The sequence below is a fragment of the Microtus pennsylvanicus genome, chromosome 1 (assembly GCF_037038515.1).
Source record: "Microtus pennsylvanicus isolate mMicPen1 chromosome 1, mMicPen1.hap1, whole genome shotgun sequence".
Lineage (NCBI taxonomy): Eukaryota > Metazoa > Chordata > Mammalia > Rodentia > Cricetidae > Microtus > Microtus pennsylvanicus.
The window spans coordinates 119,285,008-119,541,703 of NC_134579.1; the positions used below are offsets into that span (position 1 = coordinate 119,285,008).

Genomic DNA, 256,696 nt, shown 5'->3' on the forward strand with positions numbered 1-256,696 from the left:
GGTGGTGGGTAAGGGATTAAGATCTGAGCCCCTATGCGTTCCCTTATCTACTTTTCTCCCTCAAGCAGGCCTCTTAAATACATGCATTTTTGTTTTAGTAGTCATTTGTCCTAACTAAGGTTTCTGTTGCTGTGATGAACACCATGAACAGAAGCACCTTAGGGAGGAAAGGGTTAATCTGGCTTACACTTCCACACTGCAGTCCCTCATTGAAGGAAGTCAGGACGGGAACTCAAGCAGGGCAGGAACCTGGAGGCAGGAGCTGATGCAGAGGTCATGGAGGGTGCTGCTTACTGGCTTGCTCCCCATGGCTTGCTCAGCCTGCTTCTTATAGAACCCAGGACCATGAGCCCAGGGATGGCACCACCCACCATGGGCTAGGCCCTCCCCCATTGATCACTAATTGAGAAAATGCCCTACAGCTGTATCTCCTGGAGGCATTTTCCTCAACTGAGGGTCCTTTCTCTGATGATTCTAGCTTGTGTCAAACTGACACAAAATCAGCTGGTACACCAGTTATTAGGAAAACTGTGTCTTCTTGGAAAGCATCCCAAAGCGACTGTGTTCCTAGTGCCAATGATGTACCCAGAGTGAACGGTCCCTCTGTCTCCTTTATCCCACCCGGAGCCTGCTCAGAGTGCAATTGAAGCCTGGAGTCTCTATCCTTCAGAGAGATCAGAAGCAGCTCTGTCTCTGTCCAGAGACTGCCCACCCAAGCAGGGCACCAGATGGAACAAGGCTGAAGCAGAGAGTCAGGATTGCTATGTCCTTCCATTCTCCCATGACAATGTCTCCACAGAGGACGGGGCAAGCGAAGGCACACTGACATCAGAGAGCATCTGGATGCTGGATGCCCGGCTCCCCATGTGGCTGACTGAGCTCTGGGTTTCACAGAAACTTAGATGATTCACCAGCTTGAATCTGGGAGCACAAGGTCCCTTGCCAACTACCTTAGCAAGTAAGAAAGCCTCTTCCACAAAGGTTTCAGTATTGTCTGATATACACAAAGATGTCAGTAGTCTTCAGCATCTGTATTGCCCTTTGGGTTCTGACAGGCTACGTTTTCAGCTGTAGCCACTAAGAGCACCTCCTGTGCACATTCATTGTGTGCCCTTTAAAAAGGACCCTGCCATCTCCCATCTCTTTCTGTCTCGGTCTGTCTGTTCCCTGCCCCTCTCTGCTTCTATCTCTCCCCCCACCTCTCTCTCTCCCTCGCTCACTTCTCCTGCTCCTCTCACCAGAGCCCAGTCTCCCTCCTCCCCTCCCCTCTATTTTTTTTTTTCTTCTTCAAGACAGGGTTTCTCTGTAGCTTTGGTGCCTGTCCCAGAACTAGCTCTTTGTAGACCAGGCTGGCCTTGAACTCCCAGAGATCCGCCTGCCTCTGCCTCCGAAGTGCTGGGATTAAAGGCATGCGCCACCATGGCCCGGCCCCTTCCCTCTTCTTGCGTTCCCTTTCCCCTAATAAAAGCCCTCCATGTGAACTCTGCTGCATGGTATTTCTCTAGTGCGCGGCCTTTTCTAAATTACAACCAAGGGTACTCGGGTAACAAACAGGGAGGTAAGTGATGGTGGACTGTCCTTTCCTGCCAGCTCTGGAGTTTCTGCTGTCTTTGCCCCATACTGGGTATCTGGCTATAGCTATGGAAGGACGTATGTTAGTCAACTCATCACTATGGTAACAGAACATCTAAGATAAGCAACTTAACAAGAAGCAAGGTTTATTTGGGCTCACAGTTTGGGGGTTTCAGTCTATGGCCAAATGCCTGTGGTGATGGTGGGAAAGGTACTAGCCTAGCATCTCACAATTCCTTTTTTTTCTTTTTTAAAGATGTATTTATTATGTACATAGTGCCTGCACGCCAGGAGATGGCACTAGACCTTATCACGGATGGTTGTGGACCCACCATGCGGTTGCTGGGAATTGAACTCAGGACACTGGAAGAGCAGCGAGTACTCTCAACGGTTGAGCCATCTCTCCAGCACCAGCCCGTATTCCCTTTCAAGGGCTCACCTACAATGCCCCAAGACCCCTTGCTGGGAGCCACCCCTTAACACTCCAAGCACCCCTCGAGAGCACACAGCTGGGGGTAAGCCTTTCACACATGGGCTTTAGGGAATGTTTTAGACCCCAAGTACAGGGACAAAGGTGCCTGAAGGCTCCAGTAATGAAGACAGGAAAGTAGACTGTGAAGAACTAGAAGCTGAAAGTGTCATCCCGTGGCTTGGATGCATCTACAATTGGCGTGGGTGCCTTCTGCAAGCTCTGTTACAACAGGAGAAACTAAGGAAGCACTCCCCTGCATTCCTTAGTGCACAAGGCAGTTCCTCCTGACAGATGCGCCACACTTGGGTGCCATGAGGTCACAGCTAACACCGCTCTTGGGTTCCCACAGTGCGTGAACAGCTTCAGGTTTTCCACCCGATCTGACCGTGTCTCATCTCTGACTGCGTGTTATTGCCCCAGTCATAGGATTCGAGGAGCAGCACCTCCCGTGCTTTCCAGACGAGGAATGAACATGCCAGAACATCTACGCCCCCACTCCTGTCCGCGTGATCAACGGAAGGAAGACCTAAGATAAATTTCTATCACCTTCACTGAGGGTTTCTCTTTGAAGGTTTGTTATTCAGAAGAACCTACTGTTAAAGTTATTCTCAGTTAGCGTTTGTCCATCAGAGCACTGAAGGTGGCAGCAACTAATGGTGCTGCAGAGAGCCCCCCAGATGCTTGCCAACTCAAAACGGTTTGGGCTCTTTGGAAACACTGGGGAGACACCAAGGACAGAGATTCCAAACTGCCAGATGAGAAGCAAAATTCTTTTTTTTAAATATTTATTTATTTATTATGTATACCATATTCTGTCTGTGTATATGCCTACAGGCCAGAAGAGGGCACCAGACCCCATTACAGATGGTGTGAGCCACCATGTGGTTGCTGGGAATTGAACTCAGGACCTTTGGAAGAGCAGGCAATGCTTTTAACCTCTTTTCGAGACAGGGTTTCTCTGTGTAGCCCTGACCATCCTGGAACTCACTCTGTAGACCAGACCGGCCTTGAACTCAGAGATCCACCTGCCTCGGCCTCTTGAGTGCTGGGATTAAGGTGTGTGCTACCACCGCCCAGCTCCAAAAATCTTAAATAAGGAAATTATCTACTAAAATTCAAGAAAAAAAACATAGAAATTAAAGGAGAAACGAGAAACAGAAAATACGATGAAAAGGATCCAACCCTCTCCAGTTCGCTTTCCAAATGAAGTCAACCTAACCTACGATCCCCACCCCCCATTTCACTTAGAGGCCACCCAGTCCTGCACAGGAGCTTCAGAATCAGCAGCTCAACCCAGAGATAAGGATCTAGGCTCTCCCGTAGCCCTAGTTCCAAGTTTAAAGAGAACGACCACAAGGGTAGACAGACAACCATTAATCCTAGTGCTCAGTGGGAAACACACACCCTGGCTTTGACTGTGGCTGCGGAAATCTAGACAGACACCCCGCAGCAGAGGCTGGCACTGTCGACTCTGGCCAGCTAACAGTGGAATGAAACTGTCTGGGGACAGCTGCATATGAAGCCACCTGGGTGGGGTCTAAGGGTCGCCAGGCTGACAGCCAGCCTCCACTCCTCCAGCTCCGTCTGCTTCCCCTTCAAGCTGCTGTTCCTACTGAAGGATCTCTGTTCACCAACAGAGCCCTTCGGGAACAACTGCTGGTCTTTCACCTCAAGGGTGCTCTGGGATGTGGAATACTAATTTTCCGAGGCTTCGTCGTGCCCAGTGACGGTCAAGGTCATGTCCAAGAATGGCCCAGGTGACCTCTGAAGGCAAAGGTGCCTGCATTCTGGTCTTATCATTAATTCACAAAAGTACAGTGTGGCCACTAGGCAAGATGGAGGAAACATAGCTTGCTACTACCCCACCGAAGCCCTCCCCCTCTCCGCACCCACAGGACAGCCCCTCCTGATGAAAACACACTTCCAAATCCAAAGGAGCTCCAAAACCACAGAGAAACCCTGTCTCGAAAAACAACAACAAAACAAACAAACAAACAAAACAACAACAACAAAAACAAATCCAAAGGAGGCCAGGGCTAAGAAAGTGTCCAGGTGGTGGCTCACGCCTTTAATCCCAGCACTTAGGAGCTAGAGATGGGTGGATCCCGTGAGTTCAAGGCCAGCCTGGTCTACCTAGCAAGTTCCAGAACAAGCTCCAAAGCTACAGAGGAGGAAAAAACAAAACAAAAAGCGAAAACACCAAATAAACGATTTCCATCATGGGACTGAGCTTCCCGGTAGGGTATTTCCCCAAAGCCATGAGAACTCAGACGACTGAGTACACCACGGAAGCCTCTGCTTACCCTGGGCCTGGGTCACTGAGGTGAACGTGTAACAAGGTGGGGTTTGTTGAATATGTAACACAAAGTGGGGTTCACTGCAGTGAGCGGGTAATAAAGTGGAGCTCACTGTGGTGAACGTGGCAGCAAAGTTTGGTTCACTCTGAAGAATCTTACAATGTGGGGATCACTGTAGTTCCTGTGGTGACGGTGGGGCAGGCAGAAGGTAGAGAGCAGAGAAGAAAAAGACCACGTGGCAACTTTTAATTAATAAACATCATCATTTATCATGGTTTCTTAAAAATCCCAATGAGAGACAATGGATACAAATGAAAACGTTTGTTTGTACAGTCTTTCCTCCGAGTCAGAGCCACCACCGTGGCCGTCCACATCAAGAGGCAACATGAATGGAGTCCAAGGGGCTAAGAACAAAACAGATTATTTGTAAAAATTTCTAAAAGCCAGGCAGTGGTGGCGCATGCCTTTAATCCCAGAATTCAAGAGGCATAGGCAGGCAGATTTGAGGCCAGCCTGGTCTACAGAGTTGTTCCCAGGACAGTCAAGGCTACACAGAGAAACCCCATCTCCGGGGTTGGGGGAGGGAGGGATTCTGAAATGTGGACAGCCGACTGGAGTCCACAGAGATGGGAACAGTTGCTCAAACCCACTTCTTTACATGGGAACGGTGGCAGTTAGAGCACAAAGAATCCACTGCCCTGCTAGTCATTTCTCCAACAGAAGGGCCAGGGAGGCCAGGGAGGAAAAGAGGCCATGACGGGAGCCTTCATTGGGAGTGCTCAAGAAAAAGCACACAGATTTGGTGGCTGCAGCACGGCAGAGCTCTCCTTGTTACCAACATGGGCAAAATCTCAGGAGAGGTTGGGGTTCTGTGGCAGATCCAGCAAAAACAGACTGGGTACTGCAATACCCACCTTGTCACCCCAACTAGCAGAGAAGACCCAGACCACAGCAGGGCACATGATCTTCTAGCTACTGGGAGAGAGGAATTACAAATGGAAATTTCTGAAATGACCACTTCTTCCACCCTGAGCAAGGACAGGCGTGTCTAAATAAATCATGAGCATTCAAGAACATCCAGACTCCAGCGTGCTAGGAGCATGCAATGGCCCCTCTCCTAGCCCCGCCCACTGGATGCAGTCTCCAGCGTGAAGACGGAAGCTCCAGCCGCTCGGCCAGTGAGAAGCACAAGGCAAATGAGATGCTACACTCATTTATTTCTCGGAGACGGCAGAGCCGAAAGAACTCTCCTATCCCACACTTCCGGGCCTAACAAGGGAAGCAGGCACACAATCCACCAATCAGATCACACAGGAAAACACATTCGCTGCTCTTCATGGGAGAAAGACCTCAAGATACTTATTAAAAAGAGCTCCCCTTCAAACTCAAAAGAGGGTTAAAAAAAAAAAGGATCAAGTATAAACAAAAAAATAAAATAAAAATAAAAGAAAGTGGGTGAAACCCCCATACTCCTGAGAGTAAGTCTCTGGTGACTGATCTGGAAGAAGCCGAGGCAGGAAAGAACGGTACAGAGATGGAAGTGGCCGGCCATGTGAGTGCCTTGAAGATCCCACAGCGCTCTCCATGTTCCAGGCCAAGCAGCTAGTCCCGGTAAGTTAAGAGTTTTCTATTAGAAGAAAACAAAACAAAAATAAAAACCACTCCAGAAAAAGGGTCAGGGGAGAGGAAGTGTGTAGAAAGGTCAAGCCGCTGACCGCCGGCGGATCACGAAGAGCCCACGCTGCAGCTGGCCCAGATAGATCCTCATCTTGGTGCTGTCACTGGTCTTCCTCACCCAGATCTGTGGGGACACGAGAGGGAGTGGGCGAGTGAGAGGGGGACTTCTGAGGGCCTGGTGTGGGCAGGGAACATCTGCTGACGGGCCGTCTAAGCAGCCAGGGCTTCAGGACAACTCCTGGAGCCTGGCCGCTGTGGAGGCACAGCCAACACCCACTCGGCTCTGACAGTTCGCTCCATGTCTGCCTTACTCACCAGGACTCGGACTTGGTGATCGTGGTTTTCAACATCCAAAAGACATGCACTCAGGAGTACAGCTTTTCAAACCAATTTAAAAATATTTCCCCTGGTCCAACAATCACCCCCCTCCCCACACACACACTTTGCTAGAGCTGAGAAAGGACCTCCTACCTCACCAGCTCCTTGGCCACCCTCGTAGGGTGTATTATGGGGTGTTTTACTCACAGCCCTGTGGGGTGTATTATGGGGTGTTTTACTCACAGCCCTGTGGGGTGTATTATGGGATGCTTCACTCACAGCCCTGTGGGGTGTATTATGGGGTGCTTTGCCTCCCAATACCTCTTTCTCCTCACTGGCTCTCCGTGACTTTGATAATTAAATGGCCTGAAGAAGGTCTGACCCAAAGTCCCCCCCCCCTCAGACTCTGCAGAGTTCTCTGCAAACCAGGCTCAGGCTGTAGGTTTCCTCTCAGTCCTGCTTCATGTCTAGTGTGATTACTGAGTGACAGAAAGATGTAAGACCATACAGCTTAAAACTGTATGTTGTAACACACCACAAAGACCCTGCACAAAGCTGAGCCTCCTGCACGACCATTGTAAACAGAAAACCAACCCCAAGCGTGCTGAGCCAGGCATCACCCACCCTCTGGCTTTGCAGCCTAACGTGCCCATGAAGGCCAAGCAGCTCCAGAGTTACAGGACGATGCATCTGAAAACCCAGCGGACTCCCAAGGACTGAGGGCTGCCCCTCTGTCACCAGGCAGAGTTCTGATGCCCTGAGGCTTCAGCCCTTTGAGAGACACCTCATTTGCTCACCAGCCCTCACTGGCACACTCTGAGAGAATGTGATGGTCGTCACTAGGTCCTGGAGAGGCCTGTGTGCTCTGTAGAACAGCCCACCATACAGTCACAGGGCCTTTTGGCTGGGGATCGCCATGTCTTTCCGGTTGACCCCCACTCTGGTTCTCCGCCTAGGGAAGAATGGGGCTGTCCCCAACTTCCAAGCAAACTATCATTTTGCAAACTGGTCACGTGTGTGGGCATTTTCGATTCAGAGGGCTGAGAGAACCAGGGGCTGAAGTTATTTCCTAATCCAGTCTCATTAGATATCCCGGGCACTGGCACAAATCATTACAGAGGGAGACACAGAGAAATCGATTTCTCTGCAGACATTTGCGGGCTGAGAAAAGATCAGGCCAATGCAGTTACAAGTTCCAGACTTTTTAAAACTTCTAATGGCGTAAGTGAGACACTGCTGACACCTTCCTAATGAAGGGCCAGAGGGAGCCCCAGGGCAAGCCCAGCATCCTCGGGCAGCACACTGAGCAGCTTTGGATCCAGACCTAATCCTGCAGGAAATGCTCCGAGAGGCGGGCCTGGCAACTCGCGCTCCAGAGGCACAGCAGAGCATGTCAGACTGAAAACAGTCGGGAGATGCAGCGGGCAATATGAGCACCCACTCACTGAGCGCTTCTTGGGTGCTAGGCCTGTGTCCAGTGCCGTACTAAGCCTCAGAGAAGAAACAAGTCTCGGCATGCAGGAGAGGAAGTTCTAAATAAATAATGAAACACGCTTGAGTCCTCCCCAGAGACCGCGCCTTGGTCAGCACACAGCCACGCCAGGGCACCAGGTGCCAGAGCCCCTGCCTTCTGCTCTCTCCTGGGGCTGTCAGCTCAGAGGCTCCCAAACCATAGCTGCCCAGGAACACATCGTGGCCACCACAGCACGTGGAGCTGCAGGACTGGCTCAGGCAGGCACAAGGGATAGATCGGGGCGACTCTGTGTGTGGGTAGTTTCCCCTGACAGCGCTGACCCAACCCACATGAGACAGGACTCCACAGGGCTTTCGGGTGGGGCTTTCTGTTGGGTCTGTCAAATTTTCCAGACTTCTCAGAGCAGGGGGAAGAAATCTGATCCCTACCTCATTGGCTCCCACTGAACTGATCACACAGCTCAGTTTCTGGTTGTCCTTTGACTCTAGGTAGATGGCTTGGCTCTTGTGGTACCTGTCAAAAACAGGACACAAAAAAGAAAAAAATCAGGAAGGGGTAGAAAAACCAAACAGTACAGTGACAGAAACCCTCGCTCCAGCAGGCAGACAAACTTCCTTTCCACCTTAGACTAGAAGCCTCCACTCTTGTGGAGCCAACACTTACCTTAGCCCCCTGTGAAGGGAAACAAAAGGTTTGGTCAGGGAAGGTTGGAGAGCCTTGTAATCTGCTTTCCCTCAGTGGAAGGCTGAATCCGGGACCTACTGAAACCTAGGCAAGTGCTCCACCATGGAGCTGACTCCCTAGGCAAGAGCTCCACCATGAATCTGAATCCTAAGGCAAATCCTCCACCATGGAGCTGACTCCCTAGGCAAGTGCTCCACCATGGAGCCGACTCCCTAGGCAAATCCTCCACCATGGAGCTGACTCCCTAGGCAAGTGCTCCACCATGGAGCTGACTCCCTAGGCAAGTACTCCACCATGGAGCTGACTCCCTAGGCAAGTACTCCACCATGGAGCTGACTCCCTAGGCAAGTGCTCCACCATGGAGCTGACTCCCTAGGCAAATCCTCCACCATGGAGCTGATTTCCTAGGCAAGTGCTTCACTCAGGCTCCCATAGTAGCTGGATTACAGGCTTAAGTAAAGCCAGCATTCCCAGCTATAATTTCCTTCATTATTAGGAGTATATGCCAATTTTGTTGCACTTTCTGGCCTCACACCCTGACTGGCTGCTCCAAACACACACAAGGGTCTGGTGACTGACTTTTGTCCAATTACGTCATCGGCAAGAAGAAACTTTGCATTCCGTCCTTATTTTAGCCATGCACTAAAAAGGACTCATGAGACACCTGCAGTGTTTACCACTGACCACGCGTGGAGTTGGTGGACAAGTTACAAGGTCGCTGCTCTCTCAGTGCTACCCTATGGTGCAAACACTGAGCAGGCAGCGCTCATGGTCCCCACGCGAGCAGCAGCAAAGGGCTTCCGCCTTGGCCCACTCTGGCTGGGACGGCCAGGAAGGCTGTGAGGGGGAGCAGCAGGTCATGGCTCCTCACTCTTCCCAGCACAGGCTCTCTGCCCTGCAGGGGGCACTAGGATGAAGAGGGAGCCAGGCCAAAGCCCAAGTGGCACAGCAGGAAGAAAGTACAACTGGCTCACTCTGGCTACACACATCTGGCAGAGAAACCCTCAGGCTCCTATGAACTGCTGCAAAGCATGAGCCCCAGGCTGGGCACCACACCTTGCTGGTGTATCTTTGGGGAAAGAAGCAGACCATTTCATGGGAACGATGGCAGAATTACTGCCCAAATACAGGCTCCACCCGGAGCTGGCTCCAGCCACGCTCTAAGCACTCTCTGCCCTACTTGAGAGCTGAGCTCTCAGGCTTCCAAGTCAATGCACTCCCTGAGAAGAACACTGGAAGGGTGCAGATCAGAAGTGACCGCGGCAGGAGACCGGCTGAGAGCCAAGCGTTCATGGTGCTGTCACTGGCCAGAGATGCCTCATTATGCTACACAGGGCTGTTACCAGGTCCACAGCGTGCACCGCACAGCAGGAGGAGGGAGGCCAACTATCCACGGCAACACACACTTGCCTTGGTTTCTCTGCAGCCCCAGAGTCAGCATTCCCAGTCATTGACAGCCTTCAAAAGAGGGAGAGTGGGACTCAAGGAGCTTCTAAGGGGACCGAGTCACTATGGAGCTAGAGACACGAATGAACACCGCTGGCCAGTCATCAACAAAGATCTAAGGGAATTCACAGGTGACACCAGCCTGGAAGAGCACAGTATGGAGCTGAGTGGAAACATGATATCCACGATGGTACAGCATTGGTAATAAAACATGTCCTTACATGTGTATTAGACACACAAAGAAAAGCTGGGTAAACTTCCATTAAATAAAATCTATAAAATATAAATGTTATTATTTTTATTGCACAGCTTTTACTTCTCTACAATAAACAGGTGTGTGTGTGTGTGAGTGAGTGAGTGCACACGTGCATGTCTGGCCAGAGGTCAACACTGGTGTCCTCAATCGTTTTTTATTTGAGACAAGGTGGAACTAACCCTGGAACTCTCTAATTCTGCTAGACTGGCCGTCACATGAACTCCATGGGTCCTTCTGTTGCTGCCTCCCCAGCACCACAATGACAGGGCGGCGCCACCATGCCCAGCCTTTACATGGGTGCTGGGATCCAGACGCAGGTCCTCATGGTCACACTGCACTGACTATGATCTCCCCGCTGCTCTTGCATGTCTTTATGCAGGAAAGTGGATGACATGCCCTATGAGCCATGGCACCTGGGAAACAAGGACAGAGACAACAGACCACGGCGGTCTGTTAAAATGGCTGGCTCTGGAAGACATCTCAACAGTCCTCATGAACTTTGCTCCTCACATCAGGAAAAGCCAGCCACCTGACCAGCACCTGATCTCCTACCACATGGTGGAGGTCACAGTGTCCACCTCAACCCTTGGCTGTTCCACAGCACAGCTGGCCAGCTTGCTTCCCCAAGTGGCAGGTTCTCAAAACAACTGGCCCTCAATCTCACACACCCCATAGCAGCCTTGGGGAATGTGGATATCAAATTGATTAAATTCTTTGAATTCTATTAAATTCTTCAAAAAGTCCTTAGAAATTAGTGTTCAAATAAGTTTTCTTTTTAAAGAAAAAAAGCAACAAATAAAGGCAACCTTAATACAAATTTATCTTTTAATTCTAAGAATTCAAAGTATATTCAGAAAAAAAATGTTAAAGCTACACCAATACAAGAAAATTAGTAAAAATGTGCTTCTCCTCTCATTAACCCATTGGGTAAGCTGCAGTTCAGCTGCCAGACAAAATACTTTAAGCCCTGAAACTGAGGCCTGCATGCCAGCCTGACTTATCACTAATGGGAATTCTGACATGGGACCCTAGGTAAGACCTTAGCTCTGGGTCTTTCAGTGCTGCCCCAGCAAACCTGGATGGTTACTTTTTGGTTGGTCCAAAGGAGGTATGTGGAGTGGGGAGAAGCAACTGAATTCTATGTACTATAGGGACTCCTAATATCAACATAATAAAATTAACTTCATTTGATAAAACCTGACCCACATCACAGCTCCAGAGGCTCAAGGGGCTGGAAGCAGGACCTGTAGGCCCTGGGGTCAGCTGACAGCCAGGGGGTCCAATCTCTCGACAAGGAGTGAGGCCATCTCTGGTCACATTAGCGGCTCCACATGGCGGTGTAGAAGGGAGTAGAGGGCGAGGGGGAAAGGAGAGAGGGAAGGAGAGATGGGAGAGGGAGAGAGAAAAAGTGCACATACCCTGCAGCGCCTTCAGCTAGCTATTTTAAAATCTCGGCTCTTTTCAGAGTGTCTTCTGTGAGGGGTCATTAGTCTAAATCAAAACATAAGGCAAACTGATAGCACAAGCTAAATGACATAAAAGCAGGGGACCAAGGCGAAGTCAGGGATGCAGCCAGACCATGCCAAGATAGCGCCCTGCCCAACTCTATAGTGCTGATGTCACTACAGCCCCCAGGAAACACCCCACCTCTGGAAGGGATGCCCAGCACTGAGAAACTCTCTTAGCCAAGGGCTGAGTCTGCAGGAGAAGGAAGAATAAAGGAACAGAACACCTGGGGCCTGGTGGAGCGACAGGCTGGTTCTGGGCAGGCGAGACCTCAGATGGGACTCCCAAGACTTGTAATAAGGTCAGGGCAGGGCAGAACCAGTCACCAGTGCCTCAAAAGAAGCTCTGACTTCAGAAACTAAAGAGGAACAGCGCTAAACCCAGAAAGGAAATGCCATTTCTGAAATGTGTTTAACAGCACAATAAACAACTTCGAAATTCATCAAAAAGGTGAGTGTGTTCAGAAGACACTGTTTCTGGACTTGTTTCGCTGACATGAGGAAGATGGTGAGGGGGGCTGGAGAGACGGCTCAGTGGTTAAGAGCATTGCCTGCTCTTCCAAAGGTTATGAGTTCAATTCCCAGCAACCACATGGTGGCTCACAACCATCTGTAATGAGGTTTGGTGCCCTCTTATGGCCTGCAGACACACACACACACAGAATATTGTATACATAATAAATAAATAATTAAAAAAAAAAAAGATGGTGAGAAGTTCTGACACCTCAGACCCCTGTGCTAAGAGTACCAGACACCAGCCGCTATGGGCCCCTCTTTTTACTACATTTTCCTCCTCGAGACATGCCTCATAGACACAGAACCAAATTCAGAAAGGTAGAGGAGGCCTCAGTTACCAAATGAGCACACTCTGAAATATCCCACTGCCTGGAAGACTCCAGATCCGGAGAACCGTAAAGCCTGCCACTCCCAGGAGCCGCTCTTCTTGTGGCCCGAGCTTTAACTGCCTGGAAGACTCGAGATTCGGAGAACCGTAAAGCCTGCCATTCCCAGGAGCCACTCTTCTTGTGGCCTGAGCTTTAAAGGTGTTTTTGTTGTTGTTGTTGTTGTTTTTGGTTTTTTGAGACATGGTTTTTTGGTTGTCATTATTACTAACATTTTTTACCTCACTTTGCCCCTAGTGCTGAGCAGCTAGGGCCTGCCACCTAGTGGCAACACAGTGTACTACACTGTCTGGAAGAAGGCCAGAGAAGAGCCACCTGTGAGGGCAACGGTCACTGCTACAGCTGACAGGCACTAAAGCAGGTGGAGACAACCTGCAGGCTGACTTGACTTTTTTGACAGAACAGTCTGCATGGAAGGCTCCACTGTCTGGATTTAGCAAACTGCACAAACAAAGTATTTGGGGAGCAAGCAGAGGGCTATATCCGTATTAACATGAGCCTTGGTAAGTAAGTCCCACGTGTCACAGTGACATTAATGCTGGGATCTGACGATTAAACAACACGGCACATCTATACAACATTTGTACTACAGTTGATACAGCCAAGGTTCTTATGAGGAGGTCAGAGGGCAACTTTAGAAGTTGATTCTCATCTTCCAGTGTGGGTGTCAGGGACGAAACTAGGCCACTCGGCTTGCATGGGCACTCTGACCTGCTTAGCCCCATTGCCAGTCCCAGGATTAGTTTTTGTCTGCACACTACAGCTTTGTGCAGAGAACTGAGCATCACGATTTTGGCATCTGGGGTCCTAGGACCACTGCAGACAGTGAGGTAATGGCCTGAATGTGACCAACGCTAAATCACAAGAGCACACCAGCATTCTCATTTGCCAACTTTTGGCTAAATAAAAACACTGAACGAAATGAGTTACCATTATAAATGGTAATGACAGAAGCCCTCTAGTGGCCCATGCCTCCTCCATACAGCCAATAGAAAGTCAGGGTATAGCCATGTCTACCTATGGTGCCTGTCTACACAGAAACACTGAAGATCTTTGAAAAGATGGCAGAATTAATGGCAAGTTAATACCTAGGAGGTCTAAACAGTGTTTGTTGGATGAATAATGTATGAGCTTCCCCAGTTCATTTCAACTGTTTCCAATGAAAGTCACAGGCAATCTGAATGCTTCAAATAGCCTTCCGTCTAAATGAGCTATGTTTTAGGATGTCATTTCCCAACTACACTTCCCGGAACACCCTGAAAGCTGGAATAATGTCCAAGAAAAGAGCACAGCTACCAAATACAAAGCATCTAACTTGAGAAACCTGGAGCTTTGAGAAGGAAGCCTACTTAAATTAGACAGCAAGACCTTTCCCTGACCTGGTGAGACCACAAAATCTTTTCTCCTGCAACCTGGAGCACAGAGAAGAGGGGCAAAGCAGACACACACTGTCATAGCTAGACGGGGACAGTCAGGACACAGAAGAGCAGAGCAGACACACACTGTCATGGCTAGACAGGGATAGTCAGCACACAGAAGAGCAGACACACACACTGTTATGGCTAGACAGGGACAGTCAGCACACAGAAGAGCAGACACACACTGTCAGGGCTGGGCAGGGACAGTCAGCACACAGAAGAGCAGACACACACTGTCATGGCTAGACAGAGATAGTCAGCACACAGAAGAGCAGACACACACTGTCATAGCTAGACAGGGACACAGCCTGCAAACTCTAGCATGGAGACAATGTGGTTGTTTGTTTGGTTTTGGGGGAGGAGGCCAGAATCCACAGGACACACTTGGGGAAAATACTGCTCTCAGTGACCTCCTGGAGGGATCCACCAGCTGGTCACTCACAGTCCTCAAATGGAATCTCACTGAATACTCGGAATCTGGGCCAGAGTCCCAGCACGTTGGTTTGAGCCCCAACACCACCAAAGAATTAAACAAATACATGAAAACCTAAGTTGAGAAACTACTGGGACAGTATAGCAGCCAGCACGACCGACGCCTCTAAAGAGCTCTTCTGAGACTACTCTGAGTAGTCCACATTCCACGCTCCTCACTACTCACCATCTTTTATCATAGTACAGTTTGCCGTCTTCTATCCGAGCCTCAAATCTCTGGGCTGGAGACTCTGCAGGTGTGGCAGGCAAGTGTTCAGGAGAGGATGGGGAAGCTGCAGGAACCAGAGACACCAAGATGATGAGCCCAACAATGGCAGGCAGTAACTGACACCACCAGAGCGGGGCAAAGCGGGGCAACAATACTGACCAGCAAGCCCTAAAACTGTATTTAGAGGCAGTTGCTGTGCTGGGTTGGGTACAGTGGCCATTGAGAGGTCACTGACCATTCACAGGGACCCCTGGTGTTCACTGCATAAGCACCTGCAATCTGGTAGTTTCTCATTGCCAGAAGGTCACCACACTGATCTAGACTTAGTGTGGACACCAAATCAGCACAGCTCACTCAAAAACTCTTGAACGTCTCAAGGGCCTCTGCCCAGTCTACTAATGAGTGCTAGGAGCAGCCTGGGGGCCTCACCAGGACCAGATCATCGCTGGGCTGGTAATGCTGGAGACTGAGCTCCAAAAAGTGCGAGACACTGAATATTCCTAGGTTTCACGTTCAGAACTGAGCGTGGGCCTTAACTTAATGCCTGATGCTTACAAAGAGAACCTTCAACAGCCAATTAGATGCCTCCTTCATAATAAACACTAAGGAAAAGACGAACTAATACAGTGGGCTTTTAAAAGAAGAACATGGGAGAGGCATGTTTATGATTCCTGTTGCTTTTCATGATTTCTCGCAGGCAAACAATGAGCAATTTTCTCCTGAGAATCCCACATCCACTCTTCCAGCGACAGGACACAAAGACCGGCGATGTCATCAAGCACTCACCTGGTCTCTTGGGTGACTTAAGCTGTAGGAAGAAAAACAACAAAAAGTCTCAGAGGAAATCATTTTAGAAGCAACTTAAAGTGTCAGAGATGTCATGGTGACTTTAACAAGTGACAGGGGAACAAAGTGACACAGGAAATTACGTCAAGTGTGAGCTTCTCAATACATCAAATCAGCCAACTGTACCTTGTTCAATGTCCTCAGATCCTCCATGATCTGCTCGTCCGTTAACAGATAGTTTAGCTGAGGTGCGAAGAGTTAAAGGAACATGATGGAAAGGCATGGCTTCCAAGGAGACAGAGGCACACATGCTCCTGACACTTTGGGACTATGCTGTTTTTAAGGTAAGAACTTGCCTTTAAAGAGTTAACTCTCATGCTAAATGTCATGGTCATTGGGCGTAGAACTCAATGCCTCCACCACATAAACTGCTCTGAAGGGAAGGGAAGTTGTCCATTAGAGAACCAGGGCAGTAAGGTGACAATTTCACCTCAGTTTAGAAAACACTTCTGCCCCAGATTTGAAGGGTTCCAGACATACAGGGAAAGTCTAGCCTCATAGTGACTTAAATCATGCTGTGAGGGTAAAGGGACCCAGAGGGTGCCCTCTGCTGGTGGCGCATGAATTACAGACCCACTCTGGACAAACAGCTACATTTAATTTCAACAGGGACAAAACAGCTGCGCTGGCCACTGGTCATATCTATGGCTATACAGTTTCTTTCCAAGAATATCTTACCTACTTTTGGTACAGCCCACAGCCCACTAGTGTGAAGGCAGGTGACTGGTAGACCACGGCAGCCCACAGCCCACTAGTGTGGAGGCAGGTGACTGGTAGACATGGCAGCCCACAGCCCACTAGTGTGGAGGCAGGTGACTGGTAGACATGGCAGCCCACAGCCCACTAGTGTGGAGGCAGGTGACTGGTAGACCACGGCAGTCTGCAATCCTCTAATGCAGAGGTAGTATCTGGGACCATGGCAGGCAGTCTGTCCTTAATTTACACATCTCATTGTAAGTTGCCCCTACCTGGAAAGGAATGCTAAAACCAGGCTATTTCCAACAGAGTATCTTTCCACATAACATTTTCTGGAAATCTCTCCCACAAAAAGCAATAGTTGAAGACTCTTGTGCAAAATGGCTAACCCAACCTGTGGGTAAATATCTCACATGTGCTTTCCCATCCAGTATCACTATTTGTGGGATGACAGCCCTGCAGACACCAGCAAACAGATAAGCAAAGGATCTGCTATGATTCAAGCTCGGCACAAATGGATATCGGGAGCCGGTTTTCTCCTCTTGTCTGGAATGGGGACAGGATCATTTGGTCGCCTCCGCAGTTTTCTGGTCATGATGGGTTTCACCTCCATAGAATCTGTGGCAAGAAGGGAAATGGGTGAATCTATCCAACTGCCCCAAAGCCAGCTGGAGTCCCTGTAGGGCAAGAGTGTCAGTCCCCACAGCCACCCCATCACAGCCGTGTGACTGGGCCTGCTTTGTCTACACACAACCCAGACAGACAGACGCCAGCTCAGACTGCAGGCTCTGTGCTTACGTGCTTAGGCTAGCTAAGTTAGGTACACCCCAGGCCAAGACCCCAACATTATGGCTAATGCAGCCTTCTTCTGGCTCCCTCAAAACCTAAGAGGCTCTTCCTCTTTTCCCTCAAGCTGAGGACCCAGTCATAGGCTACAGGACTGGCAGGACGCTCAGGATCCCAGAGGCTGGGTGCTGCTCATGGGCACAGAAGGCCCTTTTGAAGGCCACTGACCCCACAAGGTTTCTTCCCAGCTTTCTTCCATCTTAGCCTTTCTAGCCTGCTAAGGTCATGACCCACACAGTGAACCCACTCCACATGAGGCGATCTCTCCTCCCCCAGCGCAGTCACACTGATCTGCTCTCCCACAGGGATGGGCTAGCCTGGCCACCTAAGTCTAAGGCTGCCACAGTTCTGTTTCTCGCGCCAGCAGGAGCTGCTACACATGCGCTTCACAGATCAGCTCCTGCGAGTTTGGCCAACGAGCCCGAGAGCTCAATATGAGCACCAAAAAATCAATCAATCAATCAATCAATCAATCAATCAAACTCCCAGGGCTGGAGAGATGGCTGAGCACTGGCTGTTCTTCCAAAGGACCAAGGTTCGATTCCCAGCACCCATATGGCAAATAACAACTGTCTGTAACTCCAGTTCCAGGGCATCTGACACCCTTACACAGATATGCATGCAAGCAAGACACCAATATATGTAAAATAAAAATAAACAAATCATTAAAAATGTTTTAAAAATCTCAAACTCCCAGAGGTGAGTATCTGGAGTGTGACAACACTGGAGAAGACACCTGAACAGGTCAACATGTTTCAGTCATGTGTGGACCTCCAAATACCCAATCCAACTGCCTTGTGTTGGAAGGCTCCCTAGCTTCCATGGGAGAGAGGCACTACCTAGCACCCCACTGGACAAGCCACAGGCCTCTCCAAACCGTCTCCTACCTGCCTTCAACAGTCTAGTTCCTTCCCCATCCACTTGCCAGGAACCCTGCTGGACACGGGACGCCCAGGCAGTGCTGGGCCTGCCTCAGAGGGAAGGCAGAAGACAGAGCGGGTGCTGGGAGGAGTCTAGAGCCCCTGAGGGACTCCTGACATAAGGACGACCACAACAGGCACTGCCTTTTGTTCAGCGCTCCCTAGGCTGCCTCACCTCCTGTCCCACCGCCATTAGCGTACTTCACCTGTCTTCCTCCTAAGTGGAGTCTAAGGGAGCAAGCTGACCCCAAAGAAGCAGAAGCAGAAAGAGTGGGCTGACAGGGGAGGGGGGAGAGGAAGGAGGAGGGAGACAGGCATGTCACTATGAAGTCCAGCTTGATGAGGGCAGTGAGTTCTGGGTCCTACTGCACGGCATTGACTGGAATTAACTATAGAATACCGAGTGTTTCAAAACAGCCACTGGAACCTAAGATTGTTCTAACGTTTTCACCATAGGAAAATGGTAAATAAGGCCGGTGAGATGGCTCAGTTGGTGAGGGATGTAACCCAGTGGCAGAGCACTCGCCTCGCGTGAGTAAGGCCCTGGGTTTGACCCCAATTCTTGAGGTGAAAATAATTATAATTTGTTTAGCTACTGGAAAAAACTGAGCTGCAGTGATCTGAAACATACACTTCACTCGAGGCTTGCAGCAGCCAGGGAGGCCCCACTGGAGCACAGCCATTGCCATCTCCAGAGGTTGGCAGGCTTGCCCTTGCTGTCACAAGCCATTGCTGCAGAGGTGACCACAATGGAGGGGAGCAGGGAATGCGGATCAACATTAGGTGTTTGGAAGCCAAACCACGGTGGGAATGAAGAGGCCAATGTTGCCCATGATAGATGCAGCCCACCCACCAGGTCAGGTGCCCTCGTCGCCCCCCCCCGCCCCCTGCAGCTATCTTTCTGCACAGCTTTGCCCTGACTTCCGAAGCCCCTTTCATGGCAACATTAGGTGCTGCCTCGCACAACCATTAAACGAGCCTGTTACATCTTTACCTCCCTTAAACCTGGAAGGTGTGGCAACTCAGTCACCTGGGAACTATCCAAATACAAACTCCACCAGGGCAGATCAGCCAGCAGTCTCACTGCCCTGACTTGACGGTATGGAAAGAGCCAGGCTAATGAAATTAGGAGAACATGGCTTGAGTTAACCAGCTCCTCTGGGGAGTTGGGGCTGGTGAGGCACTTCTGAGTCAGTGCTGCCACTTACAAACAACATCTAAAGCAGCAGGTGTCTGCCCTGGGCCAGTGAACCCTCCAGACAGTGCATCCTCCTCACCAGGCAAGACAGCCCCCACAGGAAGAGGCCTGTGACAGAGCAGGGCTCTCCTCAGCATGAGAGCCTGCAGAGAGGCCATCCAGGCCTCACAGAAGGCAACAGATCTCTACCTTGACGTGATGATTACTCACAGCACCAACTACAAAGCCAGTATTCCTCATCAAATCCACAGCTTTTCCTGAGATCATGAGTGGCTGCCAACAAGGGCTTGAGGGTTAGAAGGAACACGAGAAAGTGCCCAAGAACAAAAAGCCAAGCGGCAACAGGGTAGCTGACTAATGAGAAGAAAGGCAGACTAAAAATGGCTAAGCCTGGGCTAGATAGAGGTGGCTCAGTGGCTAAGAGTGCCTGCTCCTGCAGAGGACCCGACTTTTAGCCCCATGTCCAACAATCACAAAGACCCACAGTTCCAGCTCCAAAGCATCTGGTGCCCTCCTCCAGGCTCTGGGGGCAACTGCAAACATGTGGCATGAGCATGTGCACATACAAGTGCACACACACACATGCACAAATAAGTCTTAAAAAAAGGAAAAAGATAAGGCACCTGATGCTCATATACGGCCTGGCCTTAGCTCAAAGGGTCACATCCAGTGCGCTCTGCCTACAAGCTCCCTACCACAGAAGGGCCCAGCAGGGCATGGGCAGGCCCTGGGAGTGGGACCCCCAGCAGCCCTTCAGGTGACTGCACCTACAGCAGGCGGCTGGCCGGGTGCAGCTTCACCTCCACTGCACAGCACCGCAAGTCCACAGCACTGCAAATACAGTCAGAGCCTGGTGTCCCGGGAGGCTGAGGATGCGGAGTACCTTCTGCACTCCCAGATCCCAGTCCCTAGGCGACTATGCTCAGACAGAGCAGTTGGCCTGAGACACCTGCTTCTTATGGTCTTTCTCAGCAACCTCTCATTTACTTTTTAAGAGAAATATCCAGGTTGAAGCAGAAAAGGCGATTTGCAGACACCTCCTCTCTGGACGGAGCTGGAAGCGGTGTATCTCGGCATCAATCCTCAGAGGCGAAGCAAGTCAGTCAGCTAGAAGGAAATCAGGCCTTCATCTAACACCAGGGCAGCACCATCTGGGGAAGGCCCATTATCCTTCCAGCTTCAGTGCCTTTCCTCCGCCCTCCATCATTACCTTGGCAACGCTCTCCACACCAAGGTCCTGAATGGCTTAAGGAAGGACGTCAGTACCTTTATGTCCACAGGCGGCTTTAAATGCTTCTGCTATCTGCTTTATTGCATTACAAATGATTTCCTAGCCTTTATTTGTCTTTTCTGCCTCTGTCTCAGTTCAGAAGCTGGCTATAAAACCACCTGAGCAGAGCCCACTGCCTGTCAGTAACTAGGACACCAAAGCATAGGTAAGGTGAGCACGCCCTTCCCTGCCGGGAGCAGGAGCAGTTATACAGGGACAGGATGTCCCACTAGGCCAATGGAGCCTCGGGAACAGCGGGGCCTCCAGCAGAGAGCCATGAAGCATCAATGCCATTCACAACCACCATGAAGAAAACGGCATGCGGGTCAAAAACAGGTGGGGAGGTTGGTACCTGAGAGGGTGGCACCATGTGCAGCCCAAGAGAAAGAGTACTGAACAGGGTAAGCAGCACAGCCCCAGGCACTCCTCCAGCACCCACTGGGGGACCTGTGGAGGGGTCACTGTGTGTGGACAGGGTGCTAAGCTGGTTCAGAGCACAGAACAGAGGGGCACACCAGCTCTAACTGCCTGCTTTCTGATCCAAAGTCGGCCAAGGATTTCCACAAAACTCGCAAGTCCTACAGAGCCCTGTTAAATCTGGCTCTCCCAGAGCCCCAGAACCTTCTGGACAGGGTGAAGATTAAGTTTCAGGATGTGCAGAAGAGCACACCACCTATGTAGCCAGGTGACAAACTCAGCGCTGACTTGTAACAAAGTCCTTGCCAAGGTCTAAAGTGGCTCCTGTGATTCACCAGTCTGCAGACGGGAACGGGTGTTACCACAGTTCCCCAGAGACCTGTCTGTAACCTGCTAAATTCCCTGGTGAATTCCCATCTGCAGACAGGAACGGGTGTCACCACAGTTCCCCCGAGACATGTATGTAACCTGCTAAATTCCCTGGTGACAACTAAACCCCAGGTGACTAGGAAGGAAACTAGTCTTGAAGTCTGCTCTAGACACTCAGGAGATTCCTGAAGGAATCACACACAGGCTGAGCTCACAGCACAGACACACAAAGCCACCTTCCTGTAGTAACCAGGGCGATCTCCAGGTGGTTCTGGTGAGAAACTGGAAATGTGAGACACAAACGGCGGCTGACAAGGCACAGCCTGCAACTGCTACTCAACAGCCTGCACGTGGCCTGCCTGTCATGCGCAGACACCCAAAGGCACAGTCGTGAGATGAGGTGGCACCTGACCCTCTACAGGGGGAAGCTAAGCGGCCTGACCAAGTCCCCATCTGGTTGAGGGTGGAGGTGAAATGCTGACTGGGTCAGGAACCCTGCTCTCCAACAGTAGACCTGCCGTGGAGGCGGGGCCGTGAGGCAGCCCCAGGCCCAGGGCTCCTTACCTCCTGTCAGCTCCATCGTGAGCTTCTCATTCTCAATCATCTTCTTCTTCTCCTCGAGCTCGGCAATCAGGTTCTCCTTCAGCTCCACCTTCTTATCTTCAAACTCCTTCACAGCCGCCTTCTTCTCTTTGATATAATTCCTTTCCACCTGTTCGGTCTGACCAGAGGAAAATGGGGCTGGGGTGGCTGACCACAGGTGCTGTCCCGCCTCTGACCTCAGCAGCAGACAAAGCCTGAGACCTCAGTCACCCACACTGACCTGTGGAACCAGGAGTCTCGGGGACAATTCCAGGAGGTGCCCCAAACCCAGCCATGTAGCAGTGCTCACTCCAAGGTACTGCACTGCCACCCGGGTCCCCCTTCTCCCCACTTTAGCATCAAAACAGAACTTGAGTCTCTCCAAGCTAGCAAGGGGGTCCCTCTTGGAAGGACACAATTTCAAGTGAAAACAGCCCACTCCAGATGAAGTTTCTGCATTTAGAATTAATTATATGATTTTAAAGCCAGACAGCGTGCTATTATGTTTGATCCCTAAAAACAAAAGCAACTACAGACCATTCATTAGGCGCATGACCCTTCAAATACTCAAGCATGAAAATTAAGCTATTAATAAAATAAAAAACAAAACTGTCTAAAAGCCTACTTGTGAAATCTCACCAGTGTCCTGGGTGACGACTGTAGGCTGGAGTACACGCTATGCCTGGCTGCAACTGTGTGCGCCGAACTGATTTTAGTGAAAATGTCTTCCAAGTAATGTGAATCTGACAAACCGAAAAGCACCCCTTACACCCTCTAGGCCCTTCTAACCCTCTAGGCCCTCGTCTCAGCACCACGGCACGCAGCTGCCTATGACATGAAAGGAAACGTTAACTCCATCTTGCTCCAGGCCCAGTGAAGTCCCAGCGTAGGACGGATCTGTGGGGCCAACTCAGCGACTGGGCTGGGGGCGGGGGTGCTAGCAAATCACCAGGCAACATGGCCCTGAGACACCTCAATGGTCACAGTGTGAGACAGAGGCCTGCAGACAGGCTGTGGGCTGGAGAGACGGTTGGAGAGAGGATGCTTGCTGCTCTTCCAAAGGACTTGAGTTTGGTTCTCAGCACCCATGTTGGGTGGCTCACAACTGCCTGTGACCCCAGCACCCCCTTCTGGCTCCAGAGGCACCCACATACATGGTATTCACTCACTGATGCACACGTATACAAGTTAGATTTTAAATAAGAAAACAACAAACAGTGAGGGGTGACATCCCAACCCCGTGTGGTCAGGAGGGAGCGCACAATACTCATGAGCAGACCAGCATCCCTTCCTCAAGCAGACACTGGTGAGGTGTTCCAAACCCAATACTTGCTGACAGAAGGAGAGGCCGGCAAATCAAGAGTCAAACCGCAGCCTCAGAAGGAGCCTGCAGACCCAAACGCTCCCGGGGTACTTACTTCCAGCTGGAGGAAGAGCTCTGCAAGAGAGGAAAGGGCAGTTAGATTCGCCCAGCCACCATCCTTCTAGATAAGGCTATCAGGATTCACTGAGTCTCAGGCGCTTCTACCGACAAAATGCAAAGCTGTCCTCCTTCAGGCCCAACCAGCAGTGAGATAAAACACAGCCACCTCAGAGACAGAGTCCTTATGGAAGCTTTCAGGGTGGACAGCATGCCTCCAGAGGACAAGGGGCTGGGCTCAGTTGGGACTTAATTTTGAGGCCTTCCCTGACAGACCCAAATTCATCAAGCCCTACTCTCTGCTTCCTTAGTCCTACTGTGCATCAGACAGTTATTAACTGTTTACCTATGGAATGGCTATTCTTGGTTGTCAGCTTGACTATATCCAGAATTAAGTAAAACCTAAGTGACTGGGTATACCTGTGAGAAAATTTTCTTTTAAATCATTTGAAGTGAGAAGATCCACCTTTAATCTGGGCCACACCTTTTGGTGGCAGCCTGTACAAAGGACATGGAAGAAGGAAGCTTGCTCTCTTTGCCTGCCTGCCCTCCAGCTCTCTGGCAGTCCCTGCCCTCACTGCATACACTGAACCGGCTGAGACAACCAGCTCCAACAGTGCCGGATTCTCAGACCTTGCACAGGGAGACAGGCACTGTTAGACTAGCTGCATCACAGCCCTAAGCCACTGTAATAAATCCCCCTCTGTGTAGAGACTCAGTCTATCAGTTCTGTTCCTCTAGAGACCCTCATACGGCCCGGCAGCCTCCACCAGGAGGTGGTATGCTTTGATAAAGCCAGCATCTGAAACAAAAGGTATCTGTGACTCCCATCTTTTCTGGGTCAGTATGGGCTATGAATAGACCGTGGATAGACCAGAAACTTCTGGGTATTGCAAGTTCCGTGTTCTCCTTGGCAGGCCTCAAATCCTGAAGACCCATTTCCCTGTGGAAAGCACATTCACTCATACCCCTGGAGCTTCAGACTTTCAGAACTCAGATGATGAGCCCAGGCATTGTGTCTGACAAAAAGCACTCAAGGCAAAGAAACCACTCATCCCAGAAGTCACTCCAGCCCAGGGAGCCATGGGCACAGGAACTACCGTATGGTTCTTTAACTTCTACTGTTCACTGATTTTCTGTAGATGGGGCTCCTTGGCCAATGACATGGAGTTTCCTAAAGCCAGGGACACTATGCTCCAAGTACCAGTGTGCACAGATGTCAAACACCCGAGCAAACACCATGTGGAGCGGACTGAGGGCATACATTCCATGCCAGCAAGTGCTTGAAACACATGGAGGCCATGACAAGATGGCAGTCCCCTTCTCAGGCACAATGAACTACAACCTCTTCCACACCAGCAACTCAGGTTGCTCAATATGCCACCAAGTGCACCAAGAGCAGCCCCGGCACCTAGATTCCTAGAGGATAGGTAGGTGAACAACTCTGGCACACTCGTCCGCCCCCTCTCCTCTGCCCCAGTGAAGACTTGGGTATGTTCTATCTAGAGAACAGCTCTGCACTCTATGAGGATGAGCCAGCAGAAGGCAGGCAGTACCGTGTACACACTGGAGGCCTACCTGCGTTCCGGATCCTCTCTCTATACTGCTGATCCAGCTTCTTCATCCTCTTCTGATATTCCTGTAATGTACCTGATGGGGCAGTCACAAGGCACAGAGTGACTCAGAAAATCAGCCCGCTATGCCCACACCTAAGTCACTCTCTAGCATCCGGAGCAGGCCTAGAGAGCCGTACCAGAGAAGAGGCGCACAGCAGACAAGACCAGAGACCACATGGAGCCCCATCAGACTAGCCGGGGTGGGGGAGTGAGGCCAGGAGAAGGGCACAGACACCCAGATGGCACTGATCACGGGGTTCTACAGTCTAAGACAATGGGCCTCCCTCTCCTGGAGAAGGGCCATTCCCTTACAGTGAAGTCTAGGTCAAGGCTATCCCGCTGTGGGACCCTGTAAAGACATGTCACTTGTATTGCTTTAATAAAATACTGATTGGCCAGTAGCCAGGTAGGAAGTATAGGCGGAGAAACCAGAACAGGAGAATTCTGGGAAGAGGAAAGGCTCAGTCTGCCGTCATCACCAGACACAGAGGAAGCAAGATGAGAAGGCCTCACTGATAAAAGGTACCAAGCCACATGGCTAACACAGATTATGGTTAATGTAAGTTATGAGGGTTAATAAGAAGCCTGCGCTAATAGGCCAACCAGTTTATAATTAATGTAGACCTCTGTGTGTTTCTTTGGGACTGACCGGCTGCTGAACCAGGTGGGACAGAAATCTCTGTCATCACTATCTGGGAAGCCTTTGTGTAATGGCGAAAAACCCTACCTTTGCAATGTCCAATACAGTGGCCAGTAGCTATGTGGGGGCTACCTCAGCACTCAAACTCAATCAATACAACTGAGGAAGCAGATTGTTAATTTTAATCAGTTCTATGAGACTTAGCTATGTGGCCCATGATAGTCAGACGGTGCAGGTACAAAGCCTGAAACCTCTGCTTGTTCATTTCTCCCCAAGGCAGCTGTCATGAGCTCCCATCTGTAGGAAGCACTTGTTGGCATGGTACCCGGCACAGGACCAGGGCCCAGGAGCACGGCTCCTGGCAGGAAGAGTAGTTGCGCTGACAGGGACCCTACAGTGTGCTGCATAGACGGCAACTAACCTGTTTGGATTCACACTATGGCCAATGCTCTGTTCCGGGCCCTTCTTTCCTCACTTGGTAGATGAAGCAAGAGATGGGACATGCCCCAAAGTCACATTCCTTTGAGAGCAGTGACACTGGGTTGCAAGCTTGTCATAGAACTTGAGGAGCCGCTTCTCAGTCTCAGGCTGCTAAGCCTTTCTTTAACCGTCACCGTACTTCCAAGGCATGGCCACTTATAATTTACCAAGAGAAGAGAACAGCATGGTGAAGCGTGGATTGGCTTAGGAAGGAGGAAAACTTGGCTCCTTTCATAATGAGGTCCTTATTGCTTAAAAATGTTTTTCCGTGAACGTGCATGTCTGCGTGTGTATCTGGAGGTCAGGACAACTTTTGGCATTCTCTCCTCCCACTGTGTGAACTGTGGACATCATCATCATGCCATGAGGCTTGATGGCAGCTCCTTTGCTCACTGAACCATCCTGTTGGTCCACAACCTCCTCTTAAAAATACAAAGTCTATCTTAGACATGGTGCCCTGAGGACCCAAAGGAAACTTCAGCTCAAGAATTTGTTCCATACTGAAAATGGTGAAATATAAAAGTAAAAACTCACGTTTGTGACAAGAGACAGCAGAACACATACCAGAGGGCTAACACAAGCCAGACTCCACCATCACTCATGCTCCCAGACAGACATAAACTCCAAGGACTTGTGCCCAGGGCACCGTGGAGGCGCAGGGCAGCCCCACACCTACCTTCCTGTAGCTGCTGCAGCTGCCTCTTCAAAGACGCCAGTTTGTCCTGATACATCCTGGAAGAGAGGAAGAATTCAGCTCTGGCTCAGTACTGGCAGACCAGGCTGCCCTGGGCGTACCCTAAGTGCTCTTCAGGCAGAGAAGGGGAGTCACAAACAGACACGCCCCGGACGCCTGCAGCACAGTGTACAATCCCACGAAGCAGTTTGAACCATGCAGAAGTGAGAGTGCTGGCATTAACACGTGTCTACATTAAGGGTTAATCAAGAGAACAAAAGATCGGAAGACACGCTACTCTCTGGAACTTAAGATGCAGAAAATGAGGTTAAACACAACCTCAGTATCAACCATACCTACACAACCCTACAATAAATTATAAATGAAAAAAAAGGGACTGAGGAGATGGCTCAGAGGCTAAGAGCACTTGCCACCAGACCTGAGGACCTGAGTTTCAGTCCTGGGACCAACACAGTGGAAGGAGAGAACCAACTTCTGCAAGTTGTCCTCCGACTGCCACAGTACAGCGCAGCATAACCCTCTCAAGGCACAAAACACACACATGAAAATGTAATTTTTGAAAGGCTTGTGAATGTTAGAACAAGGAGCCGCCCTCAGTGCACCTCCCCTGCAGACAGCACAATGTATAACCACCAACCCTTGGGTCGCCGTAAACCCACTGCATTTCCAGGATCAGAAACACCAAAGCTAACTCAGGCTCAAGCAGGAAGCTCTTCAGCCCTGGCTGGGCAAGAGCATAAGACACACTACACTGAGCAATGGCCGTCTTCTCATTGCTCACGCCCAGGGACTATGGGCGACTACACACACGAGCTGCGAATTCCAGGTGTATCCACCTGGGGGCAATAATTTTGCTTCTACATGGAAAACACCCCCAGTTTCTCAGTGACAATAGCAATAACAAAGGCCTCAAAGAATGTCCTTCACCGAGACCTTTCCACTCCTCAAAAAGGCTGACAATGAAACACCTCTTTTCAGAACAGGGAGAGGCTCAGGAGCCCCCTCCAAGGCCCCTCTTTTCAGAACAGGGAGAGGCTCAGGAGCCCCCTCCCAGGCCCCTCTTTTTGACAACACTGCTGTGCAGCTCCTGTTCACTGTGACGGAAAGCACCCAGTTCTCATCACAATGGCTCAGAGGTTAAGAGAACTGGCTGCTCTGCCAGAGGACCCAGGTTCAGTTCTTGCCCCAACATGGCAGCTAACAATAGTCTGAAACTCCAGCTCCAGGGATCCAACACCCTCTTCTGAGGGTATTACAAATGTGGTACACAGAACGTGCAGACAAAACACCAATACACAATAAATAAATAAATAAATAAATAAATGGATCTTTTTTGGGGGGGAACTATTTCTGAAACCTGATCAGGACTAGAGAGGAGCAGATGCCCAGATGGGGTCTGAGAAGTCTGTGGGACCCAGGGCATCAAGTCCCGCCACATAGAGGTAGTAGCCAATTCCTGCCACTGTGTCCTTTAACTAGAAGGCTTGCAGAATGCAGAAAGGGGGCAGGGAGGACACCAAATCCGTCGTGATCCCGCCCCAGGAAGAGTCTGCGACAATGCATTTCAAACAGGCAGACTCCCCATGAAAAGTGGGCACAAGAGAAAAGCCAGGGAGAGTTCCCGGGTGCAACTGAGAACACGCGTGTGAATCACTTATGTAACCTGTGTGCTGCCTCAGAAGCTGCAACCCAGCACTCAGGAGTGTGTAGCAGGAGGACTGTAAGGAGTTGCCGGCATCCTCGATGACAATGATTCCCAGAGAATCCTAAACTGCCGAGTGAGACCCTACATCGTCTGACACGTCCTATCCTCCCGCCCACCTGACACAGACAAAGGCTGGGGCAGTACAGGGGACGCAGCTGCAGTCCCAGCTACACTGGAACCCAAGTTTGGGACCAGTATGGCAACATGGCAAGACTCTGGGTTTTGTTTCTTGTTGGTGGTTAGTGGTATGTTTTCCTTGTCCAAATAAAAAGTAAATAAATAAATAAAAAGCAAGGCCAGGCGTGGTGGTGCACAATGTTAGTCCCAGCACCCTGTGAGCCGGGGGCTAGGCTGGTCCTAAAATCATTCCCCCACTCCATCAAAAAACAAGCAGGACTTTGGTTTCTCTGGGTACATGTGACTGTGGCTGAAGACAAAGGAAGGCTTGGGTGAGGCTGTGAGAGCAAACAGCAGACAGCAGGAAGGGGTCACCAGGCTGCTCCGATCCCAGCTTTCCTGAATCTCAGGACACTCAGAATACCTAGCATTTCCTACAGTGTGCAACGGGGCTAGGGACCTGCAAGATGCCCATGTCTCTGGGCACCCGTTTCCACATCAGCCTGCAATGGCCTCGCTGCCCTCACTCCATCCTCTCCAGCACAGCTCTTGCTGGCCTACCGGCAGGAGAGCCTCACAACAAGAGACTCCCAGACGCAGTCAAAAGGGAAACTGCAGGAAAATGCAAGCTTTGCGAGCACTAGGGTCAGAATCGGAGACTCCAGAGAAAAGCCAGACTCACTGTTCCTTCATCTCCACGTAGTCTTCCTCATCGTGCTTTGCCAGGTCTGTCTCACTAGCGTCCTCGGTGTCTGCACGAAATAAGGGAAGAAGCGACGGCTGAGATCACAAGTCACAAACTGGTATCACGACAGCGTAATTAGTGGGCACCTGGGAGAATAACAAACTTCTACCCAGCGTGGGTCTGCATGAACCTACTAGCAAAAACAAATATATTAAATATGCTTAAAGCAAAAAAGAAAAGGTCTTTTCTATCTTGGGTTTATGCTAAGAATCTGCTTTTATATGCCATACAGTCAGGAAAGAGGAGAGGCGCACGGGATAGGCAGTCCTGATGAAGGCCACAGAGCGGCAGAGTGCGTAGTTCAGTGAGAGAGGATGGGGCATGCACATGCTCACCCGCCACACATTAGAGACACACAATAAAAAAGAGGCCGTCCCCACAACACATCCAGTTCTAAACCTGAAATGCTTTCAGAGTTAACAGATGAAAAAAAAAGGGGGGGAGAGGTGCAAGATAATTTTTAAAAAATTATTCCAAAACCTTGCATGGCCAAAAATAGATTTTTAAAAACAGGGGCTGGAGGCTGTTCTTTGCAGAGGATATGGGATTGGTTCCCAACACCCACACCAGATGGTCTATAATGTCTGGTAACTCCAGGTTCAGGGGATCTGGTGCCCTCTTCTGGTTTCAAAGGGCACCTGTACATACGTGGTGCACATAAACTCAGGCACACATACACATAAACAAAAAATAATGAAAAAACATTTTCAATTATATTCACTTCGTTTTATATGTCTGGGTGCTTTGTCTGCATGTGGGTACACCGCCTGCATGCCTGGAACCCACAAAGATCAGAGGTCAGGAGGGACTAGATCTCCTTCCTGGAGCTGGAGTTATAGACAGTTATGAACCATCAAAACCTGGATCCTCTGAAGAATCAGCAAGCGCTCTAAACGGCTGAGCCATTTCTCTTGGTCCATATATATAATATTATATATACTAATAAATAATAATTTAAACTGGTCTTAGGCAAATAGCTGAATCCAATAACCCCTACATCGAAGGAAGTCAATTTTGTCTTCACTGCACCCCCCCCTTGTGGTCATTAAAAGCAATGCAGCATCTCACATTGCAAAATCCCCGGTTAAGCCTTGCCTTTTAACAGAGTTAAACCAAATGCAATCAGTTCCTTCAACATTCTGCTCTGTAAAAAGGGCGGTGGTGGCACACGCCTTTAATCCCAGCACTCGGGAGGCAGAGGCAGGCGGATCTCTGTGAGTTCGAGGCCAGCCTGGTCTACAAGAGCTAGTTCCAGGACAGAAACCAAAAGCTACGGAGAAACCCTGTCTGGAAAATCAAAAAAAAAAAAAATTCTGCTCTGTAAACGTTGCTTTTTTTTTTTGAGAGGTACTTTCACAGAGGTCCTGTCAAGAGGCAGTCAGCTATATCCCTAGGCACTAGAGAGACTAGAATGAGTAGGACAATCCTCCTTGAGAACAGCTGAAGTAGTTTTTTTCTTTTTACAGCCCGACTTTGTGCCGGAATACTATACTCCACTCATACAGAGGCCGCCCCGCCTCCCCCTCCGCACCTCTCCACCTATTAGCCTCTCCTCCACTTAGCCAGCTCCTTCCTCAGTCTCTCTGGGTGTCCCTCGCACTAGCCACTAGAGCACACAAAGTCCAGATTGAGAAGTGGAGCTCTGGGAAGCAAGAATGCAAACGCAAAATACTCGGGACTGAAAACAACTCCCGATCTCCCCTTGCGTCTGCTTCACAGCGGCAAAGCGGATTTAATCCTTACACTCACCCAGGAAGTGAGGACTCCATACGACTCCGCATCAGGTAGTCAAACAAGAGGCTGGGCACCTTGAGGTCACAAAGCTGGTGTAGTTGCCAGACAAATCAATACCTACACCTGGCTAGTTCCAGGTCCCCAAGTGGAGCCAGGGCGTTAAGCATTTTGAAGAGAGAAGCTGGGCATCACTCCGACCCAAGTGCACTCCGAGGGATGACATCCAGAGAAGATCTGAGACACCGAGCAGGAAGCCCTGGCTCTGGAGAGCTCTGGCGACCTCTGACCCCTGCCCCATAGCCCCCGGGCCCCGATCGCAGCCCGGACCTCACCTTCGTCGGACTCGCGGCCCCGGCAGCTGCGCTCGTCGTCCTCGGCGCTCTCCAGCTCCTCGTCGTCCTCGGGGTAGTACTCCGGGGCGGGCGGCGCTGCAGCCGGGGCGGGCGCGGGAGCCAGCAGCCCCGCGGCACTCATGTCGCCGCCTCGGGCCGCGGCGGAACGTGTCCCGCGGAGATCGCGGCCGCCTGGCTGCGCCCCGGACAGCCCCCACCTCGCGGAGCCGGAGTCGCCGCCACCCGGTCTCCCTCGGTGCCGAGCTCCGCCCCCGGCGCCCGCGCTGGGCAACGGGGACCTAGCGCGGCCGGCCACTTCCGGGTCGGAGGCTGCCCGGTGACAGCCTGATGCCGCCATCCTCGAGGCGATGGGTGAGACGCAGAGCTCCACGTTCTCTCACACAGCAGCGCCTTCATCGCTTTCTTAAGAATGCTCGATCGAACGGCCACGGGGAGGGGCGAAGGCAGCTGTCGCTGGAGTCAGGCATATCCTTGGGCAGCGCTGGCTGCGGACAGGACCCCGAGGCTGGGAGGACACTTCCTGAAACGGCCGCCAGGCGGCGCCCGGAGTCAAAACTAAAGTGTGAACGGGCGCGACCTGGGCGGAGGCTTGGCAAAGCCCTGGAGAGGTGAATGACAAGAACCGATCCCGTGGTGGGTGTGGAAACCTGGAAAGCTAGAGTGTGTGTGATACAGAAAATGGGGAGTCTGCTTCCGCCCCTGCCATAATGGGGGCTTAAGAATTAAAATAAAGGCAAGCTGCTGCCATTCCGTCCCCGAGTGAACGTATGTACCCAGGCCTTTCTAGTGCTTTCGTTTGAATAGGTTTACTGGGTGAGCTGTTTTTCCTGATTTGACAAATGATCAAAGAGCTATCATTCTCCATTCAAAAAAAGAAAGAAAAGAAGAGAGAAGGAAGGGAGAGAGAGAGAGAGAGAGAGAGAGAGAGAGAGAGAGAGAGAGAGAGAGAGGTGGCATCAGTTTAGAATCCCAGATCCAGGCTGTTCGTGGAACAGCTGCCTTGTGTTTCCTCAAATGTACTTTTAAGGTACTTTTGCTTAATCCACTAACTAGTTAGCCTGCTAATTTTTAGGTGAGCAAATAATACGTTGGCTGAAATTGAAAAGCCAACGCCGGTGTAGTGGCACAGTCCTGTAATCCCAGCACAGGGCAGGCGGATCTCTGAGTTCCAAACACTGGGGAGGCAGAAGCAGGCAGATCTCAATGAGAGCAGTCTGGTCTACAGAGTGAGTTCCAGCCGGGCAGTGGGGGCGCATGCCTTTAATCCCAGCACTCGGGAGGCAGAGGCAGGCAGATCTCTGTGAGTTCGAGACCAGCCTGGTCTACAAGAGCTAATTCCAGGACAGGCTCCAAAACTACACAGAGAAACCCTGCCTTAAAAATAAATAAATACATACATACATACATAAATACATAAATAAATAAATAAGCGCATTCAAATAAGTAAGTAAAAGAGCGAGTTCCAGGACCTGTCCCAAAGCTACACAGAGAAACATGTCTCTAAAAACCTAAGAAAGAAAGAAGAGAAAAAGAGAGAGAGAAAGAAAGAAAAGTGAGCCCAGTGGGTCAAGACTATAATCCCAGCTACTCAGGAGGATAAAGTAGGAGGAAAGGTAAGATCGAGGTCATCCATCTTAATGAGACCCTGCCTGAAAACAAAAAGAGGGCTGTGGATGCAGCTGGGTAGAGCACTTGCCTGGCATGCTGGAGACCCTAGCTAACTTCAATTCCTAATGCCGGGAGGAGGGGACAAAGTGGCGACAGCAACATCCTTCAATAGTCAAATCTGCACAGGAAAAGGAAGAAGTAACTAAAACGGGGCAGATGTGTGTCAAAGGCAGGGTGGAACCCAATACAGTATTTGATTCTCACATCCTCTATGATCAAATGTATTTCCAAATTGGCCCAGAGATACTTCTAAAAAAGAGAACATTCGTGTTTGGTCCCATTCATTCTGACATTGCCTATTTTACTACCTTGTTTTCATTAAATCTTGGCTCTCTTTGTAAGGGATAGGGCCTCGGTGTGAAATGCGAGAATTCCCAGGATGCAATGCTGAGATGAGCTTCCCAGAAGTCCTGGGATCTGAAATCCCTTCTCAACAAGTCTTTCTTCAAGCTCAGTCTCAGTAGAGGTTTGCAGAGAGGTCTCTCTTGCAAAGGATGACGTCGGCTTCGTGTGTGTGTGTGTGTGTGTGTGTGTGTGTGTGTGTGTGTTCAGGCGCACACCCACCCACCCCCTGTTGGATCACATGTAAACTGTCTGAAATCCACACTGTGGGACTAGCGTTCATTAATAATGCTATTCACAAAACAGAAAAAAAAATGAAGGGCAACATTTTTGAAATCAGAATTCATTGATACAATGAATCAAAAAGTAGTTGGTTTTGTTACTAAAAGTTACAAGAAACTGGGCCCTTCTTTGTAATCCTGCTTTCCTTTAACTTTTATTTCTGTCTCCCAGACTGCAGACAGCCTGTTAGTAGCCATGCCTTCCTGTTTTATGTGTTTGCCAGCGACACAAACAGTTGGATGACCACAGTTTACCCCTTATCTTCCCTGGAGACTACAGAGCTGGAAGACAGAAACGACTTTTTTAAAATCTCTTATTTTAGGCTTGGTCAACTTCTGTTCCATTTTTTTTTTATTCTATTCCATTCTACAGCCAACTTTGCCTATAAAACCTAAGTTTCCTTTAGAATCATTTCATTCCTTAAAGTCCTCCACTGCTTCTTGCCCAAAGACGGTATTCAGACTACTCAGGAAAACGCACACCTCCGAATCGAACCTAAAACTCAAACCCTGGAGCCCAGTGTTCACAACTTCAGGCCTTCCCAGGCAGCCTCTGGGTTCCCGCCAAGATTTTAAGGGTGCCCAGAGGTTGGGATGAACTTTGATTTGCAAACAGATGTTTAGGATGCAAATGTGGACTGGGGGAGGGACGGGATAGAGCTCAGAGTTAAAATGAGCAACTTTCGGACGTGTTTGAGTAGCTTGGTTAAACCTCCAGTAGAACAAAACTCGAAAACGGGGCAGGTGTGGTGGCCACGCCTTGAATCCCAGCTGAGGAGCTGGCAAGTTCAAGGCCAAGCTGTCTACCAGTCTACTACAGCTGAGTTCTAGGCCAAGGCTGCGCCAGAGCCAATCGCAGATAAGATAAACAAATAAGAATTTAAAAACTTTATAGTAGAGCATTTACTAAGAGATAAGGTGTGTCCACGTCTGACGTGGCTCCGGGTGAAAATGGGCTCCTGCCGAAACCCGTTTTGAGCCTCTACCGTTAACTGGAACAACACAGCCCTTTCCGCAAAACCGTGAGACAGGTCTTGGTGCACTTTAATCCCTGGCAAGCACAGCGTTTCCACGTGGCTCAGGATGAATCCAGGTTATTGCAGGGTGCACTTGGGATCAAAACTCAGTGTCCTTCCACCTTTGGTTCCTTAAAGTCCATGGCCCTGGAAGAGGTTCAGTTGAATTTGCTTGCTGAAACCTCTCCTATCCCAACTCCTTGTTCAGCCGTGATAATCAGAACTCACAAAACAAGTGTTTCCTTTTTCAGCTTTTTTCCCTTGTGTGACAGGGTCTAGCCATCTAGCCCAGGCTAGACTTAAACTTGAGGCGATCTTCCGGCCTCTGCCTGTGAAGTATTGGTGGTCACAGCATAGGCGGCCACAGAGAGTGGAAAGGCTTGACTTCTCAAAACCGTGTTAAGTACTTAGTGTTTATCTAGTCTACAAATTCTTTTTCCTCTCCAGCAGTAAACCGGCGTCCACTGAACGTAAGGCAAGAAAACGCAATTCCCCCGTCTGAGAGCTAGGAAATAATTGCAAGCCCCAGGAGGAAAGCTTGCCTTATGGGTGACTAGCAGCTGTAAACTGTCCAGCGAGCGACCTGAGAGACCGGGTCCGCCCAACATACTTTCCCACGGTGGTCTCCCGAGAAAAGTCAAGGCGTGGGGAAGAGAGCCACGAACTTTGACCCCTGCGCTGCACAAACAAGCCTGACCGCACCCGAAGAGGGCCACGGGTAACCCAAGTGGGGAGAACTTCCGCGTTTGAGAGAGCCCCGCCCACAGGGCCCGCCCACTCCCTATTCCGCCAATCCCGTGGACCCATCGACCGCCCGGGTTTCCCAGGGAAGGCCAATCGAACGCCTATGTGCGACAGGGGGCCCGAGGCCGGCGATCAGGTAAGGTCAGTAGAGAGCCTATCAGAGCGCGGCAGGGGGCGGGGTCGAGGGCGGGGCCGAGTGGGGGCGGGGCGCGCTCCGCGCAATCGGGTGCGATTGGCCACCCCTGGCAGAGCCGCACCTCGGACAGCAGCAGCGGCGGCAGCGAGGGTCCTGCGTGGAGAGTGGAGCGCGACGCGGACTCGCGGACGGGAGGCTGCGCGTGGGGACGCAGCACGCGAGGACTCGGCACAAGAGCTACTCGGGGCACGAGTGAGAGAAGGCGGTGGCGCCGGGGTTGCGGGTGACAGTGCTGAGGTGAGAGCGCGGGCGCCAGAGTGACAGCCGGAGTCCCGGCGCGGGGACCCGGAGCAGCGGCCACGAGCATCCCGGGAACAGAGTTGTCAGTGCTTCTGGGAACCGGGAGGGAACCGGGACGGGGAGTGCAGAGGGGACCCCGAGAAGGACCGCGGGTGAGGAAGAGGACCAGGATGGGGACAGGGACGGCGAAGTAAAGAGTGGATTCCTAGTAGGACCGCTGGTGAGAGAGGGGATGCCGAGAGGGATGGGGAAAGCTAGATGAGGAGGGGACCGAGAAATACCGCAGGTGAGCAAAGGGACCCCAGAACGGGACTGGGCAGTGGGATTAACGAAGCGACTTGAATAGGGACCTGGAGAGGGATCAGGGGCAGTGGAATGAGCAAGAGGACTCCGGAGGGACTGGGACGGTGGGATGAACGAGAAGATCCGCCCCAGGTAGACCAGTGAGGAGAGCGGACCGGACTCAGAAAGGGACCAGACCTGTGGAGTGAGCGGAGGAGACACTGAGAAGGACCGGGACTGCAGACTGAGCAAATGGATTTGAGAGAATCGAGGCAGCGGAATGAAGGAAGGGCACCCAAGAGATAGGCAAAGAACCTCAAGGGAGGCCAGGGCAGTGGTTCTGGAAACTGCTCTCTCGATGGATGTAAAGAGGACTTGAAGAAAGTTTAGGACAATTGGGTGACAAGAGGGGTCCCCACGAAAGGACAAGACAGACAGGTGTCCCAGAGCAGGGCCAGCACTGGAGTCCAAGGAGAGCGGGTGAATGGGATACCAGAGAAAAGCGAGCATTCAGAGCGAGAGTGTGGCTTTCTGACCTGGTAGTCAGGCACCTGGGGGAAAAACACGGGCTGCCTGGGTCCTGGTGGCATCCGGCGGGGACGGCAGCAAAGCTGACACCTGGACACCGATGTTCCGCTTCTACGAATCCTAGGTCTTGAGTGTTGAGTTCCGGGACACTGGAAGGGGGATCATGTGATGGGCCCCGGAATAAAAGACACGGATCGCAAGGACTAGCCAAGGGCTAGCCAGACGATTTGTAGAGATTAGACTCGCGGGCCGCCTCGCCTCTTGTAAACAGCAGACTGGCTTTTTATCTCTTTACTAAAGTTCGGCCTGGGGAATTCCTTGATGAAAGATCTGGGGGAAAACTAGAGGGGCTTCCCTTTGACCCCATCCCAAGAAGTTGGAGGAAGATGTCTTTTAGAATATCCTCACTTTGGATTAATTAGGATGTTAATTTTGATACTGAAAATTGTGCTCCTGAAGCAGGTTTTGACCTTTTGTCGTTGTTTGTTTAGTTGGTTGGTTGGTTTGGTTTTAGTTTTTCATTTTTGCTCCAGGAGGAGTTAAGAAACTTTTTCCCATTTGGCAGCCTGACCCTATCAGTGTTTGCAATGCAGATTTAAGAGAACCGGAGCAGGTTTTGTAGTTAAGGCTGTTTAAACTTTGATGTGTTAGACATAGTTAGAAGGTCACAGTCAATTTTTCAAAGCAGTTGCTGGGGTCGATAAACGAATGGCACTTTCTAGGCATCTAAGCCAGGTATGCATATTCAAAGCAGACGCTGTAGGTCTGTCTTAAGGCTGGGACAAAGAGTTGAAGTGGTCCATGGTGGCAGGTTCTTCTCTGAGGGATGGGAAAATATCATAACCCCAGGGCTGTGTTAGGTTGACATGGCCCCACCCACCTTCTGAATTCAACCCCAATGCACTTTATTTAGCCATCAACTTTATATTTGAAGATTTTTTTAAAAATCATGATTTTTTTTCCTTAAATTATTTTTTGGATTAACGTTCCAAAGCAATGAACTTTTATTGGGGCGTTTTCATAGAACTCTTGTATTTTTTTTTTAATTTTTCCTTTTCTCTGTTTCTGACACTGCTTTTGCTCTCTTCATCACTGTATTATTTCTTTCTGTCTTTCTGTTTTGGTTTGGTTTTGGAAGCTTAGAAAAGGGTAGTTTTAGGGAAATAATGGAGAATTAAGTACGATTCCATTTCTGTTGTCTAGATATCTCCTCTGACTCAGGTTTCGAGTGTGCGGAGTTAGAAATCCCTTCTCTGGCCATGGTAGCAGGACTCAGGATGCTGAGACAGGATAATTTTGAGCTGGAGGCTAGCCTGGGCTACCTGCTCAAGGAGTACCAAGTCAGCCTGGACTTTAAGACAGCATCTCAAAAAGTCAAAGAAATATTTCACTTGTGTTTAGCACTAGGTAGCTCCACCAAGAGGCACACTGTGTTGTTTCCAGTAGACACAAGGGGTTGGGGATTTTCTACCTAAGGAGCCCAAAGCCCTGGTTTGGGCCTCAGAATAACAACAAAAGTAGGCTTGCTTTTGTTGTTTGTTTGTTTACGTACAGAGCGTCAAACCCAGGGCCTTTTGCATGCTAGGAGAGTGATTTTCCCACTGAACACCAAGCACACTGTCAGCCTCGCTGTCATTTCAGCCCAAGACCAACATCTGACATGGTTTTCACCCAGGCGATAGTAAGGAAAAGGCTTGTTCCCTCCCAGCAGTTCTGATGCCATGAGATGGAGCCAGGGGTGATGATGGAAACTCACCCACTAAAAATCCTCCCTGAGGGACACCGGACCAGCTGCAGCAGGCACAGATTTTCCCAGAATTCAAAGAAGTGAAGTTAAGAGGGTGTTTTGGGGGGCGTTTAAGTCATCCTAAGGGTAGAGCATGGGGGGTGTACCTCTGAATGGGAAGCCCCCACCCCAGTTCTTCCAGGAACTCAGAGAAGTGTCTGACATAGAAGTTTCTTTTTTTTACCCTCTTGTTAGCTCACTTCTGAGTGGTGTAAATGGTCATTTCTGAAGTCAAAACAATAAATGTATTTCCTTGTATGTATTTCCTCTCCTGAGTCATCACCCAGCCAGTGATGGCAACTGCTTTCCCATATGGTGTTGATCCAGGGATGATGAAGACAGAGTGGAGTAGAATTCTTCCTGCTAAGAGGAGCCTGTGCCCTTCTTCCCTGGGGGAGGAGTGTGAGAAGATAGGAATTCCTGTGAGATCTTTGTTCACTTAAAAGGCTTGTTTCAACCAGACAGTGGTGGCACATACATTTAATCCCAGCACTTGAGGCAGAGGCAGGCAGATCTCTGTGAGTTCGAGGCCAGCCTGGTCTACAGAGCAAGTTCCAGGACAGTTAGGACTACAAAGAGAAACCTGTCTCCAAAACAAAAAAAGAAAAAGAAAAGAAAGGCTTGTTTCCTGCTTTAATAAAATGCAACGACAGGAGAGACTCAGGTGAGCCCTTGCATGTTCTTCCCTGCTCTTAGCCGAGCCCAGGAGCCAAGTACCCGCCTGACACTTTCCTTACTGCATGGCGTCCTGCACAGTGCGTCCATTGTGCTCTCGGAGGCTGCCTGCCTATTTAGCGTGGCTTAACAGGCAAGCCAACCTGAACAAGTGTTTTCATTGCTTGCCAACATTCGTAAACACACGGTCTTCAATAGAGCAGGGGTAGGAGTGGGGCCAGTGCTAGAGAGCTGAGGCAGAGGAATCACGAAGCCTCCCTCTGCACCCATGTTCTTTCTAGTGTTACATACAGATGCATCTTGCTTCATAATTTGATTCTAGTTTTAATTCCTTCCTCCTCTCCCCAAAGGAACAGACAGATACACAGACATGCACACACACAGAAAGACATACATACACGTAGATGTGAGCGTATACATATGTGTATACATACATGCATACATGCATGCATACATACAAGGAAAGATCCTGCCTTAACATGTTTGGAGACTTTGGGGACTTACTGAGAAAACATCTTCAATTTATTTTCCTTTGGGGAGGAAATTTCTGTCACTCACAGCAGCTAGTTCTTGAGTTCTTATTTTGGGGTGCGATTTGGCCAGGGTGACTTAACTTGTGGTGGGCTAGACTCGTCACCTGTTTAACTGGCCACTCTGCTGTTTGTGAGGATGTCTTTAGCTCCCAGCAGAGGAACAGCCCGTGCCTGAGTCCATCAGCAGCGGTCCCTTCATTTTACCTCCGGCCTCCATGAAGAAAGTGAAATCAAATCCACCTTCAATGCTTTATTTTAATAGTGTAATTAATGAATGAAATATTCATTAGAAGAGTTCAACTCCAGTTTCTTCTGCTATTTCAAGGGAAAACATTTATTCCCAGATTAAACTGGGATTCTGTAGTATATACTCATCTTTATTATATTCGTTTATCTGCTCTGTGTAGGTATAGGATCATATGTCCATGTGGAGGTCAGAGCACAGCCTGCAGGAGGTGGTTCTCTCCTTCCATCATGTGGGCCCCAGGGATCAGACTCAGTTCATCCATGTTGGTGGCTCGTGCCTTTACCCACTGAGCCATCTCACCAACCCTGTGTTTGTTTATTTATTTTCTAAGCAAGGACTTTCTTTTCCTTTTCTTTTCTCTCATGTGTGTGGATGTTTACCTAAATGAATATCCGTGCACTGCATGTGTGCCTGTCGCCTGCTACAGCCAAAAGAGGATATCAAATCCCCTGGGACTAGAGTTACAGATGCTTGTGAGCCACCATGTAGGTGCTGGGAACTGAACCCGGGTCCTCTAGGAGAACAACCAGTGCTCTTAACCACTGAGCCATCTCTCTGGCCCTGCCAGCCCTGTATTTATGGTCGTGTATTCCCCTTTCTGTCTGTATGACCATGACAAACAAGGGCGATGGCAATTCAAATACATCTTGCTTCCCCCTACAATAGATTCCACTAATTAAGTCAGAAAGCTTTCTTAAATAAGCTAATGACTTAATTGGTCTTGGCAGTAAACACACTAACCAGAATCATAGTTCATGGCCAATTTTCTGTCCTATTGAGAACATAAGTCCTTTTAAATTTTCATTTAATGTTTAAAGTATCTTTTATTCATCCTTTGACCACTTCATACATGTATACAATGTATCTTAATCATATCCTCTCCAGGCCACTCCTCTCTGTCTCTCAGCATGCCTCCCTCCCACCTCATGTCTACCGCCCACCCCACACTCCTGTGTATGTAATCCACTGAGTCCAGTTAGTTGTGCCTGCTGGCATGATGGCTAAGTGCTGGCTCATCTTTTGGCTTCATCGTGTGTGGGTAACCCCGCTGCAGAGTTCCTGAGTGCAGCGGGCATGCCATGCCCAGTAGACGTCACTCACAGCCCCCTCCCCATCCTCCAGCCTGTACACAGCCTTCCTTTGGAGGCCTGGCAGGCTCCTGGATGCAGATGTCCCATCTAGGGCGGAGCACTTGCCTGGCACTTCTCAGCACCCCCACCCACTTCTGAGTCCGCTCATTCGTCACCTCCCACTGCAGGAAGACATCTTTCTGACCAGGGCTGAGAGCAGCACTAATCACGGGGATAAACAGAAGACTGTGTTTTTGGAATGTGCAAATACACATTATTTTATTGTATTTATTTAGTTGATGCGACTCAAACTCGGGGCCTCAAATACACTAGGCAAGTGCCCTGCCTTCGAACTATAGCCCCTAACACAAATATTTTTAAAAAACCACTTTGACATGGTTTTTAAGTGACCTGGGTCAAGATCTAGTAGCAGAGAGATGATGATAAAGGTGTTTCGGGAAACTTTATGCTTTTATTGTCGCTGCAAAACTGCTTTGTTTCTGTTTTGTTTGTATTGTGACAGGGTCTTTGGCCATAGCCAAGCATGGCCTGTCCTCTTCTCCCCTCCCCTCCTGGCCTAGTCAACACAGGGCAGATTTAGCAACCTGTTCTTGGGTTTGAGCACCCCATTCGTGGCACACTTATTTTCTATGTTTCGGTTATTGCTGGGGCATTCCTGTGGCGGTCAGAGGACAACTGGTGGGGGTCAGATTTTCCTACCACCTTCCCCCTGAGCCATCTTACCTACCTATTGGCCATGTACTTCCTGCCTTGCCATCCAAGGTCTCATCTTAGCCCTGCCCTTTCAGTGCCTTTGTTCCCTCATCTTCAGGATTCTTTTCTCTTTCTAGAATATTTTTATAGGCCCAGGGCCATGCCTGTGCTGGACAAAGATTGTTCTGCCTTGGTTCAGGAGACCTCAGACCACCCTCTTTTCTCTTGAGTTCTCTAAGTATATGCTTTCTTTGTTCTAGGATATTCTGTCTGATAGTCCATTCTAGGGTTTCCACTTCCCTTGTCCTTTGTAGAAGTTCATCGTCTTGGTTTTAAAAGGACAGTCTCTTCTATTTCTAACCTTGCAACCGATACCTTAATTATTGAATTGTGTTAAACTGTAACACTTTAGATCTAAATAGTATTTAAGTGTAGTTACACAGATAATTATAAAATACAGTTGTTGCTGCAGACGAAGATAATAGGGACAGTTCCTAAGGGAAGATTACTTCTGAGCTTGACAGTTGGAATGTCTGATCTGGAGACGTCAGAAACCCAGGACTTGGAAAGATTCCTGGTCGTTTTCTTTTTTTTTTTTTTCGAGACGGGGTTTCTCTGTAGTTTTGGAGCCTGTCCTGGAACTAGCTCTTGTAGACCAGGCTGGTCTTGAACTCATGGAGATCCGCCTGCCTCTGCCTCCCGAGTGCTGGGATTAAAGGCGTGCGCCACCACTGCCTGGCTCCTGGTCGTTTTCAACATCTCGCTTTGACTCTTGGTTTTTCAAGGCAGGGTTTCTCTGGTTATACCTAGCTGTCCTGGAGCTTGTTCTGTAGACCAGACTGGCCTTGAACTCAGAGATCTACCTGCCTCTGCCTCCTAAGTCTGCTGTGACTGTTAAGGTTGGGGTCTATTTGTTTGTTTCTTTGGATGGTATTTTTTATTAGTTGGGATCTTTAGAAGGTTGCACTTTCTCTGAGATTCACAGCCAAAGAAGGTGGTGATGGCTTAAGTCACCTCCACATGCTGTCCTTCCAAAGCATGCGCTCACCCTTCCTTTCTAGGATGAGTACTTAGTAGCTGAGCACAGATAAACTTGGGGGGTCCCCCCACCTTCCAGACTGAATTTCTCACCAGCACTTAATAACTTCTGGCAGACATAGCAAATATTCTGTCTGTTTTGTTCACACCACTAGCATTTAGGGTCCACAAAGACAGGGGTTCTTGTTTTTACTCTTTGCTATCACCCTATCTAGTTGCTTAGTGAAGATTTGGTGGATGTTTTACGGAAATCTGGCGTGAGCGAGTTCTCCAATTGGTTGGCTAAAGAGTTTCGTTGTTCTGAACATAAGGAAGTAAAAATCCTGAGGAAGGAAAATACAGTTTGGAAATGTTTTCATGTCCTCTTTACTCTTTGGATGTTAGGTTTGTCTTTTGGGTTGGTCTTGCGTTCTCTCTATTTTTGACCATACAAGCCAAGAATGCATCTCAGGCTGGAGAAAAATCTATGAAAACTGTTCATGGCAAGGAGACCACTCCGATGGCTGTGACGCCTCCTTAGGTGCCAAGTACTTAAACCCACAGTAGTAATGATCCCAGCCGTGGCACAGGAGCTCCTGGGAGTCTTCTCACCTGCTCTCCATTGGTTGTGTGTTGACGCCGGAAGCTGGTCAGCTCAAGCTCATGTCATTTTGGGGTGTCATCAGCTTTCTGCATGTACAAGTAATTTTGATTGAAATTCGTTCTAAGCCTGAATTAAAATAACTGAGCACTGGCGAGGTCTTCTTTGCCTGCTGGCAACCCTGAGTACTACCTTCAACATGCCCTCAAAATACCAAGGACACACAAGCCCTCACTTCCATGGAAAAGGTTCCTGTCTCATTCTCCAGCGTCTCCCCCGTGTGAACCAGGCTGGCCTTGAACTTGCCATCCTCGCACCTTAGCCTTCATAATGCAGGGGGTTGCTGGTGTGAGCCGCCAAGCTTGAAAAGTCTTTTTAGGCTTCAAGTGGCCTGATCATGACGCTTTTTATGGTAAACATGACCCGCCATCAGCTTTACCAATCACCAACTGAGTATCTTCAGTCTCTGCCATATGAAACTTTTCTTCCCCTTCTTATATATAAAATCTACCAAATCCCAGGCCGTGTTTTGTCCATAACAGTATTCTAGCGCCAGGAACCACATTTTGAACAGAGGGGTGGATACTGAGATTGGACCTCAGGCTTCACACGGGCTAGACGAGCATGCTGCCGACCACTCAACAGTCTTCCCAGGCCACCGTTATTTTTAAAGATTTTTTTAAATTTATATGTGTATTCCGGGTGGTAGTGATGCACACCTTTAATCCCAGCACTCAGGAGGCAGAGGCAGACAGATCTCTGTGAGTTCGAGGCCAGCCTGGTCTACAGAGCAAGTTCCAGGACAGGCATCGAAGCTACACAGAGAAACCCTGTCTCAGGGGGAAAAATTATGTGTGTGACAGTGCATGCATGGGTGTGTGTGCCCAGGGAAGTCAGAAGTGGCCTTTGAATCCCTTGGAACTAGAATTGCAGTCATCTCATCTTGTGAGCCATTCTGTGTGGGTGCGGGGATTCATACTCCAGACCTCTGGTAGAGAGAGCTGCAAGTCCTCTTAACCATGGAGCCCTCTCCTCAGCCTCTCCGTCCACTGCTCATTTCTGAAACAGCCTCTGACTAGGTTGCCCAGGCTGTCCTTGAACTCACCCTGAAGCCCACACAGGCTTTGAAATTCCTCTGTAGCCTAAATAAGACTCGAACTTGAAGCCGTCCTGCTTCATCGTCCCTGCTCGCCAGGACAGGCTCAGTAATGGTGAGTTTTAGAGAAATCGTAGCAACCTGTTAAAGTAAACTGCCCCAGCCCTTTCAGATCGGGCAGTCGCCAGCCCATAATGAACCTTGCTGGATTGTTCTCAGTTTGAACCTAGGGTGGGAGTGTCCTAGATCCTAGATGTTCCCGGTGAGGGTAATCCCAACCTTAAATCTCCTTCGAGGGATCTAGTTCTCTCTCTCTCTCTCTCTCTCTCTCTCTCTCTCTCTCTCTCTCTCTCTCACACACACACACACACAGAGAGAGAGAGAGAGAGAGAGAGAGAGAGAGAGAGAGAGAGAGAGAGAGAGAGCACGCAAACCAAACGGCAGACTGACACCACCCAGAGGCACATGCACCTGCGAGGGCCAATGGGCGTCAGAACAGGAAATGCCGCATGCAGGCCGTTGGGCCTGATAGCACCGTGGGGCACCCTGCTCATGCCTCTTCATCTGTAGTTCCTCATAAGGATTTTATGGGGTTTCTTGCAGACTGCTCATCCCTAAGCTTTGAAGAGAAGGCACTGTAGATTCGAAGAATAAAATGTGAAGGCGCTTTGACCGGTCTTCATTCTCCGGAAACCCGGACGTGGTGAGTGCCTCTTGTGATGTTTCCACTACCTCCTAACAGGGTGTGTCCCGTGCAAGCACAGGGAGCACCCAGGCAGAGGGATGACGGGTGCATTCGTGGAGCACTAACTATGCCAATGGCTTTATGGATGCCTGGCCCGGCCTGGCCTGGTGTCACTGCAGCAGCAGGCATTGACCAAATGTCATAGATTTCGACATGGTATTTGTTTAGCAGGCTCCTGTTTGTTCTCTTTGGTGGGAACTGGGGGCACAGGGGGTGGAGGTACTGAGGGGGTGCAGACTGGAAACTTGTTTTAGAACATTCCTTCCCCAAATGTCAAAACACAGAGCGCTGTAAAGTGCTCTTGAGGCTCCTGGTCTGACCAGGAAGTGCTGCTTGAGTTTCCCTTGAGTGTCTGCTAAGAGCTTCCTTTCTCAGAGTGAAGGCGCTTGACAGCCTGGGGTGTCCTTGGCACTGAAGTCAGTCTCAGGTTGATCTCTCCTGTGAGCCAGTCAATCTTTTAAAGGCTTATTGACTGCTCAGGCCTCTCCTTCACGTGGGCTTGGACATCGAGGGGGCCTGCATTTCGGACAGTCCATTGCGAGTAAGCAAACCTGGTTTCTAATTTTATATGGACCGTCTCATTATAAAGCGCCGTATGTTGACACACTGTTCACACACGGGAGCCATTTAAACTTCCTGTTGAATTTTACTTAAGGACTTAGGACCTTTTGCTCAAAGTCCAGCCAAGAACCTGAAGCTGAGATTCCACTGACCCACAATGGTATGGTTAGTTGTTAGAACCTGAAGCTGAGACTCTGCTGACCCACAGGGTATGGTTAGTTAGAACCTGAAGCTGAGACTCTGCTGACCCACAGGGGATGGTTAGTTAGAACCTGAAGCTGAGACTCTGCTGACCCACAGGGGATGGTTAGTTAGAACCTGAAGCTGAGACTCTGCTGACCCACAGGGGATGGTTAGTAGTTTGACATAGTTGAGCTTTTGTGTCAATTTGTAAAAACTTAGTATTTTAGTTTTCTCTCTTTCTTCTGGATTAGCAAGGCGAAGGCCAGGTTGCCAAGAGAATGTCATAATCTTGGCAAAAAAGCCCAGGAGGAAAACTTTAAAAATATGCTAAAGGTCACCTTTTTAAAGGTGGATGCCACCTACCCTAAAGGGTGCCCCAACGTTAACGTAACGTTTCGAGAGTAAACTACTCTAACGGCATGGTGTCCATCCAGACCTTCAGAATATCACTTCCTGTTTTCCTTACTTTAGAGAAAGGTAAGATAGGGCAGAAAATGAAGCAGTTTCTCCCATATAATTCCAAACGTAGACGCACAAAGATCAAAAGAGTTTGGCCACATTTACATGGTTTTGCAATTTTTTTGAAATCATGTTAGTTACTAAAGTAGAAAGGAAAATACCTTAGCGTTGAGGTCACTAATTTCTGGGGCAGCTCTAGTCCATAAAATGAAGTCAGATGACGCAAGCAAGGAGGTAACTTTTAATTGACAACCCGTTCCTTTGTGTGTTAAAGTTAGTCTGAAACAGTCTGTGCTGGGAAACTGCCTCCTGCGCCTTCAGTTCTTTTAGACAACTTTACTAGGCAATAGGAGCAAGGACTGGGCGAAAGGTGTGGGCTCGGACACAGCCATGGCCAAGCTCTAACATCGTGCGTGTCTCGAGTGTAAACTGATTCTTGCTGTTTTTGTGTAGGAGGCACTGTTTGTTCAAGAATGTGTGTAGTGGCAGGGGGAAGGGCCTATCTAAAGAAAAGAGGAAATTAAAAATTTCAGATAATCTTTGAAATATAATGCCAGATCGTGTGTGTGTGTGATAAATTGAAGTCTCAGAACCTCCAGGATGGGCCGAGTGTGTAGTTTCACACAGTCCAGCTCCAGGTCAGAGCCGGGAGTGGGGAGAGGAAGTGGGCAGGGCCTCCCCCTGACAGATTGTTTCAGATCCTATGGAGTCAGGGAAGGTGGAAGTCACTGCTGGATCCCATCCGCCTGTGACTGTCGGTTTACCCAGCGCCAGCAGTATGCCGCGTCCATCCAGATGACAAGGCTCACTCTCCCGAGTAAGTTGACACGACAGTGCTGACCCTTCTCTCCAGTTTCCCCGCGGTCATAGTCCTTATCTCTGGCCTGCAAAGATCACATGGACCCCTTTTGTACAAGGCCACATGTTAGCAGAAAGGGGGTGGGGTGGGAGGAATTTCATAGTGAGCGCGCTGTGTTTCCTGCTTCAAGTTATTGCAGTCGGTTTGTGAGAACATCTCGACATACTGGGACCATCGTATAAAATGATAAATAAGAATCCATAACTGTGAAGGAGCCCAAAGTTCTAGATTGTTCTGGTTCAGCCCTGTCGGCAATGTAAAAAGGAAGCTTTTAGAGGAAATATGACATCTGGGCCCAGATGCTTAAGAATTGCAGAGGCAGGTTATTTTTAGAAATGTCTTAGGAGCGTGTGTGTATGTGTGTGTGTGTGTCTGTATCTGTCTGTGTGTATAAACATGTATATATAACTCATGCACACACACACACACAGTGCTGAGAAGTTTCTTTCACAGGTAAACTGCAGTTGCCCACAGACTGTCTCAAGAAACACTGTTTAAAGCATTGTAATGCTGTGTGCCAGGCCTCATCAGTCCCTCATGGGCTGATCGCATCTTTTTCTTCACATCCACCATCTGACCTTGATGTGATGTAAGTGTCCCGCCAAGAGGCAACAACAGTCAGACTCCAACTCCAGCAGGGTCCCACCTACCCTGTGGAACAGCTCAGGGGGTCAAAGAACATCTTATTGTGTCAGCAGCGCAGTTCTTCGAAGACGACCCCTGACCCCCCGCCCCCTGTACTGTGGCTCATGGTCAGCCTCATCTTATTACTGTGGTTTTAGTCGCGTATACTTGGAGTTGGCACAGGAATGTGTCTGCCATCTGCTCATTCCATCACCTCACGTACTTGCTAACGTCCTGGGAAAGTGGGCATCAGCCAGAGTCCCCACTTCCCGTGATCCGTGTGGGATTAACTGAGATAGTGTCTGTAAAGCCCAAAGTTGATCATACTTCAGGGGAAGAGCCCATGTCTGATGTCTGGTGGCTATGTCTGTGTTTGATGCTTTGAAGTAATACAGCCCCTATTCACAGCTTAACCAGAAAGTGATCATGGGAAGAAAAACAGTGTGCCAAGCTTTGTATGGTCACACAGTGCCATAAGAAGACTGGAGCATTGAACCCATGCTCTGGACATGGAGACAGGACCCAATGGTCTCCTTCCATGTCCTCACCTTGTTCCATGATACCTAGGCCAAGGGGTGGGAGGATGTGGGGAGGACGCAGAGTTGGCTGTAGATCCAGTAATTATCTGTCAAAACGATTATTTGGTCTGATTAATTCAGCTTTTAAACTTTTTCTCTTTGCCTCCCCTGTGAAAATTTCCTCTCCATTCAATAGAACTCAGAAAATTCAGGAAAGCAACATGGCAAATAAAGTAGGGGTTTATTATCAAATTATTTATTTATGCATGTGTGCATGTGTGCACGTGTGCATGAGGGTGCACTCACCTGCACACATGTGTTGCAGCCACGGCCAGCTCTCACATGGTGCCAGGGGGCCAAAACCTAGTCCATGGGTTGAGCTAGCGCCCCAGCCCAGAGGGTTGCCTTGATGTTTCGCTCATTTTCTCTGGATCTCTGGACAGTGTATGTTCTGGTGTTTTCTCCTGCATGGCCACAGCAGGTTGAGATCATATTTCAACACGTTAGGTTAGCCTAAAAAGAATTCTTGGATTATTCTTCAGAAGAACCAGAAGATAAAGAATTTTTTTTAGTTTTTGTTTGTTTTGTTTTGCTTTTGAGACAGGGTTTCTCTGAGTAACTGCCCTAGCTGCCCTGAAACTAGAACTTGCTCTGTAGACCAGATTGGCCTCTAACTCACGGAGATCCGCCTGCCTCTGCGTCCCCAGTGCTGGGATTAAAGGCGTGCGCCACTGCTGCCCTGCAGTTTTAGTTGTTATTGTTTTGTTTTTACTGTCTATCTTTGGTAAGGAGTCAGGAAACCTTGGTGAATTGAAGCCATGATCATTTTCATGGCATGGTCGCAAAGCAGTGAAATTTGGAGACACCAGCAATACATAATAAATTGACTAAATCAAGAAATTATACCCCTGTTTCAGGCTCTGTAACCTCTATGGACATAATCCTGACACTCAGAAGTGTAGGTCTCCATCTGTAGCGTGGCCCTCTTGTGTCCTGCTTCTGGATTCTTCTGTGTCATCGTCCGTCCTTGTAGCTGCAAGCCCCTATTAGACATTCCTAACACTGCAGGAAAAATCCTTTTTTTCCTGTTTCCCTTTCTGATTCAGACCCTGGTCACCTCATTCACAAGTCACCAAAAGTCTCCTCTTTCTGGTCTCACACCCACCCACCGCAGCTCATTCTGAACTACCTTTTTGTCCTTTGTCTTCTGTTGTTATTTGAGACAGGATCTCTCTCTCTCTCTCTCTCTCTCTCTCTCTCTCTCTCTCTCTCTCTCTCTCTCTCTGTGTGTGTGTGTGTGTGTGTGTGTGTGTGTGTGTGTGTGTGTGTGTGTAGGCTCAGCTGTCCTTGAACCCTCATCTTCCGGCCCCAGTCTCTTCAGATTGGGGCCTGCACCACCCACCCTCCTGCACAGCCTTCTTCAAATGCCTTCTTCTCTGAGGTTCCCACTTTCCACTGTGGTGTTCTCCACACCCATTTGTCTCTGTCCCCGCCTTATTTCTCCAGCCTCACTTCCTCAGCTCTTGGGCGGTCCCTTCGGCTCCTCTGCAGTCAGAAGTTCCAGGCTCACGCTAGTCCTGCCTTTGGTTAGTTCATCAAAAGACTTCTCCACCCACTCAGACGTTACCTCTTTTCTTCAAGACCCAGTGTCTTGTTTGACTTTTCCCCTGCCTATCTCTGCCATCTTTTTGCTGAGCCAGGGTTTCGAGTAGCTCTGTCTGGCCTGGAACTCTAACAAAGCTGACCTTGAACTTCTGATTCTCTTGCCTCTATCTCCCAATACTAGGATTTCAACCATTGTTTTTTTCTTTTTTTCAGGGGAGGGGGGTTGCTTGGTTTGGTTTTTGAATCAGGGCTTCACTGCATAGTCCTGGCCAGCCTGGAACTCATTCTGTAGATCAGACTGTCCTTGGACTCCCAGAGATGCTCCTGCCTCTGCCTCTTGAGTACTGGGAGTTTAAGGGTGCATGCCACCACCAGCGGAAGGTTTCTAATTGATCAAAACAAAACCCAAAGCTGTGTGTACCCCGTTATATCCTCACTAGTGTTCGCACTGAGTTTTATAATCTGCACGTACTAATTATATATTCTAATCGATGGCTTCCCGTGACACTTGTCTAACAGACGTGTGTCATGCTGCCACCATGCCAGTCCCCTGCCCACCCTCTCCCACCCCTTTCAGTTCCCCATCCTTCCCACTTCCTGGCAGTCCTCTGCAACTCGCAGCTCATCTGTAATTGTTTTGGGCTTTTTTTTTTTTGATTCTCATTTCCACAAAGCCCAGAACACGTGTGACACTTAGTGACACTTATCTTTGCATGTCTGGCTTCTGGTAAGTCTGATTCCATCCACTTTCTTGGTTTTACGTTCATCTTCGCCACCCTTCTCACCCACGGGCTCCATGAGGTGGGTGCTGTGAGCAGAGCAGCACTGATCACGGTATGGGTGTCTACAGTGTCTGATGACTGACTCCTCCAGGAGGATGCCCAGGGGAGGCGCAGCCGGATCACACTTGTCTTTTCCAATGAGGTTCTTTTGCTTTTGTTTTGAGACAGGGTCTCACTATATCTCTCTGACTATCCTGGAACTTGTTGTGTAGACCAGGCTGAGAGATCCTCCTGCCTCTGCACTCTGACTGTTGGGATGGAAGGCGTGCACTGCCCTACCTGCTCTGGTTTAGTGTTTTGAGAAGCCTCCCTCTGTTCCCCACAGCAAGGATGCTGACCTATCAGTGTGCACATTTGAACACAAGGATTCAGCCTCCAGCTTCCATCATTCACTGTTCTTGCCCTGATGCTATGGCTTCTGACTTTGATTCGAAGGGAAAGAAAGAGTAGACCTATGTCTGTGTAAATTCACCCAATGATCCTGTTCATCTCAAAAGGACTGGAGTACTTTTCTAATTTAGGGCAGGTCTACATTTTTCCTTAACCAATAAGAAAATTATGCTAAATTGAGCCTTGTGGCACAGGCCTGTAGTCCTGGCTACATGGGAGACTAAGGCAGGAGGATCATAAGTTGAGGATCTACGTGGGCTACAGAGGCCAGCCTAAGCAACTTGGGGAGATCCTAAAAGTTAAAAAAAAAAAGAATATCTAGGGGTACAGCTCATCAGTAAAGCGTTTGCCTGGTATGAGGCCCTAGGGTCAGTCCCCAACCCCCAACACACACACATACACATATACAGACACACATGTGCGTGCACACACACACACACACACACACACCTCCCCGCTCACATACACAATCTACTAGTGTGAAAGTCGGCATTTCAGAGCTCACAGTTCAGGTTTTTTATGTAGCCATGATGCTACTTCAATCATCATCATGATCCTAACCCATTGATTCTCAACCTTCCTAACGCTGTGACCCTTTAATTCACTTCCTCACGCTGTGGTGATCCCAACCATATTATTTTTGCTACTACTTCATAATGGAAATTTTGCTGCTGTTATGGGTCATAATGTTAATATCTATGTTTTTCATTAGTCTTACGTGACCCCTGAAAGGGGTCTTGACCTGCAGATCTTGACTCTTGGCAGTCCCATGTCCCCAACAGCAGAGGTTCCTGCCAGCAGGCACTTGCAGTGGCTTCATCACCAGGCAACCGCTAACTCTCTGGCTTTGTGAACCAGCTGATTCTGGATATTTTTATGTGTGGACTCAGACCATATGTGGTTGTGTGTGTGTGTGTGTGTGTGTGTGTGTGTGTGTGTGTGTATCTCCTCCACTTTGCATGTTCTCAAGTCTCACCCGTGTTGTAACATGTGTGAATACTTCATTCCCTTTTCAGACCAACAGTGTCCCAATGTGTAGGTGACATTGTATTCTGTGTACTCATCAGTTGGTACCATTTGATTTGTTTCTACTTGGTGATTGCAGATAATGTTGATGTGAACATCCTCATATGCATTGGTGTGTGTGTGTGTGTGTGTGTGTGTGTGTGTGTGTGTGTGTGTGTGTGTGTGTGTAAGTGCACAGAGAGATCAGAGGAAGGTGTCAGACCCCGGTACTAGGGTTACAGGCATTGTGAACCTCCTCATGTAGGTGCTGGAATCCAGGAATGCATGAAGTACTCTATGGCTGACTGTCTCTCTGAGCTCTATGGATCCATTTTCATGAGGATATATATTTTAGTTCTTTGGGGAATGTACCTAGGGGAGGGATTGCTCCTAGTTATTTTTGTCATATAATAGAAATGAAAATACCTTAACAACATCTCTGGAAGTCTTTCACACACCTACACAAATTATTGTTCATTTAGTTAACTGGCTCCTGGATCTTCAGAAACAAGACAGACATAAAATTTCAACTTGGGCCCTGGGCAGGTGATCTTTAATTCTGAATGAATGGTCCCAATTGTCTGCCACCGTGAGGGCGTCATGCAGAAGACGTGACTAAGCATCCTATTTCTAGTCGTAATTAATGAAATTAAGGAGTGTTGACGTCGTTTAAAGCAAAGACACAGGGCGCGGGTGCCATCAGGAAGCTGTCAGGGGCAACTTCACATGGTGGAGGTGGAATCTGAACGAAGTCCCAAATGCTGGCCAGCTTTTCATCAGGTGTGGCAGGACATAATCAATGCGTGCTCAGCCAAGTTCAGAGGGTATGAACAAAGCCTGGGGTACGTAGGGACAGCGGGAAATCAGAGGCCTTTTGAATCACCTAGCAAGAGGTTTGAACTCTGAACCAGAGATAGTGGGGAGCCATTTAAGCCATTTGAATAGAAGAGAGCAATGCAATCAGAGCCTTTGAAGGGACACTCCGCAGCTAGTTTGTGGAGTGACTTCAAGGAAGAAAGAGATTGGGAATGAGAATTTGGACCGAGGGTCTGGACAGAAGACAGCCACAATAGAAGAGAAGAAAAGCAGCGGGGAGAGATTTGCCGAGGGCATTAGCAGCTCCGGAGAGAGCTGACAGCTCAGGAGTGAGGGAGAGTGAGAGAGAGAGTGGAGAGGGGGAGTTGTGAGCACAAACTCCTGTGTGGAAGGGTGGGGGGATAGTCACCTAAGGTGTCACAGGGTCTCACAGGGCCCCTGTGAGGAGGGCCCAGAGGTTCCAAAAGATAGGACCTGGGAAGGATACTTCTGGATGTGGACATGAGCAGGTTGGAGTTAGTGATAGTGACCTTCGCATCCCGGAAGCGTGTTTCTGTGCAGGAAGGTCCCTCCCTCTGCAGTGGTCCATCCCCCTCTGCAGTGATGTCTCAGCATGATGTAGGCCAAATCGAGGGGTGGGTAAGCAGTGATGGAGGACAGTGAGGGGTGAATGATTCCATGAGCAGGTCACAGGGTTAGGGACTATGGCTGAGAAGTGGTTAATCTGGAGGAAGAAGACAAAGGAGGAGCTGAGGAGGCTTATGGCCAGGGGTTTCCAGGTGGGGTGGAGACTACACAGGAGTAATTCCTTCCAGGCTGGTTAAGGTGAGAGAGCCCCTCAGCTGACTTCAGGCACCTGGAGACTGAACTGTCATCCCGTCTGTAAATGTTCATCTTGTGAGTAGGTAGGAAACAGGCCTTCACTTATTCTTTTAAATGTGTTTTCTTCCCCAAAGCATGCCCATGGGGTAGAATTGTATAAGCAACCAGGTAGGCCAGCCAGTCTGTGTTTCTTGTCATTGTTTGAGCTTTGTATTTTGGATGCATATAATAGTGGGAAGTCAGTATTCTGATTAAAAATTTACTGGGTGGTAGTATTGCCGCAGACCTTTAATCAGGAGACAGAGGCAGACAGCTCTCAGTAGGTTCGAGGCCAGCCTGGCCTATAGAGCGAGTTCCAGGCCAGCCAGAGCTGTTACACAAAGAAACTCTATTTCAAAAAACAAAACAAAATGTAGTTCCTAAAGCCCCAATTTAACCCTTTGATATCCATGATTTGCCTTCCCTAAAAGGTGACCCAGTAGTGTGAGTGGTAATCTCTCTACAGTGTAGCAGGCATCAAAATAACCTTTATTTTAGGGACCTGGGACTCAACTGTGGAAACATTTGAATCTGCCCCCAAAGTAATGATGACCAGATATCACTCAGAAGTCTCTAAATGTCAGATGTTAGAAAGGAGTTCCTTATCAGTCTTGAATTGGGGGTTCCCGACCCTAGGGCGGCTTGGAGAGTGGGCAAACGTGGAAGCTGAACCTCTTGTTTCATCAACTGTCCAGAAAAATGGTGGTCTTGTCCACTTTTAATTATTTTTCTTTGTTTATTTATGACAGAGTCTCACTGTGTAGTCCTAGCTGGCCCAGATCTCACAATATAGACCAGGCTGCCCTTGAACTCAGAATCCGCCTACCTCTACCCTTTCCCCTGGATGGGCTGGTGGCCAGGCATACAAACAGTCTTTCTTCTTGCTTCGGTCAGTGGGGTAGATTTGTTAGTAATTACAAGATACAAATCATACCCTATCCCAGATGTATTTTTTTATATAACACTCCAGATTTCTGTATAGTTCTTAGTAACTTAGTAACTTAGTTCTATAGTAACTGGGAGAGCCTGTGTCATGTAGCTTTTTTACCTTAAAATACCCACAAATACTCATCTCTTTGTCATGAAATGTGCCTCTACCCAAGCCTTCACTGTTGCACAAGTAATCAAATGAGTCTTTTTAAGTCTTTATTGTTATAAATGTTGAAAATAGCTCCTTAGGCTCTCTCTCTGTGTCCCTCCCCCTTTCCTCTCTGGCTCTTTCTTCCCCCACCCTACACGACCACTATCAGTAATAATAATAATTCTAGCTTCCTTTCTGGGCACAAGAAGATGGATGCCACAGCAGTTAGACCTCTAAGAGCTTGGTTTCCAGAAATATGGATTCCTTCTCTCTTTTCTTCAGAACAGGGTGAGGGGACAGCATTGTTACAGTGTGTCCTGAGAAGGACATTTACTCACTTCCTGGCTGTGTATCCGCTTTTTCCCACCTACCAAAAATGCAAGCCAGAGTCTGACAGTTCCCTCAAGCTACGAGGGTCTGAAAGAGTGTGGCCTTCTTTTTACTTGGCTTTCATCTGGTTCAGGCCAACTCCTGCCACTGCTTCCCAAACTCTACCACTACCCTTCCTTCCTCATATTGTTGCCCATTCTACATTGTTTGTTATTATGCAAGTTTTACATTTTGGGGTTTTTTTTTTTGTTTGTTTGTTTTTCGAGACAGGGTTTCTCTGTAGCTTTTGGTTCCTGTCCTGGAACTAGCTCTTGTAGACCAGGCCTGCCTCTGCCTCCCGAGTGCTGGGATTAAAGGCGTGTGCCACCACGACCCAACAAGTTTTACATTATTTAACCACATTATTTAACAACTGTTTCTTATATGTTTTGGCTATACTTCAGTCTCTTTAATCTATTTTATTTAAATATATATGTGTGTATATGTGTATGTGTGTGTACACGCATGTGTTTATGCACATGTGTATGCGTGTTTTTCCTGCATGCGTTCTGTGCCTACATGGTGTGCCTAGTGTCAGGGGAGTTCAGAAAGGGTATCTGATCCCTGGAACTGGAATTATGGGTCACAGTTGTGATCTACTGTGTGGGTGCTTGGAGCTGAACCCGGGTCCTCTAGAAGAGCAGCCAGTGCTCTAAACAACTGAGTCATCTCTCCAGCCCAGAGGTTCTCAACCTGTAGGTCACCACCTCAGATCTTTCATTACAGTCCTTAACAGTAGCAAATTATAGTTATGAAGTAGCCACGAAATAACTTTATGATTGGGGGTCACCACAGTACAGGGAATTGTATTAAAGATCGCAGTATCAGGCAGTCCGAGAACCACTGCTCTCCAGCCCTTAGTTATTCTTCTTTTATAAATATTTGTTTCTTTGAGGACAAACACACATCTGTAAGTCAGAGGACAACTTGTAGGGGTTGGTCCTCTCCTTCTACCAAATGGGTCCTTGAGACTGAACTCGGGTTCTCGGGCTTGGCAGCAGGTCCCTTTACCTGCCAAGCCATCTCGCTGACCTGTTTGATTTTCAAGTTTCAAGTTTTTATCCTGATCTGACCCTGCAATGTAAATGTTTTCATTAGGACGTTCAGTAGAAACTGCTTCTAAATAGTAGCTCTGGCTGCGTGGGATTTGGCTTTAGCATTTTGCTAACTGGCTAGGGGTTGACTAAGCCTTGGGAGCTTACTGGTGATCCTCAACTGGCCAACGCCTTGGAAAATCAGATTAACACTCCGCGTATCTTGGACAAGGTGAAGGGTGAGCGGGCATTAGCACGAGGACCAGCTCTGGGATGCACGCTGTGTGACGTAATAAAAGACCCGACACGAGGAAGAACACAGCCAGGATGCTCCCCAGGGCAGTGTCAGTCCCTTAACTGCCCAGTGAATTCGGCAGTTAAGGGAAGCCTCTGAAAATTCCTTTCTTCTACTGGTTTCCCTCACGAATACGGGCGGGGAGAGCATGTGCAAATGGTTACTACAATACCGTCCATGAACAGGCATGATGGTGCATGTCTTTAATTCTAGTACTCGGAGGCAGAGGCAGGTGGGTCTCTATGAGTTTGAAGCCAGTCTGGGCTATGTAGTGAAGCCCCATTCCCCACCCGAAAGGTTCTCATTGCCTCTTGCCTTTCACATCTTTAACTGTATGGTAACATGCTCGTGTCGGCAGGGGCCCATCTCCTTATGCTGTGCCCATCCCTGTCAGATGCCAGGAGGATTGCTGTGTGACAGCTGCTGCCCCTTCCCTCAGAGGCAGGTGAGGATGCTGGGTGGGTAGAACGTGGCACTCTAGTCACATCTGAGCTACTCCATGAGAATATGCGAAACCAAGTCCGTTGCCGCTGCACAGAAATCCAGTGGGTCACAATTGCTGTGAAACCCATTTTTAAAAAATATTTATTTATTTGTTTATTATATATACAGTATTCTTTCTGCAGTCCAGAAGAGGGCACCAAGCCTCATTACAGATGGTTGTGAGCCACCAAGTGGTTGCCGGGAATTGAACTCAGGACCTTTGGAAGAGCAGGCCATGCTCTTAACCACTGAGCCATCTCTCCAGCCCCTGTGATACCCATTTTCACACCACTGCAAAAGATTCAAGAGTGTGGATCTGTGAGTTGAGATAATCAAGTAAAGAATTTGGACACCGGGACACAGGTCAATGAGCACTGGGTGTTGGGAGAAAATGGGGGATGTCACTACCCAGGAAAGATGACCTGGGGTCAGGTCGTATGCATTGCTGTATGTCCTTTAAGTTGATTATGTCAGCAGTTTCTTGTGATGTCACCCTCGTACTTTATTTCACATGGAATGCACTTGCGCGCATGTACCAAATACCCAATATTGTGTAATGCTTTTTTACATTTAATTATTTATTTATTGGGGGCATGGGGAGCGTGTTCGTGTTAAAGGACAGCTCTGGGGACTTAGTTCTCACCTTCCACCATGTGAGCTCTAGGGACTGAACTCAGGTCCTCTGGCTTGGCACCAGGCATCTTTACCCATTCGGGCAGCTAGCCAGCCCCTCAGCAAGTATTTTGAATTGTTTCCCTGGGCATCCTAACCATTAGGTTGAATGTAGTGTTGTGTATGGAGTGCACTGAGAATCCTGATGTCATAAGAGAACTTTTGCAGCCTGACTTAGCACAGGTCTTTGATCTTAACACTTAGGAGGCAGAGGCAGGCGGATCTTAGTGATTTGAGGCCAGTCTGATCTACAAAGCAAATGAGTCCAGGACCCTATCTCCAATTCCCCTCCCCACAGAAGAACAACTTTTGCTTCTGATTGACAGCTTTCTGTGTGATGCTTTTCCAGAAATTACCAACAGTATATACAGAAACTCTGATAAAGACACACGTTTGGCCAGGGTAGCTGTAGTCTGAGATTCAGAATGTCTCCCATCAGGTACAATCGGGTGTTTATTCGACATCCACATTTTACTGATTGACAGTCAGCAAACCTGTAATCCTTGGTCGTCTGTGAGTGGTCTGACGTCGCTGATGTCCTCATGGCGCTATGGGAGAGTTTCCCAGCCATTACCATCCCCATTCTTGACCTCCGTACAGTACTCTACCACTCGTGAACCAGGCTACTCTCAGCACACCAACCTGTGTAAAAAGCCCGCCTCAAAGTCCCCCATGTGCCGCCAGTCAGAGGTGCCTAGTGCTGTCTTAGCAGACTCGAATGTGGCCTGTGCACATGTCCCACACAGATACATAACTTAAAATAAAAATAAATCTAAGAAAAAAAATCAGGTTGACTCATGTGGTGCGTGTGCCTGTGTGTGCGTGTTTGTGCATGTACGTATGTGTGAGTGAGGTGTGTGTGTGCTGGGGTTCCCTTTGTCCTGTCTCTCTCCACCAGTACTAACTTGCCTTCATCACTGTAACTATATATGTTAGCGTGCAGTACAGTGACTCTCATGTTATTTCTCTTTTTTAAGGCTGGTTAACCTTTCTGGTACATTCTCCTTGCATAGAACCGTAGAACAAGTTTGCCTCTGTATATAAACGCCTTGCTGGGCTGTAGTGGGAATTCTGTTATTATCACAGGTCCATCTGGAGAAAACAGACAGCTTTCCATGTTGACGTTCTTGCTCTGTGAGGAAGCATAGCATCTCTTCCTTTCATGTGCATCTTGGAGTCATCAACATGCACATTCTTGACTTCTGTTCTGTTTGGGTGCTGGGGATCATCGTGCGCCCGCCCCCATCACTGGACCACACCTCAGCATCAGTTACAGACTCCTGTGTCTAAGTTCTTGAGAGTTTAGTCTGCTGTTTCCTTTCCATACACTGTCTTTGTCTGATTGAGTTTCATGGTGATCCTAGGTTCATAGAAGGAGGAGGGCAGTAGCCTGCTCTCCCATGCTTTCTGAAGGAGATTGTACAAAGTCAGTGTTAACTCCTCTTTAACTGGTAAAATTTTATAGTAAGGGGCCTAGATGTTTCTCTTTCAGGAGCCTTTAAAAACTCACGTTGATTCCTGGGTATAGATAGGGTTATTCAAGGCATTAATATCTAATTCACATTGGTGAACTTTTAGGCGTAGTTGCAGTAGATTGGTCTGTATCTTCTAAATTGTCAAAGTTGCCTCGTTACTGGTCTCGTATTACTTCCCCCCTTTTTTTCAGCCTTTTGACTTTTATTTTGTGTATATAGGTGTTTGCCTGTGTAGATAGTTCTGTGTGTCTGGTACCTATAGAAGCCAGAAGAAGGAATCAGATCCCTCAGAACTGGAGTTATGGGTGGCTGAGAGCTACCATGTGAATGGGTGGTGGGAACCAAACCCAGGTCCTCTGGAAGAGCAGCCACAGCCAATACTCTTAACTGCTGAGCCATCTCTCCAGCTACTCCTCCTAGCCTTTCCGTGGCTGTGTGTCCTCTGACAGTGCTTCCTCTCCTACTTTTGATGAGTGATTTAATCTGTTTTATTTTACTTTATTGAAATAAGAAATCTTGATGCAATCTGACCGGTGGCAGCTCATGCCTTTAATCCCACCACTCAGGAGGCAGAGGCTGGCAGATATCTGTAAGTTCAAGGCCAGCCTGGTCTACAAGAGCTAGTTCCAGGACAGGCAAAGATACCAGAGAAACCCTGTCTCCAAAAAAAGAAAGAAAAGAAAGGAAGAAAGAAATAAAGAAATCTTGACACAAATCTATGGGCCAGCCAGGGCTGCACAGTGAATCCCAGTCCCTGACCCACCAAACTAAATAATAAAATTCAAACAGTGTTGTAAAAAGACCTCTTGAAATCATTTGTCCTCCCTAACTATTGACGAGTAACTCCATGTTCCCTGCTTTCTTCTCATTTTGACAAAATTTACTGCTATCAGTTGGCCATGCTTTTACTTCTGGGCGTATGGTCTTTGTAGACTCTGCACATTTGACCTGCTCTGAGTAGCCTGTTTCATTTACTCCAGAGCAACAGTTCTCAGCCTGTGGATTGCAGCCCCTTTGGGGGTTGCCTATCAGATATCCTACATGTTAGATATTTATATTATTATTCATAACAGTAGCAAAATCACAGTTATGAGTAGCAATGAAAGAAATGTTATAGTTTGGGGTCACCACAACATGAGGAACTGTGTTAAAGGGTCGCAGCATCAGGAAGGTTGAGAACCTCTGACCTAGTGTCTTAATGCTCTCCCATCATGCCATGGTGCATTCTTCACTTCAGGCTGACCCACATTCCTGTGTGTGCATGTACGTGTCTATTGCAGTCCGTCTGTCCGTTATTGTTGGATATTTAAGCCTTTTTATTCCTTAGACGTTGTGATGAGTGATGTCACAGCCACGGGAATGCTAATGTCTCACTACCAGTGTGGCAACTGAGTGAGAGATGCTGATGATTGTGAGGAGGAGGTGGTTGTTGTCATCCTGGACATCGTGGGTGTCACGCTGGCAACCCTTGGTCCTACTTAAGTCCACTTGGCCAGGCATTTGCCGTTAGCCGTGGTTCTGTCTGCATTTGTAGATGATGATTTAAAGGACACGTTGGTTTTTAAGTCTTCTCTTTGGTGGTCTTTGGTTGGCCTCATGCTTCTGGCTACTGTTTCAGTTCCCACTGGATCTCCGATCATCAATAAATGGGGATTCTCTGGTCTCTCAATTTCATATCATCCCCAGGGAGGGAGTGGAAGACCCCGATTCTGAGTACAGAGTATCTCAACTCCATCCCTTATGATGCTTTTGAGAGCAGTGGAGACAAGGTGGCCCTCTGGGCTGAAGGATAAAGGGCTGGGAGAAGTTTAGCCTCTCTGTCTTGTTGAGTAGATGGCCAGAGATCACCAGTGTGAGGTGGTTCTTTGTGACTCCTTTGGAGGATGGGGGTCATTAGTGACCCAGCATCAGAAAGGGTGACTGGAGGGACACCTGCTGCCACCTGATGGGGGAAAGGATGGGTAAGGTGGCCCAGGTCTACTGTTACCGTTTTCTCTGTGGGAACATTGGTCAAGACGTTGTCTTTCTGCTGCTCCGGCCCTTGGGCCAGAGAACAGACTTCCCCTGCCACTTGAGATACAGGGAGAAAGTAGGAAAGTAGGTAGAATCTCTCTGTTCGGATTTCCCACCTGGCTTTACTCTACTAAGCCATTGGTTGAAACAGCTTCTTTAATAACCAATGGTAGTAAACCATATTCATAGCATACAGAAGGGAATCCCACATCAGGTAAGTGATGTTATCCACTGAGCCATCTCTCGGGCCCACCTTCTGAACTTTTCAGAATGAGCAACGTTGATTCACATTGAACAGTACTGAATATAATAGGGGTTCTGAAGGTGCATCTGTCCCTTCACGGCCTTGCAGAATTCTAGGAATATCTCCTAACTATGATGCTTTCTTAAACAAATGCGAAAGGAAAATTGAAGTGTGTAGCCGGGCGATGGTGGCGCACGCCTTTAATCCCAGCACTTGGGAGGCAGAGGCAGGCGGATCTCTGTGAGTTCGAGACCAGCCTGGTCTACAGAGCTAGTTCCAGGACAGGCTCCAAAGCCACAGAGAAACCCTGTCTCGAAAAACCAAAAAAAAAAAAAAAAAAAAAAAAGAAAGAAAATTGAAATGTGTGATTTGAGTTTGTCTTTTTTAAGCAGCACAGAAAGCGGTGAGCCTCCGAAACATTTTTCTCTGTATTTACCTGTGAGCAGGCAGTTGAGCCAAAGCCTTGACACATGCTAAGTGAGCACTGCAGCTGGGCTCCGTCTGCCCTGAATCCTTTCTGAACTTTTGGAAACCTTTGAGACACTTTCAGTAAGCTGCCCAGACCAGCAGTTGGACTTGTGATCCCTTCCTCAGTGTGTCGAGTAGCTGGGGTGAAGGATCTGCACCACCAGGCTCAAGTCTTCTGTTCACGTTGATCAGGAGTGGGCTGGCCAGGACAAGGGGGTCTCATGGAAGCCCCTTCTGACAGGCGTGACCCCCCTCCATGAGGATTATTTTACATATATATATAAACAACAGTGTAAGCTTGGGTTGAATCGATCATTGAATTGAATTACATGGTATAATCTAAAGTCAGTAATATCAATTTATTTAGTTTTTCAAAAGCAGAGTTCAAAAAGAATTTTTGTTTGAGACAGGGTCTCACTGTGTAACCCTGGTTGACCTGGGGCTTGCGATGTGGACCCGGCTGAGCTCAGGCTCACACCCACTTGCCTCTGGCTCCCTCCCTAGTGCTGACATTAAAAACCCCAATGTGCCACAACCCACACAGGGTTTGATTTCTTTTTTAATTCTCTTTTGTTTGTATGGATTGCCCAAATGAGAATTCTGAGCCATTTCAAATGGTTAAGTAAATACAGGAACTGCCTTAAACCCATCCCATGCAGATCCTCCCACCTATCCCCACTGTTGTGTAAGAGTCTGTTTTTGGAATATTATATCATCCAGCAGCTGAAGATAGCTAACTGAGCAAAGACAGACGGCGCGGCAGTTCCTCTCTGTCCTGAGGAAGGAACACACCAAGAAAACTGCCCCGTCGTGGTTTACCTTGCTCTAGCTATATACACCCTCATGCCAAAGAAAGGGGGCCAGACACAATGGCGGCAGGCTCCAGTGCTTTCTGTGATGCTGTGTGCTTTGACGGAGGAACTGGTTTTCAAATGGAAAAAGCGAGGCTTACAAGATGCGTGGATGAGTGAAAAACAGAAGATGAGAGCAAGAGTGTGTGAGCAAAGATGGCTGTGGAGCCACGCGTGAGCCACGCATGAGGAAACAGAGCCCGAGGGTGGAAGGAGAAGGCTGGTCACGGGCTTCTGTAGTCGGCAGGTAGAAGTGAAGACAGCCTGTGCTTCTGGAGGAGTAAACAATCAGAACAGGGCCGGAGGGGTGGCTCTGTGCTTAAAAGCACTGGTTGCTCTTGCAGAGACCCTGGTGCAATTCCCAGCACCTGCATAGCAGCTTCCATACCTTTTTTAACTTCAGTTGGGGGTTCTGATGCCCTCTTCTGACCTCCATGGGTACTGCACACATGTGCTGCACAGACATACATGTAGGCAAAAATCTCATACACATAAAGTAAAATTAACACTAGCTCATCTATTTTTTAATGTAGTAACCATACTTTTCTTTTTTAAAAAAATATTTATTTATCTATTTATTATGTATACATATTCTGTCTGTGTGTCTGTCTGCAGGCCAGAAGAGAGCACCAGACCTTATTACAGATGGTTGTGATCCACCATGTGGTTGCCGGGAATTGAACTCAGGACCTTTGGAAGAGTAGGCAATGCTCTTAACCTCTGAGCCATCTCTTCAGCCCCATATTTCCTTCAGAGATTTCAAAACCCCTTTATTTACTAATAACATTATATCTTCATTTTCTGATTCTAAGGCTCTAACACAGGCCTTGTGCATACTAAGCAAGTGCTCTGTCCTTCAGCTCTAGGCCAACCCCCAGACCGTAAAGCCATTTATAAAGTGTTCTGTGCGGGCAAGAGGAGGGTTGGCTGTGCACGTCCTTAACTCAACACTCTGGAGGCCGAGGTAGGCCAATCTCCAAGTCTGAGTCCAAGCAAGGCTACAAAGTGACACCTTTGTCTCAAACAGGGGGAGAGGGTGCTTAGAGATGACCCTAAAGTCCAGCTGTAGAATCTCCATTCTCTAGGAAATGGGAAGCTGGGAGTCACAGGGCTAGCACGCGTTACCACAGCCAGGGCAGAGTTCTGGGACGCCACACTGCCCGCCGCTCCTCTTCAGGGGCTGTCTGCATTAAGGCTGCCACAGGAGGCCACTCACCACACTTTATTCCAGAGGAACCGGAAGAGAACTCCAGGCCACCTGTCTGTTCTATAGTAATCGCTCTGTAATTTATTCTGCATCAGAATCTTCTCCCCTGTGATCCGGAGGGAGGGCAGACTCTGTGCCCTGTTGGCACTCAAGCCCAGGTGGCACTTGTTCCATCTTTTTAGTTCTCAAGGAAACTGAGTCTCCCATTTTCACAAGGTTTCAAACTTAGGAAGATAAACAGGTGCCGTCGATCAGGGGCTTTTTGCTTCTGGACCTCAGTAGCCCTTTCTGGCTCTTCACACCTACCCCCCCCCCCAAAAAAAACCCTTTTTTCTTTCTCTTTCCTTCCCTTTCTTTTTCCTCACCCTCTTTCTATTGACTCCTTCTTCTGTTTGGACTTTTTGGATCTAGGTTTCTATTTCTTTGCTTTTCTCCCCCTCTCAGTATAAATCAACCCGTCAAGCGTTAATGAGTAACTGCCCCGCCGCACACTTCCCCTTCGCGATGATTTCCTTTCTGCCCGGCTATCAGCTGGGCCCAGATAGAGCATATGCCCACACCACATCCTAACCATCAGGCCTGGGACCCGAGCTATAACAACACAGCTTGGGTCCACAGTCCTAACCCTGCCTAAAAAAAGCACCAAACTGCTTTGTCATGTGTTGTTTCTTGACAATCTCTTAAACAAATATGTAAGATCTAAAAACTGTATGTAAATAAGGTACCGTGCAAGAAAGCATGTCCTAAGCTTCATATGGAAATGGACCTTTTTCTATCACGAGTAAATATGATTACCTTGGGGTGTCTGAAGAGGCAGGTGATGCCTTCTCAGACCCCAGTAGCCTCTTAGTAGGTAAACAAACCGTTTATCTGTGGACTTGAATGCAATTGTTACGCTAATTTTTCTCATTGGTCATTTTGGCTTTTCGTGGATAAGCTTCATTCTATTTTGTCTCTCATCCAGACATCCCTGCATAGAAATAAACTGTGGGGAGGAAAGAAGGAGGGGAGGGCAGGGGGACAGGAAATGAAAGGCAGATTTTACTTGATGACCTCTGTCACTATTTTGTGGAAGCATGCGCCACTGAAATATTGATACATCTGTGTCAAAACATATACAAGATTGCCATTCGTCCATATTGTTGATCCAGAACTGTAACCTAGTAGCAGTTACTGATACATGTTGTCTTCTTTCATCTTTATTTAGGGAGTTAGAAGGCAAATAGCCTATTGCTATGCCTTGTGTTTCAAATCAAATGCATGAGAGTCAATTTTGCAGCAGAATTGGCTGAGCGCAAATATTTATGCAAATCTCCATTCTGATTCCCACCCCAACCCCAGCATCACCTCAGAGAACTCAGCATGACCCATAGAGGAAATATCACAATAAGGGAATATTGTTGCCTGGGTCCCTTGGTGGCTATGGGAGGCAACTTTCCATTTGAACAGGGCAGAGGGAACGGCCCTCCTAGAGCAGTCTGAAGTCACAGCGAACAGCAGGCTCTCCTTCCTCATGTAAACACCCCACTCCACCCTCTCTAAGTGCAGCACACAGAAAATGACTCATGGTATGGAATCCACTCCTGTGCTTCCTGGGCATTCTGGGCATAGTTTAGCATTAGCTTTAATAGTTAACTCGAGGTCTTGGCTGGCATGTACAAGGTCCTGGGTCCCGTGCCTAGCTCCACCCCCCCACAAAGTCAATTTCCTCTATTCTTTATTTCCTAGTTATACTCTAAAATCGTCATTTCTGGGAGTTTGCTAGATTAAAAAAGTTTGTATCGTATGCATATATGTGAGTGCCTGCATGTATATATATGCACCTTGTGCTTACTTAGTGGCCTGGGAGGCAGGAAGAGGGTGCCCCTGGAGCTGGGGTTACAGGTGGTATGAGAATCCTGATGTCAGTGCTGGACACTGAATCCGGCTCTCAGCAAGAGCAATGTGCTAGTTAGTTTTAGGAGTGTTTATCAACTGAACATGAGCTGGGATCATCTGGGAAGAAGGAACCTCAACAAAATGCCTCCATGAAATCTGCCTGTAGACAAGTCTATGGGGCATTTTCCTGACTAATGGTGGATGTGGGAGGGCCCAGATCACTGTGGGGGTGCCCTCCCTGGGCTGGTGCTCCTCGGTTCTACAAGAAAGTAGGCTGACTAGACCATGAGAAGCAAGCCAGTGAGCAGCACCTGCCATAACATAAGTTCCTGCCTTGACTTCTGTTTATGTTAAAACTGAGCTGAAAGAAGCCCTTTTCTCTCCAACTTGCTTTTGTTTTTTTGCTTTTTTTTTTTCATTTTTATTTTGTGTGCAGTGGTGTTTTACCTGCATGTATGTTTGTGTGAGTGGAACTAGAACTGGAGTTACAGACAGCTGTGAGCCGCCATGTGGGTGCTGGGAACTGAACCCAGGTCCTCTGGAAGAGCAGCCCGTGCTCTTAACCACTGAGCCATCTCTCCAGCCCCTCCAATTTGCTTTTGGTTGTGATGTTTATCACAGCAATAGCAACCCTACCTGAGACCAGGAACCCATGCCCTCACTGCTGAGCCATCTCTCCAGGGCTCCTGCCTGAGACCAAAAACCTGTGCCCTCACTGCTGGGCCATCTCTCCAGGCCTTAGTTCCTTTCCCATCCAGGTCTCCAGACCCAGAATCTTGGTCTTCTCCACTTTAGTTTCTGAAACAAGAACCCACACCCCAGCCACCAAAGCACCTCCACCCCAGCTCTTTACTAGGAAGCTTCATATGGGGTTTAAGCAAGTTGCAAGCCCCAAACACTGGCATTCCGTTGCTGCCCAGAATCATGACTCATGATGAACTCTGTCCCCGGGGCTTTTGTGAGTATCACCCCAGCCTTCAGTACTCTTTGGTTTCTCTGGAACTTTCTCACTTCCTTAAGTGATTAAACAAATCCCCTTTGCCTGATGACCCTCCTCTGTCTGCCTGTGTCCCAGGTTGGCTCTCCCTTGAGGTAATCTCCTTGAGGACAAGACCTTAACATGTTCATGGTGGTTTCTTTGCTGCCTGGCAAATGAAGCCTGGCACCTAGCAGATATTAAACAAGTATTTACAGAGGGGATGGCTAGCATAACAGGACCAGGAGAAAGTCCTCATTTGCACGTTTCTGTTAGACTTAAAAAACCAGTGTAAATAAGGTCGGCCAAAACAGTCACGGGTTACCTGACTGACTGACACACACTGAGTGAAGTTTCAATTATTTGATGGTTTTTTAAAATCAGGAATTGGCAGAATGCATTCTTATGGAGAAACTAACATGGGGGGGGCTGCAGCTTAACTACCTAGAGGGAATAATTAACATGCTACTAATTAATGAGAGTTTCTGGAATAGCTGGGCTTTTTGATCTGTGTTGGTGGTGGTGGTGGTGGTTGTTTTGGTCTTTGAGATAGGGTCTTGCTATGTCGCCGAAGCTGACTTTGAACTACTGTGTAGCCCAGGCTAACCTAAACTTATACTACTCCTTCCCAAGCCTCCTACGTAGATGTCACATAGACCCATTCAGTTATTATTACTGTGGGAGATGTATACACAGCACATACGTGGGGGCCAGAAGAGCACTTCAGGGTTGATTCTCTCCTTCCACTGTGCTAAGGCATTTCCGCCTCTCTGTGCTTTCCAGGCCCCTGGACAATTTCCGTCTCCACTTCCTGTCTCATTCTAGTAAAATTAGGGTTACAGATGTGCACTGAAAACTCCAACTTTTTTTTTTTTTTCGAGACAGGGTTTCTCTGTAGCTTTGGAGCCTGTCCTGGCACTAGCTCTTGTAGACCAGGCTGGTCTAGAACTCACAGAGATCCACCTGCCTCTGCCTCCCGAGTGCTGGGATTAAAGGTGTGCGCCACCACTGCCTGGCAAAACTCCAACTATTTTGTGGCTAAAACTGACGTAATCAGGCTCATGCATCAAGCAGTTTGCTGCCCCTAACAACTATTTTATATGTGTGTGTGTGTTTGCTTGTTTGCATATGTGTGGGCATTTTATCCGAGTGTGTATCTGTATATACAGTACCCAGGGCGATCAGAAGAGGGATCTGGACCCCCTAAAACTGGGGTTACAGACAGTTGTCAGCTGCTTTAATGGGTGCTGGGAATTGAACCTGGGGCCTCTGGGGGAGCAGCCAGTGCTCTTAACCACTGAAACATCTCTCCAGCCCTGCCATTTGTTGGTTTTTTAAAGTAAAATACTCTAGTTGTAGAGCCAGTGGAGAATAGGGTCCTGTGCTGTACCCCTAAGTAACTGGAGGGTGGGATAGAACACTACAAAGAATAAGTGTGTGTCTTCAGTAGACAGATGCTCCCTGAAAGCAGGGCTCACATCTCCTGTGTCTCTTGTGATTTACAATCACAAAATTTGGGGATGTGGGGATTGTGTACTTCTGTACAGTGAGTATTGCGGTCAGCACCGTCACTCAGCGTATGCACTAGGTGGGGGGGGCACACATCAAGGCAGTAAGTGGGGGTTTCTGTCTAAGTAGACTCTTTTGAAAATAAACGGTGGGGGGGGTCCCATTGGAAATAGGAAAGTCACAACGCTGGGATCAGTTTTGTGTGTCATCCCTCCAGTCTGAATGGGACCAGAAAATGAGGCCATCCAAAACGAAAGGACAAACTGCTGAAAGAACGAGAGACCCAGTGGTTTGTGGACTCAGTGACTCGTAGGGAAGACATGCAGCAGAGATGCCAGGTCCCAGTGATCTGGGCTCATTTGTAAGCATCATGTGTTGAGGATTTTTATAGATGTCCTTCTCCTCCCACAAGGGGAACGTGAGTTTGAGAACTAGCCTCCAAGGACATGATATTGAATGAACGTAACTCTGGCCTGGCATGGATGGAGTTCAGATTTTTTTTTTGGCGGGGGCGGGGGACGACAATCAAAACAGCCTACACCAAGCATTTGCATGAATGTCTGAAGGAGCGTTTTCCCTCAGTGTTGTTCGTCCCCAGCGTCATAAGTGTTTCCCTCCCAGGCGACAAGTGCTTACACTGAATAAGCAGAAGATCCGTCTTCAGCTTCCATGCCGTGATCAGAAAGTGAGGCCACAGACCTTCGCTGGTCCCCCACCTCCCTCATCCGTCATCAAGGCTGGATGGCAGCGCCAGGTCTTGAGGCCTGGTGGGGAGGAGTTGGCCAGTGCACAGGAAAGCTGGAGACAAGTGAGCTCGCTGTGGACGATGTGACAGGGTGGGGTTAGTGAAGGCTTTTACGATTAAAGCCAGATGCGATGCAGGAGCCATTCGGCTGTTTGCCTTGCTTGCATTTACTCACTAATCCCAAATCAGCCCAACGTGTCTACTACATGAGAAACACTGATCCATTTTATTATTTGACTCTGCAGCGCTGGGGATCAAACCCAGGGCCTCCTGCATGCCAGACGAGCACTCTACTGACAAGCCATATCCTAGGCCCTACCAGAAGAACTCTTCACATGACTGTAGGTTTAGACTTAGTTTTGATAGCCTCAGTCAACTAGTCATCGACCAATATTAAGCGTGACTCTAATTTTAAAAACTAAGTTATGAGCCGGGCGGTGGTGGCGCACGCCTTTAATCCCAGAACTTGGGAGGCAGAGGCAGGCGGATCTCTGTGAGTTTGAGGACAGCCTGGTCTACAAGAGCTAGTTCCAGGACAGGCTCCAAAGCTACAGAGAAACCCTGTCTCAAAAAGCTAAAAAAATAATTAAAATCTAAGTTATGATTACCTTATACATTTTGAAAGTTTCATTTTTAATTTCTATCCATGTGTATGTAAATGTGTCTGCATGTATGTATACAGTTTCCTTCAGAGGCCGAAAGAATGTGTGGAATCCACTGAAGCTGAAGTTACTGATGGTGTGTGGTGGGCCTTGTGGATGCTGGGAACTGAACTCAGGCTGTAGTAGTGCTAGCCTTTAATCCTAGCCCAGGGGAGGCAGAGGCAGGTGGATCTCTGTGAGTTCAAGGCCAACCTGGTCTGAGTAGCAAGTTCCTGGACAGCTAGGGCTACTACAGAGTGAGAACCTGTCTCTGGAAGAGGGGCCAGGGAGGGAGAAAAAGAGGGAGGAGTGGAAATGAGGAGGCCAAATGGAAACAGAAATGTCTGTACATTGTTATGGGACTAGAGTATGACACATTTGCTTCCAGGATAAAACTGTTTCAGCAGCCATTGGAATAGTAGTAGAGATTGTAAGCAAAGCCAATACGCTGCCTACACTGCTGGTGAAACCTAAGGATATGGGTTTTCTAACCCTCTCCTCGTACAGTAAGAACTCTCCATGATTATAAAGGTGAATAGAATAGAGCCATTGTTGTTGTTCATGTAAAGTAACTAATTTCAAATATCTCAAATGGTTTGAGATCGGAGTACAGAAGCCTTCATCCATTCTGCTTGAGGGCCACTTGTGAGGATCCATCCAAAGTGGTCACAGATCTTGGTACTTAAATGGTGGCGGTCCTGGAGCAAATTCCCCGTGGATCCCCAGGGACTGCTACAAGACAGACAAGTAGCCAGTGACCTTCCTCTAGGGCCACCACCACCAAAGTTTGTTTATTTCTAGAAGCTTGATGTGTTTTCTGTGAGTTCTTCCTGTGGGAATTTGAGGCCACATGAAATCATCATCTCTATTATTCCATCTTTTATCCCCCCCCACCCAGTGTCATGCTAGAGGCCTGGGTCCCTCTCACACTAAACTGGCACTCGTCCACTGAGCAAACTATACCCCTACACTCACACAGCTTTTCTCAAAAATGGGCATCCCGTTTCCTCTACTCTGAAAACAGGCTCTTGAACAAGGTTTTTCTCTGTAGCCCCGCCTGTCTTGGATCTCTCTCTCTCTCTCTCTCTCTCTCTCTCTCTCTCTCTCTCTCTCTCTCTCTCTCTCTCTCTCTCTCTCTGGACCAGACTGGCCTTGAACTCACAGAGATCCTGGCTCTGCCCCCCCCCCCAGTGCTGGGATTAAAGGCGTGCGCCACCACCACCCACTTCAGAAACATGCTTTTTATATGTAATACATTAGTGAGAAGGTCCTCACACACATACCTTGTTTGTTGTGAGACAAGAGTCTTCCACTAACCCAAGCTGACTCAGAACTCACTACATAGCTCAGGCTGGCCCCGTACTTGTGGCAATCCTCTTGTCTCTAAGAGTCATTCATTCATTCATTCATTCATTCATTCATTTACTTTTGTTTTTTTCCAGACAAGGTTTCTCTGTGGAGCCCTGGCTGTCCTGGAACTCACTCTGTAGAGCAGGCTGGCCTCGAACTCAGAGATCCATCTGCCTCTGTCTCCAGAGTCCTGGGATTAAAGGCAGGTGCCACCGCAACTGACGCGATAATTGTTTTTTAACCTCTGAACTGTGGACCAATATTTTCGAGATCAGTGCTATTTCATGTCTGCATTGTCTGCTTTCCCTTACTATGTGGCAGCTCCTCTACACTCATCTCTCCAGCTCACCTGCCGTAGCACAGGAACCCAGACGTAGGAAATTTTATTTTATTTTACTCTTACTATTCTGTAGATTGAATGCAGGTTGTCACACATGCTGGGCAGTGTTCGGTCACTCACCTGTACCCCCAGCCTCTTCAGCTGTGCACTGCACAGTGAGGTCTCACTAAGTCGCCCAGACTGGCTTTAAACCTCTGACCCACCCACCCCCATCTTCCTGATTGGCAGGCCTCGATCCATTTTATAACAGACAGTGCCCACTAATGAGGTCCTGCATTCATACCCACAGCTACACCCACCTCCTGGGTCTTCGTTTCCTGGCCTGTTACTGTGGTTGACAGTCTCACGGGTCTTCTTCAGCTCTCTGTGTTCTGTATGCTGGGTTCATCGTTCCCTTGTCCTCTTGTGCAACTTTCTGCACTTTTTGACTTAAATACTCCATCTTTCGAGGCTGCTTAGCTTGTAATATCAGGCAAATGTTAACTACCTATAGCGTTCTGTCTTTTGATTCTTTCTGCAAAAGTGACATTAATTTCTGTAATAAAAATTTAGAAATTTTTTTATCAAAAGTATCTATTTCTCTGTATCAGTAAGCAGTTGTCCCCCCCATACCCCCAGGGCTCTGGCGCGAAGGGGCTGTCTCCTGCCTTCTGTCCTACCCACTCCCCGGTTCCTACTTCCCATGGCAACTACTTACCAGGTTTTTATACGTTTTCTCTACTTGTTCTTTCCTCCATATTTGTAATAGCATATTCATACTGTGACGTAGATATTTCAGTCTTAGACGACGGCAGATTTGACCCTCATACATACATCACTTGTCTCCTCCCACCTCCCAGACCCAGAGACGGGCGGCATCGTCATTCCTGTTAGCTCAACCTACGGACTTCCGTGGTGATGCTGTGTGTGAATCAGAGCTGTGACTTCGGGAGACATCCCTTCTCCCCCAGAGTAAATAACGGCTTCATGTCTTCTATTAACTGTGTAATTAATTCTCACAGTCTCTCCCAGAACCGTAAATACCTCCTCAGTATGTTCAGATCTGCTGGCCAGCCTCTGTCTATGTGAGGCCTCCCTTCCACCCACAGCGAGACGCCACTTCACACACAAACTCAAATGGGACCCGGACTTACATGTGTCGGCTCTTCTGTAAACTGCTTCTAGAACCCAATAGACTTAAGATCAGTACATACATTATTCTCAAGCTCACAGCAGCCTCAAGCCATCCTCCTGCCTCAGCCTCCCAAGTAGCACATACTGAGGAATCTGAACAAACTGTCTTTTGAACCACAGTGTTGTTCTTTTTCCTCCGTGAGATCTATTATTCTGATTGTTTCTTCGCTGACATCATGCTGAAAATTTACATCTAATGCAGCAAAATTAATAAGTGTACAGGTGTCTAAATCCTGAGTCACATTCAGAATCTAAGATCATAAAAGCATCCAGTCATCTTTGTACTAGTTAACTGGTTTGAATTGCTCTCCATAAAACTCAGGTTTGCTCTGGCAAAAGGAATGAGGCAAAGGTTCTTGCTCCATCTGACCTTGAGCTGCCAGTCATCTGCTGCCATGTCATTTTTAAGGTGGCCAGTTCTTCCTCTTAAGGTGATATGAAACGTAGCCTGCATCTTATTTATTATTTATTTATTTATGCTTAAGGCCTCACTGGCCTCAGAGACTCACCTGCTTCTGCTTCATGAGTTCTGGGATTGAAGGTTTGTACCATTATGCTAATCTCTTTTTTAAAAAATCTTAAAAAATTGTCATTACATTTTACTCTTTGCACACGAGTGTGCACACCCATGTGAGGTGGGAGTTTGAGTGAGGGGACGGCTCGCAGGTGTCAGTTTTCTCTTTCTGTCATGTGGGTTCCAGGGGTGGAACTCAGGTCATCAGACTTACTGGTGAGTTCTTTGCCTGCTGAGCCATCGCACCGGGCCTACAGTTTCTTTTCAAATCTGCCCTCTGCCCTTGCAAGTCAAAATCAAATTTAAGAAACAAAACAAAAAGAGAAACAGAAATAGCGTCTTGTGGAAGCTGCAGTGTGGCCATCGAGTCACACGGTTCATCCTGCAGTCCGTTCATCTTCGCTTGTGCTCATTGCCACGAGTCACTGGCCTGGCTCGAGTCCTCTGGCTTCTGCTACACCATCCATAATTTCTGTTAATACCCGAGAGGATGTGTCCTTGTTTTTTCTCCTGAATATTCCTAGCTCTGTGTTTATGCCTCTTATGTTTGTACTTCCAGACTAAACTGGAAAACTGTAACCCACAAATCAAATCTATCTCTCCTGTCACCTCCTTTTAAGAAAGGTGGAGGCTAAAATTAATTTATGTATTTTAACTGTTAGGGTAAGTCAGAATAAGCATACTTTTATCTTGAAACGGGTGCTCTAATTCTCCTTGTAAGTAGCCGCGTTCATTTTCAATTCATTGGCTCCGACTCCAGCCCAGCAGCCCCCTTTCTTCCTGAGCTCTGCGCAGTGGGAAGGCCCTCTCTGTAGACTGTCTTTCACAGTTACAAAGCAGTGCGCTAGCTAGAAGTTTTTTCCTGGGTTATCGTTTCTTTAATACCAAGATGGATCTTTTCTCAATGAGCCTAGGGGAGGACGGGCTCGGCTAGCCTGTACTCATCAGTCATAACTATTGCCCAGCCTTCTGCTGATAAAGTATTAGTCATTTCCAAAGGAGATAAACTTATTTGCTCTGGGCTTCCAACAAATTGCAGGAAGATGAGTTGATAAAAAGATTTCGGGGATTGAGAATTGGTAGTGAACCGCTTCCTGCTGGGTGGGGGTGGGGACAAAGTAAGTGACTTATGGGCTAGACAGAAAGATAGATGTTAGCCAAAGGGTGGAAAATCTCATGGGTACCCTGGTGGCTACTGACTATTCGTGCGCTGGTACATCAGCTTTAAGAAATGTTGGTGAGTGTTAAAGTTATGTAAATATATTTTTAAAGCATGTAGTGGGACCAGCAAGATGGCTCAGTGGGTAAAGGGGCTTGCCGCCAAGCCCTAATGACCCTAGTTTGATCCCAGAAACACACATGGTAGAGAGACAGAAAATGGATTCTACAAAGTTGTCCTCTGAAATATTAAATGTATAAAATAAAAATAAATAATGAAAGCAATAGTAAATCATAAATCTCTGTAAAATCACTACATTTTCCTATACCTGTAATCCCATATTCTGAACAGTTAGGCTTGCTGTTGCTGTGATGAAACCCCACGGCCCAAAGCAATGTAATTCAGCTCACACTTCCACACTGCAGTCCATCACTGAAGGAAGTCAGGGCAGGAACCTGGAGGCAGGAGCCTATGTAGAGACCATGGAGGGTGATGCTTACTGGCCTGCTCCCATGGCTTGCTCAGCCTGCTTTCTTATACCATCGAGGACTACCTGCCAAGGGATGGTATTGCCCACAGTGGGCTAGGCCTCCCACACATCAATTGTCAGTCAAGGAAATTTACCACAGGCCAATCTGGTGGGGCATTTTCTCAACTGAGGTTCCCCAAATGACTAGCTTGTGGCAAGTTGACATAAAACTAGCCAGCACCACCATGGGGGATTTTATGAGTATACAAATGAGAACATTCAGTATTTGACTTCCTATGTCTCAGTTGTGGAGATTTGTCATAAATCACTGCAGGCACCTCTCTGCTGTCCCCAGAAATGTGTCATCATGCCAGGCCCAGTAAACCTTGAACCCCTTTCCTCCTTCCTGCCCAGCACCCACAGTCCCAGATCCAACATCAGTGATGTCTCTCAGAACTGAGTTTTGAAAAAAATGCAGTATTCGATGGTTGGCGCCTCCCTTGGCTTCTGCTAAGTGTGTTCCTTTGCGCCCAGGCCACCCCCGCCCTTCAGGAGTCCCTGCCTTTCAGGAGACACCCCCCCCCCGCCCTCCAGGAGACCCCCGCCTTTCAGGAGACCCCCGCCCCCTGCCCTTCAGGAGACCCCCGCCCTTCAGGAGATCCCTACTTTTCAGGAGACCCCGGTCCTCTCCCCCCCCACCCCCTCACCACCCCCCACCCCCGCCTTTCAGGAGAGCCCCCGCCCTTCAGGCCACTCCCGCCCTTCAGGAGACCCCCACCCTTCAGAAGTGGCTCCACTGCAGTCCGCGTCCCATTCCCGTGCTTGTTCATACACCCTTCACAAGGAACGTGAAGTTGCGCTAAATTCCACTCGAGTTCAGTTCGTCCCGAATGCAGATCTCCAACCTGCTTTCTCCTGTCTGTTTTTGATATGGATATTGGTCATTTTAAATGAGTTTGTTTGCATAAGCTGAAGCTTGGCTCTAGGTCCGATGACCACGCCCCCATCCTCCTCTCTGTGGAGGGGTATCCACTATATCTTCTGTGTTTACTGTTACAATCCCTCAGTCCACAGTCCACGTGCCAGTGCCCAAGTCATGCTGCATACACACCCTCAACCTCACTAACTCCTGCTGGCAGCTTGCTCGCACAGTCGCGTCAGGAGGGACCTTGTACTTATTTCTGAGTGAAACTCCAGTCTTGATAATGATAATGACAGTCTGGCTATCATTGCCTTGGTCTCCTGTGGTATACTGTGGATGAAGTGTGTGCGAAAAAACATACCTTTAATTTTTTTTTTTTTGAGGCAGCATCTCACTGTGCACCCCTAACTGGTCTGAAGTTCTAAGATAACCAGGCTGGCCTCTAATTCAGCAATCTGCTTGCCCGGCTTCCAGGGTGCTGGGATGAAAGCCATGTGCCAGCACAATGGCTTGAGCCACCACCCCCCAACACACACACCAAAACGTTGTTTTTACAGGGTTTCTCAGTGTAGCCCTAGCTGTCCTGGAACTCTGTAGACCAGGCTGGCCTCAAACTCTCTGAGGTCACTTGCCTCTGCCTCCTGGGATTAAAAGCATGTGCCACCACCACCCAGCAGAGCCACACTTTTAAAAATGAAATAAGAGATAATAAATAATTAATGCCCCCTAAATCTTAGATAATATGTAAGTTCAGTGCCACTCAAAGTCGTCTCAGTTACGCATAGTTTTTAAAGTGTCTTAGCTGCTTGTGTTTGTTTTTTTTCTCTTTTTTTATTGATATTTATTGAGCTCTACATTTTTCTCTGCTCCCCTCCCTGCCTCTTCCCTATCCCCTTTAGTCCTCCCCCAAGGTCCCCATGCTCCCAATTTTTCAGGAGATCTTGTCTTTTTCTACTTCCCATGTAGATTAGATCTATGTAAGTCTCTCTTAGTGTCTGCATTGTTGTCTAAGTTCTCTGGGATTGTGGTTTGTAGGCTGGCTTTCTTTGCTTTATGTTTAAAAATCACCTATGAGCTGGGCGATGGTGGCGCACGCCTTTAATCCCAGCACTCGGGAGGCAGAGGCAGGCGGATCTTTGTGAGTTCGAGACCAGCCTGGTCTACTGAGCTAGTTCCAGGACAGGCTCCAAAGCCACAGTGAAACCCTGTCTCGAAAAAAAAAATCACCTATGAGTGAGTACATGTGATAATTGTCTTTCTGTGACTGGGTTACCTCACTCAAAATAATGTTTTCTAGCTCCATCCATTTTCCTGCAAAATTCAAGATGTCATTTTTTTTTCTGCTGTGTAGCAGAAATGTACCACATTTTCCTTATCCATTCTTCAATCGAGGGACATTTAGGTTTTTTCCAGGTTCTGGCTATGACAAACAAAGTTTCTATGAACAGAGTTGAATACATGTCCTGTGTCACGATTGAGCATCCTTTGGATATATACCCAAAAGTGGTATTACTGGGTCTTGAGGAAGGCTGTTTCCTAATTTTCTGAGAAATGGCCACAGTGACATCCAAAGGGGTTGTACCAGCTTGCATTCCCACAAGCAATGCAGGAGTATTCCCTTTTCCCCACAACCTCTCCAGCATAAGTTGTCATCAGTGTTTTTGATCTTGGCCATTTTAGATTCCTCTGTTGAGAGTTCTGTGTTTACGTCAGTATTCCATTTTTTTATTGGATTATGTGTTCTTTTGGTGACCAATTTCTTGAGTTCTTTGTATATTTTGGAGATCAGACCTCTGTCTGATGTGGGGTTGGTGAAGATCTTTTCCCATTCTGTAGGCTGTCCTTTTGTCTTGTTGACCATGTCCTTTGCTTTATAGAGCTTCTGTGTTTCTATCGCAGGTTCTATCTATACAGTACTTCTCGAGACTGATGTTTTGTTTTCGGCAGTGCTGGGGACCAAATCCAGAGTCTCATGTTGCTAGGAGTCCTAGTTTACTTCCTGTTACTGTGATTTAACACCGTGACCAAAAGCAACTTAGGGGAGTAAAACACTGAGTTCAGCATAGGTCCCTGCTCAGCATCCAAGCAAGGCAAGGCAGGGAGCTTAGGAAGCCTGCTTACTGGCCTGTCCCCTCTGGCTTGCTCAGCTTTCTTGTATTGCCCAAGCCCACTTTGTAGGGATGGCTCCACCTAGAGTGGGCTGTGTCTTCCTACACAGTTAGCAATCGAGAAATACAAACAAGCTCCTTGACTTCCCAAGAGACTCTAGGTTTAGTCAAGTCAAGTTGACAGAAGCTGCCTGTGCCCTGAGATGAGAGCTGCACCATTGGCCTGCAGGCTGAAAGGGTATTTTAAAACGCAAAATAAGGAATTTAATTTGCATTTGAGTCAATAACCCGTTGTACAACAACCTAGATTTCCTACAAGACATGGACTTAGGAATGAAGCTTGTTCAGAGTGACAGGTACAGAACGTGTGTGTGTGTGTGTGTGTGTGTGTGTGTATCTGTGTGTGTGTCTGTGTGCATGTGCGTGCATGCGTGTAAGCAGGTGTCTAGATGCTAGAAATTCAAATGTCACAGCTGGGAGATTTGCATAGTGTAGCCTTGGAAGAGCCTAGAGCTTCCTCCTGAGCCTGGTTTTGGATTCAGCCCTAGCTGATTCATTGGAGGAGCAAGGCGCAGCAACAGGAAGGTCTGACAGACACTCTGAAAGGGCAGGGACAACTTGGAGGGCAGCTGTGGTAATACCCCACAGCTGAGTCACCGAGGCAGAGCCACAGCTCTCCTAAGCGTGATCTTCCCCTGAGAAGCCCCTCTGGGACTCTTTCAGCTAAAAGTTTTGGTTTTCATTTCCCTAAATCTCAGCCCCAGGTGACAGTGACTGGACTGTGGAGTCATCCCTGTCCTGTAAACTCGGCTGGGGAAGCATTCACTTCAGCTCAATAAGGCCTGGCAGTGAGGCCCTGTGGAAGAGCCTCCCCTTAGTTTTTAGTTTTAATGAATGCAGACGCCTCTCCATTCCCTCTTAATTTACAGACAGGAGACCGCAGAGGTGGCTGAGTGGTTAAGAGCCCAAGGCTACACATGCAGAGGACCCAGTCCCATTCCCACCACCCCCATCTGTAGGTGTAGGCTCACCACCATCTGTAACTCTAATCTCGGGAGAGCTGGCTCCCCCTTCTGGCCTCTATGGGCATCAGACGTGCCGCAGACATACAGGCAAAGCACCCATTATCTGTCTACTTATTTCTCTGGTGAAAATGGGGTGGGGGGGATGCCATGGCACACATGTGGAGGTTAGAGGACCACTTCAGGAGTTAGTCCTCCGCATGTCTTGAGGTCACGCCTGGCTACAAGGGCCTTCACCAGCTGCACCAGCTCTCGAACCCTGTCTGAGTTTCAAAGCTCCTCTCTTCTGTAGGAGTCCTGGGCAGCCTAGGTACGCAAAGATGACCTTGACCTCCCAGACCTCCTGCCTCCTCCTCCTAAGGCTGGGGGTCACAGGTGTGTGCCACCACACCCAGTGTATGTGGTGCTGGGGAGTGAACACAGGGCTTCCAGAATGTTAAAGCAAGAACTCTACCAACTAAGTCTCAGCCCGGACCCCTGAGGTCATTTTTTTAAAAAAATAAGATTGTATTGTCTTTGCTCTTTTCAACTCAACTGGTTCCTCTCTTTTCAGTATTTCCCCTTCTTTCAGGACGGCGTCCCTCCCCATCCCTTCCCAGTTTCAGTTTCCCCACAGATTTAATAGAGGGCTAGTAGGGCAGGGCCTCAGCAGGTCGCCCTCTGTGGCTGGAATTCACCTCTCTGGATCCACAGCAGGCGCTTTTCACCCTGTAGCCTCAGCTTCCTCAGGCCGGGTTGTTGTGTGAGGCGGTGATACTACAAGCCCCCGGCAGAGACTGGTGCTACTCCACAGCCAGAAATAATGTCAAGATGCAAGCCTGTGACACAAACTGTGAGAGACGAGCAAGAAACACTCGCAGGAGTGAGATTCTCCTGCCTGTGGACTCCGTGGCATCTGGGGCAATTAGCCCCTCAGCTTCCTTTTCATTTCTGCATTCTCACGTCACGCCAGAATGAGAAATTATGCAAATCATTTGATTATAAAGCATGTGTAGGTTATAGCACTTGTTGAGTTGGGTTTGTGGATGGTCTGTCTTAGTTGTCAACAGAGGAGATGGGTCTCTGGGTATATCTGTGGAGGTCATGTTCATTGAGACAGGAAGTCCTGTGCACTGTGGGGGGCACCACTCTCTGGCTGGGGTCTTGGACCATGAGAATGGAGAAAGGGTGGGGAAGTGAGCAGCAGCCGCCTGCATCACTCACCTGACTGCAGACCTCTGCCACCAGCTGCTCGAACCCCTGCTGCCTCAACTTCCCCAGCAAGAGGAACAGTAACCTGGAGCTGTGAGCTAAGGTGACCCCTTCCTCCATAAAGCTGCTTCTGTAAAGGGTTTTTCTCACAGCACCAGGAAAAAGGACATCTAAGGCAGCTGTCAACCATAAGTTAGCATTTTTCTTGTGAGTCGGGGCCTCAACCATGCTGAAGCTGCCCTTGACCTTCCGACTCTAATGCCTCTACCTCCCACGTGCTGGAACTACAGGCATGAACCACGGTGCCCGAGTAACCGTAAGCCTTTAGCAGATACATTACTTTGAGAAGCTGTTCCCTTACTACCATCCACTCCACCAGCCCAAGAGTACAACACCTTACTTGGTTGGAGTTGTGTGAGGCAAGACTAGCCACAGGTCACTGAAACACTATATGTGACCTTTGCTCTCCAAAAAGTTCGGTGCAGTTGTGTAGTTTCTCTCTCCTACCCCTTTCCTTTCTTCCCCGCCCCTTTGTCTGCAGTGTAAAGGCCCGCGTTGCTGGGTCTGTCAAACCATGTTGCTATGGAATTGAACCATATTTCTCTCATAGGCTTAGTTTGAGAGCAGTGTTGCTGGGGTTGAGTCTAGAGCTTCAGGCAAGCTGGGCTCTACTATTGAGTTGACTCCCCAGACAGCTTCCATAGACTTCCGTGCTACAAATGTTGAATTAAAGTACCACATTTAAAAACCGTTTTCATATTGTTGTTTTTCTATGTTATATGTATGGGTGTTTTGCCTGTCTGTGCACCACTTGTGTGACTGCAGAGCCCAGAAGAGGACATCAGATCCCCCGGAACCAGAGTTACAGATGGTTGTGAGCCATCATGTGGATGCTGGGAACCAAGCCCAGGGCCTCTGGAAGAGCAGCCAGTGCTCTTAACTGCCAAGCCATCCCTCCAGCCCCTCTTTTCTCATTTTTAAACACTTAATAATGTGAGGACTGCCTGGTCTTATTCATTTCATCCGCTTTGATTTTTCCTTAGCAATAATTTTATCTAAAGCATCTTGAGAAAACAGTGAAGTAATAATACTCATGGAAATATTTTTATGATAAATAATTTTGTACCAGTAAATTCAAGTATTAATGCCTTTAATCCCAGCACTCGGGAGGCAGAGGCAGGCGGATCTCTGTGAGTTTGAGACCAGCCTGGTCTACAGAGCTAGTTCCAGGACAGGCTCCAAAGCCACAGAGAAACCCTGTCTCAAAAAACCAAAAAAAAAAAAAAAAACAAATTCAAGTATTAATTCATAATATTGGCATTAGGGTAGTTTTAGGTTATAAATATTCCAAACTTGCCTTTGAGTCTTTTTTGTCTCGGTGCTGAAGAATTTGTTCTTAGTATGAATAACTCAGTAATTTAGAATATGTTTTGCTATTTAATTCTGTGATAATTTTGCCTGGGATAGTGTGGTCTTTTCAAACTATAGCTTCAACTTTTTTCTTATTTCTAGAATTATTTTAGTTTTATATTTTTAATGTGTGTTCATTATCTTCTTCAAGAATACTGATGATTAATGTGTCCATCTCTCATGTCTATAATTTCTTTTTAGTGTTTTTTCTTTAAAACTTTGTTTAGCATCTTCTGCTTCTGTTGTTTTCCTCAAAGGCTTGATAGTGTATTCAAGACACTGCTTTTTTCAGCATTACCAGTTCTTTGTTCAGCTTCCTTGCAGACTTCATTTGTTTCAGTAGTGATTTTGTATTTTGTCTTTTCCTGCAGCACGCTTGACTTCCAAGCTATGTTTCATTCCATGTTTTGGCTCCTGGCGTCATCTATCGACTTCTGTCCTTTCTGCGAGCTCCTGTAAATGGCAGTACACTCTGATAGAACTGTCCTCTGCCATGTGGCACCTTTGTTTCTGGAAAGTCTTTTCCACCTGTCATTTTTTCCTATTTATAGATTTAACAAAATTCCCTCTGCACAGAGTTACCATTCTTCCCTTCCCAGAATTACTCACGTCTTCATGGAATTGGTTCTCCCCATCTTCCACAGTCCCCAAGGGGAAGGTTTGAAGCCACACTTCAGTTAGTACTTAAGGCTGGCAAGAGGTTTCCTCATTGTGTGGTAAAACTGGGAAACAATGATTTTTGAGTTACTTTAGCCTTTGCTTATAGAGAAATCACATATTTTGCATTTTTATTGCATTAATTTTGAAAAAATTGTTAGAGTTCATTAATTATAGTGTGCAAGTTTCTGTGTGGCATTTATGAAACAAGTCTATGAAAAGCTGGCTCGGAAGATTCTGGATCTATACAGATTTTATAGATAATGTGCATTTGTGTTCCAGAAGAATCTAAGTCAAGACAGGACAAAAGTGAGAAAGTACTTACACCAGTAATTATAGTAAGAGGCAGAATTAAAGAAGCCAATTCCAAGATCGTTCCAATGGTTTTTACTCTGTGAAAAGCAAATGTTCCCATGAAAATCTTTTTTTAAGTGGCAGGGTGGGAATTGAGACAGGGTTTCTCCATGTAGTCCTGGCTGTCCTAAAACTCACTCTGTAGAGCAGGCTGGCCTCGAACTCAAGATCTGCCTGACTCTGCCTCCCGAGTGCTGGAATCAAAGCCATGTGCCATCACCGCCCTGCTTTTGTAGCAAAATTCAACGCCCAGTAAAGAAAGCCTAACTCAGTAGTTCACAACCCGTCGGTTGCAACCCCTTTTGGGGATTGAATGACCATTTCACAGGGGTCACCTAAGACCTTCAGAAAACACAGATATTTATGATTCATAACAAGAGCAACATTGCAGTTATGAAGTAGCGGTAAAAGTATGTTGTAGTTGAGGGTCACTGCAACAGGAGGAACTGTATTAAAGGGTTGCAGCACTAGGAAGGCTGAGAACCACTGGCCTAACTCCATGCAGCAGCACGGAAGGAAACTGAAGGCAGTTTAGCCAACTCTGATGTGTAACACAGAAGAGATCACAGGAGTGTTCCTTGTGTGCCATCTTTATGGTCCCGCACCGTCTCTCCATGCTAGTCCTTGGCTTACTTGTGAAGGTTGCTGAGGCTGCATCTGCCTGAGTCACACTGTGGAGCAGTTATGCAGAACTGCATCTTAGATGAATTTATGTCGTTGCACAGATGAGGACTCTGAGCCAAGCGAGCCTGAGACCTGTTCCTGGTCAAGATAGGGTGGACCTAGGGCTTGAACCCCATTCTGTTCTAGACAAGACCTGCTTCTCACCTTCTCAGGCAGCAGCTATAGACAGTTCAGGCGAGTGAGGTTTGCAGCCCATCTCAGACGCCATGTTCTTTTCCATTTACCTCCAGCCTTTCATCGCAACGAAAAGCAAAGAGAAACTGGTCATAATTTATAATATCTCCCCCACTTGACAAGGTGCTAGTAGCCTAGGCTGATCTCAAACTCCACGTTTCCCAGGATGACCTTGTGCTCATGATCCTTTTGCTTCCCCTTCCCCGGGCTAGGATTACAGGCACACACCACCACGCCTAGTTTTGTGCAGGGCTGGATGTTTAACCCAGGCCAAGGGTGCATGCTAGGCAAGCTCTCCACCAGCTGAGTCACGTCCCAATCTTCTGCAATTAAAAAAACTTTTAAAATGTCATTTTTATGTATGTTTATGTGTGTGCCATGACACTTGTTTGGAGGTCAGAGATCAGAGCAAGCAAGTTCTTTCCTTCTACCATATGAGACCTGGGGATCAAACTCAGGTATTCAGGCTTAACAGCAAGAAGCTTTATATGCTGGCCCACCTCCCTCAGCTACTATTGCAGTCATATATATGGTCTCAGTATGGTATCCGTGACTGGCCTGGAACTCACAGAGATCCCTTTGTCTCTGCCTCCCAAGTCCTGAGATCAAAGTGTGTGTCACCACTCCCAGTCTTGAGCTGGCTCCTTAGCTTGTAGGACCACATGCGGAGGCTGGGGCACCTTTTAGAGATGTGGCCCAGTGCATGCCATAGCCTTGGATCTGAAGATTGTACCTGCCCAGGGTCCTGTTGGATCCTGCGCCCTTTCCCTTCCTGGTTCGCTGTGATGAGAACCGCTTTACCGTGTACCCTAGCCGCCTTGAACCCAACATCTGTGCCATGCCTTTGGGGCCACAAAACCCTCTGAAATTCTGTTCAGAAATGAATCTCCCACCCTGAAGCTGGCTCTGTCAGGTGTGACCACAGCAACTCAGAAGTCACCAGAACACTTGGCTTTGGAATAGATAAGCAAGTGTCAGACCAAGGGGTGAGAAAGAGGCCATTGCTACAAGTGAAAGTGAGGGTCTCCAGGTAGTTCCTCTGTTCCGTCCTCAGCCTGGTTCGTGAAGCCTGAGACCTGCAAAGGTTCTAGCATTCCATGTGCAAGACTCAGCAGTGCTCCCCTTTCCACAAATGAACCAGTCAGCCCTGTTCAGTCACAAAGCTGTTTGCTTGAGCAGGACGGTTTTGTCTCTGAAAAACCCTATTCGTCATTTCTACAACTTAAAACTGTAGCCTAGGGCCCAGTGTGACAGCATGTGACAATAATCCCAGTGTGTGGGAGGCACTGCCTGTCCCGGAGCTCACTGTGTCCATCTGCCTCCTGGGTGCTGGGGTTAAAGGTGTGCATCACCATGCCTGGCCACAGTTTACTCTTTGCTGTTCCACATCTCTCAGCCCCCTCCCTCTCCATCAGCGCCAACACCTCCCATCACTGTTGGCCTCTTTCCCAAATCCGTGGCTTTTTGTTTTGTGTGCACCATCTCTGTGCCCTTCTTATATTCTCTCTGCTTCATCTCCCACAATGCTCCCTGAGCCTCAGAAGGATGGTAAAATCGTCTTAATTAGGGCTGAGTACTCATCCATCCCTTAAACATCCTAAAGCTGTGAGTCTGCGTTCGCCACTGAACACTGGAAAGGGAAGCTTCTCTGATTAGAGCTGAGAGTGGTCTGTGGGCATAAATGTAAGTGTTAAGAAGGTTGCTTGACACCGCGTCGGTGCGCTAGACAACAGTTCTCAACACTGCGTCAGTGTGCTAGACAACAGTTCTTGGTACCCTGTCAGTGCGCTAGACAACAGTCCTCGGGGGTCTTATCCAATCAGAGAGCAGTTGGTTACCCCGTAACAGTAGCACCACTGCGTACAGTGGGCCCATCTTGCCTGACAGGTTGGTCTCATAGCTCGTAGGGTTCACAGCCAGGAATGACCAGTGATGCCTTCTCCCCTACCCCTGAACCTTCATGGCACCTCATGACAGTCTCGAGGACACCTTTTCCTTCACAGCTGTAGGTATACCTTGGCTCACAACAGCCAGGATACAGTTCCCTTCAGAGCTGTAATACTTACCGTGTCCAGCTGAATTCACACTTAATTTTTTTATTTTGTTTTTGTTTTTCAAGATAGAAATTCTGAACGTAGCCCTGGCTGTTCTGGAACTCTCTCTGTAGACCAGGCTGGCCTCAAACTCCCAGAGATCTGCCTGCCTCTTCACACTTAATTTCTAAGAGAAGCTTTATAATGTTGTTTTATTGTATTCAAATTAATTAATTAATTATTTTTCCCAAATACTGGCTGGGGACGGAGTCATGAGCATGAGACTGCCCTGATGGAGTTTGCCTTCTAGAAACAGGAGACAGAAAATGTGCAATTAAGGAAATACTGCAGTTCAGAAGGTGATGATGGTGTATTTCTAAAGTAAAAAGGCAGAGGAGAGAAGGGCGGAAGTAAGAAGGCATTGAGTTTAGCACAGTGTTGAAGGTTTATCCTTACAAAGTCACAACATTCATCTATTGGAGCCAAAGCCGGAAGCTTCAAACCCTCTGCCACTGTGAGGATAGGACCAGGTGGAGGACCAGGTGGAGGACCAGGTGAAGGATCAGGTGGTGTTAGTGCTGGTCCTGAGGAGTCCTATGTTTGGGTGGGTGTTTGTATATGGGAGGGGTTAGGGACTTGGAGGGTTGATAGCTGTAAGATTTAAAAAAAAAATTCTGATAATGGATCAGAGCCACACTCATCCTTCCCCTGAGATCCCTGTGTGCGCAATATGCTGTCATGAACAACCCTTGTACAGGATGCTATTTTGTCATGTTGGGATTTTTTTTTAAAGATTGATTTATTTTTGGTTTTGTGTGTATGATTGTTATGCCCGTATGGGTGTCCCATGTGTGCAGTACCTGCAGAGACCAGAAGAGGGTGACACTCTCCCAGAACTAGAGTTACATACCGTTACAAGCTGCCATGTGGGTGCTGGGAACCAAATCCACCCAGTGCTCTCAACCACGGAGCCATCTCTCCAGCCCCCGATGTTGGGATTTTGTTTGTAAGAGATACACTGCTCAAACCTTGGAACCTTCAGAGTTAGAACAAGCCTGCCTGTGCCCACATCTCTTTGTAGTGCTGGGTCTGGAGAGGCCGGGTGAGGATTGCTCTGGGGCTTATTTATACTCATTAATAGTCATTCACCGAGGGACTCTCTGTGCCGATGCCATTTTCTTTGGGGAGCTACCTAAGTAGCTCTTGCATCGCCCGCTTTGAAATGCGTTAGCTTTCCTTGTCTCTCCCTTCCTCCTGGCCTTTGGGCAGTCAATGGGCAGCCAAGCCCAGATCTCCTGTTTACATAAACTTACACATGACCCTGCTGCTCACTTGTTTCTGGCACACCCCTTCCCCTGTCTTCATTTCCTTCTCTTTTTATTCCCCCATTCTAACCCAAACTTTTCCCCGCTAAGTGAGATAGTGTTCTCTACACTGACCAAAGACCTGCATTGTATGTACTCAGCTGACTTTGGTGTATTTTGTGAATGAATGAATGAATGAATGAACGAATGAATCCTTCATCTCTTCTCTGTCTGCTTTCACAGTTCTTCCCCTTTGAGGTAGGAGAGGATGTCCAGCCGGCCCCAAGTTCGTGACCCTCCTGCCTCAGCCTCCCAAGTTGTGGAATTACAGGCATGTACCACCCAGCCCAGTTTTTCCTCCCCCATTCTGTCCTTAGGTACCATGATCTCTCACCGGAGCTCCTGGAAGGCAGGTGAGGGGCGGGAGAGGGAAGAAAGATCTCACAGCCATTCCCTGATAATTAAAGGCTGTGTATTAATTCCCTCATTTGTCTCACAGCCAGATGCAGTGGCTGTTCATCTGAGGGCTTGTCTTCCACAGATGGCAAAAATGAGACTTGGAGCTCTTGCTTTAAACCATGTTTGTATGCTGTGTGTAGATATGCATGTGCCGTGTGTGTGCTTGGTGCCTGCAGAGGCTGGTAAATAGCATTGGATCCCCTAATGTGGATCCAATGGAGCTGTGAGCCACTGTGTGTGTCCCGGGAACCAAACCTGGGTCCCCATGTAAGAGCAACAAGTGCTTTTAAGCTCTGAGTCATCTCTCCAGTTCCCCAAGACTTAGACTCTTAAATGACTAGAATAAAAACCCATCGAGGGAGGGCACATATACAATCCCAGCGCTCTGGATGTGAGGGCAGAGGCTCAATACTTCAAGGTTATCATTGATGACATTGCAAATTCAAGGCCAACATAAAGTCCAGGAGACCCCATCTAAAAAAAAATTAATAAAAAAACCCACTTAACAGGGTCACTCAACTAGCTAGTACTTAGTAGCACCACCTGTATAACTAAATTTGTTCTAGAACACCCAGGTGTTAGCTCGCTGTTCCCATGGGGTCCATCCGTTCTCCCAACACCATCTAGCAATTTTATATTTGTGTATGAATAACACTGAAGTGTATGCCGTTAAATTCTGCAGTTCTTGGGTTAGAGAGAGAGCTTAGCAATCAAGAGTGCTTATAACTCTTGTAGATGACGCAGCTTCTACTTCCAGCACCCATACGGCAGCTTAACAGCTGTTTCCAGTTCCAGGCAATGAAGCGCCCTCTTCTGACCTTCTTGGGCACCTGTGTACATATGGTGCATATACACACACGCAGACAAAATACTGTAGCGCTGCCTTTAATCTCAGCACTCAGGAGGCAGAGGCAGGCGAATCTCAGTTTGGGACCAGCCTGGTCTACAGAAGTGAATTCCAGGACAGCCATGACTACACAGAGAAACCCTGTCTTGAAAAACAAAAAACAAAACAAAAACAAAAAAAAAGAAAGAAAATAAAGAAGTAAAATTTGACAGGCTTCAGCATAGCATCCCTCAGGAGACTGTGGCAGAGATTTGCTTGACCCCAGGGGTTTCCAGGAGAGCCTACATAACATAACAGATCCCTTCTCCGAGGTATGACATGCCACATAAATGGCCCACATGTCTCATTTACAATTTTACCTACAAATGGGGTAGGGGAGTTTGTTTGGTTGATGGGTGTTTTGTATTTGTTTTTGTGACAGGATCGTATACACTTCAGGCTGTCCTCAGAAGTGTATACTACACAGGCAGGATGACCTTATCCGCTGGCCTTCCTGTCTGCAGCACCAAAAGAGTGCTGGTGTTCCAAGTGTGCATGTGGCTTGTGCATGCAGTGCTGAGGCAGCCTGGAGTATCACCTACACAGGGCAAATATGCTATCCATTAAATGGCATCCCCAGTCCAAAGAGGTGTTTGTTTTGCCAACTTCCAGTGCCCAGAAGCCCCTGGCAGATATCTCCTCAGGTTATGTTGGAAAGGACTGGGTCCTATGCCACCATGGTAATTAACAGGTTGCCATGACTATCAAGCCTCACCCTGCCTGGTGGGACAGGAAATGTCTGTCAGCAGGATGCAGGGAGGAACTGGCATCAGGTAGGCAGCCAGCAGACAGAGTCTGCCAGGGCATTCCTCTGCACTGGGACTTGTCCCAAGCCTCCAAACCATGGCAAACCATCTTGCCACAAATAATAACCACCCTCTTCAAGCACGAGCTGCAACCTGGAGGACATGTGCTGCGAGAGATAAGTTGACAAGTTAGGAGAATATTGTTCAAACAGGGTATAATGGCACACGCTTGTAGTTCCAGTGTAACAGGGTAGGTGTAAGCTCTAGGCTAGCCTGGGCTACATAGGGGACCAGAAAGGGAAGGTAGAGAAGGAGGAGAAGGGGGGAAGAAGAGAAAGAGAAAAGAAGGGAAGGGAAGGAAGGAACACAGAAAGAAATTTTTTTCTGTTTGGTTATTTTGCTTTGTTTTATTTTTTGTTTGGTTTGTTTTTGAGACAGATTTTCACTATGCAGCCCTGGCTGTCCTGGAACACACTCTATTGACCAGGCTGTCCTTTAATTCACAGAGATCCCCCTGTCTCTGGCTTCTGAGTGCTGGGAGTAAAGATGTGCTCCACCATCAGCCCCGAATTTTGTTTGTTTGTTTGTTTGTTATATGCATATCATTGACGACAGACAGCAGGCTCTACCTTCTACTACCCATAATCCCACAGCCAAGACTTCATGGGTGGGGTGTGGCTTGACATGCGACAGTTCAGCCTTCTGCTGGAAATAGCTCATGTAATCCCCACACCTCTAAGGGGGTATCCCTGTTGTATCAGTGAGAAAATAGGCTGGGAGAGGTTAAAGTTTAAATTGCCCGATCAGCACTGCATGCCAGAGGTAGAAGCCGGAATTCAAGCTCGGGTCCACTTAATTCTGAGCCAGCATTCTTGCCTTGCATGCTAGGCTAGCGTCGGGAGTAGCCAGAGAGGTGTAGCTGTGCCAAAAATCTTCTGGGTCACTCTGTCATTTGTCCCCAGATCTGGGGCCTGTGACCTAATTCTCCCTCTTGCCAACATCTTCACACCGCCTTCTGTCCCTTTCACCAGAGAGTAACCGTAGCCAGTCACAGTGTGAGCAGGTGCCAACCTTCTCCTTCCCTGACCAGCACACAACGCCACTTGTGCTTCACCCACTTAGGGGAGGATGCAGAGGTTTTATGCATGTGGTGCTGAGAATGCAGCCCGGGATATCATCCATACACCTACACCTGCTAGAAAAACACAGCGTATGAGAAGGCATTCCATGCTCACAAAAACTGGAACTCCAGTTCTAGGGGATCCGACACCCTCTTCTGGCCTCTGTGGGCACCAGGCGTGCACACGACACAGAGACACATGTAAGCAAAATACCCATGCAGGGTTTTTTTGTTTTGTTTTGTTTTTCGAGACAGGGTTTCTCTGTAGATTTGGTACCTATCCTGGAAGTTGCTCTGTAGACCAGTCTGTCCTCAAACTCACAGAGATCTGCCTGTCTCTGCCTCTTGAGTGCTGGGATTAAAGTTGCGCACCACCACCACCTGGCTAAAATAAAATAATTTTAAAATTCATTCATAAATAATGCCATCCAGTAAACGTTAAAGGGGATGAGAAGAAGCAAGCGCCACAAGGTGGCTGTGACCTTTGGTCTTGCTCCAACTTTGACTATTCTGTCTACTACTTGTTGCTTTTTTTTTTAACATCTACTTATGTTCTGTGTATTCATGGGCATGAGCTTCCTGCATATGGGGGTTGGGTTCCAAGGATAACTTTTGGGAGTTGGTTCTGCCCTGGGGATCCAACTCATCAGGCTTAGAGCAAGTGTCTTTACCTACAAACTACCTCTCTGGTCCCTTCTAGTTTAACACCTACAGGTTTACATAACATGAAGTACCTTGCTGAATTCTCATTCATGAACTCTCCTTTGAGATAAAGCTTTGAGGAGGGATTAAGCTTATGCTGAGAAAGGCCCTAAACATTTTCACAAACACCCAAATAAACTTTGATTATTAAATTCTCTCCACAGCGGTGCTACTCTATGCTAGGGTTTCTCATTTACATTTCTCGCGTGCTGGCTTGATTCAAGCTGTCATTGAGTGGTTTTGCTTTGGCGTTTCCCGCTCCTTGCAGCTTTAATGTTGTCCGAGGTGATGGTGACATTGGCAGCCGCCTGTGGTATTGTGTACTGATCTCGAATTTATCAAGCACCGTGGTAACACAGGCCGGCTCACAACGGAAAACCTTTGTATTTAACTCCATCTGATGACTTGTGCCCACAGGGCCACTGACACAAGGAAGTGCTGAAGAACTGACTAGAACAGCAGAATCCTGTGTGGGAGGGAACTTGGAAAACACCCTTCAGCACGCTAAAGGCTGCCAGTGTGCGCAGGCACGCATGCTTCTAACCTCGCTGCACTGAGGTTATCCAGATAGCGGGTTTGTGGATATCAGCCCTTGCAGTGGTTTTAGGCCCATGAGCATCCTCCCCTGGGTCAATTCTTCCGTCTTTGAATCTCAGTTCTTAAACTTTCTATATAGACAGTCTCAGAATTCTTTCTCTTCTCACTGGAATCCCAGCTCAGACTTCCGGAAGTTACTCCTCAGGCAGGCGCAGGCCCAACGCCTCACATGCCAGAGCAGTGACCAGATTTACTTTTGTGTGCCTTCCATGGTTTGAGCCTCGAGCCCCAGTGCGGCTCCTTATTCAGATGAGCATTTCTTCTGTGTCTCTGAGTTCTAAAGGATCTGTTACCATTTCCTAATCAGCGAAGCAATCGCCTTGATTTCCTTTGATGAAGGTTTCCTGGCCGACATTCTAGATCAAGCACAAAAGCAATTCATACCCTGCCCGGAAAGGCCCTGGCCCAGTAAACTTGCCCTGCTCATACACACGAAGCCTTAATTGTAGGTTAGGGAACAGAACTAACTGCAAAGCCACCCACTGCCCCTGATTGCTATGCAAGATAAGCTTGCCCCTCTTCCCAAGGCACACCGGGCTACACCATCAGAACCCTTTCCCCATCGCTCACAAAGGTGCACACTTGTAATTCTCTCCAAATAAGTTCAGTTTCAGCCAAATGAAATAGAACTCTGCCAAGAGCTGAGAAAACTTCAATAAACCTTAAGTATCTCAGGCTTGGAAAAGGCATTTCTAAACTAATTTTGTGCCCTCTTTGGTAGACTGCTGAAAACTGATATTTATTGTTGTTGTTGTTTTTTTTAAAGACGGCCATTGTATTCCAAAGTCAAGATAGCGCTACAGAAAGGGAGGAGATGGGGCTGCAGACATCTGAGCTTGCCCTGTGTTAAACTGGGAGAAGTCTGTGTGAAGTGCTTGCCCTTCACGGACGTTGGGAGAGGATAGCATCTTCTGCACGAAAACGATCCCTTTTAAAATCATTATTGTTTTATTTTATGTGTGCAGGTGTTTTGCCTGCACATTTATCCATGCACCACATGTACATGGAAGCCAGAAGAAGACAGCAGATCCTCTGAAACTGGAGTTATAGATGGTTGCACAACGCCGTGTGGGTGCTGGGAACCAAACCTGAAGTGTAGAAGAGCAACAAGTGCTCTTAACTGCTGAGCCACCCCTCCAGCCCCGGGGCCCGATTTTTAGATTGAATGCTTTTGTTGTAGCTACCCTCTCAGTCTAATCTCTTATTGTTTATTTTACCTTTGTTTTTCCATTTCCATGTATGTATGCAGGTTTGCATATAAGGGGTACATGTGTTTGGGGATTCACAGGCTTGTGCATGTGTGCTTGAGCATGTGGAGACCCAGGTTGACATCAGGAATCTTCATCAATCATTCTTCGATTTATTCAATGAGTCAGGGTCTCTCAATCAAATTCAGAGCTCACTGATATATGGTTAGTTTTCTTTGCCGCCTTGCTCTGGGGATCACCTGCATCTGCCCTCCTAGGATGGAGGTCCAGATAAGCAACATGAGTTCTGAGGCCCCCAACCCCAGTCCTCACACTCCTGTGGCAAGGGCTTTGACCATTAAGCCCTAAAGTCAATCCGTTTATTTATCTCTCTCCCTCTCCCCTTTCTCTCTCTCTCTGTCTTTCTCTCCTTCCCTCCCTCCTCATTTTTTCCCTTTGAGATGGGGGTCTTGCTGTGTAGCCATGGCTGGCCTGGAACTCACTGTGTAGGCTATCTGTGTATCCTATCTGGATAGGCCTCAAGCTCACAGGGCTCCATCTGCCTTGGTCTCCAGAATACTAGGATTAGAAGAGTGCTCCGCCTTGTCCCGCTCCTAATCTCATTTCTGAAGCTAGGCACATGTTGCTCCTCAGAGGGTTAGTTCTGAGGAGCACATCAGAGCGGGTGGGCTCGCATAAACCTGGCTGCTGCAGACCAGGGCACGCTGGGCTCCATGATTAGCTACTGCTCCTAGGCTGTTAACTGGGGCAGCACAGTCCAGTGCTCCACACAGGAGACTGCTGTAACACAGCAGCAAGTGCCCAAGTCTCTCAATATGCCAAAATACCCTTGTCAGCATCAGTACCTCCGCTGCCATGCGTTGCACTGTGTTGTTAATGCAGCTGCGTCAATGCCAACAGGAAGCTGTTAGAACCATTATAGTCTTTGTGTGCACGTGTGTGTGTGTGCACAAATATTCATGTAAACATGTTGGGGGTATATGTGCACATATCTGTGCGTGTGTGTGTGTGTGCATGTACATGTTGAAGCCAGAGGTCAGTGTTGGTGTCTTTCCTAGTCTCTCTCTACCTTGATTTTTGAGACAGGGTCTCTCACTGAACCAACTGGGCTGGGCTGGCTGACCAGCAAGTGCTGGGGTCGCGGGCATGAACCATGCCTGGCTTTTTTACATGGGTGCTGGAGATCAAACCCAAATGCTCACACCTGCTCAATTGGTTTCCCTGCTGAACCACCTCCCCAGCCTGTCGCCATTAGAATCTTATGGAATTGACACATGATTGGCGGTGTCACCATAATGTGACATATGACAATGTTGTATACATTTATATGCATACAGTGAGCTCTTCCCCCTGTTACTAGCTCCTCTGCTAGGCCACCGGCACGTCCTAGCAGAGGAGCTACTAACAGTGGGAAGAGGAGCTAGTAACAGGTTACTGGGCTCTAGGCTTTGGTCAGCTCTCAACATAGACCCTTTAAAAGGAAGTCATAATGATAGACTTCTCTCCTGAGTTTGCTGTAGCCTCCTTGCCCTCAAACCTACAATGATTCCGCCAGGCCCTACGAGCTCTGCCCCTTCCTTCTCTCTCTCTAACCCCGACTTCCAACTCACACTCTTACCTTGCTCTACTCAGTTACCCACTGCTCCTGCCCGGCCTTTGCAGGTTCTTTGTACCGGCTGCTCCCCAGCTTCCAACAGTAGCAGAGACAGTGTGCTCCCCCCAGGTTTGAGAAGGGTCAGATTTCAGTTCCTCACAGAACTATGGCCCACAGCCCTGATGCCCCTGGGGTTTCTAATGTCATATTATTACACTTCCATTTTCCCTTTTCATTAGACTCTTATTTATTCATATGTTTATTTTGTATGCGTGTATATGTGGAGTTCTGAAGACAACTTGCTGGACTTGGTTCTCCAACCACGTGGGTCCTAGGAACTGAACTCAGGGCCTTGGGCTTGGCAGCAGGCTCTTTTACCCACTGAGCCACCTCACCTACCCCTCATTATTCTTTTGAGATCATAATTATTTGTCATTTCATTAGTAATTGCCTATTTATTTCTCTCCACTAGAATTTAGCTTCTCAAGAATGGGTTCTGTTTCTGTAAGGGCCCAGAACGGTGTCCAGCAGGCCATAAATAAACAGCTATAAGTGAATTGTGGATAAATCAAGACTGCAGCTCAGTTTATCCTGTCTAAATTTACTTTTCGTTTTGTCAGGGTCTCATTGTGTAGTCCTGGCTGCCTAGAGCTCGCTATATAGACCAGGCTGGACTCACAGAGATCCGCCCACCTCTGTCTCCTGAGTGTTGGGATTAAAGGTGTGCACTGCTTCTCTGGGCTTCAAACTTAGATTGCTTTAAAAAATAAATACACACTTTGCTTTAAGAGCAGCAGAGGAAAAGAAGCCTTTTTTTTTTGTTTTGTTTTGGGTGGTGGTTTGGTTTGGTTTTGGTGGCACTGGGATCAAATCCAGGGCCTTGGGCATATATGTTCTCTAGTTGGGGGAACCATTATGTCTACAATAAACTATTAATATAGTGTCAGGAAAGGTGACATATGTCAGGATAGAAGACAAATAAGGCTTCCTGGTGCCCAGACTCACACTGTGGGGAGGGGCACCAGAGACTAGTGGGGGCTTTTATTTACAGTTCACAGAGACTAGTGGGGGCTTTTATTTACAGTTCACAGAGACTAGTGGGGGCTTTTATTTACAGTTCACAGAGACTAGTGGGGGCTTTTATTTACAGTTTATACACTCAACACATTTTGTCACTCACACCCTCATTCCCTTCTCTCCTTCATTCCTGCTGCACTAAACCCCTTCTCAGCAAGCTTCCCTCCTATTTTAATGTGTGTATGTGTTTATGTGTGTATGTGTCTGCATCTGTGTGTCCTACTGAGTTAAGAAGGGTTGCTTACAAGTGTGGTTTATCAGTAGCTATACCACTAAAGAAAGTGACACCCAACAACCATTAACTGCCAATAGGAGGGATGGAGGTCTCGTGAGTGTGTCGTCGTCGTCCTATCCTGGTCCCCCCTCAGACGCTCCCCCACCCCCGCCTCCATGAGGAAGCGCAGCAGAGCCTATCCTGTGCAGGTGACTCCAGGCACCGTGAGGTCATGAGTGCCGCAGCCATGTCATGTGCAGAAGACAGCATTCTACTGCAGCTCTCTCCATCCTGACTCCTGCGAGCCCCTCCCCTTCTCTACATTCCCTGAGCTTCACAGTGGGTCCCCTTGAGAGCTGGGCAGTCCACTCCCACTTCTGCTCACACTTGGCTCTTAACTGCATCTTAAAAGAACAATTGAATTTCGACTTTTAAATAGGTGGAAAAATAATTAAAAGCTAAACAAAAGATATAAGCACAGGCCAGGGAACACAGAAGGAAGGGCACATTCGAGGTGTGCTCAGGGAAGACCCACACATCCAAGGGGTGCTCAGGGAGGATCCGCACATCCAAGGTGTACTTAGGAAGGACCTGCACATCCGAGTTGTGCTCAGGGAGGACTCACATATCCGAGGGGTACTCAGGGAGGACCCACACATTTGAGGGGTACTCAGGGAGGACCCGCACATCCGAGGGGTACTCAGGGAGGACCCGCACATTCGAGGGGTACTCAGGGAGGACCTACACATCTGAGGTGCGCTCAGGAAGCAGTGAACTTGAATGTTCACATGGCTCAGTAGTATCCAGTGTTCATTGTGGGTTTTGGAGGATCTCCGTGGTTTCTGAGCAGCAGGGTGATGTCCTCAGACCCCTCTGTGTTGGGAGAACGGCATCTGGGGAGCCAGTGGGTGATGGATGAAGCTAGAAGATTCAGTGTGCTCGAGTTCACTTCAGGCGTCATTTTGAGCTTCTGTGTCTCCTGTCTCCAGGGTAAAGGCTGATGTCCAGCTCTCTACTGTGCATTGCTGTCTCTCTGCTGTGTGTTAGCTGTGCTCAGTTCCTTAGTCTCTCTCACCCCTCCAAGTTCATGTAAGAACTTGGAAGCAGCCCAGGTCCATTGCAACAGGACCACTGACTTTAGAAAAAAAATGTTTTTAACTTATCTGTTAAAAATATTTTTATTGTATGTATATGGGTATTTTGCTTGCATGTATGTCTATGGACACATACATGCCTGCCACCTGTCGGGGCCAGAAGAAGACACTGGGTCCTCTGGAGCTGGAGTTACAGGTGATTGTGAACTACAATGTGAGTGCTGAGAATCGAACTCAGGCCCTTTAGAAGAACAACCAGTATTCTTAATGACTGCGCTGTCTCTCCATCCCCCTAATTTTTAAAAAACACTTTTTTGTTAACTTTCTATGTCTTAACTGCTTATCAAAAAGGCATTTCCATGGGCTGGAGAGATGGCTCGGTGGTAAAGGATGCTTGCTGCTCTTTCAGAGAACACAAGTTCGGTTCCCACTCCTCCGATCAACTGGCTCACAACTGCTGGCAGTTCCAGCTCCAGGAGAGCAAACACTCTGGTCTCCACAGCCACATGCCCACACACCCCAGATCCCCACATACTCATAATTTAAAATAAAATATTTTAAAATCTTTTTTTAAAGACATTTCCTCCATCTCCTGAGAGCCAAGCTTGCCTGAGCAAGGCAGGGAGCAAGTGGCCTGCTTCAACATGCAGCTGTCTGTCTTTGTGGGCCCCTGCTACATCAGCCCAGGCAAAGCCAAATTAACCACGGCTAAAGGGCACACAAACGTGCCCTTTCAACATTAGAAACTAGATAAGAGTTTCCAGGGTTTTAATGTTTTTTTAATTTTTATTAGATTTATTCATTTTGTGTGTCAGTGTTTTGCCTGCATATATATCTGTGCACCACATGTGTGCCTGGTACCCTTGAAGGTCAGAAGAGGGCACCAGATCCCCTGGAACTGGAGTTAGCAATGGGTGTGAGTCACCATGTGGTGCTAGGAACTGAACCTGGATCCTCTGGCAGAGCGACAAGTACTCTTAACCATTAAGCTGTCTCTCCGGCCCCTTATTTTTATTTTTAAAAATACTTTACACTTTTGTTGAATATTTTTTTTATGTTTATTTAGAATTACATTGAGCGGAGGAGGGAGGGAGAGATAGATGAGCTCATCTCATACCGTGTGTGGAAGTCAGAGGACAACTTGTGGGGTTGGGTCTCCCCCATGTGGACCCAGGAGCTACACTTGGGTCCTCAGGCTTAGATAGAAGCACTTTTACCTACCAAGCCATCTTGACAGCCCTAGAAACGCTTTCTTCATGTGTGTACATGTCTGTGTATGTGCCCACACATGTGGAGAAGTCAACAATGGGTGTCGTTCCCAACTGCTCTCCACATTGTTTTTTGAAATTGCCTTTCACAGAAGGTGGAACTTACTGATTCAGCTAAGCTGGTTGGCCAGCAAGCCTCAGGGACCTCAGATTTCCCAACAGTGGGTTTCCAGAACACTCTGGTATGCTTGACTTGTTATGTAGGACCCGAGGATTGAACTCAGTGTTAATGCTTGCACGGCAATTATAAAGGGCCGTCCTGTTAGCCCCTGGAGTTTTGGGTTTTAATTGTAAGTTTCCAATATAAAGCCATCTCCATACAAATTCTCAGTGATAACATAGCCTTTGGGGATAAATACGTACTATGATCCCTAGCCTATTTTAGAACTCCCAGATTCTAGGAATCCCCCTGCCTCAGCTTTCCACCTTACTTTTTTCTCCTTTCTCCCAGTAATGGGGCTGAAACTCAGGCTTCATCCATGCTAGAGAAATGCTCCATCACTGGGCTTCAGAAGCACAGCCCTACAATGCCTTTTTTTTTTTTTCGAGACAGGGTTTCTCCGTAGCTTTTGGTTCCTCTCCTGGAACTAGCTCTTGTAGACCAGGCTGTCCTCAAACTCACAGAGATCCGCCTGCCTCTGCCTCCCGAGTGCTGGGATTAAAGGCATGCGCCACCACTGCCCGGCTCCTACAATGCCTTTTAAAAGAGTTGTTTGTTTTTATTTTATCTGTATGAGTGTCTGTGCACCACATGCGTGCAGTGCCCACAGAGGCCAGAAGAGGTCATCAGATACCTGTAGCTGGAGTTGCAGGTGGTTGGGAGCTGCTGGTGTCACGCAGGTGCTAGGAACCACTGACCTACCTCCCTTGTCACTCAATACCTTTTTTAAAAAAAAACACACACACAAACTGAAAAGAAAGCTACAGGTGGAAAAGATTAAACCTATCAGTGTGGCTTTGTGTAAAACCAATCAAAATCAAAATAGCCTGGTCTATCTAGTTAGTTCCAGGCCAGCCAGGACTCCATAGTGAGAACCTGTTTCCAAAGTTAAGTATATATTGATAACATTCCCCAAATTGCATATATGTATGGATGCACCTGAGACTGGAGAGATGGCTCAGTGATTAAGAATACATGTTGCAGAGGACCTGGGTTCCATCCCCAGCACCCACATGGTGCCTTACAACCATCTGTAACCCCAGTCCTAGGGAATTCAGTGCCTCTTTCGGCCTCTGCAAGAACCTGGTATACATATGATATACATCCATGCATTCAGACAAAACACTCATACATGTAAAATAATAATCTTTAAAATTAAAAAATAACAAGGACCTAAATTTTGCTACTAGTACTCATTCATTTATTCATCTCACTTGTTTGGCATAAGGAAGTCATTTTGACATTTTGACTGTATATTGAACACGAAGAATACACTTAGCCACCTTTTTTTGTTTGACATACCTCGCCCTCCCTCCCTGCACCCATCCCCAACTATTCCGACCTAGTCCTTACAGTAAACATTTGAACAGGGTCCCCTGCAGAAGTGACAAGTGGTCGGTAAGGAAACATAAGTGATACAAAACGATAAAAAGAACAGAAATGCCCATGTTCCAACACCAGGGATAATCTCTATTGAAACTTGATCCGTGGTCTTATAGTTCTTTTTCTGCAGCATCACAGCTTCCTAGAACCCCAGTCATCTGGGTCTTAGTACCTACCCATAACCTCCGTCCTTTCCTCCCTCCCCCTTACACACCTCAGCCTGTGAGCACACTATGGTAAGACATCTCTGCCAAAGAAGCTTACAGAAAAAAGAGTTTGGGGCTTACAATTTCAGGGGTTAGAGCCACGGCCATTGTGTGGGGAGCATGGCAGGCAGGTATGGTGCTGGAGCAATAGCTGAGACTTACATTTTGATCAACAACCATGAGGCAGAAAGGCAGACACAGAGAATAGCATGAGTCCTTTGAATCCTCAACGCCTGCCCCTGGTGGCACATCTCTTCCAACAAGGCCACACCTCCTAACCATTCCCAAACAGTTTCACCAACTGGGACCAAGCATTCAAATATGGGGAGCGTTCTTGTTCAAACCACAATAGTGACATCATGTAGTGATAATGTCACTATCCGCCTGACTTATTTAACTTACCACAATGACCTCCATTTCCATCCATGTCATTGTCAATGATGGGATGTCATCCTTTTACATGGCTGAAAAATCGTCCTGTGTATAAGCTTCACATGCATGAGTGTTCATCAGCGGCCACACACTTCATCAGCGGCCGCACACTTAGACCGCCCCCATTGTTGGCTGTGAACAGCACTGCAACAAACAGGGATAGAATTTTCAGAGGAATGTCCATACCTTCTGGCAGAATAGGTGCATTCATGTGTTCCCACCCACATTGTGCCAGGAAGGGTTCTCTTTCCTGTGCGTCCTTCCCAGCTCTTGTCGTCTTTGTCTCTTTGATAATAGCCATTCTTACTGGAGTGAAGTGCCATCTCCTCGTGGTTTTGATTTGCATTTCCCCCATGGCTCCTGATCCTGTGCATTTTTTAAAATGTGCTTTCTGTCCATTTGCGTGTCTTCTTTTGAGACTTGTCTACTTAATCTGCTGGATGATTTGGCTATTTTTTGCTACCAGAGTTTTTGAGTTTTACATTCTAGGAATTATGGTAGGAAAATATCAAAAGTCTTCGTTTTGTGTATTCAGCAATAATGCTTCTATAAGAATAGAAAACTTCATATGCCCACTGCAGTTTGTAATGCATCAGTTGAGTCTGAGCCTAGGTATCTCCAGAAGTGTCCGTCAGTCTGCACAGTACAACAGCATGCACAGTGCAAAGTGCACATGCTGTGTTCAGAACCATGGCTGCAGTGGCAGCGTGCTCTACCGCAAGGGCCGCCAGACACCTGTATTCATTAGCATTTGAGTCTGACTTAACCTCTGGTCACAGAACACACAGAAGCCTGTCTTTACTGTTGACAGTTTTCTGTGAGCCCTGCATTCAGTTACACAGTTCCATCCTGGCACCATAGTCCATAGGTCAAGAACTCAGGCACCAGGGCCAGGAAGACAACTCAGTGGACAAAAGCACTTGCTCCTCAAGCATGGAGACCTGAGTTCAAATCCCCAACAGCCACTTAAAATGTTGGCTGTCACTGTGTGTGGCTGTCACCCCACCATTGTGGGGCAGAGACAAGCATCCCGAGTGCTTGCTGGTCAGTGAGAGACTGTGTCTGGAGCACCCTGCCGAGGGTGACAGAGGCTGCCCGACGTTCTGTTCTGCCCCCTGCACGCATGCTGCCCGCGAGCACACGCACCTGCACACTCTCACACACGCAGGTAAAGGACCAAGTGCTAGAATACAGCCTGCCTCAGGCAGAAAGAACCTAAACCTTGCTCAGTGCTGGATCACAACCGACATTTAATATACTTGCTGAGTGAATGAATATATATGTGGTAAATGAATTAACCAAATAACCAAACACAAGTGTTTTAAAGAATTCGGGATCTGTAAATATTGTTGACAATGGGTATGGATAAATGTTAATCAAATTTGAGAAATGTTGGCTGTATTATTATTGTATTTTGTGATCATTGAAAGTTTTCATATTATATATTTGATAGCTATATATCATTAAATTTGTAGTACATAATGAAGACTACAGTTTTGGCAAATCTATTAGAACATTTTGGAATTTATAAGACCAGATGAATACCATATTTGTGCTGTTCTTGATGTTCTTTTATTTGTGCATATATGCCTGCTCGTCTGTATGTCTGTCACATGTGCCTGCTCGTCTGTATGTGTATCACATGAGTGCAGTGCCAGAGAAGCCAGAAGAGGGCGCCAGATAGAACCGGAGTTACAGGTTGTGAGCCACCTGAGAGGGGCACTGGAAACCAAGCCCAGGTCCTTTTAAACCCAGGTCCTTCCTTTGCAAGAGAAGCATGTGCTCTTAACTTCTGGCCCATATCTCCAACCCCTTCACCTTGCTTTAAGACCTACGTAGAGCTAGATGTAGCATCCATCTCAAGTTTTTGGCCTCCTCTCAAATAGCAGACAGTACAGAGTTACTCTGTGTTCATGATGATCCAGGCAGGAGAAATGGCTCAGTGGTTTAGAGCACTTGCTGCTCTTCCAGAGGACCCAGGTTCAATTCCTAGCACCTGTATTGCTGCTCACAACTGACTGTAGCTTCAGCTTCAGGGGATCTGATACACTCTTCTGATCTCCATGGGCACCAACCAGCCACACGTGTGATACACAGACATATCCATAGGCAAAACACTCATATATTCAAAATAAAAATACTGAAGTTAAGGAGTCTAAGGAGCCTGGCTTCTCCCCTCTGTTTACCAGTCCAGTCAATCAGAACAATCAACTGTTTTGTTTTATTGATTTTTGTTTCTTTGTATTTTGTTTGTAACACAGAGATATAGACGTTAGTCTTAAGAAGGAAGGGGAAGAATCTTGGTTATTTAATTTAATGTCAGTTCTCCCAGAAGTAGGCTAAAGGTTATTCTTATCATGATGAATCAATAAACGTGGGCACCTCTGCCACACTTTTGAGGTGGCTCTCGGGTGCTTTGACACACAGGCATCCTGCACTATATGATCTTGGTGGTATAAAAGTTAACTATTGTCTGGTTTCATTGCCAAAATATAAGAGCCATAAAAAGCAATTTTCTTACCTCAGAGTAACAGTTAGTGGTGGTGGACAGGTGCAGCGGCTAGTAGAACGTGTTTTCTGTGATTTTCTTGGTGGGTGACTCTTTCCAAGTCTGCACCTAGGCTGAGGGGCAGGCATAGGGGCGCAGTGACCCACACCACCAATTCCAACTCTGAAAAAACCCTGACTCCTCTGATGCCCATCCCATCCTCTGATGCCCATCCCATCCTCTGATGCCCATCCCATCATCTGATGCCCATCTACCTTCTGCTGCCCTGTCCCACTCTTTGATGCCTCAGCCCTCTCTCTTAACGCCCCAGCCGCCCTCTGACATCTGACTCTATGCCCCAGTCCTCCAGCCCTCCAATGCCTTGGCCCACCCTCTGAGAGCAAGAGATGAATAACAGTTATTTTAAAAGACTGGCTTCATTGTGAACCCAAAGTTGCTGGTCCCCTCCAAGACCCTCTGACCATACCCCATTCGTTGTGTTGTGCTAAGAGATGACCCCAGGACCTTGTACGCACTTGACAAGTGTTTGGCTATCCAATCACATCCCAAGCCCTCTGAGCATATATGTGAGATATTTATATTCCTTTTTAAAGATTTCTTTTAAATTATTTATATTCATATGTGTGTGTGTACTCACAAACATACATGTGAGTATGTGTGCATGAGAGTCATAGGATCCCCTGGAGCTTGAGTTAGAGGAAGTTGTGAGTCACCTGATGTGGGTGCTGAGAACCAAACCCAGTATCAGCTCTTAACCACTGAGCCCACCTCTCCAGCCCTGTTCTTAACTTAATGATGTCCCCGAATTTCTCCACTCTGTGGGCTGAAGTACTGAATACATATGTATTGTGCACCTCAGGGGCGCACATGACCCAGGAATCCTATCTGACGTGACACTGAAGTGTTCTGGATTGTCCTCCAAAGCATGACGACTTGGGCGTGTGGTTCTGGGCTGGGAAATAAGAAATTCTGGGTTTTAGTTTGAGGAAAGCCACTGTGCAAGTGTGGGGTAACAGTTAAGTTCCTGAGATTCAGCATATTCAAGGAATGAAGGAAGGGAGAAGAGAGAAGGGAAGGAGAAGAGAGGGAGAGGAAGGAGGAAAAGAGGGAGGGAGGGAGGGAGATGGCTGGTATTCCAGTGTGAAGACTGGCTCTTCTTCCCTTCCTTGATGTTGAAATACCATGGGGTTTCAGCTTCGCTGGCTCCTGGTTTGTCTCAGAAGTGATATGATTAAAACATGTCAAGGAAGGGGCTGGAGAGATGGCTCAGAGGTTTAGAGCATGGCTGCTCTTCCAGAGGACCTGGGTTCAATTCCCAGCACCCACATGGCGGCTCACAACTGTCTGTAACTTCAGTTCCAGAGGATCTGGCGCCCTTGCACAGACATAAATGCAGGCAAAACACCAGTGCACAGAAAAATAAAAATAAGTAAATCTTTTTAAAAAATGGCAAAGCAATAGAGAGCCCCAGTGAATCAGCCTCCAGGTTTCTGGGAAGGGAAGTCCTGAACATGCTGTTTCTCTTCTCGATTTCTCTGTTTCTTCTTTTTTCCACAAGGCCTGTGAACAAGCTACTCGCTGACTTCCCGTCATTGGATGGCTTCCATATCCGAGGAACAAGAGTAAACCATGTTATTTCAGTTGTTGTCTCTCTGATGAGAGCTTTGCTAAGCTAGCCAGATTGTTTAGTTGACCCAAGGGCTCGAGACTTGAAAGGCGACATTCTTGGCACTGTTCTCAGCCATCACTGGCCATGTGACATTTAAGGTTGCAAGAGGTTGAGGAAGGAAGATGATTTTGCGCATGTCACTTCAGCTAAGTGCTTAAAGTGAAGTCCTCCCTGGGGAAAATATATCTAATCATGTTTGGAGAGGAGGGTGGGTTTGGATTCTCATTTTCGGTTCTGGTTGAATTGGGCAAGAGGAGATTGGTGGAGGTTTTCATGGATCATCAGCTATTCACTGAGGCCACAGAACCCAGCTAGTCCAGCCCTGAGTATGTACTCAGGAGAAATGAAAACAGAAGGCACTCAAAAGTGTGGGTGCCAATGACTAAACTGCCGTCATTCACAACAGCCAACAGGTGCATACGGCCCAGTGTCCATCAGCCGATCTGTGGACAGGCAACTGTGGTATGCTCACATATAGAATGCTGTGTGGCCAGACAGGAAATGCGGATTCGTGCTACATGCTGGCCTATATTACATGGAAGAAGCCGGTTCTAAAAGAGCACACGTTGTATGAGCCTGTTCTCGTGAACTATCAGGAACCAGGAAGTGGAAGGAGACAAGTGCTGCGTAGTGTTTGCCTAGCATAGAGGGCGGGAAAGTGAAGGCTGTGGGTTTCTAAAAATATTGTAATAACTCGGGGAAACACCAAATACCAGTGAGCTTCTCAGTTGAAATGAGCAGATTAGATGCGGGGGCTCTGTTTCAGTCAGGCAGGTTTTTGAGTGAGAATGTGAAGACACAGCTCAACCAGGAAGTGAACTCGAAGGTGTACCTTGCTCTGAGCATGCTCCAGACACTGGAGAGTGGGTTTGTCTGTTTGTTTAGCACTACAGCAAAGAGTTAAAGTTAGAGGCCAGACCGGGGTGGTGGTGGCTCAGTCAGTAAAGTGCTCACTCTACCCACAGCAAAGGCCAGCAGCCGGGGTGGGGGTCTGCCTGTAACCCTAGTGCTGGGGAGGAAAACAGGCGCTCCCTGGAGCTCACTGAGCAGCCAGCCACACCATCAGTGAGCTCCTGACCTTGTCTCAGACAGAAGATAGATAGATAGATAGATAGATAGATAGATAGATAGATAGATAGATAGATAGATCAGAAGTGATTAAGACACCTGACATCGAACTCAGCCGTCCACATGCATATAAACACACATACACACTCACATACATACACACACACACTCATAGAGGCTACAGTCAGACTAGAATAGTGGGGGAGATTAGCGATGGAGTTACTGATGTCTTGGTGATTAGGTGAAACCTCATGCTGAACGCAAGCAGGCTCTGGCTAATCTAAAACAAGGCACAGAAAGAATCAGAGGGAATGACAGATTACCAAACCAACAAACAAAAACTGTGGATCCTAAATGGAGGCACCAGAGGAGACTTGGTGTATCCGCAGCAAGAGGGGGACAAAGCCAGAGATGGAAGCTGAGATATCTCTTCTAGCTGTTTGTGTTTCTTCCTGCGAGGTCTCCAGGCTTAAACACCTACTCCCAGTCCAGGGGTGGTGTGCAGACCTTTAATCCCAACCCTCAGGAGGCAAAGACAGGCAGATCTCAGTGAGTTTGAGGCCAGCCTGGTCTACATGGGGAGCTCCAGGCCAGACAAGGCTGCCTAGTGAGATCTCCCTCTGAAGAAAACAAAGACTTGCTCTGGGCCTGGAGAGATGACCGAGGGGCTAAAGCCTCTCTCACATGAGCATGACGACGTAGGTCTGCATACCCAGAACCAATCTGAAGCTTACCGTCTCCAGTGGTGGAATAAAGACTGTAAGGGAATGGAGACCTTTTTAATGAAAGGGACCCGGAGCCGTCCTTACGCAACCTTTGAGAACAGTGTTCAGTGAGATGGCAAAGCCAAGAGTCTGTAGCTGATGTTAGCTACGTATCAAAAATGCAGGCACGAAAAAATAAATATGAACATGGAGAAAGGAAAGCCTGTTGTTAGTAAGGGTGGTGGATGCTGTGTGTATTCTGTGTGTGTGGTGGGGGTACATGTGGAGGCCAGAGAACCCCCTGGCTAGCATTCCACAGTATTTTTTTTTTATGTTTTTCGAGACAGGGTTTCTCTGTGGTTTTGGAGCCTGTCCTGGAACTAGCTCTTGTAGACCAGGCTGGTCTCGAACTCACAGAGATCCCCCTGTCTCTGCCTCCCGAGTGCTGGGATTAAAGGCGTGCACCACCATAGTATTGATTGCCTTGTTTTGAGTCTCTCACCGGCTGACAGTGCACCAGTTCAGCCAGGCTGGCTGGTCAGCCTGCCTCTGCCTCCTCAGCTCGAGCATTTAAAAACTACCACACCCAAGTCTGTTTGTTTGTTTTTGTTTTGTTTTTATGCCCGCCCTTGGGCTATGCAGAGAACTCACCCTTGCTCGTAAGCACTTTACCAGCTGAGCCATCTCCCAGGCTCTGGATTAGGATGTTTTTTAAAAAAGCTTCTAAAATTGTTTATACATTGGTCATGTATTTCTTTAATAGATAATTTAAAACTAATAGTTAATGTGGAAATGTGGGCAGTTGGTTCCAGACGAGTCTGGAAAGGGACATAGATGGAACTGCAGAAGCCACTGAAATCCCCAGCCCTGCCCAGAGCCAGGGACATCACCAGTGCTGCCAGATTAGTGCCACACACTGCCAGTTAGGGGTCGTCGTTATTCTTGTGCCACACACTGCCAGTTAGGGGTCATCATTATTCCCGTGCCACACACTGCCAGTTAGGGGTCGTCGTTATTCCCGTGCCACACACTGCCAGTTAGGGGTCATCATTATTCCCGTGCCACACACTGCCAGTTAGGGGTCATCATTATTCCCGTGCACATTTAGTTGTTTTTAGTCAGATTTTGTTCTTTTTTTTTTTAAATATGGAACGCTTCACGAATTTGCGTGTCATCCTTGCGCAGGGGCCATGCTAATCTTCTCTGTATCGTTCCAATTTTAGTATATGTGCTGCCGAAGCGAGCACCAGATTTTGTTCTTTTTCTTTTTTTGAAATTGGTTTCTTTTTGTTTTATGTGTATGAGTGTTTAGTCTGCATGTGTGTCTGTGCACTGTGTGTGTCCAGTACCCAAGGAGACTAGAAGGTATCAGATCTCCTGGAACTGGAATCACAGATGTTTGTGAGCTGCCACATGGGTGCTAGGAACCCTACTTCAGCAGAAGTGTTCTTAACTGCTAAGCCATCTCTTGCACCAGGTGGGTAGAATGCTTACAGATCTGAGGGTCCTCCTCCATGTACACCAAGCCTAGTATCACAAGTGTGTTCATCTTGTGGAAATCTAAGTCGCCCATGGTGAAGATTGATCTTCTCCATTTGTTGTCCGTGCAGGACAATAAATGTTTTATATTATTTTTGTAAACATTTAGAACTACCACCTCATTTGTTTTTAACAAGTGACATAGGTCTCATTAGGTCGAACAGACAGGCGTCAAGCTCCTGTACTCCAGCCTCACCTCCGGAGTTGCGGGGATCCCAAATGTCTGCCACATTCAGCTTTAATTACTCCCTCCATCGCTTTTCTCCTAGAATTATATATTTTATATATATTTTTATATATTTATATATTTTACCCTTCTGTCCACAGGTGCGGGAGACTCGGATTGCGAGCGAGAAGAGATTGCTGCCACGATGACCCTGAGCAACACTGTGGGTTCCGTGCCACACAGCAAGAGGTACTGTGCACATCTCTGTGACCTAAGATTCTATGCATACCTTCCACCTAAAAAAAAAAAATAGGAACAAGTGATGCTTTCTATGGTGAAATTTTACTATCTTTGTAAGAACACAAAAGGAAGAAAACACTTAAGCAAGAAAATGGTACATGATATGGCTAGAGAGATGGCTTAGTGGTTAGGAACATGTACTGCTCTTGCAGAAGTCCTGAGTTTTGTTCCTACACCCCCATAGGACAGCTTCCATCCACCTGTGATTCCAGCTCCAGGAGATTGGGTGCCCTCTTCTGGCCTCCACTGGCACTGCATGCATGTGTACAAACCCACACACAGACACATGCACGTATACAATTTACAAAATGAAATAAATGTTTTTTAAATATTATATTATTAAAAGTGGTCTTTTTAGGCCTGAGGAGATGACTCAGTCAGCGTATTGTTTGTTGTACAAGCATGAAGACCTCCCTTTGATCCCCCTAGAACCTACATAACCAACCAGGCATGGTGGCATAGATTTGTAATCCCAGCTGTGGGATTACAAGGTGGAGACAGAGACAAGAGGCACACTGGGGCTCACTAGCCAGCCAGCCTGACTGAACTGATGAACTCTGGGTTCAGTGAAAGACCGTGTCTCCAAAGTTAGATGGAGAAGCAGCTGAGGAGCAGACCTTTACTGGTCTCCTGCCTCTACTTGTACAGACATGGCCGAGCACATCTACACCCACTTAAACATGTACACACACACACACACACACACGCACACACACGCACACACACGGTTTCTTTTCAGATCCTCCATATCGTCTGTCAGAGATAACCATGGAGAATCACGCGGTAATAAGAAACAGCTTGCTGATGCCCTTCTCCAGGAAAATGCACATACACACATGTATACACACACATACTTACATATACCAAGAGATAGCACGATTTTTATTGTAGTTAGCTTTTAGATTATGAATTTCATAGTGGTTTCCATGTTAGATTTCTGCCCCTGTAATATCTGAAATGATAAACATATATGGAGAAAATGTCTGGCTCACAGCTTGGGGGTTTTCAGTCCATAGTCAGTTGGCGCTTTTGATGAGGTAACAGTTCATAACAGCAGTGTGTGGTGGAGACAGACTTCTCCCTTCATCCCCAAGGAGCAAGAGAGAAAATTAGAGGGAGGTGAAGTTCCACGACACCCTTTGGAGCACAAACCCATGATCCAAGGCCTCCTGCTGGCTCCGCCTCCCCAGGCACCACTCCTAGTAGCAACAGCCCATGGGTGTCTGCCACAGGGGCTTTGGGGTGGGGAGGGGTGTTCAGGATTCAAACCACAGTGAGTTCCTATCACTTGCCCAGATGTGATAGCATTTTCAAAACATGTTTTTCTTAATGCAGATAAGCAAAAAGCAGGACATTAAACATTACCTGGAATCCTAGTTCCTCCTTCAGATACAACCCAGGCTGCCCAGAAACCTGTGTCTGTCCGTGAAGGACTCACCATTTCCCATCTCCGCAGCACCTCTGTTAAAATAACCAAAATAATCTTTTTTTAAAAAAATTTAAATAAGTGCTTTGGGTTGAGGAACTGGCTCAGTGGCTCAGAGCACTGGCTGCTCTTCCAGAGGACTTGGGTTCAATTCCCAGCACCCACATGGAGGCTCACAACTGTCTGTAACTCCAGTTCCAGGGGATCCAGTGCCCTCTTCTGGCCCCCATGGGCACCAGGCATGCATGTAACTATAACATGAAGGTAAAACATCCATATACATAAAATAATAATAATTTTTAAAATTTCCAAAGAAAGACATGGCCTTGTGTGAGCCCTCAGAGTGCACTGCCGGGAAAAGGCAGATAAGCTTGCAGAAATAAGAGTTTCTTGGTAGCCGGGCGGTGGTGGCGCACGCCTTTAATCCCAGCACTCGGGAGGCAGAGGCAGGCGGATCTTTGTGAGTTCGAGGCCAGCCTCGTCTACAAGAGCTAGTGCCAGGACAGGCTCCAAAGCTACAGAGAAACCCTGTCTCGAAAAACTAAAAAAAAAAAAAAAAAAAAAAAAAGAGTTTCTTGGTTATTTGGCCAATATGGTGAGCAAAGAAGTGTCTTCGTGTTGTTGTTGTTGTTTTGAGGCAAGGGCTCACTCTGTAGTGCTGGCCCTCCTGGAACCGACTCTGTAGACCAGGCTGGCCTCAAACTTAATGCTCCGTCTGCCTCTGCTCCCGAGCACCAGGTTTAAAAGCATGTGCCACCACTGCCCGGCTTAAAGTGTCTTGTCTTTTTAATTACTAGTTCTCTGATTATTTGTGATGCCACATACATTTCCTGTCCTCCATGACCACTGGTGTCTCTCTTCTGAAATTCCTGTTTATGTCCTCCGAGTGTGTAGGTGCATGTATGTGTCTGGTATGTTCCCACCTCTGACACTGGGAATAACTTTGAGTTAATCTACATATGTCTGTAAAACTATCATCCCAGTGATAATAAACAGATCCTCTGCTGACCAAAGCTCCATTGTGCCCCTTCAGCCCTCCTCCCTGGCTTTTGTCGCAAGCAACCTGGCCCAATAAATGTGTGTGTGTGTGTGTGTGTGTGTGTGTGCAGTTCCCACGGAGGCCAGGAGAGGATATCAGAACCTGGGAACTGGAGTTACTGGTAGTTATGAGCCACCTGCTATGGGTGCTGCGAACTGAACTTGGGTCTTCTACAAACACAGAAAGTGTTCTGAATCACTGCAGCATCTGTCCAGCCCTATCAGTATTTTCTAGGATGTGACATAAATGATCATAAAGGGTATGATCCTTTCTGCGTGAACTCTTCCACTCAGCATCCTTCTTTTGAGATTCACCCATGTCGGAGCATATGTCCACAGCGTGTTTTATTACTGTGCTACATTACTTGAACTCCATGTACCACAGATTGTTCATGCATCCTCACTGTGCCTGGTCTGAGGTTTTCCGTGTTAGCCATCTCAGTGAGTGTGCCTTGGTATCCTGTGACTTAGGTTTGTGTCTCTGGGGATTTACTGCTAAGCATCTCTCACTAGCCATCTAGAAATATTTCTTGGTAAAGGGCTTACTTAAATCTTTTGCCCATTTTTTTAAAAAAAAAATGAGTTGTAGGAGCTGGAGAGATGCTTCAGCATTAAGAGCACTGGCTGCCCTTGCAGAGGCCCTGGGTTTAGTTCCCAGCACACACATGCTGGCTCACAGCCTTCTGTAACTCCAGGTCCAGAGGCTCTAACTCCCCCTTCTGGCCTCTGCCAGCACCAGCCATGCATGTGGTACACAGACGTACATATAGGCAAAACACCCACACACAAAACAAAGTAAACAATAAAAAGTAAATTGCTAAGTGGGTTTTGAGAGTTCTTTATACTCTCTGTTTACAAGTCCATTGTGAGGCACATTTTTGTGCAGGTTTTTACACGGTGTGGGTGTTACCGCCCTTACGTGCTGTGGCACGTCTTTGGAAGAGCAGATGTGTCTAACTCTGAGGAAGTCTGATGTGGACTCGACCTTCCGTGGATGACTTGAAGGCAGGATAGCCTTTGTTTCTGTTTTAAATGACTTCCCTTTTGCTCCCTTCTGGAGTACTTGTGTAGACTGGCTTTATTTTTCCCCCGTATGTGAGATGGAATTACTGCTAAAGCCTGGATGTTTATTTGCAGGAAAATCTTATATTTCAGTTTAAAATAAATTGTTATGCTTATTTATTCTGTGTATATTTCTGCCCAGCATGCCACAGTGCGTGTGTGGAGGTCAGAGGGTACCAGCATCGGTGTGGGGGGGGGGTCAGAGGGCACCAGCATGCCACAGTGCGTGTGTGGGGGTCAGAGGGCACCAGCATGCCACAGTGCGTGTGTGGAGGTCAGAGGGTACCAGCATCGGTGTGTGTGTGGGGGTCAGAGGGCACCAGCATGCCACAGTGCGTGTGTGGAGGTCAGAGGGCACCAGCATGCCACAGTGCGTGTGTGGAGGTCAGAGGGCACCAGCATGCCACAGAGCGTGTGTGGAGGTCAGAGGGCACCAGCATGCCACAGTGCGTGTGTGGAGGTCAGAGGGTACCAGCATCGGTGTGTGTGTGGGGGTCAGAGGGCACCAGCATGCCACAGTGCGTGTGTGGAGGTCAGAGGGCACCAGCATCGGTGTGTGTGTGGAGGTCAGAGGGCACCAGCGTGCCACAGTGCGTGTGTGGAGGTCAGAGGTCAGCTCCCCGAGTTGGTTCTCTCCTTGCACCATGTAGCCTCCAGGGACTGAACTCAAGCCACAGGCTTATGCTGAGCCTCTCACCAGCTCAGGTTTCAAGTGTTTTAATATAATGGTCAGATAATTTTTTTTCTTGAGCCAACTATGATGATTTGTGCCTTCTGAAATATCTGACCATTTCTTCCAAGTTCTTGAATTTGTTTATACAACAGTGTTCAGAAAAGTTCCTAACTCCCCCGGTACCTGTGAAAAAATACCAATGTCTCCTCTCTCTCTTTTCTCATTAGCCGCTTGTTTCACCTGTCTCTTTTTTATTAACAAATAAATTTGATATGAGATTACTAATTCTTTTCCTAAAAGAGTAAGCTTCGCTTTCATTGCTTTTTTTTTTTTTTTTTTGGATTTTTCAAGACAGGGTTTCTCCGTAGCTTTTGGTTCCTGTCCTGGAACTAGCTCTTGTAGACCAGGCTGGCCTCGAACTCACAGAGATCTGCCTGCCTCTGCCTCCTGAGTGCTGGGATTAAAGGCGTGCGCCACCACCGCCTGGCCTCATTGCATTTTTTATTTCAATAATTTCCTCTTAATCTTCATTATTCCCTCTGCTCACTTTAGTTTCAGGTGACTCTTCTCGGTTGGGTTGGTTTGGTTTTTGGTTTTTCGAAACTGGGTTTCTTAGGAGCCTTGTCCTAGAACTCACTCTGTAGACCAGGCTGGCCTCGAACTCACAGAGATCCGCCTGTCTCTGCCTCCCGAGTGCTAGTATTAAAGGTGTGCACCACCTGGCTTGTTTTGATTGTTAATACACAGTGCAAGTTGAGGTCACTGATTTAAAACTTGCCCTGTGTCCCCTGCTTTGCATTGCCTTGGAAAGTTAGCAACATGATGTGGTTTGGATACAATGTGCCTGCCTCTGCTTTTCTTTTTACATTTACTCAATTGTTTTTTTTGGGGGGGGGTTGTTTTGGTTTTTTTTTTGTTTGTTTTTTTTTTTTTTTTTTTTTTTGGTTTTTCGAGACAGGGTTTCTCTGTGGTTTTGGAGCTTGTCCTGGAACTAGCTCTTGTAGACCAGGCTGGTCTCGAACTCACAGAGATCCGCCTGCCTCTGCCTCCCGAGTGCTGGGATTAAAGGGTGCGCCACCACCGCACGGCCCTCAATTGTTTTTATTTTTGAGACAGAGTCTCACTCTGTAGCCCAGGCTGTTGTTAAACTCACAATGATCCCCCTTTCAGACCCTCAAGCACTAAGGTTGCAGGCTATACACCCCCCATCCCCCACCCCCGTGTGCTTGCGTTTTTCAATCCAGTCAAAATGGGTTCTTATTTCTCTCTTCATTTGCTCTTCAACCCACAGATTATTTCTTCAAGATTTATTTATTTTTATTTTATTTTATGCATGGGTGTTTTGTCCGCATGTATACCTGCACACCGTGTGCATGCCTGGTGCCCACAGAGGCCAGGAGAGGGTATCAGATCCCCTGGAACTGGAGTTACAAATGGGCATGAGCTATCATGTGGTTGCTGGAAATTCTAGGTCCTCTGGAAGAGCAGCCAGGGCTCTTCACTGCTGAGTCACCTCTTCAATACTCAATTGTCTTTTTGAAAGTATTTTAATAGAATGTCTTGACCTGTTCTCTGACAGTTTCACACACGTGAGCAGTGCATCCTAACCCATGGACCCCCATCAAGTTAGGTGTTTTTGTTGTTGTTTGTTTGTTTGTTTGGGTTTTGGTTTGGTTTTTGGTTTTTCGAGACAGGATTTCTTGTGTAGCTTTGGAGTCTATCCTAGAACTCACTCTGTAGACCAGGCTGACCTCGAACTCAGAGAGATCCGCCTGTTTCTGCCTCTTGAGTGCTGAAGTTAAAGGCGTGCGCCACCACGGCCTGGCTCAAGTCAGTTTTTAACCACATATTTTAATGTCCTATTCTGAGGGACATAACACTTGGATCCATATTCTCTACTGGATTCATGTCCTTAGCATGATCAGCATCATCGTGCCCTTCAGTGCCCTGCGCTGAAATCTACTCATGGTACCAGAAAACTCGTCTCTCTTTACAGCAGGTGTATGTCCTCTGTCCCCTGACGGTCAGCTTATTTGTGTCTTGCTAATTTGAGTACATCTGTAGGCATATATGATGTGTGTACATATGGTCCGTGCAGAAATGGGGGGGGGAGTGTTGGCACACCCCCTCAGCCAGTGCAGTGGCTCTGGGACCACATACTCCAGTTTCTCTCCCCTCAGCCCAGTGGATTATCTCTATTTTTTCTAAATAATTTTTTATTCTTTTTATTGAGCTTTACATTTTTCTCCACTCTGCTCCCTTCCCCCCCTTCCCACCTCTTCTGTAACCTGCATGCTCCCAATTGACTTAAGAGATCTTGTTTCTTTCACCTTCCTATGTAGATCCATGTATGTCTCTCTCAGGGTCCTCTTTGTTGTCTAGTTCCTCTGGGATTTTAAATAGTACATTGGTTTTTCTTTGCTTTATGTCTAAAAGCTACTTATGAGTGAATACATATTATATTTGTCTTTCTGGGTCTGGGTTACCTCACTCAATATGGTTTTGTCTAGCTCCATCCATTTGCCTGCAAATTTCAAGATGTCATTATTTTTACTGCTGTGTAGTACTCCATTGTGTAAATCTGCCACATTTTCTTTATCCATTCTTTGGTTGAAGGGCGTCTAGGTTGTTTCCAGGTTCTGGCTATTTCAAATAATGCTGCTGTGAACATAGTTGAGCACATGCCCTTGTGGTTTGATTGAGTGTCTTTTGGGTATGTACCCAACAGCAGTTCTGCTGGGTCCTGAGTTTGATTGCTTCCTAATTTTCTGAGAAATTGCAACACTGATTTACAAAGCAGCTCTACAAATTTGCACTCCTACCAGCATAAGCTGTCATCAGTGTTGTTGTTTTTTTTTTTCATCTTGGGCATTCTGACAGGTGTAAGATGGAATCTCAGAGTTGTTTTGATTTGCATTTCTCTGATGGCTAAGGATGTTGAGCATTTCCTTAAGTGTCTTTCAGCCACTTTAGATCTTAGATTCCTCTGTTGAGAATTCTCAGTTTAGGTCTGTACCCCTTTTTTATTGAATTATTTATTCTTTTTTTTTTTTTTTGGTTTTTCGAGACAGGGTTTCTCTGTGGCTTTGGAGCCTGTCCTGGAACTAGCTCTGTAGACCAGGCTGGTCTCGAACTCACAGAGATCCGCCTGCCTCTGCCTCCCGAGTGCTGGGATTAAAGGCATGCGCCACCATCGCCCGGCGAATTATTTATTCTTTTGATGTTAAGTGTCTTGAGTTCTTGGTATATTTTGGAGATCAGTCCTCTGTCCTATGTGGGGTTGGTGAAGATCTTTTCCCATTCTGTAGGCTGTCGTTTTCTTATTGACCAGGTGTTTGCTTTACAGAAGTTTCTCAGTTTCAGGAGGTCCCATTTATTAATTGTTTCTCTCAGTGTCTGCACTACTGGGGTGTTGTATTGAGGAAGTGGTCTCCTGTGCCAATGTGTTCAAGTGTACTTCCCACTTTCTCTGAAGTTCAGTGAGGTTGATTTTATGTTGAGGTCCTTGATCCATTTGGACTTGAGTTTTGTGCATGGCGATAGATATGAATCTATTTTCATTCTTCTGCATGTTGATATCCAGTTATGCCAGCACTATTTGTTGAATATGCTTTCTTTTTTCCATTTTATATTTTTAGCTTCTGTGTTAAAAATCAGGTGTTTGTAGGTGTGTGAATTGATATCTGGTTCTTCGATTTGGTTCTATTGGTCCTCCTGTCTGTTCTTATGCCAATACCAGGCTGTTTTCAGTGCTGTAGCTCTGTAGTAGAGTTTGAAGTTCAGGATTGTGATGCCACCAGAAGCTCTTTTGTTGTACAGAATTATTTTGGCTATCCTGGGGTTTTTTTTGTGTGTTTTCTGTATGAAGATGAGTTGTTCTTTTGAGGTCTGTGAAGAATTTTGCTGGGATTTTGATGGGCATTGCATTGAATCTGTAGATTGATTTTGGTAAGGCTGCCATTTTTACTGTGTTAATTCTGCCTACCTAAGAGCATGGGAGATTTTTCCATTTTCTGGTGTCTTCTTCAATTTCTTTTTTCAAAGTTTGGAAGTTCTTGTCATACAGGTCTTTCACTTGTTTGGTTAGAATTATCCCAAGGTATTTTATGTTATTTGTGGCTATTGTGAAGAGTAGTGTTTCTCTAATTTCTTTTTCAGCCTGTTTTTCATCTGTGTCAAGGAGGGCTACTGATTTTTTTTTTTACTTAATCTTGTATTACTAAAGGTGTTTATGAGTTGTAGGAGCTCCCTGGTAGAATTTTTGGGGTCACATATGTATATTATTATATCATCTGCAAATAGTGAGAGTTTGACTTCTTCTTTTCCGATTTGTATCCTCTTGGTCTCCTTTTGTTGTCTTATTGCTCTAACTAGAACCTCAAGCACTATATTGAATAGATATGGAGAGAGTGGACAGCCTTGTCTTGTTCCTGATTTTAATGAGATAGCTTTGAGTTTCTCTCCATTTAGTTTGATGCTGGCTGTTGACTTCCTGTATTTTGCCTTTTTTATGTTTAGGTATGTTCCTTGTATAAAAGACTTTTATCATGAAGGGATGTTGAATTTTGTCAAAGGCTTTTTCAGCATCTAATGAGATGATCATGTGGTTTGTTTCTTTCAGTTTTTTATATGGTAGATTACATTGGCGGATTTTCACATGTTGAACCATCCCCACATCTCTGGGATGAAGCCTACTTGCTCATGGTGGATGATCTTTTTTTTTTTTTTGGATGTGTTCTTAGATTTGGTTAGCCAGTATTTTATTGAGCATTTTTGCGTCAATGTTCATGAGTGAGACTGGTCTGTAATTCTCTTAGTAGTATCATGGTGTGGTTTGGGTATCAGGGTAACTGTAGCCTCATAAAAAGAATTTGGCAATGTTCCTTCTGTTTCAATTGCGTGGAACAATTTGAGGAGTATTGGTATTAGTTCTTCTTTGAAAATCTTGTAGAATTCTACAATGAAACCATCTGATCCTGGGCTTTTTTGGGGGGAGGGGGGAAGACATTTGATGACTGCTTCTATTTCCTTAGTGGTTAAAGGTCTATTTAATTTGCTTTTCTGGTCTTTATTTAATTTTGGTAAGTGATATTTATTCAGAAAGTTGTCCATTTCCTTTAAGTTTTCCAATTTTGTGGAGTGCAGGTTTTTGAAGTGTGAGCTAATGATTCTCTGGATTTCCTCAGTGTCTGTTGTTATGTCCCCCTTTTCATTTCTGATTTTTTTTTAAATTTGGATGTTCTCTTTCTGCCTTTTGGCTATTCTGAATAAAGGTTTGTATATTTTGTTGGTTTTTTTTTTTTGAAGAACTAACTTTTTGTCTCATTGATTCTTTATATGGTTTTCTTTGATTCTATTTTGTGAATTCAGCTCTCAATTTGATTGTTTCCTGTTGTTTAGTCCTCCTGGGTGAGTCTGCTTCTCTTTGTTTTAGAGCTTTCAGGTGTGTTGTCAAGTTGCTTGTGTGAGATTTCTCCACTTTCTTTATGTAGGCATTTAGTCCTATGAACTTTCCTCTTAACACCGCTTTCATTGTGTCCTCTAAGTTTGGATATGTTTTGTGGTCATTTTCATTGAATCTTAGGAAATCTTTAATTTCTTTATTTCTTCCTTGACCCATTGGTGATTCAGGTGAGCATTACTCAATTTCCATGTATTTGTGGGCTTTTTGAAATTAGTGTTGGTATTGAACTCTAACTTTGAGCCATATGGTTATTCCAATTCTTTTTTTTTTTTTTGTATCTGTTGAGGTTTGCTATGTTACCTAAGTATGTGGTCAATTTTAGAGAAGGTTCCATGAAAAGAAGGTATATTCTTTTATGTTTGGATAGAATGTTCTATAGATGTTCTATATATATTCTGTATGTTTAGTGTTTTGGTTATTATGTGACGAAAGCACTCTTTTTAGTTCAGTTCATTTGGTGTTCTGTAAGCTTCTTCTATCTTCATAGGCATATCCATCTTTAGGTTGGGAAAGTTTTCTTCTATGCATTTGTTAAATATATTTTCTGTGCTTTTGAGTTGGACGACTTCTATCCCTATTATGTTATATCTGTGTACTGTATGAGTTCCCACTGCCCAGGGTTCCCATGGAGGCCAAGAGAGACTTTGGATGCCCCGGAACTGGAGTTACAGGTGGTTGTAAGCTACCACATAAATGTTAGAAATTGAGCCTTGCTCCCCTGGAAGTACAACCAGTGCTCTTAACCCAAGTCGCTCCTCCAGCCCTTACCACAAGTTTGCATGGTTTTCCTGTAATACGCCTTAGTGTGTTTTGTCCCTGACTCTTCATAGACATCTTCAGGTCCTAGAGTTTCTGATTCTCTCCAGATTTGTAAATGTTCCCAACATTATTTCTCCAAAGAAAGATTTACTGATTTTGATTTTTATCTTATCTTTTAACTTACCTGTTCATTTCATGCATATGAGTGTTTTGCCTGTCTGTAAGTCTATGTACCATATACCTGCCTGGCACCTACAGAGTCCAGAAGAGGGCATCAGATACCCTGAAACTGGAGTTGCAGACAGTGGTGAGCTGCCATGTGGGTACTGAGGATCAAACCCAGGTCCTCTGGAAGAGCAATCAGTGCTCTTAACCACGGAGCTGACTCTTCAGCTCTTTTTTTTTTATCATCTTAACATATCTTCCTCTCCTTCAGGGTGCCAGCTGGACATATATATATACACACACAAGGCTTCATGAATATGAAGGTGTCCCCGGCTGAGTGACACTTGGCTATGTTTCCTTCCATCCAGCTTTCCTTTTTTTATTTTATTCATCTTTCTTTTATGCTTTACTAATATTTTTTCCATTTTGCAACTTATTTTTATCCCAGACCTTGTATCGTCCCTTCCCCAATGCGAGTTGTTTGAGTCTCTTCCATCCTGTACATCTCTGCTTTGAGTGTTCCTTATTCTGACTTTAAACATGTGGGCTCCAGTTCTATGTTTACTGTTCTTGCATTGCCTCAAGTTCAAGGCTAACTTGTGCTGCAGAGTGAGTCCCAGGTACCATTTTCTCTGTGAGTTTCAGGTGACTCTGCCCTAGCCTGGCATAGCTTCTTCCTATTAGCACATACTGCAGACCATCAGGGAGTCTGTATGGCTCCTCTCACCCTCTCTGACGCTGTTCCTCTATTTGAGCTGTGCCCTGTGAACACTAGCCATCAGGGTCACCTCAGGGTCTCACAGTTCCCTTTTCCTACCATGGGTCCCTCAATCTTTACCTGTACCACCCGGAAACCATCCCGGGGCACACACTGGAGGTCTTGTGGCTTGCATCTGCTTCTCATAAGTCAGGAATCTTTGTCAATGGCCTGGCAGCCCCTGTCTTCAAATACCATCCCATGTGTGTTTCCTCTAATGCTTTGATTGTTTCAGGTGACAGAAAATAAATAAATCAAGTGCCCGTTCCTCCATCTTGGCTAGAACCAGAAAGCTCTTCTTTCTATTTCTGAACTTATTAACCGTGGGGAGTCAAGCTTATTGATTTAGTGTGCGGCTGCTGCCTCTGCTGCGGTGCTTACTAATTAAATGTTCACTCATCATTATTCTGAGAGGTTTTTTAAGGCCTCATTTTTGTACAATTAAATATCTAGTTCTTAAAAAAACTCCTTTTGGTCTATAGTATAACAGCATAATCTCTTGTCTTCTCAAGACTGACTGCTAGTAACTTAGTTTAATCCTAACTAAAGTCAAAGTATTCAGAAATTCAAAACCCACTTCAGCAACTGAATTTCAGTTACTAGTTCTCTCCGGTTTTCTCAAGGGGATGTCATACACTTCCTGCTGGGTGTGGTCTCCAGGAGGAACAAGGGAGGCAAGCCCACTGTGAGCCGCCCCATACCTTCCCACAGTACTGACGTGTTGGGGCTACACCTGACTGTCAGTGTCTGAAGATGAGGACAGTGGCCCGGGACGAAAGGTGTAGTTCTGGCAAGGTGGACCCTTCTTTTTATTCAAAGCCTTACGTGGCACCCTGTTTCGCATGGCTTAAAGTCCATATTTCTTAGCGTGGCTTTATAGGCCTTTTGTTGTTTTTCTTGGCTTGACACCAGCTTCGTATTTTCTGCTCCCAACTCTCGCACTCTGGAGTAAATGAACTACATTTCTTTCCCCTAAGAAGGCTTGGATTTTTGATTTGTAAGTAAAAAACTCGACCAGCTCAGCCTTCTAAACTCTTATATTGAGAGATACTCCCCTTTGGTTTGTAAGAGTCAACCACTTTGTCCTTGGGTGTCTGTTGATTTACTTGACCCAAGGCCATTATGAAATACGGGATGACACGGATTCCGACGCTGACAATCTGCCTGATACAATGTTGTGAAAACACTGGTGCAGTAAGAATGGACCGGCTGATGGGTACAGATGATTAGGTTGGGGTGCTCACCTACATACACCAATGATTCAGGTAAACTGAGGCATGCAGCCATGTGCACTGGCACCCAGCCTGTCACATCACAAGAGGGGATGTGTCTGCCGGCACCGCCACCTTTACTTCTTTAACAAGTGACCTTTTAAATTTTGAAACTATCATATTTTGAAGAAAATTGATTTATTGGCTAATAACTAAACGTGTGGCCTGGTTAGCCAGGGTTCAAAGATGAAACAGTCTATCCTATAACTAGTTCAAACAGAAATGAGTGGTTGTTTGTGTGTAGGAGGGGTTATTTATAATAAAACAAGAGAGGAAAAGTAACATCCCAATATTTTTCAAAAATCAAGGAAAAGAATAGAATTGACACAGAATGAACTAGTGTTCATTTATTGGTATGAGAACACACAGACAAGTCAAATGGCATTCTGCTACTCATGGAAGCTTCAAGTTGTTCAGAGGCCGCTCAGAGTGGGCATGGCCACGGTCTCTAGTTGATAGCAATTTCTCTGCTTGGTTAATAAAGAACTGTCAAGTCACCTGAGCTCCTTGCTGCAAGAAAACATCACATGCCTGTCGCCAGACTTTTCTGTTCCACCAGCCACTTCCCAAATAACCACACAGAGACTTCTTATTAATATAAATGCTTGGGCAATAGCTAGACTTGTCTCCAGCCAGCTCTTAGAACTTACATTGACCCATTTCTATTCATCTGTGTGCTGCCCCGAGGCTCTCTAATCCTCATCAATGAACTTTACATGTTGCTCCTTCCGTACCTGGCTCTCAACTTCTCTAGCTCTGACCTTCTTTTTCCCAGCATTCTCTCTACCCCCAACACCTGCCTAGCTGTTGACCAATCAGCTTTTATTAGCAGTGAGAATAACACATTTTTCCAGCATACAGAGGGATTATTCCACATGCTACCATCCAGAACATGAACCCATCCAGAGCTGTCCCATCCAGAGCTGTCCCATCCAGAGCTGTCCCATCCAGAGCTGGATTCAACTGGCTCTGCCCATCATACCCTCAGTCAACTTGTGACATTTTCAGCATCCTAATAGGCTGGCTGCCCTTTAGATTTGTCCCTGACCACACCCACTGAGTAGCCAGTAATCTCTCCATGTCTTTATCTCTTCTAGGAATCTTATGTAGATGATATCATACATATGTGGTCTCTTATGCTGGCTTTGTTCACTTAACTCTCACACGACCCATTCACGTAGGAGCAGAGAGCACGATAATCCTTCTTGTGTGTTTTTTTTTTTTGAGACAGAGTCTCATGAAGCCCACGCTGCCATCAGACTCACTATATAAAACTAGGGAGAGTGACCTCACAGATCACCTGCTTCTACTTCCCTATTACAGGCGTACTCCACCACACCTGACCCTTATTCCTTTTTATGACTGGATATTATAGTCCATTTCATTTATTCTATTATATACTACATTTTATTTATTCACCAGTTACTGGGCATTGGGTTATTTCTACTTTTTAGTAATTAGGAATAACGCCACTCTGAAACTTGTCTGAGTATTTTGTAAGAATATCTTTTCCTTTCTCTTGGGTATGTACCTAACAATATTATTCTCTTCTTTTTTTAATTTTTAGTTGTGTATGTTTGTGTGTGTCCTATAAAAGGCAAGATGGATGTAGGATCCCCTTGAGCTAGAATTACAGGTGGTTGTCAGCCCCCTGACATGGGTGCTGGGAATTGAATTCAGGTCCTCAGCAAGAACAACATGTGCTCTTAATCTCTGAGCCACCACTCCAGTTCACTGGAGTGCTTTCCTAAGGCAAACACTAACTTCAGGTACTAGGCTTCATTGGTTGTTTGGTTGATTGGTTTCTCGTTTGTTGACAGGTTGGTTGGTTGGCTGGTTGGTTGTTTTTTTTTTTCATGAATTTTGGTTCCCAAGATGTCTGTGCTGTTCTGCATCCCTGCCTGCTGGTATATAGAGCCCTGTCCCTGCCTTCCCCAGTTCCCAGTACTTGTCTGCTTTTATAGATGTCTTAGTCAGCACAAAATGATTTTTGTTTCTGATGATGATGTCAAGTTTTGTAACATAGTCTATGTCTTTTTTTTTTTTTTTAAAGAAAAGTCTATTAAAGTCCTGTGCCAATTTTTAAATTTGGGCTTCTTGTCCTTTTACTGTTGAGTTGTAAGATGAAGATACTTTTGAATTTATTAGATATTATTCTATCTGTTTGAGGTAGGTGGTCGCATACATGCCACGGTGTACATGTGGGGGCAGATGACTGGCAGGAGTCAGTTCTCTCTTTCTCCCTGTGGGTTCTGGTGATGGAACTCATGTTATCAGCCTTGGTAGCGAGCACCTGTACCTGCTGAGCCATCTCGTTGGCCCAGATAAGTTCTCAATGGTAATTTGTGTTTGTATTATCATCAAAGAAGTATGTGAGAAAGAACTGAAAGCCAACTCTCATTCTTCTGCAGGGACTGAAGGTTCATAAGAACAAAAATAGCAGTCAATGAGAGAAACAAAAGGACTGGGCCATCAAAGAGCAGCGTGCTTGCCCCGCTGGCCACCATGCGGAAAGGAGTACTGAAGGACCCAGAGATTGCTGACCTCTTCTACAAAGATGACCCTGAAGAGCTTTTTATTGATTTGCATGAAATCGGACATGGGAGCTTTGGAGCTGTGTACTTTGTAAGTAATTGGCCTATGGGGTAGAGTAGGCTCAGGAAGAATAAGCCCTGCTGTCTACTGGAAAACACACTTGTGTTCCCTGTAGAGATGCACAGTCATTGCTGGAGGCAGTTCTGGAGCGCTAGGCTCTATTCCAACCATGGTAAGGCAAAGTGATAAACTTGAAGTCGATCCCTGTGTGTTTCCTCGAGATGCCAAGCTCCTTCAGCCTCTTCTCTCCATCCCTTCACCCCAAAGCTTCCAAACCCCCCATCCCAACTGTGGAGCCCTTATCAGTCTGGCAGATTTCAGCCTAAACATTACTTCCACAAGACAATTTTTACTATTCAACCCTCTACCTCTTAACAGCCTGTGTTTATGTTTAGGGATATGCTAGCACAGTGACTAGTCATGTGTGTCCCTTACCCTAAATAATATGCACCATGATAACAGTGCTATGTCCATATCATTCATTACTGTGTTCCTAGCAACTAGTATAATGTCTGCCAATGGTAGGAATTACATAAATGTAAGGAAATAGATGGGTGGGTGGATGGATGGATAGGTGGGTAGGAGGATGGATGGATGTATAAATGGGTGGATATAAGGATGGATGGATGGATGGATGGATGGATGGATGGATGGATGGATGGATGGATGGATGGGTAGACAAGTGGATAGATGCATAGATGGATGGATGAGCGGATAAATGGATGGGTAGGTGAATAGATGGACAGAGAAATAGCTATTTAGAGAGATATGTAAAGACATTTATTGACGATCACAGGAAGTCACTGGTTTCTGATAAATGGTGCAAGGCTATCCCTAATCCCTAATCTTTCAGGTGTATTTTTTATGCGAAGGTAAGAAATGGCAGTGGTGGGAGCACAGCCCATTCACCTGGAGTCGGTCATGTGAAACAGAGTCCTTCCACTTGAAATTGTAGGAGTCTGCTTCATCAGAGCAAATAGCCTAGTAAAACAACTAGGAGCAGAGTGAACTGTAACTTCTCCTTCCCAGTCCTGTTTCTAATCACTCTTCTCGAGTGGGCCTCAGCCTCAACCCTCCGGGTACAGCTCTCCTTCAGTTGTCCTTCCCAATAAGGTTTCCTATGTCCAGCTCATCCTCCTGCAACTCGCTTCACCACGAGTCTCCTCAGAGCCCTCCTGCAGCTCTTGCTATCTGTGCTCCCATAGTCCCCCTTTCTTCAGCCACATCCCATACTCATCTTGGTATTGTATCACTGACTCAGCTTCCTATGGCTGAAAGGGAGGACCATTTTCTGTTTAGTCTTAATTTTTTACTATAACATTAAATACCCAAGCAAAATCCTGTTTCCTTTTTCTTTTCTAAATATTTTTATTTATTTTTCCCATTTTCTTTTTCACAAAGATTCTATTTTTAAAATATATTAAATTCTATTTAAAGTATTTTTAATATATCATACATAAAGAAGTACACACACACAAAAAAAAATTGGCCTGAGCATAACTCAGAGGTAGAGCTTTGTCTAGCATGACCAAGGCTGAAAGCTCAAACCAACAGAAAAACAAAAGCAAGCACCTACCCTTACGACTACATATTTTAAGCAATAATTAAAAGGCAGTCTCTGGGGAATTACCAGCACAAGAAGAATACTGCTCGATCCCAGAAGCCCCTCATATGCCCTTCCTGTTCCCAGGGCAACCACTCCCTCCTTCCCTGAGCAGTGTCCACTGTCTGTATTTCATGGCACATGTCCTCTTGCTATTCTTTATATGTAACTGTTACTTTGACACCCTAAGGCAGAGTAACTTTGTTTTACCTAGTTTTTAAGTTCTTTAAAATGGAAACATTTGGGGCCAAGAAAGATGGCTCAGTTGTTAGAGCCAGTACTGCTCTTGCAGAGGACCCAAGTTTGGCTCCCAGCACCCGGGTCAGGTGGATCACAGTCGCTGTAACTTCAGATTTCATGTATCCAAAGCCCCCTCTGGCTTCCATAAGGACCTGCTTACTTACACGTGGTGCACATACTCAAGCAGGCACACATATATACTTACAAATAAAAATAAATTGCTAAAATTTTTAAAAATAAAATGGAAACATTTTGCATTCCTTCATTCTTTTCTTTTTGTTTGTTTGTTTGCTTCTGTTTTGTTTTTCCAGACAGGGTTTCTCAGTGTACAGTCCTGGCTGTCCTGGAACTCACTCTGTAGACCAGGCTGGCCATGAACTCTCCGAGATCTGCCTGCCTTGCCTCTGAGTGTGTGCCACCACTGCCCGGCTGCATGCCTTCATTCTAACGTGTTTGCCTTGCTCAGACACATTCACCAGTGGTCGCTCCATTCACTCCTGTTGCTCTGTGATCAGTTCGTCCTCTCTGAATCTCTCTTGCCCCATTCTCTACCCGACTCTTCTATTTTAAAAAGCAGACAGCATTTCCAAAGACCCAGTGCCTCATAGCAAATACAGAAGACCAAGTATACAATGACACTTAGAAACAAGCCCATGTCGCAGGGTGGTGAGGCCACCCCACAGAATGCCTAGTGTTTGCTTTGGGACTGGCATTTTAACTCATGTCTGTCCCTTTGAAGAACACTCTGATGGGAAGGCTAACACCCCTGTGTGCAGTGGGTGCTAGGTCTGTCACGTGTTGCTAATACTTAACCAGAGAAATGATAGAGGGACTTTGGAGGTTTTGATGCCTACAGGTGACCACTAGTCTATACTGTTCACATACAGAAGTGTGTTCACTGAAGACAGGTAAAAAGGATGCCAATGCTTTAATATGAAACTTATAAAAAAATAAAACAGTTTTACCCTTTTGTCTACTGTGGACATGTAGACAGAGCCTCAAAGATCGATTTCTCATTGGTCATCGTAGGTGTTGTTAATTCATCGTGAGTGGCACACCTTCCTTCTGGCCAAGGAGGGATCCTTTCTCTTGTTACACCAGGGCCACTGTTCTCAAGAAGACCTTACCATCCCTTTGGTCTCTGTTTGCTTGTTTGGTCCCTGTCTCCTCAGTTGCTGAAAAAAATGTGTGTGTGTGTGTGTGTGTGTGTGTGTGTGTGTGTGTGTGCACATGTGTATAGCTCACTGTAGCTCACTCTTCTTTGCTAAAGAGGCTTTGTAGCCTCACTTCTATTCTTAGTCTAAGCTAATGTCCTTGCTGTTGCCACCAAGGCCCATCCCAGTGTGGTCCCTGTGCATCTAAGCTCCCCTCTCAGTTTCTCTATCACCTGTTCCAGGACCGTGTATGACCCTTTCTGCTGGAACATTCCCCACTGCCCATCTCTGCTGACTCTTGTTCATCTTTAGACATTGTGTAAAAGGAGACTGTTCATCCATTTCCCTGCTGCCCAAACCCAAATAATCACAGAAACTATGTTAAACACAACACTGTTTGGCCAATAGCTTATGCGTATTCCTAGCTCTTACATCTTAAATTAACCCATTTCTATTCATCTATGTATCGCCATGAGGATGTATGTGGCTTACTGGTAAGGTTCCGGTGTCTATCTCCTTCAGCAGCTACATGGCATCTCCCTGACTCTGCCTACTCTCTCTCTGTCTCTGTTTGAATTTCCACTTGACTGTACTCTGCTAAGCCACTGGCTGAAACAGCTTTATTCATCAACCATCCCACATCAGCACTGATATAGACCTCATTCCTTCCAGAAATGTACCCCCTAAGCCACACTGAGGCATGCTAACCACATACCCAGCTCTGCTTTGAGTCTTCTGTCTCTCCTGTTAGTGGAGAGATGTGTGCCAGGCATATTTACCCACGATTCTGCCCCTACCATTTAGCACGATACCTAACAAAGATGAACACATAGTAAGTGTTTGTCCTGGATCTAGGGAGATGGCTCAGTGGGCAACCTGAATTCAGTCCCCAGATCCTGTGGTCGAAGGATCAAACCAACTCATGCAAGTTACCGTCTGACTTCCACACTCACATGATGGCACCACCAATGACAAAAATATATAGATAAATCTTAAAAAATTAATAAGATTTGCTGGTTGGATGAATGGATGTTGGAAAACTCATAGTTATTGATATGGCCAATTAGTATTTTTGATAAACCATAGCTATTCTAGGTAGTCTTAAAGATCAAGAGTTTGTTCTACAACCATACTACTCTGAGCAGACCTCATCCCTTCTGCTCTCAGAAGCAAAGCAGGGCTGAACCCGGTTAGTACTTGAGTGGGAGACCAACATGTTATGTTGTAATTCCTGCTGACTCTTTGGGGTTAGCAACTGTATGTGGAGTGGTACCAGGAAATGAGTTAAAAGTGACTCATAAGTTCTCACAGCTCTTGTGAAATTAATTGGCTGAGGGTGTGTGTTCCACTTAGAACATAAGAAGTGTTAGCCTGATGACATACTAGAGACAGACAGTTTCTGTCCCGCCAGCCAGCTCCCAAATAACCACATGGAGACTTCTTACTAATTATAAAAGCTTGGCCAATATCTTAGGCTTGTTTCTAACTAGCTCTTATAATTTAAATTAACCCAGGTCCTTTGGAAGAGCAAGGAGTGCTTTTAACCACTGTGCCATCTCTCCAGCCCAGTAGTTTTTACCTCTGTCCCCTTTTATGTGTCCGGCTTGTTCCATGTGTGTGGTTACTCTTTATATCTCCACCCTTCTTCCCAGCGTCCTCTCTGCCCTAAAAAGCCTGCCTAGCTATTGGCCATTCAGCTTTTATTAAACCAATCCAAGTGACAAATTTTCACAATGTACAAAAAGATTATTCCACAACATCATGCATTTATGGTTTGGATTTACACCATTCTGTTTATTTGTGCTGCGAGCTGCAGGCAGACCTCTGTGAGTTCGATGCCAGCCCGGTTCATGTTGGTCACTCAAGCCACTGTGAGTTTTGCAGTCTCTAGTGCTTTCTTAGAGCCAGCTGGTCCTCTGCAGGTCGCCTCCATCAGTCCATCTCGGCAGAACTGTTTTTGACCTTCATCGTAAATGCAATAGAACGAAATAAAAACTTGTGCTTGCTTTTATACTTTTATCAGGAGCTGGAGAAATGGCTCAGGGGTTAAGAGCACTTACTGCTCTTGCAGAGGACCTGAGCTGGTTCCTAGAACCTTCATCACAACTCTCTGCAACCCCAGCTCCAAGGGTTCCATCACCCTCTTCTAACCCCCACAGGCACTGCATTCATATTCGCAAACCCACACCCAGACAGACTTAAACACTTCTCTTAAATAAAAGTAAAATCTTAAAAATAAATAAGTGCTGGGCGGTGGTGGCGCGCACCTTAATCCCAGCACTTGGGAGGCAGAGGCAGGCGGATCTCTGTGAGTTTGAGGCCAGCCTGGCTTACAAGAGCTAGTTCTAGGACAGACTCCAAAGCCACAGAGAACACAGAGAAACCCTGGCTTGAAAGACCAAAATAAATAAATGAATGAATGAATGAATGAATAAAAGTATCTTTATAAACTAGCAGCAGTCTGGAGAATGGAAACAATAAGAAGACACAAAGTTCCCAGAAAGCATGTCTGCAGCCTGTGATCTTGTCCAGAACTCCCAAGATTGTTCATTCTATTGGAAATTTATAGTGTGAGTCTGTGTTCCCAGGATAACTGTAGTCACACAGAGTACAGTGCAGGGTACCGTAAAGGAGAGATTACGCAGTCTCCTCTTCTGTTGGAAAATCTTCTTTTCATTTGTTTGGTTTTTGGGTTTGTTTCTATTTCTGTTTTGATGTTGTTGTTGTTTTCTCTGTGTAGCCCTGGCTGTCCTGGAACTCACTCTGTAGACCAGGCTGGCCTTGAACTCACAGAGATCTGCCTGTCCTCCCAAGTGCTGGGATTAAAGGCGTGTTCCACAGCCACACGGCCTGTTGTAAATCTTTATCAAGTGTCTTGTTCTGACTTGTAACCAATATAAAGCTGTACTAAAAATTTCCCATACCTAGGCTGGAGAGATGGTTCAGTGGGTAAGAGCACTTGTTGTCCAAGCGCGAGGACCTGAGTTCGAATCCCCGGCACCAGTGAAAAGCAGGATGTGGCTACACAACCCTCACACACCTGTGACTCCAGCGCTGTCAGTGGCAGAGGCAGGAGGATCACTGGGTCTCACTGGCCGCCAGTTCAGCTCCAGGTCCAGTGAGTGACCTGGTCTCAAGAGAATAAAGTGTAAAGCGATAGAGCAGGGCCTTCCGTCCTCCTCTGGCCGCCATATGCACATGTACACATACACAGTGAACACACATACATGTACAAAGCACCTTCACATGTCTATAGGAAATCAACATGGAAATTGTTTTCAGCTTTGAGTCCCAGAGTAAGTGCACACTGCTAGTCCAACTAGGATGGCCCTGTAGGCGTAAGGAAGCAACAGCAAACAGCATCGACTGTAATTTTTTTAATGAGCAATTACTTTCTTTTTAGATTTATTTATTTATTATATATACAGTTTTCTGCCTGTGTGTATGACTGTATTCCAGAAAAGGGCACCAGATCTCGTTACAGATAGCTGTCAGCCACCATATCGTTGCTGGGAATTGAACTCAGGACCTTTGGAGGAACAAGCAGTGCTCTTAACTGCTGAGCCATCTCTCCAACCCATGAGAAATTACTTAATGGCTCTGTCTAATTCTATTCGACTCTCCTTTCTCCTCCCCTCCCCTTTCCTCCCCTCCCCTCCCCTTCCCTCTTGCCCTCTCCCCTGCTCCCCGTCCCTGTGATAGTGGCTCCCAGGCCTCACACATGCTGGGCAAGTACTCTCCGATACCTCTATCGTGTTTTCTTTTAGTAAACGTGAAGAATTTGATTTTTTTACAGATTAAAATATGACTTCATGACCAAGCATGTACTATGCGTAATTGTTTGTCTATTTCTGGTTCTGGGCTGGAACTCAGGGCCTTACTCATGCTAAGCTATGGCCAACTCCCAGGCCAAGGTTTTGTTTTTAATGAAAGTATATATATATTATAAATCAATAATTACCTTATCCATGCCTGTCTAGAGACCTTCAGAATTGAAAGCATTTAACTAGTAGGTACCTTTTATAATAGATCCTGTCACCTTAGTGAGTATATAAAATTCTTTAATATGCATTCATTTTCCCTGCACTTTAGCGTTGGGAAAGTGTCTTGGCTACCTGCTGAATAGTACAGCAATAGGTGTGTGTGTGTGTGTGTGTGTGTGTGTGTGTGTGTGTGTCTGGGGGTTGTCTGGTTCTTTTTTAAAAGATTTATTTTTACTCATCTGCACGTATGTGTCATGTGTGTGCAGTGCCCACAGAGGCCAGAAGAGGGAGCCCAATCCCCTGGAACTGGAGTAATGGATGCTTTGAGCCTCCATGTGGTGCTGGGAACCAACCCCAGGTCTTCATAAGAGCAGCCAGAGCTCTTAACTCTGAGCTCTCTCTCCATCCTGATTGTCTGGTTCTTTCTCTTCATGGTTGATCTCGTGTGTTTAGCTGGTACTCCATTGTTGGGCCTCTAAGAAGGTGAATCCCAACCTTTGTAACTTTTTTTTGACCGTGTATTTTCTTGATGTCCTGTAATAACTCTCTCATGTTATTACAGCAAGCATTTGAGAAACCGTTCCCATGAGGTCAGTGGGGGTGTCCTCAAGAACGACGTTGCCGAGGTGTGGGAGCAAATGTTGCTAGGCTCTAGCCCACTGCTTAAGGTGCCTGAATAGCTTAACTCTTTCTATTTTTCTTCCTCTATCTTGTAACAGGCAACAAATGCTCACACCAACGAGGTGGTTGCAGTTAAGAAAATGTCCTACAGTGGGAAGCAGACCCACGAGGTAAGACAGTCCCGTGCCTAAACAGAAGTGTGACGTTTGGGTGAGCTCTGGCGTCCACACAGGGGAGGGCTGCTCGTCCCCGGGGTTGTCATGTGTATTTCAAAAGTCACTAGAAGGGCTGAGCCCACTGTTCTCACCACAGAGACATGGTCATTGTCTGAGATGACCAATGGGCTGGAGATATGTAGAGTACCCTATAACACATAGGATTAGTGTGTGTCTATTAAACATAGAAAAAGCTTTCCATAATGTAATCCATGAAAGATATTTAAGTATTTATTACAGTGTTGTTCTTTTGTGTTCCCTTTTCAAATCAAGGACAGTTTCATAAGAGTTTTAAAGAAAATCCTTCCCAGGAAGGCAAACTGCAAACCTCAGTAGCTGCCCATGAGAGCAGGGAGACAAGGGGAAACCGTGCCATTTAAGCCGCCATGACACATGGCGGACAGGGAGGGAGGCCCTAGAGCAATGTTTCTCAACCTGTGGGTTGGCCCATTGGGGTCAAATGGCTTTTCACAGGGGTCACATATCAGCTATCCTGCATATCAGATATTTACATTACAATTCAGTAATGTAATTTCGCTAACAAGAGAGAAATTACAGCTCTGAAGTAGTAACAAAAACAATTTCATGGTTGGGGGTCACCCCAACATGAGGATCTGTATTAAAGGGTCATAGGATCAGGAAGGTTGAGAACCACTGCTCTAGAGAAACAGCAAGAAGGCCCAAAGAGTTAGAGAAAGATGCAGGCCAGGCAGTGGTGGCACACACCTTTAATCCAGCGCTTGGGAGGCAGAGGCAGGTGGATCTCTGTGAGTTTGAGGCCAGGACAACCAGGACTGTTACACAGAGAAGCTCTGTCTCAAAAAGAAAAGAAAACACCCAGAAAGATGGAAAGGGGAGTTAGGCTTTTCTAGGTTACTCAGTAAGTGAGCTGCCTTTGGACGCACAGGAAACCACTGGCCATATGTGGTCTCTTGTGGGGGCCTCTAGCAAAACTTCCTGATATTGGATCTAAGCAACAGCCTTCCAGCATAGAACATGGATGTGAGTAGTGCTTTAATTTCGATATATTTGATGAGATATTTGGACCTTACGTTGTATTAAGACAATATGGCACAAGGTAACTAGCTGGTTCATTTATTAAACATTTACCTTATAGCCATCTAACACAGAAGAAGAAAACTATAAAATGTATTTATATATGTATATACACACTTGATAGACGCTGTTTTCATCCTGATTAATAAAACAGTTTTTCTGATTTCCATAGAAATGGCAAGATATTCTTAAGGAAGTTAAGTTTTTACAGAAGTTGAAGCATCCGAACACCATTGAGTACAAAGGTTGCTATTTAAAGGAACATACTGCTTGGGTAAGTCAGAGCATCTCTAGTCTCTTTTTTCTATTAATTTTTAAAATTATTTATTTGAACCATAAAATTTTAAGTCCTGTTTCTGTCCCATTAGACTTTTGTAATTGATAATAACACTTGTCACTGCTGGCCAGTTTGTCATATGGTGTGCTTTCCATAAGACTAAATATGCCTGCCTACTGTATCGGAAGCATCATTCTGAGAACAGTCAGCCAAGGGATGGTAAAAGTTACTGTCATCTTGTGAAACCTAAAGTTAAATCCTTTTAGTCTCCTAGAATTTCTAAAGATTTCTGTCCCATGTATTTTGTGTGTGCATTTTTGCAGTGCGCACATGCTTGTGGAAAGAACAAAATGTGGTCCAGGGACTGGACTCAAGTCAACAGCAGCAAGTGCCCTTGCACACTGAGCCGTCTAGCCGGCCTTCATCCTAGAATTTTCTTTTAAGATTTATTTATTTTTATTTTGTATGTATGAGTGTTCTGCCCTCATATGTGTGAGTGCACCACGTATGTGCAGTGCCCAGAGGTCTGAAGAGGGCACCAGATGCCCTAGAACTGGACTTGCAGACAGTTGTGAGCGACCATGTGTTTGCTGGGAATTGAACCCAGGTCCTCTGCAAGAGCAGCCAGTGCTCTTAACTGCTGAGCCATCTCCCCAGTCCTCATTCTAGAGTTTTTATTTTTGCCACTTCCACCCTCCTCCCCATTCCATTTGACTGAAAGCCTGGCACTTTGCTAGACACTGTCCCTGTACAGCTCTTACAGAGTGACACCACCCCTGTGACCCTGGAATGGGGCACACTTTTCTTCCACGCAGTTTGTTTTTGTTTTGTTTGTTTGCTTTTATTTTTTATGTGAGTGTCACTAAGTCTGGCATGTCACACACTATTAGAATATGAAGGTGTTAAGCTTCGCAGTTAACCACAATGAGCATTTTTGCTTTAAGTCCAATTTAGCTGTCTATGAAAGGTTGCTTGTGACAAGCCAAGGTCTCTTGCTTACAGGAAATGGATGTTTTGTTCCTAAACATTGTGTGTAAGCACTTCTGTTTAAGGAGTTAATTTGGTGTGTGCACATGCATTTCTGTGTGTGTGTGCATGTGTGCCTGTATGTTTTCTGTGTACGTATGCATACAAGCATTTCTCTATGTGAGCAGTGAAGGCCACAAGTTGAAAGTCAAGTGTCTTCCTCCGTCACTTTCCACCTGCAGACAGTGTTTCTCACTGAACCTAGAATTGGCCCATTTGACTGGACTGGCAAGCTAAGGAGCCCCCAGGGGCCCACTGTACCCACCTCCCAGCACTGGGATTGCAGGCACACACCCCTATATCCCACTTTTACATGGAGACCGAGCTCTGCTCCTCATTCATGCAAGGCAAGCTTTACCCTCTGAACCATTTCTCCAGCCCTTAAGAGCCCTTCAGCCATCTAGACCACTGCTTCCTCTCTGAACAGATGTTAATCAAAGGAGCATCTTATCTGGAAATCAGTTGCCCTGGGTAAGCTCAGCGGTCTTAGAGGAGTCTAGAGAGATCTCACTCAGTGCTGCAAGTTCAAGGAACCAGAAGTCTGGGCAAAGCCTCAGGAACTCTTCCTCCTGGCCTGCTTATTCTTCAGTTACGCAGAGTTCTAGCCAGCTCCCTCTTGGTTTCCATCTACAACTAGTTTGACTACTGGTTAGAAGACACTCTCGTAGGCACTGAGCTGCTAGAGGCGGGCAGACAAACAGCACCAGCAGTGGCGTGGCCATGCGGAGGAAGTAGAGAGAGCAGGAGACAGCAGCGAGGCTGTGAAGGACTGAGCAGAGCTGTGACAGCAATGCTCAGGACCTTTTAACAGGCACAGCACACCTCCTTCCTGTCCTGGGGTTTTGTTGATGTTGTTTGGTTAGTTATTTTGGTTTTTCAAGATAGGGTTTAGAGCCTGTCTTGGAACTCTTTCTGTAGACCAGGCTGGCCTCAAACTCAGAGATCCACCTGTCTCTACCTCCTGAGTGCTGGGATCAAAGGCGTGCACCACCACTGCCTAGCCCTTCCTGTCCAGTTTTAAAGATGTGTGGGAACACAGTGACTCAACATAGTGATTCTGCATAATAGTACACAACCATACATGTAGGCAGAGACTGCTTGTTCGTTTCCAGCTGCCCAGACCCAAATAATGACACAGAAACTATATTAATTACAACACTGTTTGGTCAATGGCTCAGGCTTATTCCTAGCTAACTCTTATGTCTTAAATTAACCATTTCTATTCATCTGTATATCGCCACAAGGTTATGGCTTACTGGTAAAGTTCTGGCAAGGGGGTGTCTTTCTCCTTTGGCAGCTACATGGTATCTTTCTGACTCTGTCTACTCTCTCCTTATCTCTTCCAGCCTGGCTCTATTCTGCCTTACTATAGGCCGAAGCAGCTTCTTTATTAACCAGTGGCAATAAAACATTCACAGCATACAGAGGGGAATCCACATCAAATGCACAAAGTGGAAAGTGCAATCTGAGTTTGGATTTTAATCCTGTCTTGGGCTGCCATGCACCCCCACGTTCCTCCCTGATAATGCTGGGCTGGGCCTTATGACCACAGGGCCCACCAGTTCTCCACAGAGCATAATGGTCCCCTGTCACCTGTGGGTCATGTTTCCAGGCCCCAGTCGGTCTTTAAAGCCATAACTAGTACTGAGCTCTGTACATGTTATGATTTTTTTCTTGGTTATACATGCCTATGATAAGGTACAAAAAAATTTTTTTTGAGGCATAGGCCCAAAAGGAATAATCCTGAATGGTCCAGGACTCACTGTGTAGACCAGGCAGGCCTCTAAATCAGAACTTCTTGCCTCTGCCTCCAGAGTGAAGGAGTTAAAGACATATGCCACCACACTATCTTGATAGAAATTTCTAAATTAGACATAGATTAACAACAGTAGGAACTGAAGTAAAGCCGACAGGTGTCTGCTGCAGTGGAATTGCCAGCATCACTACTCTTGTGCTTTTGTCCATTATTGACTAAGATAAGGATTACTTGGATACAGCTCCTGTGGTGCTGTGACCATGGTACTATTGGGTGGGTGGTGTATACAGCGGACACTCTACCAAGGGCTGATTCTCATGCAGAGCAGCAAAGAAAGATGTACATCTTAAAGCTTGTGACTTGTTTTTTCTGGAGTTTTTCATCTACTGTATTTGGATCACACCTGACCATGAACAATTTAGCCAGGATAGGAGAAATCACAGCTGTGATCATATCAGGGTACTGTGTGGCTAATCTACACTGTATCACAGATGTGGGGTCTCTGCACTGTGTGTCTAAGCTACACTGTACACAGATGTGGGGGTCTCTGCACTGTGTGGCTAAGCTACACTGTATCACAGATGTTACAGATGTGTAGTCTCTTACTGTGTGGCTAAGCTACACTGTATCACAGATGTGTGGTCTCTTACTGTGTGGCTAAGCTACACTGTATCACAGATGTTACAGATGTGTGGTCTCTTACTGTGTGTCTAAGCTACACTGCATCACAGATGTGTGGTCTCTTACTGTGTGGCTAAGCTACACTGTATCACAGATGTTACAGATGTGGGGTCTCTGCACTGTGTGGCTAAGCTACACTGTATCACAGATGTTACAGATGTGGGGTCTCTGCACTGTGTGGCTAAGCTACACTGTATCACAGATGTTACAGATGTGTAGTCTCTTACTGTGTGGCTAAGCTACACTGTATCACAGATGTGTGGTCTCTTACTGTGTGGCTAAGCTACACTGTATCACAGATGTTACAGATGTGTGGTCTCTTACTGTGTGTCTAAGCTACACTGCATCACAGATGTGTGGTCTCTTACTGTGTGGCTAAGCTACACTGTATCACAGATGTTACAGATGTGTGGTCTCTTACTGTGTGGCTAAGCTACACTGTATCACAGATGTTACAGATGTGGGGTCTCTGCACTGTGTGGCTAAGCTACACTGTATCACAGATGTTACAGATGTGTGGTCTCTTACTGTGTGGCTAAGCTACACTGTATCACAGATGTTACAGATGTGGGGTCTCTGCACTGTGTGGCTAAGCTACACTGTATCACAGATGTTACAGATGTGTGGTCTCTTACTGTGTGGCTAAGCTACACTGCATCACAGATGTTACAGATGTGTGGTCTCTTACTGTGTGGCTAAGCTACACTGAATCACAGATGTGTGGTCTCTTACTGTGTGGCTAAGCTACACTGAATCACAGATGTGTGGTCTCTGTGCTGTGTGTCTAAGCTACACTGTATCATAGATGTTACAGATGTGGAGTCTCTTACTGTGTGGCTAAGCTACACTGTATCACAGATATTACAGATGTGGGGTCTCTTACTGTGTGGCTGCTCTGTGATGATAAGTTATTTGCTGAGGTTAAATTCCTTCTCTTTGTTCTTTCCTTTGTGGTATCTTTTTCCTTTGTGATAGAGCTGGGAACTGAACCCAGGGTGTCGGATGTGCAGGGCAAGCACTCTGCCACTGAGCTATAGCCCACGTTCTGTAGCTGGATTTCTGAGTTATCCTCAACTTATATTGGGCTTACAGGGCAGAGGACCAGCTGTCCTCACCACTCACATTTTCAGTGTAAGAAAGTTTAGTCTGCATATTTAGCTGCTTACTCAAAAACTAGAAAAGCAAGTGATACAGTTTAGTAAGTTTTCCATCCAAATTACCTTAAAAAGAAGTAGGGTACATATAAAATTAACATTCATGAAAATATTTACTTCAGTGGGATCTTTCATGTCTCAGTAAGAAAGAAAATATAGTTGTTAAATGTTTAAAGTCTATTTATTGTTGTATGTGCGCACTCACATGCTGAACACGTGGAGGTCAGAGGACAACTTTCATGAGTTGGTTCTCTCCTTCTGCCTTGTGGGTTCTGAGGATCAACTCAGTGTTCCAGGTGTGGCAACAAACTCTTTACCCACTGAGCCATCTTGCCAGCCACACAATAAAGGACTTATAAATATATATCTGTGCTGTTTTTCTGTTCTTCATTTGGGTTTTCAGTTTGGGTTGTTTTTTGTTTGTTTTGTTTTATGTGGCACAGACCAACTTGTCACAACCTTACTGCCTCAGCCCTCTGTGTGCCAGAATTAGAAGTGTGAGCTACCACACCCTGCTTGAATTTGTCTTTTTATGCCAAGAAGGATGTTATAAAGTGTCTCAACCAGTAAAAGTCTATATTATTTGAGTATTGTGAGGTATATAGTATATGAATGTTCATAATGAAAGGAACCACTGCGGTGACACTGGTTATGTCTGGGTGGTCACACATAGCCATTGGGATTCACGCTTCCTTTTAGAATAGCTGACAGCGTGTGGTCATACGTGTGGCAGAAAACACTCGTGGCTTTGGCTCTGGCCATAAACCACTGGTCTGGGACACAGGGTCTGAGATGGCAGCCTCGGAAGTGTCTCCTCATTTTTGCTTTGAGAAAGCCTCTAAAACTGCCTCGCTGAGAATGTTCAGCAACATGATCAAATAAACTCTTACTGTTGAGGATATGCGTGTATGTGGAGAATGTCCTCAGATGGCATTCCTTGGGTGTTCACCGCTTTGTTTTTTGAGACAGGGTCTCTTGTTAGCCTAGACTTCTTCTGGTAGTCTAATCTGGCCGGATTGCAAATGAACATTGCTATGCCTGAATATTTTCATGTGGGTTCTGGGGTTAAATAATGAATAAATATTTTTAAGATACAAATTAAAATCTCCGGATGGCACTGTTCAAAGTAGTGGCATTGGACTGATTCAGGTTAACAGCACATGGCAGGCCACCTCTTTAACTGAGCCCTACAAAGACATGTTTCTTGTTTCAAGCTTTAGAGTGTGGACAAGGAGGACTGCTAACTGGGGGTTTTCTGTTTAACTGGTACTGAAGATTGAATCCTATATAAGTGCGTAGTCCTGAGCCCAAACAGATTTTTCTGGCTTGTGTATTCCTCAACACTTTCTAAGTTACAAATTTTATCTTGTAATAAATAATAATCAATAGCATCTAGCCACTCAAAACCTATTATGAAACAAGACTGTAGGGTATTAGGTCGGAATTGGCAACCTCAGCTTGACTATAGCGAATATTTCTTTATCAATCCTCATATGGTCTGAGGCCAAGTCCAAGTGAAAGATGACAAGAACTGAAATGTCAAAAATTATGAAAATTAATTCATTATCGAGTGACCAGATAAGGCAGATTTAGTTCAGGCCAAATGGTTTTCTTCCTGATGTTCTTAGTGCTATGGTTGGTTGGTTGGTTGGTTGGTTGGTTGGTTGGTTGGTTGGTTGGTTGGTTGGTTGGTTGTGTACTTGGTTGATTAGTTATTCAGTTGCTTGTTTGGGTACTTGGCTAGTTGTGTGGTTAGTTGGGTAGTTGTATGGTTAGTTCATTGGTTGGTTGATTGTTGGTTGTGTGCTTGGTTGATTGGTTATTTGCTTGGTTGTTTGGGTACTTAGTTGTGCAGTTGGTTGGTTTTGTGGTTAGTTGAGTGACTGTTGGTTGGGTTGTGGTTGATTTGTTGATTGTTTAGTTAACTGGCTAGTTGGTTGGTTGGCTGATTGACTAACTTGAGGGACTTCTTATTAACTTTTCTTATTATCTTTTAATCTGTTTCAGTTGGTGATGGAGTACTGCTTAGGTTCAGCCTCTGACCTGTTAGAAGGTAAGGATAACATCACTGTGCTTCTCCTGTTTGTCCTCCATCATGTTCTCTGTGGGGCTAAAGAGGCAGCTCAGTGGTAAGAACACTCTGCTGTTGGGGAGGACATGAGTTTGGCTCCCAAGTGGCTCACAACTGCCTAAAACTCCAGCCTGGGGACCTGACACCTTCTTCTGGCCTCCACAGGCACCCACACTCATTTGTGCACGCACGCACACACACACACACACACACACTGAAATAAAATCTTATTTTTAAAAGGAGGTTATCTACTTCTAGAAAAATAGACAAAGTGCAATTTGGGCCTCTGGTCAAAAGATGGTTAAGGGCCACATGGGTAACCTGTGCAGACATAATCTCTGACATGTAGTTGACATGTCTGGATGACATCAGCTATACTACTGTTGAGGCCATGGCTATCCAGGGTAGGCATTGCTGAAATTTTTGGTTAATATGGTATGGTACCCGTAGCCAAAAACTATCAAAGCCATGTATAAATATTGCTATCTACCCTTTGCCAGTGTTGCAATGGACCATGTGTATGAGACTCTGTGTGTGGGGGAGTGTCTTGTTACCTCATGTTGATATCTATCCATGTAAGGTGTCTTGATGGACCCCGTCCCCCTCTTACCAGTGCTACTACGACCCCCAGCTATGTTTAAAATTCCATTTAAAAATGCCTGAAGCCACCCACGGTTTCTCAGTAGAAGCTGCTTCATAGCCTCTTTACCTGTAGGTCAGGGATAATTATGAAAGCTTTTCAGTAGAGAACATAGTGGCTCAGATCACTGTTGAGGGGACTGATAAAGCCAGGCCCAACTGACTTGGAATCGGTATAACTTTGTCTCGCCGTTGACCAGTAAATTAATGCCGAAAGCCTATGGGTTTTGTCGTGTTGGTCTCGTTTCTATGCACTTCGTTTTCCTCATCTACTGCTATGTGGAGGGAATGTGGTTAGGTGAATATGCTCTCAAGTCGTCCTTTGATCAAGCGTATTAACTGTGTGATGTAGAAGGCTGATCCTCCATCCTGACCATCTCCCCTGTCTCCTCAGTTCATAAGAAACCACTTCAGGAAGTGGAGATTGCTGCTATCACCCATGGTGCCTTGCAGGGGCTGGCCTACCTCCACTTTCACTCCCTGATCCATAGGTAAGTCCAGACCCCAGCTTCCTTTCCATCTCCCTTGCCCAGCTCCGTAGTCCAGGGACCGTGGGAATCAGCATGTGTTCCAGTTTTCTGCATCTGAGGAATTACAGGAAGCAAACAGATATCCCCCAGGCCCCTCCCACAGCTCAGCAAAGACAGCATCCCTCTGATGTTTGGGGGCGGGTGAGCTGTTTGTTTGTGGGTGGTGGTTGTTATTTTTAGTTTAGGTGAGTTTTTTTTTCCTGAAACAGGGTCTTACAATGTAGCCTAGGCTAACTCCAAATCACAATGTAGCCCAGGTGGATCTTGAACTCCATTTTCCAGCCTCAGCTTCCAAAGGGTTGACATTTGTGGTGTGCACTGCTGTGCCTGGCTTCACATGTAGGTAGCTGGCTCCTGATGTCAGAGAAATCTGAAGAAAGGTCCATCCATTTTTCCCCTCTGGGTCAGGAACTGAAGCCGGCTGGCTTCCCTGTACAGAATAGCAGCCCAGCTGAACCACTGCCTTCTCTTCTCCCATTCCGAGACTTCCTGTTTATGAAGACTGTGTCAGGAAGGTTCTCAGCACATACATGGTAGCTCACAACTGCCTGTAACTAATGCCCTCTTCTGGACTCTATGGGCAACGCATGCACATGGTACACAACATGTAGGCAAAATGCTCATACACAAATAAATAAAGAAAGAAAGTTTTTAGAAAGGCTAGACTGTGGATTGGTACTAGAACATTTGCATAGCACACGTCCATCTCCAGCACCACAAAAAATAAATAAAACAGACAAAAAAATGAACCAATTATACCTGGTAAATAATGACTAAACCCATTTACCGTGTAATCAATGATTTAGCAAATTTTTTAGGTATGTTTCCTTGGAGTCAAGGTATGATTACTAAATGCTGACTTGCTTGGAAGTTTGCTGTGTTTTATCTGAAACCACAGTTTAATTTTATGTGTGTCTTTCTTACCTTAATCAGCATGGTACTTATGAAAGAAACTGAGCCGACAAAAAAAAATGTAATGGCCTCTAAATTTCAAAATGAAAGGCAAGCATGGTGACATACACTTTTAATCCCAGCATTCAGGAGGCAGAGGCAGGAGGATTCCTGTGAGTTCAAGGCCAGCCTGGTCTATAGAGTGAACTCCAGGACATAGAGAAAACCTTTCTTAAAAGAGTACAGTGGTATATGCATATAATCTCAGCACTTGTGAAGTAGAGGCAGAGGAGTAGACATTCAAGGCCAACCTTGGCTATGTAAAGAGTTCAAGAGCAGCCTGGGCTATGTGGGATCCAGTCTTCAAATAAAACATGAACACCAATCATCTCATCTTTTTATTGCTGAGAGGGACTTTCCTCCCCACGCCCTTTTGTTGTGAGGGAATATACAGCACGTTTGTTTTCAGTTCTGACCTGTGTCATCTCGAGCAGGGAAACCTTGAAAGCATCTAAGCCTATCGCTTTCTCTCCGTTTCCCAGGGGTTTCTTTCCACGGCCCATTTTCAGCTTGCTGTTGGTGGTTCCCGGTCCTCATTGTACGTCATTCATACCTTAGGAGAAAGAAGGGATCCGCCTCACCCTCTCATTCTAATCTCAAATGGTGTCTTTCCCCCTAACCTTTCACCACGCCTCAAATACCAAGCATCCTTAGTACAAACCAGCCACAACCCACCATTGCAATATCGAAATGCAAGTTCCTAACCCCTAATCCTTGTCTGTTTTGATCTTTCAGGGTCTTCTTTTTACTGTACAGTGTTATTTCTTAAATAACACCTTTTCTATAACCTGTACCTCCCATGCCTTAGAGTGGCAGTTACACTTACAGACAGAGAGAAAGGGTCACGGGCAAGACAGAACAGGTATGTGTCCAGCTGAGGAGCCCTGCGCAGGGCGGCGATGCAGGTGTGGCAGGCAGATCTGGAAGGGAAACAGGCAGTTACAAATGGCACCAGTTTGCCCAGCACGAGGAATGGTGGTGGTGGTTGGCTAAAATGCTGAAGAACACGCTTTGTAAGGGTCGCCATCTGGGAGCTCTCCTTGCCTGGCATGGCTCCCTTTTCCCCTCGCTCTACCCCTCCCTCTGAAGACAGCGCTTCCTGGAAGCCCTTCCAGTGACCACCCAGGAATGCGGGCTCCCTTACAACATGCAGTGACAGCTGAGAAAAGTATGCTTGTGTGTTCGTTTAAGAAACTTCGTATCGTGCTAATGCATGCTCTAGCCTCCCGCATAGTAAGAATGGAGAAGTTAACTCTCGAATGCTCCTCTTTTTCTCCTGTAGGGACGTTAAAGCTGGAAATATCCTCCTCACAGAACCAGGGCAGGTGAAACTGGCTGACTTTGGATCCGCCTCCATGAGTTCTCCTGCCAATTCCTTCGTGGGGACGCCTTACTGGTACGTAGACATAGAAGATTTGATGTAGGCTGAAAATGCACAGGTGTGAGTAGGGGGGACGCTTGGCATCCCCAGTGTGGTTTTTGCAGTGTTAGGGATTGAACCCAGGTCCTGGAGGATGCTGGGCAAGTGTTCAGCCCTTGAGCTGCTTCCCATCTCCTTTGTCTGGAAACAGTCTCACTAATTTGTTAGGATCCCAAGCTGATCTTGAATATGCAATCCTCCTGCCTCAGGCTGCCTTGGAGCTAAGCACGCAATCCTGCACTACCAGGCCTAGCCTTGTTTTGTCAAAACGGTGTGTTACCAGCAAGGAATAGTGGTGCACACCTTTAATCCCTGCACTCAGGAGGCAAAAGTAGGTGGGTCTCTTCGAGTTTAACCAGTCTGGTCTACACAGTGAGTTCCAGGAAAGCCAGGGTTATAAAGAGAGAGACTATATTTAGAAGGGAGGGAGAGAGGGAGGGAGGGAAAAAAGGAGGAAGGAAGGAAGGAAGGAAGGAAGGAAGGAAGGAAGGAAGGAAGGAAGGAAGGAAGGAGAAAAAAACTGTGTTCCTAATGTGCCCAGCCAGATTTCCTTTGAGAAGGTTAGAAACTGCCACAGAGAGTGACCTTAAATTGCTCAAATGAGGCAGCTGGGTCTCCTTTGTGTGTTATCAATTTGCTGGGCTAGCTCTGTCTAAGGTTTCACTTGAGATCTCTTTTGAACTGCTCCCTTGAGGCAGTGTGTTCCGGACAAGGGATCTTCTTTACAGCTTGCTGGCTGCCTACCAAGCCAGGATGGAAGAAATCCAAGCTCCTGACTCTGCTGAGCTCTCTGACACTTCATCCACTTTGACGTCATTCTGACTCGGAGCTGTCCCCACCTTCCGTTCCAGATCACCTTTCCAAACGTTCACAGATGCACCGCCTTGTTATTGTAGCTTTGAAAAAGACATGCTCAGGAAAACCCGCTAAGAGTAGCTGCTGTCTGACTGCCCCCTGACTGCCCCCTGTCGTAAGATAATGTTTACAAAGCCACTGCCGACACGGAATAGACCGTAGCATCATCCAAGACAAACTGAAGGCAGAGGGACCCCTCCCATCTAGGGCTCACCAGGGCGCCGTACAGGACCTGTTTTGTTCTGTCAGTTACAGTGTCGTTGGAGCAGCGGACCACGCTCCCTTATGCTGTCCTCCGAGATATTTTTCATGTCTCTTAGAGTGATTCATTTGTCTGTGTTCACAACAGACTAACCCTTTTTTTGCTTTTGTTTTTTGAGTCAGGGTTTCTCTGTAGCTTTGGAGCCTGTTCTGGAACTTGCTCTGTAGACCAGGCTGGCCTCGAACTCACAGAGATCCGCCTGCCTCTGCCTCTGAGTGCTGGGATTAGAGGGGTGCACTACCATCACCTGGCCAAACTAACCCTTTACAGATCTCCGTGAGGTCCGTGTGACAGGTCTCTCCATTTCTTAGATGAAGAAGCAGATAGGACATTGTTAGTGACAGACTCAAGAGCAAACTGAGAGCAAAAGGCAGAGCCACGCTGTGTTGAAAATCGCGCAGCAGTCCCTAGAAGTCACCAGTGCTGGCTGTGTTTTTAACATTGTTCTTCCGAGTGGTTTGTGTAAGGAAAATTTGTCAGGAAAAAAAAATCTTCAACTTCTTAAATCAATTTTATAGCTGCTATACTAAATAGTAGGTTAAACTGGGCGGTGGTGGTGCACACCTTTAATTCCAGCACTCGGGAGGCAGAGGCAGGTGGATTCTCTGTGAGTTGAAGGGCAGCCTGGTCTACAGAGGGAAGGAAGGAAGAGAGAGAGAGAGAGAGAGAGAGAGAGAGAGAGAGAGAGAGAGAGAGAGAGAGAGAGAGAGAGAGAGAAAGTTGTCATATTCTCTCACACCCCATGTCCTGTTTTGTACTTTGTTCATCTCTATGTCCTCCATCCTGCCAGCCCACTGGTTCCCTCCCCCCACACTTCCCTTTCTGCTTTCCTCACCTCCCTCCTTCTCTCCTGTATTTGTCTTTCTAGGTCTGGCTCATCTCCTTTAACATGATGACCCCCCAGTTCTAGCCCACATCTCAATTGCTTTTCTATTACTGTGATAAAACACCATGACCAAGGTGACTTATTTAAAAATGTGTTTAATTTGGGGCTTTCATTTCAGAGGGTTAGAGCCTGTGACTGTCAGGGCAAGGAGCATGGCAGGAGGCAGGCAATTCATGGCAGCAGGAACATTTGAGAGCTTACATCTTAAGGCATAACCACAAGGCAGAGAGAGAGAGAGAGAGAGAGAGAGAGAGAGAGAGAGAGAGAGAGAGAGAGAGAGAGAGAGACTAGGAAGGGCAAACTCCTTTGAAACCTCAAAGCCCACCCCCATTGACACTCCTCCTCTAACAAGACCACACCTTCTAATCCTTCCCAAATAATTTCACCTGCTAGGGACCAAGTATAGGAGCCTACAGGGACCATTCTCATTCAAACCAGCACATCCCAGATGCCTCCATTGTGTACCTGAACCACGTTTTCCTTACTTATTCATCTGCTGATTGTCTAGGCTGGTTTCATTCTGTGACTCCTACAAATAACACCACAACAAACACTGAACCTTGAAACAGGGACTGGAGAAATGGGTCAGCTGCCAAAAGCACTTGTTCTTACAGAGGACCAAGGTTTGGTTCCCAGGGGGAAAAAAAACCTTTTAAATACCCTTAAAAATATTTTTGAATACCCTTAAATCTACTGTACCTAGTAGTTTTAAAATGGAAACTTTGTTTCTTCTGACAACTTGAGTTCTGCACATTGTGTTTGGCAGGATGGCCCCAGAGGTGATCTTGGCTATGGATGAAGGACAGTACGATGGGAAAGTTGACATCTGGTCGCTCGGCATCACCTGTATAGAACTGGGTGAGTGGAAAGTAGTTTTCATTGGATCTTTGCAAATCGGTCCTCTTTACGCTCATCAGGTAACTTGTCTAGAACTCCCTCAGTGATTGACAGCTGTACAAAGGCCAGGCAATGTGAATTTGTTGTAGATATTTCCCATGATCTTATTGACCACAAAAGATTGCTCCTTCTCCGCTGTGTCTCCATGAAAAACAAGCCAGTAAGTGCTAGTGTTTGAGAAACACCCCTACTCTGTGTGACGTTGCACACCACAGTATGCCAATAAACTTAACAAACCAGCCTGTTGCTGGAGGGAAGGACCCAGGCAGGGTAGCCTTTGCATATTTCCCTAGTGTAAGCTACCATCGCTGTTCGCTAGATACGGGCCTGAGGATAAGGGGGGCCCATTAGGCTTCCTACACCACAGGAAGATGGCCCAGGTTTAATCTGCCTTATCTAGAAACTTAAAACTAAATTTTTGAAAATTCTTCATCTAGTTTTTAAGATTTATATCTCTTTTCATTTAAATTCTTTTTTCCTGGTCTCCACATTGACCCTGTCAGAATTCCTGAGATGTCCTGTGGAGGAGACCTGGGACACTCAGCTGTTCCAGCACAACCTCCGCCTCTTCCAAAGAAAAGATTAGGTGCATGATCTGTCTGTCACCTTCCATCCAAGAGAGACTAGCAAAAAGGAAATGACTCAAGAGGGAAGACTAGAGTAGTTACTTATTTTTTTTCAATGAGGTCATATGTCCACGTAGTTTATAAATCAAAAAATTTAAGCCATGGGGTTGGGGAGATGGCTCAGGGAGGGGTTAAGGCCACTTGCTCTCTTCCAGAGGACCCGAATTCTGTTCCCAACACCCACTTTGGGACCCAGGGAATCCCATGCCCTCTTCTGGCCTCAGCAGGCACCTGCACTCACTTGGCATTTATGTGTATACCCAGACACTCACTCACACATCAGGCAAGGTGGTGTGCACATGTCCCAGCAGTTAGGAGACTCACGGGATCAGGAGTGACCGCCACTCTGTCACCCACTTCAGCACTGAGCCTAGCTGTACCTCAGTTTCTTCCCTTAGGAAACTGGAGAGTACACTTAGCTGCCAGGCTCCAGCGGGCATGATGTATGGCATCCGTGCCACACCTGAGGCAGTGAGTACCAGACATAGGACAGGAGCTAAGCAACTCACAGCAGCTAGTGTTCCCTTTCAGCTCGGGCTGCCAACCATGTTTGTTCATAAGAAAACTTTGATTTTTTTCAAGAAGCACTTATCCAAGAGTGGGGTGCCTTTGGGTCACCTCTCTTTTTCAAACAGAGTACAGCCCACTAGCTCTAATTTGGCACATCTAGGCAGAGCTGTTTGAGCAGTGACTCACTAAATTGACCTACCTCCCTAAACCCTGACCTTGGTTGGCACAGGGGGCACATCCACAAACATGGCACCATTTCTTTCAGTTAAACAGGAAATACACACACACACATATACATACACACACACAGAGGATATATATAATTCTGGGCTGGGGAGTCAGTCTGGTAGATACAGTGATTCCTACCCTGCAGAGAAACCAGGTTCAGATCCCCAGCATCGATGTGAATGTGGCTACCCACTTGTCATCACAGAACTCCGGAGGAGGCAGCGGATACCTCTGGAGCAAGGCGGCCGCTTAGACTAGCTGAAGCAGCAAGCTCTGGGCTCGAATGAGAGACCCTGTAGACTGTGATCAAGGCCTCCACACACGTACGATACACACATCTACTCACACGCACACTATACACGAAAACACATGCATGCCATACATATGCAGACACACTTGCAAGTACTTCTGCACACATGTGAACACCATACATACACAGAGACCCACACATGCAAAAGAAAAAAATAAGGGCTCACAGATCCATGTCACAGGTACCACCAGTCCTTCCTGTGTGCTGTATACAGCCGCATGCCACCCGCTGTGCCCCTCCAGTGCGGTGATGAGCTCCCTGGAAAGGACCAGATGATAAATGTTCTAGACTCTGCAGGCCCTGCTGGGTATGTCTGCGCTGCTTGTACCTTCCCCACTGGAACAGGAAACACCCGTGGAAAACACGTCATTACACAGAAGTGGGCTGTCGGCTGACTCTGGCCTTGGCTCTGTGGTGTTCTGTCTCAGTGACAAGCCCTGTCACTGTGGCTATGAGGCTGGTTTGCTTGCTTGCTTGCTTGCTTGCTTGCTTGCTTGCTTGCTCGCTCTGTGCGGCCCAGACTGTTCTAGAACCTGAGATCTTCTTGTTTTAGCCTGTCTCGTGCTGACATTACAGCCCTCAGCACCAGGCTTGGGCATAGTAATTTCATCTCGTAAAGAATTCATACATGGACCAGACCCTTCAAATCCAGTGTTTGAGGATGGCCCCAGGCTCTGGCTTCTCTACTACGGCCATTTCCCCACCAGTTGAGGATTGGCTGTCATGGCTTGTCCCCAGGCACATTGCTTTCTCCTCCTGGGCCCCCATTTAGGCTTCAAGTCTGAGCTGCTGCTGTCTACACTAATGCTGAGTTTTGGTTTCTGTTTTCTCTTCTGAGACAGGGTCTCATATAGCCCAGGCTGGACTGGAAATCACCATGTAACATAGGATGACCACGAACCTCTGATCCCTCCTGTGTCCACCTCTCAAGTGCTAGGATTACAAACATGATGACCACACCTGGTTTGCGCAGTGTGGGGATTGAATCCAATGCTTCACATGTGGTAGCCAAGCCCTCTGTCAATTGATCTACAACCCCACTTCCAACATCCTTTCTTAATGTCTGTTTTCTTTGTCCAGCCCCCTTTTCACTGCTTCTCCTATTCAAGCTCCTCTGGGCAACCTGGGTTGTTTTGCATTTTGCTGGGAAGGAGAGTTACCTCGTTCTCTTATGGTGAGCCTATCACATGGTATCTGACTTCAGCCCCAAGAGACTTTGGTCTCTCTTCATTATTTTTCTATGCCTGTTTGCCACACAGAGATTCGTTTTTCATATTTTTAACAATTTTAATATAGATAAATAAAGAATTTTCTATTTGTGGGGGGTGGAGAATGTGCTTTAAGGGCCACGGCACATAGTGGAGGTTAGAAGGAAACTGCCAGAGTCATTTCTCTTCTTCCACCATCTGGACCCAGGGACTGAACCCAGGTCTTCAGGTTTAGCAGCAATCAGCATAGATGCTGAACCATCTCAGCAGCTCACACAAAGATTCCCTGTGGATACAGTTCTTTGCATTAGGTTGCCCCTTATTAATTTATTTAGCAGGTTTTGTGGGGACTGTGTCCCAAAGTGAGTCCTCAACCCTGGAAAGAGTAAAGAACAAAATGACTATCATGAACATCGCCACTGCCCCTGCTGTGAGGGACACAAAATAGTGAGAGTTGTAATGTGTGGCCAAAAACGCAGCAAATATATAGTCTGCGGTGACAAAAGTCACAGAAGGCTTCACCGAGGATGTGGCCATTCACATAGCCCTTGATAAATATGCTTTAGATTCCTGCAGAAACAAGATGAGGTCTCATTAGTTCCTCTTCTCACTGCTGTGACCAAATTGCTGATAGGAAACAACCTAGGGAAGAGTTAGCACTCACAGATTGAGGGGACATATTCCATGGGGAGGTGTGGCCAAGGGCACTTAAATCAGCTCCTTACAGTGTTTCCACTGTCAGGAAGCAAGAGCTGACTGACAGGAAGTGGGGCGGAGCTATAAAAATCCCAAGACCTTCTCTCAGTGACTCCCTCCCTCCAGCGAGGACCACCTCCAGGAGGTTCCACAGCCCTCAAGAACAGCACCACTGACGGAGGGACCCTGTCTTCAAGCATGCCACTAACACATCAGTGGACCTGGCCTCCAGGTTCTCCCAGCATCCCTCAGTCCCTGCCTGTTGCAGGGTGTGACTGATATACCTATCCTCTACTCTGAACTCTTGAGCCTAACGGCTGGGCTGCCCTTCCTCCAGAGGCTCTTCCCTATAGAATTCAGACATTTTGGTTACTTGTTCTTAGTACTTTTGGCCTCCTGGCTGCTGCACCTGGTTCCCCGCTCTCCCCACACAGCCCAGCTCAGCCCAGACATGTCCTCTCTGGATTCTCCCACGTGTCCCTGCCTCTGACTGTGTTCTCCCTTTTAACTACAATCAACTTTCTCCTCCCCAATACCTAGGAGCAACCATGACATTTGCTTTCTTGTTGATTTCTTTCTTTCTTTCTTTCTCTCTCTCTCTCTTTCTTTCTCTTTCTCTCTCTCTCTCTCTCTCTCTCTCTCTTTCTTTCTTTCTTTCTTTCTTTCTTTCTTTCTTTCTTTCTTTCTTTTTTTCACTCATCCATGAGCCCGTGGAGGCATTTTATATTCAAGCCACAGCAGGATTGATAAGAATTAGCCAGAGCTGAGACAGGGACACACATGTTCTCAGCTGCACAGGAGACAGGCAGGGACACGCATGTTCTCAGCTGCACAGGAGACAGGCAGGGACACGCATGTTCTCAGCTGCACAGGAGACAGGCAGGGACACGCATGTTCTCAGCTGCACAGGAGACAGGCAGGGACACGCATGTTCTCAGCTGCACAGGAGACAGGCAGGGACACGCATGTTCTCAGCTGCACAGGAGACAGGCAGGGACACGCATGTTCTCAGCTGCACAGGAGACAGGCAGGGACACGCATGTTCTCAGCTGCACAGGAGACAGGCAGGGACACGCATGTTCTCAGCTGCACAGGAGACAGACAAGAGAACCATTGAGCCCTGTAGTTTCAGATCAACTTGAGCAACATAGCAAGACTTCATCACTTAAATTGTTTTTTTTTTTTAACTAAAACATAGGGTAGTGGTAGCACACGCCTTTAATCCCAGTACTAGGGAGTCAGAGGCAGGTCTCTGAGTTTGAGGCCAGCCTGGTCTATAGAGTGAGTTCCAGGACAGCTGAAAGCTTACACAGAGAAACCCTATCTAAAAAAAAAAAAAAAAAAAAAAAAACCACAAAGGGGGCGGGAAGAATTAACTTGATAAGGTTAAAAATCTAGACTAAAAACATCCATGTGCTTGATTGCTTCAGTGAAGCCAGAGATGGTTTGAAAGAGGGGAACGAGCCCATGGTATTCTCGGAAGGCAGGCTAGTGGAGGTCTGTAGGCTCTGCTGAGTGATCCAAACTTAGTGTAGGAAGGAATGGGAAGCCGCTTGTGTCTACAGGTTCCTAGTTCCATGTGTCTTAAAACCTTGATGTCCCCAAAAGACTGTGCTCTACAAATTCCTTGAGTCCACTTCCTGAAACACAGCTCAAACCACTTCTGTCTGTCCTCTGAGCTTAAAACCTCTATCCACACTGCTTCTGCTCGGACCAGTTCACCCTCCAGCTACCAGTTTCAACCAGTTTCTACTTGATGTATGTAAACAGTCTGCTCCAGCACGGTGATACACGTGTGATCTCTGTGACTAGGGAGGCCAACCAGCTAGGACTGTGCCAGAGACCCTCGAGAGAGAAGGGTAGGAGAGAAGAAAGGGGCAGGAAAGGGAGGAAGGAAGCTGTGCAGGACCCTGAAGGACCCTCCAGAGGCGTCTGCAGCCATCATCCAGCAAAGACTCACAGAGGACCGTAATCAAAGTGCATTCTGAGACCAAGAAGGAATAAATGTTTTTTAAAAGACAAAGAAGTCACTCCAAATCATCACCTTCTTTTCTTTTTTTAAAAGTGTTTTTTTTTTATTTGTCTTTCTATTTATTTTGGAGACAAGGTTTTACTATGTATCCCTGGCTATGCTTGAACTCACTATTTAAAACAGCCTGGCCTCTGGGCTAAGAAAGACCCTGGCTCTAAATAAGAACATAATAAATGTCTGTTACACTCTACAATAAGTTTTTTTCTTTGTAAAAGAGATTTTTTTTATATGTATAAATATTTTTGCCTGTGCCGTATTTATTTTGCTATGTCCATGCAATGCCCAGAAGAGGGCATCAGATCCCCTGGAGCTAGAGTTAATGTATAGTTGTGAAGAAACATCTTATAGGTGCTGAGAACCAAACCCGGGTCCTCTGGAAGAGCAGCCAGTGCTCTTAACCACTGAGCTGTCTCTCCAGCCCCTCCATTCCATAATAACGTATTTTTGTGCTACTTTTCTTTGCTTTCTGATTTCATCTAATGAATATGTATTTTTAATTAAAATATACACACATGTATTCACACCTTGTCATTGGAAAACAGGCCAACACCAATCTATGCAGAACCCATGAAAAAATAAGGACATTTTCTCCCATTATTCTGAAACGGGTTCTGCTGGGAACCTTCTGATGGACAGTGAGTGACCAGCAGCCAGCAAGTAGCTCAATTGAGCTGACCCTAAGAGTACAAAGAGCAGATGGTGTCTCATTGGTTAATAGTCCTGATTTTGCTACCTACCTTAGTTCTTTCGTGAATATCTTACCTTGGTTCCTCCCTCTTCCAGCCGAGCGGAAGCCCCCCCTCTTCAACATGAACGCCATGAGCGCCCTCTACCACATTGCCCAAAATGACTCCCCCACGCTACAGTCCAGAGAATGGTAAGACGTTGCCAAGAAATCACTGTGGATATCTGACATGCTTACTAAACTACATGTTACAGGTCTGCCCTAAAACACTATTGCATCCTTCCTTCCATCACAGCAATAGTAAGACTTATGTCCCACGAACAGTGTACCTTTGTATATGTATGCATGCACACACACACACACATGTACACATGCGCACACACAGGCACGCGCACACACACGCGCACACACATACACACACACATGCACACACATGCACATAGGCGCGCGCGCACGTGCACGCACACATGCACGCACACACATGTACACACAGGTGCGCACACACGTGCACACACATGTACACACACACACATGCTCACACACACACACTGGGAACATATGCCCTGCTACCTCCCTTCCACACCTCATCCCTTAGGTCCTGCTATCTTATCTGTAGTTCTTAGCAGCTGAGAGGCCCTGGCTGATATCATTGTCTCTGTGTTATCAGAACGGGCTGGGACAGAACATGTTACTCTCTGTCCAGAAGATGTGTCATTCACAGCCCAAAACCATGGCACGTTTGTAACTCTTGGGGCCACAAGAGTCACAGAGAATGAGCCATCTGACAAGAGTGGACACAAATGAAGCCTCCAAGAGAGGACTTAGTTTTATTCAGAAAGTGTGTTTCCAGGTTCTCTGCCCCCGTGCGCTTTGTTTACTCTTTAGAGGTCGCGCATTCTTTATTCCCACTTTGCTACTCCATGCAGAATGCGCATCAGGGGTGTGATATCTCTGATCACACACAAGTATGGTGTTTTTGTTTTCTGATCTAGTTTGTGATTTGGCCTATCCTCACTTATGGGTATGACTGCATCGAATAGCTGGGACAGTGTCCACCTCATTATCCAGAAGAATTCATTTTTACTGCCATAACTTGAAAATGGTCTAGGTCCCCTGATATTTCAAAATGTCATATGAAAAGGAATCTCCTGGCTGGGGAGATGGCCCAGTCAGCAAAGTCTCGTGTATACAAAAAGATGTGAATCCTATCTCCAGAACCAATGCAAAAGCTGGGCCCCAAAATTCTAGGGTGGGGAGATGAAGGAATCTCTGGGGTGCACTGGCCAGCTGGTCTAACCAAATCAGTGAGCTCCAGGTTCAGTGAGAGACCCTGCCTCAAAAATAAGGTGGAGGGTGGCTGTGAGAGACACTTGATATCAACCTCTGGCCTTTACACACATGCACAGACGCGAATGCACACACTCACACACACACACACATGTGCACACACTTACACACAGCATGCACGTACACAGTCTCCCAAGTTGCACAGAGCTTCCTCCCGTTCACTTTGCCTTCCGTATGCTGCGTGTCCCACGGTCCCTCACAACTCTCCTTGCTGTGTCCCCTCACACAGGACCGACTCCTTCAGGAGATTCGTTGATTACTGCTTGCAAAAAATACCTCAGGAGAGACCAGCTGCGGTGGAACTGTTACGGGTAATTTTTCTAGTTTCCATCTGTGCAGGGGCCACAAAGCGTGGCCATGGGGCAGTCGGTCAGTTACTCCATGGCCAAGCACTAATGAGCTGGCTTATGGCAAGTTACTAACTCAAAGATGAAAACAGGCATAAAAATGGGACGGTTCTCAGGATCCACGTCCTTCCTGCCGTTCCCCGCCGCTCCCATGGGTAGTGTTTGTCTCCCACCTTCCTGCTTTGTCTTAGTACGGTTTCTCCTCCCCGCACTGCTCCCTGCACTGCTTGCTGTCTCAGGGATTTGCTGACCGAACTTGAACTGAGCTCTCAGGATAATCTGGCCAAAACACCAGTGCCAACTCTGAAAGTCTCAGTTAGGTCAGCGTCAGCTCCAGGCAGTGAAGGTGTAGGGTGACAATCTAAAAACAGATGCTCGGGTCGTACAGTTGAGCTCCAAGAGGCCATGGTGGCAAGCCTGTGAACCTACCACATGCGCAGTCTGATCTTCTGATCCTCCTGTCTCTACCTCCCGGCACTGGTGTTGTAGGAATATACTATAACCACACCCAGCTCTGGAGGTAGAGGCAAGAGCATCAGTAGTTCAAGGCCAGCCTTGGCTACCTGAGAGCCTATCTCAAACAACAACAAAAAGTTTCCATTCTGTAATGTTTTTCTTTTACTTTTCTTTGACTTCTTTTTTTATGAATATGCACTGGTTTGATTTGAACCTCACAGTCCTGAGCCTATCTTTGCATGTTGCATGTTGATTTCACGTGATGTTGCTGTGGTTCATCAACATTTGTGTAGTAGATGGGAATCTGTCATAGTGTGAACATTTCCTGCTTGGCGTAGAATAATCCCGATCTCTACCCTTTTATGTGTGCATGCTTATTCAGTTCTGTTGCGTGTTTCACCTTCAGAATGGATTCTTTTATGAGCAGTTTTGTTTGTTGGTTTGTTTATGAAAAAACCCAGAAGGGTTGTATGACTCAAATGTATCAGGCCTAAAACAGTGGCAGCTGCGGGCCTGGAGAGACAGCTCAGCGGTTCAGAGTGCTGGCTGCTCTTGTGAGGATGGGGTTCAGTACCCAGTACCCACCCAGCAGCTCACAACCATCTGTGACTCCAGTTCCAGGGCATCCAGCACCCCCTTTTGGTCTCTGCAGGCACTGCACACACATGTAGTGCACAGACATACGTACGTGCAGGCAAAACACCCCACACACAAAGTAAGTTGTAAACATTCACACATACAAAATAAAAATAAATGCATTTTTGACTGGGGAGATGACCCTATAGTAAGAGCACTTGCTGTACAAGTGTGACGTCCCGAGTTCTGATCTCAGCACCCACATGAAAAGCAGGGCAGGGCTACCTGCACCTATAACCTCGGTGTTATTGGGGGCAGAGACAGGAGGGACACTAACCTACCTACTGACCAACCACCATCCTAGCTCCATATTTAATAAGAGACACTGTTTCAAAGGAATAATACAGGAAGTGGTGGAGCAAGACACCCGCATCCTCCCTAGCCTCCACCTGTGCACACATATCACACACACGGACACACAGAATGGTTCTTGTGTGACACTGCTGTGACGACAGGAGCAGTGGGCTACTCACCGCAGTCGGGATCTGAGGACAGATCAAAGTCCAGCTTGGTGAACCATGAGTTTTCCCTGGGTACTTACAGCAGCAGAAATGACTCAAAGACCGCGGCAACACCGAAGCCCACCCCAGCGCAGGTGACAGGTCACCAAAGCTCCATACCTGGAGCCTGCGGTACAGCCTACAGGCAACTCAACAGACTGGAGAGTGTCCTCTCCAGGTACCTCAACTGGTCTGAGAGTGACCCTCAGCGGTCCGTACTGTGGACATATGCTTGGGGAGGGAAGGCTAATGAATCTGGTCAGCTTCAGGGACTTCCTGAGGCCTTTGAGTTGTTTCCTCCCTGAGTTTAAGGAGCTTCCCTGTAGAATGGAGTGTTTCACCTCTGCTTAGAACATGCTGCTGTTCTTGGAAGACTTTAACCTAAGAGGAAGCAGCTATGCAGAGGGCTGATCCCAGGGCCTGGTGAGTGCTGGGAAAGTGAGCAGCTGTGCATGCTGGAAGTGGAAGCTATGCAGCCGCTCCCAGCCTCTACCCCCTTACATAGATCTTAGGTGGGAATGCACGCCACCAGACTGTCCTGGAGTCCTCGGCGCCAAGTGTGAGCATTTGAATTGTACTGCTTAGATTGATGAAAAAAAAATGTTTCTGGTTGTGGCTTTAGTGGTTTTTGGTCTTTTTGTTCTGGATTTTTTTATAGGATTTTTTCAACTTTGGGTTGTTTTCATTTGGTTTGGAGGTCATGGGTAATGTTAAAGGTCAAAGCCAGGCCCTCACCCCATAAGGCCAGCACTGTGTCTACAGAGCTGCACACACAGGCAAACACACACACACACATGCAAGCCCCTCTGGATATAGTTTTTTTTTAAGATTTATTTATTTATTTATTATGTATACAGTATTCTTGGTATTCTGTCTACGGGCCAGAAGAGGGCACCAGATCTCATTACAGATGGTTGTGAGCCACCATGTGGTTGCTGGGAATTGAACTCAGGACCTCTGGAAGAGCAGGCAGTGCTCTTAACCACTGAGCCATCTCTCCAGCCCCTGGGCCATCTCTCCAGCCCCTGAGCCATCTCTCCAGCTCCTGGATATAGCTTTAAGTTTTATTTCTCATCACTTAGACAAGTCTCTTCCCTAAGCTGCAGCGCCATTTCTGTCTCCTGCTCTATGTCCTCTCTGATCATGGCCACTTGTCTATTAGGTGTTGATTTTTTCCTTCACTAATGCATAATGAATCTTGGAAACATCTTTCTTTCTTTCTTTTACTCTAGCATTCTTTTTTAAATTAAAACATCTTTAATTGAAATAAAAGTGATTATATCACGTTCACCACATCCTGTCCTCCCACAAGCTTCCTCCCTCAAACCCCTCATGTTCCCCAACCTCAAGTTGACAGGCTTTTTTATTATTCTTATTACAGATGTATGTTGTAGATAGATGATAGATAGATAGATAGATAGATAGATAGATAGATAGATAGATAGATATGTGTGTGCGCACGCACACACAAATATATAAAAATATAGCCTGCTGAGTCTATTTTTGTTTGTGGTGTATAGTTTGCAGGCTGATCACTCTGCCTTAGACAACCACTGATGGACTCGTCCCCGGGAGAGGCTAATTCTCCTTCTCCCAGTAGTCAGCTGTTGCCTGCAGTTCTTTGTCCAGGGATGAGACCTCACGAGAGATTTCTCTCTTCCATGGTAGCATGTCCCTTCATATTGCCATTGTTCTGGTCTTGTCCGTGCAGCCTTTTCTAGGAGAGACTGTCTCACAAGAGACTTCCTGGTTGGTGTTCTGCCTCTTCCAGTCTTCCCCCCTCTCTTCCATGGTGTTCCCTGAGCCATAGATGCAGGAGCTGTGATGTGGATATAGAAGTTGGGACTTAGGTGCCCGTTTCTATGGATGTCTGCATTCTGTACAGTTGTAGTTTCCTGTGATGAGGGAGGGCACTCACCATTATCTGTGGCTACAAGGAGAAGATTTAGACTATGGTAAAGAAGTCTCGCTAGGACTTCATTACCCCCAAGCTAGGTTTCTAGCTCCAGGCATGGTTGCCCCCTGCCGAGTGGGCCTTAGGGCAAATTGGACAGCTGTTGGTTGCCACCAATGCGTGAGTGCCACTTCTTAGGCCATAAAGGTGTAATATCCTGCCACGCTGGTGATTGTCATGGTTCCTATGTGCTAAGTCATAGGTGCAGCTGGCTAGGCCTGTTTAATTGCTTCCCTCTGTTGGCACTTACATTGTAATTTCTGGAACCACAGAAGCTAGGTCACAGGAAAGAGACACTCAGTTCAGTTTCAGCTCAAATGACATGATTCCGGAGTCCTGAGTGTGTGGTGTCTTCAGCAATAGAGGTCTATCCTCAACCCTTGAGAGGCAACCTAGGGCTACGTATATAATCTATATTGTTTTGGGAGTCACTAAGACTACCCTGCTCGACCGTTATAAAGAAGGTTTCTTGTGCCTAATACTGGGACTTTTGTTAACCCCAGAATCAACTATAAAAATCAGTAGGCCTTTATGTCTACCAAGAACAAGCAGACTGAGGAAGAGATCATGGACACACTTCAAAAAATAACATCAAAAAAAGAGTTTCTGAGTAAACCTAACCAAGGATGTGAAAGACCTCTGCAATAAGAGCTTCGGGTCTCAGGACTAGAGAGGTGGCTGGACACATAGTTGAGAGTACAAGGTTCAGGAGCCGGGTGTGGTGGCACAGGCCTTAAGCTCGGCACTCAGGAGGCAGGCGCAGGCGGATCTCTGAGGTCGAGGCCAGCCTGGTCTACAAAGCAAGTCCTAGGATAATCAGAGATACACAGAGAAGCCCCGTCTTGAAAAATCAAAACAAAACAAAAAACCAAAAAAGATCATGAGCTGCTTTTCTAGAGGACCTGGGTTTGCTCCCCAGCATCCACATGGTGGTTCACAGCTGTCCCACTTAGTCCCCGACACATAAAATAAAGAAAAAAAAAACTTCAAATCTCTGAAAAAAGAAATTAAGAAAGACACTAGAAAATGCAGATATTTTTTGATAAGCCATCTTTTACTCATATTTTCTTCCTGGTATTAAAATGTCACATTTACATTGAATAAATATAGAACTAAGGTAAAAATTATCAAAATGTTTGAAAAGCACAATGTGATATGATAAATAGTGGCAAAATTAAAAGAAGAAATAAATAAAAAGAAGTGGAGAAAACTAGGACCAGGAAGCATTAATCAGTGTATTAATGTTCCCATTTTTCAGATAAAATATAGTGTTTTGATACAGGTAACCCCACTCTTTTAAGCCTTGTGTGATTTTCCTCTTTGTTTTTTTTAAATATTTATTTACTTATTTATTATGTATACAATATTCTGTCTGTATGCCTGAAGGCCAGAAGAGGGCGCCAGACCTCTTTACAGATGGTTGTGAGCCACCATGTGGTTGCTGGGAATGAACTCAGGACCTTTGGAAGAGCAGGCAATGCTCTTAATGGCTGAGCCATCTCTCCAGCCCCCCTCTTTATTTTTTGACATGTTTCATTACACTGACATGTTTAGACATATTTACCTTGAGAGAGAATTGTGCACATGAGCACGCGTGCCCCAGCACACGTCACCTGTTCTCTGCTCTTCCACTGTGTGAGTCCCAGCTGTCACACCCAGGTCATCATCAGTCCTGATGGCAGTCGTCTTTACCCATTGACCCATCTTGCTAATCCTCTCCTTAATTTAGCTACACTCATTTACTTACTGATTTGTTTATTTATTGAAGATCACATTTGTACCCAGGTTGTTTCATTTTTTTAATTTTTAAAATTAAAATATAATTATATAATTTCCCCTCTTCCCTTCCCTCCTTCCAGTCCTTGCCCTCCCAGGGTTTTCTCTCAAATTCATGAATCTCCTTAATTTTAAAGGAAGATTTAGGAACAGATAATGCTGGTAGTGAAAAAAATTATAACTCAAATGAAGCAATTACTTTATTGCACTCTCTTCTAATTCTGTTCAGTTCATGTACATCTTCGGCTTTATAGATTATACTTAAATTAGAATCTATGATATGGTTCCCATTTGAATTTTTTTTTAAAAAAAAAGTTTTTGTTCTGGGGTGGGGAGGAATTGATAAGACCTAAATTGACCTCCTAAATTTTACAATATTTTCTTCTAGATGATGGAATTTGGAATTCTCTTGTTTACTTTCCTTTTGCCATTTTTCTATATTATTTGAATCTTTAAACATTGTAAAGAACAATAAGGTTATTTTATTATTTTGTTGTTGTTTGAGACAGGGTCTCAATATGTAGCTTTGCTTGGCCAGGTACTCACTGTGTAGACTAGATTGGCCTTAAACTCACAGAGACCTTCCTGCCTCTGCCTCCCAAAGGCTGGGATTACAAACATGAGCCAGCCTTGTCTTTCAAATTATTCTCTTAAAGGACCTTTTGACTGCAGGGGTGTGGAGAGCAATGAGGGTATGAGCGTGCAGACAGAATATGAGCAAAACACAGGCATGACAGCTGCAGGACCAGGGCCAGCCATCCTCTAGATTGCGCTGTGCACAAGAAGGACCAGTCTGGAATTAAAGCAGGAGTCCAGTGAGACCTTCCTTACGCAGTAGACAGAGAGATGCACCTAAGGCATTGAGGGCCTCCGTGTTTCAGATGCATACTCAGGTGAGGGCTGACTCATCTCATAGCGTGAGGTCTGGGATGTTGGGACAGAGGTACCCCTCACATTCAACGTGTGACTCAGCATCGTCACTCTCAACCCCAGACACTCTCTCTGCCTTCTCCATAGCTTGTGTCCCTTGTCTTCTCTGGTGCAAAATGACCGCCACAACTCCAGGACTCAGGTCTTTATTCCAGACCAGGAAGGAGATCGTCGGGCAAAAGACAAAACACTTTTCTTTCCTTACACATCTTGCCTTTTGATCTCAAAAAGAAACCTCAGAAGCTTCTGCCTGTGTGTGCTCAGCTGCTGTTCACTACCAATAGTGGCAGAGGATGGGGCAGGGTGCAGCCTCTCAGAGACCCTGATCCCTTGCTTTTGTCTGTCCAGTTCTTTAGTGGGTGAGAGCCCCACAGGAGCCCTGGCCGCTGATAGACTGAAGAGCTGCCATGTTTTTTGTCTCAATCGTATGACCAGTAAGCCAGTCCATGCAGCATTCCTCACTGCGTGTCTGACAGAAAGAGAAAACAAGGCTGGTGAGAGGCAGAGGCTGAATGAAATGTGGCAGGGATAGTTCGTCCCCTCTCAGCTTTGGAAGGGACAGATCCGTCTATCGTTACTTACGGTTCTTGAGATTAGTGGTTTTTTGCGGATTTTGTTTGTTTTGTTTTAGGTGTATGATGGTCGCCTTCATGTATATATGTGCACTATGTGCACCCCATGACCACAAAGACCAGAAAAGGGCATCAGATCCCCTAGAACCGGAGTACAGATGGTTGTGAGCCATCGTGCGGATGCTGGGAACTGAACTCAGGTCCACTAGAACAGGAGCCGGTGCTCCCAACCACTAAGACATCTCTACAGTCCTAAGTTCTAGTGATTTTTTTATTACATTGTTTACGATAAAATAAATCTTAGGGGATAATATTATTCAAGAGCAAAGGGAATATTTTGTTAATTGATGTGACAATTGTGGAAATCAGTGTGGAGTTTCCTAAGAAAACTACAAACACCACCAATAACAAAAGGACTGTTTTTGAGCCAACATACCCTCCTCCAGGTTCATATCTATAAGAAATGGAATTCATTATTTTGTGAAGCTATCTGCATTCCATAAGTACTATAGCACTACCCATAGAAACCAAGGTATGGAAACAATCCCACATGTCCATCAATGGGATAAAAGATGAGGGAACTGTGATACACACATACACACACAGAGGAACACACACACAATACAGTTGCTTTTTTAGCCTGGGAATAGGAATTCCAGCCAGACATGGTGCTACACAACTGTAAGCTCAACACTTGGGAGTGGAGGCAGGAAATCAGAGGGCTACATAATGAGTTCGAGGCCAGCCTGGGCCACAGGAGACCCTATCTCAAAGGAGAAGAGAAGAGGAGAGAGAGAGAGAGATTCTATGATACGTGACAACATGGATGAATCTGTACGGCGTTCTACAAGTAAGAGAAACCAGATATACAGAGAAAGGCACCAAACAACATTGTGTACCTGCAGAATTTGCATGGCTTTTTAAAATCAAAGATACAGATTAAAAAGGAGAAAGATAGTTTCAGAGATGGAAATGAGATTTGGGCCTGATGGCGCAGTAGGGGCTTGCCACCAAGACTGAAGATCTGAGTTTAACCCTCAGGGCCCACATGGTAGGAGAAAACTGGCTCCAGCAGGTTGTCCTCTGGTCTGGACACTCGTGTGTACACATACAAATAAATATGTAAAAGAAAATTGGGAGGCTGAGGTTTCGGGCCCAGTGTTTTACTTATACAATATCCTCAATATTGAGACTTAAGGTCTGACCTGAAAAAAACCGTAGATGTCATGCAAATTTTGAAGACAGCGAGGTTTAGGCACCTTTGCTACATACAGGAGAATGGGAAATGATGGTGTAGTAACTGCCTTCTATTACTTCACCAAAGTAATCACCAAAGCATCACATTGTATACCATAAATATATATAATTAAAAAGAGAAACTGTCTTAGACAGAGTCTCATGGTGTAGCTCTGGCTGGCCTAGAACTCACTATGTAAACCAGATTGGCCTCCAACTCACAGAGACAGAGAGAGACCCCTTGCTTATGCTTCCCAAGTGTTGGGATTAAAATTGTTTACTACCCTGCTTAACAAAACAAAAACTAACAAACAAAAAGTTTCTTGTGGAGTCCTTAGAGCCAAGTCTGCAAAGAGGAGCTTGGGACAGAATGTAGAAGCATTGTTATCTTTTTAAGAGAGAGTCCCCATGAGGGACACCAGCCTCAAGATCACATTTAATTCTAAGGTCTGTGAACCTGTTCCCTCTTCCCTGCCTACTTATATGGATACATTGCTCATGAAGATAAGGCTTGCTCACCATCTATGTTTCCTCCCCTGTCAATCAGCACGACTTCATTCGGAGGGAGCGGCCACCACGGGTCCTCATTGACCTCATACAGAGGACAAAAGATGCTGTCCGAGAGTTGGACAACCTGCAATACAGAAAAATGAAGAAGATTCTCTTCCAGGAGACTCGAAATGGACCCTTGAATGAGTCACAAGAGGAAGAAGAGGTAGGTCCCCCCAGTTTCAGCTAGGACACTTTGGAGAATGGGGCAGAATAGGTGTTCTCTCCCCTGAGGAAGACTCGGAGGGACAGAGACACAAAGGCAGCAATTCTTACTAAGGCAGATGTGAAAAGAGCTTGGCGTCCAGCAGGGGTCAGGGGTATCATAGGGTGGAGTAGGCATTCATGAATGGGCACAGCATGAATTTTTAAATGTATTTTTATTTGAGAATTCCACACATGCATACAAAGCCTTTTGGTCGCATTCAGCCCCTGTTCCCCCTCCAGCTCTTTCAAGACCATCCTACCTACTCTTAGTTAGGGTTTCTGTTCCATAAAGAGACACCATGACCACGGCAACTCTTATAAAGGAAAGTATTTAATTGGGTATCTCGCTTACAGTTCAGAAGTTTAGTTCATAATCTTCATGGGGGAAGTATGGCAGTGTGCAGGCAGACAAGGTGCTAGAGCTGAGAGTCATCACATCTTGATCCAAAGGCAACAGGAAGTGAACCTACTCACTGAATGTGGCTTGAGCATAGGAGACCTCAAAGCTCACCTCCACAGTAGCACACTTCCTCCAACAAGACTACACCTACTCCATCAAGGCACACCTCCTAATAGTGCCACTCCCTTTGGGAGCCATTTTCTTTCAAAACACCACATTCCACTCCCTGGTCCCCAAAAACTTGTATCCATATAATAATGCAAAAATGCATTTGGTCCAGCTTCAAAAGTCCACATGGTCTATAACATTCTCAAACTTATTTAAAAATCTAAAGTTTAAAATCTCTTCTGAGACTTATGGAGATCTCTTAACTGTAATCCCCTGTAAAAATCAAAATCAAAAAGCAGATAACATACTTCCTACATATTAATGACACCAGATATACATTATCACTTCAAAACGTAGGGAAGAGAACATAGTGAGAAAATACAGGATCAAAGCAAGACCAAAACCAGCTGGGCAAACTCCAAACTCTGCATCTCTATGTCTGATATCAAAACACTCCTCAGATCTCCAACTCCTTCCAGGTCTGTGGACTGTAACATACTTCTGTCTCTTGGGCTGGTTCCACTCCATTAGCTACTCTCCTCAGCAGGTATCCCATGGCTCTGGCATCTCCAACATCTTGGGTTCTCCAAGGCAATCCAGGCTTCACCTTCACTCAATGGCCTCTCTAGGGCTCTGTTCAGGGACACGCTGACACATGCCTGGTCTCATCAGTGTTCCTTAGTTATGGAGGAAGATTTTATAATCCCTTTCTTCTATCCTTGAAGCCAGAACCATGTGGCCAAAGCTGCTTACAGAGGCTGGAAAATGGTCCCCTTGATCAATTAGATCTTTACCAGCTTCTGGTTTTCCATGATTTCCTGCACTGCCTAAGCTTGGCTGTTTAGGAACTTGCTCTGTAGACCAAGGTGACCTCAAACTCAGCTGCCAGCCTCAGCCTTGCCTTCCCAGTGATGAGATTAGAGACTGTACCACCACACCTGGCTCCAAGCTTTTCTTTAATTCCTTTTCACAAGTTGGAAATTTAGCTGGGTGGGATCTTGCCCTGAGGTCACCACTCCCTCTATTCCATTTCTTAATCCATTTATCTCCTTGAACACAGGATTTTAGCTCTAATTCTAATTCCTGGTGCCCCTTTTCTCATTTTATATTTTTATTTGCTCAGCTTGCTCCTTTTCATTATGAATCTTCATTAGGGTTAATACTAATAACCACATGACAAAGTGTACACTAGGCTGTTTTGAGATTTCCTCTGCCAGTGGAATTATTTCAGAACTCTTCACTTTAGCCTCGGGTAGACTCTTCATACAAGGACAAAAAGCAGCCACATTCTTAAGAAAATATCATAAGACCAGTCTCTAGGTCATACTAACATTCTTCTCTGAAACCTCTTGATCGTCACAGTTCAAATCATTCTCAGCACCATTATCTTTCATGTTCCTACTAGTATGGCCCATTAACCACTGCTTTCCTAGCCTAAAATACCAAAATCCAAATTCCTCCAAACAAACACATGGTTAGGCCTATCATAGCAGTACCCCAGTCTCTGGTACCAACTTCTGTCTTAGAATTTCTATTGCTGTAAAGAGATACCATGACCACAGCAACTCTTATGAAGGAAAATATTAAATTGAGGAGGTGATATACAGTTTCGGAGGTTTAGTCTACTAACATCATGGTGGGGAGCATGGAGGCATGCATGCAGACATGGTGCTGGAGAAGGAACTGCTGCATCTTGATATGCAGGCAACAGGAAGTAGACTGAGACACTGGGCTGTATCTTGAGCATATATAAGACTCAAAGCCCACCCCCTAGTGACACACTTCCTCCAGGGAGACCACACCTACTCCAACAAGGCCACACTTCCTAAGAGTGCCACTCCCTTTGGAGGCCATTTTCTTTCAAATCACCACACACCCCTAAATTCCCAATTTCACATCTCTCTCTCTTTTTTCCTTTTGATCTACTCCGTCTAATTAATGCTGCCTATGTATACATCAGTATAAGGTGATCCACTGGAGCTCATCAACCTTCCAGGGGTCACATCATAAAACTGACTCTTTCCCCCAGCAGCCTTCCGCTGTCAGTAACTCTCAGCTGGTGGTGAGGCTGTGCCCCTCCTCCATCCAGGGCTTGGTCCATTTTAGACTCAGGTAAGCTCTGTGCTTGGGAGGACCATCCTGGTTGCAGCCACCAGTCCACTCGTGAGTTAAGAGGTGAGAGTTGGGTCCCTAGGAATAGGAAAAGGTAGACTTGCTAACATGTGGCTCTCAGTGAAAGAGAAAGTGATGGAAGTGGGGTTTAAGGATAACAAGGAGGCCACTTGTTCGTTTCCCTGCCGCCCAACATCTCAGATCAGAAAGAACCACACAGAAACTATATTAATTAAATCACTGCTTGGCCTATTTGCTCTAGCTTCTTATTGGCTAGCTCTTACGTATTACGTTAACCCATCTCCGTTAATCTGTATATCGCCACAAGGCTGTGGCTTACCAGGTAAACTTCTGGTGTCTGACTCCTGAGGGGCTACATGTCTTCTCACTGACTCTGCCTTCTTTCTCCCAGCATTCAGTTTAGTTTTCCCTGCCTAGCTCTACTCTACCCCCCATCAGGCCAAGACAGTTTCTTTATTAACCAATGGTATTCACCGCATACAGAGGGGAATCCCACACCATAAGGGGACTAAAAACTTGAACATGTGTGGCCTGAAAGTGTGTGAGCTTCAGGGAATGGCTGGGCATGGCAGTACATGCCTACCACCCCAGCACTTAAAGGCAGAGGCAGGAGGATTGTGGATTTGGGGCCTGCTTGAGAGAATAAGGGTGGGTTGAGGTTATTCAGGGGTCTCTTGACACCATGTACACATGAGTTTTCAAAGGAAAGATGACTTTCTGGCCTTTCACCAGCTAAAAGAATTGGATGAGAGCCAGTTAGATGGTTCAGCTGACAAAGGTCTGTGCTGTCAGCCTGAGTTAGACCTCTCAGGCCCACATGCTGGAAGGAGAGAACAACTCCTGAAATTATCCTCTGACCCCCACAAGGCCACCATAGCGCATGTGCTGTGGCATGCGCATACACACGTGCACACATACATGCATACACACCCACGATAAACTTAGAAAAATAACCAAATAGTGAGGAAGTCAGTGTTATTTACACACCCACGATAAACTTAGAAAAATAACCAAATAGTGAGGAAGTCAGTGTTATTTTTTAACTTTCAATGAAACAATTATTTTATCAATAAAAAATTCAAAAAATAAAAATTGAACTATAAAAATCTCTTGATCAGTATAGACAATTAATATTCCACTAATTGAGAAATTGAATGCATTAAAATGTGACATATTAATAGTAGGGTGTGGGAGCATGAGTCTTTAATCCCAACACTAGGGAGGCAGAAGCAGGCTGATTTCTGTGCATTCAAGGCTAACTTGGTCTAAAGCTCAAGTTCCAGGCCAGCCCTGACTACATACTGAGGCCCTGTCTTCAAAACAAAAATGAAATATTGTCTACATTTTTTTTGTTTTTTGTTTTTTGAGACAGGGTTTCTCTATGGCTTTGAAGCCTGTCCTGGAACTAGCTCTGTAGACCAGGCTGGTCTCGAACTCACAGAGATCCGCCTGCCTCTGCCTCCCGAGTGCTGGGATTAAAGGCGTGCGCCACCATCACCCGGCTGTCTAGATTTTGTATCACTGAGTGATCACTTGTATCCTCATGTCTCCATGGCAATTTACTGTCTGTTTGTGTACAGTAGGGTTTGAAAATAGGGCTTCTTTGTAACTAAATTGACTTAGTGAATTTAATCCTGTTGGGGAGGAGCCTCTTGTGTGATCATAACTGCTGACTTCACACTTTCACCCCATCCACTGTTAGTCTCTGGCCTGACAGGAGTAGGTACCAATATTATTTCACAGAGATTCTTAATGAGATCACCGAGGAAATCATGACAGAGTTTCTTAAGGGAGACAGGATTTAACTACCTAGCTCGGACAGTAGATTTATCCCCCACCTCATGCAGTTATGCACTAAGGTCCTGCAGGGGAGCACGCACACCACTGTCCCCTCTAAAGAGCTTCTCCACTGTACGCCAGTTCAGGATCATCAGTTTGGTGTCCTCAGTGTCACCACTTGGCATTCCCAGAGAACCCGCCTGGACTCATGACATACTGGGAGCAATCCCACAGTGTCGTGGTCATGTGTGTTGGGGGAAGCCCTGGGATGGTAGCATTTGGAGACTTGAGACCCATAAGCAGAGAGGCCCCGGGGAGGCAGGAAGTGAGTGTGAGATGTCTGGTCATGGTAGAGTGTCCCCAAAGATCCTCCATTTAAAAGATGACATGCGAGGCATGGGGACCTCAGTTCCATCCCCAAAACCCATATTTTTTTTTTTTAAAGCCAGGAGTCTTAGCGCCTGTTTACAAATAGCTCTAGGGAGGCAGAAAACAGGAAGATCCTGGAGCTCATTGGCCAGCCAGTCTAACCTACTTAGTGAGCTCCAACCAGAGAGACCCTGTCACAAAATTCAAGGTGGATGGCTCTTTGTGATCAACACTCAGGGTTGACCTGTGTCTACTATGCATGTGTACACACACACACACACACACACATACACACACACACACTTGATCTTTGCACACCAACAAAAGAGCAGTTTGCTGCTGCAGATTTAATGCTCAGTGGCCCAGCCAGTAGGTCAGCACTTGATCTCCAGGTATTTTGGTTTTGAATCCCAGTGCCCATTTTTACAGGACAGTGAACACGGAAGCAATCTGAACAGGGAGGTGGACAGCTTGGGCAGCATCCACTCTATCCCCAGCGTGTCAGTGAGCACAGGCAGCCGGAGCAGCAGTGTGAACAGCATGCAGGAGGTCATGGACGAGAGCAGCTCTGAGCTCGTCATGATGCAGGAAGATGACGGCACTATCAACTCCGGCTCCTCCATGGTACACAAGAAGGTAGGTATCACAGGGCCCTCACAAGCCAGGGTCGGGTAGCCCCAGCAAAGCCAGGTCAGGACATGCTGCTTTCAGGAGGGTGGGTTTCCTCTTTGCAACCAAAGCAGGGGATGAAAAGAACAGGAAGAAGACTTCTGATGGATTGGCAGAAGACCCTGTTGGCTGCACCTCTCGGTTTCACCATCTCTCGTTGCTCTGATAGCTGGCACCATCCAGCAGAATGGTAAAGAAATTACTAATATTAATATACTGAGCATATTAGCACAGTGTCTAGAATCCTAGCCTCTGAAAGGCTGAGGCGGGGGATTGCCAGAAGTTCAAGACTGCCCTGTGGTACATTGAAAGTAGTAAGCCAACCTGGACTACAGAGTGAAATTCTGTCTCAAGGAAGAAGGAAGGAAGGAAAGAAGGAAGGAAGGAAAGAAAGAAAGAAAAGAAAAGAAAAACAAACAAAAAATGGACTGGAGAGATTGCTCAGAGGTTAAAAGTACTGATTACTCCTCCAGAGGACCTGGGTTTAATTCCCAGCACCAACATAGTAGTTCACAACCATCTGTAACTTTAATCAGGTGGTTCTGACACCTTCTTCTGGCCGCAGACACCAGACATGCACAATACATATGCAAGTAAAACACCTATACCCATAAATAAATAAATTTTTGAAAAAGAAAAAAGAAAGAAAGTTGAGTGTGGTGGCGCACGCCTTTAATCCCAGCACTCAGGAGGCAGAGGCAGGTGGATCTCTGTGAGTTCGAGGCCAGCCTGGTCTACATAGTGAGTTCCAGGACAGCTAGAGCTACACAGAGAAACCCTGCCTTGAAAGAAAAAAAAACAAAAGGAAGAAGAGGAGGGGGGCTGGAGAGATGGCTCAGAGGTAAAGAGCACTGACTGCTCTTCCAGAGGTCCTGAGTTCAATTCCCAGCAACCACATGGTGGCTCACAACCATCTATAATGAGATTTGGTGCCCTCTTCTGGCATACAAGCATACATAGAAGGAATGTTGTATATATAATAAATGAATAAATCTTTAAAAAAAAAGAAGAGGAGGAGGAAGAAGAAGAAGAGGAGGAGGAGAAGGAGGAGGAGGAGGAGGAAGGGAGGAAAAAAGGAAGGTCAAAGCTGTCCCTGGCGCCTCACAGAGGAAAGCAACTCATCCTTACAGAGGAAAAGACCCCCTGTAAAGCAGTGACCTCCACACCTCAGGCATTAGACTCAAGAGGCTAAGACTAGAGGATGGCAAGTCCAAGGCTTGTCAGGGCTACGGAGTGAGTGCCAAGATCAACAGCTTGCCTTGTCTCAAAATGAAAAGCCGAAGACAAAACAGCAACAGAATTTATTGTTTTTTCTCTTCTAAGGCTCTCTACCAGCTAACTACAGTTACAGAGTTTGTTTGTTTGTTTGTTTTGTGGGTAGGGCACACATGTGCATGATCAGAGCACATGGGGATCAGAGGAAAGCATGCAGAAGCTGATTCTGTCTTTCCCCCATGGGGCGTGGTGGCAGGCAAGCTAGCTTATCCTGTTGACTATTTTGACCTCTGAATGAATGGTTCTGATTAAGGATGTCTGTCCTAGTTTCTTTCTGTTGCTCTGATAAACTCCAAGACCCACAGCAATCTGGGGAGCTCTCAGATCACACCCCATCTCTGATGCAAGTCAGGGGAGGAACTCAAGAGCTGAACCTGGAGGCAAGAGCTGATGTGGGGACCACAAAAGGGTGCTGCTTACTGGCTTGCTCCCCATAACTTGCTCAGCCTGCTCTCTTATAGCATCCAGGACTACCAGCCCAGGACTGGCACTGCCCACAGTGGGCGGAGCCCTAATGCACAGACTTGTCTATAGGCCAGTCTGATGGGGGCGGTTTGTCAGTTGTTGTGGTGACAAAAACCTAGCCAGCAGGATGCTCATTTTATACAAACCTACCATAAAGTTAAAACTTTTAATGAAAACCGTTGAAGGTTTGCTTACTTCAGAGTCATTGTTCTGACTTGAGGTCAGCCTTCCACAGTAGGAAATTATAGAGAAAGGTCACTTGTCACTTAAGATTTTATTTATTTTATTTCATGTATATGAAGTGCCGCATGTATTGTCTGCATGCATGTATATATGTAACATGTGCATGCAGTACACATGGAAGCCAGATGCTTGACCCTCCTGGAACTGGAGTCGCAGGTCATTATGGATAATAGGAACAGAATAAGGGTCCTCTGCAAAAGCAGCGAGTGTTCTTAACCTTTTGTGCCCACACATGCTCACGCACACACGGTTATTTTTTTTTTTAAAGTATCTAAGCCATTTGTGTGTAGTGTTCTTGCAAAATTTGTTCTGGGTAACAGGAAGATTTACTCAACTAGGGAAACAATGGCTGTGTCCCCTCAGAGCTATCCAAGCTGGGCAAATTAGCCAGGGCTAGATGCTTGCTCCTGCCTGAGCCATCGAATGTGGACAAGGAGGGGCACGCACCAGCTGCACTCACTCACAATGGGCTCCGCTCCCACTGACACAAGAAAGAAGAAGACAACCCAGACTGTGATTTCCTGTAACAGTCCCGTTTGCCCGGGTTGTGTCCACAGTCTCAGGAAAGCCTGTTCTAGTCCTTGTCCCGTTGTCCTAATTGTTTTCTTTATAGTATCTGCCAGTGTATAAAATTACATTATGCACCAGATTTAGTGGAAGCCTTTCATCCCTCTGCCATCCCCGCATCCGAGAGGCTGCCATGGCACAGTCACGGGATCAAGTCCTGCCTGGCTGCACAGGAAGACCCCGTCTCAAAATCAGAGTGCTCACTGGCTAAGAGCACTGATTGCTGGGTTTGGATCCCAGCACCCACATGACAACTCACAACCATCTATAACTCCAGCTTCAGGGGATCCAACCACCTCTTCTGGACTTTAAGAGCGCCTTCACATACATAGTGCACAGAAACTCATACAAGCAAACACACATGAACAAAATCTAAAAAGAATAAGACAGAGCACTTAGATTACAGCTCAGTAGTGTATGCTTGCCTTGCATGTGCAAGGTCCTGGGTACAATCCCCAACATCAGAAAAATACATATTTATGTATTATAACATATATGTATATATGTATCAATCCAGCTCCAAGGAAAGTGGAGATCTTCTTCTGGCTTCTGAGGGCCGCAGCACACATGTGGCATGCGCAGGCACACACACCCCCACACACATAAATAAAACTGTCAATCCTTAGAACATGCACACATGTGTAATACATTAACTTATCTACCATCTATGAATGGAACGTAAATTTTCCCATTTGTCTGGGACAAGGTAGACTGTCCGTAAATGCATACCACGTGAGGGAGTAAGTGACAAGTTCAGAGCCAGACACACAACAGCTTACGGTCAGGGGTGTGAAACACAAATTCAAGGAGTAGACATCTCCAGTATCGCCTTTAAGGCTTGAAGAAGCTACCTGAGTAGAGTTTGTCTGCTAACACCTAAGAAGCAGTAACATGCTTGACGCCAAATACAAGAAAATCCTTACAACCAAGCAGAACGTGCGGTGCTCTGACCATAGGCAGAGGACAGATTCCTGTTCTGTGCAGAACGTGAGGTGCTCTGATCATAGGCAGAGGACAGATTCCTGTTCTGTGCAGATCGTGAGGTGCTCTGATCATAGGCAGAGGACAGATTCCTGTTCTGTGCAGAACGTGAGGTGCTCTGATCATAGGCAGAGGACAGATTCCTGTTCTGTGCAGAACGTGAGGTGCTCTGATCATAGGCAGAGGACAGATTCCTGTTCTGTGCAGATCGTGCGGTGCTCTGACCATAGGCAGAGGACAGATTCCCGATCTGTGCAGATCGTGCAGTGCTCTGATCATAGGCAGAGGACAGATTCCTGTTCTGTGCAGAACGTGAGGTGCTCTGATCATAGGCAGAGGACAGATTCCTGTTCTGTGCAGATCGTGCGGTGCTCTGATCATAGGCAGAGGACAGATTCCTGTTCTGTGCAGAACGTGAGGTGCTCTGATCATAGGCAGAGGACAGATTCCTGTTCTGTGCAGATCGTGCGGTGCTCTGATCATAGGCAGAGGACAGATTCCTGTTCTGTGCAGAACGTGAGGTGCTCTGATCATAGGCAGAGGACAGATTCCTGTTCTGTGCAGATCGTGCGGTGCTCTGACCATAGGCAGAGGACAGATTCCTGTTCTGTGCAGAACGTGCAGTGCTCTGATCATAGGCAGAGGACAGATTCCCGATCTGTGCAGATCGTGCAGTGCTCTGATCATAGGCAGAGGACAGATTCCTGTTCTGTGCAGAACGTGCAGTGCTCTGATCATAGGCAGAGGACAGATTCCTGTTCTGTGCAGAACGTGCAGTGCTCTGATCATAGGCAGAGGACAGATTCCTGTTCTGTGCAGATCGTGCGGTGCTCTGATCATAGGCAGAGGACAGATTCCTGTTCTGTGCAGAACGTGCAGTGCTCTGATCATAGGCAGAGGACAGATTCCTGTTCTGTGCAGAACGTGCAGTGCTCTGATCATAGGCAGAGGACAGATTCCTGTTCTGTGCAGAACGTGCAGTGCTCTGATCATAGGCAGAGGACAGATTCCTGTTCTGTGCAGATCGTGCGGTGCTCTGATCATAGGCAGAGGACAGATTCCTGTTCTGTGCAGAACGTGAGGTGCTCTGATCATAGGCAGAGGACAGATTCCTGTTCTGTGCAGATCGTGCGGTGCTCTGACCATAGGCAGAGGACAGATTCCCGATCTGTGCAGATCGTGCAGTGCTCTGATCATAGGCAGAGGACAGATTCCTGTTCTGTGCAGAACGTGAGGTGCTCTGATCATAGGCAGAGGACAGATTCCTGTTCTGTGCAGAACGTGCAGTGCTCTGATCATAGGCAGAGGACAGATTCCTGTTCTGTGCAGATCGTGCGGTGCTCTGACCATAGGCAGAGGACAGATTCCTGTTCTGTGCAGAACGTGAGGTGCTCTGATCATAGGCAGAGGACAGATTCCTGTTCTGTGCAGATCGTGCGGTGCTCTGATCATAGGCAGAGGACAGATTCCTGTTCTGTGCAGAACGTGAGGTGCTCTGATCATAGGCAGAGGACAGATTCCTGTTCTGTGCAGATCGTGCGGTGCTCTGATCATAGGCAGAGGACAGATTCCTGTTCTGTGCAGAACGTGAGGTGCTCTGATCATAGGCAGAGGACAGATTCCTGTTCTGTGCAGATCGTGCGGTGCTCTGACCATAGGCAGAGGACAGATTCCTGTTCTGTGCAGAACGTGCAGTGCTCTGATCATAGGCAGAGGACAGATTCCCGATCTGTGCAGATCGTGCAGTGCTCTGATCATAGGCAGAGGACAGATTCCTGTTCTGTGCAGAACGTGCAGTGCTCTGATCATAGGCAGAGGACAGATTCCTGTTCTGTGCAGAACGTGCAGTGCTCTGATCATAGGCAGAGGACAGATTCCTGTTCTGTGCAGATCGTGCGGTGCTCTGATCATAGGCAGAGGACAGATTCCTGTTCTGTGCAGAACGTGCAGTGCTCTGATCATAGGCAGAGGACAGATTCCTGTTCTGTGCAGAACGTGCAGTGCTCTGATCATAGGCAGAGGACAGATTCCTGTTCTGTGCAGAACGTGCAGTGCTCTGATCATAGGCAGAGGACAGATTCCTGTTCTGTGCAGATCGTGCGGTGCTCTGATCATAGGCAGAGGACAGATTCCTGTTCTGTGCAGAACGTGAGGTGCTCTGATCATAGGCAGAGGACAGATTCCTGTTCTGTGCAGATCGTGCGGTGCTCTGACCATAGGCAGAGGACAGATTCCCGATCTGTGCAGATCGTGCAGTGCTCTGATCATAGGCAGAGGACAGATTCCTGTTCTGTGCAGAACGTGAGGTGCTCTGATCATAGGCAGAGGACAGATTCCTGTTCTGTGCAGAACGTGCAGTGCTCTGATCATAGGCAGAGGACAGATTCCCGATCTGTGCAGATCGTGCAGTGCTCTGATCATAGGCAGAGGACAGATTCCTGTTCTGTGCAGATCGTGCGGTGCTCTGACCATAGGCAGAGGACAGATTCCCGATCTGTGCAGATCGTGCAGTGCTCTGATCATAGGCAGAGGACAGATTCCTGTTCTGTGCAGATCGTGCGGTGCTCTGATCATAGGCAGAGGACAGATTCCTGTTCTGTGCAGATCGTGCGGTGCTCTGACCATAGGCAGAGGACAGATTCCCGATCTGTGCAGATCGTGCAGTGCTCTGATCATAGGCAGAGGACAGATTCCTGTTCTGTGCAGAACGTGCAGTGCTCTGATCATAGGCAGAGGACAGATTCCTGTTCTGTGCAGAACGTGAGGTGCTCTGATCATAGGCAGAGGACAGATTCCTGTTCTGTGCAGAACGTGCAGTGCTCTGATCATAGGCAGAGGACAGATTCCTGTTCTGTGCAGATCGTGCGGTGCTCTGACCATAGGCAGAGGACAGATTCCCGATCTGTGCAGATCGTGCAGTGCTCTGATCATAGGCAGAGGACAGATTCCTGTTCTGTGCAGAACGTGCAGTGCTCTGATCATAGGCAGAGGACAGATTCCCGATCTGTGCAGATCGTGCAGTGCTCTGATCATAGGCAGAGGACAGATTCCCATTCTGTGCTGCACTTGATCTTGGCCAGAGGTCGAAAAGTGACCCACCTGTCATCTTGGAAGATGACCATCCTATCAAACTCACGTTTTAAAAATTCCTAAATATGCATTGATTATAGTTTCATTATTTACATATGCACATGTATTTAAATACATGCAAATGAATCTCAAGAATAGGATGTTAAAACTATGAATTCCAATTCATTTTAATTGTTGGTAAAACAATTGAAAAACTCAAAATTTAAAAGGTTGTTTACTGGCCACGAGAATATTTGTGTCACTTCTAGTAATTGATCACTTCTTTAGTATACCCTGCTTTAGTATATATTCTCTGGACTCCTTTTCCTGTGCAAAGTAATGGATTTTTACTCATATGTGTCACTAATATGTTCTGGTCTTTTGTGTCCCATGTAGAACCTATGTACAGGCCATGGGTGTAAACTCATTCCTGTGAAATTTACTATATATGTCTGTGTGTGCATGTGCACATGTGCGCCGCGCACCAGAACGCATATGTGGAGGTCAAAGGACAGGTTTCCGTCAGTTCTCCCCTTCCACCATGTGGGTCATCAGGCTCAGCAGCAAGTGCCTTTACCTGCAGAGCCATCCCACCAACCCTGTTGCCCTCTTTGAAAACCAGAGAACAGCTTTCCCCAATGTTTTGAGAGGGTAGGGTGTCCTCAGTGCCCTTTGCTCCTTAGCTGGGCTGTTCTGCGGTGCAGAGGGCCCGCGTCGCCGCTGCTGCTTCCTCTCACGTGCAGCAGAGAGGAAAGGAAGGAATGACGCTGCAGGAGTGTCCTGCAGTCATGGCTTTGTCCTCAGCCTGCTCCTCGCCATCTTCCCTCCCTAGCTTTCTGGTTCAGATCCACCTTTCCCTTCCAGCTTCATCTAGCAGCCTCAGAAACCAGGCCTGGTGGCGCGCGTGCTTTTAATCCCAGCACTGGGGAGGCTGAGGCCTGGGGATCTCTGTGAGTCTGAAGCCAGCTTGCTTTACATACTGAGTTCCAGGCAAGTGCGGGCTACACAGAGAGACCTGTGTCTCAACAGAGCAAGCGTGGTATTTTGAAGTGAGCAGATGAGGCACGGTGAGCTTGCTGGCCCCTCGTCCACAGACAGGTCAGCGAGGGTACCTGTAGAGACCCGGTCAGAGAAAAGCTGCTTCGGGTCACACCCATGGGTTGTGTCACCTGGGTCACCATGTAGAGCTCCTGGCACAACAAAGTAACAGACTTCAATGAATTACAAATATGAATTCTGTTAAATAACCCAAGAGAAAACGTCATTTTCTCATAATCTCCTCAGACATATCCTAGACATGTGGTCATGAGGTAGTTCTGTCCTGGGTAAAGCTTCCGTCTAAATAAAAGCAGTGTCTTAGGGGTGCAAATGTAGTTCCATTGATGGAGTGCTTACCAGCAAGCACAGATCCCCAGGATCCATTGCCAGCTCATACGTGTCATCTTGGAAGGGGTAGTGGCAGAGACAGGAGAATCCCAGGGTTTGCTGGCTGCCCCATCTGAATGCCTAGGTCAGCGAGAGACCCTGCCTCAAAAACCACGGTTGGAAACAATAGAGGAAGACACCACTGTTGACCTCTGGCTTCCATGCGTGCTGGCATGCAACACGCACACACACACATGCACGCACATGCATACACACATGCACACACACACACACATGCGCACACACATGGTAATTCCAGGACATAAGTGTTCCTCTTGTGTGATATATTTCACTTTTTTATATAAAAATGTAATTCTTTTTTTTAAAAAAAAGGCAATGGTGTAATTTTTACCTGCCTGTAATTTTAATACTCAGGATGCTGAGGCAGGAAGATTGCAGATTCAAGCCAGACCGAGACACAAAGCAAAAAATTTAATAAACCATACAATTTAAGGAAAAGCAAATTTGTCGCATAGACTGTAAGAGGGCACTGAGCAGGCAGTAGCTGGAATTCTGCCCACAGGTCAACATCAGTTTTTTTTAATCTGAGGAAATATTTCTGTTGTGTTTTCCAATGAGCACACGTGTAGATTTGCCAGATTAAAATACATGGACTTAAAATGGGCCCCTAATCCCAAAGAAATTTCAAGGCACTATTTCATGTGTTGCTGAATAATAATAGCCCATTACTTTTTATTTATTTAGTGTACTTGCACATGTGTGTATGTGTGTGTGCCACAGTGTTTGTTAAGCACAAGTTTTGACACTTGGGAGGCAAGTACCACTCCCCACTGAGCCTGCCTCTCCAGCCCCAACAATGGCATTTTAAAGGTAAATCCCCACCAAGACACATATTTGGTCTTGGTAGAGCACAGCGTGGTGTTTGCCCTTCGTCTCACAGAAACATTCCTCAGAGACGGCAGCCCTCAGCCACTCATGGGCGCTAGCCGGCTCTCACTGCTACTGCGTTAACTGACCCTTCAGTGGCTACTCCGAAATCGTGCCCAACTCAGAAACTGTGAGCACCACATACAGCAGGTAAACCCTGCGGGCCTGAGACTTGAAGGGACAGCGAAGGTGACGCACCGCTGTGTTTGGGTTTCAGGTCCCAAGACACATTCTCCTTATTTTTAAATAGCTCATTAATTGGATTGGGGAACTTCACCCTTTTTTAATCCAGTGAGATCGAATGTTTACACATTTTTTTCCTTGGGCCTGGGAATGTCATTCAGTGTTAAAGCGAATGGTTGCCCAAAAAGACAAAATACAATTGAAAGCCAGATATAGTGGCCACCCCTTTAATCCCAGGACTCAGCAGAGGAGGATGGATCTCTGAGTTCCAGGCCAGTCATAGCAAGACCTTGTCTCAAAATAAGTAAATAAATAAAATATAAACAAACAGACTTCCTTCCCTGCTGCGCCGAAAGTGGGCGTGGCCTGTGTTAGGATGGCTCACGGCCCTGACCTGTGGCCGCTCTCATACTAGATCAGAGATGGTGACCTAGTGCCAAGCCACCCAGCAAATCTAAGACTTCTCTTCCAAACAGTGGGGCCAGTGTGCTGGCTCAGTGGGTAAGAGCACTGGCTGCCAAGCCTGACGACCTGAGTTCAGTCCCCGGGGCCCACAGTGTGGAAGGCGAGAACTGACTCCTGAAGTTGCCCTCTGACCTTACACACGTGCCATAGCATGTACACACACACACACACACACGTAAATAAATAAATAAATAAATGTAATTCTTAAAAGGAGGTAAGGATAAAGCAAAGGTTCACATATGTTTTAGATAAAGGAATTTGTATTTAAAGTAAATTAAAATTCTGGACCTTGTCTTTGAGCAAAAGTGACATCCTAGCTTTTTTTTCTCTTTCACACTGTGCGCAGCACTTCTAGCACATACATTGGTGGGTTATTTAACGTGTCAATAACCATAAAAAGTGATGTCAGATTTTAGCTTTCAGAATGTATTCCAATTTCCATACATTTAGCACACACATAAAAAAATCTGTGACTTTTAATTTGATAATCAGGGTCCTAAACCTAAAATATTTTGCTTGTTTGGTTGCAGATTTTTTATTTATAATTTTTTGTTTGCTTGTTTTGTTTTGTTGAGTTAGAGGCTTACTAATGTAGCTCAGGCTGGCCCCAAACTACCCTGTCTCCTTAACCTCCTGAATGCTGGGATTATAGGCACAAACATCACCACACCCTGGGATCTAGTTTTATTACATATGGACATATGTGAACGGTTTTTGTTTTGTTTTGTGATGTGAGCGCGTGAAGTCACCACCACTTGAATGTCACTGCTTCCACCACTTACCCCAGGTTCTCTCTCAGTGGAACTTCTTAATTGTCACCAAAACCAGGTGGCATCAGAAAGTTCCATGCTTCTCTGAAGCTGTTGTGTTAAGTAAGTTCGATTTTTCATTAGTACATACATGAAGAGAAGGAGCCTGAGGCCCACTGCAGGGTCCCAGTCACATGCTTTTGTGCCATACGAAGTTCAGACTTCCCAGGAAGTAATGCGAAATAATTTAAAATGATCCTTCAAGCATTTTTACATAAGTTTTAAAATATCCATGTTAATGGGTTTTTTTTTTAAATTATTTCAGGAGAGGTCGGGGCTCTCACTACACTACCCACAGTGACCTCAAACTTGCAATTTCTCCCACTTCCCTAGTGTGTTGGAGTGCGGGTGTGTGTGTGTGTGTTGGGTGGCAATTGTAGGTGTACACAACTTACCCCGCTTAAGAAACACATTGTTTTTTCATTTATTTATTATTGTTGTGGCTTTTTACATCAAAACCTGGTTATAACATTTCATGTCCCTCAAAAAAAAATCTACACATTTTGATTTTTTTGAAAATTTCAGAGATAAAGGTTTGTATTTTCTGATTCTCTTTGGATCTTGCTTTGTAATGAAGGGAAGGGCAATTACATGGTTTTTAAATTTTTGAGGTACTCCTGGAGAAAATGCAAACCAGTTGTTTCTCCTAAAACGCTGGGGAATAAGAAATTGATTTCTCCTCCCCCATCTGAGCATGAGCTATTTAAAAGCCCCCCACCATTGAACATGATTTTGAACTACAGATTGCCAGAGTACTATGGGGGGGAGAAAATTTTCTAAAGGTTGCTGACTGACTGACCAGCTCATCTTGTACAGAGGGCGGGCCATCCTCTGAAAACATTTTCCCTTTCCAAATCATTTCAGTTGCATTTAAGGAACATCCATTATTATCCATCCAGGGCATGTTATTTTTTTTTCCACGGGGCGTTAAAATGAGATTAATCATCTTTGGCCATCAAGAAAGCACAGAACTCGATTAAATCAGTCAAGGACATTAAATCCCAGCCTCGCTCAGTCTGCTGGCATGCCAGTTGAGGGACCATTTGTGAAAGTATCATTTGGTTTGGAATTGTATGCCTGTCTCTTTAAATCTAAAAAAAAAAAAAGAAAGAAAAAAATCCTTTCAGAAGCTGTAGAGAGAAGGTGCTAGAACTGTGTACGATCATGACTGGAAAGCAGGATCCCTCAGTGACTGCCGAATCTTCCCAGCACAAGACAGAGAGGCGGCTCGCCACAAGCCTCCCCTGATCGCCCCCACCCCCAGAAGAAGGATGACCCCACCGACCAGCTCACAGATCCAATTCAATTGACAACGCAGCTCTTTCAGGGGAATGAGGCGGAGGCTCGCTTTTATGTTAAAAGCCACCAGCATCCTCCCCGCCAGACATGGACATGACATTTTTAAAGGAATTATCTGGTCACCGCGTTTTAAGCAGACTGTGCTGAAGCGTCCGTCCGCGCCATTCTCTCTCCTCTTCCTTTTCGCTTTTGCATATATGTAATTCCGGAGGTAAAGGGGGGAAAAAGCCTGCCAGGGAGTCAGAAGGCATCCCACGAGCGATCAGCTGACATTCCTAACCGAAGGCTGCAATGTGTTGCTTATTCATTTTATACCGTGGGAGCTGCGGGGACTAGCAGAGAGCTGAACTATGCATTTCAAACAGCGGTGCTTGTTCAGAAAGAGGGGTGAGAGAGAGGCAGCCGGCGAGGAAAGAGCGCAGCTGGACTTTCTCCTTCTCTTCATCCATTTCTGCAGGATCATGTATTCGTAAGGGATGAGGCGGGCCACGGCGATCCCAGGCCTGAGCCGCGGCCTACCCAGTCAGTTCAGAGCCGGGCCCTCCACTATCGGAACCGAGAGCGCTTTGCCACGATCAAATCCGCGTCTTTGGTAAGCCGATACTGCTCTCCCCACCTTCCCTGTCTTCCCCTCCTCCCTGTCTGGCAGCCTCTGGCCCTCCCTGAGCCTCCCTCAGCTTCATGGATGGGAGGAAAAGCAGCCAGAGATGTTGTCTCCCTCCAAATAATTTTATTCATTTTAGGGGGAAAAAAAATCTGTTGGCATAGCAACCTGATCTCAGATGTTTAGCATTGTCTATTGCATAAAAAAAAACCTTTGTGTGTGTGTGTGTGTGTGTGTGTGTGTGTGTGTGTCTGTGTGTGTCTGTGTGTATGCTGTATATGCAAAATATAAGGCTTTGGAATGAGTTGCTGGCATGAACAATTTTTTTTAAGCGATCTCTGTTTTAATCAAAATAAATAATGCTAAAAATATTTTTTCAGGGTATGGATGTGTGCAGGGCACTATGCTTCTTTTTATATAGGTGCATGTGTGTCTATGATACACACACACGTCAAAAGGTAAAACACGATTTAAAATTTTATATATATATATATATATATATATATATATATATATATATATATATATATATATATAGTTGCCGGCCACCATCTGTAATTGTAGAAAAATCAAACACTTGCTTCCCAAGGATAGTCCACTGGTTCGTTCTGATTCATTCATTTATTTATTGCAATGGTGGTAGTGGCCGAGCTTCCCCCATTTAACCCCTGAAGAATTTCCTGAGAGCCATAAAGCAAGGAGGCCTTTGTAGCGGGGGCTGGCAGCAGCTGTGGGAGCTGAGGGGCTGTCGGATTCCTCAGCTTTTCTACTACCGCGAATGTGATTGCCGGGTGCCCTTGTAGTAGCAAAAGGGGTGTGCGCAGGAAGACTTAGTTTTCATGCCTCCTCCCCTTGGCCCCCCACGCGTGCGCGTGCGCGCTGTCACATACACACACACACACACACACACACACACACACGCACGCACATCCCCCCTCCATTTCATCCTTAGCATTTGGACCTCTCTGCTTTTCCACCTGAATCTCACTTCTCAGGCAGGAAAATTATTGAAATATTAGTTGTTTTGCCCAAATGGATGTTAGAGGTCACATGAGCGGGAAGAGTTACTGTACACTGCTTGGCCGTTACATCCAGAACCCATGATGACATCATCCAAGGCCGACCCAGAAATAATCATTTTTTCTTGTCCTATTTTTCAAACCTGATTTCTACTTTTATCCCCCCACCCCATCAAGTCTGTTTTTAAAGGCTCCAGCGATGTTTGAAATTGAGAAGAATTATAGTCTTTGAGAGAGCAAATAGAAGGAAAATGGAGGTGAAAGCAGCAGTCTATTGCTCATGCCTATTCCGTGTCAGAAAAAAAAATCACAGTTTAACATAGTCTGTTCATAAAGAATCCCACTCCCGAGTTCTTTTATGTTGAAGTTTCTTGTAAGCTCTTTAATGGGCAATTTTTCATCTGATAGGAGATCTCAAAATGTCCACTCTGTGGCTGCTGATGCTTGGTAAGCATCTCGGAAACCTGCCTGTGAATTCGATAGAACATGGTGGGGCTGTCAGTAGTGGCCTCCGTGCCACAGTGTCTGACAAGAAACCTGTGACTGCTCACCACAGGCTGCTGTGGGCTCGTCCCTTCAGCCCCCACCTGCTCCGGAGGAGCCCTAGCAGCAGGGGCAGGCGCTGCAGGGAGGCGGACCCTCGCCCCAGCGGTTCCCCCATTGTGGGACAGATATCTGCTTTCCCTCAAACCACGCCCTCCTTCCCACATCATAGATTCATGACTCTCTCCTCCCGCCCTTCATTACTACAGCCATGCCGGTAGAGTCTCATGCCAGCCGCTCAGCATGGGCTTCAGCCGTCACAGCCGCCTTCTCAGTGGCTAATAGAAGCGGCTTCCCTGCCAGGCCACTTCAGGCTGTGGGCAGAGCCCTCGGAAGCCTCCCTGAAGCCTACAGGCTTCAGAGTAACCCAACCCACATCCCGTGCAGGGAACCGCTGGAGTCCATCCCTCTGGGGGACTTCTGATTCGTCAAGAGGTCTCTACTCCAATACCTACTGAGAGACCCAGAGGCCTGGGTTTGGGTGGGGCGGCTGGTCTTCTAGGACACAGAGACCGGTGCGCAGGCTCTCCAGATGGGGCGCTCTCAGAGTCATGATGGTATCCTTGGAAGTTCTTCTGAGGATCTGGTAAATTTTGAGAATAAATGAATGAAGGGCAGATGGGGTCTGGCATTGGATGGTTGCGTCCGTGCCCCATTTGCGGCCATCTAACTATTGGCTGTTTTCTATCATCAAGTTCTTCAATCCTGCTCCCCACCAAATGGTCTCAGACACTCAACCCAAGGACTGCCCAAGCCATGCCACTAGAATATTGGGAAGAAGTGTGTGATTTTAGAAAACGGATGACACGTCCTGTTTCATTTTGTTCTGTTCTGGTTTTTATGGATCCCATTCAATTGAAAAGGCCTAGGGTGGTGTAGACAGCCTTTAGTGAAGGGCAGGGTAATGGGACGGTGGAGATCCTGTCACCAGTCAAGTCCCAGGCCAGACTGACAGCTGATGGCAATCCTAGATTGATGGTTGATGTGCCAACTGTTTGTTCATTGGCTGGTTTGGGTTGTGCCCTTTCTCCATGGTTTCCCTCCCGGTAGAGATGCTGACGAGTCACAGAGATATCTGGAGGTCATCAGCAAAGAGCACAGGAACACACAGACTCACTTTTCCATTACGAACTCAATAAATGACAAGAACATTTTTCACCTGACTCGCAAACTATCGCCAACACTTGCCACTTCTCAGATGGGTCTTACGGACCCACCTTTCCCACAGAAACCCAAAGGAGGCCCTTGCTGGACACCGCATCCTCTCAGTATAGCTCTCTCTGTTGAGTCTCTGAATGAGGCCTTTGATGGCCACGAGCTGTAGGCTCTTGCTACTGGGGGCGTGGTTCTCTGGACACCTTAAAGCAGAATGTTCCGGGTTCCACATGCTGCTGCTCTATTGCATGTGGAACAAAGGAAAAGCAAGCCCTTGGTGGAGCTTTAGAACACAGCTTCTTCATTAGAGCCCCCATGGGTAGCCTTTACTGGCTTCATGTAGACCTAGGAAAAGGAAGAGAACGTCATAGCGTCTGCCTTTCTCTTACCTTCTGTGAGGAAGTGTGGCTTGAGCTGGTCTGTCGCCTAGAGGAAGACAGTTTATATCATCCTTCAGGATTGTCTCTCTGAGTCCTTGGCCCGTTGAGATGGACTTTTCTTGAGTCTCACTGCCAGTGGGCGGAAGGCCCAGTGTTTTTGCGTTCTGACCCATGAGAGCCATTCTGGCTCGTTTGGATATTTGATATCACTTCTTCTTCAGATGTTGTGGTGTTCCGGTTCACTGGCAGCTTCCGTAGTAAACGGTGGTACAGAGAGCATCAAGGTCATGGGTGTCTACCAGATGGCTCATTCGTGCCTATGAAAGGAAGTCTTGCTGGCAAGAAATGGTCTGGCTGCACAAGCGAGTTTGTAACAGACCACACACTAGGGAGAGAGCGTAAAAAGAAAATTTAGTTTGAGGTCACCAGAAAAGCATGGAAGAGAAACGGTTGTTCCATCCCTGTAATACAGGTTCTCTCACTTGGCCTTATCAGATGGAGAAGAAAAAGAGGTGAGGGGGCGGGGCCAGGGGGAATCTGTGTTTGGAATTTTTGAAGCGCTTCTGTTGAACTCACCATGTGACATCTGAATGAGTGTGGTCATAAGAAGAAAGATGTTACTGCCTCGGCAGGGAACACTTCTGTGGCTCCTCTCAGGAGCCCAATGCTAAGTCTTTGAAAATGTCTCCTTCAGGACAGTGCAGCAGAGGATGCTTTATCAATACACTGCAGATCCTGAGGCTGGGGAGATGGCTCAGTCAATGAGGTTCCGATTCCCAGCACCCATGTGAATAGCCACCTGTAACTGTGGGGTGGGGCAAGGCAGGCACAAAAGTAGGGGGCGGGGGCGTGGCAGGTTGGGGGGGCAGATCCCTGGAGCTCATTGGCCGGTCAGCCTAGCTGAATTAATGAGTTCATCCTCCCAAAATAAGGTGGAATAAGATTGAGAATGACACCTAAATGTTGACCTCTGACCTCCATACACATGTGCACTCACATGTACATATCACACACACATGTGCACACATAAATATTGCATACTTCTTTCCATTACCTGCCGTCTTACTAAGATATTTGCTGACCCCAGTTTCTTTCACCTGTGCTCTCTGTCAACCAATATGCCCAGCCCACATGACCACGCACTCAGTCAACACAGTTGAATGAGTGAATGAATGGCGTCTCCACAGCCACTGCCACATGAGGATTTGGATTGAGAAGTGGGTGTTTTAGCTAGGTGTGGTAGTATACACCTATGACTCCCTGACATTGGAAACAGCCAGAAAGAGGTCAAGTTCAAGGCCAGTTTGGGCTACTTAATGAGACCCTAGCTCCCTCTTTTAAAAAACAATCAGAAAAGTATGTGTCACTTATTCTGTGTGTGTGTGTGTGTGTGTGTGTGAGAGAGAGAGAGAGAGAGAGAGAGAGAGAGAGAGAGAGAGAGAGAGAGAGAGAGAGAGAGAGAGCGCAGAGATCTGGTATCGCTCAGCTGTTAGTGGAGAACTTAAAACACCTTTCCCTTTCCCTTGGGTGCTCTGAAGTGTGCCATGTCAAGTCTCTGCAGCCAACATGAGGCGCTCGCCATTTTCTCTCTGAGAACAGAGGTGACCACTTGCTCTTCTCCTAAGGGAGAATGAATCCTGTTCATGGGCTTTGGCGATTCAAGCGCCTGCTGTTCAGTAGGTTACTGTGCCTTCATGCTTGTCCACGGTAGGCGTGTTCAGTAGGTTACTGTGACTTCATGCTTGTCCACGGTAGGCGTGTTCAGTAGGTTACTGTGACTTCATGCTTGTCCACGGTAGGCGTGTTCAGTAGGTTACTGTACCTTCATGCTTGTCCACGGTAGGCGTGTTCAGTAGGTTACTGTGACTTCATGCTTGTCCACGGTAGGCGTGTTCAGTAGGTTACTGTACCTTCATGCTTGTCCACGGTAGGCGTGTTCAGTAGGTTACTGTGACTTCATGCTTGTCCACGGTAGGCGTGTTCAGTAGGTTACTGTGCCTTCATGCTTGTCCATGGTAGGCGTGTTCAGTAGGTTACTGTGCCTTCATGCTTGTCCACGGTAGGCGTGTTCAGTAGGTTACTGTGACTTCATGCTTGTCCACGGTAGGTGTGTTCTGGCCTGGAGATTAAGTGGTTTGCTTCAGAGCCAGGTCTCCTAGTGTTAAACAGGGTCACGTTGAGCAACTGAACTCCCTTTAGAAGGTGTTGCAGGCCTCCTGTGTGTCGTCCGTAGCTGCTGCTTATTTATTATGTTGTATATACGCCAGGTCTGTGAGATGAACAGTGATTGTGACTCAGAAATTATGTGTGGTCTGGGAGTGTAGCTCAGGGGGAGATAGACAGACTTAATCATGGCAGGGTACTGGCTTAGAAGCCAGGGCTCATTCATGCTAAGCACACATGTGTTCTCTCATATTTCCCCCTTAAAGCTCACAAGCTCGCCATGGGCAATTGCATTGTTAAACGTCTTTTCTCACCAGGCTTGGTGGTATATGCACATCTTTAATCCCAGCACTCGGGGGACAGAGACAAGCAGTCTCTGTGAGTTCTACGCCAGCCTGGTCTACAGAGTGAGGCCCTATCTGAGAATGAAAATGAGATGAAGCCCTTTCTCTCCTCTCCACTTGTTAAAAGCTAGACCTGTCCCACCAGAAGCAGAGGCAAGGAGAGAGATTCCCCCAGGGCTGGCAGGAGAAGGAAGGAGAGCATCAGGGTCATTCATGTTCCCTTGAGTCGGAGACCCCGAGTCCTTTGACACATGTCACCTTACCCAGTCGGCCACACTGAAGACAACTGGACTCACCCCTCTTTCCCTAAGGAAGCATCCAAAGACTTGAAGAGGTCAAGTCTTTGTCCAAGGTCAGAGGTGTAGTTGGAACAGAGTGGGTACTTTCCCCGGGCAGCCCAAGGCGTGGCACCATGGAACTTCCGACTTGAACTTGGTCCCTTGTGAAGCTATAGTCGCCACATCTCCACAGCTTCTCTGCACATTCACACTTGCTCAGTGTGTGACTCAGACTTACCGTTCTCCCCAGCTTTGAATTTGGGGAGCTGTGTTGACTCCTTTGGTATCTTTCTAACAGAAAATGACCACTATTTCTCTGCCTTGATGATGGAGCCCCTCAGGCAGTTCAAGAACCATGAGCCCTTGATTCTGATCCCCACAATGTATAAGAATTAAAAAGGTAGCCGTGTGTGTTGGTGCAAGCCTTTAATTCCAGCACTCTGGAGGCAGTCTACATAGTGAATTCCAGGCCAATCAGAGCTATGTGGTGATATCCCATCTCAAAAGAAAAACTAGAGAGAGAGAATGAATATCAGGGTGTAGCCTGTAGCCTCAGAACTGAGAGGCGGAGGAGAGAATGTAACAAGTCTGGGACCTGATGAGGCTACCTAGTGAGGCCCTAGCTGGAGGCTGAAGAGTTGGCTCCATCACCAGAACCCAATGTAAAAGGCCAGGTCCAATGGCATGTGCCTGTAACCTCAGCCCAGCAGGGTAACAACAGGGAGGGCCATGACGTTCTTTGGCCAGCCAGTCTAGCAGAGTTGATGAGCTTCAGGCTCACTGAGAGACCCTGTCTGAGATTTAGGAGAGATATCCAGTGTCCACCTCCCCCCCAGCCTCTACACACTTGAGCAGGCAGGTGTGCTCACAAGCCTGTGTTCACACCGTACTAACAGGTACACCCATCACACCACACACACACACACACATACACACACACACACAAATCTGAAAGATAAATTATAAAGTATACAAAATTATCAGCTTTTTAATATGTAAGTTATTTTTCTTTCATGTTCATTGGTGTTTGGCCTGCATGTATGCCTGTATGAAAGTGTCAGATGCCCTGGAGCTGGAGTTACAGACAGGTGTGAACTGCCGTGTGGGTGATGGGACTTGAACTCAGGTCCTCTGCAAGAGCAGCCAGTGTCCTCAACCGCTGAGTCATCTCTCCAGTCCCAAATTACCAGCTTTTTAAATTCTGTTGACCAAACAGCATATTTGTCGAGACACCTAGTGTAAACAGTGAAGTGAGAACGGATAATATAATTAACAAGTGTTTAATGTATTCCATATTAAATTTCACAAATGACCACTGCTTTGATTTAAGCTTGTCTGTCTACCTTGAGCATGGAAGGATGAAACTTAGTATCTGTTGGTGGCTCACACCTGCTAACCTCCTACTAGGGAGTTAGAGGTCACCCTGAGCTCTAGAGAGAGACCTCACTGCAAACACCATCTTCATGTGGGCCCAGGAAGACCATCCGAAAGGCAGGAAGTTTGCTGGTGACAAATGGAAGGTTGTGTTTGGAGTCTGCGGAAGGCGATTATCCTAGCCATGGGGAGCGCTGGAAAGCAAAAGCTGCCCTCCTGGAAGACAGCCAGGTACAAGGAGGGCATGCTGGGCTCTCAGTTGTCTTTGTCACACATTTGAGCCAGGTGTGAGAAGACAGGCAGTGGGGCCACCCTATTTGCAGGGACCCAGGCCCTGGTAAGACGGGAAAATGTCCCTTGCCTCCTTCCCAGTCCGTCATGAGGCCCAGGGCTTTCTCAGCTGTGGGCAGTTCATGTGCAGGGTTTAGATGCACCGTGAGGGTGTTAGACGAGGCCCTGCCTCCCCTCTGGGAATCTCATTAGAGAGGGAATTCCAGAGGACTGAGGATGACTCAGTGGGTAGAGTGCCTGCTGCTAAGCTCAGATCCTGGCACCCATCTGAAAGCCAGGCACTGAGGTGTGTGCCTGTGATCTCAGCACACTGGGGAGGTAGAGACCAAAGGATTCCCAGGCCTCCCTGCTGAGCCAACCTAGCCAAAATAGTGAGCTCCAGGCTGAGTGAGGGACCCTCTCTCAAAAAATACGGTGGAAAATGATAGAGGAAGCCCCCCCTCCCCGTCAGCCTCTGGCCTCCACACCCACACTCATGGGTGAGCGTGCCTCCACACACACGAGGGAATACCAGAAACAAGTGAATATCTGGGTAAAATGTGCCTACCTGGAAATGGCCACCATACTGTCATATTTGTGTGTGGAAGAAAATTTTGATTTCAAAAGAGGCTGTTCTTGTTTTGTTTTTCCCTAAAGTTGTCCTTGTATATGATATGAGCATATGGGATCGAAACTTATACACATATCTCAGACTACTTCTGTGTTTCCCTCTACCCAGATATAAATACATTTAAGGAAATAATAATGGGACTAGGTATAGACAGGCTTGTAATCCTAGTGCTTGGGAAACGGAGGCAGAAGGCTCGCCGTGAAGGTCAGGGTCCCTGGAATATACAGGGATACCCTGTCTCATATATATATATAATCTGTGGATTTAGTTCAATGGTAGAGAACAGGCTAGTGTCTCAGTCCCAGAACTGGGGTGGTGGGAGGGGAGCAAACACACAGTCCATGTGGAGCCAGGCATTGTGGCACATACCTGTTGTCCCACCACGTGGGAGGCTGACACAGGAGGATGCATAAAGGGCAGGCTAGCATTGAAAACCCCTAAGTTTCTTTTCCAGTACCCAAAATATAAATAATTAAATAATAAAGAAACAACAAATAAATAAATGCTCACTTAGTGCTGTAGTGACAAAACACGTCACTCGCGTCTTTTGGAGTCCCAGAGGGCTTTGGGGTGATGCTGTCCTGCTCTCAGTCCTGGAGAGGAATGTCCTTCCAAGTGAGGCGTGCATGAAACCACGTGTTCCCTCAGCTCGGAAGGTTTCCAGTCCAGTCTCAGCACAGTCCTCCCTCTACGACAGTGGTCCCCAGCCTTCCGTTATAACCCTGCAGCCCTTTAATACAGTTCCTCATGTCGTGGTGACCCCAACCACAACATTACCTTCTTTGCTTCTTCATAACTGTAACTTTGCTACTGTTATGAATCATAGCATAAATATCTGATTGCAGGAGAGCTGATATGTGACCCCTGCGGGGTCGCCATCCACAGGTTGAGAACTGCTGCTCTGTGGTGGGGACCCAGTGGAGAGTGCAGGGACACCCTTCTGACAAGAGCAGAGGCGCCCCGCGCCATCCAGGAAACACAGTTTGAGCTACAGACTGCAGGGTATTAATAGCTGTGTGGGATTTCCCAGGGAAACTTGTTTTGGGGGTGAAGTGGGGAGTGGGCTCATTCCCCAGGGGAGTAGCCAGGTGAAAAACAAAGCAAGATGCTGAAATCCAAGGGCTTTTCTAAAACAGGGAAGAGGAGAAGGGAGCGCTTGGCGGCTCCATGGGGGGAGGGAGATGAAAAGCTATCTGTGGAGGCTGGAAAATCCCAGAAAGGTCAAAGGAGGAGACAAGAGATGCCCAGGCTGCTGCAGGCTCCTCTGGCAGCCTTAGGCTTGCTGGACATTGGATTGGAATGAAATACGGAAATGTAATCCTGTGAAGCTCACAGAAACACTTTCTCCTTTTCAGGAGGAAATTGTGCCTTGTGGGCAACTCTTTTAGGGATGGGGCGAAGAGAGACACAGGGTTTAAAAACTTCATCTGTGTCTGTCTGTCTCCCTATTAGGATGATCCTTTGAAAAAGCACAGCCTCTCAACCTCTCACCTGGAAGGGTCCCACCATCCTGGGGGATTTCACAAAGTGTGTGTGTGTGTGTGTGTGTGTGTGTGTGTGTGTGTGTGTGTCTGTTTATATGAATGACTGTTAAAAATATATGAATGACCTCCATCAAGTCTCAATTTCTTTATTAAATGAAAGCCATAACACCTTCCTTGTGAGTGTGTAAAAGAGTGTGCAAACAAGATGTTTTGAGGATGACAGTGTCCAGCAGAGCCCCAACTCCAGATCAGCATCAGGGGCTTGGAAGCCACAGGCTGATGAAGATGCCAGTGTCACAGGGCACTCTGTACTTGAAAGTCCACCTTTGGTCCGCTGGGTGACCCGAGCTCTGTCCCTGTCGCCTGCCAGGTTACACGGCAGATCCACGAGCATGAGCAGGAGAACGAGTTGCGGGAACAGATGTCAGGTTATAAGCGGATGCGGCGCCAGCACCAGAAGCAGCTGATCGCCCTGGAGAACAAGCTGAAGGCTGAGATGGATGAGCACCGCCTCAAACTCCAGAAGGAGGTGGAGACGCATGCCAACAACTCGTCCATCGAGCTGGAGAAGCTGGCCAAGAAGCAAGTGGCTACCATTGAAAAGGAGGTCAGTGTGCAGGCACCCTCAGGTGCTGCAGGGTGTAGGGGGCGGGGTGGGGAGGGCAGGAGTGGGGGGAGCACCCTAAGGTGCTGCAGGGTGTAGGAGGCAGGGTGGAGAGGACAAGGGAGGGGGAAACACCCTCAGGTGCTGCCAACCCTAGCCAGTCCCAACCAATGGCAGAGTCAGCAGGGGGAGGGAATAGCAGGGGGCACTGTTGCTAGGTTGGGGTCCTACCAGAAATCACCATGGAAGGTGAAATTGGCAGGTGATTTTACTCTTACGTGTTGGGAGCAGGGCTCCCTCCACAGTGGCCAGGGAACCAGTCAAGGGAAGCAAAAGTGCCACCACTGTCTTTGAGGACCATACATAGCTCAGGTCTGTCTGTGCCTGTGATGCCCCAGTGCTCCTCAAGCAGCCCCACTAGTGGGGAACAGCCCTGCTTGTAGCTGCTACTGTACCAGCCACCGGCCACAGGGAATCTGGCTGTGATTTGGGTTTCCTGAGGAAAGATCTCTCTTCTTCATCCAGGTCCTTAACCAATGCAATTATTTTAGTGATTTTTTTTTTTTTTTTGGTTGTGCTGGCGATGTGTGCTCACCTGAGATTCACTCTCGGGCTCTCTAAACTAATTTGAAAAACATTCTCTCTAGATGTGTATGAATGCCCAAAGATTTGGGTGCCAGGACAGGAGGAGTCCAAGTTCAAGCCCTTCCTAACTTATATCATGGTACTCTGTCACATAAAAGGAAAGGATAAAGTGATAGACAAAGAAGCAAGAAAATGTTTTTATTACTATTATATGTTTCATATTAGGAGGGAGTGACAGTCACACATGCCTGTAATCCTACCGAAAAGGTAGAGGAAGGGTGGAAAGAGGCAGATACTTGGGACCTACTGGCCAGTCAGTTTAGCCTAATCGACGCTAAACCTCAGGCCAATGAGAAACCTTGTCTCAGAAACCAAAGTGATGGGTGGGGCTGAGCGGTGGTGGAGCACACCTTTAATCCGAGCACTCGGGAGGCAGAGGCAAGCGGATCTCTGTGAGTCAGAGGCCTGCTGGTCTACAAGAGCTAGTTCCAGGACAGGCTCCATAGCTACCCTGTCTCAAAAACAAACAAACAAACAAACAAAAAGTGATGGGTGAGGTGAGGAGTTGGGTGAGGAGAGGGATAGCTCAATGAATAAGAGCACCTACCATGCAAGCATGGAGACCTGAATTCGCATCCCAGTGCCCTCCATGGGTATGGTTGTGTGCATGCCTGTAACTCCACTGTGTTAGGGATAGAGACAAGAAGATCACTGGAGTTCGCTGGGCACTAGCCTAGTTTCAGATTCAGCAAGAGAGCATGTCTCAAACCAGTAAGACAGAGAGTGGGGTATCCCTGAGTGTGTGCACATGTGCACACAAGCACCCCCGTGCACACACACCACATTCACACAATGCATAAATAAAAATAGAAGGAAATACATGGATGGGTGGTGGGTGGGTGGATGGATAGATGGATAGATGGATGGATGGGTGGATGGATGGATGGATGGGTGGATGGATGGACGGACAGATAGTAAGGTGTGTGGCCCTCAAGGAATAACACCTGAGACTGGCCGCTAGTGTCCACGTACATCCACACACATCCACACACACACATACACACAGAGGTACATTTCTGGTCCACCTGCATATTTTCCCTATCATTGGGAATGTATTTTTAAGATGCAGAAAAGCTACAGAGGCATATCTTTTTGTTTGTTTGTTTGTTGTTTGTAGAAAGGGTTTCACTGTGTAACATCCCTGGCTGTCTTGGAACTTGCTGTGTAGACCAGGCTGGTCTTGAACTCAGAGATCTACCTGCCTGCCTCTGCCTCCCGAGGGCTGGGATTAAAAGCATGCACCACCACCCGGCTTGGAAGGCATAACTTTAGATAGTCTTTCAGTCTCTGCCCAGGGGAGCCATTACTTGGTACTCGTGGACAGCTGAGTCTCTGAAGCTCAGACTGACCTTGTCCACCTCTGTTATCTTCTCAGGCGAAGGTAGCCGCAGCGGATGAGAAGAAGTTCCAGCAGCAGATCCTGGCCCAGCAGAAGAAGGACTTGACAACTTTCTTAGAGAGTCAAAAGAAGCAGTACAAGATTTGTAAGGAAAAAATTAAGGAGGTAAGGTGTCCGTGCCCGCGGTCACCCGCTGCACTGTGAACTGAGAGCTTGGGGTGGCCTGTCTTGCACTAAGATCAGCATTTGACTGAATCCAGCAGTTCTGACTTCTGGTTAGAGTTGTTGGAAGAATGATTAAAGCCAAGGGTCTCCATCCTCCTGTCTCCACCAGGCCTGGAGTGGAGTTTGAAAATTCACCTTTCCTACGAATCCCACGGGGCATCAATGTCGCTGAGCCTGGGGCTGCATTCCAACCTGTTCTCTACACATTGGCCAAAGAAAGAGTTTTAAACCATTTGAAACCCATCTCATCCTTTGAGAAAGTCCACCATCTTCCCATGGTTCTCAGAGAAGGCTGAAGTTCTAAAGACCCCACATGGTTGACCACCAACCTCCCCGATGCCTCTGTGCCTTCCACACCCCAGCCTACTCAAGGCTACTGCGTCTCCATTGCTGCCCGTCAGTTCCTCAGATGGAGAGTGCTCTCTCTGCTGAGACGTCTCTACCCCATCTGCAGTTCTGCACAGTTCATTCCTTCTCCTTGTAAGAGTTAGGATTCATTATTGAAATCCTAACTCCAATATTATTTTCCCGGGCAAGCTTTTCCTAACTGCCTTGGCCAAGATACACTTCTCCCGTCCCACAAAACTAGAATTTTTAGTAATTTTTCAAGGTCCTTACTTAGCTGTTAACACCACAAAAGCAGAGAGCATGTCTGTTGTTGCCCAAGACTATCTGCTACGTGAGTAGATGATCCTAGAACGTTTGGTTGAAAAGCATAGATGGACATGAGAGAATCCCCAGAGGAGCTCCACTTTCATCTGAGAGCTTAGTCTGCCTCATTCTCCTTTCCCCGTATTGGCCGGAGGGTTTCCCATGCTTCTGTGCTCTTCCTCTCTCCTACGGTGGAGGACTCCTCTGCGGGCTTCCTGGCCGTAGTAAGGTTTAATAGAGTGCAGTCCGGGCCACTGTCCCAGTGAAGTCATGCACGGGTGAAGGGCGCAGGGTCTAGTGAGGGATCTGGGAGGGCAGGGTATCCGGGGGATCTCAGGCCTTGCCCAAGTAAGGCTCTGCTGCAGCTGATCCACTCTGGCTGAAGGCCAGGCGTCTCTGGCTCTCTGAGTTCTAGAAACTAAAGGGTTGATAGAAATAGCCCAGTGAAGGAGAGGCTCCTTTCATTTGTATTTTTCTTTTGTGATCAACAGGATAGAGCTAGGTCTTGCAGGTTGCTTTGTTTTCAGTAGGAAACTTTGCTATTTCCCTCAACTCCAAACGCCCTGTCTTTATAAACTCCACATGTTCATCCCTGCTCCAGAGGCTGTCATTTAGGAGCGTGACTACCATCTTGGGCCTTTGTAACACCAGGATGTCGGGGATCAACTGACAGACCTTTAAAAGATTCTCCACAAAACACACACTTCTGACCCACACCCAACCCAGTCTTCAGGTTAGCTTTGGGTCACCATACTTAGATAACATAGAAGGTTTCGGCCTTTTGCTGGAGAAAAGCAGGCCCCAAGTCAATCTGAGGTGGCCTCAGCCACTTATGAGTAGAGCATGCTCGTCATGTGTGTTTAGATACCTCGGGATTTCACCTGCGGACCAATCACAGGGAGATGGGAAGGACATTAGTTAGTAATCCAGTCTTGACATTGGAGTGACTTTTTATGGTCACATTTTAGGTGTGCAAACTTGGGGCCCATGCTGGACCTAGAGGTGAGATCATGGCATAGAGAGACAGACACACCATCTAGCTCTCTCTCACCGGTTTTCCCTGATTACAAGGACTTACTGGCTAAGGGCAAACTAATCTAAATACTGGTGGCTCATGACAAACACTAAGAAAAACAAATGGTTTCAGAAGTATGAGGGTTCACCAAACATAGGTCGGGCTCCTTGGGGTGAACACGCTGTGCTCTTCCCAGAAGTATCCTCTTGCCCCCACAGACACACACACTAGCATCCCGGCTCTTCAGCTGAGACTTCCTATGCACACACTGGCATCCCGGCTCTTCAGCTGAGATTCCCTATGTGTGGCTTCCTCACCCTCTGATCCCAAATGGAGCACAGTTCTCTCTCTCCTGGAACTCCAATTAGCGACATCGGCAGTGTCCCTTCCTAACTCGAAACCAATGACTGCTCTTGTAGTCTTCTGCCTCCTTCTTGTTCCAAGTCACTCTGTTCCCCCAACTCGACCTTACAGGAGATTCCTAGCTGCCTGCACAGACATGGTCCCGGTCCTGCCTCTGCCCTGCTCCCCAGATGGCAGCCAGCATCCACTTTCTCACTATGTCACGCCACACACAGAACAGCTATTTTTCCTAGGCTGTGGGTCATTGGCGGACTTGGGATCTAGCATGTCTGAGTCCCTGGGCTCAACCTAGGACTAAACAAAACCCTTATCTGAACTTGGTCTACGTGTTCATTGGCCTGGCCAGCCTCATGGCCTGTGAGACCCCACGGGCCATTGCCCCCTCTTACCTCTTGACCGAATTATTTCCAACCCATGCGAGAGTTTTTCACAGGCTGTTCCTCCGTCAGAAATATTCTCCTTTCTTCTCCTGCTTAACTCCCACCAATTCTTTCCAATGTCAGCGTAGTTGTTACTGAGGTCAAACACTCTGAGGACCCCACCCCTCCCTTGAAGGCAGTGTCTGACGGTCGCTTCAGTTCCTCTCCACACAGCTCTTAAATCTGGTGTTGTCGGGGTGTCCAGCCCTTGAGTGTCGAGCCACCATGACCTCTTGCTCACCTGCCCCCTACTAATCCTGTGGTCAGGGCTTAGAGCTGTTGGTTGATGACTGAATAAATGATCTCCGAAAGTGAGACACCACACCGAGGCAAATTCAAGTACTCCTCTCACTTAACACTCAAGTAATTGGGGAGAAGACAAATGGGGGTGTGTACCACAGAGCCTTTCTGTGCTGAGGTCCACACACACCGTCTACAAGAGTTAACCAGTGCCGTCCAGTTTGATGGACCTGGATATGTTTATGTTGTTGTTTTCAGGAAATGAACGAGGACCATAGCACACCCAAGAAGGAGAAGCAGGAACGGATATCGAAGCATAAAGAAAACCTGCAGCATACGCAGGCTGAGGAGGAAGCCCACCTGCTCACCCAACAGAGACTGTACTACGACAGAAACTGCCGCTTCTTCAAGCGGAAGATAATGATCAAGCGCCATGAGGTGGAACAGCAGAACATTCGGGAGGTATCTGTCACACCAAGGCGTCTGAGGGGCAGCGGGGGTCCGTCTCCTCCATTCCAGTGCCCTTAGCCATTAGCACAAACAAGCGTGTCAGGGAATGAAGGTACCTGCAGTAGGGGAGAGCCATTTCCGCATTTCTGCATTTCTGATTGGCCTTAAACAGGTGCAAAGCTGGGCTAGAATAAAGGTGTGCGAGCATTCTGCCACACGGAGCAGGCGTGAGAGAGAGGAAAGTTTCCACTTCTGGCCTGCTTCTGCAAGAAGTACTTACCTGGCCTGTGAGGCTCGGCATCATCACGTTCACGCTGTCATCGAATGCCTACAGTAGGCCTCCTTCATGCCAGGCTCTGTGGCAGACACCAGGGCTACCAAGCAACACCTGACTGCCAAAGTCAATCTCCAGCCTGAGTGGCAGTGGCAGGCTGAGAAGGGGGCTTGGAGGAGACCTCAAGGGCAGCCAGAGGTGGTCCGGGTGTGCGGAAGGCGGCCTGGGAACAAGGGGAGCTGGCTGGAGCAGGCTACACGCCTGGTTTAAAGTGAGGCCTTCAGACTACCCTGAAGGCAGTGTGAGCCCATCAGAGGGGTTGTGTGAGGCAGGGGAGCAACCCAGCAAGCACTAGCTTTGCTCTGAAGACCCAGAGCATCAGTGTCTATTACCAGACTATGCGGGTAAGAGGAAGAGAGCAGGGAGGGAAGCAGCCATCTTCCCCATGAGCCGAGGTGGCAGCACAGAAAGGGAGGTCATAGCAGAGTGGCCGGCTGCTGCTAATTCCTAACAGTGTCCCATGGGGATTTCAAAACAGAGGAGTCTGGAAGCAGTCTCTTGGTTTCTACTCAAGACACTGAGGCAGGATCACAAGTTTGAGGCTAGCCTGAGCTACATCTCAGAAATAATGATGATGGGGTTAGGGAGGAGGCTTAGTCAGTGAAGTGCTTGCCACACAAATGTCAGAACCTGGGTTCTCAGCACCAAAGCAAAACTCCAGGTGCTGCAGTGTGCATCTGTAATCCCTGCACTGGAGAGGTGGAGACAGAAGGATACTTGGGGCTTGCTGTCCCTTCAGCCTAGGCTAATCAGGGAGCTCTAGGTTCAGTGAGGAACCCTGCCTGAAAATATAAAGTGGATAGAGATTGAGGAAAACACGCAAAGTCACCTTCTGGACTCCACACACATGCAAATGCTCACACACACATACACACAATCATAACAATAATGGCAATAATAATTATTATAGTAATAACTGTCAGTCTTTCAGTTAGGGACATTAGATAAGCGTGATGGGCCTCACTGAGACAGAGGATATAGAAGAAGACATGTCAATCTGTCAGAAAAGTATTAATAATCTGAGAAGATACAACACTGAGCCATTGGTAAAAATACTGATGGTCGCAGGGCATTGGTGGCGCACGCCTGTAATCCCAGTACTTGGAAGGCAGAGGTAGGCAGATCTCAGTGAGTTCAAGGCCAGCCTGGTCTACATTTCAGGACAGCCAGGACTGTTACACAGAGAAATCCTGTCTCAAAAAACAAAACCAAAACTACTGATGGTTCATAAAAACCCAGTGTTAACATGAAAGAGGGAAGCAATCTCTTCAAATACCATCAACATAAGAGCAACTAGGGAAAGTGTTTCAGAAAACCTCTTTTGTTCTGTGTTCTGAGACAAGCTCTCCTTCTGTGGGCAAGCTGAGCTGAACTGTCCATCCTCCTGCCTCCTGAGTGCTGGGCTCCCAGGCAGGCTGTGTGTGTGTTCTGACATCTGGGAAGGAGGAACTAGTGAGCCCTTCTGACCAGGGCAGGGGTTTCATAAACAGTAGACCAGAGGTGAGCATCGTTTGGAGCGATCCACAGGTTGATGAGAATGAGGTCCACCACAGCAATGGAAGTGGGTTCAAAGATGAAAAGAGGGGTCTCGATACCGTGACAGTGTGGGGCGCTCTGCTGGACCAGAGCCCCTACACAGAGACACACAGTGGAGCTGTAGTATTGGTGTGTCAGGGGTACGAGCAAATAAAGGAGAAATGAGACAGACTTATTACGGAGATAATAACAACACAAATATTTGAGAAAAGCTGCTTAGAGGGAAGAGACTAGAAGCAAAGAAATCAAGTGTAGGAAATTGGTGTGGACAACATGGTGGTGGGTACAACCGGCAGCTGGGTCTGAACCATGACTTCAGACAGAGTAAATGGGACTTGAACTGCTCAGTTGGCAGAATGTCTGCTTAGAATGGCAGAACCCTAAATCCCACCTCCAGCACCACGCAAACTGGGTATGATGGTTCACATCTGCAAGCCCAGTACTCGGACATATGAGGCCAGCAGAGCTACAGGAAACCCTGACTTCAAAAGAAAAGAGGCACCAGAGCAGTGGTGGGCACACCTTTCATCCCAGCACTTGGGAGGCAGAAGCAGGTGGAGCTCCGTGAGTTCAAGGTGTCAGCCTGGTCTACAGAGTGAGTTCCAGGACAGCCAGGGCTGTTAAACAGAGAACCCCTGTCTCAGAAACCTAAATAAAGAAAAGAAATAAGAACCAACAGGTCGGGCTGGAGAGATGGCTCAGAGGTTAGGAGCATTGCCTGCTCTTCCAAAGGTCCTGAGTTCAATTCCCAGCAACCACATGGTGACTCACAACCATCTGTAATGAGGTCTGATGCCCTCTTCTGGCCTGCAGACATACATGCAGACAGAATATTGTATACATAATAAATAAATAAATATTAAAAAAAAAGAACCAACAGGTCTTGGCAGTCGATGAGAGGAGAGATGGAGGTAGAGTCAAAATTGCTTTCCGATCTGAGACTTGGGACACTAAGGTCTAGCTAGAGACAGAAGCTTTAAGAGAAGGTTTTGGTAAGCAATTATCTTAGCAGTGAATATCCCAGACCTGTCAGAACTGAAAATGAAATGCGGGAGAAGCTCAGGGGGTAAAGCCCTTACTGTGCAAGCCTGGACCCCAGTGCAGATCCCCAGTGCCCACAGGGAGCAGAGCTCACAGTGCACACACATCTGGAATCCACATGCTCCTCAGCAGTGGTTTTACAGCAAGGGAGACAGACAGGAGAACCCTGGACCGCCACATACGTGCATGGCATGACATGCCCCTACATTCAATACACCACGCATACATACACATATACACACAGACATGCATACACATCAGACACATATACACATGCCATGTACACACACACATGGTTTTGTAAAATAATAAAAATAAAAATCCCTATAGCTGGTTAGAAATAAGATACTTTTTTATCTGACAATTACTGTTATTCCAATAGCAGATATTTAGGAAAATTTCAAGGCCATGGGGTCAGTTATTATTAATAAAAGTTATAGAAAGTAGCTACTCCCCAATATGATTTTTTTTCCTTAGGACAGGATTTCTCTATATAACAGCCATAGCTGTCCTGGAACTAGCTTTGTAGATCAGGCTGACCTCAAACTCACAGAGATCCACCTGCCTCTGCCTCCCGAGTGCTACCTGGCTCCCAACATGATTTTAAAAAACTATTTTCATAAAGTTATGGCTCAGTGATTAAGAGCATTCATGATTCTTGCAATAGACCTGGGTTCAGTTCCCAGCACTCATATGGTTGTTCACAACCGCCTGTAACTCCAGTTCCATGGAATCCTATGCCCTCTGCTGGCCTCCAAGGACACCGCACAGAACAACACACACACACACATACACACACACACACAAACATACACAACCAGCTGAACAAAGAGTAGCCCTCGAGAATATTTTTCTTAAGGGTTCATAGTCTCCTGCTTTGGCCTTATCCTAGAACCACTTTCATGAAAGCATTCAGTGCTTTCCTGTTTACAAAAGCAGCAAGAACATGAAAAACAGAAGCAGGAAGTGTGATATGAAATGTTATTTTTAATTATGGGATAGAAGTTGTCTACATTTAATGTATATAGCTTGATGCCTTGACATAGTATTCATTGTGAAATTATCATATTTGAGTTTATTGTCATATCCATCAGCCCCACATAGTTTCTGCTTGTATGTGTATGTTGTATGCAATGTGTACATACATTATTTGCATGTATGTATGCATATGTCTTTGTGCATGCATGTTCATTCACTATGTGTGTCTGTATCATGTATATGCGTATATTATATGCAAGTGTATTTGTGTATATGCATGCATTATGTGTAAGTGTATATGCATGCATTATACACGTGTGTATGCATGTACTATGTGCAAGTATATATGTGTGTATGCATGTATTATGTGCAAGGGTATATTCCTGCTTGAGTGAGGAGATTTCTCTCCCAAATATAAGCTTGCCATGCAAGCTATTGTCATCATGCTGTCCTTTTAGATTTCCAGAAATTACTCATCTGACATAATGAAAATTGGGTGCCCTTTTGATCAATATCACACTTTCTTCGTGATCTCATATCACCCAGTTTCTACCCCCAAAAGCCAACCATTCATTTAGCATATATTATTCTAGAGCCCCCCACCCCTGTTTCTCATGTATGATTTTAACTCTGTGGCATCATCTGCAAGCAATAGATGCAAACTCTGCCTGGGTTGGGCATGGTAATGAAATTTTTCAAGATTTTTTTATTTTTAGTGTATGCATATGGATGTGTTTTATCTGCATGTGAAAGAGGCGAGAACGTGGTGGTAGATCCCTCTAGAACTGGAATGATAGGCGATTGCTAGCCACCTCATGGGTGCTGGAAACCCAATCCAGGCAAGAGCTATGCTCCTCTAGGCACTGCCATGGCTATAGCTCTTCAACCCTGTTAATGTATATTTCTGTATCAAACCCAGTTGCTAGGAGAGAGAGAACTTGAGCGGTAATGTGCCTGTCCTTAACGGAACAGCCTGATTCCAGCAAACCTTCTCAAAGCAGAAGAGGAAGGCCAGAGTGGGGAGAGTGCAGAAATATCAGATGTCCACCATACTTGTTTGCCTTTCTCCATTTACCATGAAACATGTAGAGTGCTGCCCGCTCTGCACAGCATCACGGGAGTCACCCATAGTCACTGATCCGTACCTAGGGCATCTGTGGAAATGTGACTGTCAACGCCACCAACCACAGACAGCATGTTTGTCTGTAAGTGTTTTTAGTGTCTGCAGGTGTGGTAGACAGCTTACCTAGCATGCATGGGGCCATGAGCTCAATCCGCAGCACTGCAGAAATGTCATTCAGTAGTATTTCAATGCATGCATATTTTCATAGATATCTCTCAGAGGTGGGACCTCTGGATCAAAGTTTTAGTTACATATCACAAAGGGCCAGCAAAACAGCTCAGGAGGTAAAGGTGTGTCTTAGGGTTCCTATTGTTTTGAAAAAACAGCATGGCCAAAATCAAGTTGGGGAGCAAAGGGTTTATTTGGCTTACACTTCCAGATCACTGTTCTTCACTGAAGGAAGTCAGGGCAGGAACTCAAACAGGGCAGGATTCCGGAGGCAGGGGCTGATGCAGAGGCCATGGAGAATGCTGCTTACTGTCTTGTTGCCCCTGGCTTGCTCATCCTACTTTCTTGTAGATCCCTGGACCAGCAGCCCAGGGATGGGACCACCCACCGTGGGCTGGGTCCTCTCCCTTTGATCACTAAATGAGAAAATGCCTTACAGGTGGATCTCAAGGAGGCGTTTTCTCAGCTGAGGCTCTTTCCTCTGGTGACTCTAGCTTGTGCCGAGCAGACACGCAAAACCACCCAATCTAAGGCGCTTGCTGCAAAGTCTGCTGACCTTACTCTGATCCTTGAGAACCACACACGCCCACACATGTACACTCATAAAGTAATAAAACTTAAAAACAGACGGACGGACAGATAGACAGATACCACCGAGTCACCCTCTTAGGAGTCTGTAGCGCCCCCAGCAAGCCTAACTTCCTCACGCCTGCCTGAACTGACTCTGGGGACTCTTAGCTCATAAAGCCTCTGTAAAGGAGCAGGAGCACCAGTGTCTGGTGGAGCCTTCCTAGCCCCGCCCGAGAACCAGGACTAAGAGATGCTGAATATGCAGTCCAGCAGCAGCACCATTGTGAAACATGAATTCCAAGCCGCTGTAGTGGCCACACCAGTAATTTCAGCTTCCAGAAGGCCGAGGCAGGAGAATCCTAAATTGGAAAGCCAGCCTGGACAACTTACAAGTCCCTGTCTCAAAACACTACCTGTAAAGGGTTGGGGATTATCTCCCTGCCTGGCAAAAGAAAGCCAGTGTCTCTGGCTCCCCTCCCCCAGGGCATGTGAAGCTCGTGGGCACATGCGGGCGGGGTCACCAATGCCATCAGCTCATTTTGTTGATTTTATACATGCCACAGACATGCATGACTCTAAAATACAGTATGTCATTAGTGTCTAGAGCATTCTAACCCAGACTGGAAAAGTAGAGTATAGGAAAATTCACTTCCTTGGGATATTTTCTCACAGAAAATGTTGCAAACCAGAAAAACAGAATTCTAGCCTTTATTCAACTTCACAGAAGTTGTCTATGATCTTAGACCTTTGGCTCCCCGGAGCCTCACCGTTACATAGGAAAGTCTTTATAAGGAGCCCTTAGGGTGGTGGCGCACGCCTTTGTCCCAACATTCATAAGGCAGAAGCAGGCAGAACTCTGAGTTTGAGCCCAGCTTGGTCTACATAGAGAGTTCCAGACCATCTATACTGCCAAAAATAAATAAATAAACAAAAATCTTTGCAAGGTTTTCACCTTACAGAAGTGCACTTAGAGTTGGGTGAGCTGTATGAGATGATTTTGGTTTTTTTTGGGGGGGAGGGGTTAAATGATCTCTCTGTGTAGCTTTTTAAGCCTATCCTGAAACTCACTTTGTAGACCAAGCTGGCCTTGAACTCACAGAGATCTGCTTGCCTCTGCCTCCCACGTGCTGGGATTAAATTGAGAAGTGGTATGGTGTTGCATACCTGAAGTCCTCATTACCTGGAAGGCTGAGGCAGGAGGATCACTGGGTGGAGGAGTTGGAAACCAGCCTGGGCATTATAGCAAGACTCTCACAAAAAAGGAAAAAACTGAAAGCACATTGCATGCTGTCAAGTAGGCATGCCCTGGACTCAGGGTAAGATCGATATGGAACAAGACAGACACAAAAGGGCTTCCTGTGGCTTGGACTATTATAGGCAGTTGACCATCTTATACCTCAATAGCTCAGATATGGGATTTATGATAAAGGGAGCAGCCTAGAAATCGCTTTTGGTATCATAGTTAAATTTTCTAAATAATTTGTAAAACTAAATCTAAACTACTCTATGCCAGTTATTCATTTCTTTCTTTGTTTTTTTTTTTTTTTTTTTTTTTTTTTTTATTTTCGAGACAGGGTTTCTCCATAGCTTTTGGTTCCTGTCCTGGAACTTGCTCTTGTAGACCAGGCTGGCCTCGAACACACAGAGACCCGCCTGCCTCTGCCTGCCCAGTTATTCATTTCAAGTATAGAAAAACAATGAGACATGGTTACATTCTGAAACGTTTTTTAGGGTCTGTCATATCATCTTCACAAGCCTTATTTGTGCTGGGTGGGAAGACCCTGAGTTTATGCCTGAAGAAACCGACGTGTGCGTTAAGGGGCTTCCCTGTGTAGGAAGCTTGCCAAAGCCACAGACAGCGAATCACCAAAAGGACCAAGGCTAACTCTCACCTGAGCTTTGTTTGGATGACTCCCAAACTGTTAGCATTGGTCAGCAGCCACTGTGTAGCTCAGTGTAAATAACTCAACCTAGAGCACCCCATGCAGGTGTCCCTCGGCACCCGCAGTGCCCCGTGCAGGTGTCCCTTAGTCCCAGAGCCATTTTACTCAAGAAGTGAAACCACTGATAGTACTTGCTTGGTGTCTTTTATTTCCAGTCTGTGAGCAACTTGAGCTCAACTTGGGCTTCTGGAGTTAATGTGGAATTGTAAGCTCAGCGCTGTGACTCAGGTAACTGAGGGACAGGGACCTTCACCCTCTTATGGAGCTTTCCTTGACCTGACAGTCTGACATGTGGGAGCAGCCACTTTCCTGTGGTACCACCCGAGTACCTCTCACTAGTCTTTGAAAGAAGACACTTAGTCAGGGCTGGAGGTGTCGCTCAGTGGTTAAGAGCACACACCAGAGAACCTGGGTTCAATTCCCAGCACCCACGTGTTGGCTCAAACCATCTGTAACTCCAGTTCCTTCTGGCCCCTTACATCACTCATGTGGTGCATTTTACATACAATGTAGGCAGAGCACTCTTAGACATAAAAATAATTCTTTTCAGAAGAAGAGTTCGCTGGTTCTTGTAAAGAGGCAGAAACAAAACAGTAGAAAGAAAAGTGTGGAAGCTGGCAGAGTTTGCTTTCATGAATTGAAACATTTAAACCATGTTTACACTGTATCTACTCCTGCATTAAACACCGAGCCCCAGGGATGCCCTTGTTCCAGTTCCACGGGTTGTGGGATGTCAGTATCTGACACATAGCACGTGTATAATGATGCTTGCTGGCTGAGTCACTGAGCGCTCTGCGGTGATGCTCTGGTGCTCGGGGCCATGGGGGGTGTGTGCAGGGTGCTTGCAAGAGCCTATCCACACCTGCTTCTGGCACCCTGGGAACACAAATGCCTCAGATCTCACCCTCCCTGGCCCTGAGAGAGGCTGGGCACCCAGCTGTTCCCCTGCCAAGTCCAGCGGCAAGCTTTCTTCCCCAAAACTTCATAAAGCATTCTTTCTGGAACGCCACTTCCCAGCCCTGACTGTCCCTTTGAAATCTGTACAGTGCCTGATTCCCGGCGCTGGTTAACAATCTCCTGCTTGCCTGTTACCTGGAATTTATTTGAGTTGGCTTCAGTTCAGACCAGGAGAGCTACTGTCGAAATACCAGGAAAAGGGCCAGTCAGATGCAATAGCAGCTGCCACAGCCACCCACGCCTTTAATCCCAGCACTCAGGCAGCAGAAGCAGGCAGATCTCTGGGAGTTTGAGGCCAGTCTGGTCTAAGTGGCAAGTTCTAGGTCAGCCTAGGCTACCTAGTGAAACTCTGTCTCACAAATTAAAAAAGAAAAAAAGAAATGAAATGAACAAACAGACTTCAGTAGCAGTTACTACAGCTGGACATAGAGATGGGCTGAAATGCAGCCAGCACTTGGGCACTAAACACTCGCTGCATCCATTCTCTCTCCCTCTCTCCCCCTGTCCTTCTCTCCCTCCTTCCCTCCCCCTCCCCCTGTCGCCCTCTTCCCTCGCTTCTGAAGTCTAGCTTTATCTAAGCATCGCAGCAGATGGCATCCCATAGTTGCATGTGTGCCAACACTGCAGCCACCACAGAGACAACTGGCCCTGAGTCACAGCCCCACATTCCTAGGAGAGAAAATAGACTGGCCTGAATTAGGCCTTCCATCCACCTTGGATGCAGTCAGCTGTGAGACCGGCACCTGAGTCACCATTAGTGTGGCTCCAAGTCGAGGGCAGCAGCCACCACTTAGTAGTGAAGACTGGCATAAATCCAGGGCTTGACTAGTGCATTGAGGAGCTAGCCTCAAAGGGCTGGGAATGTAGCTCAGTGGTAGCCTAGCATGTGCAAGGATCTGGGTTCAAAACCCGGGTCCTGAAGTTCAGTTTGGAGTAAGAGACGAAAATCGTCTCGAGTTAGTGGGTAAAAACTTTTTACTTGACCTTTTTTTCCCCTAGTGGGTCCTTCCCCACTATCCCAGGAAGGGAGGAAAAGGGAATCAGATGGGCATGGATAGAACTAAGGAGCGGTCTGAGGATGTGGCTGAGTGAAAGAGCATTTACCTACCATGTGCAAGGTTCTGGGTTCAGTCTCCAATGCCTCAGGAGAAGGAAGGGAGGATAAGAGGGCAGGCAGGAAGGCATAGAACTGAAAACCCCAAGTGTTAGCTCTGCAAATGGTCGGCCTGCCTGCTGTGGGAAGGACAGGAGAGAGGGAAGGGGTGTCCTCTGGTTCCTCCCAGCATGTCTAAATGCCGCTTTTAAAAAATAGATAATTTGGCCTACTTCTGTTATGTGCAAAAATAGGGTATTTCCCCAGAAGTTGAGGGCAATGCAGACATTCCCAGTTTAGTTCTCAACACTGTCCGCACAGCAGAGTTCCCTGGAGATCTTGACATTGGTCGCATAACAAGAGTCACCTGGAGAAAGCTTTATAAAGGAAATGAATTGGGGGGTAGAGGGGTGGTCCCAAACAATTGTCAGAATTTGAGGGTGTGTTTCCTTATGATTCCAATGAGTAGCCAGCATGGGAACCCCTAGCTTGACCACACCAAAGCCTCGCACAATCGAAGTGCGACAGGAGCAACCAGAGGAATTAGTCCTATTTCGCAGACAGTGCTTTCTGAAGCTGGCAAGTTTCCATTTGTGAGCTGGCCTCACCACAGGACACAGAGCTCTAGGGACTGCCCCTCTGATCTCAGTAAGTCATGCTGCAAACACTCATGGACTTAATTAAGAGCCGTCCCTCACCATGTTTGTGTCCCTTCCTGTCCCCTCCACTCATCTCTCTCCGTTCATCTTCTGCTCCTGGATGCAGGAACTAAATAAGAAGCGGACGCAGAAGGAAATGGAGCACGCCATGCTGATCCGGCACGACGAGTCCACCCGAGAGCTGGAGTACAGACAGCTGCACACGCTGCAGAAGCTCCGCATGGATCTGATCCGGCTACAGCACCAGACGGAGCTGGAGAACCAGCTGGAGTACAATAAGAGGCGGGAGCGGGAGCTGCACCGGAAGCATGTCATGGAGCTTCGGCAACAGCCGAAAAACTTAAAGGTAAGAGGACATCAGCACACTCCGAACCCACCGTGCATCCTCACACAGGTGGGCCCGTCTGTGTCACACCCCAGAATCAGAATCTCTAAGCGTGGTGTCCAGGGCTCCTTCTGCAAGCTGCGAAGCTGCTTTGGAACCCTCTAAGCTGCAGGGTCCTTGCTCCAAGGAGTGCTGGCCTCCAGAACACTGGGCTACTCTACTTGCAGCCTGTCCACAAAACTTCTGACTGCTTGACTCCACAAGGATGCAGCCTTGGGCCATGCAGCCTTAAGTCTAAAGACACCTCTCAGCCTATGAAGCGGGGGGGGGGGGGGGGGGGGGGGGGGGGGCAGTAGGAGTGTGCTGCTCCAGCTTCCTAGCGAATCCTCAAGGGTCCCAGCAGAGTGCCATTTGGGGGTCTTGGTCCTCCCTGTAGTTCAGGATGTCGCTTACCTGAGCCATTGGTCACCCACCACCTTTGAAAGGCAGTGAGAAAGGGCTGGAGAGATGGCTCAGTGGTTAAGAGCACTGGCTGCTCTTCTAGAGGACCTGGGTTTGATTCTCAGCGCCCACACAGCAGCTCACAACCATCTGCAACTCTAGTTCCAGGGAATCAAGACCTCTTCTGGCCTCCAAGGCCACTAGATACCCATGTAGTACACAGACACATTCAGATAAAATACTCCTAACATATAAAATAAAACTAAAAACTGTAAAGTGAACAAGGACAGCTCAGAAAATGGTCCTGTCAATGAAGGGTTTGCTTTGCAAGTACAAAGACCTGAGTTCTGTCCCCTAGAATAGTGGTTCTCAACCTGTGGATCATGACCCCCATGAAGGTCAAATGTCCCTTTCCCAGGGGTCGCCTAAGACCATCAGAAAGCATGGATACTTACAGTACTATTCATAATAGTAGCAAAAATAATTTTATGGTTGGGGTCACCACACCATGAGGAACCGTGTTAAAGAGTGGCAGCGTTAGGAAGATTGAGAAGCACTGCCCATGAACCTATGTTTTTAAAGAATAAAAGGTTGGGGGCTGAAGAGATGGCTCAGAGGTCAAGAGCATTTCCTGCTCTTCCAAAGGTCCTGAGTTCAATTCCCAGCAACCACATGGTGGCTCACAACCATCTGTAATGGGGTCTGGTGCCTTCTTTTGGCCTGCAGGCATACACAAAGACAGAATATTGTATACATAATAAATAAATTTTTTAAAAAAAAAGAAGAAAAGGTTGGGCTGGGCATAGTGGTGCACACAGAGAGGTAGACAGGGGCACTTAAGACCAGCCTGAGCTACATAGTGAGTTCCGGGCTGGTCAGAGCTATACAGTAAGACCCTGTGACACCAAAAAAAGTAAGAGGAGGAAAAAAATCAACAAAAAACAATGTGTGTGACCCCAGCCTTCTGGGAAGCTTCCTGGTGCTGGTTGGCCACTCACCTAGCCTGCTTAGTCTCAGGCTTTTTTTTTTACCAGACACCGTCTCAAAGATAGATAGATAGAAGCCGGGCGGTGGTGGCGCATGCCTTTAATCCCAGCACTTGGGAGGCAGAGGCAGGCGGATCTCTGTGAGTTCGAGACCAGCCTGGTCTACAAGAGCTAGTTCCAGGACAGGCTCCAAAGCTACAGAGAAACCCTGTCTCAAAAAACCAAAAAAAAAAAAAAGATAGATAGATAGATAGATAGATAGATAGATAGATAGATAGATAAAAAGAATATGGATGGCATCTGAGGTAGATGCCCACGGTTGTCCTCTGACCTCCATGAACACAGGTGCTCCTAGGGAAAGTGGATAGAGAACTGTCCATGGTCCTAGCCCAGTCACTGATGAAGCCGTAATGGTAACAAGGTTGCTGCACAAATAAAGGCTACAAAGCCAGGATGCAAGCTGCCCTTGGTCACATTGGCACATGTCCCTTCGAGGCAAACCCTAGCCACACCCACGACCCCTGCCACCAGAAGTCCAAGTGACCTGTGACTGCAGAGTGGCCTGCGCATGCTCCTCTTCCCGCTCCCCAGAGTACACATTTGGCATCCACCCCTGAAAGCACCCTCTAATGGAGTCAGAGCTCCAGGGCCACTCTTCTCCTTCAGCTTCTGCTGAAGTCTCGTAGGGATGGGTTAGGGTATGAGGCGCTGTTCAGGTGTGCAGAAGACGTTCTGAGCCAGGGCAGTGGGAGCTGACTGTAGAGCCTCGTCCCCTTTCTCACCTGGAAAAGAAGGGATATTGTGCACACATGGAGGTGTACGCGCTCACCTTGAGGAAGGAAAACACAGCAAACAATAGGAGGTGCTGCAGACCAGGAAGAGACTGGGGAAATAACTGCCAACCCGCTAACAAGTCTCATACTCCACAGTCTACTGTGAATCTAGTTCCCCGTTATAATCTGTTTCCCTAAAGCCATTCTTCAAATCAGAATCATTTCCATCCATGTCCTGTTAAAAAAGAAAGAAAGAAAGAAAGAAAGAAAGAAAGAAAGAAAGAAAGAAAGAAAGAAAGGAAGAACCAGAGGGCTGGTAGTCTTCCCTCACATCATGCGTTGTCCTGTCAGTCTCTGGACTGATGGCTGTCATGGGGCGTCCATGCGTGGTCTGTGTCATGTGTCCAAGCATGTGGACTGACCTGTTTCTCTTTCTCTCTATTGCGTGTTCCCGGGCAGGCCATGGAAATGCAGATTAAGAAGCAGTTTCAGGACACTTGCAAGGTACAGACCAAGCAGTACAAAGCACTCAAGAACCACCAGTTGGAAGTCACTCCAAAGAATGAGCACAAAACAATCCTAAAGACGCTGAAAGACGAGCAGACGAGAAAACTGGCCATCTTGGCAGAGCAGTATGAACAGAGCATTAATGAGATGATGGCCTCGCAGGCGGTAAGTGGGGAGGGTTGTTGCCACAGCGTCAAGAGCTTTCGGGATTTCAAGAAAATGCAAGATCCGGCTTTCATTCCCAAGCACCTTCTGGGATATATTGGTTTAGGATATATTGGTGGCTTCTTTTCCTGCCCGAGGAACGGAGGAAAAAGACAACGCCGAGTACAGCCAAGGCCATGCGGATACTCGCTGGAATGCGTCTTCTCAGATGGAGCTGAAGGAGCAGTGGCAGTCCAGCCGGGGGGCACACAGGGAGGGCGAGATGGGATGGATGCCGCGCACGTGTATATGCTTCTTCACCAGAAGTTTACCAGTCACCACCCCAACTAATGTCAGGCATGGCATGGCCCTGCTGCCTCAGTGCCCACGGTCAAGTGAGGGGAGACACACACACACACAGACATATTTGCTAAACAAACTCTGGCCAGGCCTCTGCAGGCAGCGCTGCACTGAGCCCAGAGACAGGGGAACCAGCTAGATGGGTCTCATGCTGTGTCAGGAAGGCTGGGAAGTCAGATCACTGAGTGGTAATAGCCAAGCACACTGAGTACTTAGTTATCAGGGTACCCAAGGCCTTGGAAGAACAAGGAGGAACAGGGAAGCTGGCCTAGAGATCCCTAGGGAAGAAAAAGGAAGCTGTCGAAATACATGGTTCTGTATAGGCCAAGTCCAGACAAGGAGAGTGTGCACCTGGGGCTCAGAGCTAGAGGGCAAGCCTGGGGTTCAAGAAGGAGGACTGGGTTGGGAGCCGTGGTGGACACCTGTGATCCCAGCATTCGGAAGACTAAGGCAGCAGGAGTGGGACAGCCTGGACTACCAGCAAGACCCAGTCTGGCAAAACAAAGGCGGGGGACCACTTGCAACAGGGCCCCCAGCCCTGAAAAGAAGGGAAGGAGGAGGGCAGGGAAAGAAGAAGGGAGGAAGGGGTAAAAGGAAAGAGGAAGAGAAGAGGGAAGAAAGAAATAGGGAGGGGAGGGCCCCCCATGTACCCCTCCTGACTTATTCCCAGGCTAGTCTCTCCTGGTTCTCCACTGGATCCCAGGATCCCAAAGGATGTTGGTAGATTAGGAAATGGGTCTGTCAGGGAACTGAATGACATCATCCCACCATGACCAGCACTGATAGCCACTGGTTTACTAAACAGAAACATTAGTTCTACCTGAGGTTGCACTCTGCAAAGATTCAGAAGCTCCACAGGCCTGAGAACGAATGGCCAGCCTGACCACCTGCCACAGCTGGAGAGTCACACATGGGGATAGAGGTGAGGGTCAGAACCTCCAGGCAGGAGGTGAGCTGTCGCTCTACGAGAGGCCTCGGGTGACCAGTGTGCAGTTGCTGTGAGTCCTGGGGTCCACACAGTACAAGAGGGTTGTGGAGGGCAGGCACATGGATGTGGTGAAGGCTAGGCAGGGTTTGGAGAACACTTGGGGGGCAGCAGAGAGAATTGAGTTTCAAAGGGGAGTTCCCAGGAGACCGGGAGAGCTGAGGGAAGAGGGTGCACTCTCGGATGCCGGGCACAGTGATTGAGTAAGGTGGCCCTGAGCCCTGTATCCATGTGGAGAGATGCAGACCCTAAAATCTGCAGGTCAGAAGGGATGCCAGGATTAAAGACAAAGGGTCCCATGCCTTTGCCTTGTGGGGGCAGCTATAACAGTCAGGAGTTAGTAAATCTACCAGGGCCATGTGCGGGGTAGTTTGAGAAGCAGGCTGGGGACAGGATCTGGTAGCCATCCGTGTTTGAAGGCTGTGTGAAGGGTAGACATAGATCAAAGAGGATGAGAACCCAAAGATCAGGAGAGTCCGGGAGAGAGCAAGTCACAGATGGCAGAGCAAAGCTTCCCACCATTGGGTTCAAATGTGCAGGAGCCATGAGAGCAGCAAACCTCAGCGACCTCCCCGCTTTGGATAGTGGCTTTAGCCATGAGGCACAACAGTGAGACTTGGAGGTGTCCTTCCACTTCAAAGGGATGTGGCTGCAGCTTGGTGGGCAGAGTGCTTGCCTAGCACGTGTGAGGCCCTGGGTCTGATCCTCCACAGTGCATAAACCAGCATGGTGTCACCTACCTAGGATCCTGGCACCTGGGAGATGGAGCAGGAGGATCAGAAGTTCAAAGCCGTCCTCAACCACATAGCAAGTTCGAGGCCAGCCTGGGCTACATGAGACCCTGTCTCAAAAATAAAGAGTGCCCATAAAAAGAAATCCTCTCCCATCCTCATCAGTAGAGGCAGATAGACGTGCAGCAAGCCGAGGGGACAATGAAGCTCCCAGCAGTAGAAGAGGCTCGGGCATGTTCTTAGCTGGTGCTGCCACACTCTTCACACCGTCCTTCCGTCCGTCCGACCAGTGATTGTGACGTCCGCAGCATGCTCCAGGCATCCCTGGAGGGGATGACCCTCATTCCCTGACCAGTTCTCCAGGGGCAGCGGAGGAAGCAGAATCAAAAGGGGGCTGCCAGACATGGAGTCGGGCAGAGAAGCGAGGAGGCAGCAGTGGAACCAGAAGGGCTAGCCTGGTCTGGAGGCGGCAGGAGTGGGAGAACCATAGCCCATCTGAAGAATTCAGAGACCTCAGTTCTGCTGGAGTGTGGAGAGCTGGGGATCGTGCCTGGGAATAAGACAGGAGGGTTGCACAGGGGCCAGGTCATAGTCGGGCCTACAGACCTCAGCACAGTGTCACTAAAGCGTAGGGATCTGGTGGCCTTTTATTGCTGTTTGGGAGCCATCCCTCAGAGACACGTGGAGAATGCCCTGAGAGATGGCAAGAGCGATGGGCGACCGCTGTGGTGCTTTTGCTCTTGCTTGGCCACAGGGATTGATGGCTACACCGGAGATGTAATACTGGGGTGAGGGGAGAGGGGGCCATGTTTGAGAGGCAGGTTAGAGGTTCAGGGAGTGTACTTGGTGGCAGGACCAAGATGCTGAGTAAGAATTTAAAAAGGATTTAAGTCTCTGGGTTGAGCTTAATGGTAGGTGACAGTGGCAGTTTGTTAAAAAGACAGTGGGGCAGGTTGAGGAAGGGAAGCAGGAAGGGAGAGTTTGTAGTGGTCACATGAAACTCAGGCTCTGGGAAACCGCCCAGGCCAATCTGTCCAGCAGATAAACAGAGAGAGAAAACTGGAGAACTTACCTCCCCAGGGAAGTCTGGTGTGCCAGCATGTGCCCAAGAGAGACTTGGAGTAGACAGGAGCCCTTGGGAGGAGCAGTTAGAGGGGGCGTGGGCTAAGGCTCTGGAACACCCACATTTCCTGAGGTCCTGCTTGTCAGGGTTGAGCTGGGAAGGCAGAGCGGGGAGAAAAACATAGAAGTCGGGGACAATGGCCGGGCTAGAGCAAGGAATTGCAAGAAAGGCCACACGGCTTGCTGGGAGGTGAGGTCACGTGGGGATCTCACAAAGATGATCAGAAACCAAGCATGAGGGTTGTAAGTGGGGGACGATGCTCCAAAGGAGAGAGTCAAGGAGAAAGAAAGGCAGTGGGGAAAGTACCAGGTAGGAAGCCTGTCCTGGTTTTTGTTTGTTTTGGTTTGAGGCAGGGTCTCTTGCAGCCCAGGCTAGCCTCAACCTCACTATGTGACCAGGGTTGACTTTGAATCCTCCTGCCTCCCCAGGTCCCACGCACTGGGGTTACAGACATTCGTGGCCACAGCCTGTTCATTCAGGACTGGAGATGGAACCAGGGCTTCAGGCCACCCCATAATCACTCTAGCTACCCAGCCACAGCCGAGCCCGGCTCTTGTCCCGTTAGCTCTTGTCACACACAGCACCTGCAGCACAGCCTGGCTCTGCAGCAAGGGCTAGTGAACATGTTGTGTGAGTCGGTAGGCATGGGGGAAGGAAAGTAGGCTAAGGCAGAGCAGTGTCCTCTCTCTTGGAACAGGGAGGAGGGGACTCTGAGTATGGCCACCACAGCTGTTCACCCCGCCTGGCCTTGGGCCACAAGTAAGGCTAATCCCTCCTTTACCTGGGCGAACCAGAGGCTCGCTGAAGGGAGCCATTCACATTAGCTGCTGCTTAGGACAAGAGCTGGCTTGTAAATTTTTCTGTAAAGGGACAAGTCATAAATGTGAGAAGCTGCGTGGACCATGAGGTGTCCGTCCCAGTAGCCAGCTCACCTCTGCAGACCCAGGCAGAAATGACGTGTGTACATGTGCGTGCATGTGTGCGTGTATATGAGAGAGAGAGAGCTTGCACGCCCTAGTAAAGGTTTATTTATAAAGAGCCACAGCCTAGGGGCTGTAGCCTTCCAGTCTCCAGCGTTGCAGGGAGGGGCCACAGCTTGGGTGCAGGTTGTACACTAGTTCACCACTAAAGTTACACTGCACACTCACTCCCTTGCCTCCTCTTCTCTGTGAGCCACTGTAGGAAGCAAGCGTGATATTCACCACATTATTATAAACCTCAGAGTGCATTTGCATGTGTGACTGCAGGTGATAAACTCCAACATCTGCAACTCCTGTGGTTTCTAGCACTTGGACTTGGATGATCAGAGCTGGCACAGGACATGGTTTGAGGATAGCTAAATGCCGGAGACAAAAGAAACTGTAGGCTGGGGCTGTAGCTCAGGAGGTAGAGGGCTGGTCTAGCACCCATAATCCCAGCGTGGCAGTGCACACCCATAATCCCAGCATGTCAGCATACACCTTAATCCCTTCGTGGTAGTGCACACCTGTAATCCCTGCATGGCGGTGCACACCTGTAATCCCTGCATGGCAGTACACACCTGTAATCCCTGCATGGCAGCACACACCTGTAATCCCTGCATGGCAGCACACACCTGTAATCCCTGCATGGCAGCACACACCTGTAATCCCTGCATGGCAGCACACACCTGTAATCCCTGCATGGCAGCACACACCTGTAATCCCTGCATGGCAGCGCACACCTGTAATCCCTGCATGGCAGCACACACCTGTAATCCCTGCATAGCGGTACACACCTGTAATCCCTGCATGGCGGTGCACACCTGTAATCCCTGCATGGCGGTGCACACCTGTAATCCCTGCATGGCAGTACACACCTGTAATCCCTGCATAGCAGTACACACCTGTAATTCCTGCATGGCAGCGCACACCTGTAATCCCTGCATGGCGGTGCACACCTGTAATTCCTGCATGGCAGTACACACCTGTAATCCCTGCATAGCAGTACACACCTGTAATTCCTGCATGGCAGCGCACACCTGTAATCCCTGCATAGCAGTACACACCTGTAATTCCTGCATGGCAGTACACACCTGTAATCCCTGCGTGGCGGTGCACACACCTGTAATTCCTGCATGGCGGCGCACACCTGTAATCCCTGCATAGCAGTACACACCTGTAATTCCTGCATGGCAGCGCACACCTGTAATCCCTGCATGGCAGCACACACCTGTAATCCCTGCATAGCGGTACACACCTGTAATCCCTGCATGGCAGTACACACCTGTAATCCCTGCATGGCAGCGCACACCTGTAATCCTTGCATGGTGGTGCACACCTGTAATCCCTGCATGGCAGTACACACCTGTAATCTCTGCGTGGCAGTACACACCTGTAATCCCTGCGTGGCAGTGCACACCTGTAATCTCTGCGTGGCAGTACACACCTGTAATCCCTGCATGGCAGTGCACACCTGTAATCCCTGCATGGCGGTGCACACACCTGTAATCCCTGCGTGGCAGGGCACACCTGTAATCCCTGCGTGGCAGTGCACACTAGCCCTTGGGAGGTAGAGGCAGGAGGATCAGACAATCAAGGTCATCCTTGGCTGCACGGCAGGTTCTGGCTCCAGTGTGGTCTGCGCGAGACCCTGTGTCAGAGGGAGACACTTCAAGGGTCTAAACTGCCCACTGGCAGTCTGAAGTCTCGGCCGCTCATTCGGGGCTCATGGCAGCTAATGTGTGAACATAGGAGATGAGTGGGCTGTCATTTTCTTTTATGGTCAGGAACCTCTCAGATCAGGAGAACATCCATAGCAGTCCTCACGGGGAGCCACGGGACATTTCAACACCACCTGTAAACTATTCTGACTGTGGGCTGACGATGTGTGTGCACAGCCCTGCCTATGTCCGCAGTGGAAGAAAACGGCCCGTCCTCGCTAGCAGAGTCTAATATTGACTGCTTAGGGTGTGACTCAGAAAGCACACTTTCCCTTAACTCCATGGCATGTTTCCCACAGAAGGACTAAGGATGGCAGTCCACAAGTAGTTTGAACATTTCCAAAGTCACTTCCTGCTGCAGACAGGGGTATACTGTCAGTTGTCACAGGCAGAGATCAGGTGGAGATGCTGCTGGGGAAATCGCCTGTATGGAGAGGGGCGGAGAGACTCAGGGGTGGGGACATACCCAGGCCTAGGACAGAGGACTGGCCTGTGCCATGCTCATGGTCTGACACAGGAGCCATTTGACCTCAGGCCCTTGTTCTTCTAGAAGCAGGTGGACTTGGCCCATCTGTACATAAGATCTAGCTGTCTGGGTACAAACAGTAAAGTTGAGGCGCACAGCTGGGAGCAGAGGGAACTGGGCCAGGATGCAGAGTCTACATCTCATTGCTGTGAAGCAAAATCCATCTCCAGAGATTATGAGCTGCTCTCAAGGAGTGAGATTTTTGAACCCATGGGGTTCTGGGTTGGCAGTGACAAAGATGCCATGTGTAGCCACAGCCTGGCCAGCATGGTTTGTTTGCTATAACAGCTACAATGGCATGGTCTTCACGCTGTATGAATTATTGTTGAATTCACTTCTATAGCACTAACTGGGTCATGATTTTATAGTTAAAGGTGTTTAAATATGGACAGTCTTGTCAAAACCAAAAAATTGTAATAGCTGCTGTTTATCGGACATTGTAGTATGTGTGGGGTCTTAGGATTGGGATCCTATATGAATGCTTTCATTTGAAGTTTATGCCAATCTTAATGGGAATTATTGTTTCCTTGAAAAAAAGAAAAAGAAATGAGACCAAAGGAGGCTGAATAATTATTGACAAAATGCCACCCTGGAGTGAAAGAGCCAGGCTTCAGGGTCAGCAGTTTACCTCCAGAGTGCACAGACTTAGCCTCTAGAGTAGGCAGCCTTCCTGGGCTCTGGGGCCTGCACTGAAGGAAGGGTGGCCACCCGGGTAGACTCCACTGGCTGTGATCCAAATTGCAGTATCCATCGAGTTTCTGTCCTTCCACCTAAGTCAGAGCAAGGAAACCCTTTTCAATTGTCCCGAGTGGTGCGCGCGGACTGCTGTGTGCATATAGACATATTCAGTGTGTGTCTTCTGTATCCATAGTTACGGCTAGATGAGGCGCAAGAGGCAGAGTGCCAGGCCCTGAGACTACAGCTCCAGCAGGAGATGGAGCTGCTCAATGCCTACCAGAGCAAAATCAAGATGCAGACGGAGGCCCAGCACGAGCGGGAACTGCAGAAGCTAGAGCAGAGGGTGTCTCTGCGCAGAGCGCATCTTGAGCAGAAGGTAGGGAGTTTCTGGGGAGCCACGGGTGGGGCTGCAGTGGGGAAGGGTCACAGTTTTGTGTGGATCCCTCCTAGTGACCCGGGATCAGACTGTCAGTTTACCCCTGGTACCCAAGAGAGTCAGATATTACCTCCAGGCCTGGGACATGATGGCTTGGGAAGGTTATCCAACCATCTGAGGTTCTGCTTAGGAAGCCCGCCATCTTAACCAGCTAGGTGACATCACTTACTTAAGAACTATGGGATGCTAACACGGCTGCCCAGGGGCCTAAAATAATCATATAAGATTGGAATTTTTTTCAGTAAAAGGAATTACCCACAGGATTCTTTAAGAAATAAAATGAGGTGCTGGAGAGATGGCTCAGAAGAGCACTTGCTGCTCTTCCAGAGGACCAGGGTTCAGGTCCTAGAACCCACATGACAGCTCACAACCTTCTGTGACTCCAGCTTCAGAGTATTTAACACCCTCTTCTGGCCTCCACAGACACTACATTCATATGTATATACCTAACACAAGCCGGTCGGTGGTGGCTCACGCCCTTAATCCCAGCACTTGGGAGGCCGAGGCAGGCAGATCTCTGAGTTCGAGGCCAACCTGGTCTACAAGAGCTAGTTCCAGGATAGACTCCAAAGCTACAGAGAAACCCTGTCTCAAACAAACAAACAAAAAATACTTAAACACAGACTCACATAGACATAAATAATTAAGTAAAAATAATTTTTTTAAAAAAGAGGGGAAACAAAGATAGGTTGCTATTGCCACATATAGTAAATGTTACCCCCTTGAATTACGGCGGGCTGTAGACAGTGTTATAGGGAGAGTCACACGGAGACTGTGTCATGAAGCATCTCAAGCCTGGGGCTGAGAGGAGTGACACCAGACATTGTCTCCTGGCTTCCACGAAACATGTACACGGATGCACATGTGCACATGCACGCAAAGCATCTCAGGGCCTGAGGAGATGACTCAGCAGGAAGGAGCTTGCTGTGAGAGCATGGGGACACGGCATTTCAAGCTGGTGACCTCTCTCTGCTCAACCTGTTACCCCTGCTTTCTCTGTCCCCGCAGCAACACTGTAGCCTGCTCTCCTGGCCACTGTTCCACAATCAAATTCCTAGGATGCAGGAGGCCCCATCCGGCCACTGCAAAGTCACAGGGAGGATGCCCAGGCTCAGATAGCAGCACCACCTCTATCCCCAGCCCCACCCACCCACACCCATGAGTACCCCAACTCCCAGCCCTAGCAAGTGTGAGACACTGGGCTCCTGGCTCTCAGGTCTAGGCTGTTCCCCACTCCCGTGTGTGTGTGTGTGTGTGTGTGTGTGTGTGTGTGTGTGTGTGTGCTTGCACACCTGGTGGGGGTCCCTCGTGGTTGTGGAGCGAGTGTTGGCACTGAGCCCCTCTTCTGTGCTGGGTGCAGATTGAAGAGGAGCTGGCCGCCCTGCAGAAGGAACGCAGTGAGAGGATCAAGATTCTCCTGGAAAGACAAGAGCGAGAGACGGAGACTTTTGACATGGAGAGCCTCAGAATGGGATTTGGGAATTTGGTGACATTAGATTTTCCTAAGGAGGACTATAGATGAGATTAAATTTTTTTGCCATTTACAAAAAAAAAACGAAAAAAAGAAAACAAAAAAATTCAGACCTTACAAAACTACATTCCCCATTTTAACGGGCGTTGCTCTCACTTCACACTCTCTCTCTCTCTCCCTCTCTCTCTTTCTCTCTCTCTTCCTGACATCGTGTCGGACTAGTGCCTGTTTACTCTTACTCCATCAGGGGCCCTTTCCTCCCCCACATCAACTGTCAGTGCTGGCCGGCCCGGCCGCCCCTACTGTCCACCCCCCACACCCAGCACCGGTGTGGCCCACAGAGGTTCTGGTGAAAACCTTGCAAGTGGCTTTAGGGTCAATCAACAAACGGCGATGGAACACAGATGTATATTGCTCTAAGCAATCTCTCATTGTCACCAACCAGTGAAAGTAAAGCAAAAAAAGAAAAACTAAAGAAAACTAAATAAATACTACATGCCAAGGGGGAGAGAGACACAAAATCCGCAGCCTTACACCTTAACCAGCTGCTGCATAATTTTATTTTATTTTATTTTTTTGGTATTTATTCATCAGGAATTAAAAAAAAACAAAGTTTTATTAAAGATTGAAAATTTGATACATTTTACAGGAACTAATTGTGATGTACATATGAAGTGGTAACATATTATTACTATTTTGGGGCCGGGGTGGGTGGGCGGGGTGAAGAGAGCTTGTGATTTTTAAGAACCTGCCGGCGAGCGTTTGCCTTGCCGTCAGCCTGGTCTACTGTATCCCGGCATCCTCTGCTGTTGCAGACGGTGCGAATACATGTCCGGAACTCACAGAATCCCAGTAGCACAAAATTGGGCTTTGGCAAATCATGTATTTTGTGTATAGAGGGAATCTAAGGAGAGGAATTGCTTATTTTCATATTGTATTTTAACTGTTTCTCTGATCAAAATTTTTTTACTTCCTCCTCCTGTTCCTCCCCCACCCACGCCCACCTCCCCGCGGTTTCCAGTTCAGTCTCTGGAGTTCAATGTCTTTTCAGTCGGATCATCTCCGTTTATTTCTCCTTCCCCTCCCCACGCCCCCTATCTTTGGTCATAAATATTGCATTATCCATCCTTTCAAACTGTGTATTTTCTTACAATAAAAAATGATGAAGAAAAAAAGGCTTTACTCCTTTTGCATGCACCTTAAAAAAAAACAAAACCACTTAAACATTTTTCAGGTTCCAAGGGAGAGCATGGTTAACTGTCAGGGCTTTTACTTATATTTGTAAATAAAAGTGTTCGTCACATTGCCTGGCTGTGTTCTTGTAGCAGGATTTCCATTCTAGGTGCCTCTGGGGATGACTCTAGGGCTGAGTCCTGGAACGGTGCTCCAGGGCTTCCAGAAGGATGCTGAGGGGAAGCCGAAATTTCAGTTTCTTCTGGACCGAGATGGAGGTACGGTGTTTGACATGCTCACTGGGTCCCTAGCCATAGGAGTACAAGCCACATGGGATCACAGGCAAGAGGACTGGACCCCACAAAGAAGAGCAAGCAGTGGAGGAGGCATGGGAGCACTCTCCCTGGACACTGTCCTACTGTAGCGCAGACTTCATCCCTTCCGGTCTCCTTTGACTAAAGGAACTGTGTAGTGAAGAGGGAACTTCCAGTAGTCTTCCCCTGTTGCCTTAGCCCTGCAAGCCTTGCATGTTGAAATGGGATTTTGGCTTTCCTGTTATTATTGTTTCTGTTTTTTGTTGTTGTTTGTTTTTGGTTTTCCCATTTTGGTGTTTTTCTGGAACTCACCACATAAACTGGCTTGGCCTCAAACTCACAGAGATCCTTCTGCCTCTGCCCCAAGACCTCCCCAGAGTGCTGAGATTATAGGCCTGTGTCGTCACACCCAGCCCTGTTTTGTATTTTCCTAATGAGCTGAAAGTTGGGCTGCTTAGCCAAGCTAAGGTCACAAGCGGTTTTCAATCCTTCAGGGCTGGGGACTAAGTTCAGCCTCCTAATGCACTAGGTCAGCACTAGAGCACTAAGCCTGCCCCAGCCCCTGTCCCAGCCCCTGCCCCAGCCCCTGTGCCAGCCCCTACTCCTGCCCCAGCCCGCCTCAGCTCCTGTCCCAGCTCCTGCCCTAGCCTCTGTCCCAGCCCCTGCTCCTGCCCCAGCTTCTGCCCCAGCTCCCGTCCCAGCCTCATCTCCTGCCCCAGCTCCCGTCCCAGCCCCATCTCCTGCCCCAGCTCCTGCCTCAGCTCCTGCCTCAGCACCTGCCCCTACCCTAGCCCCAGCTCCTGCCAACACTGCTTTTTTGAATGAGGACCTGAGGAGCATTCTTGGAGCCTAAGAGAGTGAGTAATGAAGAACATCTGTAACCTGTCGGTCTCACTGTGACAAGTGTAAAATTACAAATAGTTACTAATTATCTCCTCCATGAAGCCATAGTAACAGCTGCCAAGTTGACCATAGTGTTTATGTTTTAGGAGCCTGGCACAGTGGTGCACGTTTTTAATCCCAGCATTTAGGAGGCAGAGGAGGGCAGATCTCTGAGTTCCAGGACAGCCAAGGTTTAACAGGTTACACAGAGAAACCCTGCCTCAGAAAAACCAAAATCAACAATCCAGGTATATAAGAAACATAAGGATGGGGCAAAGAGCCAGTGTCCTCCTTTCCAGTGTGGAGTAAACTCCCCTGGGTTTTAAAAGGCTTGTGTAACAGGTTTATGGGCTGGCAAGATGGCTGAGTGGGTAAAAGGTGCTTGTTGCCAAACCTGATAACAGGGCTTCGAACCCTGGAGCCCACCTGATGAAAGACAACCCCACTCCTGCAAGCTGCCCTCTGGCCTCTACATGTGCATCATGGCATGTGCACACACATGTGCACACCCAAAGCAAATTTTTAAAAACTGAGTTGTCATACATATAGCTAAGGCATACCTGGTAAAAAGCCTTGCCCTGTGATTATTGTGGCTGTTTACCGATTGCCTATCCCAGACACCTGAGATGTGTCAACGTGCCCCACAGGTGACATTCAGATTAGTGCTGAGGATACGTGACTGGTCATGAAGCCTATGGACACAGAAGTCCATGTAAAAGAGGCAGGAGCAGATCGGACCGAAGCCAGCCTGGGCTAGCAGAAGCCAATCTGGCCAGAGCCAACCTGAGCTATGCTCTTAGACTCCATCTCAAAACAGAGAGAAAATAAATAAACAAGGTCCCTAAACCTAAGAACCCCTTCTCAGTCATCCAGGAGAGTTCAGGACACATGAACTATCCTCCGCTGCTGGGCATCTCGGTTTCCTAGTGTTGTTCGGTAGGCGTTTTGTTTTGTTTTCCTCTCGTGCTGGGGGAAAAACCGAGGGCCTTGCATACCTTCTGTAAGCACTCTACCACTGAGCCATGCCTCCACAGGGCACATTCGCAGTCCTTGACTTTCTGAAGGGTACTACCTCCTAAACATGAAATTTAAATACATACATACATATAACACACACACACACACAGCTCCAGAGAACCCTTTCCATAGGCACATATACCAGCACACAGAAACACACCCATACCTAGACATATTTTTAAATAACCTTTTTAAAAACCAATTTAAAAAATACTCTGCATACAGAGGCTAAAGATGTCAGTCAGCTGACAGGGCACCTGCTGACCACGCACAGACCCTGGATTCCACTCCCAGCACTGCATGAACCCGTGCTGTGCATTCACCTGCAGTCCCAGCAGCAGAGGAGCTGGAGGAGAGGAAGTTTGAGTCTCAGGCCATCTTGAGAGATGTAACACCCTGCCTTAGAAAGGAAGGGAGGAAGGGAGGGGGAGGGAAGAAAAAAGAAGGAAGGAAAGAAAAGAGGAAGGAAAGAAGACAAAAGGAAGGGACGAAGGGAGGGGGAGGGAAGAAAAAAGAAGGAAGGAAAGAAAAGAGGAAAGAAAGAAAGAAAAAGGAAGAAAGGAAGGAATGAGAAAGGAAGGAAAGAGAAAACAGAAAGAAAGGAAGAAAGAAAGAAAGAAAGAAAGAAAGAAAGAAAGAAAGAAAGAAAGAAAGAAAAGAAAAAAGGAAGGAAGGCAGGCAGGCTATAAGTGCACACATCTTTAACTGGCAATGGAAAGATAGAAACACAGCCACAGCGCCATGGGAATACCTAGCCCACTCAGTTACTGTAAGGGTCATCAGTGTCAGCAGAGAGAGCAGAAAAATGAGTGTGTGAAGGGCCAGATCTGGAAGTGCCCGGCAAGTTCAAGGGACTAAGAGACACTCTCTCAAAGTAGGAGCTGAGTGAGTGAGAGCAGGAGTCAAGAGGCTTGCGGGAATCCGTTTACAAAAGGCTCCCAGACCTGTGGGCTCTATCTGTAAGTCACGCAGGAATTTCCAATCAACAGCAAGGCTGCCTGACTTTGCACCGGTATCAAGACGGGCTTCAACCACATGCAGCTGGGCATAAACACTGACGAGATATTAGCCCGGCTTTTGATAGATGACCTCTGTTTACTAGAGGTGAATTGAGAAATTCCACGTTGGTTGCCGTAGCAGATGTTCCCTTCTACATAAGGTCAGAGTGCTAGGCACGTCCCAGATTCCACCCTTAGAAATACTACTGGGCCGGCTGTGAGCGGGCGGGCTGTGGGCGGGCCGGCTATGGGCAAGCAAGACGGTTGGCTCAGCAACAAAGAGCTTGCTCTGCAAACCTGGTGATGAGTTCAATACCTGAACAGGTAGGAGAGAACCAACTCCGCCAAGTCGTCCACTGACCACACCCACACGTTATGCATGCATGTGCAAACTCACACAGACACACACAATAACTGGATAAAATTTCAAGTAATCCTGGACTGCGAGCCTGGCCGCACGCTGAGGCACCTGTTGTGATAGCTGATATTACCACAGGACCTGGAATCATCCAGCGAAGAGACCAGCCTCTGGGCACGCCTGTGACAGATCACCTAGATTAACTAAGATCCACAGCAATTGTGGGTGTCACCCTGCCACGGGCTGGGGTCCTGAAGTGAGCAGAAAGGAGGAAGTGGGCCGAGCACCAGCATTCATCTTTCTCAGCTTCCTGCCAGCAGATGTCAGGAAACAACTGCTTCCCTCCCCCGCCACGGTGGACTGCACCCCAAACTGCTGTCACTAGTACTCCCGTGTCACTCCAAGCCCTTATATTACACTCTTTGGGATGGCTGTGATCAGAGAACTGCCCTGAACCTCTGGACTTTGTTCGTGCATGTCCATCAGGTCCAGTTTAATCATTTATTACATTTTTTTAAAGATTTTTTTTTTTTTATGTATACAGGTGCTTGCCTGCATGTATGCCTGCAGACCAGAAGAGGGCATCGGATTGTGAGCTGCCCTGTGGTTGCTGGGAACTGAACCCAGGACCTCTGGAAGAGCAGCCAGTGCTCTTGCACTGAGCCATCTCTGCAGCCCCGTTTGTTGCATCTTTTGTGTATGTTGCATGCTCACGTGTGCCACAAAGGTCACACACGATCCGGAGGACAACCGTGGAGAGTCTGTTCTTTCCTCCCACAGTGTGGGTGCCCTCCACGTCAGATTTGGTGGCAGTGACTTTACCTACTAAGCCATACTGCTGGCCCACGTCCACACGTTTAGACAAGGAAGCAGAGGACGACCTCGCCCTGATTACCACTCTTTAAAGAACAAAGCATCTTGCAATTGGTGATAGAAAATCACATGAAAAATCATGTAAGAGGAAAAACTAGTACATGATTTTAAATATACATAAATACCAAGTCAAAATGTTTGAAGTTCAGTAAAACTGTCCGGATTTGTGGAGAAGGAACTCACACACCACTACTGTCTTCCTGGAGGGTATTCTGCATGTATCAGAACTGAAAAGGTGCAGGCCTGTGGAAACAATTGTTGCAATATTAGGAATTCCCCCCTAACTTGCCAAAGCACTTCCTACACGTATGAAGGGCGTTTGCCAAAGCGCTATTTACAACAGCAAATGAACAGAAATAAATGAAACCACACAAACAAAATCATACAGTGGTGTGAACATCTGTAATATGAAGTATCTGGTCACAATGTAAGCTACACACCTGGAGAACCACTGCATAAACTAGTGTGTTTGGAAAAATATGTGTCTGGGGTCGGTGAGATGGCTTAGCGGATAAAGGTACTTGCCACCAACCCTGACGGTCTGAGTTTGATCCCAGGACCCACAGAGTAGGAAGAATCACCTCCCACAAATTGTACTCTAATCTTCACGTGCTGTAGTACACGCGTGTGTGCATCTACCCAGTAGATGATAGATGGACAAATGGATGAATAAAATAATTTATTATTTTAAAGAAAAGGCTGGAGAGAAGGCTCACTGGTTAGGAGTGCACCCTGCTCTTGCAGAGGACCTGAGTCCAGTTCCCAACACCAAGATTAGGTGGGGCACAACCACCTGCAACTCCAGCTCTAGGACCTGATGCCCTCTTCTGGACTCCACAGGCACCTGCATACACACACACACACACACACACACACACACACACACACACACACTTAAAATATTTTTTAAAAAAATTTTGAGCAGGGTCTGGTGGCACACACCGTTAATCCCAGCACTCGGGAAGCACAGGCAGGCAGATCTCTGAGATCAAGGCCATCATGGTCTAAGAGCAAGTTTCAGGACAGCCAGGGCTGTTAGAGAAAGCCTGTCTCAAAAACAGAACAACAAAACATTTTGTTACATAAGTACCTAACAGTGTTTACCAGTGTACATGCCAAGACTTTTAAGGATAGAAAGATAAGGTATGTTTTGTTTCTTCTGGAAGAGAGCCTAGGCCAGGGATTACCATCAAGACACCCTGCTGAGATGGAAGGCACTTTCTTTCCACACTCTGTTGGGAGCACACTTGTGTGTGTAGTGTGTTTTTCAGTGCTGGGATCAAACCAGGGGGTGTACACATGTACATTCAGAGTGCATGTCTACTCTACCACTGAGCTCCGCCCCAACCCTATCATTCATTTTTTTAAGATTTATTAATTATGTATACAGCATTCTGTCTGTATGTGTGCTGCAGGCCAGAAGAAACCAGATCTCATTACAGATGGTTGTGAGCAACCATGAGGTTACTGGGAATTGAACTCAGGACCTCTAGAAGAAGCAGTTGGTGTTCTTAACCTCTGAGCCATCTCTCGAGCCCCCCCCATCATCCATTTTTATAACTTTTATCAACTTTAAATATACATTTTCCACAAAAATCTACCTATCTTATCCACCCAGAAGCTATCAGGACATGTTGTCAACATTTGTCAAAGGAAGAACTAGGAGGTGGGCTAGGCCTGTAATTCCAGACAGAGGGAGGATTGTGAGTTCAAGGCCCGCCTGAGGTATGCTGTAAGGCTTTCTCACCATACAATAAAACCTCAGACCCTTCCCCATGAGCCCAATTCACAGTGACAGGAACCTCTGACACTGGGAGTCTCCTCCGCCTGGCCCTGACCCCTCTGTGGATGACCCATGGGGGAGGGGTAAGTTTCCACAACACTGACAGCCTTTTACCACAGCAAAGGAAGGCTCGTGGACAATGTGGGCAGTGCAGAGGAGCCATAGGGCACATCCCTGGCACCTAAGGAAGCAATGGGCTGTTCAGAATTTGACCAGGGTCTCCCACGATTCTTTGCCCAGATAGGAGTGCTGTTTTGGAAGGGCTGTGAACTTTTCAGAGTTGGCTTCTGGCTGGAGGAAGTGAGAGTTCCAGCCCAGCTGGTTCCACCTCATGCTCTTGGCTCTGCTAGAATGTGAATCCCTTTACCAGACAGTGCCACCACCTCAGCCCAAGCCACCTGGCTACGCATCTCCTGCTGTGACAGACCCAAGTAAAAGCCAAAACAAACCTCTTGCTGATCAAGTCTGTCACAAGGGTACAAAAGTAGTAAGGGTATTCGACCTTGAAGAACTGGTCCAGAGCAAAGGTGCTTCTAGGCCTGAAGCAAGCCAGCTGATTTCTCTTTCAGTACGTTTTAAAATTATACATATGTTTGGGTGTCCGCGGTGCCAAGGTGCATGTATTGAAGTCAGATTGCAACTGGCTGCGGTCAGTTTTCTCCTTCCGCCTCTGGGTCCTGGGGTCAGCCTTTACCTGCTAGGTCACCTCTGTGACCTTTTTTTATATGGCCCAAGCTGTCTCCAAACTCACACAGTCCTCCTGCCTCAGCCTCTCAAATACTGGGGATACAGGTCTGATCCACCATTCCCAGGCCTGCCTGAAGCCTGGGAGTTTGGTTTTTTTGTTAAGACAAGATCTCATTATGGAGACCAGGCCGGCCTAGAACTCAGAGCTCTCCCTACCTCTGCCTCCCAAGTGCTGGGACAAAAGGTGTGCGCCACCACTCCTGACTCTCCCTCCTCCATAAGCATTGCCCCCACTGCCCATTATAAGGGAGGAGGTGGCAGAAACTCCCTGTGGCCAGATGGCACGCTGCTTGCCTCAGAGGGCTCCTCCGCCCATGCACAGTGGAGAAAATACCCGGATGCCTGAATTCAATGCCTTTATTTTTATTTGATGATGTACAGACAAGATTAACACACCTAGCAACTCCAGGAACTTTTGCTCATACTACTGAGAAGCAAGGCTTAGCCCTCTCTCTGGGGCCTTGCCTCAGCACAGTAGCCCTGTTCTTTAGAGCTACAGGACACCAACACCTGTGCAGCCGCCTGCCCTAGCTGAGATGGAAGCCTTGTGTTGTCCCAGTTGGGGACAGAACTTCAAAAACACATCTCAGAAGATGCTACCATGCCTGGTTCTGGGCGAGTCCTTGTCAAACCACGTACAGACAACACCAGCCCTCACCCTCACATGGGGCAGAGTGTCTTTACTTTCCAGAGTTGCAAATCTTTAACAACACAAGCACTCCATCAGAACGCCAAACACCCCCTAGATGGAGACTAAATTCGAGCAAACATAAACCTGGATACGATTATTAGAATCCTAAGGATGGGCAGCGGGAAGTCACCCTACACCTCTATCCTAGCACAGCTCAGGACTCCCTGCAAGGGGGTAGAAAGGAAGGAGGAGAAACAGCATGCTTTGTACAACTTGACAATACTGTGGGGGTCCCCAGGACCTCTGGCCTCCACAGCTCCTCTATTTCCCAGAGAGCTGCTCATACAGCTTGGGCACGTAGTCATCCCACTCTGCCTGGTAACATGTGCCCGCCACTGGGGCTCCCAGGTGATACTTCTTGCGGAAGGCCGCCACCTTGAACTTGCCGCGATGATCTCCTGACCTGTTGCTGAGGATGGGTTCGTCACAGTTCAGTGGCTTGTCCTGTTCGTACACCAGCCAGACGTAGCGGTGGAGGCCTGCAGGAGAGGCAAGCATCACCCAGACAGTAAGTTTGGGGTGGGGATGCACCGCAGTTGGGAATGCTCTTGCCTAACATACACACATCCCCGGCTTGGTTCTCTACACAGCACAACATAAACAGAGTGGAACAGTGGCCACTTGATTAGGATTTGTGTTCAGGGCCATCCCCAAGTACTCCTAAAGTTCAAGGCTGGCATGGGCTGCAGGAAACTGTGTCAAAATCCTATGGTTTCAATCACTTTTTGAAAAGCTATTTATGTGTATGAGGATGATAACAACAGAAGTGGCCATCATCCAGATTACTGGACAAAGAGGCCACAGTATGCCACCTGTCACAAAAGCATCAATGACCTGCCAGGGTCTGCAAAGACTTCACAGACTCACAAGAACTTCACACGAGCTGATCAGAGTGTAGAACATCCACTTTGGAGAACTCCAGGCAACTCGTAGACCTAGGATATCGACCTAAGAGTGATGGAGCCCGGCCAAGAACAGCCAGAAGGCACACAGAGGCTCTGCTCACAGCACCCACATCCTGGCCACAGCCCAAGTGCCAGCAAGAGGAAGGCTGAGCCACGAGGCACGCGGGCACAGGGAATACTAATTAACGAAAGGAAATGAACTGGAAACCAGAACAGAATGACTCTTGTCCCGCATGCTCTGCCCATGAGAAGTGTGGTGACCAAAACAACTCATGGAGGCAGACGGCAGAAAATCCTGGGAGCCACAGGAACAAGGCCACCTCTAAGAACACTGGGGTGACAGGAAGAGATCCCATCTTTCTGGAGTGTCCAGATGTGTGTGCCTCAATTCCACTGCCCGAAACTTCACGATCCATCAGTTTATTCTGCAAGCTAAACTTCAAACCTCCCCCGTCTCCCAGAGCTGCTGGGGTTTCTAGTCTTTAAAACAGAGCACAGCTCCTACCCGAGAGACTCGCTTTACTCCCAGCGTCTCCCGTCTATAATTAAATCACCTGCTTTTGTTGGTGCCCTGGAGAACCTTAAGAGTCCCCAGGAAATCCGCTTCTTTACTCTCTGTTAGGAACAAGCGGGAGGCCTTTAAGCCACCTGGAGGCTGCTGGGCCAGCGGCCACACTGTGAGCCATGAGCAGTGGTCCTTGTCCTTACTGGGTACTCATTATTCCAGTCAGTGCTGAGGGCAGAACAATGCACAAACGTTCGCACTCTGCCACGCATCAGCCATCATCACCATGGCCTCGTTCCAGCGAATGGGAACACCGTGTAACAGGCAACAGGCAGTAACCGTGTCTCCCACCAGCTCCGGGGGTGTTTGTGCGAGTTAGGGAACTTCAATGTCGGAGATGAATCTCACTGACTCACACTGTCCGTGTAAACACACAAGTGTCATCAATGTGGGTCACTACAGTGTGCGTGCATGTGTGTGCATGTGTGTCCAATGTGGATCACTACAGTGTGTGTGCATGGGTGTCATCAATGTGGCTCGCTAGCCTTCCAAGCCTTTTCAAGGTACCCAACCACATTTGCGGAAGAAAGAGAGAGTTATAAAGAAGTCTTCGGGCATTTATGTGAAAACAGTGATCACTTCCTGTTTATAGAATCAGAAACTCCCAAGATCAGACAAAGCAGAGCTTAGACAGAGACCAGAGGGGCTCAACTTTGCCCACATCTGGCCCGCCAAACCCCACTCTGAGCTTCCACAGCACTGCCTGCTCTCTGTGCCCCTGCCTGTTGGAGGCATTTGACAGCCCAGTGCCAGAGAGCTTGCCTAAAGTGCCGGAGGGCCCTGGCTTCGGTTTTTCAGGACCACCAAAAATCACATTCTGATGCAGCTCTCTAGAGTCCAACAGTAGCTCCACAGAGGGCACACCCAGTCAGAACCCCACAAGCCCACAGACTGGAGACAGCACTGGAAAGGACTGGCCCAAAGGGGAAAGCAAGCAGACTTGTGTCTCCCTCAGGGAGAGGCTTGGAAACAAACTGGGCCAGCGGCAACCTGACAGAGTCCCCCCATCCCCTGCCTCCTCTCACACCCTTCCCCTGAAGCAGCCTTGACTGACCTGTGCCACTGGGAGGCCCAGAGCCCACGTAATCGGAGAGGACCTTGCCGCTGCTGATGTCATTGCCCTTCATGTTGACCACCAGAAAATGGTGCCACTCCCTGGAGAGAGAGAACGAGGGACTCTGAGCGCCTGGAGACAGGTATGCACCAAGCACCTGCTCCACACTGAACCACGAAGGCAGGTGATACAGTCGGAAAGCATATCCGAGCGAGAGAGCTGGACGCCTAGAGAAGCCATCTATGAAGCTGGCGATCTGGCTCAGGTGGGCTTTCCTAACCAGCACTACAACCATGCTATAATCCCAGCCGGTCTATGTGTCCCTGCCTAACAAGGGACTTCTGCCAAACACGTCACACCTGGATGACTGCCTCTCACCATCTTTTCCTCAACTTGCCTGAATTTGGGGTCCTTCCTGCTGGGAGCATCTGGGTCGGTGAGGACCAGGGTGTAGAGTTTCCCTGGGTCAAGGCCATCCCACGAAATGCTGCTGGGCCTATTCTGAACCTGTAAGAAGGAACCAGTTTGAGGTTAAAAACTCAAAAATGCTCTCAAGCTCAGTATTTACAGCCTTATACCCCTAAAAGGTAAACCATGAGGACTAGTTTTTACTGACTTCTTTTACTAAAGATACATATTAAAATAGATGTATTTTAATCTATTGGAAGTTCCCAAGTATAGCCCTACTAAAAGCCCGAATCTTGGGGCTGGAGAGACATCAAGAACTCTTGCAAAGGACAGATAATTCCCAGCACCCACGTGGGGGCGGGGGTGCAACAACAGATTAATGGAAGTTCCTGAGTATGACCTCGACTAAAAGCCTGGACCTTGGGGCTGGAAGAGACAGTTCAGTCATTAAGAACTCTTGCAAAGGACCACACTCCCAACACCCGTGGGGGGTGGGGAGGATGGTCCTTAACAGCCAGCAACTCCAGCTTCAGGGGACCTGATGCCTCTTCGGGCCTCCACAACTCCCTGCTCTCACTCACATATACATAAATAAAAATAAAACAAATCTTAAAAAGCCAGAAAAAAAAAACTGATGTGGCGCATGCCTTTAATGCCCAGCACTTGGGAGGCAGAATCAGGCGGATCTCCTGTGAGTTCGAGGACAGCTTGGTCACGTAGTGAGTTCCATTCCAGGCCAGTCAGAGCTACACCAGTGAGATCCTCCCTCTCCCTCTCCCTCTCCCTCTCCCTCTCCCTCTCCCTCTCCCCCTCCCCCTCCCCCTCCCCCTCCCCCTCCCCCTCCCCCTCTCTCTCTCTCGACACGCACGCACGAACACACACCAGCCTTAGCAACACTATCTCCACGTTATTAACCGTGCCACTAGGTCCTCCTCCACGTTACTGGGGTCCTGAGCCACCATGTCTTTGAATACAGTAGCCAGCTGATGTGTAATCTGCCTTCACTGAACAAGTTCAAGAGCTCAGAAAACAACAGCTCCCAAGGACACGTACAAAGTTTGGGACAATGGAGACCGGCCAGGCCTCCCAATGGAAACTTCCAAGTCACCATCCCGAACCCTGGGCTCTAAATACACAAAGGGAAGAGTTAAAGCTACTTTCTCTGAGCTTGGAGCCGCTGCTGGGCTTCAGCATCCCACCTCCACCCCAACAGCAAATCAGGCAATGGGAAGGCGCTGGCCCTGGAGCCCTGCACAGTGCAGGCCGCTCTCTGGGGTGGGGTGGCTCCAAGTTCTGGACTGTTAACAGAGGTTACATAAGGCGCCTCCGGCTACCGGGTGGGACTCCTGTGGCATAGTTGGGGATACAGAGGTTGAGCCCGGAGGCCCCGGGAGCGAGGCCTGCTCCGTCCCGCTGCTCCCGGGCCTCCCCCTCCCCAGGCCTGCGCGTACCTGGGTGGGCGTCAGCACTTTGCCCAGCTCGTCCACCTCCACCCCGGCGTAGGCGACCCGCAGCGCGTGCTGGGGACGCTCGTCCACCTCCTGCAGGCTCAGCGGCCCGGACCACTGGCTGATGTCGGCGGGCATGGCGACAATGAGGACGAGGACTCACGCGCTGTCCCGAGTGCCGCGAACCCAGGGCGCTTGCGCAATTAGCCTCCGCCACTCGACCAATCGCAAGCCAGGCCGCGCCTCTCGCCCTCTGATTGGCTGATACGAAACTGGGCGGTCTAAGGACCCCTCCGGCGCCTGTTGGGCTGTGCGTTCAACACTGCGGTTTAAATTGTTTTTGCGGCTTCTCCTTTCACTTGAAGGACTTTTAGCCCCATTTCGCAATTTCCAGTGATAAGGCCTTGCTTTTTTTTCTTGAATTTCTTAAAACGAGCGTGATTTCTTCCCTGCATTATCTTTTGTTGTTGTTTTAAAAGCTTTTTAAATGCCACCAAAGTTCAGCCCTGGGGAAATCAATTAATGTGTTGGATTTATCTGCAGAATGTGGATGACCCCCAAAGCAGCCAGACTCAAAGTTCTGCACGCAGCACAGATGATGACCTCCCCATCCCCCCATAAATGTCCACATTGGAACCTCCCTTCAATAAACCTTCCAGCCTGAGTGCCCGCAAGTAAGTCCAGAATTGCATACAAATGACTGGAAGAAGTGGCTGGATCTTGGTTGAGAGGCTTAAAAGACAACCCTCGCCCCCAAGAGAAACTATCTACAGTCTGCAAGCCCCTTGCCAAGTAGCAACAACTGAGCTCCTGAAAAATGACGGCTGCTTTTCTCAGACCGGAACAAGTCCTCCTACGGACAGTGTGGCTTAACAAGACAAAATGGAATTCAGGTTGCTAATCAGAAAGAAAGCCTCAGAATGTGGCTATTTCCTGGGTGGCTTCCAGGTCATCCCATGGGCCTTGAAAGAGAGAAATGGAAAGCGGGATCGAGAAGACCAGACTGAGAAGAGTAAGCAAAGGTGGACCAGTCATCGCCGGCTTTGCAGTTAGGGCAGCCTCCAAAGCACGGAAGCTGTCAGAAAATGCATGGGCCTCCAGAAGGATGCAGATGTGAGGAGGATTTGATTGCAACCCACCTTTCCTAGGGGAATTTTTATATTGTGTATCTAATAGGCTGTAGGGGGGCGCTCTGTCCTCCATGGAGGACATGATCACTGGTTTTTCCCCCCCCTACTTATTTATTAATTATGTGTGTGTGCAGGGGCGGGGAGTGGGTATTGAACATTCTTGCCCCAAGTCCAAGTATAGAGGTCAGAGGAAAATTGTGGAAGTCCGTAGTTCATTCTCTCATGTTCCACCATGTGGTGTCAGGGATGGAGCTTCGTTCATCAGGATTGACTGGCAGCAAGCACCTTTACCACTAAGACACACACACACACACACACACACACACACACACACCCTTGATATTTTGAACAGAGAAGCTGTGGTGACCCACAAGAGAACCTCTGATATAAGATCCTATTAACATTGCCTCCTGGAAAGGATGGGAGAATCTGTGGGCTCTCAAGGCTCCTACGTAAGAAAGATTAAAAAATAAATTAGAAATTTTTTAATGGAAATTCATGCAACATATACTACTCACTTAAGAATGCGTATATGTGTCTGCATGCTTTTTCTCTTAGCTTTCTCTCACACTGCTATGGCAAATTACTACATCCCCAAGTACAGGCCATCGTGGTGGGAATACATAGTGACAAGAGACATCCAGTCACATTGCACCTGCAGTTGAGAAGCAGAGAGTGGGAAATGCTGGCATTCAACTCACTTTCTTCTTTTTATGCAGTCCAGGATGACAATCCATAGGACAGTGCACCCATAGTTAGTGTGGGCGGGTCTTCCCACCTCAGTTTACCCAGTCTGGAAGCAGCTTCACAGTAATACCCAGAGGTTTGTTTGACTCCAGCATCTTCCTAAACCCCATCCCCTTGACAGTCAACACTACCCACCACATCCTCTTGAGTCCACTCTGAACACTTGTGGTGGTTTGAATGTAATTGGCCCCCATAATCTCATAGGGAGTGGCACTATTGTGTGGCTCTGTTGGAGTGCCTGGCCTGGTTGGAGGAAGTGTGTCACTGTTGGGGCGGGCTTTGAGGTTTCCTATGCTCAAGAGACCACCCAGTGTCTCAGTCGACTTCCTGTTGTCTTCTGATCAAGATGCAGCCAGCACCACATCTGCCTACATAACGCCATGCTCCCTGTCATGATGACAATGGACTGAACCTCTGAAACTGTAAGCAAGCCATCTCAATTAGATGTTTTCCTTCATAAGAGTTGCTGTGTTGTATAAATAATAAATAAATAAATATTTAAAAAAGGGGGGGGGGGCTGGAGAGATGGCTCAGTGGTTAAGAGCATTGCCTGCTCTTCCAAAGGTCCTGAGTTCAATTCCCAGCAACCACATGGTGGCTCACAACCATCTGTAATGAGGTCTGGTGTCCTCTTCTGGCCTGTAGGAATACACGCAGACAGGATATTGTATACATAATAAATAAATAAATATTAAAAAAAAAAGAGTTGCTGTGGTCGTGGTGTCTTTTCACAGCAATAGAAACTCTAAGACAACATCCCAGGGCATATGTGTTGCCCGGGGAAGCCAGAATAGGGTGTCAGATTCCCTGGAACTTGAGTTACGGGCAATTGTCAGCCTCTGAAATGGGTGCTAGGAACTGACCCTCTGTAAGTGCAGCTACTGCCCTGACTTAACTGCTAAGCCATCCTTTGGGCCCCTAAAATGTGTAGGACCTTGGGATTGTTTTGATTACTGAGTGAGCGGGAAGTTCGCTGATATGGTTGGCAGCAGAGCAGCTTCCTTCCAGAGTGCTGCTTCTGTGAGCAAAGGGCTTAGAGGAAACCAAAGCTCTGTGTCCTGTGGCTGTGGTCTGCAATCAGAAGCTGCCACTGTGAGGCACAGAGGGCTTGAGGAAGTGACTTCAGGGGCACACAGGAGCTGACTGCTGACCAAGGACCCAGCTAAGGTGTGGTTTGGAAACTGTCTGGTCTCCGAGATTCCTGTTTCTTGCGATTACTTTGTGTGTGTGTGTGTGTGTGTGTGTGTGTGTGTGTGTGTGTGTGTGTGTCCTTAATAATCTCAAAACTGCTGAAACATACCTCATACTCTCATTAGCACCTTAAAAAAGAAAATTCCTCAAGGGGGCTGGAGATACGGCTCAGAGGTTAAAAGTACTCACTGCAGCACGCCGCTACTGCCAGCAGAAGAGACGACTGCAACAGGATCCTTCTCAGAACACCCTTTATTGGAGCACTTACACTTAAGGTTTGAAAGAGGCAAGAAGACCCCGTTCCCGTGGAAGCAGAAGAATATATACGGTGCCAGACAAAGCCCTGACGTGTCATCAACCCAATGGCTCAGGCCAGAATGGAGCGATAAACGTGCTAAATAATGATTGGCCAGATCGGATGGCCAGATTGAAAGACTCCCTGCGCTGGAGGGGGGAGCTCGCGCGCACGCGCACAAGTTCTCTCAAGTTTGACGTGGAACAGCAAACGGCGCCCAGGCTCCGTGCCCACGACATGACAGCGCCATGGTGCGTGCTACATCTGACAGCGCCATGGTGCGCGCTACAACTCACTGATCTTCCAGAGGTCCTGAGTTCAATTCCCAGCAAACACATGGTGGCTCACTACTATCTGTAATGAGACCTGGTGCCGCCTTCTGGCCTATATCATACAGGGAAACAGAACACTGTATATATAATTAATAAATAAATTTTTAAAATAAATCCTTCTTTTAGAATTTTTTAAGATTTATTTATTATGTATACAGTGTTCTGTCTGCATGTATGGCTGCATGTCAGAAGAGGGCACCAGATCTCATTACAGATGGTTGTGAGCCACCATGTGGTTTCTGGGAATTGAACTCAGGACCTCTGGGGATAACAGCCTGTCTTCTTAACCACTGAGCCATCTCTCCAGCCCCAAAACAAATTCTTAAAAAGAGTCAGGTAATATATGTTTCTCTTTGAGACAAGATCTCATGTAGCCCAGGCTGGCCTTAAACTCACTACATAACACAGTAAGGATTTCTTTTTTCCTTTGTTTCTTTTGTTTGTTTTGTTTTGTTTTTTCGAGACAGTGTTTCTCTGTGAAAGAGTCCTGGCTGTCCTGGAACTCACTCTGTAGACCAGGTTGGCCTCAAACTCACAGAGATCTGCTTGCCTCTGCCTCCCGAGTGCTGGGATTAAAGGTGTGCACCACCACTGCCCAGTCATGGCCTCTCTCTCTCTCTCTCTCTCTCTCTCTCTCTCTCTCTCTCTCTCTCTCTCTCTCTCTCTGGTTTTGGTTGGGTTTTTGTTGTTGTTGTTTGGTTGGTTGGTTGGTTTTTTTTCGAGACAGGGTTTCTCTGTAGCTTTGGAGCCTATCCTGGAACTAGCTCTTGTAGACCAGGCTGGCCTCGAACTCATAGAAATCCACCTGCCTCTGCCTCCTGAGTGCTAGGATTAAAGGTTTGCGCCACCACTGCCCAGCATGTTAACTCTCATAAAGAAAAGATATGTTACTGGGGTGACTTACAGTTCCGAGGCTCAGTCCATTACATCATGGTGCCACATGGTGTCATGCAGGCAGACATGATGTTGAAGAAGGAACTGGGAATCCTACATCTTTACCTGCAGGTAACAGGAAGTGCTCTGAAACACTCGGCATGGCTTGAACATATATGAGACTTCAAAGTCCACCCCACAGTGACACATTCTGAAGGGCTGTCTCTCCTTGTCTTGACAATGTTTGGCAGGCACTTTCTTTTGTGTCCTGCTTGTTCAATTAGGACAACAGACTGTCAGCAGATGAGGCAAGAACATGTTCTTGTCCAGTGGCTTACTTTTGCCACAAAGAAAGTAAACTCTATGTGGAGTTTCTTTGATGCCCATTATCTTCTCTGAAGTAGATTGGTGCTGCCAGGAACAGACATGTCTCATTGTCATAAAAAAAGAACCTAGGTTATTAAAACATTTAAAATGCCACATTCTGTAGATCTCTGAAGTGTTTGAAGATGACCTGTCTTTCTAAAATATCTTTCTTTGACTTTGAAAACACACCTAATGTGACTACAAGTTTGACTATAATAGATGACTAATTTCCTGTATTTCCTTATTATCCTAAACAGTTTGTAATAATAATTTTCAAGGACTAGAAATTTGCATTACTTTGTTAAATGAGTTGTATAGATACAATACCTTGAAAAAGAGTAGAAATATATGTTCAGTATGTTCTACAAATCCAATATAAAACATTTAAAAATAGTAGTTGATTTTAAAAAGTAGATTTCATAATCTACTATTTTATCTTATTATATAAATATATCCTCCCTTTTTTCCTTTCAGAGTAGATTCAATAATCTACCCCTTTATCCTATCATATCTTTTCAGGATCCAATAAAGATACTGTCACCCCCAGACAGCAGGAAGTAAAATTAAGAATATGATGCCCACATTCCCAAGAGGTGGGGTGGGTGGTTTTTGCTCATTCAATGGATTATGGATATTTGACATTGTTTAGGGGGTTAGTTACAAGTTATTATTGGTAATGGTCAGGGGAAAAAAAGCCAAACAAAGGAAATTAGATTCAAAGTTCTTGTTTTGAAAAGAAAACAGAGGTAGCTATATCGATTTTTTTTTTGTCCAGTCTATATATAATGGGAAAGTGCAGGGCTTGTTTCAAATCCTGGCTAGAGTGAATAGTCTGCTAGGCTGGATCATCTCATTTAGTCACCTCAAAATTATTTTGGTTTTTTTCAAGACAGGGTTTCTCTGTACCTTTGGAACCTATCCTGGAACTAATTCTTGTAGACCAGGCTGGCCTCGAACTCACAGAGATCCATCTGCCTCTGCCTCCTGAGTGCTGGAATTAGAGGTATGTGCCACCACTGCCCAGAATGTTAACTCTCAAAATGGAAAAACATGTAACTGGGGAGGCTTTACAGTTCAGAGGCTCAGTCCACTATCATTATGGTGCCACATCTGTAGTTCCAAGCCGATTCTTAAATGGTATTTTATAGCTTAGTGTTGTTATCATACTCCTGGTGGAACCATCAATGTGGGGCCTCCTCCTCCTTCTGGAGACTTCAAAGGTTGCTGTTAGGCATGCTCATGGCTCACTGCAGAAAACTGATAGAAATTCAATCCCTAGCTCAGTTGGTAGTGCATGACACTCTTAATCTCAGGGTTGAGGGTTCAAGCCCCACATTGAATGCCAAATGTATCAATGATTAATAAAAATCCAGAGACAGAAATTGGGGTTCAACCTGAAGTTCAAAAAAGCAAAACAGCCAGCCACTAGCTCTTACCTCTACCTTAGTCCAAAATGGTGATCCTGCCTCCAGGAATCTCAGAGTGAGACTGTGTTTGAAAGCTGTCTCCCCCTGTTTTATATTTCTCCCTAGTGCCGGGATTAAAGGCGTGCACCACTACCACTTGGTTTCTATGGCAAACTAGGGTGGCTACTAGGATTAAAGGTGTGTGTCCCCACTGCCTGGTCTGTAAGGCTGATCAGTGCGAGTGTTTTACTCTCTGATCTTCAGGCAAGATTTTATTTATTAAAACACAAATGAAATATCACTACCGACACACTTCCTCCAACAAGGCCATAACTACTCCAACGAAACCACACCTAATAATGCTACTCCCTTTGATCATATGGGAGTCAATTACATTCAAACTACCACAGTAGCCTAGGCGGCCCTCTTGATCCTTCTCCTGTTCAGTTGGTTGTTCAGATACCAGACAGCTCAGCTCTTTCCTGAGCTCAGTCCCCAGCCTCAGTGGGCCCCTTAGAGCAGTGGTTCTCAGCCTTCCTAATACTGCGACACTTTAATACATCATATTGTGGTGACCCCCAACCATAAAATTATTTTTATTGCTACTTCATAATTACTGTAAATATCTGTGTTTTCCAATGGTCTCAAGCAACTCCTGTGAAAAGGTCAGACCCCAAAGGGTCTCAACCCATAAATTAGGAACGTTTCCCACTCTCTTGGGAGGCCCTGGGTCAGCAGAAGACCCAGAGCTGTCGTGGCCAAACTACTGAGCCACAGACATGGAGAGAGGCAAATCTGTGTTGTCTCAAGACTCAAAGTTCCCAGCACCACCCCCACAATGATGTGGACAAGGTCTCACTATGTAGCCTTGGCCAGCTAGTAACTCACTTTATAGACCACGCTGGCCTTGAACTCACAGAGCTCCATCTACTTCATCTCTCAAGTACATGAATTAAAGATATGTGTCACCATTCCTGGCTTCTTTGGGTTTTTTTTTAAAGATTTATTTATTTTTTAAGCATACAATGCTGGCAAGGAAGGCACCAGGTCTCATTACAGATGGCTGTGAGCCACCATGTGGTTGCTGGGAATTGAACTCGGGACCTCCAGAAGAACAGCCAGTGCTCTTCCCCTCTGAGCCATCTCTCCAGCCCCTGGGTTTTTTTTTTTTAAGATACATTTGTTTATCTATTTATGTGTATGGGAGCAGCAAGTGGGGAGTGGAGTGGTCAGGGGACAACCCGCACGAGTTGATTCTGTTCTTTTTCCCTATGGGTCCGGGAATCAGACACAGGTAGTCAGGCTTAGCAGTCTTTACCCACTGAGCCATCTTGCTGGTCCCTCTTTTGGAAGCTTTTTTTTTTTTGAAAAGTATAGTCTTGCTGTCTAGCCCAGGCTAACCTAGGACTCACAATCCCCCTGCCTCAGCCTCTAGCACCAGGCCAGACCACTGTAACACTGACCATGCCTGGCTATTTTCCTGTCCTGACAGCTTCGTGGAGCATGGATAAGGCCCACACTGTTGCAGACGTCCAACTCAACTGAAGGGGCAAAAATTTACGCCATGTCTGTGAACACCATGCCCAGATGCATGGTTAATAAAAATTGCATACAATATTGGTCACTTGATTAAAACAAACTCCATCTGTACATATCAAAACCTTACGAGTTTGCTAGAACATTCTGTGTTCCCTCCGGAAATTAAACACCTGGATTTATCAAAACTCAGCCACCTTTGGATTTACTATGACCTCTTAGACCGGTTTGAATGGGTGAGGGGACACTGTAATTAAAATCGGTCCAGAAGTTCAAAGTTGAGTAAACAGAGACATCTGGAAACACACGGGAGAGCCCAGTCGGTTCCTCAGAGCAGTGACAAAGTCCTCAGAGGACACGTGGGATTGTTCAGGGATAGTCTGCTCTTGTTAGCCTGGTCTGCGGTCACATGAGTTCGTTCATGGTTAGGAGTTGCGGCAGAGGCCGGTGGTTCTCAGGCTCCCAAGTGCTGTGACCCTTTAATGCCGTTCCCCGTGCTGTGGTGACCCCCAAGCATAACGTTATTTTCATTGTGTTGGACTATATATCCAAACATCAGGGAGGAGTTGCTCCAGACACCACTCACACATGCGCATTGATACAAAAGCAAGAGGATTTTTATTCTGTTATGACAGGGCCCTTCAGGTTCAGGATATGAAGGACCTCCAATAGCTGTTATAGTCCATCTTTTAAAGCAAAAAGCCACAGACACAGGGGGGGGGGGACCTGTAGGTTGTTTTCCAACTTATTGGATTGGCTTATTCAAAGGGTTACTAGCAGTAATTGGTCTATTCCAGGGCAGGAGAATAGCTGCATGGTCAGGTAGATAAGGGAGAGCATCTCTGTGGTCTTCCTGACCTTGTTCTAGTGACTAAATCAATACATCAGGAACCGAGTCAACATCTGTGGGTTGTCTTTGCCTCAATTCCCAGAATGGAGTTACATTTGAAGATTATTCACAAGGACACAGGAGGATAAGCAGTCCAGTGTGAGTGTGTGTGTGTGTGTGTATGCGTGCGCACACGCAGCGCACGACTGTCCCTTTTCCAAGATAGAGTGAGTGTAAGGTTTTAGAAAAATGTCTTAGGGTTGAGGGGGTTTAGAAATGCATCCGAGTCTTTCATTTGCTACTTCATAACTGTAATTTTGCTGCTGTTGTGGATCATAAGGCAAAGATCTGGTACACAGGTTATCTACTGTAAGACCCATGAAAGGGTCAGTTGCCCCCACAGGTTGAGAACCACCGCTTTAAACGCAAGTAATTGGTGACTCGATGCGCGCACGTGCGCGCAGGGGAGGGGGATGGGGGAGTGGGGGTGGGGGGTGGGAGGCAGAGACAGGCAGATCTCTGTGAGTTCAAGACCAGCCTGGTCTACAAGAGCTAGTTCCAGGACAGGCTCCAAAACCACAGAGAAACCCTGTCTCGAAAAAGCAAAAAAAAAAAAAAAAAAAAGATTTCCACTTAGTCGTCTTTGGCGGGCTGTAGGAGGTGACACTGCGACATTGCTTTTCTAGAGGGCCCAGCACCCATATCAGGTGGCTAATAGCCGCCGGTAACCCGGCTCCAGAGCGCCTGACACCTTGCTGTGTTCCGGCCCTTCCTGGGCACCCACATTCATGCAGACACAGTCAAATTAAAAGTAAACTCTTTCCTGCTCTTGAGAGTCAATTAGGCAAGCCACAATGCAGTCAGGAGGTCTCGGAGAACAAGGCATCGTTTTGTGTAAAATTTTGGGTCTAATGTCAGTGTTAATGGCGGATGAAGTGCAGTCTCTCAAACCACTTAAATCTTTTATCCTTTTCTTTTGCTGCGTCCCCTCTGCATTCAAAAACAAGATACCTCACAGAGCTAGGAGGTGGTGGCGCACACCTTTAATCCCAGCACTTGGGAGGCAGAGGCAGGTGGATCTCTGTGAGTTCAGTTCAAGGCCAGCCTGGTCTACAGACTGAGTTCCAGGACAGCCAGAACTATGTAGGGAAACCCTGTCCTAAATAAAACGAAAAAATAGAAAAAGGGGAGGAGAAGAAAGAAAGAGAGAGTAAAAGAAACTCAGACATTAGAATCTCAGTCAAGTACTGGGGGTAGCTCAATGGTGTAGGATTTGCCCAGCATCTGTGATGGCCTAGATTCTGTCTCTGGCACTGCGCTTACTTAGGTAATTTAAAATTCTAGTAGCTATATGTCAAAGGCTAAAAAGAAACAGGTACGATTAATTTCAATAATATATTTAAACCAATAATCCAATTATCATTTTCTTACATATAATTACTTTTCAAGCTGAGAAAAGTAGACTTTAATTAGATAACTTATTTATTTGTGTATTTAGACTTTTTTCTATTTTTTCCTTTTTATTTGGGATGGGGTAGGGATCTATTTGAGACAGAGTCTCACTATATATCTCTAGCTGATTGGAACTCACACAAATCCACCTGCCTCTATCTCCAGAGTGCTGGGATTAAAGGTATGTGTCACCACACCTGGCCTTCATTTGAATTTTTTGTTTTTGACTTTTTTTTTTAATTGTTACCGGGCAGTGGTGGCATATCAGACAGCGATGGTGGGCGCCTTTAACCAGCACTCTGAAGGCAGAGGCAGGTGGATCCTTGTGAGTTCGAGGCCAGCCTGGTTTACAGAGTAAGTGAGTTCCAGGACAGGCTCCAACCCTGTCTCGAGAAATCAAAGACAACAACAACAACAACAAAAATCGCTACATTTATTCATTTATCTGTGTGCATGCAAGCACGCATAATTGTACCTGTACATCAGTCAGATGACAACTTTCAGGAATAAGTTGTCTCCTACCAGGAGAGTCTCAACTCAGGTTGTCAGACTTGAGAGTCAACATCTTTACCAGATCACCAGCCCTTTTCGTTGTTGTTTTGAGATGGAGTCTCTTTATCCCAGGTTGGACTTGAACTTGGGATGCAGCCAAGATGACCCTGACCTTCAGATCCTCCCTGAAAAGTGCAGAGTCATATCTATGCAAGTGATAAGTGCCCATTACACCCCGATTATACGATTCTGAGGTCATAGGTGCCTGTTACATCCTGGTTATGCAGTACATGGGGTCAGAGGTGCCCATTACACCCCACTCCACCGGGCTTACGCAGTGCTGGGAGTGGAAGACAGGATGTGGTTGCCGGCTAAAAGCAAGTACTCTGCCTGCTGAGCTATATCCCTGGGCTTTTAAGGTCTTCTCTGAAACATGCGGCAATTCCTGGGATGGGGAGGTGGGAGCTTGGCTTGCACACAGCTGCTGGAGAGAAAACTTAGGGGCCGACTTGGCAGGATCTATGGAAACTCCCAACATGGTTGCTTGTACCCGGTGACATCTCATCTGAGAATCTGCCGGTGTCCACATCGTGAAATATACATTGTTCTTTGTCCCATAATTCCTGAGATCATTGGGCTTTCAGAGTGACAAGTGTATTTTTTTTTTTTTTTAGTTGGTTGGCTGGTAATTCCTGGTGCAAGCCAGAGACCAAAGGAATGTTAGAAGGCGTGGACTTACACCCTTAGCTCCCTGTGGAGGGGAAATAGGTGGAAGGTAATCAATTGTGTGTTCAGGGAAGCGTCCAAAAGAAAAGGGAACGAGCCGAGGCTTAAGTCAGATGACCTCCGGTGGCATCTAGGGAGGACATGGGAGTGCTGCCATGGTTCTTAGGTGCCAGTAGAGGTCTGGGGGTGTAGGGCGGTCCGAAGCACTAGAAAGAGAGCCTCCACTTTGGTGGGTGCTGAAAAGTTGGGGTGGGGCGGGTTTTCCCCGCCTGTAGCTAATGTCAGAATTGCAAAGTTGGAGTCAGGCGCCTGCTGCGGGAATGACTGATTGATCGATCCTGTGTGGGGAAAGACGCTGCATGTTCAGCCACAGATGAGAATCTAGGAGAGACTAAAATGGGCCTTCTTTCCTCTCCACACTTGGTGTGGCTCCAGAAGCCGTACTGTAAACACTAGAGTTGAAATGTCCACTGCGTGCGGGGCAAACTAGAGGACCGTGAAGCTCCGCAACGGAAAAACACGTAGCCGGCACAGAGCACTGGCTGGACCACGCAAGTTGTGCTAGGGCGGTGGTGCGCGCCTTTAATCCCAGCATTCAAGAGGCAGAGGAAGGTGGATCTCTCTGAGTTCGAGGCCAGCCTGACCTACATACAGATAGAGTTCCAGGACAGCCAGGACTACACAGAGAAACCCTGTCTCAAAAACTTAAATAATTAACTGAAGAAAGAAAATATAAAAACTGTTTCCCTGGGCAGTGGTGGCACACACCTTTGATCTCAGCAGCTGGAAGGCAGAGGCAGGCAGATCTCAGTGAGTTCAAGGCCAGCCTGGTCTACCAAGTGAGTTCCAGGACAGCCAGGACTGTTGCACAGAGAAACCCTGTCTCGAAACATCAAGATAAATAAATAAATAAAAAGAAAGAAAGAAAAAAGGGAAAATAGAAAAAAAAAACTGTGTTTTTCACGTATTTGATCCTAGCAATGAAAACAAACAAACAAACAAAAAACCAGAATTTCTCACCCTTTGGAAGGAATCAATTAAAATATGAGGGGGAGTTTTAAGAAGGTAAGTTGGGGGCAAACAGATCACATTTGGGGGTGAATGTCTTTATTCCCACAGCTAACACTGCACAGAACACTGTCTCCAGTGCTCACAGACAGGACGGCCTTCCTTAGATTACCCAGAGGAATTGCTCCATGGTGTCCCAGCTCCACACAATACATCAGGGACTATGTGATACATTTTATACAATCAGGGCCAGGACTGCCAGGACTGTGGGTGAGTCTTAGCTTTGCCCCTGAGCTGTGACCCTGGGCTTGTCCCCGCTCCTCTGGACCGCAGTGGCTTTTGGCTGAACTGAAATCTCTAAAATTCTTTTGAGTTCCAAGCGACTTTTGTGATTACTATTATCTAGATGGCCTTGGCTGGGGGTAGCGGTTAGGGGGTAGAGGATCCAAAGTCCAGTTAGGGCTGAGGGCGCCACCTGGTGACCAAGTTTGTAAGTACAATTGTCCATTATTTCTTGTTTAATCTCTGTTCCTCTCCTCCCCTCCTCTGATGGTTAGTCTTGGTTGTCAGCTTCGCATGGCCTCAAAACTGAGAAGAACTTTCCTCATTTGTGGGCCCATCTGCCGGGCATTTTCTCAGTTGTTAACTGATGTAGGAGGACTCAGCCCACTGTGGTCCGTGCCATCCCTAGGCACTCGGCCCAGGCAAACTAAACAGAATCTGCACTAAACTGCCGATTCCTGCCTTGGTTTCTCTCTGTGATGAACTTCAAAGTGTAAACTGAAAGAAATCCTTTCTCCCCATTTTGTCTTTGGTCATAACGTTTATCAGAGCAAACAAAGAACACCAGAACACTTCCTTTTCTTTTATTATCATTGTATCATTGAAACTGATTAAGTAGCTTGTGTTGGCCTCAAATTACTGATTTTCGTGCCTCAGCCTCCCAAGCTCTGGACAGTGTGTTCATCAGGTTTAGCTCAAACAATGTGTCTATAATCCCAGGTTAGACCTACGGACTGGTTTTTGTTATTTTGTTGTTTCCTGTGTGTTTTTTAAGCTTCTTAAAATATATATGTTTTAAGTGTATCTTTCCTTGTTTTCTTAAAGGCTTGTGTGTGTGTGTGTGTGTGTGTGTGTGGGTGTGGGTGTGTGGGTGTGTGTGTGTGCCAGAAGCGGTGTGTTCTGATCCTCTGGAGCTGAGTTGGGGTTGGGGGGGGGGTGTAAAGAGCAGCCTGGTCTGAGTGCTGGTAGCCAATCTTGGGTCCTCTGGAAAAGCAGCAGTGTCTGCTCTAAACCACTGAGACCTGTCCCTATCCAATTATTTTATTGTAGTGGAGAGTGAATCCAAAACCTTACATATGTTACTAAATTGCAACCCCAACCCTTTTTAAATTGTTGATATTTTTTTTGGTTGTTTTTGTTCTTTTTTTCCAAGACAGGGTTTCTCTGTTGTATTCTTGCTGTCCTGAAACTCCCTCTTGGCCTTGAACTTTAGAGATCCCTCAGCCTCTGTCTCCTGAGTGCTGGGATTAAAGGCCTGTGACATTACTCTGGCCTTTACATTGCTATTTTGAAACAGGGCCTTGCAATGTAGCCCCTGGCTGGCCTCAAACTTGGAATCCTCCTGCTTCAGCCACCATCTGGAGTTGCAGGGGTGCACCGCCACTCCAGCCCTGAGAGTGTGGAACGATGCATATTCTCCTGTAACTAGGGGATGTAGCTTTCATCCCCAAACCCTTCCATACTGGGGTTTATCAACTACTTCTTGAGGTCAGATATAGCAACCGACAGCTACAGTCTCAGGTAGTACTTGAGAGTCTGAGGCAGGAGGATTATTTGAGCCCATGAGTTTGAGGCCAACTTGGTCAACATAGTAAGACCCTCAGTCAAATTAAAACAAAACAAAAACAGGCCTGGAGAGATGGCTCAGCAGTTAAGTACTTGGCTCCCAGCATTCGCAACGGCCTGGTATTCCAGCTCAGGGGGATCAGACCACACCTCTGTAGAAACTTGTACACACTTAAAAATAAGTATTTTTCAGAAAAGAAAAAAAAAACCATTTAAACCCAGGTAGTGATGGCTCATATCTTTACTTCCAGCAGTTGGAAGGCAGAGGCAGGCAGATCTCTTGAGTTCAAGGCCAACCTGGTCTATAGGGCGAGTTCTACAGCTAGGGCTACACAGAGAAACCCTGTCTTGGAAAAAAAAATTAAAAACAAAACAAGAACAAAATTCCATTTCTTCATAAAGAAAACTATCAGAACCCTTTATAAACTTGGGTATGAGTTTCTGATGATTTGGGGTTTATTTCTACTCCCCGTGCCTCCATTTCTTTATCTGTAGAATGGGGACACAAACCCGGAGGGGAGTTAAAAGCTGGAACAGCTCGTGCCGCTGTGCCCGGTGACAGCAAATTCTACCTTCTTGCTCCTGCCAGTTCTTCTACTGCGGTAGCGGAATCCCTGACGATCTGTCAGTTATTATGCGAAAGAAGCAGGTTTGGCTCACAGTTCTTACGCTTGACAAACCCAAGAACACGGGCCAGCATCCAGAGGCTTCTGTCCCCTCTCAGAACGCTGGAGGAGTGACTGTGTGGGAAAGAGCAGAGGGACTTGAGGGCTGTGGGCGGGACTGAGGGCTGTGGGCGGGACTTGAGGGCTGTGGGCGGGGCTGAGGCTTGGTCACTAGGGGGCTTACTGCCCCCCACCATCCCCGTAGCTACTGGGTGCAGAGGTGTAGCTTTCCAGCAGGGAAGAGGTAGGGTAAAGAGAAATTCAAGGTCATCCGTACTACACAGCCGGTTTAAGCTAGCTTGGGCCACAGGCCAGACAGGGAGAGGAAGGAAGAGATGGGGGTAGGGAGGAGGTAGAGAAAGTGTACCCAAGAATAGACTCATTGTATAGCAACCTCGAGCTAACTATCCCTGCCTAGTCTGTGACTTATCTACTCTAGTTACCTCAGTTCCTCCCATTAAAACAACACTAGGAATTAAGGTTTCTAGATACAAACTTTGGGGGACGTATTGTTGCTATGAGCGATGTGGGCGCATGAAGGCCAAGGTTAGCATCAGGAGCCTTCCTGCTGAGCAGGGTCTCTCACTTGAACTTAGAGCTTGCTGTTACAGGCTGGTCTAGCTAGCCAGCTCGCTTCCGGAGTTCCTTGTCTCAAATAAAATAAAAAATCTTAAAGAAGAATGAGCGGCCAGGCAGTGGTGGTACACGCCTTTAATCCCAGCACTCGGGAGACAGAGGCAGGAGGATCTCCAAGTTCTCAGCCAGCCTGGTCTGCGGAGTGAGTTCCAGGACAGCTAGGGCTTCTCAGGGAAACTCTGTCTCAAATTTTTTTTATTCTATTATGTGTATGACTGTCTGTCTGCTTTATGTGTGTATGTCCATGCATGTATGTGCCTGGTATACTTGGAGGCCAGAAGAGGACATCAGATTCGTTATTATAGGAGCTACGGGTGGTTGTGAGTCACCATGTAGATTCTGGCTGACAACCAAACCACAAGCACCCTTAGCCTCTGAGCCAGCCTTGGTCTTGGGATTCTTAAGGCAGGATTTTCTGTAGACAGGCTGGTCTTGAACTTGTTATGTAGCCCAGGATGAGTTTTCCCACCTGATCCTCTTGCCTCCACTTGCCAAACGCTGGGGTGAGAGGAGCGAGCTACCACGGCAAGCTCTGTGTGCTAGGGTTTTAGTTAAGCAGAGTTGGGTGTGGTAACACAGGCCTTTAGTCCCAGCTCTCTGAACTCTGAGTGTGCAGTCAGCTTGGCCTACATAGTAAGTTCCATGTCACCAAGGGTTGCATAGCGAGATGCTGTTCCAAAAGCAAAAACATAATTTAAAGGGGGGGGGGGACAGCAAATGTCCCTCAAGAAATAAGGGTGTGCACAGAGAGTGAAGTAAGCATTGCACTTTATAAGCACTGTATCCTAAGTGGAAAATGCAATGTCTATAGTAAAACAGGTGGAAATGGAATGTCTAATAAAAATATTTAAATTGGCAAAAAAAAAGAAAGAAGGGCGTCAACCGTAGGAAAACACTTCTCTCCCAATGTTCTCAAGACAGCCCTGATTTTATTGTTAGAAATATCTCATTTTCATTTGTGCATGTGTGTGTGTGTGTGTGTGTGTGTGTGTGTGTGTTTGCATTTCTTGCAACTGCCCTGGGGCCAGAGCTAGTGGAGCCCCTGGAGCTGGGGTTCCAGACTGCTGTGCGACACCCAGCCAGGGCACTGGGATCCTCTGAAAGAGCAACATGTTTTGATCTTAGCAGCTGAGCCATCTCTCTGTGTAGCCATGAATCTTACCGTGTTCTTTCCTCCTCTTTTCCAGGTGCTGGGACTACCTCCCTCCCCACCCACTCCCACCCCTGACACATGTTAGATGTAAGAAAAATGAGGCAGACAAACTTGATCTCACCACTACTGGAACAGCGAGGGGCCCACCGTTTCAGAGGGATGAAGGTTGCTAGGCACTTGGAGGAGTTGGAGAACATGTGTGCATACATAGGTAGCTCCCAGGGAGTCCCAGCGGCTGGCTGTTCTGCATCATGGCTGGGAGCAGGGTGGGTTGTTTCCCACACAGCATGTTGTTTCTACAGTTGGGGCTGAATGGCCGGGCTGAGGCTAAGCCCCTGTATCTGGATTGGGACCACTGCCCAGTATAACCTGACTCCATCCTTCATGACCCGAGGCTATTACTTAGCGTACCCCAACTCTGGAAGGGTAGAAAGAAGGGAGAGGGGCCAGAGTTTCAGGGCAGGGGACTTCTTCCATCTGGAGGGGACAAGGGGACAATGGTGAAAGGGACATGTGAGGTGGGATAGGGGTTGGTAGTTTTCAGTCGGGGGGAATTCAGGGACCCCCACCCCCCCCGGGGCAGTGAAGGCTTGTAGTTTTTTTGCTGGAGGAACATGGTGTGACAGTTTGAGAAGGCAGGGACCAAAGATAAAGTTGATAAATTCATACTGACTGGGCCAGCCAGTGCGGTGTTCCACAATCCCCCAAGCAGTCCAGACGGCCTTCCAGAAAGTACTGTCTGTTTTGTTTTGGACTCTTTCTAATACTCATTTGGCAGTCTCCGGGACTAGGCCAGATTGGTTTGCAGTAAAAATAACATTCTTCCCCTAGGAAGACATAGAAGCCTCCCTGTTGGCAGACATTACGTCTGAGGTTTGGGAGGACCACCACAGCCAGGGAATCCTTTTGATTTTAGGGTAACTAGGCTTTCTTGTACCAAGGTCGGGTCTTCCATAACCTGGTGGAATTGACTGTGTCCTTCTTGTTGGAGTCCTATTGCTGTTGTGGGCCCAGGAGGCTACTGTAGGGTGAGATCCATCGGGAGGGCTTAATGGGACCTTTCGTTTGGATATGAGGGGAAGTTCAGTAATTAAAACACGTGAATCTGAGAACAGTCGGGGGAAACGAACAATCCAAGGGAGGAGGAGCCAGAGTGGGTAGAACTAGAAGCCCCTACATAGGAGGAAGCTTGAGGCTGAATTTTCCTCTGGTCCTGTGTCTTTGGGTCCCATCTCACACCAGTTAGGACATGGACGCAGCACGGCTGGAGGAGAAGGGCACGGATGACGTCCCCAGGGGTACTCAGGTCTAGCATGCAGTACTGAGGCAGTCAGAGAATGGAGCTGGTCCTGAGAGACATGAAGCTGGCCTGAGATTTCTCTACGGTGTCTGAGAGATGGTGAGACGGCTTCAACTGATGGAGAGAAAAGGCTTTAGTTCTGCTAAAGACCTGGAACTCACACGATAGACCAGGCTGGCCTCAACTTCACAGAAATCCACCTGCCTCTGCCTCCTGAGTGCTGGGATTAAAGGCATGCATGTGCCACCACCAACCAGCGGCTCCAGCTAAATGTTTTAGTTCTGAGTCCTGAACCAAGGTCCAGAGTGGCAAAAATAGGAACAAGTTGGATGAAGTTGGGTTCCCGCTTCAGAGGTCACCTGCACTGCGTTGAACAGTTTAGGGTACAGATTTCCTTCCGAACTGTCGAAAGGGACATTATGAAAAGGACACAGTTAAGAGTGCCTCAGAGGAGGGTACTGGTATCCATGGGGTCCAAGAAGACCCAACAGATAGCAGGAATCCAAAGCCAGAGTCAGGAGGTGAGTGACGGCAAACCTGTGAGAAACGGGAAGAGACAGCACTCACGTGGGTTTTGTTTAATAAGGTTAAAAACAATTGTACAACTGATGGAGGAAGGTCATTGGTTAAAATAAAAGAAGCTGCTTGGCTCTCATTGGTTAGGAGATAGGAGGAGTAAACAGAACAGAATGCCGGGAGGAAGAGGAAGTGAGGTCAGACCCGACAGCTCTCCTCTCGGGAGCAGAGGAGAGATGCCATGCTCCTGGCTCCTGGGCAGACACACGCGATGAAGCTCTGAACTAGAATCTTCCCGGTAAGACCGGTGCTCACAGATTGTTAGAGATGGGTTGATTGGGATATCAGAATTAGCCAGTAAGGGCTAGAGCTAAGGGCCAAGCAGTGATTAAAAGAATACAGTGTCCGTGTAATTATTTCGGGGCATAAGCTAGCCGGGCAGGCGGCTGGGGTTTTGGGGACATAGCCCCGCCGCCGTCCTTATTACTACATACAACTGGCTAGACCATGCACCGGAGTCCTGGAGGAGACTGTGATGAGCAGTTTGCAACATCAGACTCCTGCCTGAGGAACAAGCATCTGGAAGCTTCGTAAAAGAAGTCAGGTAAAGTCAGCATCTCGTTGACAACGTAAAAAAGACCTAAAATCCTAGTTTTTTTTAAAAAAAATATTTATTTATTTATTATGTATACAATATTCTGTCTGTATGCCTGCAGGCCAGAAGAGGGCACCAGACCTCATTAGAGATGGTTGTGAGCCACCATGTGGTTGCCGGGAATTGAACTCAGGACCTCTGGAAGAGCAGTCAGTGCTCATAACCTCTGAGCCATCTCTCCAACCCCCAGTAAGTAACTCTTATAAGATTAGGATTTTATAATTCTATCCCCGTTAAAGATTTTGAGCCTTAAAAGTTATCATTTTGAGCCAGGCAATTAGACACGCACCATTAATCCCAGCATTTGGGAGCCAGAAGCAGGCAGATCTCTGAGTTCCAGGCCAATTTGGTCTACAGAGCGAGTTCCAGGACAGACGCGTTACAGAGAAAAAGCCTGTCTTGAAAAACAAACAAACAAACAAAACAAAAGTTATAATTTTGAATTGAAGCTCTTTTAGTACTAAAATAAACTTTAAACCATTCAGTCTATGGAAAGAATGGGAACCTCATTTCCCAAGCCTTTTATAGTGAGTGTACTTTTATAAAAGATAAAAATTTTGTATATGATTTAGTTTTTCCAAATAGCTAAAGTTTAACTAAGTTAGAAAAGACATAAGTGATTGGATATACATAAGACAGAAGTGATTGGACATACATCTTTAAGTGGGATTTTGTTAGCATGAGTGGACCATTATAATCTTGGGAATTTAGATACATCATGTTGTTCCAAATTACGATTGTCTGTATATGGACTTTCAACTATTAACTTTTTTGGTTGTTGCAGATTTTGAATTAAAAAAAAACAACAACAAGAAAGTGGGGGTGGGGTGGTGGTATTCAGAGAGCTAAACGTTTGTTATTACATACGTATGCACACACACACATACACACACACAAACACACATCAACCGGGTGCTGGTGGCACAGGCACCAACACTTGAGAGGCAGAGGAAGAATTCCAAGTTTGGTGCCAGCTTGGTCTACAGAGTAACTTCCAGGACAGCCAGGGTTATGCAGAGAAACCCTGTCTTGAAAAAAACAAAAACAAACAAACAAACAAAAAACCAAATCTATGATGTTGGAGTTATTATTGCGAGATTTTAGACAAAGGGTCCCTTTTCACTTCTTCAAGTATGAGCATCCTGTTAGCTGGCTTTATTATGTGCCCGTCACAGACTCAGGGAGCCGCCCTAACCCAGGACTGCGACCTTGGAGGAAACTATAAAATAAACACACTTGGGTCTGGAGCCGGCAGGCCAAATCCATCTGCAGAAACAGCTCTGCAGTGAAGTGTTATTATCCACATCCAAAAGCTACAGATTGAAGCCAGGAAACTACATCTCCATAGGTGGTTTGTATTTGTCTGTAGATGGGGCAGGCAACCGGAAAAGCCCAACAAGTAGACGTAAGAGCAAGAGGAAGTGGGGCAGAAACAAAGGAAGACCAAAGGCACGTGCTAAAGATGCCCTAAAAACAAAAATACCACCGTATCTCAGGGAAAACAGGCTGGGAGGGGCAGTAGAAACTGCGGGCACCAGGACACACTCGTGAGTGGGAGCTGAGTGGCAGGGGTGAGATGGTGCGGGCAGCGGCGGGGCTACGTGAGGGAGGGGCCTCAATCCATTGGCCGGTACATTTGCACAAACTGTCTAGGTCTGTAGGTCTGTGAAATCATCAAAATTTACCCGGGCATCGGTGGTGCCGCAGGGCTTTAATCCCGACCTGGGAGCCAGAGGCAGGTGGATCCCTGAGTGTGAGGCCAGCCTGATCTACAGAGCACACTCCAGGACAGCTAAATCTGTCTCAACAAAAACTAAAAACAACAACAAAAAAAGGAGGAGGAAGAAGAACCTTTAGCATTTGTTTAAATGATTTGGTTTAAACTTGAAATGACAGGCAGAACTGGTGGAGAATCCCACACCCACACACCATGGGGAAAGATGAAAAAAAAAAGTGCCCAGGCTCAGAACACTCACAAAGTCAGTTGAACCCGAGAAGTTCCCCGAATCTCCAAGACTTCCTGATTTGGAGAAGGAGTGAGAAGCTTCCAGGATTTCTGGGGTTTGGGTGGGCGCCTCTGAGTTAAACCCTGAGGAAGGGTTACCTTGTTCTGTAGAATTTGGGTGCGTGATGGCAGTGATCAAATTGTGAAAGGGAGAGGAAGGGACAGAGGAAGATGGTTGGGGAGGACTAGGAAGAGTCGAGCTGGGTGTACACAGGGCATCAATAAAGCCCTGGAACCAAAGTTCCGTCCGTGGGACTTGCTTGCACTACTTACTCTCGGAGGCAGAGGCCGCAAAAGACCAAAGGTCTCGGTCAGACTGGCGGCTCTTTGGCCTGTATAGCAAGCTTAGAGGGTGTCCATTGTAGGAGCCAGCCATGATGAGTTAAATAGAAACAGACAACCCAAAGGAAGTTCTTTACTTCCAACCATTATCACCGGCCAGTGCAGGATTTATCCATTGATGAGTTTAATGGAGGCCTGAGTCTCAGTAGTTTACCCTGAAGCAATACTTGGTTGCTGGAAGGACCATAACCAGAGACTGCCCAGGTACCAACCAGGAACACACCATCCAAAGGAAATGGCTAAGGTTTCAACTGTTGTAGATAAGCTCACTGCCAGTACACATTCACCAGGACACCCTTAGACAAATGTCAGCCAATCAGAGGTCCTGAACCTTAGAAACCCCTCACCCCCACCTTTACTACTATAAAAACCCAACTCTAACAGAGCTCGGGGCTCTGTGTTTATTCAAATATGATGGACATGCTGAGAGACTGAGTTTGCAAACTTGTATAAAATAAAGACTCTTTACTTTTACGTACGGGACTCGGTCTCCTTGTTGGTTTTTGGGGGACTTCGTGGATCTGGGCATAACATCCATGTCCCCAGAGGAATGTCCCCAGGGAAGAAGGACCCTAAAAGGATCTCAGGTTTCTGCAACAGATGTAAGAAATCAAGGCAGAGAGGCAGACAGATTGGAACTCAGCAAGCAGAGAAGGCGTTACTGGGACAACTGGGGGCCTCAACCTCTCCCAGGGATGAAGGCTGAGTGCTTCTAGAGGGACTGGGGGCAGGCTACTATGTATACATAGGGAGCTATCAGGAGTTACAGCTCTTTTTTCTGTGGTTTGACAGGGAGCAGAGTGGGTCCTTTTCCACACAGGGCTTCTGCAGGTGGAGCCAAACAATCTGACTGGAGCCAAGGAACCCCTGATGGTTAGGGGCTATTTCTCAGTTCAGCCTGACTCAGTTCCTCATGACCAGAGGCTATTAGCCAATGCTAGCCAAGTGCTCCAACACTGACTCCAGCCCACGGAGCTCTATCTCCACAGATTAAGACACAGGTCAAGCTACATGTCCCAGTTCTTAGCAAAAATAACACTGTCTTGGCCACAAATATATGCAAATAGTTGAGTATCTATTTAAGTGCAGGAGACAGGAACCAAGGTTACCCCTTGATCCTCTGACCCGCAGGTCCCTTTTTTGAGGGCTACTTGGAGTTACCTCATCCAGACAAAAAGGAACCTTCTTAGTTGCGGGGCTCAGGAGAGTGAATGCGTGTGGTTTATTATCTCCCAGAACCTGCTTGGCTGCTCTCACCTGCTGGTGTAGCTGGCTCACCCACTTCTGAGCAGCTTCCCGGGTCTGCTTCTCTGGGAACCCGGACAGCCATCTTCCTGTTCCTCTGAGAGTAGCAATTTCACTGTCTAAGGGGTAGATCTTCCTTCCAAGTCCCGTGGGTTTCAGAGCCACAGAAATTCACCATCCCGGTCTCTGGTCCTGAGAGGCTGAGTTCAGGTTGTGAACGGCAAGCTCATTTGAAAACTCCCGTTTCCCCTCCCACCCTACCAGCCTCTCTTCTTGGATGCTTTCCTGCTTATCTGCCTTTTAGTTTCTCCAGGTTCCAGGCAGCTGCAGCAACAGGCTTCTCCCCAGGCTGATCCTCACGGGCTTCTCTCCGCCCCGCCCCCAGAGAGCCCCAGGGCAGACCTCTAGGTTGTTGCTAGGATCCATCTCTCAGTCACCTCTAGGGACAAGCGGAGTAGGGCAGAAATAACTGGCACAACACCGGCTCGCCTGAGTTTTCAACGACCCAGACGGCTGACGCAATCTCCACGAAGCAACCGGAACCCGGTCAGTTCCTACCCGCCTCTCCCGCCGCGGTATCAAGGACTAGGGGTGTGGCTCAGTGGTAGAGCACCTGCCCAGCATGCTGGAGTCCCTGGCATCCTTTCCCAAGCACCTCAAGAAACAAGCAAAAACGAGGCAGCAGCCTGAGACCTGGGTTCAAATTGTGGCCCTTCTATTTACTTCTGTTATGAGGTCTCTTGGAATCACCTGGAAAGTGGGGGTGGCAATGTCCACCTCTTTGGGGAGCCAAATGCCAGCGAGTGACTAGGAGCTAGACAGGCAGGCGGACAGACAGGGAAATTCTGCTTAACAGACAGTGGAGATCCAAAGCTTTCTCACCCTCATGGCCGAGATAACAGCCTGGAAGTCTTTTCCTCCTGCCAGCAGGGCCTGCGATGGCTGTTTGTGTCATGTGACAAAGTTCCTGCGGAGCTGCCACCCAAGATCTACTCACTCCAGATAGGGAACCCAGGGAACCCACAACAGACCAAAGTCCAATCTGGTGAACCAAAGAGTTTTATTGGGGTTACTCACAGGAGTGTGGGTGAGAGGTTACTTACAAGAATGGAAATGAGTCAAAGACACCTGTATCATCGAAGCCTGTCCCAGCGTGGGTGACACCTGGACACATCCTGGATCACACTGTACATCCGGCCCAAGGGGTTGGACTTCGGTATCCCTGAGCCCTCTCTCCGCTCTGTGGGGACGCTCCCCACACCTTGCCGCCCTGTGGGGACACACTCTCTACGCCTTGCTGTGTGCTTCTTCACCTTGTGAGATTGTTGTGATCCAGCTGCCCTCACTCCTCCTGACTGCCAGCAGAACGTCCTTGTGGTCTGCAATTGACATGGATGTTTGTGTTCTTTCTGGCCGGTGGGTCTCCACAGAAGGAATAGAGGTATAAAAGGTTGCTGGGCAAAATAAAGGTTGCTGTTCTTCCACCTGAAAAGAAGCCTCCCTATCTCAATCCCGGCACCCCCCCCCCCCCCCCCCAGTCTCGGCTCTCCAGGCTGCGCTGGCTGCAGCAAGATTTTTCCTGCCTTTTAATTCGTTGATTGGTGGTGGTGAGGAGGACCCAAAGCAGACAAGACCAGCCATGTGTAGCAATTTAGACAGGTGTACCTCCTCATTTTTAATTTCTTTTATCTTATTCTTTTTTTACTAGTGTATACGAGTTACTATACACATAGACACGAAGGTGCCCTGGGAGACCAGAAGAAGGGATCCGAGTCCCCAGAGCTGGAGTTACTGGCAGTTGTACGCTGCCTAATGTGGTGCTGAAACTAAACGCAGGTTCTCTGCAAAAGCAGTAAGCACTCTTGGCTGCTGGATCATCTTTCCAGGTCCCCACTGTCCATATTTGATTGTGAGATTTAGGGTCTTGGCTCAGATGAGATTCCTATGACAATGCTCAATTTTGTCTATCAAAATGTTGTTTGATTACTTTGGGGTAAGTCAAGGCACTTTGTCCTTATATAGCCCCTTGAGGGTCTCTTACTGTTGCCTCTGTCCTGCCCAAGTCCCCATGGGAAACCTTAACTGTCCAGTGAGTCTTCTTGGCTGGGCATGTCAGGCCAAGGTGTTTCCCAACACTATCCCTGACCCTAATCCGAAGGGGTGGCTGTTTCCTCTCCATGACGCCCAAGTATCCAGACCTCTATCCCCATGGCCTTAGGTGTCATGGAAGAAGTGACAGCGTTGGAACTTGGTTGAACAGGATCTGGAGGCAGATAAGTGAAATCTAGCCCTGGTTTTACCAACAATCAACTTGTCTTGGAGAGCAGCGCGAGGGAGTAATATAATGGACTGCCCTCAGTAGAAAGGGGCCACAAGGTATTTCAGGTCCAAGGGTTGTGTAGGAACTTTGTGGTTGAATCAGCAAGTTCTGAAATTCCCCTTCCTGGGCACCATCAAGGTTCCAGAACATTCCAGACTCTTAGCCAAAACATTGCTGGGCAATGCTTCTACCCACCGACAGCTTGTTGACTCCAGGCCAGAAAGTTTGCCTGTAGAGCCCAAGAAACATCAAAACCAATTAACATAGCCAGGCACGGAGTGGCATGGTGGACCCTTGTAATCTCAGCACTTGGAAAGCTGAGGCAGGAGGATCGCCTCAAAATAGAAGGCTGAGGGGCTGGAGAGATGGCTCAGAGGATAAGAGCACTGGCTGCTCTTCCGGAGGTCCCGAGTTCAATTCCCAGCAACCACATGGTGGCTCACAACCATCTGTAATGAGACCTGGTGCCTTCCTTGCCAGCATTGTATGCTTAATAAATAAATAAATCTA

At 47.3% G+C, this 256,696-nt stretch overlaps 3 protein-coding genes and 1 non-coding gene across 7 annotated transcripts; 1 reads left to right on the forward strand and 3 right to left on the reverse strand.

Annotated features, from left to right (window-relative positions):
* Positions 1–4,584: 4,584 nt before the first annotated feature.
* On the reverse strand, positions 4,585–31,745 carry Suds3 (SIN3A corepressor complex component SDS3). 2 transcript variants are annotated; one of them, XM_075981856.1, is made up of 13 exons: positions 31,349–31,743; positions 29,220–29,289; positions 26,698–26,753; positions 24,864–24,935; positions 23,284–23,303; positions 21,848–22,004; positions 16,786–16,881; positions 15,694–15,755; positions 15,508–15,529; positions 14,680–14,785; positions 8,239–8,323; positions 6,057–6,142; positions 4,585–5,968 (listed from the first exon to the last, which is right to left on the reverse strand). In XM_075981856.1, exons 1-13 carry the CDS (start codon positions 31,704–31,706, stop codon positions 5,944–5,946), a joined length of 1,215 nt encoding a protein of 404 aa, XP_075837971.1. In that variant the 5' UTR covers positions 31,707–31,743; the 3' UTR covers positions 4,585–5,943. The 2 variants fall into 2 exon arrangements, with proteins under 2 accessions (XP_075837971.1, XP_075837976.1); XM_075981861.1 differs by lacking the exon at positions 24,864–24,935 and having other exon boundaries at positions 31,349–31,745.
* A 3,912-nt stretch (positions 31,746–35,657) lies between these two features.
* On the forward strand, positions 35,658–218,372 carry Taok3 (TAO kinase 3). 2 transcript variants are annotated; one of them, XM_075981864.1, is made up of 22 exons: positions 35,658–35,853; positions 45,009–45,108; positions 107,581–107,668; positions 122,746–122,959; positions 130,629–130,700; positions 131,974–132,075; positions 138,703–138,748; positions 139,800–139,896; positions 142,169–142,282; positions 145,076–145,167; positions 151,600–151,693; positions 153,078–153,159; positions 161,803–161,970; positions 167,230–167,436; positions 179,596–179,730; positions 189,754–189,990; positions 192,008–192,136; positions 195,143–195,346; positions 205,843–206,082; positions 208,721–208,933; positions 216,189–216,371; positions 217,792–218,372. In XM_075981864.1, the coding sequence occupies exons 4-22, from the start codon at positions 122,840–122,842 to the stop codon at positions 217,951–217,953; spliced, it is 2,697 nt and encodes an 898-aa protein (XP_075837979.1). In that variant the 5' UTR covers positions 35,658–35,853; positions 45,009–45,108; positions 107,581–107,668; positions 122,746–122,839; the 3' UTR covers positions 217,954–218,372. The 2 variants fall into 2 exon arrangements, with proteins under 2 accessions (XP_075837979.1, XP_075837980.1); XM_075981865.1 differs by lacking the exon at positions 45,009–45,108 and having other exon boundaries at positions 35,668–35,853.
* LOC142842744 (U6 spliceosomal RNA) lies at positions 106,855–106,961 on the reverse strand. Its single transcript, XR_012909425.1, has one exon. It is a non-coding gene; the product is annotated as a U6 spliceosomal RNA (small nuclear RNA).
* An 8,017-nt stretch (positions 218,373–226,389) lies between the features above and the next one.
* Positions 226,390–231,324, reverse strand: Pebp1 (phosphatidylethanolamine binding protein 1). 2 transcript variants are annotated; one of them, XM_075981874.1, is made up of 4 exons: positions 231,122–231,324; positions 229,660–229,769; positions 229,263–229,363; positions 226,390–227,217 (listed from the first exon to the last, which is right to left on the reverse strand). In XM_075981874.1, exons 1-4 carry the CDS (start codon positions 231,254–231,256, stop codon positions 227,000–227,002), a joined length of 564 nt encoding a protein of 187 aa, XP_075837989.1. In that variant the 5' UTR covers positions 231,257–231,324; the 3' UTR covers positions 226,390–226,999. The 2 variants fall into 2 exon arrangements, with proteins under 2 accessions (XP_075837989.1, XP_075837986.1); XM_075981871.1 differs by having other exon boundaries at positions 229,263–229,359; positions 229,656–229,769.
* Positions 231,325–256,696: the final 25,372 nt, after the last annotated feature.

Bases quoted from the DNA above. Each gene is read 5' to 3' on its own strand.
- Suds3 (XM_075981856.1), bottom strand. From the start codon at position 31,706: ATGGCGGCATCAGGCTGTCACCGGGCAGCCTCCGACCCGGAAGTGGCC. The intron at 23,304-24,863 runs GTAGGCCTCCAG...CCTCTCTTGCAG, and splicing joins AGAGAGGATCCGGAACGCAG to AGCTCTTCCTCCAGCTGGAA. The intron at 22,005-23,283 runs GTAAGTACCCCG...TCCTCTGGTCAG, and splicing joins AGCTCTTCCTCCAGCTGGAA to ACCGAACAGGTGGAAAGGAA.
- Taok3 (XM_075981864.1), top strand. From the start codon at position 122,840: ATGCGGAAAGGAGTACTGAAGGACCCAGAGATTGCTGACCTCTTCTAC. The intron at 206,083-208,720 runs GTAAGAGGACAT...GTTCCCGGGCAG, and splicing joins AACAGCCGAAAAACTTAAAG to GCCATGGAAATGCAGATTAA. The intron at 208,934-216,188 runs GTAAGTGGGGAG...CTGTATCCATAG, and splicing joins AGATGATGGCCTCGCAGGCG to TTACGGCTAGATGAGGCGCA.
- Pebp1 (XM_075981874.1), bottom strand. From the start codon at position 231,256: ATGCCCGCCGACATCAGCCAGTGGTCCGGGCCGCTGAGCCTGCAGGAG. The intron at 229,770-231,121 runs GTACGCGCAGGC...TCCTTCTTACAG, and splicing joins AAGTGCTGACGCCCACCCAG to GTTCAGAATAGGCCCAGCAG. The intron at 229,364-229,659 runs GCAAGTTGAGGA...CTCTCTCTCCAG, and splicing joins AGGAAGGACCCCAAATTCAG to GGAGTGGCACCATTTTCTGG.